Below are 288,358 nucleotides of genomic sequence, written 5' to 3'. Positions count from 1 at the left end.
GGACGACCCTGCAGCACAGGCAGCTGCTGCTGCTTCACAGGTGCAGGTGCAGCTCAGAGGGGTTCTGCTAGAGGAGCAGAGGACTGAGGAAACCCCGACGAGAACAGAAGAAGCCGGTCAGGTGGAGGACATGCTGTACGTCCTAACAGGAGACGAGCACTCCGTCATACTGCAGCTCCAGGATGCTGCCCAGCAGCAAGGCATGCAGGTGGATTGATTTGATGTAGATTATCAGCAGCGCTGTTGCTCAGTCACTTTGGAGCCATGTGAACAGGCCACTGAAGTCTTAGTGACATCGAATGTTAAGAACTAATACTGGTTCTAAAACGGGATAACTGAACACCTATGTGAGGCAACTCAAACCGTATTATGTGACGCATATCATTGAAGATCATTTTTACCGGTATTTAAAGCAATTTTTATTTATTCAGTAATATATCAAGAGTTTGCTCTGACATATAAACCACAGCCTTTAAAGGTAAATCACAGAAGTAAAGGGTGGGGAACAAACTTGGTTTTGACTCAAATACTTTGAGTCATGAGAAAATACTTGATGTTTGGCTTATTCATCAGTTTGAATAAAGACTTTTTTTTTATTGTGTTTCTATTTGTTCTCAAAAACATGCACTTGCTTACATGAATGTAGTTTCTTTCTATTGTTTTCGGCTGAGTTGATGTGTAATTCTGGTAAATCCTCTGGAACTGTGACACACAATCAGAAAACAGCTTTTTCCTAATCAGCATTGGAGGTTTACTGAATCTCTCTCTACTTTATAATATTTTTATTTACCTGAGCTGGATGTAATTGGAGTTTATATTGAATCATGCAGCAGAGCTTACACCTGTCATGTAGGATTTAATTGGTGCAAATATAAATTCTTCAAGGCAATGATACCCCTGGTCCTTTATTGCACTGCCCCCTTCTGACTGTTAATAAACACTGCAACTTTAGAGGTTTAGAAGTATAACAAAATCAGTTTTGTTGTACTTTTTATCACTCAAGTTGTTTATACAAACTCATTTTACCAATAGGACAAGTCTTTGAAAAATACTTCAAATATATTTAAGTGAATTGATGGGTTATTAGTGGTACTTAAATTGTGCTGCAAGATTTTGTTAACAATAGTTACATTTGATTTTCCCCCTCCCCCAAATGTAATTCCTTTAATTTCATTTCTATTCTGTGCTTTAATTCCTGGTTAGATTTTTCAAAATTAATCAATAACCTTTTACTGCTGCCATAGAAGGTTAATGTTGCATGCAACATAATAAATTTTTACAAATATGTCTTCATTGTGATGATATTACATCTTAATTTTCATAACTAAATAAGTTTTACTAGTTTTAATAAAAAATACTCTGTGCATGTGATTTATGAAATGAAGACAAATCTGATTGGTTAGTCATTTAGAAGAGGGCAATTAGACAAAACAAATTAAATTTTCTCACTAAACAAAAACAGAAATTACTGCAATAACCAGCTGAGGTTGTTGATGTTTATCCGTTCTGACTATTCTGTCGTCTTGCTATTTCCAGACTGAGTAAAGTTCAGTCAGGTGAATCAAAACTTTGCCAACGCTTTAGGTCCAGTCCCAACTCAATAAAGGACACAGCATTAGCCATGTGTAGAAGATTAAGAAGCACACAGAGCCTGGCTTATGACTTAACGTCACTGCTTCCTCGTTCTGTAGTGAACGCTGCTCCGCTATCGTTCTTTTACTCTTACATTGTTTTGTGCTTCTTTTAGGTTGCGGCAAATGAATTTACTGGCCAGTTCTCTCATTTATCTGCAAGTTTTCTACAGTGAGTAATGGAATCAGAAGATGGGCTCCATGCTGTTGAATGTGCTCTCGTTAGTCCTGCTTTGGTTCTTTCATAAAGGGATTTCTCAGACGCCCGAGTGGAATGGAGAGCTGGAAGTTAGCGGTAAGTTGTCTGTTCTCTCTTTTTTTTTTCCCTTCTTCTTTTTCTTCTAACTATAAAAAAAACTATTTGTCACTCATGTAATGTGCAGGAGAAGATCTTAAATTCTCATAAAAAATAACCAGTTTTTAAAACAACATAGTATTTTAGGATTGACTAAAAATACATCGATTTTAATGGTTTGTAGGCCACCTTACTGACGCACTTTCACCGTTCTGTTTTTCTATGAACCTGAGATTAAAGCTTTCTGACGGCCACTCCAAAACATGAACTGCATTGTCATTGGCTACTTTTTAATTATTTTTGCATGATTTTGCATAGTTACAGTAGGGCCACTGTCCTGTCAAGCTTAACTTCTTCATTGCTGTCTTGAAATATTGCATCAATATATCCTCATGAAGTTGTTTCCTCATGATGCCATCTGTTTTATGAAATGCACCACCCAAACCACAGGACGCTTGTCTTTGGTATTCAAGCCTTTTCCTCCAAAAGTAACGATGAACAATCTGGACAAACATTTCAGCTTGCTTACACGTCTCCAAAGGTTAAGGTATTTGTCCCGAATGCATTTACAAACTGTAATCTGGCTTTTTATGTCCCTGAAGAAGTAATGGCTTCTTCCTTCCTGAATGGCCTTTCAGTCCATCCTGATACAGGACTTTATTCACCATAAATAATTACACTCTTTTGCTCTTTGTCTGGGGTTTATGCACACATTTTACATCAAAACGCCTTTATCTCTGGAACACAAAACTCATCTTCTTATGAACTTCTTAACGTTCTAACTTGGTTATGAAATAAGATTTTCCTCAATTTATTTGATCAAAAATAATAGTTATATTTCTTGGTGAATTAACCTCACAGATAACTGTGTGTACATTGTGCTCAGATAAGCAGATGCAGAATGTTTTTACTACAGGTGAGACAGAATGGATTCCTCAGCCGGATCTCATGGCTGACACCTACTGGTCCGGGTCAGCGCCGCTGTGTTTAGGAGGGTGTAAGGCCCGTCACCAGGAGCTCAGAAAAGACCCTTGTGGCGACTCCAGCTGCTGCTGGCTCGGCTACAAATCTCTCTGCAGAGGTCAGTCAGTGTCGACTCTTTCATTCTTCATAAAAAAACCATAGCGTACTGTCCTTATTTTGGTTCTCTTCATGTGTCAGTGAACTGCGGCAGGCCTGATGTGGACTATAACGGAGTGGTTTACGGTAATGACTGGTGGGTGGGCTCTGTGGTGAGGTACGCCTGTCGCTCTGGCTTCATCCTGCTGGGAACCCCAACCAGGTCATGCCAGTCCAATGGCCTCTGGACCCCCAAACCCATCTGCCTCAGTGAGTAAACAGTAAAATACAGTGACGTAAATCAGAAAGGTTTTCATCAAAAAGTCCTGCTGAGATCCTGTCCGCCTGCTAGGGATGTGTCAGCGCGGAAGCATTGAAGTCAGGGAGAGCGAACTGAATGGCACGTGTGACTCCACCTGTGAGAATAAGAGCTACTTCGGCCCACCCAAACTGGGCTGCTCGCTGATGAACAACTGTAGGAAGAAGGAGACGGGCTGGAAGAGGTTCTTCACACAGTGTGCTCCTTGTATTTGTGATTGCTCCTTATCATGTGGTGAGGAACCTTTGATGTAATCAGTCTTTTTTCTCTGCACAATTAGATCTGAATGTGCTGCATTATTTCTTTGATGAACGTTTGTGTCCTTTTTTTTTGTATATGTGTATTTTTAGCAACTGCAGGCTAATCCTGTCAGACAACGAAGTGAAAGTCTTCCTCCAGTTCCACGCACACATCGGTAAAATAAGAAAATATGAAAATATATTATTCTTACTTTACTTTTGCAAGCCAGCATTTTCCCTTTGCTTTCTTAGACAGAATTAGGTTGATACCTGAGGCTTAAAACTATAAGTTGTGTGTTTGCTTGTAAACTCCACTGCTCCACCTCTCAGTCCATCTGTCCTGCAAGGAGCTAAAACACTAATCTTGTTACAAAAGGCAGATCTGCAGTCAGATGTCTGTTGTAGACCTTGTTAAAAATGGTATTCATGGTTACATGGTTACTACAATGTAACCATGCAATGGGTGTACTTTTTAATAATTCATTGTGAAAAACATTTTTGGAATAATATTTGTAAAATACATATTCTCACATCAATAAAATCATTTGTGTGGAAAGTTAATTGCCATTTTCCTTTCGCTGATGACACTTTCATAAATTCATTCTACATAAAGTGCTGCAAATATGTTTTTTTATTTTCTCATTTCTTTATATTTTCCTGCACACACTTTGAATATTTACCTTCGAAGAATGACGTTTCTGCCAGACACCACTAGGTGCTGCTGTTGCTTTTATTATCTCACATTGCATGAGGAGAAATGGTAGCAATATTTCAATCTAAACCAAATCATAAATACTAGTGGATAATTGAAATGAGATGCGGAGCTTGCTTCTTCTCCGCTGCATGTGATCCAGATGAGTTACGGCAGATCACTCCACTGTGGTGGAGTTCCAGGTTCTGAACCTCAGGACGATGTGCTCATCTGCTTTAGGAGTGTAGCAGCCGATTCCTGTGAAAGCAGACACAAGAAGGTGTATGTTATCAATTTGTTTCCAGACACATTTTCTCTTTTTTTTTTCTCTACAGCAGCACAGGAGAAGTTTTTTATTTCAATAACATGTATCATTTCACTGAAACTGCTTAGGAAAACAGTTTTTCCCAACAGTTTTGGATCCTTTCTCTGCACAGCATAATTAACAGTGAGTAAAAGAACAAGTTATCCCCCTGGTTCATTAAAGCTCATTAGATCCCCCTCGGATCTGTTTTTGCTGGATCTCCTTGGAGGAAACTCACCCACATCCAGTCTGGTGTACTCTCCAGAGTTTTCAGTCAGAATCTCCCAGTAGGTCTGCTGGTTTTCATCTCCAGCCACTCCGTTCACGCTCTCTAGAAACAAGCCAAAGTTTGGATCCACCGTCACCGTGAACCTGACGACACAAGAAGGCGAGGGCCAGTTATTACAAGCAGAAATGGGTCACGGCTTTAAATAAATACTGGGTTTCTGAGATGACAAGGTGACTTGGTGGGGGGGATTTCATCTGGGGTCTTACTTGAAGTCCGGCTGAGTCTCCTGCAGTCTCGTCAGAGCTCCGAACAGAACACCCTCTTTCACCACAGTGCTGGAAAACGACTCGGGAGCCATGTTATGGAGGTCATTCTCCACAGTCAGCCTGATCGGAAGAGATTCCAAACCTGCACAGAAATTGACACTGATGCACAGCATAACTCATACCTCCATGGATTAATACATTCTCACCAGCATACCTTGGTTTGTGATCGCTTCATGTGGCAGCAGCAGGAGAAGAAGAAAGCTCACTGAGAGCTGAGCAGCAAGTCTTGGAGCCATCCTGTGTGATGTTTCTCCTCCAGGCTTCACATCAGTATTTATAGAAGACCAAGCCCTCATTTACTGGCAGATAAAATTTCACAACCTTCCTCCCACTGCCACTTTACAAAGCTATCTTTTATTCTAATTTTAAATGCTGACATGAGAGATCATGAAAAGAAAACCAGCACCTGTGCTGTTATCTCACATAGCTGTCAATCACTGATAATGTGAACATTACACATTAACTTTAACCTTCCTCTGGTGTTAGCTTTCTGCTGCCATCTGTAGTGTTAGCGGGTCATTTTGGACCCGTGTATTAAATCAGCCATAAAATACCCTAAAAGCAATCTTTTATCATCCAATGTTTTTCTTAACTCTTGTTTAGCTGGTTGGGCTCCCTCATCCATGAAAAGATTGGTTTTAATATTTTTTTGTGGCCCCCTGGGCCTTTGTTTTAACAGCATACGCCTCGTTTTCAATGTCTAAAAAGTGGTCAAATGAACTTTAAGAGAAGAAGGCAACAAAATAATCAGTTGTTCTGTTACCTGAGTGTAACTGAGAGATATTAAAACACATTTCTTAAATGTTCAACAAAAAAAAGATTTTAATTTGAATATTATCAAATATGCTTGCTGGGCATGTATTGCCGGAACGGGCATTTTCCTCGGAAAGGGAGAAAAAATTCATCCACTGTCACCTCTGGCCCTGGGTTGAACATCAGTGGAAGGAGTTGCACCCATCTCTCCCAAACATCCCTGATGGGAGCAAGCTTGTCAGATTTTGCTCTGGTGTCTCGATTGTCAAATCTGAGGACTCTTGAGATCATCTGAAAGGTCCGAAGAGACATTGTTGCCCGGAAAATATTTCTGCCCGTTGATGCATCCCAGAGACTCTCAGTTGCCTCATTGCTGGATCTGTAAACTCCAGCAAGGAGGAGAACACCAATGTAGGCATCCAGGTACGTCTCATCAATGTCTTTCCACGTGTTGCCATGGACTTTTTTCCCCTCAAGGTTTGTCATAGCAATTATGACTTTTTTTAGTGACAATGGCAAAAAAAAGATCAAAGCACGTCTTGATGTCACTTACTCTTGTCACAGCAAACCTCGTGACCCCAAGGGTCATTTTGATGATGTTTGCAGCAGCTGTCCTTCCATGCACATCAGGAGGAACTGTGCTCCAACGGATGTTGCCACGTTTGGATTGGAATGATTCAGCAGGAGCAACTTCAGTACCAGTGACCTCCTCTTCAGACTGATCAGTTGTGTCTGTTTCTTCCAATTGGTACTCCACATCATCTTCGTTCTCAGAGGCCTGCTCATCTCCATCGCTAAAATCCTGTGTGTCCTCTGCCTCATTTGAAGCAAAGATGTGATCCAAAGCTTCATTTACAGTCAATCTTCTCCTCATTGTTGCATCCTGTGAATTTGAGATGTGTACTCTGCAAGTCACCACCTCTACACTCAAATGGCTTGACAAGCCTGGACATGTCTCCCTTTGTTTGTTCTCGCAAAAAGGCAAAGAGAAAAGCCCCTAAATGAAGCTCAAGTGGTTGGAGGAAGAGGCTGTTGGTTGATTGTGTGTTCATGATTTAATTTTTGGCATTTTTTATTGTTTTATAATCGAAAATTTTAACCGGGTCACAAATGACCCGAACACCACAAAAGTCTTTTTTTTCCACCAGAGCACTTTATAATTTAGTAGAAAAAAAAAATTTGATTTTACTTTGTTTAAATGGAAGTCCCTGACAAAGTCAAAAAGTTTCAACACAAAAAACAAATGTATGAAGTACTTTTATGCATGCTAAAACTCAAAACTGGTCCGTAGGGACCCTAACACCACAGGAAGGATAACAAAAGAATAATTGTTAATGATTAGATTAACAATCTGCCATGAGATTGATTTTTTTGTCATCCAGTTCCAAGAATAACAATAAAGGTTTCAGATAATCTGTGTAAACACTTTACCCCATTCTTTGATGAAGGTAACAAACACTATCTTGTTCTCCTCGAGAGGGGAATAGAGGGAAAATGTTTCTGTGTGCAAGCAAGAATTTAGTTACAAATAAAGTTTGTGTCATATTCACCCTATTTATGGAGCTTTAAAACAAAAATGCCACTTTACTCTTTTCCTTCTACATAAAGGTTGAAGAAAAGAAAACTCACCATTAGTGGGATCTGTTCCAGTGACTTGCACTTTCAATTGTTTCACCTTTTTTTGTGAACAAAGCAGTGCATAAATGTGAAGTGAAGTTAATAATTAGACATAACATTCTTTTTTTTTTTTTGTAAATAAAAATCTAAAAGGTTTGGCTTGTTTTTCGATTGAGTTCCCTTTGCTCTCTTTTACCTCGCAGTAAAAGAGACCAGGTTAAAATTGGCTGACCTGTATGAAAGGTCACCAAACAGACATTGTGCATCAGTCACATGCTATCACCAAAGTGACACATATTGGTGGCAGCGTCATTATTTTTGGTAGTCACGTCAAAACTGGTCAGAGTTGATGCGGGAGTGTTGTGAAAGACTTGAGACTGGGGTGAAGATTTACCTTCCAGCAGGTCAACAATCCTGCATTAACAGCCAAAGGAACGATTTAGATCAGAGCATATCCATTCATTAGACTGAGCCAGTTATTGATAACCCTAAAACCCTCACAGAATCTGCCGTAAGACTTAAAAACTGATGCTCATATACAGTACAGACCAAACGTTTGGACACACCTTTCTAATTCAATGGGTTTTCTTTATTTTCATGACTATTTATAAGGCAAGAAATCCCACTTATTAACCTGACAGGTTGACCTATGAAGTGAAAACCATTTCAGGTGACGACCTCTTGAAGCTCATCAAGAAAATGCAGAGTGTGTGCAAAGCAGTAATCACAGCAAAAGGTTGCTACTTTGAAGAAACTAGAATATAAGGGGTATTTTCAGTTGTTTTACACTTTTTTGTTTAGTACATATTTCCACATGTTATTCATAGTTTTGATGCCTTCAGTGTGAATCTACAATGTCAATAGTCATGAAAATAAAGGAAACTCATTGAATTAAAAGGTGTGTCCAAACTTTTGGTCTGTACTGTATGTTCTTGATCCAATCTTACTGATTTGGGGTTATTTTGAAAATAAGAATATGCAAAACATTCCTGGATGGGTAAAGTTGATAGAGACATGCCCCCAGAAGACCTTGTAAAAACAGTATAAGGTAGGGTTGAAGCCAAATGGATGCCCAAATTTATATAATTTCATTTGTAAAAAGAAAAAAGAAACAAAATAGTCTTCCAGTTTGCTGCAAAGTCAGTAACTCTTTCCATCAAATCTGCTTCCATCCATTAGATGGCTAACTTTTTTATTAATTTGCATGAATGAGAACTGAATTTGCCTGCACTGCTTGATAGAATCAAATACTAATGTATGTAGCTTAATGTTATTTTGTGGAGATGATTGCATTTTTCTTGCAAAGTGACCTGAGGTGACATTCGTTTTGAATTGGTGCTATAAATAATCTGAATTGATTGTTTAAGATCCAAAATGCCAGTAAAGTGACGTTTGTGTAAACGTGTCAAAATGTCAAAAAAAATATGGATACTTTTCCTAGACGCTGTGCAAGAAGAATCCTTGATAATATCAGCAGCTTTACAGAGAAAGAGATGGGTTGGAAGACTGAAAGTGTTCACGAAGCGACCTGGGAGCTCGTTTTTAAATTAGTCTGATTAAGAAGCAGGTGCGATTGGCTAAAAATGGGCTCGTTTTCCTCTCAGGGGTGATGTAAGGCGTGTGGGGCCCGCTTGAACGCGAGTAACCCCGGCTATTTTACCGAAAATAACCCGGGCACTGCAGCATCAGCACCAGGCAGCTGCGCAGGTGCGGCCTTTAAAGAGACAGACCAGAACCTCCCTCCTGTTTACTCCGACTGTCAGCATGTAACGAACCGTAATCCATCAAAACTGACTCATCTGTGTAAATACATTTGAACATCATGTAAAAAAAAACAAAAAAAAACAAATCGACTTTCTTTTAAACGTTCCTTTTAGATCTTAAAACAATCCCAGGAATTATAATCGCTTTTTTTTTTTATCAACAACTTTTATGCAGTAAGATTTCATTGTGATGGAATCTCTATTGACAAATTAGGACTCTTAAAAAGAAGAAGTACAAAACAATGCTATTTTTCCCCCCCTAAATGATCTACTTCAGTCTAGTTAGCATTGCAAATGGGACTCAGTTGAACGAAAACATAATTTCCTCTTTCAGCATCTTCCCCAGCAACGCCCTGTATCCAGCCGGCGTGCGCGCCCCGCAGACGCACCAACCAGTTAAAGCGGAAAGCGGCGGCTGCTCCGTCAGGCTGCAGCTGATGATGATGCTGAGGCATTTGCAGCAGCGGCGTCTGCCTGGTCCGGTGCTTTCGCTTTGATCCCAGATGCCAGCGGGGGGGATGATGGAGACTGGCACGCACGTCGAAGCCGAGGACGCTCGTGGACGCAGTTCGTGAGTGGAGTATTTCCTTTCCGAGGGGGGAAAGATAACGTGCACCCAGCTTCCGTGACGAGTCTCCGGGATGCAGTCGTAGTTTGAGGCCGGGCCGGACATGATTTTAATCTCAGGGGCTGCTGCTGTAGAGGATGCGGGATGGTGAGCGCCGCACCCCGAGAGATGCTGATAAGGATAATACAGCTCGGTCCTTTATTGCCCCAAAGCGAATCCGGATTTTAGCTGGACTGTGGTGCACTCTGTGAACATCCTGCTTGTTGTGGTTGTTTATTTTATTTATTTATTTTCATTATTATTCCTCTCCGGGACTGCGCTGGAGATCTGATGCTGGAGGATTGGGCTGTTTTGTCTGAAGAGATCAACTGAGCGCTGTTGCTCTCACAGAACCAGGACTGAGCTCCTCACCTGGTGCTTTCAACACACAATAATAAGTATGTTGCATGATTGCATGTGAGAGTGTGCGTGAATGGGCACTGCGAAGCCAACTGTTAAAGCTGCTTCAAAGATACATTTACGAATCAGGCAAATATCTCATTAACCCCCCAAAATCTCGTTGTTTAGTCAGTTTCTGTGTCTTGTGCAAGCACCAGGTTAACAGGTGCTTGCCACATCAAAAGTCATAGCAGATAACTGGATCACCTCTCCACTGCAAAGCTGCATAGATTCATGTGATTGCCATATTCCCCCATGTTTTTAGAGGTGACTTTTGCCATGGCCAAGTGCTGTTCACATGTCCTGCCGTTTGGAGCTGAACATGGAGTTCTCTCCCCGACTGAAAGGCCATTAAAGTCTGCCTGTCAGAGTTGGGCATGGATTATAACCGGGCCGTTAATGGGAATTCGCTAATGGCAACATGATCAATAGAAAGCCACAGTCAATATTCATCACCGGTTATTCTCATGTAAGTTATTTCATCATGTTAAAATAGGCTGAAGTGGATCATAGTAGCTGGAGAGTACTACAAGCCTCTGGGACATTATGTGACAGTGCATGTGTGCAATGAAAGTGTGTGCGTTAACTCATCAAAGTACAACAGAATGACCATGTAGGCGATTGGACGTTGTTTCTTTGTATTCACACTGCAGTCATTGCAAAAAGAGAACACACTCTCTGTAGTTCCTTTACTAGTTTCTAAAGTTATTTAAATCGAATCTTAAGTGCCTCAAACCACAATGTCAGTTATTTAAATTAAGACACCCCAAAAATGTAAGGGTGTGCTTTCTTTTTGGCATAATCAGAAGTGTTTACAATTTAAAACATGTTCAACACGTAGTTTTCAGCCCTGTATTCATTGTAGTTAATGCAACACCACCACTAGACAACAGGGAATTTCAACTGCATGATTTCACAAGAGACAAAGCTTTTTTTAAGCACAAGGAAAAAACCCCACTAATTCTGCTTTCTGTGCATTTGACTCGGTGACATCACATGAGACGCAACAACTGAGCTGATCAGCAATAAACAGTTTGGTGCAGACAACGTTTACTAAGATTTGTCATAAATTTGCATCATTCGACTTGTGCTTGAGCAGAAAGGTGAGCCAGAGTTTGATGCCTCCAGATGCCCCCATCCAAGCATTGATGGATGGATGAGAAATCTGAAGCAGACATGATGATAATCATTCTCTTCATACATTTAACCGGATAAAATCAGTTTATTGTTGCTTGAGTTTTTCATCTGAATGGTTCCTGTCCATGGTGCAAAGATGGTTGTTCTGGAGATGCATGTTTTGTGGGACTAACTGGCATTGGGCTCTTTCTAAGTCTCTCTGCCCAGCAATTTTTTCAGTTTTTGTAGATAAAAGGAAGAGAAGCCATTGTTACGGCAATGGCAAGTGAGATTCCAAATAAACAAACAAACAAAAAAAGTGGAAGTAGGACAGGAACTGGTGTTCTTGTCCCACAAATGGGAAATTCAGGTAGCAAGTAATGCAGCATTTCTGCAGGAAACTAATATTGGGACATGGAGATTATCTTAATGGAACATATCGATCAGATATGGTTTTTATAACTTGTGAATGATCCCTGAGGATCTACGGCAATGATTTGTTCCATTACAGTCTGGCCTGGTCACAAAATGCTTCCATGTGTTTATTGTTGCCAATTTTATTTCCCCAAAGCCTCTGCTTAAGAGGATTAATATTTCCTTATTTCTAATGATATGGACTAATTTTGTCTGAAATAAAGGTGAACGTAAATATAATTCAAATGTTTTGCTGCAGTTTTAACAGACAAGTAAAACCTTTGAAGGATTAAAAACAGAAGTAAAGAGGAACAGGAAAACATGAAAAATACACATGCACATACGCCAAAGAACTATGATTATTTACCTTATACCTTATGTGATGTCATCAGTGGAGCTTTTTAAGAGGTTGGTAAGATCTTAATTAAATTAGGATTTACAACAAAATTACCAAAACAAATAGAAAATAATTGTAAAAGCATTTTCTGTCGGTGACAAGCTGTGTCAGAAGTGATTTTACAGAAAAGTCTGGAAAGTCACTTTAAAGTGTATTGGACTATTTCTGTGTGGTATTCGGTCAGAAGCAAGTTGTTCGTTCTGCTGTATAAATTTATTTTGTTTGTTTTTTTAATTAACAATCACTTTCCCCTCTCTTAAACTTATACATCCATTTTTTTTACCTAAATGGATACTAAGCTTAGCTTAGTTAGAGAACATTTCATTTCTTATTTTTGTTAAAATCATCTAATCAAGCTAGGAATTTCAAGCCTGTCTGCAGGAATGCAGGGCTCATTTTGAAAAGTGCATTAGAAGTGTTAGAGTTGAGTTGTAGCCTGTGTTAAATCACAAAATGACAAAATGACAAAAATGTGCCATCTAGACTCATTATGTAGAATTGTAATGTATGTAAATGTGTCCTCAATCTGATCAGATTTTGTGCAGTTTTTACAGCGCAGGCCTCTTTTTTTTTCAGTTTTACAACTATAAATATTTTTCCAACTGCAGCTCAGATTTATTCACTATCATGGAGCAGCTTTCAAAATGCTTCCGGAGGTCTAAACACTGTGTCCTCCCATCAGTGAGACATTTTATTTATTTATTTTTTGTATTTTGTTTTAAAGAGTTGAAAAGCTTATGGATCCTTACGCATTACATGCCTCACATTTCAGACAGGCAGTCTTTGTCTGGGAGGAAATTTACATGAATCAGCAGTACCGGACTGTAAGTGTGCTGCAGGACTGAAACCAGATCCTCACACTCACAATCTCATTGGCTTTACGCAGCTGCTCCACAGACTAAATGCTTGTCAGATCATGCATAGCACCTTGCTTGGGTGCGTCAGACTGAATACACTCACTTACAAATATGTATTCACATTAAAACTATAAACTTCTACAGTATTTTATTAGGATTGTCACTGTCCATCACAAATGAAATTGAAACAAGGTGTTGCATGTATTTATATAAAACCTCTCTCTCTTAATTCATAATATGTAGAACTACTTTTTGTTGCAATTACAGCTTTTTGAGTTATGGCTAAACTCAAACCAGCTGGATTGGGAGTATTGTGAACAGCATTTTTTTTTTTAAGTATTGCTACAGATTCCTAGTTAAAATTTAACTCTATAGGCTTTGACTGAGCCACTCTCCAGCTGCATTGTTAGGGTTGGTGTCCGAGTGTATTGGCTACCACTGCTCCACCCTCTGTTCTTCAGGTTTCCCACCAGGATTGTTTTTCGTTATTCCAGCTGTCTACTGTGTTTCTTGGTCTTCATAATGTTGTTTGTTTATTAATGTTTCTGACAAACCTCTAAGGATTTCAAAGAACAGCTGGAAATTATCACGCAAAGTTGGACTCACTAATTAGTTAGAGAGATTAGTTAATTTGTGGATTTACTAATCAGGGATGAGGATTAGATATGCAGACCACATCTTTAACATTTTTACTTTGAAAATAGTCTGTCATTTATATGCCACTTCACAATTACACCGTTTTGTTGGTCTTCATAAAATCCCAATAAATTGTGTTAAGGTTTGTGACAAAGTGTGATAAATCTCAATTCAATTGCGAGAGATCTAGAAAATACATCACATTATTAAAAGAATATCCATAAAGCTCAATATTTGGACAAAAATCAAGTAGAACTTTATTGCATTTTACTCAATGTACTAACTAAAGTATGAGTCAAGTTCCTCATGCTTTCAACATTTAATGTTATTTATACTTTCAGTGATTAAATGGGTGCCCTTTGTAACGTCACACATTAAAAAATAACAATATTTTGGTTTATTGAGCATGTCATTGAGAAACAGAATATGGATGTTCATTTTTCAAAGTCATATTTTTCTCCATGATATTCATGCATTTATAAATGTCAGAAATATTTATTTCACCATCTAAATATGTAGTTTAAATTATTATTATTATTATTATTATTATTATTATTATTATTATTATTATTATTGCTAAACATTTATTTGCCGACGAGCATTCTACGTTATATATAGCGGAAGTGGGATATCAAAGTAAAAGCTGGGTTTCGCAGACCTCTATGAACTCAGTTGCTGGCGGGTCTGAATGGTCGCTCAGGTTATTTTTTTCTTAACCATCGTTTTTAATTTCCAACGTGTTAGTTGAAAACATAGGACATGCCGTTTCAGCGGCGCTACAGTTTTTTACTCAGGCCTTTACAGAGCTAGTTTCTGTATAAATTTCTCCATTAACATCCGCCATTGCGGCCAAGTCAGAACACTTCCGGTTCATGTTCATTCACTCTTACGTTGCTTTGGAGCGGCTATCGAAGTTTAAGATTTATTGTTTATTCATTCGTAAAACAAAATGATTTATATGAAATTGAATTAATATATTGTTTGTGTTAAAACGTTGATAACCAAAAAGTGTCTCAAACATGAACCGGAAGTGTTCTAGCTTGAATGTCGATGCAGAAACGGTTGCTGTCGACCCGTGAGTAAAGGTCTGTTGATACTTGCGTATGTACGTCCTCTGTTTTCTGTTATCACGGTGGACATGACGAAACCTAGCTTTTACTTTGATATTTCACTTCTGATTGTCAACATGCTAATTTACACATTAGCTTAATATTTACCTTGGACTTAAAAACATTTTAGTCTTTAAATATTTGGCTTGTCAGTGAAATATTTAGTTCGTAGTTATTAATATTTAATTAATATTTAATTAGTAAAATAAATATTTATTTTCAAGCTAAATATTTAGTTTGCAATAGAGTTGCACTGGTTGTAGATGACCGATCTTTAAAAAGTCTGATTTGCCGATTCCGATTTTGGCCTATGCAATTTTATTTTATTTTTTTCGGAAATGTTGCTAAATACAGCAAGAAAGTTGCTGAGTTGGCAACAGTGGGGTGACTACTAACTGCAAACATGCGGACATGACCTGATGGATGGGTCTGTCAGTTAAACCTCTCACATGGCAGAGCAAAAAGAGAACAATGATTGTTTTTTTTTGTTGTTGTTGTTGTTTTTTTTTTGTTGGTTTGTTGTTTTTTTTGCCAAGGTAAATAAGATTGGTGAATAAGATCGGCTTCACAAGTAAGTATCGGCTAAACACCGATCTCACCAAAATTAAGGAAATCAGGGTTAATTTATCGGCTTTCCGATTTATTCATGCACCTCTAGTTTCTAAAGTAAATATTTAGATGGTGAATTCAATATTTAGTATGGAACTCTGATGCTTACAAATGACTTTGAAAAATGAATATGTAAATTTATTTTCTTTATGACAGGCCAAATGAACCAAAATATTGCTGTTGATTTTTTTATTGTATAACTTTACAAACGGTGCCACATACTTCCTTCCCTGCAGCCTATCAGGATGGCTGAGAAAACACTGGAGCCTGGCTCGGTCAGCATTGCTATGGAAGAAACCAAGCTGCCCGGAGGGGCCCCGCAGGAGGCGCCGCTGCTCACCCACCTGAAGAAAGTGGAGAACCACATCACCGAGGCGCAGCGCTTCAGCCACCTCCCTCGGCGCTCCGCTATAGACCTGGAGTTCAACGAGCTGTCCTACATCATCCAGGAGGGCCCCTGGTTTAGGAGAAGAGGTACTGCAGGCACGGCTCACAGAAAACAATGACAGATGAGCAAGCGAACACCACCCATGACGATCAATATCTGCAGTGCAGAAATCTCATTGCATTTCAAAGCTTTTGTAACATTTCAGAAAAAAAAAATCATCTTTGCCAGCGTTTGTTCTTGCCTCGTTTTATTGTTCTGGCGCATACACCATATCCCTGACACATGCTGACTTACAGACTTCCACCATGCAAGAGCAGCCGGTCCTCCTGCCTGCAAGCTTTGCTGCACTCAGCAGAGTTTAGACATAGTAAATAATTTACCCCCAGGTTGGCACACTGCTTGATTCCTTTTGCCTCTGTTGTCTTCCAGGGGGCGGTGGCTGGGATTCCAGCACATAATTGATACACTATGATCATATGAACTGCATGTGAACTCACTATCCTCGGAAATGATTAAGCTTCGGCTTTTTATCTGCAGATCAAACAACCTACCCTCTTCAAACACTTAGACCTGGCTGCCGTGGTTGTGTGGATTTAGCAGGGTGTGCTTACATTCTCCACATGGTGTGAGATGTTTGCATGGCGGTACTGCAGGCTTGGTTATTTTTAGTCTTGTCTAATATGAATGTGCATTATGAAAGTCTGGCAGCGAAGTGTTTGCTGTTCCGTTGTGTAACCTGGACGTATGGAGCATTATAATGAGGGAAAAGATCAGAGAGGAGTTCTGGAGCAGTGATGCTTGTGTTGCTGTCTGTCTTCATTGCATCAAATATTTCTCTCTGATGTTTAAAGATTTTTGGAAACGTCTCTTTGGATTTTTTTTTAATTAAAACTCATCCAGCTATTGATAATTGACCAGGATGTCTTTTCTTTTACTTTTCATCTTTTTTTATTTATCAGTGAAACATTTCATAGAAAGGGTTTTTTTTAAGATAATATCACTAAGCCTCAGTTCTCATCGTAAAGCAAACAAAATCTCTGTGCCTTTCTGGTTTTCTTTTGCAGCTAAATTATTTGACACAAGCTGAAGTCGGCAGATGGTTTATTTTTTAACAGGAATTCTGCCTGATTGAAAGCCCTGCACAAGGAGTAAAATACCATTCGAGCTGATTGTTCTTTTGAATTATGACAGCCACTAAGAGTCAAATCTTTGCCCTCAATTCACTTTTATACTTTCTTTTCAAACGTACTTACTCGTTTCCCTTGACACACACCTGATTTTAATTTGTAAATACTTCCAAAAGTGTACATTGACACACGATTAAAGCAGAATTATAAATCCACCTGAGTTTCTGTTGACTTGGACCTTTCTCGAAAACATTTAAAAAGCCATAAAATAAATTCATTTAAAGAAATTCTGTAGAATACCCTCCTGCTGAAAAATTATTAGAAAAAAAAGCCCTTTTAATTTTAGGACTTTTCTCTATGGGAGAAAAAAACTCTATATGAAACAATAATTGCCTTTCCAAAAAAAAAAAAACTTTTGCGTTGAGTTTATTTATTAGTGACCCTACAAATCTATTTAAAATAAGATACAACTGAAGCAGCTATTAAAATGTATGCGTTACTTTGTTTTTCCCAAGCTGCTTAGGGTTTTTAGAAACTTCTAAGTAGCAATATATGCTTTTCTGTTCTCTTGGGGTGTAAATCTGACAAGACACAGAAGGCCATTTCTTTTAGACACTGAGGTACTGAAATGGTTGATTTCAGTACCATGGACAGCACCAACGTTTTATCTTTACTCTGGACAAATCTACTCTATGTGAAAAAATAATTGTCTTTCCAAAAAAAAAAAAATCTTTATTACAATAAAGAGTCACAGTAAAAGATTGACTGCTTATTTATTGGTCACTTCAGAGCTTATGGTAAAATTCTTTGTTGTGGATTCCCACATGAATTAATACTAATATTATATTCCACCTGCTTACTGGACAGCTATTAGTTTTCCTTTGAGTGAAAAAACACTCTTCCTTTCTAAATGTGTTGAATCAGACAATGGCTACGCATCAGGCAGAAAAGAGAGGAGAGAAATAAGATTTGCATGAATCATGATCCCAGGACTCGTGATGTCATCTATCCTTAGAAGTACCTTAGCTGTTGAGTTAACGTCTCACTGCTCATGAGTCATGTCTCCAAAGGTTTGTGATAAGCAGGAAATTACAAAAACAGGTTTTTGTTCAATTTAGAGCGTTCTCTTTTCCTGGAGGAGGTCTCAGCCGGAGAGAGTCCTGGGTGAGCTGCCCTCCAACTGCCTTTTCTATTGCAGGCTCTTGTTTTGTGATGTTGGCCATCCCTGGCTGTTTTGGATGGAACTGCTGTGACCTATTTTCATGTTCAGTGGTATTCTCATCCCGAGGGAGATGTCTGGAGAAACTCAAGCCGGGCTTTGAATGGGGGAGAAACAGCAGAGGGGGTAGAGAGAGAGAGAGAGAGAGACAGGGAAATGTTTACATTTCTGCTTCAGATTTAGTGAGCTGCTGCTCTGCACCTGCGCTCATCATCTCTGTTTTTCCAGAGGGGATCAAAGCTGGCTGAAATAAAAATACAGCCTCATATAGGTCTGTCACGATAACAAATTTTGCTGAACGATAAATTGTCCTAGAATTTACTGCGATAAATGATAACGTTGTTTTGTGAACATTTTCAAGTAATGCAATAGTAATAATGGCATAAAAATGCAAGATCACATTCTCAAAGTTCAAGAAACTTTAAATGCTAATGAACATTTAAACACTAGAACTGGAAGAAAGAGGTTTGGAAATTCCAAAATAAAGAAAGAAAACAACAAATAAATAAATTATGAAGCCTCTATAAACAAAATTATCATTCAAAAAAGGGATAGTTGAGACCAAAACACCAGACTGAAGACTTTTGTCAAAAGCAATAAATCAAGGAAATGAAAATTATTGAGTTTCTTTTCATTTATCATGCGATTAATTGATTTATTGTTTATTGTGAATTAATATATCTGATTGATTACTGCATAACCAATCAGTCCAGTTTCTTGAGAATAATCATGGAAATTCTGAAGAAATCAACAAATCCCTAAACTGTTTTGTAATTGGGAGTTTATTGCAGATTTTTCTCAAACATTGTCAAAAACTTTCTTGTAATTAACAGCTTCCTCGGCTTTAATTGCTGTCATATATAGTCCATAACAGTGAGTAATAAAAAGTCGTATTTACTGTCATAAATAAGCGCAAATATTGCAAATATTTCCAAATTATTACCACATATACAAAATTCTGGAGGGACTGAAAAGATGTTCAATAATATTATTTAATTTTAAGAATTCATTGATATTTTAACAGTTTGTGAACAGGTTTTGTCAATACATTCTGGCCCTTTAAGAGCATTCATGATCTTGATTTGGCCCAAAACACAAATGGGTTTGACACCCCTGGCCTAACACATAAAGTCCAATTACATACACTGAGATTTATCATTTCGATGGGAAAAGTTTTAAGGGTATGAATACTTTTGTGAAGAGCAACCCATATGGTTTACTTAATATTTACTTAGCTCCACTCTCTATTCAAAACCTGCCCAGCCTGGATTACCTGTATTATTCGGGGCTCTGTTCCTGTTGTGACACAGTGGACGATAAAACCTCTGAATAATTTGTCTAGCAATTACAGCAGGACATGTCAGAAGTTCAGGCTGTAATCTCAGAGTAAACACCGTCAGATGTGGTTAGGACTGAGCTCGGTCGTGATGTCAGGGGACGACGTACGCTCTGGCTCTCTGAGACAAAGGGATGAGCTCTCAGACTCGCGTCATGTTCGCCCAACAGCAGTGGGTTAGATCATCAGTATGCAGCTCATGGCAGGGCATGGTTGCTTCACTGACAGCACACAGCTCCTGCCTGAGAGGAGAGAGCTCTTTGATGTAGTAACTAAGTGACAGAGGAGGGGGCGCCATTTCTTGGCAGCCGGTTTAAGGGACTATGTAGCTTTGCTGAGATCGCCCAATTACCCAGTTGAAGGTACGAAGAAGGGTCTGTGCAGACCCAGGAGAGACGCTCAGGAGACAGGAGACATGGGTGACAGCTCTCAGAATCTGTGTCAGCTCTAAATTGGATTGTGCAGTTGCTCCCACCACACTTCAGGAACCACAATCCTGGTGCAAGCACATCACAGAAACCTGAGGCAACCTTACTTGGAGGTAAAGTCTTTCGGTTGCTGGATTATAAGACAAACTTAGCAAAATATCTGTTGTGCTATTTTAATTTTTATCCCAAAATGCTTTCATTTTACGCAGATAGGTTTTTCATAATGCTGGTAGAATACTTGGCCTAAATTTTCTCCGTACCTCTGTCTCACTGTATAGGTTCTTATCTGTCTAGGACCCGGTGACCTCTCCCAAATTAGAATCTCAGTATCTGCATAATCATCTGTTAAAACACTTTAGAAATCAATGAACCAAGTTCTGCAGCGGAGCGCAGCTCACTGAGCTTTAACTAATGAAACAAGATACACAATTTGAGCAGCTGCTCCAGGAGACACTCCCATGCTCACCCTGATCCGTCTTCCATAAAATTATGTTCTGGCATTGATAACACCTTTTTATAATATGTGTTATCAAGCAAAATCGTTACAGCTCAGGCTGTGAGCAGTCAGGACCCCGTCTCCCCATCTTTTTTTGTTTCTCCATCTTTGTCCTTTTAATAAATTGCGTACTCAAAATCAACCAAACTGGTCCTGACCCGCCTGATTTTGATAGTGGGGTCCAGTGACTAAAGAATCTGAAAAGCTTCTGGTTTTTACTGTTTTTATAGTTTCTAAACTTTATGTAACGTCTCTATGGTATCTGTCTTCTAAGAGCATGCTAAAAATATACTAAATAGACACATTTATTTAATATATTTGTTTAATATGTGACCTAGCTTTCATATTGGCCAGTTTATATTTAGAACAAGAGACATTTGAATGTTAAAGTAGATAGAAATGCAGCGATCAAGCTTTTCCAGGCTGATATCTTTTCCAGTTTTCCTAAAGTCTGATTTTGTAAAGAAAACTGCCTGGACACAAGAACACACACCTTTTTAACAAGAACACACACCTGGACACACCTTTTTAATTTGGGATTCCCAAGACAGAACACCTGAAAAAAAGAAGATTTTTTGAAGAGAATTAATGTGTCACATGTTTTTAATATAAGTTGCAGGTTTGAATGAAACAGAAAATTAATACATCAAAGCATCTGACCATGACCTAAAAGTTGCTTCAAAGTAAATTTTGTTGGCTGATGCGTTTGCAGCCTGGAAGGAGTTAAAGTTTTAGCTTTGATGCATTTAAAGACCATGAAATTCTTTTTTGGATTTTACTGTCTTTGACCTGAAGATCCTCCAATTAAAACTGCTAAAGCAAAACTAAACAAATACATTTTCTTTTGTCAACTGGCTGGTGAATCTCGAGTAGCACAATAAACCAACAACATGAGTACAGTCAGGGTAGGTTTAAGGTTTGAATTTGACAAAATGTGAAAATGTTCAAGGGATTTGAACACATTTGCATGGCTCTGTGTCTTTGTTGTCTAGCATCTTCTACAGATACACCAGGGTTTCCCCCAGAAAACCTTCTAAGCCTGGTGGTTGGATGCTAGGGCAGTCATTCATCCAGCGACCCGCCGAGTTTCTGAGTTAAAAAATGCTTAAAGTTGACAGGAAATTTGAAAATGTCACTTTATATTTATGTGTTATTGAAAGATTGGAAGATTAGCGCCTGAACACCAACTATAAAGTCTTAAAAAAGCAAACATTTTAAAAAGACTTAAACAAATAAGCAATGATTAGCCTGGTGGGGGAACAAGTAAAGCCTGGTGGCCCGCCAGGCTTATCATACTCTGAGGGAAACCCTGCATACACCACATGTTCATGTTTGACGTGGTTCTGCTTTATATGTAAAATAAAATGCCTACTAAAATCCACAATACAGGATTTGTGTTTAATGTTTTACACATTTACTTTAACTTTATTGAAGTTTTTAAGAAACTGTGAGAGTAAGGAATGTAACATTTACATTATTGCAGGATAACTGTTAGAATATCCCAAAGCATTAGCGTCAGTGTCAATGACTGACAGCATGAGGAGACAAATAATCTGTCCAGCAGGCTCCCCTCCTCCCAGCTGACGCCCTCATTAGGACAAAGCTTGTATAGAAAATGAATGAATGATTAACTGACTGATGGTTCATTCTCTCCATTAGGCTACAAAGCTCTCCTCAAGTGTCTGTCGGGAAGATTCTGCAGCAAGGAACTGATTGGTATCATGGGACCCTCTGGGGCTGGGAAATCCACTTTGATGAATATTCTGGCGGGTTATAGGTGAGCCTTTAACCTGCACGAGAATTACACAGATCCATAAAAAGAATAAGTTACTGTAAATGTTTACAGAAGACTGATTTGGGGTGGATTTGGTTACATTTACATGAGCAGACTTAGAAATAGCTTCATGTTTGGAAAACAGGGAAACTGGCATGAAGGGGACCATCCTGGTGAACGGTCGGCCGAGGGATCTGAGGACCTTCAGGAAGATGTCCTGCTACATCATGCAGCACGACATGCTGCTGCCGCATCTCACTGCGAGGGAGGCCATGATGGTGAAGCTGCTGCTGCTGGAAAAATCGTGGCAAAATGTTGACATGTACTTTTGAAAACAGATTTCTGATGAGTTTTCTTTGTTGTTTTTTAGGTTTCTGCCCATCTGAAGCTGAATGAGTCTGTGCAGATCAAAAAAGAACTTGTGAGTCGGTTTATGTTGATTCATGAAAGAATTATATGTTAGACACAAACAATAAAAAATGTTTGGGTTTTTTTTTTTGGCAAATGTTCTTAATTCTATTTTAGATAGTGAGGTTAATATACCATAAGTGTCTGTATTAGCAGAATCCCAATCCTGACACTAAGTAATTTAGTAAATTAGTAATTAGTAATTGTGCTAATATAGTCCAATGATTGATTAGTTAAAGAAACAAACCCATTAAACCAGCAAGGAGCTAATTTCTTAAAGAACTGCAATTGGACATCTGACTGCCTGGTTGAAGATCTAGTTTATTATTTCTATTAAATATTGTTATAAATACACTCAGATAGTGGTGAAGAGGTGGCAGAACTATTAAAAATAGTTGTTTTACACTCTGACAGAATTTACAGGCCTGTAGAGTAAGGCCGCAGATTATTATGGCTATCAAAATCTCTGACCAGGGTGATCGTGGCAATTTGAACGTTAAATATTGTTTTTTTAAGTTACTATTATGCAATAATCAATCAGATATATCAATAAACAATAAATCAATTAATCGCATGATAAATTAAAAGAAACTCAATCATTTTCATTTGCTTTTGATTTATTGCTTTTCTCTTTTTTCTCTCTTTTTACCAAAAACTGGATGATAAAAGTCTTCAGTCTGGTGTTTTGGTCTCAACTAGCCCTTTTTTTTTTTTTTTTTTTGAAAGATAATTTTGTTTACAGAGACTTCATAATTTATTTTATTTGTTGTTTTCTGTATTTATTTAGGATATTTAACATGTCTTCCAGTTCCAGTGTGTAGAATTATTGATCTTTGAGCATGTGTCCTTGCATTTTTACGCCATTATTATTACTATTATATTACTTGAACATGGTCTCAAAGCAACAATGTTACCTTTTATCATTAATAAGTTCTGAGACAATTTATCGTCCAGTAAAATTTGTTATCGTGACAGGCCTAGTTACTCGATTCATGGAGCAACAAGGCCAAAGCAGCACAGTCCACACAGATCGCACATAGCTTTTGAGGTTAATAACACACTCTGGGTGATATCAGATGATTGATTGTTTCACCGTTTCTCTTTACTTGCGTTCAAGGTGGATGAGATCCTGACAGCTCTGGGTCTCCAGGAATGTGCTCAGACACGCACCCACTCTCTCTCTGGGGGTCAGTGTAAACGCCTGGCCATTGCTTTAGAACTGGTCAACAATCCACCAGTCATGTTTTTTGATGAGCCCACCAGGTAAAATCTTACTTACTGACTTTGACTCCTTTGCTATTTAAGTTTAAATTCATCCTAACTAATCCTCTGATCTTTCTGTCTCCATTTTGTTGTTGTTGTTGTTTTTAAATCCGTTGCAGTGGTCTGGACAGTTCGTCGTGCTTCCAGGTTGTTTCACTCATGAAGTCTCTGGCTCAGGGAGGACGGACAATCATGTGCACCATTCATCAGCCCAGTGCCAAGCTCTTTGAGATGTTTGATAAGGTAGGCTGAGTGCTTTTACTGCTGGACACGTCAGAGCCTCCATTACCCGTGGCTTAGACCAGGATACCACAGCATAATTCATTTTATACAGCCGAAGAAGCAGAGCAGTCGATGTCCCGTCCCGTTGTTTCGCTCTCTATTGATCGTTTTTTTCAGAGGGGGCTGCATGGTGGGAAGTTTACTGACAATGTTCCTCTATTGTTCAATCCTCAGCTGTACATCCTTAGTCAGGGTCAGTGCATTTACAAGGGGACAGTCCCTTATCTCATCCCTTACCTGAAGAACCTGGGCCTTCACTGTCCAACATATCACAATCCTGCTGATTTCAGTAAGTCCAGCAAGTCCTCTAAGCCCCGAGTGTGTGTGTGTGTGTGTGTGTGTGTATGGGGATGTTGTCACTGAGTGTTTGGTCTGACCTGAATACGTCCAGTCATTGAGGTAGCATCCGGAGAGTATGGAGACCTGAACCAAGTGCTGTTCGAGGCGGTCCAGGGTGGACTCTGTTCAGAGGAGAGCAAGAAGAACTCCAGAGACAAAAGCGATGCTTCCTGTCCTTCTCAAGTTCTCAGTGTAAGTAAGAGAGCATTCTGGGCATTTCAAATTCTTCACTATTTCATAATATCATGATTTTTCAGTTGTACGGTAATTATGTTGTGGTTGATTATATTGGTACCAAACAAGTTGTAATTTTGTACAAACCATGCCATTTTGAATGTTTTGCATCACTAAAAGTAATTTTCTACATTTCCACTAGAAGAAGACGTGAACATGTGTCAAATGTCGGAGTTTTAGAATCACAACCAAATATTTTTCAAATGGTTGACCAAAAATGTCATGTTTATTTCAATAAAAGCAACTTTATCCAACTTTATGCAGCTGTACAAGTAACGTCTCTTTAAAAGAAATTGCAAATAATTTAAGGTTTTGATATACGTAACAGCAATGCAACTGGAATGCAGTTTTGACCCTTGATTATAAATAAGCAAAAATTATATGAGTTCTGAGCCCGTTTTCATTACATAATACAAGCTTATCCATCCTTGCAAGTTGTTTAAAAGATTTGCTCAGATTTCACTTTTCACATGCAAGAAGAAACCTTTTGCTCAAAGAGAAGAGCTTTTAATCTTTTGGGGCAACATTTTGTTGAAAAAGCTTTGAGTTTGATATTTTTATTTAAAAACAAATTCAACATTTTTGTATATTTCAAATATGGTGCTGAGCCTTAAATTTTAACAAAATTAAGCAATCAATAAAATGAAGTAATATGTTGTTATAAAGTATGCAAATAAAATAAATTTTAACAGTAATTTGAAAAATGCCATGTCATGCTCTGATTTCCTTGTCTTCTCCGCTCCATTGATCATTTTTCTTCTCCTCCGTCATCTCCTTTCCATTCTGTCTGAATAACTTCTGATACAGGAATCAGCTAAAGGTTGAAGCTTAAAATAAGAACTTGGAGCTGTCTGTTTTAGTTTTACTGTTTTAGTTTTCTCTTTTCTTTTGCTTTTTACTTATTTACAGGTTCACTTTGCTGTAAATGTAAGATCACGCAGCTGGTTTAAAGAAAATCTTTTTCTGTACAGTTTCTCGAAGAAGCAAACAAATGTTATCTTTTACATTTACTAAGTTGCTTTCATCAAACCCTTTAAGAGAGATATAGCCAAGTGTTTTAAATGGGTTGCATCATTCTTCCTTTCTGGGTGATAAAACAGGGGCAGAAATATTCATTTTTCATGCGTTGAATACTGCTGTGTATGTAACGTAAACATTTCTCTTGAAGTATAACAGAAACTCTGCTCAGAGGCTAGGATACACTCTTTAAAAACATAAATAACATATCCATTTTGAGATTTTAATTATTTACTTGAACGATTCTTTTTTCATAATGGAACAATCTTACAACACAAAACTTCAATCCTTTTTTTTTTTTCAAATTGAGTGCAGGGGGCAGTGGTGGCGACAGGGTTCAAGCAAACCCTTCTGTTGAGGCCTCAGTCCTCAACGCCGCCATCACGGGGTCGAGTCTTTGCTGCATGTTTTCCCCCTCGCTTTCCTGTCATTTACTGTCCAATAAAGGTGACCAGAGCCAAATAAAATCCTTTAAAAAATTTAATTCAAAGATTTTGTTCCTTATATGCGAATCCAAGCAGCCGTCACTATTATTCGTTCACTGTTTAAAATTCGTAAACTTTGTTTTAAAACAGAGTTTAATGATGGTATTAGAAATTGTGTGGTTTATCTGCAACCTGTCAATTTATTCAACTGTTAGTGGAGGTTTTGTGTATTTACTTGAGTCTTTGCATAATTAAGACTGAGTAGATTAGAAAAGACGCAGAATAAATTCAAATTAAAACATAAGCAATGTTTTTAGTTGTATAATTTAAAAAAAGAATGGTTCAAACAAATGAATTAAAAGCTAAATTTAATACAGCATTGGGACCCATGACAAATGTTAGTATCCTGTCAGTAACTCGTCTTGGTGTCGTACATAACTCCGTTTTTCCACAGGACACAGGAACCCTGGAGAAGTCCAGCTTCCCCACAAGCACATTCACACAGTTCTGCATCCTCTTCAAAAGAACTTTCATCACAATATGCAGGGACACGGTAACATGATCATTTTCACGTTCACTCCTGGACATTTTTAATAAAATTATAAGTTTTCTTTTTTCTTTCTTTTTTTTTTTCAAATATATTTTGCCTAAAAAAAACTTTACATGTAGTCTGCTGTATTATTTTGTTCGGAAGGTGCTGACCCACCTCAGAGTGATGTCCCATCTGTGTATTGGAGTGCTGATTGGCCTGCTTTATCTTAATATTGGAAATGATGCCAGCAAAGTCTTCAACAACACAGGCTTCCTCTTCTTCTCCATGCTGTTCCTCATGTTCGCTGCCCTGATGCCCACAGTGCTAACCTGTAAGACACTGATCCTCGTCGGAGACTGGAAACATTGATCTGGTGTGTGGGGGTTTTTCCCCTGGTTTTGGAAAGTTTTTTTTTTAAAACTGAGCTGTTGTTCCACAGTTCCTCTGGAGATGTCTGTCTTTATGAGGGAACATCTCAACTACTGGTACAGCCTTAAGGCGTACTTCCTGGCCAAAACCATGGCTGACATACCGTTCCAGGTAGTGTTTGATTCATTCTTTAGAAATGAAAGCGTGTATTGTACAATTTTTGCTAACACTGAAAGCATGTCTCCTCCGTAGGTGATTTGTCCCATAATGTACTGTAGTATAGTGTATTGGATGACTGAACAACCTGCGGAGGCGGGTCGCTATCTCCTCTTCATGGCCTTGTCAACATCCACAGCCCTGGTAGCCCAGTCCCTGGGGCTGCTAATTGGTGCTGCATCCACGTCCTTGCAGGTAGACAGTTATACATGAGTACTGGTCATTTTGTCCCTTTATTGTTTCCTTCACCACAGACATAACTGGCCTTGATGTTTTACAAAATTTGCTTCATTTCTTTGAATTTGATATTTTTCAAATACACCAACAAAGCTGACTCTTTACAGCAACTTTGGATTGCAAGACACTTTTTATGTTTTTACATTTTTCATAATATTGCATATTTCTTAATTTTGCTCTCTTTGCTATGATGCTTTTGTAACGTGGAAAAAAAGAGCAATTTTAAATCGGCATTGAAGCGTAGTGAGAAAAGATGGTGTAAGTATAAACAATAAAAATAGTCGTATTAGAGTATAAATCTTTTTTTCTCCTCCAGATGTTTAAATAAAATGTTTTATGATTTCTATGAGTGATAGTTTGTTTTAATTTCATGCTGTTGTTTTTGTTTGACAGGTAGCAACGTTTATTGGTCCAGTTACAGCCATTCCCGTGCTCCTCTTTTCTGGATTTTTTGTCAATTTTGACACAATTCCTAAATACCTTCAGTGGAGTTCTTACGTCTCCTACGTCAGGTATTGTCTCTAGGATTTGCAAATAATTTTCAGATTTAGATTTTCAAATATGGCCCCTTTTTACAGCCATTGACCAAACTGTTTGATTTCAGATATGGCTTTGAAGGGGTGATACTCTCCATCTATGGGATGAATCGGTCAGAGCTTGAGTGTCCGGAAGTGATGTGTAAATTTCAAAAGCCAGAGGAGGTTCTACAGCTGCTGGATGTAGAGGACGCAAAGCTTTATGTTGACTTTATAGTGCTGGGTGTGTTTTTTCTGATTCTCAGACTGGCCACCTACCTGGCTCTCCGCTACCGAGTCAAGTCAGAGCGTTAAGATGTCACAATGTTCTTACATATCCCAGCCGTGTGATGAAACATATTGTCCTCCTTTCTCTTACTTAACTTCACCTTCACATAGACTGAAAGACAAATCCAAGCCTCAGAAAACTGCTGCACCATTATCCAAACACATGGATGGAAGATGTTGTACTGGGAAATGTTTCTCCATGTCCTAAGTCTGTTACAAGATGGTGGTCTTTCTTAGCTCACCTTAACCCTCCCCTAAAACGTTCCGACTGCACAAATGCCCAATAAATTAACCTGAAGCATGTTTCAGTAATGCAAGAAAATTGAATTTTTACATTTTGCCATCAAGAAAATTGTGATATGCCTAAGAAGATAATAAAAAAACATGCTAACCCTACTGGAACAGGAAGGCCCAGTGACTTGTACTAGTTCAGTGCCTAAAAGGTAACTCAGTCCACGTCATAATCATTCTCCAATCAGTCAAGTTGAAGAGTTCAGAATCGGTTCCCTCTCATTCCTGTCAGACGATAGGAAAACTTTCCACAGGAGGAAACATTTGCGTGTCTTGTACTTCTCTTTTGGGACAATCTTTTCAGATCCCTGTACCTGGACACTTAACATGCAGACTTCCGACTGCCATTGGATGACTTACATCTGCTTTCGAGTGTAGATCATTTTCACAGGCCTCCTGCCCCACCACGGGGGGTGGTGGAGCATTAAAGCCTGGATGAACTGTTTGCAAAATGTGTGTCTTATGTAACAAACCGACATTCATCCTGCGACCAGCCCTCAGAGTCCCTACTTGTTCCATAATGCTTGTTTTTGCCATGACAAAGGAAACATTGACCGAGCTGGGAGCCAAATGAGTAAGTGAGTTTCCAACCTGATTCAAGGAGCTGAGTGAATGATGCTGCAGACAAAGTGCAATAGTTTAAACTATGTGTAAAGACATGATGTTTGTCCATCAGATTGCTTAGTTTTGACACTAATCTTCTTTAAAATGCTTGTTTCCACTTGTTGTATGCCTCTCTTCCCCTATCTTTAAAAAGAAAATAACCTCCTGTCTCCTTCCCTCATCTTTCTTTCTGCTTTGCTGATAAATAAAAAAAAAAGTGTGTTCAAAAGCAATGCTAGATACTTGAAATGCTGGCTGGGCATTTTTTTGTGCCTCTGAACTAGAATGATTTGAGTTTACTCTGCTTCTTGTTGGAACATATGTCTTATGTCAATGTACCTACGGTGTGGAGGTCGTTACACACAAATATACATATGCACACACAGAAACACCAACGTACAGACACCTACAAACACACTTACCTTGTTTAAAAGAGCCTCTCCTCGTCACACGGCAATGCAAATATTTTCCAATAAACTTGCTATGAATTATTTCTTACTTAAACTATGCTACTTAGTAATCCTTATAATGATGCATAACATGATGTGAGCATATAATCAGTGATTGTACAGTGAATATATGTCATGCTGTAAACAAATGTAAATTAGCACTTTTAAGTATATGTTTATTCTTTTTTATTAATTTATATTTTATGTTAATGTATCTGAGGAAAGCGCTGCTTGAAAGTATGAGGAATGTCGCACAGTCTAGGAATTAACTTTCTAAAGCAGCTTCTTGGGTTGCTATGGCGATTTCATTTCTTCTCCCAATGCGTTCGGTTGGTGAAGAGATTTAAATCTTCTGCTTGCTGCTGAAAAGATGTAGAATATCTTTAATTATATGTGCACTTGTTCAGAAATCTGAAAATATAAGGTATCAGGAGTGGCAGGGGAAAATATAAATGTTTGAAATATGCCAGGATGAGACATGGGCATTGAGCTGTCAAACAAATGTACTAAGGAGGGATGTCTCGATCCGGTCTTTTGGTCTCCAATACCGATCAGAGTTATTTAAGAGTAGGCAGTTGCAGACACCAAACCCCCGACAGATGCTTCAATAAAATCAACTTTATGAATATTTGTGAAAATCGGTGGCTTTAAAAGACAGAAAAACTTAATTTTCTGGAAACTCCATTATCTGTTTGTTTCTTCACCGCAACAGATTTGCCAAACAAGTTTCTTCATTGCAATTAAATAAACTCCATGCTCCTGCTGATAAAGTTTCCATGTAGAGCACTTAGCTAGATGCTAAGTTGTTGTGGCAGAGACTGAAATATGTTATATTGACTCAACATATTTCAGTGAGGTTTCATTTAATACTGAGCAGACAAAACTTAAAGAGAACATTGTTTTTCTGCTTTGTGAATTTATTAGCTGGAATCTGCAGTTTCCTTGACAGCCGTTTCTGGAGGACAGCCGTTTTATGTGAATATCTGACTTATAGATATATAAAAAGTATTGAATAAACTTAGATCAAATTCCTGCTGACAATGTTTCCACGTGTTGCAATTTGTTGAAATGTTTGGCTAATCCTAGCAGTTTTATTGTTTTGATACTATCAATGTTGATAGATAGATTAATAACATATTTCAGTGTGGTTTTAGTTTGTTTGATCATATAAAAATGGCAGAAAAAATTATGTTTCTGGAGACATATTTGTCTCAAAACAGACTACAGTCTACAACAAATTATGTCTTGCTGCTGCTGGCAATATTTAGTGTAAAAAAAACTTTAAAAATGACTAAGCTAAAGCTAGCATGTTTCCTCATTGTTTTGACGGGACTACTTGATATTTTGGTCCCAGATATTTGCATGCAGGCAAAGCTTACAGAAAAAGTTGTCCCACTGAGTTATAATCTTATTGTTTTACTTTCATAAGATCAGTGTTTAATGACTAATATTTAGCTGCTCATCTGTCTGAAGACAGCATACAGAGTAGGCCACATGACACAGACAGTTAGGAAACTGCAACAACCTTTGACACCAAGTCATTACAAAGGGTGAAAAAAAAGAGATTGGTTAGCCAGGGCCCAAACATAAAAAAAATCCTGGGAAAACCAATATTTGGAACTGGATCGGGACATCCCTTGTATCAATATGTAGCTGAAGAGAAGGTCGTCATTATCAACAGGGAAGCAGCTGAATAAGAAAGAGAGGGAGCAGAGGCTTGTTTCTGACAGCAATAGTTAACATTGTGATGTTTTTAGAGTAATACCTCCCCCTGCTGTTGCTTTAGACACTTTAGAAGTCTTATCTTCCTCTTGGTTTCATTATGTGCAATAATCATCCAAAGGTATTTTGAACTTTATGAAAAGGGAACTGTGACACTTCTGTAAGAAGCATGATGTATTTTCTTGTTTCTTCTGTTTTGTTTTCCTCATTCATTTGTTGTTAAGCCCTTGATGGAAAGTGGTTGACTATAAGCAGATGGTTGCTGCCTGAAAAACCGTGGCATTTTAAACATTTTTTATTACACTTCAAAATCGGTCTGGTTGGTAAGAGATTAGCATGAAAAAGGCGTCAATAATACGTATTTTAAATGGCTTTAGAAAATTTCATTCTGCTATTTCAACAAAGAAAAACTTTTTAATTTGTGTGGACCAAAGTTTGGAAATTGGAGTCTACTCCAAATGGCAAGTTACTTGATGAAAGTCCTCGCTAAATATGGTTTCAAAATAGCAGATGCTAAATAATTTTATTGAACTTATGCTTTGATGATGCAGCAAACTGTGGCTTTTTTTCCTTTTCCTTTCATTTTGAGACTCCTTTAAGCATTTCATACATTTTTATTAAGAAGCCACACAATGCTCTCCTACATGCATGGAAACAATATTCAGGCTATTCTTACAAAGAGCTTTACAAAGCAAGTGATACGACTGAGCTTTATTTCAACACTCGTTTAAATATTTTTTTTCCCTCTAATATAATTTATTATCTGCAGCTTAGTTTATCATTTGTCAACAATCACAAGTCCTGTATACTGAATGCTGTTCCAAGGATTATAATAAAGATAATTTATAACCTTTGCCTGTGCTCTTTTTGGATGATTTGCAAGTAACTGTTCACTTAATGCCATATGTCCCTAACAATAAATCGCTTGGCTTTGTCTTTTGAGATGACTTTGCTCACCATTCATGTAGTCACACTGAAGAGGAAGAATAGACCGGTGTTTGTTCAGCTGCAGAATAGCTTCATTGTGTAGGTTAATATGAAATCATTTAATTGCAGGCTTAAATAATGCAGTGGTATGAGAGAGACTCAAGTGCTTCCACAAATGCATGTAATGGAGTTATTAAGAGGAGGGAAGCAGCTCAGTCATAATTATTGTCTCTGGGAAATTCTGAAAGCGGTGAACTAAAGAAAAGCTTCTTAAAGAAAGTCTGCATTTTCTGCACTCAGAGAAGAGTAACGCAATTACTTTTTAGCTGTTGCTTTCTTTGTGTGTATTATTTGCTAATTTTCTTTTTTTTATGTTTTTCTTTTATATTCAAAGCAAGTTTGCTAGTTCCTCCTTCTGCTCCCTTTTCCCCAACCAAATGCAGGATAAAATACCTTACAGTCTCACACAAAGAATAGAAAATAGTACCCCACCCTTAAGCACCTAGTTGAGGGTCTTAATTCCCCTGTGACTAATATTAAATGAAAAAATCATAATAAAAACACATTTAGACACCATTTTATTTTTCTTCTAATTTATTTTAGCAGTACTACAATGTTAGTACTGCTTCAGGTTTTCCCCATTTTGTGATATTACAACCAGAAATTTAAACATACTTTATTAGAATTTTGCAAAGTAGCTAATAATTAAATGATTATAAAGTCAGACCTAATATGTTGTTACACAATTATTTTTACAAATTAACTTTTGAGAAGTGAGGCATGCATTTTTTCCAACCTCCTTTACTCCCATACCTTTAAAAATAACTGGAAATAGCTGGGTCCAGAAGGGACCTACTCAGTAAATTGAGTCCAACAACATAAACTAGAATTTTAGCACAAATGAAGCGGTTACATGAAGACTTTCGAGGTTTGTTTGAGAACATTAGTGAACACAACCTCATAAAACCAAGGAACACAGCAGTCAGGTATGGAAGAATGTTGTTTAAGGCATTCATTGTGCAAAATGTGTTTTACACAATTTTCAAAGTTTGGACATTGTGCAAAATACAAGCTTTGAACATTGTGCAAAACACATTTTATTGTAGAGTTTTGGTAAGATGAGACTAAAATGTGACTTTATGGATCAGGGCAAAACCTATTTATGGTAGATAACTTACATTAATTTACATGCCACTCTGAGCACCATTTAACCCCATAGTGACATATTGTGGGAGAAATCTGCTGTATGGATGCTTTTTTGTAGCAAGTCAGAGATGGTCAGAGCTGCTGGAAAGATGGGCAGAATATTCAAGAAAATCTTGGAAGAAAATCTGTTGGAGGGCAAAAGACTGGGGCAATGATTTCACCTCCAGCAAAACAAGTGACTTAAAATAATTCGGTTAGAGCTACGGTGAATTTGTATAAATGAATTGAAATTAACTACGTACTGAATCGTACGTAGAATCAAACTGCAAAAATAAAATAAATAAGGTTATTATAATTTAATGTTAATAATTTCTAATTAAATTTGACTAATTTGATCCCAGTATATTTGGATGTACATGTATATCCTTGTCTTGTGAAAGTTTTTTGTCGCTTTTTAAAAATTTTTCGACAACTAACTCTACAAGTTATTTTCTGAGTTGTACTCTTTGGCTCAACAGCTTCTTCCGCTCGCTTCCGCACGAAAACGTTACCATTTCCGCTTTGTGTTCTGAAGAACGATCTTGTTACGTATTTCATCTTTGACGTAGACCGGCATTTTCCCACAACACCCTGCTCCCGACACTCACAGATGACGAAAATGGCGGACAACTCGTCTTCGGTAGGTTCTCCAAATAAACAACGTTATTCAGTGACACTGCCCGTTGTTAGGCTGTTAAACAATGTCCTGTTGTATTCAGGTGGAGATTGTGGAAGGCTGTCGCCTCCCCGTACTTCGTAAAAACCAAGAACATGAAGACGAATGGCGTAAGTGTTGTTAGAAGCTAACGCTAAGTACCGAGCCTCAGCTGGTTGTTGTTAACGGACACAAACACGCGGCCTCGGGTTAAAGAACCGAGCTTCACGTTCAGAATACACATTAAACTTTGATGTAGGGTGGGGTTATCAGGACGCCCCTCTCTAAGTCACTTTTATTGTTTCACACACATGATGTTGTCGACTTAAGTCATTTCATCGGTGAGTTGGTAATAAAAACAATGTTGCTGAAAGCTGAATAGATCAGTTAAGTGGTTAAACGGCAGCGTTAAGATAAAAACAATTGTATATAGTTGGATATATTTGTCATTATTCGACTGGAATTAGTAATTAAAAAGAAATCTTCGTAAAGCTCATGTGGTAAATGTTTGATTTCAAAACATGAACTCATTTGCACTGTAATTTAAAGTCGTCTCCTTCCTTGTCCACACGGACCTACAAAAGTAAAATAATTTATATTTTGTGAAAGATAAATAAATCTCTTTCTCAAAATAAAACTTAAAGGCAATAAGAAAATTGGCTAGATTTATCTGTATAATCTGTGCATATACATAGCTCCCATATTTATATTTATACACAATATCTATATTTCTTTGCTATAACCCCTTATAGTCCATACATACATAGTCTTGTGCATCTGTAAATAAATATTTATATCTCGTAGAGCACTTCTGGATAGATGCAAACTACATCTCGTTGCTTGTACTTGTGACAGTGCGATGACAATAAAGTTGAATTCTATTCTATTCTATATATATTGTTTTTCCTCTATTTTTAACCTTACATCTAACTATAATAAACCTGTCAGTTAGCAGAAATCATATTTTTTTAGTCTTTTTGCTAAATTTGAATATATTTTTTAAAATAGATCAAAAAGAGCTGCTCAGCAGAGCAGCAGAGAACTAATGGTTATTATGGTAGTTGACCAATCTGTACAGCTTTTAAAGTCCTTCTGATGGCCTTTCATATAAATTTGTTTATTTTGACCATGAATTTCTTTGAAAATTTTAATGTGCCTCTTAAAACATATCGACAGTTATTGGACAATGAATAAACACAATTTGTTGATGCAGGCTTAGGTTCAGTTTAATATTTTTCTGCTTTTCTTACAGCATTGGCTGAGATTCTAAGTGTGAAGGAAGCTTCTGGGAGAAAGCTCTACTATGTCCACTACATTGACTGTAAGTAAAGCTCTTTTTTTTAACTACACCTTCAAACAATGTTTTATCTGTCACCCGTAAGTGCTTAAAGTTACTGAAAACTCCTCACCCGAGTTAATTTATCAAGTACATACACTAAAACATGGCATTTTTTAGTGCTAAGATTTTATTTTTGAGGAAAAGGTTTTCATAATTCTTTTGGTAATAGACATTTCCTGCTTATGCTTTAAATATCTGTGAGATTTCTGCATTGCATAGCAGTTGTTTCCCTACCTATGTTAATTTTATTGTGTCACAGTTAATAAGCGCCTCGATGAATGGGTGACAACGGACAGGCTGGACATGAAGAAGCTTCAGTTTCCAAAGAAAGAAGCTAAAACACCCACAAAGAACGGTCTGTCAGGCTCCCGTCCCAGTTCACCAGAGAGAGAGGTGGTAAGTGTGTGCAACAACACAACACATAGTAATCATGGAGTTTATGTGATATCAGGAGTTTAGATTTGTGAAAAGTTGTATGAGATTTTTTTAATCAAATCTTCATTAACTGTTTTTTTTTTTTTTTTTTTAAATCTGGGATATGTGACGTAATGTTTTACCAGTGATCAGCTGCTTGAATTTACTAATCACTAACCCATCATTCAAATACAAACTTTTACCATCCAAAACTAGAACAGGATCTGTTAAATTCAGTTTATGAATAGCATCAATTCACAACAAATGTCAGCAGAGACAGCTGCATACTCAAACCAGGCCAATCGTATTACACAATTTCAACTTTTTAATTAACAAGATGATTTTTAGATCAGCAGATATTTAGTTTAATCTGTAAAGCTTTAAGTAGTTTAATTTGTTATTGCACTCACCATGTAGCTTTGCCCTATTCCAGTCTGTGTTTTACGAGTTTGAAAACTCCTCATTACTGCTAGCTTAACCCTCACATTTTGCTTTTCCTTTTAATCACTTTCTGCTGTCTGATACCAGAAACTGAACAAAGTGTGGATATTGTGGGTTTTATTGGAGGCTTTGTTAAAATGCAGTAAATGAGAGCACAGAGTGTGGCAGTGAAGCAAACAGATGTTAAGTGTGATGGTGGGCAAATACATATACAGTACTTAAAGTTCTACAAAACGCTTCAGTTTCATTCAACATGTTACCCAAAATATAAAATTATATCTAACCACAGACTAACTTTAAAACAGGGACACTCCTAACTAAAACTTGTTGATATTGTAGTTTAAAAAAACTTAAATACTTTCTTCATCTAATTTATTATTCATATAATCAGGTTATGCCCACAAGGTGTCGAAAAGACTACATTTGACTTTTATAAGTGACGCTTTTGAACATTATAAATGTATATAATGAATAAAAGAACCCCTGTTGATTTTAAGGGTGAAGTACAGATGTACTCCTCACGTTTCAGATTACTTTTTTAAGATGTTACAGTCATGTTTTCTTTTCCCTCCCCTTCAGTTATGCTATGCTTTGCATTGGTTATTCAGAAAATTATGATAGTAATGTAAAAAATTAGGAAAAAGTTCCCTGTGTTGTCAATGCTTTTAGATTTGTTGTGTTTGAGGCTGTAAAACAGTTTCTCTACAAATGGTAAGTGGTTCTAGATTCTAACTTTGTTCTTTGATTCTAAAAAAATCACACAATTTTTATGTGTAATGTCCACTGACTCTGATTTAATAACCAATCAAGACGTACACAATGAAAATTATTTTTATATTTATGTCTCTGTCTCCACCATGATTTTCTTGTAAATCTTTGCTTTGGAAAAAATAAAATAAATTCAGTCCGCCCACTTTTTGCCTGTCTAAGCCCTTAACATCTGTTTGCTTTTCTCCTGTGAGGTGAGTGAAAGAAGAGAAACAGATACTGACCCCGCTTTACAGAAGAAACAGGTAATCTTCCGCAGCATTGAGCCAAACAAAGCAGAACTGTTTGAACAGACCTGTGTGTAAAGATCATTTTTACTACCAACGCTGTCAAAGTTATTTTAGGCATTGTTTTACTGTTTACATAAGCTGCGTACTAATATGGGAGTAAATATGGATGTCAGTTTAATCCCTTCCTTCTCTTCCTATGTTTTCAGAGGAAGAGTCTAGATCTCAACATACCATCTGCCACACCCCCATCCAGAGGCAAAACGCTCCCCACACCGGTACTTAACATTAAACCTGATGTTAATGTTTCTCTCTGACTGCACAACCATGTTTTTAAATTTGCAAATGAATCTAGATGTAAAGAAAATATGAGTAATATGTCTCAGTTATTCAAATACCCAGATTTGTAAATCTTATATGAATGTTTCTCATTTATTTGAACAGGACTTCAGGTTTTGCATTCAGGTTTAAAGGGTTGTTTTCTTGCTTGGAAGGTTGTTGAAATAAATCTTTCCTGTTTTAGCTCATTTCCAAAACTTTTTCTGTTTGCTAAATGCCACAGATTATCTTTCATAGAATTTATTTTTTTCACATTTCGAAGTTTATCTTCACTTAGATTGCTATTTGTTTAAATACTTTGGGAAACGACTGAGATGACTGTCTTGGATTTGTAAGGTTCTGTGGAAGTATTTTAAGGCAACACCTTAAACACTGCTTTGTTTTCTAACTACGTGGGAAAGGGTAAAATAAATCAGCCAAGATACCAGGTACAGAATTGTGAACCTCCAAAAAACTGGTTCATCCTTGGGTACAATTTCCAGGTTCATGACGGCGCCACATTCATCCATCAAAACAATTATAAGGAAAAATAACCAACATTATTATCGATCAAACTCTTCAGGAAGGAAACAAGTTCTTTGTGGCAGAGATGAACATGTTTTTGAATGAAATGTGTTTAATCATTTCCAAAACAAAAGACCTTGTCAAGCTGTTGGCTTCACAAGCAGAGTCTCTATCCAGAGTAAAATGACTCCTAAACCGACATGGAAATTAAGACAACTCTCTGAAAAAAAGCCATCACTGACAAAGCAACACAAACAGAGTGTTTGCAGAAACACTCGGGGACAAAAACTTAATTATGTGGATGGCATTGTTTTGTTTTGTGCTGATGGAGAGACTGATGCTTTTCACAAACTAGATGACATTTAGAACATAATGTTGAAGTATTGTCATAAAATGTCAAGAAACCAGGAGGTTAAAACTTAGTGGGCCACATTAGTGGCCATTGCAAAGCTCTAAGCTTGGAACAAAATAATAAACTATTTTGAGGAGTTTAAAAAGCAATTTAAAAAAAATTACTGGTGTTATTTAGAAAATATAACAAAAAGGAAAAAAAAAAGGTTTTTTTTGTCTATGCAAACATTTGGTTTCATCTGTATAATGCCAAATGTATTTTTTGAACAAAGGACGTAATTTGGTCGAGTGTGTAACTTTTCTGTTCCCAATTGACTTAAAACTGAACGTTTGTTTGTTTGCTGCAGAAGAGGAAAGTAGAGAGCGTTCCCCTGGTGACGCAGGTTCCCCCCGTGACCCCTGTGCCCTCTCTACCAAGTTCAGCCGAAGCTTCTCAGGCGGCTGTTTTTCCTGCTGTCAGAGAAGCCACCACCTTCAAGTCCAGAGAGGATCACGAACCGCTCTCCACGCTCACGACGGTAGGAACAACTTCATTTTGTTTTGGTGTTATTTTTTTGTTTTTTCAAGCCTTTTTTGCTTCTCTTTCTTCAGAATGGCACCGCCCGGCGCCTCATACCTGCTCAGCCTGGAAGAAAAAGGAAAGCTAACTGTGGGGTCCCAGATGAGGTATGTGGCTGATACATGTTCACTCTACAGGCAGCTTTTCTCGTTGACTGATGCATTGTAAACCATATCTATATTTTTGATATTCTCCTGCATTTAAGTAAATTCTGTAAAACAAACATGCAGCATGCACATCTGAAATTTTATTAAAACACTGTGTTTATATTTAACTTGAGTTTTACCCAACTCGTATGAAAAATGTTATGAAAAGCTCAAGGAAAAGTAAAAAAATATATATATATTTTAAACGGCTCAATTTCTCTCAAAAGTAGATTTCCAATCAGAGTATGCTATGAAAATGTTAAACATTTTTTTAAAATTATTTTGTTTCTCACACAAATACACTGGGTAATTATTATCATTTGTAGACTACAAATACATCTAAATTTATAATACATTTTCTGATCCTCATATATTGATAAAAATGTTGCTGAACTACAAACAGTAAAAATTCAAACAGTCAAAAACGTAAAGATAGTCCAACTCAGTGTTTTTTAAGTCTTTCATGGTTAAAATTTAAAAAAAAAAAGCAATTTACAAAATGGGCATGCTTTGTTTAAGAGAAATGGCTCAAACTCTGTTATTAAAACCATAACTTGATCAGAAAATGTTTTTAAATTTACAAAAATTAAATTTAAAAACACTGTGCACTGATCAAAACCTGAAGGCTGTGCCCAACCTTGACAGTGAAGGGATCCTGCCTTGCTCAAGAACCCTGCCGTGCTCACAGACTGAAAGGTTGTTAGAGTGAATTTCTGCCCGAAAATTACCTGAGAGTCTTGTTTTAGGCAGTTTTGAACACTTGAAGGACAACCTATTTGAGGTTGAAAGCGGGTTTTAATATTTGGTTTCTCTATTTCTTGATCTTATTCCTTTTCAAGCCTTTTAAAAGTCATAAAGTCAACTCACCACTTTATGATTGTGAGTTATGAAGATTATATCATTTGGTATTTTTGCAATGTTGTAAAAGAAAAAGGAGGTGTGGGATTGCCTGTTTCTTTTTTGTTTGTTTGTATATACAGTATATATATATTATATATACACGTATATACACACTTTATTAGTAGTATTTAAAAAAACAGAAAAATATGGTGTCATATTTGCATGTATAATTTTAAAACAGAATTAATAAAATTTACCTTTTGATGTGAAGATGCAACTGTATGACCTGCTGCCGAGTATCAGAATCCATGTTTGTACTTTAATACGTTTTTATTTCTTAGTGTCAATCCTGTTAACTGTACTCTTCAGATACTTCTGTGTTCATTCTGCTGTTTATTTAAATTTTAGTTAAAGCGACAAGGAAAAACCAGAAGCCATCTTTAAAAAACATTTAACACATCATAAAAGAAATCAATGATTTTGTGTGTTTTCATGAGAAAAACTGGTGTCTTTCACTGATAACATTAACATTTTGTTACTGCTTAACTAAACAGTTGGGGGGGATATCTCAAAAGTCAAACCTTTATTTCATGTATTTTCCCCATGTAAGCCAAGCAACTCATTAGATTTATTCAGAATGATCTTCAATTCCGTTTAATAACAGATCTTTATGCATCTTTTCATGCATTCATTACACAATCTGTGGTTATCCATGATTCACGCTGGATTGTAGAAAAAGTGTTTGTCATTCAAAAGTGATCCTTAACCAAAGCTTTCAGTGTGAAAGGAAACATTTTATTCCCCTCATTAGTTTCCAAAAGTCTGTGTTTTTGTGTCTTTTTCTGCTAGATGATAAAGGTTTTGCAGTATAACAAGCCTCAAAGTGCCACTGTGTTTCTACCGCCACCAGAGGTCTGTTGGATTTCCTACTATTGCCCAATGATTGTGTGTTTGTGTCCAAATTGAGCTGTGCCATAGTGGGTCCAATAAAACAGAGGTGGAGCTTACCTTTGACCCTAGTTTACTGCTTCTGGCTCATATTGATTAAAGGAAACTGAATAAACAATCCAAATCTGAACTTTAATTCAAAAATAATTGCTTATTTGATCTTAATTTGACTTTGGGTTAACGGCATCTACAATCTTTATTTTTCCACGTCAGGATTCTCAGGACAGCTCAGACGGCATCCCGAGCGCCCCGCGGATGACCGGCAGTCTGGTGTCGGACCGGAGCCACGATGACATCGTCACACGGATGAAAAACATCGAGTGCATAGAGCTGGGCCGACACAGACTGAAGCCCTGGTACTTCTCACCGTACCCACAGGAACTCACCACGTTGCCCATCCTCTACCTCTGTGAATTCTGTCTGAAATACCTCAAAAGCCTCAAGTGTCTTCAGAGGCATTTGGTAAGAATCTCTTTGTGACGTTCTCACTGGTAGCACAGTGCATTGCAAAAGTATTGGCAACACCTGAATTTTTCCCAGCAAAGATCTTGAGCATTTAAGCAGTAAGAAACCAAATCATGGATTTATTAGCAACCTTTACTCTTGATACTGCAAAGTAAAATCCAGAGCAGTCAGTTGCCACAGAATGCTGTTTGTACTAAAAATCCAACACTGCACAATACTCTGACCCTGTGTAACACGGTGTTGGCTGCATCAATCTGTAGGGACGTTGGGGAGAGTTTATGGCAAAATAGATGGAGTTAAATTCGGAATAATCCTGAAAAAATGCAAACGGCAGCAAATTAATCTGTTAGAACGAGAAAAGTTCAGATCTAAATCCAAGGGAGAACGTTTGAAAATGTATGCTTCATCCAGTCTGTGTGCAAAGGAGCAAAAGTTTCTAGATGCCACTTTGCTGGCTGTGAACAATTTTGCAAAGCACTGAAACATTTTTCTGTTTTTCTATAAAATTGATGTAAGGTAATGATTTTATTTTCCAACTGAAGCAAGACTGAAAGTTCTGTATATTATTTAACTATCTGAAACGTGTTGTGCTCATTGTTTTTTATTTTTCTTTCCAGACTAAATGTAATTTAAGACATCCTCCTGGCAATGAGATCTACCGCAAGGGCACCATCTCTTTCTTTGAGATTGACGGCAGGAAAAACAAAGTAACAATTGTTATGCCTGTGCTTCACCGATAGGTTTATTTATATTCTCCCCCCCTGTTCACATTTGTCTTTTTCACTTTTTCAGAATTACTCCCAAAACTTGTGTTTACTGGCAAAGTGTTTCCTGGACCACAAAACATTGTATTACGACACAGACCCTTTCCTCTTCTATGTAATGACGGAGTATGACTCCAAGGGCTTCCATATAGTCGGCTACTTCTCTAAGGTACACAAATTATGACATTTAAACCGAGATAACTGGGTGGAAAGTTTATTCATGCTCACCAGGAAACATTTAATCTATAGCTGCCAAAGATGCGCTTCAATTCTGTGTTGATTTTCAGGAAAAAGAGTCAACAGAAGATTATAACGTTGCCTGCATCCTGACGTTGCCGCCCTACCAGCGCAGAGGTTACGGGAAGCTGCTCATCGAGTTCAGTAAGTCTGAAGGGAAAGCGTTTTTATAGTTATAAACTCTTTTTTTTATAATTAACTTTTTGTTCACTAGGTTACGAGTTGTCAAAGGTGGAGGGGAAGACGGGAACTCCGGAGAAGCCGCTGTCTGATCTCGGCCTCTTGTCGTATCGTTCCTATTGGTCCCAAACAATCCTAGAAATTCTCATGGACCTTAAACCTGAAAACGGAGAACGACCCCAGATAACCATAAAGTATGCAGAGGTTGTGAACATTTGGTCATGGAATCTCTTTCAGAACAATAATGCAATAATTTGTCTGTTGTTTTCTACAGTGAGATCAGTGAAATCACTAGTGTAAAGAAGGAAGATGTCATTTCAACGCTCCAGTACCTTAACCTAATCAACTATTACAAGGTGAGAGATCAGAACTGATTGTAAATCTGCCAATGCACAAATAATGATGCTTCTTTACAGTTTGCGGCAGTTTTATTAAACCCAATAGCAAAGAGACTGAATGTGCTTAATGAACATCCCATTTACTTGTAATTAGCTGTAAAACAATTGGAATGTTTTAAGTGTACAGTTCCTGGAAAAACTATTCATAAACAAAAGCTTTTCAACATTTTGTCAAGTTACAAACTTCAATGTATTTTGAGGTTTTATGTGACACAAAGAAGTTCATAATAACTAGTTGAATGGAAAACATAAGAGATGTAACGTTACACTTGAATCATGGTTTTGGTAGGTTTTCAGTTAAGAGAAATAAATAAAAAATATATGGGTTTTATTATTTACATTGGCCAGCAGTAAAAAAATAATGTATTTGAATTTCTAAAATAATTAGAATTTATCATATTCCTAAATTAGTAACAGTAGAAAATATAGAACTGACTGGATAAAAAAAATGAATAAAGTAATATAAGCAGGGACAGCCAAGCCTTTGATAGATTAAACATTATAACCATTTAAAAAAGGTCTGTTAATGTGTAATCATTTTTAAATACGACTGTGCCCAGATTTTAAATCTAAAATAAATTAATGCTTCATTTACTTTTTATATTTTAACAACCTGGTGTCCCAGTTGTGCCTGAATGAAGCAGTTGTAAAAATCTGAACTACATCAATGGAAATTTCTCCAACTTACATTTTACAAAATGCAAGTTTTATTTTGACTGATGCTACTGGTAGCCATTTGGACTTCAGGTATTAATCTTCAAATATCAATGATGATTTTTTTGGTTTTAAGTTGAATTTTATATATACTGCATATATATATATATATATATATATATATATATATATATATATATGTATGTATATATATATATAAAATCCAAATTCAGCAATATTATGAGACTTATTGAGATTCTGGTCACATTTCTGAAAGAAAACTGTTAAAATATTGCAGGGCTGCATTATATAAGCATGGACGCTGTGATGTAAACATGTAAATAACGTCGTTCTCTGCTCCAGGGTCAGTACATTCTGACTCTCTCTGAGGACATTGTGGACGGACATGAGAAAGCCATGCAGAAGAGGCACCTGCGCATCGACCCTAAATGTCTCCACTTCACTCCAAAGGACTGGAGCAAAAGAGGAAAGTGGTAAAACAAACAAACAACAAAAAAAAATCAACTTCCTCTTCACTAAACCCTCAAACCTGGACAGCAGTCATGGAGCAAAGTGTTGGATCAGATCAAGTTTTTTTTTATTATTCTTGGACTTCTCTTCAGATATACAGTGGAACATGGACTTACTTGAGATGCATAAGCTTTGGTTCGCTGCACTCATCGTTTATTGATTAATATGTTTGTACATTCTTGGAAATGAGTAACGACGTAACTTAACTTGGCGCTCTTCACTGTGGAAACATAGCTGGTAATTAACCAAAATGGTGCGTTTAAAGTGACTGAAGTTTGTTTGTTTAATAATGTAAAATTAAAACCTGACATTGGAAACGTTCAAGCTGTCCAATGTGGGCATTTATAGTTTTATCTTAAAAGTTAAATATTTATTCTGTTGGCACAACTCCATGTTTTTTTTTTTTTACTTGAAATTATAATTATTATTTGATCTTTTGGTCAACATCTTTTTCCATATTTCAAGTGTGAATATTATCAACCAAGTTATTTATCCTGGAAAGGCTTCAAAAATGATCCAACAACAGAAACACATCTTTTGGTTTTTCAAATGTAGCATAGTTTAACTATATTCCATTTTGCTCTGATTAAAGAATGTGCTCCACACACAAAAAGAAATATTATTTTGCTATTTCAGTTTAAGTGACGTTTTTTCTTTTTAAAAAGCAGCCAGGCTGCAGGATCTCTAATCTGTCCTGGTGGGTAAAGGAGGGGAAAAAACCCCACAAATTACAATCTGTTGCTAAAATTTAGAGTAATGGATTGAATTTACAGAATAAGATATATGGCCAATATAATTCTCAGTCAAAATAATTCCCGTTTGTGGTTCTCTGAGTGCCTGAAATTTAAAAAAAAGTTCCTTGTGGGCTTTTTGTTTTTCAGTACCAGCCTATAAATATAGTGTTCTTGTAACGATGGCAATTTGAAAAATATCTATTCTTCACATCCTCTGTAAATATTTGTATAAACCAACATGATTATTCAGGTTTATCACAGACCTAGTTCTGTTTTTTATTACCCTATTTTTAAATAGGCAGAAGTACAAATGCTGCTGTGTGCTGATCATTAAGATTTTTTTTATTTTATTTTATTCACATCCTGTGTCACAAAATATTTTCCCTCAGTTAAATCTGTTACTGGAGACTGTAAATACTGAAGACAAAAGCCATGCAGAACTGTTAGAGGAATGTAAAATTATTGTACAGTTCCTTTATTTTTAACTCTTATCTAACAGGCTGCACAACATGAAAGAATTAAGTGATAAACTTGTTTTAATGTTTACATGTGGGGGAAAAAGGTGAATTTGTCCTGTTAAAAAACTTGGTATATCTTTAAGTGTGCAACACTTTAGTGTCATTTGAACATTTGATATAAAAATCTTGTTGAATTCATAAAAAAATGTCCTAAAAATCATACAAGTGTCTTTAATGGTGTATATTCAGCATTTCTTTTTTTTGTGGCGAGAACGTCATGCAATCTCCACATGTCATCCTCATCAGATGTAAGCAGATCTTACTGTGGTTTCTGCAGGGCGGATCTCTTGTGTTGATGGCGTGTTAACAGGAAAAATGATGCGCTACAAATCAGGTTATTGCAGAAAAAGCTCACTTACACCAAAGAAACTTACTTGGCCACTAGAGGGCGTAATTGAGTTAACTATTAACTGCTGCGTTAAAGCGAAGAATGGCGGATGCTTAAGTTCAGTAACGGAACAAACACTGGATAACAGAAGGTAACGCAACCCGATATATAGAGCCTTTGGAAATACATTTAACCTTAACAGAAAGCAATTACTTTTCTTCATGAAGTATGACATTTTGACAAGTTTAGTTTAGCATTTTATTGGTTTATGTGAAGTTTGAATAGCTAACTTGACACGATGTATCTCTGCTTCACCACATATTGGCTCCAGTCGACAGCTGGACTCAATAAAGTATCATTTTTAATTTATTGAGATAGTATTCTCAATAAATTTGGATATTTAAAAAAAAAATGTTTCATTTATTAAATAGAAAAGTAAAACAGAAACAAATTAATTGCGGGTTGTTTTTCGTTAGTTTTGATTACGCTGGTTTACATTGGCCGGAAAACCTAAATTTAATTTCTCAGAAAATTAGAAGACCGACAAAATATATTTTATACAAATATGTCACTAAGACAATATGGAAGGTAAGTGGAAAGCCACTTAAGGTCATTGCTTAAAAAAAAAAAAAAGAAGCTGGAAATGGAGGAAGAAAATTAATGGAAAAGTTGCACAACAGGAATAACCCGCATCCTTGAGAAGATTATTGATGCCAAGCCATATCAAGAGATTTTATTAGATCTGAATTGGTCTGGCTGGAGTCGGACTTAAGGAACCATCATAGATGTAACCAGAACATGAGCAACTACTATTATATTCCTTGTATTAAACCAATTCTGATCCAGAGACGATATCATAACCATCTCACCTAGGCTAAAGAGGAGGGGATGATCTGTTGTTTAGTTTTGCAACCTCCACTTTAAATAGTTAAGTAAGCAATTTTATCTTGAAATCAAGTTTCAAAGGGAACCTCAACCAGATATTCAGTGCATAAACTGTACAGTATAAGATGCTTTTCAATGCATCTCAATGTTTTACTCTGTTAGCTGTAAACCTTAATCTTCAATGTTAGCAGAAATAATTGCTTGAAATATAACACAGTGATGGCTCTTTAACACGAGTTTTGCTTTTTAAATAGAATGACTAAAAGTTACTTTTTATAGAAAAATTGGTTTCTTGAAGTACAGTATACCTTTAAATGTATGAATCCATTTTTATTTTAATAAGTGCATGTCCACATGGTGTCACTGTAACATCGGACAGTGTTGTTGGGAAGTTTACCTTCAAAAACCAAAGATAGTTAATTCATGTTTTTGGTCAAAATGCCACCAGCTTGAAAGTAGATATTGAGATCATGTGTATCTGGAAGTGCTAGGGTTGGTTGTGTCAAAATCTGGAGGATTGGACCAGTGTGAAAATGAGTTATAGTCAATGCTGGTTTTATTTCTTAGTAAGATTCATTTTGGTATGATATAAGTAAATGGAGCTCAGTCAAAATGTAACATGATTTTCTGTTCTTGTAGGCCATGAGGATTTTTTCTTTTAAGGATCACCTCTCTGATTAAAACACATTAAAAATGAATCCTCTAACCATTAATTGGCACACCAAGACATGAGCTTGTTTGTTAGAAAACTGTTTTAACTATCATCTCCTGCCTCTGTAATTTTCTTATCTTCCCAAGACACACTCCACCAACACGGCAGGCCTCTCCTCCTTCCCTGCCCCCAACCTCAGACCGGAGCTGTTGACCTCGTAGCACACACACACCCACACACCCCCGCACACACGCAGCCATATGTTACGGCCAGGACGAACCTCCACGCTGTCATTAGGGGGATGGTGCCGGACACTGTGCTGAGGTTAAGCAGAGTGACTCAAACTCTCCTTGAGCATCACCAAACGATTTGCTCAAATTTGCAGGTATGTTGTTCCTTTCGATGCCGTGCTGGATGATTATGGGGATGGAAAACAACGAGGTTAAACTCCTGTAATCTCATTGCTGCTAAGCAGGTTGAGTGTTGCGATGATCTCAAACCGCACTGGCCTCACACTTAGGACGTACACAGATGTCTTTATAAATAAACACACCGTCACACAGATGCACACACTCCCACTTTCACCTTTGCCCCTACAGCTTTTGTGTCTTTATCTCTTGTGTGCAGAAACATCAGTTTTGGTGCATGTAGGTGGTCTTAACATTACAAGCCAGACCTTTCTGCAAAATTAATCAAACTCGGTTTAGAAAATTTATTTACACCCTTATAGATATATTCATTTTTTTTCACTTAAAATTTTTTTCAGATTATTACATACATTTTAATGATACATACATATTTGACTGCTGTTTTGATGGTCTTCTTCTTGAAAGCTGTTTCACACCAGATTTTTTCCCACAAATCGAGATGGCTTTTGACTACCATGAGTGAGGGATTTTTTTAGTTGTTTTTGCTTTGTTAAGATCCCAAAACTTTCCCATGGATGCCAGTCATTTTCTGATGGTTGCATCATGAACCTTATGAGTGAAGAGAGGTCTGCTTGCCTTTGGATGTTTTGGTCTGCAGTGGATAATTGTTCTCACTGCGGTTTGTTGAAGCCTGACGCCTTAGAAACGTCTTTTTAACCACTTTCAGACTAACTGACTTCAAAAGACTTTATCTGTTCTTGAATGTCTTTAGATCAGGACATGATGTGACAGATTTTTTAACCTATTTCATCTTGTTAGGTCCCATTTAGGAGATTCCTTAATTTTACAGTTCATGTCTAATGGCCTTAAGTAAATTTTAACTAATCTCTCCAAAAAATGTTAGCAAATGTTACAAGATGCAATTCCTTCTTAAAAAAAGGGTTTGATTTGGATATGCATAACTTAGCAAATTTTTATTCCAGAAAATTTGCTAAGCCCTGTGGTTGGGTGCCAGGGCAATCATTCATCCAGCAGCCCGTTGTGTTTTTGAGTTAAAAAATGTTTAAAGTTGACAAGAAATTTTAAATATCACTTGATAATTATGTGTTGTTGAAAGACTGGAAGATTAATACCTGAACACCAACTATAAAGTCTTAAAAATGCAAACATGAAAAAAAAAATTAAAGAAATAAGCAATTCTTGGCCTGGTGGCCCGCCAGGCTTATAGTACACTTGGGAAAAACCCTGTATAACATTTTCCCCTTAAGAAGATCACCTTTGGCTCTAAGGTATTACCCTTTCTCAGAAATTGAGATACACTTAAACTTTCTTTGGCAACTCAGGAAGTGCAACCTGCCACATTAGAGGTTATCAACTTTATCTTTTACACGTCTGTCATTGTGTGATGCTAAGCAACAAAGCATAACAGGCAAAAACAGCAAAAAATAATCTGCGGAGAAGATCATCAGGTCAGGGGAAAGGCAGCTAACCTCTCTGCAGACCCCGCACATCCTGGACACAAACTGTTTATATTTTGTTGTTCAGATCCAGAAACCACAGACAGGGCTTCTTCTCGCCATGCAGGTTTCTTGGTTGTTCAGGTTGCATAAATATGACCTTCTTTGGTAAAACACTGTATATACACATACTTACATAAAAATCTATTATTTCATATCATATTTTTGATATTTAGATTCAAAATGTGGATCAATTTCCTTGTTTGTTTTGCACAAACGCAGCCAATATTGTTGATTCTGAAATGAAATTTTCATTTGAAAACTACATTTTTCTGTTCACTCTGGTTTTCTTTGTCTTGTATGAAAATTTGTTTTACAATCTGAAACATTTTGGTGCAACAAAAGTGGAGAAAAAAATAAATCTGAAATACTTTTTCATAGCTCTGCATGTCATTGATACAAGCCTGGATATTCAGCTCTGCCTCCAAAACGCTGGCTAAGCAAGTCCTGTCAGAGTCAAACCGTGTTAGGATGAACTCAGAATCTAGTCACTCTAACTCTGTAATGTTCAGTAGTTCAGGCTAGTAAAAAAAAGCAAACATTGGTTCTCTACTTTTGATTCTTGTTTCCTGAACAGAAATTAAAGACGGAGAACCAACCAACATTTAGCTTTTAGTTTAAAACTTTGATAAATTGTGTAGTACTTATTACTTAGACCAACATTTAGCTTTATGGTTTTAATATCGGAGCAAGACCTAGAGAAACTTCTGTTAGTTTATTACTTAGCAACCCAGAACAAGAATCAAACATGGAGAACCAACATTTAGCTTTATTCAAATCTAGAAGTCAACCTAGAACAATTGGAACCAACATCTAGCTTTTTAACTCTTTACTCCAAAACAAACTTTAGATCCAGAGAAACTTCTACTAGTTTATAAATTATGGACTCCTTATTCTTATTAAACATGGGGAACCAAGATATAGTTTTATAATTTAACTGATTTGTCTTTTTTTTTTGGTTTTGTTTGTATTTCCTTCTGGTTCATGTAAGGCACTTTGAACTGCTTGTTGCTGAAAATGTGCTACATAAATAAAATTATCTTACTATGAGCAGCTATTCTCTTCCAGTGTGCTTTTATGTTTATGTTTTGTGGAGTCCTTTAGAAATACATTCCTCATCACCCAACTTGGTTTTTATTCCCAAATTGTCTTAGGGGACCGCATAGCATTTTTTAAAAAGTTCTCCACAAATGGGAGTAAATGAGCAGAAGTAGTTATTTCAACATATTGCGTCAGCATCCAACATCCCACCACGTTGCTTTTTGTCATCTTGTGTTGTTGTTTAAGCCTATTGAGCATGTGCTTCTGCAAATGTTTAAAGTGACCCTCTTTGCACGTCGGTGTCGGTCCTCCTCTCTGCCGCTGCGGTCTGTTCGTCTCTCCGACAAGGAGGAGGGTAGGAGGGAGAGAAAAAGGAAGGGAGTCGGAGAAAGAGGGGGACGGCTTTTCTGTGATGTGAATGGAGCAAAGCGAGAAGGGAGAGAAAGAGGGAGGGAGGGAGAGAGGGCAGCACAAATCAACCTGCCTCTTCTTGACTTCAGCAAACAGCACAGAGGAGCTCGCCTGTAGGCGCGGGGATCGGGAAGTGTGTGTGTGTGCTGCGAGCTATTTCGCGATTCTTCTTTCTTTTTTTTTTCCTTTTTGGTTTAGAGGAAGGGAGGACAGCCCTGGGGAGGAACCGCGGCGGCAGGAGAAACGAGCTGCCTCACCGTGGAGATAGATAGCAGAAAAATGCTGTCATGGGGAGAGAAGGAGAGCGAGTCGGCAGAGAGGAACAGGATGGAACAAGGCAGGGTCGAGCAGGACTGAAATGTGGAGGTAAGCCTCGTCTTTCTGCACTCCCGGCCCGCCTGCGTCTTCTTTGTGCTGATAATGAATCTGGACGGATGGGACCGTGTTTCCTCTGTATCGGCACGCGTGTGCTCTTTCAGGCTCCCCATCCATTCAGAGACAATGTAGGGGATACGAAATAACGAGCAGGCATCCTCCCCCCTCTGCCTCATGCCCTTTGTGTTTCTGTCACCTCCCTGGAAATCACGTTCTCCTCAGTTAGAAATGCATCAAACCTTAAAAATTCACTCACGACATTGGACATTTGAAAGCACCTCACAACCTTTGTCGCATTTCATCCCAGGCCTGCCCTCCTCTCCTCCTATTCCGACACTAATACACCCCCCCTCTACCTCCTCCTTTATCATCTACCCCTTCACACTCACAAACACACACATTCTATCCTGTCTCCCTCCATTGTGTGCCCTCCAACGAGGCAATTGTCTTAAAAACCAGTGTTATGACATTGTCAAGAAGGCGCTGCGAAACCTTGAGCGCTTCTGGCTGCAGGACTCAGAGATGAGGGGCAAGGTGGAGGGAGCAGGGGGAGGATGGATGGATGGATTGGGGGTGGGGGGACACTTAGAAAATGAAAGATGCAGGGATAACAAAGAGAGCATCCATGTGTTTCATGTTTTCAAATCCTACTCCGTCAGTCTGGAATGATTTGCAGAGACGATGATGGAAGGGAGACGCGCAACCTGGACCAGGGTGTTGTTTTCAAGGTGGCAGAGAAAATGAGGGATGCAGGAGTCAGGCTCTTCATCCTTGACTGGTTTAAACATGGGACTGTGCGTCAGGGATACGTGGTCCTTACAGAGGCTGCAAAAAGAAAAGCTGAGCGGCAGGAAGGCAGGCAGCGGCGGCTTATGTAAGCCAGTGCACTCAAAGGATGGGCCATTTCATTTACATTGAGCATCATGACTCCTTGTCCAGGCTGGTGTTCGCTGTGGTTGGTGTCAACATGTTGAGGGATGAAATGCAGCTTGAGCTGACAGGATGGGAAGGGTTTGTTCTTTCTTTTCACCAGGGTCGACTTTAACTTGAAAAATCCACCTTGTTGTTCTCCTCCTGCAGATGCTCACCGTAACAAATATTTCAGCATCAAGTGCATGATGGTGCTCGAACAACACAGACTGACCTTTAAATTTTGCTGCTGATGACATTTTTATTTCTGCCCTCCTCTTTACATCAAACCTAAAAACAGTGAAATTACCCGGCCTTGTAAATATATTCATACTTCTGAATTTGTTTCACGATTTGCTGCATTACAGCTACAGATTTTGATGTGTTTTACTGGGATTGTATGACAAACAGCACTGTACAGTCCATCATTCAGAAATAAATCAGCTTCGTCAAGTGTTAGTTCATTAGAGAATCAGCCAACAAACCCAGAAGGACCAGAGATTTAAGGTCTTCTGTATCTCTGGAGAAATTGTTGACAGGATAATGATTGCTTGTGTTCCTCACAAATCTGCCCCCCTCTATAAAAGTGGGGCAAGTAGGAAACCTTTTTAAGTCAAATTTGCAATTTCCCACTGCACATATTTCTAAAAACCATGTATCTTTTTTTTCTTCCGGTTTTGTTGCTCTATAAAATAAAATATGTCAAATTTTCTGGTGACAAATTCAAAAGTTCACAGGGCTGAATACTTTTGTAAGGCTGTGTTTCACTCACCAAACAGATTTAAGTTATAAAACCATTTTAATTGTTTTAGATCTACATAGCATAGAACCAAATGTAATCTAAATGAGTAAATTACCAAAAATAACTGAAGCCTTTTGTTTGATTTCTAAGTTACAATTTATTTTTGGTTCCTACCATTTTACATCTAAACGACTAAATTTTGCTTGCAGTTCTCCCCGGGAAAGAGGTTTTAAAAGTCACACTAATGGAAATGTACTCCACTTATTATAGTGTGGCAATTAGATTAAATTGGTTTTCATTATTTTTTGTAATCTAATCACCTCAACCAATTATTTTAACCTGTGCTTTGAGAGTGAAAGCACTTTGTGTTGGTGGGAAGGGCAGGTGAGAGTTTTCGAGAATAAAAATGCAAATAACCGTTTGATTTGAAATGATAAAACAATTAATTATTTGTAGATTTTTTTTCTGTTCCTTTTTTGTCTCTTGAATGGAGTGAAAAGTAGTTCTGCTCTTACATATCGCCTTTTGTCTATTCTCTTTCTATGATCTCAATTCTGATAGACATTTAATGATTCAAACATTGCATTATTATTATGTTAAATTCTTAATAATTCGACAGTGCAGCCTGAACACTTAGTTTAGTTTGTCAGAGTATAAAATAACTGATTCTGTCTCTTCCAGATTCAGTAATTATTTTTCATCTAACTACTAAGCCAAAGAAGAAAAAGCTACATCTGAAAATCATTGTGCATTTCTACTGCTATCCTTGCATTTAAAGGATAAATTAGCAGCCAGGAGCTTTTTGTTCAATGCAGTTAATTAATTATTTGTGAGCAAGTGAGAAAATCTCCATAAATACTGCAGTTTTTTTGCTGTAGAGTCTGTGGGTGTGTGTTGGCTTTTACAAAGTAAGGAAAGAGAACGGTGGATGTAGGTAAATAACTATTGCTGCTCATCAATCTGGGAAAAACCACGGAAGGTCATTTTAAGATTTTCATTCAGCTGCAAAGAAAATATGAAACATAAGTGTGAAATTTTAAGCTTTTTGCGTGGATAGGAGTGGATGTCCCTCCAAATTCTCAGAGAAATTACAATCCCATATTCACACAGACCTAAATCAACACGTTACGTAGTAATATTCACGCCCCAGAGGAATTTCCACAGAACAGGCATGAAAACACGACATTATCTTGAGTCTTGAATGCTTGAGTAGAAGTTGGTTGAACTTTCAGACTTTAAGCTTCTTTTTCCTGGGATAAATTTGGCTGAAAAAATGGAACTAAATCACGACAATAACTGGCCAGTATAAGGAGGGACGATTGGACAAGAACATCTAACAAATATGATTTGTTTGAAAGGATTTCCAAGAGAAAGTTACTTCTTTCTGAGAAGAATATGACAGTATAAAACCAAACTACCAATCAGCAGAAAAATCAGGCAGCTCTTAAAAATGATGGTGGAGAGTTGATGATTTGGTCTCTTCGATTGACCTTTCAACTCCTGAATCAAGCGTGAATTCCCCTGAATCCATTTAGATGTGTTGAGTTTTTTCCTCACAAATGTCAGTGGTGTGTGGGGATGTACTTCTTTTTTCACGTACTTTTCCATTTGTGTTTCATCTTCCAGATATACCGTACATGTTGCATCTGTTGGCCGAGATTTTATACAGTCAATATGAGATTTAAATGAAAGTAAATACTATTTTTACCAGAGCAAAATTACAATTTTTTTGCTAGTCAGTCTTTATTTCTGAAGCACTTTTCCCCAGAGAGATTTCAGAGTAAAACATAAAGTGTTGAAATGGCAATAGCAAACAAAGAAATACCTCTATCTGTGATGGGGGAAGCCTGACAATTTGATAAAAGTGGAGAATAAAAGGCAAACAAAACATGCAAAACTAAAAAAAGAAGAAATTTAAATAAATGTATGATATCTAAAGCTTGGTAAAAAGAAGTAAACCCATTAAAAGGGGGAAAATGAGATTACATTAACACATAAATATCAAGTAACATAAATAACTGGAGTTAAAAAAGGATAATATATCAGACTTAAATCAATAAAAAGAACCATAATGAGTGGGTGTTTGCTGGTATCTGGGATATTTTGCTGTGGGTCAAAAACAAAATCTACCAGCCAAATTTCTGCTTTTTTTTTTTTTGCTTTCCAGGCTTCTACAACCTACACAGTTGTCTGCTTTCAGTTTGTGCTGCACAAGATTATCATGTAGGATTTAAATATCTGGACGTTACTAGGCAGATTTTGCTCTGGGCTGAGTCAGCATTATATCATCCGTGTTTTTTTAGGAGTTTTTTTTGTGTGACTACGCCCTGCCAGGCTCCCTGCAGGGGCTCACAGTGAGGAAGGCAGCTTGACAAGCTGAGCCTCCCCCTCATCGGATGGCAGGATGCCTCCGATACGAGCTGCTGGGTGAATCCTCTCAGCCTGTTCTCTACGCTCTTACCTGGCCTCAATGCGCCACTGGTCCTTTGGAAATCGTTTTTTTCCTCCTAAATAACATGTAGCGGAAAGAAACATTAAGTGTAGGTGAAGGCGCCGTGATGTTCAGGGTCACCTGGAGATTAAGAGATTAAGAAGTATGATAAATATCTTCTCAGCTGCAGCCATTTTATTATTTGTGGAGTCCTGTGCTTTTCAAAATAACCATCTTGATGCTTTTTCTATTAAAATGTCCCTTATGGATTTTACAAGCCTCATTGTATGCGCAAGACAAAATGTTTAGACTTTTCTAACTTACACATTGGAGGAACAGCCACTGACTTAACACTGGAAAAATAATCTGTCAACCATTTTAGTCTGGCTCAGGAATGAGAAGACAAACTGGTCAATTGTGTTTGATTTGCATAATTATTGTTGTTAAAACTGCAATAGGTAAGTTTTATCAAAAAAATCTACAGTATATTTTGCATATTTGTTAAAGGTGTCACTATGTTGCAATAGCTCCTCTGCCTCTTCCCTGGGGTTCTGCTGCCATCTGCAGAAATACACCGCTTGGTCAGAAACAACCAATCACAGCCAGGAGGAGTGTCTTAGCGCTGTCAATCATGCTCGTGTAATGTTGTGCTAATCGTGTAAAAACAACTTAACATTACAGAAAAACAGTTTATAGATGTCCATGCTAACTAGCTTGAGCATTCAGGCTCCATTGTGTGAAAGGAGCTGTACCAGCACAGAGCAAGCACATACACAATCTTAATGGACAGCGCTGAGACCCTCCTCCTGGTTCTGATTGGTTGTTTCTGACTGAGCGATGGCAGTAGAGCCACAGGGAAATGGGAGAGAAACAATTTTATTTTTATTTCACAAATTATTTGCCTCATACTTTTGCAACATGTTGACAGTTTTAACAAAAAATGTAAAATCATATATTCTTTTAAATAATAATAATACTGCACCTTTAAATGGCCCTTTATAACTATTTCAGTTATTAAGATACAGACTCTTGCAAAAGTCTTTATAGCCCTTATACCTTTTGACATTTTGTCACATCACAACCACAAGCTTCAATATATTTGTTTGTAATCTAAAGCAGAAAAAAAAACAATACATGGTTTTCACCAAATCAGCAAATACATATCTGGAATCTTTCATCTTCTGTTAGTAATTTATGTCACTGCCCTTCTACTGTTAAATATTTTAAACATAATCAAGGAATGTAAAACCTTTTTAAGTCACTTTAGTTGCTGTTTACATAGTTCAGTTTTTAGAGACAAACCCTGACGTAATAAAATATTGGTTTTTTTAAATTTTTATGTAAGAATCTGATGCAAACCAAATATATTCACGCTGTCCCTACATCCCGCTCAGCAGTGTCATACACACGTTAAGCCATTTCGTGGTGCAGTGGCTCTTTGTCATTGTTCTCGCCGTTATTACTGAAGAAGTGCACTCAGGGGCATTGAGAGCTACTGAAAGCAAACCGGGACCAGCCATTCATCCAGGCGCCACGTCACTCTATCATAATATGTGGTCGATGATGATTGAAAAAAGGCAGAAGGCATGCCATTCCGATCGCAGTTTAAAAATACTCTCACAGAGCTTGCTATTCTGGGAGCAATGTGCGAAATATGAACGATCGTCACTGCGTTTGTTTCACGTCGAACGGCCCCTTCTCACGAGCGTGGAGGAGGAAGTTGCTCTCTCAGACTGTTTCATTTGCACGTAAAAAGGCGTTTCTAATAAAGAAGTGAGAGCGGTTTCAGACTGTACGTGTTCTGTCCTCTGTCCTATTACGAAGGCCAAGCGGTGACCACACTCAGCACACTGACAGAGATGTAAGCTTGGTGACATACAGGGGGAAGAGGGACTGTTTTGGTTTCTTGTTTTTGCTTCTGAATTTCAGCTCTGTTTCACTTCCCCTTTTTTTCAGTCATTTTCATTAACACAGAACTAATAAGTGAACTAAACATACAGACAGGTTTGAGCCATGCATACAGGTACTATTGCTTCCTTCTTTTTCTATTCGTGTGCAGATACCTCAGACTGACACAGATGTGAAAACCACAGATGTGCAGAACATGTTCCTTGTATGCACATGTTCCATCACAGCAAAGCTGCAAAAAGTCAGCCGCCATTTGCGTCACCAGTTAACAGATCGGTGCTTTTTTTTTTGTCTAGGTCAAAAGGTGCAGTAATGCTGATACAATTGACACAAGGCTAGGAGAAGTGAGCTGCTGCAGCATGTGTTTGTCACATTAACTCATATAAACAGTTTAGATTTGGGATTTTTCCTCAGATGCAGGTGAGTAATTTTTTATTTGTTTTGCTAGTTCTGCAAATTTTTTCCAAGCTTGCTTGATTTCTGATGGCTTCTCTAAGGTTTTTTTTAAAAAAAACCTCCATAGCTCAAACGCCCAATCATAATTCCTCTTGTAAAACATTTAAAGTTGTATAGTTAGAAGAAAAGCTGTTATTTCCTCTCCTCGCTGTAAAAGCAGAAGGAATAACCTAGAGTGATGCCAGTGCCACCAAATCCAGCAGGACACATCAATCTGTTTCTCCAAATAATGAGAGCCATTATTTGGAGAAGCAAATAAACACTGAGCTTATAATGGACATGGATGGAACCAATGTAGCTTGTAAGTTAAATGGCAGCCATTACGGAGCGACCCCTCTTAGCTGATACCTTTACTCATAATCAACACTCATTTAAAGGAAGCAACGACGGTTTTTAGTTCGGCTTGCTGGTAAACAAAGAACATAAGCGACAAATGGAGATGTGTTGGCCGTGCAGCTGTCCCGCGTACGCTCGGCTGCATTTCAGTGCTCGACAGAGACTTTGAGGAAGCGGAGGAGGTCAGCCTCTCTTCCTCTGAAAGCAGACAAGGTGGATTCAAAACGCTTCAGTGTGCTGTTTAGGCAATATTGAGCAATCTCTTTTGGGTTCGCACAGATGATGTTGGAGCAACAGTGAGGCGTTGAGCACAACATAATAGCTACAGTCATGAAGCTCGAGGGTCACAAACGCCCGCCAACACACACATGCATGCAGAGAGTGGCCGCAGCAGGACAGCTGCTCTTCCTGCCTCTGTGGGGACAGTGAGCCACAGATACGAGGCTCGGACGAGTCACCAAACGCACACAGAAACACTTTTCAGCTACGCTCCAGCCCTCAATCTCTCCGCCTGCTCAGCCGCGCTCATGATCTACCCACAAGGTGTATTTTCAGATGCACAGGAAGTAGCAGCAAGTAACATGTCAGACAATAGTTCGAGTTTGGTGCCTTCTGAACGGCACGCATGGTAGGTCAGGACTAGCTCAGAAATAACCACTAATGGCTTGAAGAGGAAGTTGCATTTTAATAAATACAATGCTATTCCCTAAAGGCTTTCTAAACTTTCCACTCAGACTGAACTATTTGCTCGTTCTTTGATGCAAAACAGTTTAATGTAGGACAGATTAGGTGCAGCATGAACAGATTTTCAATTGAATTTAGGTCTAGACTTTGACTAGGCCAGTCTAGCACGTTGATGTCCAGTTTTTTTGCAGCTTCTAACAAGATTGACATCCCCAAAACACAATGCTGCATCTACCAAGGCTTCACTGTCAGTCAGGATGGTATGTTCAGGGTTATGAACAGTGTTTGTTTTCTGTTTTGCATAGAGGTCGAAAGGTTGCGTTTTGGTCTAAATTGCCTATTATTCAGATGTTATCTTTCCTCGTATTTCTCAATTTTGCTCTGTTCTGTGTATGTAAAATCCCGATAAAACTAATTGGGGATTGTTGCTGTTATTTCGTATGGTTTACAAGGTACGAATGCTTCAATAAGGGACAGTATAAGTTGCTCTGACTATTCTGTAGCGTAACTGTTTCTTTCCAAAAAGGCAGACAAAAGAAGAAGTGAAACTGCACCAGACACAGACCAACGTCACACGGAAAGTGACCTTTACAGAGACAGGTTTTACTGTAACACACGAGATCCTCTGAGACGTCCACTGCAGACTTAGATATAAATCATAACAAATCAGCTCCATCCAGCTCATGAATTATTAATCTGACAGTAACCCTCGCCCTCTTTCGTCCAGCCGTATGAATAATGTATTAGTCAGAAGTCTTAATGTCAAGTTATACTTAGGAGCCAAACAGAAGTCGGGACCTCAACATATAACAATCACAGCAGACTGCTTTTTTAGGACATTAACACCCTTCTCTGAAACGACACCAGCGATAACATGCTTAAAAAGAAACAAAATCCTTTGGAAATTGTTTTATTTGAGAGGAATAATAAACTGCTGCATTTTTAATTAGGGGAATAGAATAGTCTCAATGTTTTAGATGTTCCCCACTTTAACGTGCCTGTTTCAAATTAATGCGTCATTATCAAGCTTCTGTAAATCTTTCTGTGGAAGTAATTCAATCAGTTTTGATTCATCTATCCAAACATGGCTAACAGGTGAAGATAACAGATTCAGCGTGGGAAACCCAGGCATCCCTAACAACAGCCTCATATTCAGTCTGGAGGAAATCTTAAGGAAGATCCAAAGGCCTGAAGGGTTATATAGTCCCTCCTGAAAGTCCAGGGACAATCCTGCAAAACCTTCAAATACCCCAAAGTGGAAGATCAGGTACCTAAACTACCTTAGGTAGTTATATTTGGTGTGGAGAAGTAGCAGAATCTGGATGCTCCTATAGGCAATTGCACCATTGTGTATCTGCCTTGGTTTGAATGACATATTAAAGGCAGCTTTAATTAAATCATGTTCCAGGGTGACCTTTCTATACTTCTGATACTGAAATATTCTCTGGTATTAGCAACACAACTGCTTTGTGTCCCAAATGTAATGATAATTCTTCTCAGGTTTTGCAGTATTTGAGTAGTAGTAGTGGTGTATTGGCTTAATGATTTTACCTAAATTCATGATTAGCTGGGCAGACATTTTAGCTGGATTATTCAAGATTTCCTCACCTCCACATACAAATTGCTTGAAGTGACTCCAACAGGAGTGCAGCCTGACCTATTTTCTGAATAATTCACCAAATACTTGACCACCTGAACTAGTTTGTGTATAGAGCATTGAGCTTTCATTGTAATCCATCAAGCGTTCAGTTGTTATGGAAGGAAAAACTGAGACAAAAACAACCTGATTATTATTTATCATTTATTATAGTTAGTTTTGAGTGTTGTAACAATTCCTGTCCTTTTTGAATCATCCTCTATGTCCCTACCGTTCCTCCTACGCCTCAGCATCTCAGATGCTAATCTCTATATCAGGTGTGGCCAATGCAGAGCTGGCTAGTCCATCCGGAAAGAGTTTGAATGCATGGCACCTGAAATGTTATAACCTGTCATGTTGTTTCTTATTGAAAACAATGACAATTAAGAATCATCGTTATGTACTTCTCTAATTTAGACCAAACTAAAACGTGTTGTTAGTTCAGCGGTGAGATCAGAAGGCTATGTTTTCTGTGAAGGAAGCGAATTTCGGCAGCGTGTCCAATGGATTTTGTTTTTTAAATTATAATCCACATCTCATAAACGGGTTAGGATTGGAAGTAAATCAAGGCTCTTCTTTCTTCGGTTGCAGCAACAGACAAAGCCTGATCTATCTGTCCATCGTCCTCTCTAACATACTGTTACTTATGAAGTTCAAGTCACCAAGATACTTGAACTTCTCCACTTGAAGCAGGAACCGACCCCCTGACCTGGAGGGAGCAGTCCATCTTTTTCCTGTTTAAGAACAGATTTAAAAGAGCTGACTTTTATCTCAGCCTCTTTACACTCACACTTTCAGTCATTGCCTGGAGTTTCCAACAGAACCCCACCGTCTCCTAAAAGCTGAGACCCTGAGGTTACTGACCCTTCTGCCTGTGACTGAGATCTTATCCATGAACACCACAAACAAGATTAATGACATAGGAGCAGCCCTGATGGAGTCCAACATGCACAGGGAAGAAGCTTGACTTTGTTCCAAGAATGTGGACTCTGCTTTTATTTGGACATACAAGGACCGGATAGCCTTACAAGCTATTCAGGTACAACGTTCTCCTGCACCAGCCACCACAAACCAGCCCACATGTTCTACCAGCAGCAACACATATTGCAGGCCCTTCTTTGACAAATATTTGTCGCGTGAAGGATTATTGCTAACAAGAGCAAACACACCACAGATTTCTCTGAGATTCTCCAAAGTCTGCTGTGGTGTTCATCACTTCGACAGTTATCTCCTTGTCAGGCAGTTGAGCATTATTTGCCAGAGATTACGTGTCTGCAGGGATCGATAGCTCAAACTGACATTTTCCAAAACAGCTTGAATTAAAAAGAGAGAGATAAATCACTTGACAAAAAAGGAGAGAGCGCAGCACTTAGGAGCCTCTGGATTTGGCCCAGTTAGCTGTCCGCAGTGTGGTGGTGCTGGGAGGGGAGGGGAGGGAAGAGGAGTGTTTCAGCAGAGAAGATGGAAGATGCCGTGAGAAAATGTTGGGCATTAGAGTGAACTCATTTTCTGAATCACATCCAGCCACATTAATACACATTTACTCCCCTAAAAGCATTTCATCTGCTGCAGTTTAATGTCACACACTCAGAGGCAGAGCAGGAACGCAACCTGATCCCAGATGTTGCAGGGTTGTGTGCGATCAATAACTGAGCCCGGCATTAAATTTCCCAAAAATCAATCATTGTTAGGAATTGATTCAGACCTTGTGGTCAAGGCAGCTTTTAACTATGATAGACAGTGACACAAGATGCCACTGTCCTCTTCAGGTTACTTTTTTGTTTGTTTTAAGTTAGAATTAAAGCAGAAGTTATGGCGGCGTTACCACATGTTGATGTCACACTTAATGTTGTATGCGCAGGAAAGCGATGTTTCCCAACTCAGGATGAGGTCAGAACAACCGCTCCAACCTGGTGTGACATAACTAAACTGTTATTAGTTGGAAAAAGCAAAACTTTTACCAAACTTTTAGTTGGTAAAAGTTTTGCAAAGAGATGCAACTCTTTGCATCTATTGGCTGCAAAGAGGTGACGCAAATCAGTAAAGCTTTACCGTTTTCTCCATAAGCCATCGATTTTTTTTTGTTTTGTTTTTTTTTGTTTTGTTTTTACCTTTCAACAAACCAAATGTTTCCATGAGGATTAAATTTTATTATACAACATGGTAGAGAGAATGAATGTAAGACAATCTGCTCATTTACACTCCAGCGTTGGACTCCTGAAGTTGTGGAAGTGTTGTGCAGGGAGGATGACGACATCCATCCTTTGAGGGTTCAAAAGTCACTCATCTCTTCCTGTTTCACAGGACACAGACTTGCATGAGCAGGCACAGACGAAGTCAGGCGGCCATGACTTCCCCAAAACGGTGCATGTTTGACTCTGTTCTCCTGTGACATCCGCCTGTGTCCGTTTCACTCCAGAGCCTCGTTAACCTTGTCCGAGGCTTAGTGTGGAAGCGGTACTTGCTGTCATCAGTTAGCAGTGGTCAGCAGTGGCCTTCAAAATGAATCAGGAGCAAGAAGAACAAAGGCAGGGTGGTAGAAGGGAAAGAGGCACAATCTAATAATTAAGATCCAGATGTGTGTAAAAATAGATTTCATTTTCGGAAATGGCACCCCATTTCACCAAGAAGAAGAATACAGTACCTTGCAGAAGTATTTATATCCTTTGAACTTTTCCACATTTTGTCTTGTGAAAAGCAGAAACATCAAATTGTTGAATGTGATAGCCTAATGAAGTATTCACCTGTATTAAACCCCCCTCAGGCTTTACTTTGTAGAGTCGCATTTTGCTGCATTCAGTCTCCAGACTCTGAGTAATATTGGATCTAAATCTAAACAGAAATTCAGGTTTTTGTTGTTTGTTCCCTGATTCTCTCCAACAAACCCCTGAAGCCGCCACAGATCAGATGGATTTATCCTGAGATTAAAGTACACAGGTGAACTGTGTCTACTAATTGGATGATTAATTGGTTGCGCTGAATCAGACTAAAAGGCAGCCACACTTTTCAGATTTATTACGTTGTCAAAAAAACAGGCTTGACCAATTTGTGTGACTTTCTGTTGGTTTCACACACAAAATATCAATTTAATCCACAGAATCTTTGGTGGTAATCTTACAAAATGAGAAAGAAGTTCAGTTTTTGTGAATCAGTTTCTAAGGTTCAACAAATGTGTTTCACTTTAAATATTTCACAATCGTCTTATAAAGAAACATCCACTGACGGCTGGAGACAGGCTGCTATCATTATATCATGCGTTGCATAATTTATATTCTCTTCAAAATCATTCAAAATTATCCAACTCAAACTAATATGTAATCATTTGCATGTCTGATCCAACAAGTAAGGAATAACTCCAGTTTAGTTACAGTTTAATTTAATACAAACATATTTCTGTCAAAGAAAACAAGAGTTTTTTTTAAACTCTAATCAAAATCTTAGTTTCTCTGAGAGAAAACAGATTATTTTAATACACCTTTTGACTTTTGGGCCTTATACTATTCAGATACTCAGTGCCAATACTTTTATGCTTTATTTATATACTTTTTAATTATTTTACACTCAAAAATAAAGAATAATCTCATCTCATTTTGATACCAAGTTGCCCTGAGTGGAATGAATGGATGGGTCTCTCTATTATAATGCTCAGATCTGAGAAGAAATCATTCTTCCTTATGGGCCTCAAACATTGGAAAACAACATTTAGATCCTATCTGTCTTCTGGGTTTTCCATTCTGAGTTGCAGGATTTAAAGCTGCTGCCTTCATTCATTCATTATTAAGTTTCCCAGGGACAGAGCCCAGCCCTGTTAGCATGATCTGAGCTACACAGGACAGCTAGCAGCAGCCTCTCTCTATATATTCCAGCTGTCAATGTCTTTAAGAAAAATCCTGGACAGCGTGAAGGGCATGGCAAAAAGAAACCAGCGAAGGACTAACTGCGTTTGTTGCTTTTAATTCATCATAATTAGCAGCCTTCACAAACAGATGCTTCTATTGCAGACAGTCAAACACTTCCTCTAAATACAGTGACTGTATTCGGTTATGTTATCAGAAGGTGTGTATAAGTCACTGAAAAGGCACTGAATAATAATGAATGTCCAAGTTTCTAAAAAAGATTACAAATCGTAACATTTTCAGCAAAACATTTCCAACCTGTGGACGAATGCAGTCATGCAATTTAGTCAAATTTATTATCTTCCTGGGTAAATTAGTCGCCTCAGTAGCTGGCTTTGTCAAAGATCCTTGGACAGACAAAGTAAACTTAAAGATTCAAAATATTGTCCACCAGAATTATATGTGGCACATATTTGAGTGTCATGGCAGGGCAAGGCTTTGTGCTGCTGCTGCTGCACAAGAAGAAAGTTGTGGGTTCAAATCCCAGGTTTTTTTTCTCTGCATGTTCCCTTTCGGGTTTCCTCCCACAAGTTAATCGGAGACTCATCGATTCTCTTGATGCGTGCAGAGAGTTGGTGTTCGTGTTTCAGATCGCTCTGTGATGATCTGCGACCCGTCCAGGGTGGGCTCAGATTTTCGCCCATCGATTAACCCCGCCAACCCTAAAACGAATTCAGCAGGTGAAGATGATGAACAGATTGAATTAATGTGGTTCTGTCGGAGGAGGAAACTTGCATATTTTGTCTCAATGGATTGACCATATCTTCATGAGAGAAAATCATGTGTGCGCGCTAATCGCAGCAAGGAAGAATTTGCGTCTTTGTAGAAAGGGAAAGAGGGATCGATTGTGTTTCTCACTGGCATCGCTCTGCGTGGACAGTGGGTCACAGTTTCAGCAGCGTGTACTTTTATTAGAAACTGACTCAACTCTGCCACAATGATGATGTCAGCCATGTGTACTTGTAGCCTGCAGCTGTATTCAGAGGAAGTAGATATCTGCAGATCGTGCACAGGCTTCTTTTTTAGTTCAGCGCACAAGCATCAGGAGTGACTGATGAGATCTGTACGCAAGAGTGAAGAATTTCATATGATATTACGTCGTGTTTTTGAGAAGCCAGTTTGTTTTTTTTTAAACCCAGAGTGTTGTGAAGAGACTGGTTTCGTCTTTTTTGTGCACTGGTTGATGAATTTTAAAGAATGCAGTGGCCAAGATTCAGATCAGGTCTAGTAGGTGCACAAACACAAAATAAATGCATTTAAAGATGTGATCAGAACAGGTCGCATTCAAATGCGTTATTTAATCATTGCACTAAAGCTTTACGTGTTTATCTGATCTCATTATCAGAAAGGAACATCTACACTTAAAAATATCATATGTCTGGTTATATTTGTACTTTTATCTTAAAAGACAAAACACAAAAACAACCTTTAGTAGCACGATTTGGGTTAGTAGCAAATTTGTTTCTCTGTTTTTTTTCGGGGGTGTAGCTGAAAGACAAAACCAAGCTAAAAACATTTTATCAGAGGAAGCAATTCAGGACATTTCTGTGTCATTTCAGAAGATACTCTGGTACATGCAGCTGGGAAATTCAGCTGAATTACCCAGTCTAGGCTGCCATTAAAGATGAGCAGAAACCTAAGGGGGCAGTGACAAAACCTTTCACTTCCTCTTTGTACTTCTGGGTCAGGTATATCTCAAACGTCTCTACAGCTGGCACACTACTTGTTCAGTGACAAGTTCTGGTTAGTTAAAGAGTTATTTTTGTGTTAAATGCTGCTCGAGATCAATGAAGATCTAATCGAAGGCCTCGCATCTTACTGAAGGTGAGCAGATGAATGATTTGCTTGTTAAATATATAGAAAGTAATTTATCATTATTTCTTTCCAAAGTAACACAGAACACAGCAGCCAGGATTCTCTCTTATGTCGCTTTTTAGATTAGTTTCAGGAACTAAAACACGTTTTTCAAGCAAATCTATCTGATGATTTATAAAACAATTTGACTTCTTAATTCTAAGTCTACAAGCAACGGTGAGACGTGTTTATAAAATCAAACGTTTTACCAAATTTTTCATATTTATTTCATGTACTTAAGGAGTTTATTTTTCCAAAGATTTGTTGTTTGTTGATTAACGATGCACTTTCTCTACAGCTGTTTCTTTTTCAGCTTTGATTCTTGATGTTTTGCCTCTTCAACACAAAATTTTATATTAATGATTGAACTGAGGAAGTAGTCCAGTGGTTTAATTCTGGCGTTTTGGAGCAGAGACGCATCTAAACCGTCCAGGAGAATCATTACTCTACACCACACAGTTCAGTTTCGTTTGGGTTTCTGAGAAACACTTGCATGGTAAAAACAAAGTGAAGATTGTCTGTAAGTGACATGGTCTTCACCAGGTTCTACAGTTATTTAAATCTAACGCCTACACATGCTAAATTGAACACTACAGATTCAAATATGTGAGTATTAACTAGAAAAATCTGAAACCAAAAAATTTTAAAACTGGGATATAAAAGTAGACCATACGGAATCTGGATATATCCAAAAAACAAATATCTTTTCTTTCATTGTTCACACTTTTATCTGTGTAGGTGATAGTCACCTAAAGTCCTGTGTCTGTCGATTTAATGTTGGTTTAAAAGCTTAAGCTTGGAAGATACAACTTAATTATTCTTGACATAGACATTACTATGTCAAAAGATCTGTTTCACTCTCTGGCTTTAACGCTCGCACAGATATTTTGTTTTAACCTTGCCCAGTTTTTATTTGGTAAAAAGAGGACTTAAATATATATTTTTTTGTTGAAACCTAAGAGAAATTTGGCAAAAACGACGTTGAAAGGAATTTGTACCCCATACTTTTATTTTTGTCTGGCAAACATCCATGAGGCAAATTGAAGAGAGGCTTTAAGGCCAATCTGTCAACACAAGCAAATTAAAAAAGGTTTGAATCAGCGACTTACTGAAGCCATAAACTTATTCAACAACATTACAAAATTATAACCTGCTGCTTCAGACTTGTTACGGGTGGAACCAAAGATTTCTCTGTCACTAAAATACAAGATTATAATATCTCTTTGACCATCATTTTCTTTTCTTATTGTTCGTGTCATTCGTAATGACTCCAGCTAAATCAGGCTGAGGTCACCGACTCTGATGTCATCAGCTATGAACCTGATTGGTCATTATGAATCCGTGGTGCAGCAGAAACCACAAAGAAGCGTCGCTTCAGACAAACCCCGGTTCACGAGTGTTGGAGGCTGATGGTGTCCCAGTTTAGTGAAGGCACTGTTGTTGGTTGTTTCTGGCCAATACTGGACTTTCTGTTTTTGTTTTGGAATAACATGAAGGCAAACTGGGATTTCTGAGCAACAAAGAAAAAACCTGCTGCAAACCCAGGTGATTTTAACAACACAGTGAAAACACACACAATCCTGCAGCATATCATTACAATCTGGTAGAAACTGCATGAGTCTGCACTGGTAGTGCTGTTTAGAAACGTCTGAAAGCTCCTTGTGAGAAACATGAGCGGGTTTTCAATGTAAGAAGCGTTGGCATCATATAGCTGGAGCACAGAGCTTTCACTGTGAACGAATGCTGGCCTGTCAGAAGGCTAACCACACAATACAGGAAATCCCTTTGTGAGAGAAACCTGGATGAGCTAAAAGGTCCCAAATAAAATGTTATTCCGTGTAATTCATTGGTTTTTGTAAAAAAAAAAAAAGTATTATTATTTCTCTGATGTAATGAGTAGAAACACTGAAGCTTAAAGTTTATTTTTACAGCTCTATGTTGCATTGAGGAAAATTACAGAGCGGATGATGCGAGTAAATTCACATTTTCATTTTACCTGTCATGCTTCTTCATGGTTAAAGCTTTGTTTTAAAAGTTTAAAATGTACATCCTGGGCATTTGTAGGGTGTTAAATATCTGTTTATGTCCAAAACCAGCTCAAAAGGAAATGGCTGATTAATAGGTTCGGCTCAACCCATGCAATTCATTGCACCGAATATTATTTTTGGGTACCAAAGTGAAAGGGGATGAACAGAAATGCGTGTTACACTTTTCAATTTGAAAAATCCTAAATTATTTTACTCTCATTTGACAATTGTGCTTCATTTTGTGTTGGTGACGTCATTAAATCCTTTTAAAGTAGACTAAAGTCTGTGGCTGTAACATGACAAAATGAAGAAAAAGCTCAAGGGGGGTGAATAATTTTGCGAGGCAGTGCAGTCACTAGTTTTAAGAGCTCAGTTCAAAGAGAGCCGTCCCCATGGTGCCGCAGTAGTGGCATCATCATGCTGGGATGATGCTTTTCTTCAGCAGAGACAGGGAAGCTGGTCAGAGCTGGAAGTGGAGTGTATTGAGTTTAATGTGCAACGCCATAAGTGATTCCCGTGGAGGCAGAGTGCAGATAAATCCAGACAGTCGGCTACACCAGGTGTTGGTGTGTCAGGGGAGAAGGGAATGAGAAGAAATGCACACCAAATACTCAAGATTTTTATTTGTGTAACATTTTCCTTTCCTCCCAAAGTTGTGCATTAGTCTGTGTTGAAGTTGGTGCCTTGTCTCTGTGTCGTAACTGCTAGTCATTCATTTCTTGCGAAGAGATCAAGCAAAGCGTTTACAAGTGCATTTCCGCTGATATCGGCCCCCTCTTTGCACTCGGCATTTCTCGATTTGGTTTTGAAACCAATCTGCCCTCCAGATACTGGGATCCATCCAGCTACCATCTTTCTTTAATGGCTTTTCACTGAAAAATTAGCAAATACCAATGCGTTCTCACTGTGCGGAAATGAATAGAGTGTTTAAGTAGTCATGGAGGGAAGCAAAGATTTCTTGCGACTTCCTCTCTTGACTGGTTGAATTTTTTTGTGTGTGTGAGTTTATTTGTACATTTTGTCAGGACTTATGTTTACTTAATCACCCTAAAGGGACTTTCCTTCTTTCTTGAAACAAATAAAAGTTCTCAAATAGAAGCTGTAAAGTGATTTAAAAAGATTTCTCCCTGACATGCCGTTCTGTCAGACTATAGAGACGCAGCAGGTTACGCGTGTGCGTCAGGCTTTTGCTGGTCGCTTCGCTGCACCTCTGCACCTGCTCTGTACGGCTGCAAGCGAGAGGAAGATGCATGTGAAAAAGTCAGACAGGAAGAAGCCCTGTACCTTACTGACAGCGACAAAAGGCTTCAGCTCGAGCTGCTTGACGTAAGTCTGGTTAAAGACGGCGCTCGAGTGACAAATAATGACAGAAGCAGGCTCATCTTTACCGAACTCACAATCCATTTTTAGGGTAAGTTGCTATTAAAACCTCTACGGAGTTTAGTTCCACTTATAAAAAAGGGAAGCTCACGGTTTTATGACTTGTAGCACAATTTTGTGGGTTTTTAAACGACTCTATTAAAAGCACCAAAAACTACGTGGACCTTGAATGAGTGTGTGAGCTGTTTTAGAATTTGGTGGGTGAGTTAGACGCCAGCCGTGTTTGTTTGTGTGTGAGCGAGGCGGCTTGCACTTATTTTTCTCGTGTGCTGGCAGACAGTCAGTGAGCCAGGAAGGGCCCCCTCCCCTGTTTTAATAAGGTCTATTGTGAGCATGTGCTCAGCTTTAAGTTTGAACTATTTAGGGAAACTTTGGAGCGGAAAGTGACTAAAGGAAAGAATAATAATGAGAAAACAGAGGAGCGGAGTATTACGCCACAATAAAACCCATGTCAGGGCTGCCTGCTGGTGTATTGTTAGGATCTGGTGCTTGTTTATTTTTTTATAAAGCCTTCCTGGAATCTCTTCGTGCCGCGTTATTTCCTATAGTCAATGCCTTGCAAAAGTACTCACAACCCGAGAACCTTTTCCACATTTTGTGACATCACTGACATACATTTCAGTGTATTTTCCTGGGATATGATAGGCCAAAAAAAGTGTATATTTTTTGAATAATATGTAGACAGATCCAGGAAAACTGTAGGGAGATCATTAATTGGAGAAGCAGGACTGGTAACTCTGCAGCTCCCCCAGAGTTGACATCAGTTGAGGTGGAAAAACTTTCCTTTATGGAGGTGATTTGTTAAATAAAGCTATAAGAAGTCCAGTTTGTAGTTTACCAAAAGCTAAAAATGAAGATTAAACCCATTGCCCACATGCAAAACAAGAGGTCTGGTGAATAACTAACTATGCCTATAGTTGTAAAAACATCATCCTCATAGTTGAACTTGGTGGTGGCAGCATCATGAGTGGGATAGCAAGGTGGATGGAGCTAAACAGAAGGAAGACCAGGAAGAAATGTCTCAGACTTGCAAACCCCATATCAGACATTTACATTAAAGCAGAAAAACGACTCCAAACATGCAGCTAGAGGGGCTTAGATTATGTGCAAGAATGACCAAGTCAAAGTTTAGGTCTAAATCAAATTGAAAATCTGTGATAAGACTTGAGAATTTATGTTTACAGACAGTCTCCATAAGTTATTTTGTAAAGAATAGGAGGGATAAAATCAGTCTCTATCTCTAGGAAAGCCAGGAAAGATACCCCCCAAAGATTGAAGAGGAAAGATGAAATAAGGGACACACACAACTTTTCAGACTGTTTTCATTTATCAGAAAATGTTTTGTTTTCCACTTAATTATGTGCTGCTTTGTGTTGGTCGATCAAATAATTCCCAATAAGATACGTTGAAGTTTGTGGTTGCAACATAAGGTGAAAAAGTTTGAGAGGTGAAAACACTTTTGCAAATCCAGTGGTAAACGTTTCGCTCTAGCATCTTAATAATAAAGAGTCTGAAGCTAAAACAGTATTCTTTTTTTCTATATTTTTCCACACAGGTGGTCTGTGGATGACGGCTGCAGGCGCTGGGCAGTGCACACCAGGGGATGCCATGTTTGACCACTTGACAAAGGCAGCACCTCTCCGATACAGAGGGCATAGAGACAGGCTCCAGTGATGATCCTCGCATGTTTAACTCAAACTAAATGCACATCTGCACACGTGGATGGACCCGTCCAGCGACCAACAGTGCGGTTTCCCTTCCGACTTCATCATTCCCACTCAAGAACTCATTGACAAAGTGCGGTGTCCCACAGAGGCCCCTATGAGAGCCCAGAGGTCGAGAGAGTTCATCCATCTTAAGTGGTGTGAATGAGAAAATAATAGTTGCTTTCACTTAGCTGGATTTTCCATTTTCATACTCAGCATCCCAGTTTCACACCAGCACCTCAGACACCTGGATGAACAGTTAGGCAGGAAGCTCCAGGGAGAAGATTGTCAGATTAGATTTGATTCCTCAGGCACCATGCAGTCAGATGACCTCTTCATTCGCAAGTTCCGCCGTCAGAACATGCGCCCGCCCCTCGCCACCGTCAATTTTGACCCCAAACGGGAAGCGGGAGTGGTGGAGTGGCCTCCCAGGAGGCCCGGCGATGGCGCCGATGCAGACTGCAGCCTCACTCCGAGCCGCGTGGGGTTGACTCTGCGGTCGGTGGGGCGGGGCCACATCATGCAAAGAAGTAACAGCGATGTAACCCTGGGAGACTTGGACTCCTCCGGGAAAACGTCAGGGAAAGTAATCCGAGCAGCAGGTGAGAAAGCGGGCACGGGGCCTCAGGGAGACTCAGGTGTGCATCTGCACAGGGAGTACGGCAGCCTGTCGTCGCTGGAGAGACAAACTCAAGGCCAGGACCCGAGCAGGGAGAACCACGGACCCCTGAGTCCAAACGCTCTCCGCTTTAAAGACCCTTTCCTGCTTTTAGGCCTGGAGGGCAACCTTCCAGAGCCGGATGGATTCTTCCGAGATCTGTCCAGGTCTGGTGGAGACTCCCCGAAACCCGCTAAACCGCCCAAACCTGAAGGTCTTAGTAAAAAGTCCAAACTTATGCCCCCTCAGATCCCTCAGCCCAGCACATACGACCACCTGGGAGGCGGCACGTGGGTGAGGAACTTTGCCCACTACGATGTTCAGAGCATCCTGTTCGACCTCACAGAGGTCGCCACAAACAGGGACAGCATCGGTCGCAAGAAGAACATCACCTCAGGGGCGTCGGCTGCCTCCCAGCTCCGCCCCCTCGCCCAGTCCACACCTGCCTCACCAGCACAGGGGGGCGGTGGCAGCGGAGGGAATGCAGACGACCAGGAGCAGTCACTTCTGCTGGACGAAGGCGACGGCAACGATAACGAGCTGCTGCTCAGCTGTCCGCACTTCCGTAACGAGACGGGAGGCGAGGAGCAGGTGGGTCTGGGGCGGTCGGCTGGCAGAAGGGAGCTCTGGTCGACCCTGCGGACCCCCAACGACGCCGTGTCTGTGCTGGAGGAGCCCAGGGAGAGCAACATCCAGCTGCAGGGGAAAAGCAACTACTTCATAGAGCACGCAGACCTGGGAGCGCATTACTACCGCAAATATTTCAACCTGAAAGGTAAGTGAGACGCTGCACTGTGGTGGGAGGGAGCTTTACGTTTGTCTGGTTTCATTCAGGATTCAAAATCAGTAAAAGCAGAACAACATGCAGAAGTCTGCAACAATGAGAGGCAGATATATTTATTATCCCTAGAAAAGATCTGGAAAATATCGTGAAAAAAATCTTCTGTTGTTGAAGTAGCATGACCAAAAAAATCAACTTTTAATGTCATTAATTATTCTGCCATCAAAAAATCTGTCCTAAAAAACACATTTCATGCCCTATTCAGAGTTGGATAGTTACATTTACTCAATTATATAAATTTTTTGGAAAAAAAATTACTCTTAAAAATATTTTTACTGCATAGTACTTTTTACTTTTACTAATTTTATTATGAAGTATCTCTACTCTTACTTGTGTAAATCTTCTGGCTTCTCTACCCACTGAATGAAAAACAAACATGTTTTAATCAAAAAATTCACCAGACACAGACACACACCTGCAGCTTTTGTTTAAGTTTCATCAGTTTTTTATTGAAAAAAACTGATTTTGAAAAATTTAATTTTGCCTGATTTTGTAATTCGGCCCGAGCAGCGAAAGCGCTGCGAAGGCCCGTTGTTTTTGTAATTTCCTTTGTCGCTTTTATGAATTATTGTCATTTTCGTCTGTAAAATAGCAACATTTCCATATAACTCTATACTTTGATCTGTCGGATAATGTAATTTTTAAATATTAAATGATTAATAATTTGATCAGTCACTCAGTACTTGAGTCGACTTTTTACCAAATACTTTTTTATTCTTGAGTCATTTCTTGGACAACTATTTTTTAAATTACTTAATCACATAATCACTTGTGGTCTAGTTAATGATTATGTCTTAACATGGGATTTTTCCTATTTTTGGTAGGAGATTAAGTTACTCCAATATTTATACAAAACATATCAGCAATACTGTATACAGTATCATTGTATTAGTTGTACTAATAATGGCTTTTCTGCACAATTATTAGTATCACTAGTCAAAATGATGAACAGATGAAAGAGGTGGAGTTTGCACCAAATTATTAACTTGATGTCAAATTATTTTTCATTCGACCAAGAAGTTTATTTCTGAATGAAAATGAAGTATCCATGTCTCAAAAGATTAAAAATTGGTGCTTACAGAGTATCAGGAGTAAAGAAAACATTTTTTAAATCTTTTTTCATTTACATACAGCAGGTTTGCTCAACTCTCTGAGATTGGAAGGCCTATTAGCCATCACCCTAATCTTTGGCTCCCTCCGCTGCTACTCTGTCAGTCGGGACTGCAGCCGGGTCACTCCAAGTTAATATTACTTCCAGTCATATTGGAAGTAATATTCCAATATGATAGTGGAATATTACTTATTAAGAATAAACTATTAGATATTTAAGGTGATTAAGTTTAGTTTCAGGTTTAGCCATTCAGCTAGCATTAGTTCTTTGAATGCTGATTGGTCAGCCTGTTTATGAGTGATTGTGGGATTTATTCATTTGACATTTTTCTGTAGGATATTTTTTTTATTTAACCACAAACCTTTTGGTGTTTCATAATAATCCTGATTAAGGCCACAAGCCCAACCGTATTAGTCTGTCGATAAAGTTTGTTCCTCTATTCTTCACCACAACTTTAAACCTAAATCTGGTAGGGATATGAATAATTTTGCACCTAGCAGCACCAGGATATTTCTGAGAAAAACGCAACAACAGTACACTCATCTTAATGAATAACGGTTGTTTCTTTCTTAGAGAGCCTTATAAATAAAGTACTTTGATATCATCCATGTTCATTCATGATGCACATACTCTCCCTCGGGTCTTGCTAAAATTAGCCTGTGTGTTTAAATATTTAGCTTTTATTCAAGACAATATGAGCAGAAGTGTCTTCTGATGATACAAGTACTGAATGAGAATGAGTGCAAAATAAAAAGTTTGACCCCTTTTTCCATTTAATAAAGTTTTGTGTCTTTCGTGCATTTTTACTGCCTGCAGTTTTCAATGTATGTTGTTTAATTGAGTCCTAAGTTTAAAATTTGGCTGTGTTGTCGCCGTCACGTTCGAACTGGAAGAGTTAAACTACAACATTCTTACCGTCTGGTTTCATATTTGACATATTTTTTTGATAATTTATGCTTATAGGAGCTTAATTTTCAGTTATTAATATTGTCCTCAGTCATCATTGCAACTCGTATTTTTTGTCCTTAATAAAAGTGATATTTCAATTTCTCTTGATTTTCTTCCAGAACACCAGAACTTCTTTGGGATTGATGACCGCCTCGGCCCTGTGGCCATCAGCTTCCGCCGGGATGAGAAAGAGGGGTCCAGCGGAGCTCAGTACAATTACAGAATCATCTTCCGCACCACAGAGGTAAAAAGCTTTCCCTTTCTTCCACCCCTCTCTTCTGGTTATGAGCTTGTGAAAGTGACTTGCTGGATCCGCTGCTCAGATGAAGACGCTTCGAGGCTCCATCCTGGAGGAGTCCGTGCCGTCGGCCGCCCGTCACACAACCCCGAGGGGCCTGTCCCCCAAGAGGCTGCTGGAGTTTATCATGCCTGAGCTCAACCTGCACTGCCTCCGCCTGGCTTCCAACTCCCCAAAGGTCCGGGACACGCTGCTCAAGCTGGACGAACAGGGGGTGAGTGACGTCACATCCGGGATACCAGACCCTGCTGCGGAGCTTTGAAAGTTAGCATCGAATATCAAAACCAGGGCCGTTTGTGGAGCTGGACTGATTTTGTGCTGCAAAATTATAAAAATTTGTGGTTGATGCAGATGGAGACCTTTTTTCCTCCCAATTACAACAAAAATATGATCCACAAATTAAAATCTTCCCATAAAAATGTTAGCTACAACACAATAAGTATTCATATTATAAGACATTTACGGTATGCGGTGTCATTCTAAGTTATCAGAACCATTTGTTGTGAATATTTGTGGGTTTCACAGTGAAAAAAGTAACATTTTGTGACTCGGGTTTTATGTTTTATGTGACACAAGGTCTAATATGCAATCACAGTATATCCAAAAGAAAAAAAATAAGTGTAAATTAACAAAGTTCAGATTGGGCTGGAAAAATCCAGCAATATTCATGCTTTCTATTAAGAAATATGAAGATAAAATCTAGATTTGTCAAAAACAACCATATATACCCCAGACCATAAAGGGTTTTAATAACCAAGCTTTCAGATTTCACTTTAATTTCATGGTAAATAGGACCATTAAATATTAAAGCAGACTTTGTAGCATCCAAATCTGCTTTTAACAATTAAAACTTTACTGTATTTATATTTACTGTATTTACTGAATACAGTCATTTTTTTCAAAAACGAGTAAGCTAAATTATTTTTTTTTATCGTTGAGAATAGATTAAATCTTGTTCAGTTTTCTTCAATCAAACCCAAAATAAATTTGTAATGTAGCTGCCTTATTTTTTTTTAATAAGGCAAAAGTTTAGGTTTTACAAAGATTTACACAAAAATATCTATTTTATTTGCTTAATTAAAAATATTTCATGCTTGGTTTACTGTTGAGCGGGTAAAAAGTTAAATGAAATTTTAGTTTTATGCTTGAATTATTTATTTATTTATTTTTTGGGCCCTCAAGTACACTCTTGTTGAGGATTTTTGCCCATTAAATGTTTGGACACCCCTGGACTAAACTCTGTCATGTCTTAGTCTACATACAAGGTCAGAAGTTTACATACACCTCTGTTGTGAATTTCGTTTATTTATTTATTTATTTATTTATTAAGCTATTCATTGTTAAATTATGAAATACAAAACAATTTTCATGCAGAAATTTGGTGCCAAATGCTATATGGATTTTATTTTGATTAACACAGGGTTAAAACTTAAATTTTAAAGCTCTGATATATACATTTAATCAATGAGCTTCTAGCATTATTTCGCCTGGATATAAAAGTTCCAAACCGAGGTTTAAAATATGACAGAAGTAAATATGAATCAGTGTTGAAATGTTTGCACCGCTCTCTTTTTGTGCAGCTGAACTTTCAGAGGAAGGTCGGCGTGATGTACTGCCGCGCCGGTCAGAGCTCCGAGGAGGACATGTACAACAACGAGAGCTCTGGGCCGGCGTTTGAGGAGTTCCTTGATCTGCTTGGAGAGCGGGTGCGGCTGAAGGGCTGGGAGAAATACCGAGCTCAGCTGGATAACAAGAGTGAGCTGCATTCGCCCCCCTCCACTCCATCTATTAGCTGCATCTCACTTTGTCGCAGTGCCGGTATCCGAAGGGCATCAGTGTCCCACTGAAAGCCTGAGATAACTCCTATCTCACCACATGTAATCTGAGTAATGACTGAGAAACGGCGCAGTCGCTGCTGATTATCTCCAAGCTTTATTCCCTTCAGATTTCAGCCGGGCCGCGACAGTTTGTGCTTTCAACTTGGAGATGGTGACTGATTCCTCTCCGTGTCTGTTTCTCTGTTTTTGTGCAAACGCAGCCGACTCCACTGGAACGCATTCCCTCTACACGCGTTACCAGGACTACGAGATCATGTTTCATGTCTCGACCATGCTGCCCTACACGGCCAACAACACGCAGCAGGTGAGATGAGAATATCATCCGAGGGTTAATGTGCTTCAATAATTCATGACATGTGTATGATTTAATTTAGATGGGTTTAATTTATGTGTGTGTTTCTGATCATGTTGAGGATTTTGTCTCACTGTGAATGAAAAACTGAAATTCAGTTGTTGAAAAAATTAGGATACTAATAGACGAAGGGATTATATCACAGAAATGCCATATTATGGCCGACATAATCATGAAGCAGCAGGTAGTCAACAACATCCTTCACAGCGAGTGAAAACCACAGAAGTGGAAAGTTAAGTGGAAGGGAAGAAAAGTACGGTTGGAAAACATGTAGACATACTTTCAGTCGTCCGACATCTCTATTAAAAAGCTTTCTTAAAATTGATCTTGGGTTAAATTCAAATATCATGTAGAAACTAAATTTTGGATTCTTGTAAGCCAAAGTAATCAAAGTTTGCAGAAATAAATGTTTGAATCTATTCAACTGTGTGTAATAAACTTTACAATCATATTGTAATTTATGGAGATGCACGCGTACATTTTTCTTCCTCCTTTCCATGTTGCAGCATAATTTTTCCTGCCAGTCTTTTAGGTTTCACAGAACTACTCTCACATACTTCTCCTTTTTGTGTTTGCAGCATTGCATTAGTATCTGTGCAGCCTTCATTACACTTCTCTGTTCAGACTGTCTTGCTTTCAGAAAAATCCTCTGTTCACTGAAACAAACATGACAAACCCCCCCACTCTTCACTCCCACCTTCATCGTTTTCAGCGGTCCTTCCTTCCTGTTCAGGCTGTGGTTTAAACTTGTCATTTACAAAGGAACTGGAAATGTCATCCTCATACAGATTGAAGGCTTGTATTCAAAAGTTAAAAAACCATATTGTTCAGATCCCCCGTTTTTAGCAAGTAACCCTTATCTAGAAATAAACTGAAGTTTTCTTTTAAGATTCTTAGTGTTCAAAGTATAAAATCTTATTTTATTTTTTTGATAAAATACCTTTTATTTTATAAATCATTAAAACAGACGTACAGAAGTATTAACGTCTCGTGTGACGTGTGTGAATTATGAGGTCAAAGTACAAAATTAGTACAAATTTACTTCCTCAGCTGAAAGAATAACCCGTAAACCGGATCAAGGCTGTCTGAATATATTATAAATAGGGAAGCAAAAAGAGAGAGAGAGAGAAAAAAAAATAAAAATATATATATAGAGAGAGAGTGAGAGAGACTTTATAAATGTGAAATAATTTTTTTTAGGTCAGAAAAAGGAAGACGTTGTTCTGCACTGTTTAAAAATGTTGAAACAGTTGCTAATTTTTTAAGGCATTCATGATTTAAATAAGTAAATCATGTTTATATTATTTATATCATTCATTCATGATTTAAACATTCATGATTTAAACAAGTAAATCATGAATGATTTACTCATTAATTGAATAATATAAGCTTTTAGTTTATTAACAAAATAATAATTGGATACAAAATATTGTCATTTGTTGAAAGTTGGTGCAGGTTTTGGTCCCAAATCATGCAATAACAAGGAAGTGGTTGTTTTATTTTCATTAACATTACATTGACATCTAACAGGAACATAGAAAAGAAACATGTAATCTAAATTGAGTTTGATTGAGGATGAGTATGTTTTTTTAAAGTGACATTATTTTTTTGTATTGTAGCACAATGTCAAAAACCCTCAGGCTTTACATGTATGAGCTGTGATATTGAAGGGCGTGTTTTTGTGCTAGCACATATTTTAAGGCTTAAATCTATAAAAATGGAAGTAAAACACAATTAAAACTTCTACAGTCTTTCACTTGTAAAACAAAAATCTGCTGAAATCAGTCTCAGTGTGGACTTAAAGTCAAAATCTGTGAAGACTGTGAAAACTGCATCCCAGCCAAAGTTGCATAAGTCAGCGAAAGAGACTCTGTGCCGCAGTAACAAGCTAAAAGGAGAAATCCCCTTAAAGATGTGTTGTTCTGACTGAGAAAGGAACCCAGCAGGTTGTTGCACCAAACAAACATCATGTCAACATGTTTGATTAGGAAAATAAAGTAGGATTGTCCAGTGATGTGTGGTGACCTTGTTTAACTCTTTGTGTCCTGGTTTTTGTCTCATCATCAGCTGCTAAGGAAGCGACACATCGGAAATGACATCGTGACGATCGTGTTCCAGGAGCCAGGCGCTCTGCCCTTCACTCCGAAGTCCATCCGCTCACATTTCCAGCATGTCTTCATCATCGTTCAGGTTCACGAGCCCGGCACCGACCACGCCTACTACAGGTGATTCTTTCTGCTGTTCTGCTCCTGTCATCAGTCTCTGATATCTAACAAAAGAGGTTTTCTATTATCCAACCCTATGGAACAAGCAATATTACATGTAAACAACCAGTTTATTGCAGAGCAATGGCAGAATACGCTTTTTTAATACTTTTAACGAAGGATTCACCGATATAGAAATGTTAGGCTGATGATATACGATGTCCGATATTATCGCCGTTTTGACTGATAACCAATATTTACCAATTTTATATTTATCTTATACATTTACTTACCCTTTTAAGGACTTAAAAAAAACAGACTACATTGCTGCCATTCTGTACCTCAGATTAACGCCCCATAATCCTTCGATGCATCACTATCACATGACCAAAACTCTTGAAACATAAAGAGCAGCAATTACTGGCTGTAAATACTGGTCCATTTTTACTTATCATTTTACTGATACAATTTATTAAAAAATGACTAACATGGGCCATTAGCGATGTTAACGCTGACATATGGTGCATCCTTACGTTTTACACTTCAATTGAGTTAAGATATTTACAGAAACACTTTCTCCTTTTAAAGAATTTGAGAATGAACCAGTTCAGATTAAGCATGTTTTGTTTCAGTTTCAATAGATAATCCAAAATAAGCTCTATTTCTCCAATGACAGAAGAATGAAAGACATTTTTAGCATTTTCTTCAAAAATACACATTTACACTCATTAAGATTACCATTACACATTTATGAAAAGGCCAGACGATGATGCAAAGACTTGATTTGCTCGCACGATTTGAGTTAATTGAATTCACACCTGTGAATGGATTCTACAGCAACACCTCAAATGTACCATTTCTGTGTGACATTATGGAAAACAGACATCAGCTAATATAGGCTGGCTGTGTCTTTATCAACAGTGAAACAAGTCTTGTGCCCAAGTGGACAGGATGGACACTCAGCTGGAAGCCATTACTTAAGTTTATAAATGCACTCAGGAACCAAATCTCTGTATGAAAAAAATGTGGGTATAAAAACTAAACAAGACAAAAATCTCTCACAGTATTTTGACATCTTACAAGTGGAAGTAACATCCTAACCAGCTTAAAACTGGAATAGTTTAGTCAATTTAATGCCAGACAGAGAAAAAATTGTTGTGTCTTTTTAGGCTCTTTATATAACAGCTGGTTTAAGTGTCAATAATACACAAAAAACAGTGAATTTTGAGCAAAAGAGAAAATTTATACTCTTTGTCACCGTGCCGGGAGTTACTGTTTAGTTGGCTGTTACTATTGGTGTGATAGTCACATCACTGAAGGTGTGAGGCGCCTCAGGAAAAAACACTCCTCCTCCGCCGCTGCAGCATGCATTACACAGCTACACTGCAAACAGGACATAGATTGAGTGTTTCTGCTGAACATTTCACACACTTTCATTTCTTTCTCCCTCTCTCTCTCTCTTTTCAGAGTGGCTGTGACACGCTCCAAAGACATCCCGTTATTTGGGCCCCTGTTCCCCAGGGGCGCCCGGTTCCCTCGCTCGCCTGCCTTCAGAGACTTCCTCCTGGCGAAGGTGGTAAACGCCGAGAACGCTGCAGAGAAATCGGAGAAGTTTCGCTCCATGGCCACACGCACTCGGCAGGAATACCTGAAGGATCTGGCGGAGAACTACGTGACCACAACTCCCATCGACTCCTCCACCAAGTTCCCCCTCCTCTCTTTGGGGAGCAAGCGGAAAGACAAGATGAAGGGCGCGAAAGGCGCTGAGCTGCACAGCGCCGGAGCGCTGGTGTGGGCGGTGATGGTCAGCTGCAGAGATGACTCGGAGGCCGGTGAGCAGCAGAAGTTCCCCTGTCTGCTTGGGGTGTCGGCGGAGTCGGTGGTGCTCATCGAGAGGGGCAGTCGCAGGGTGGTGTTCAACTGCTCCTGTCGAGACGTCATCGGATGGAAGGCGGTGACAGAAACGAAGGACGGGGGGCCGTGTTTGGACATCTTCTACGAGCGCGGGGAGTCCGTGTTAATCAGCATGTTGGAGAGTCAGACAGAGGACATAAAAGAAGTGGTGCAAAGACTTGAGGTATGTGGTGCTATGATGAAGTTTTCATAGCAATTTAAAGAAGAATTTATTATGCAAATTTTCCATTTTAGAGTTTTCCTACTTTCATTTGGATCTCAACTGTTTATAAGAATAGCCCAAGCTCTTAAAAAAAAATCCACATATTTTTTGGCAAGGCGTTAATGTTTTTTGGTGTCTGAAAAACGAGCCGTTTCAAAAACCTTTCAATCATTGAGTCATACTGCGCTGTTACCTACAACCCCTATGTAGCTCCAGCATGTTTGATCAGTTGGTTTTACCATTGTGCAATGGCTGCTGGAAAAGATAAGTGTTTTGTTGTTGACTTGCTATGCAGAAACCACTTACTACGTTCTTATTGGTTGTGCAGTAGGCTCCACTTTTGTTTTTCAAAGATGTACAGTTGTATAATTGCGCATCCGTTTCCAGCCATTATGATGTCTGAGTGTAAACATGAAACTGGGTGGCGTGGCCATCAGCAGCTTAATTGGATTTAAAGCGACAAGAGACCCGGCTCATCCTGAAAGGAGCTAAAAACTAAAATCTAATTATATGAGAATGATTTTGTTCAAAAGGTTTAAATTAACATGATTCGTATAGACCTAACCCAACCTGTTCCAGGAAGCATGACTGATGTTGTTTTGTTGGGAGACTCTTATACATGAGCTGTAGCTTTCTGCAGTTCCCCCAGTGTTAATTGGTGGCTACAATATGACAAAATGGGAACATTAAACATTATACTGTATTTCTTACATTATGATAGTGCAAAAACTCTGTTTTTCATTCACGTGTCCTGTTGTTCTTCAGCTGGTGACGCGGGGCTGCGAGGCGCTGGAGGTCACCCCGCTGCGGGACGGAGTGGGGCAGCCTGGCTTCCTCATGAACGAGGAGGGCTTCGTGACAGAACTGCAGAGGTTCTGCTACGCCGAGAGCGGAGGCCTGCAGCTGTGGGCTCGCGTGGTGAGGCTGTGCGGACATTCCCTGGTCCACTTGAGCCCCGAGGAGAGAAGCAGGCTTCTCCGCATGGCACACAAGATCCACATCACCGTCATCCCACCGGATGAGAACGGCAAACCTCGCAGGTTGGACAGAAGTCTTTCTACCCATCAGAGACAGACTGTGAATCTGGGAGGCGGCCACACTGCAGGGGTCAAGGCAGCAAATGAGTTGGAGGGAGTTAGTGGGACAAGGTGGTCCAGAAAAAGACAAGAGTCAGAGATAGGTCACAGCTCTCTGTGCTGCTAATGACAGTCTCTAGTCAGCTGGCCAGCAACCAGTAAATCCTTTTTAATGATGTTTAATCACACTGACACGGCCTGGCCGACTGTAACCAGGACGTTTCTGCTTAACTGACAGCGGAGCGACGGCAGAAACAGCTGTGAACAGAGTTGTTGGGATAAAGTAAGACATTATCAAGCCAGACATCTCTGCTGCTTACAGCTCCAAATAACGTCACAAAGCTGGCAAGAGAGATTTAATGTACTCAACCCTGGATTGCTCCTTCTGAGACACAAAACATAAATTATCACAATTATGTGGCAGAAAGAGGCGGCTCACAGGAAACGCTCTGCTTTTGCCTTCGTTTTGTTCAATTTGTAAGTCATAATGCAATAAAGCTCGGGAGCTTTGTTCTCACGCAGTCTGTTATTGCTTTGCAGAAGTTTCTCTGAGCTCTATCAGAAAGCCATCAAGGATGCGGAGTGCAAGTCCGGCGAGGACCAGTCGGGAGTGGCCTGGGTGGTGGATGAGAGGGAAGATGAGAGGGAGGAGCAGGAGCAGAAGGTGGAGGAGGAGCAGCTGAAAGCGGACAGGGTCGACGAGGAGGACGAGGAGTTCACTGAGGAGGAGCTGAAGATGGACGGCGGCGGGGAGCAAAACGAGGAGAGTCCCGGCCCGCTCCTCGCACCTCCCACCTTACCTTTGTTGAGGGCTACGTCTCTGCAGGACCAGCCAGCCAATCAGAGCGAAGAGATCAGCATCTCTCAGCTCACCCGCAGCGTTTCTCTGGAGAAGCAGCTGTCCTACACAGACACCTGTGATGGGTAAGCTTCACTAAAACTATGAAAACGATATCTGATACTTTCATTTGTGTAATTTAGCTGCTTTAAAATCAACCACAGATTGTGATCAAACTTCGTTTAAAGTAGTTTTTCAATTAAGATTTAATTGAACTTGGGTCTATATTCATGTTTGTTTTGTAAAACAGGAAATATTTTTTTACTGTTCTGAAATACAAAAAATTCAAACTACATTACAGACAATCATCTGGTGAATCATTACTTAGCTTAAAACGTAATCAAGTCATTTTTTTTTGCTGTATAAGAGCCAAAATTGAACGACTTTAATTCTTCAACTTGAACCAAAAGATGGATAATTGAAACTTGGACACATGAGGACCATGGTCCAGGGTTTCCCGCAGTGGATTATAAGCCTGGTGGGCCACCAGGCTTTACTTGTGCCCCCACCAGGCTAAGCATTTCTTATTTATTTTTTTAAGTTTTTTTTTTAAACTTTAAGACTTTATAGTTGGTGTTCAGGTATTAATCTTCCAATCTTTTAATAACACATGATTATCAAGTGACATATTCCAATTTCCTGTCAACTTTAAAACAATTTTAACTCGACAACATGACGGGGTGCTGGATTAATGACTGCCCTGGCACCCAACCACCGGGCTTAACAAGTTTTCTGGGGGAAACCTTGATGATCCCAAATAGAAAACTGTTTTTTTCACGAATAAAGCAGATCAACTTTAAGCCTCTAAGGACCTGCAGTTTGCTTAGAGGAGCTGCAGATATTTTAAAATACTGAGTCGTATTGTGAAATGTGATAATAGCGCACCAGCACCTTTGTTTTCATTGAAGTACTTATCTACGTCGCCTGCACTCTGGTCTAATTCCCATCCTCTTCAGTATCAAAGAATCTGTGTCAGCCTGTTTAACTACTTTAATCAAACTTGTCAGCTGCTGGAGAAGAAGCTCAGCAAAAAGGAAACACGCAGATAATTTTAGATTCTCTTCATATTGAGTTAGATTTTTATCACCCTTTTAAAGCACAACCAAAATGATTTGACTGGACTTATCGCATGCTATTTTTGATCCTTGAAAACCTAAGCTCTCCTGGAGATTAGGTTTGGTTTTAACCAGTGGATTGGATCAAAAGATTTGCTTTTGTGTATTCTCCTGCTACATTTCTGCCTGATGGACAGACACGTGTACGACAACGTGATGATGAAGGAGAAACGCCACATCTACGAGAACATCGGGGAGCTGAGGGACGCCACGCCTGACCTGATCCTGGCCGTCAAGCCCAAAGTTCCCCCAGAAGACGAGCAGGTCGACCACAACACCTGAGCTACGTTTTCCCCTGACGCTTGTTCAACACGTTTGATGTAAACTTTGACCTCTGTCTGCTTCTTGATTTAGTTCATGGCCATTGACTTTGGCGAGGACAAAGCTTCAGCGAGTGACTCGTCCGTGTTATCTTCCCGGCTATCGAGCGTAGACCGAGCAGAAAGAAACTCACGAGCCCTCAGTCTGCATAACTCCATCACCAAGAGTAAGAGCTTTCTCATTTCTGAGAAATAATCTGAAAACTTGATGAAGGTTGTTCAATACAATGCAGTGTTTGTTTTTTTTAGTCAAGTGTAAATGTTTCAAATCAACAAACCTGCAGGATTGTTTTAGTGCGGCCATATTAAAGTTTAAGAATCTCAGTCAGACTCAAGTCCAGACTTTGACTAGGCCACTCCAACACCTTCATTGACTTTTTTTGAGCAATTCAGAGAAGGATTTGATTGTATTGCTTCTGGTCAGCATAACGCAAATTGTTTTAAGGTCAAAATATGTCAGTGAAGCTTGAGGGCAGAGTTCATGTTTCTATTAATTATGGCATGTTGCCGTGAAAGAAACAAAACCAGCCTGGTACCTTCCTACCACCACCACGATGTTTCACTGCCTCTCTGTTATCTTTCTGAAATGCTGCGTTAGATGTAAAGGGACAAACACGTTCCAAAAAGGTTTATCAGTTTTAACCTCGTTCATCCACAGAACATCTTCCCAAACTTTTTGGGGATCATCAAGATGTTTTTCTTTTTTTTATTTTGCAAATGTGAGGCGAGCCGAGCAGCAGCAGTTTTCATCTTGGAACTGTAACATGTGCGGCATTTATCGCCAGTCTCCTTCTTATTGTTGAATCATGAACTGTGACCTCCCAAGTGAGAACTGCAGTACTTTAGACGCTGTTTTGGGTTATTGTTTTACCTCCTGGATGAGGTGTTGACCCAAGTGGCCGGTGATCCACTTTTCTGAAGGTCCACAGCTGTTTCAGTGTTTCTCCTTTTTAGCTCTCATTGGGGTTTGCTGGAGTTCCAAAGTGTTAGAAATGGTGCTGTAACCTTTTTTTTATCATCTGTTCTTGAGACTATTTGGATTGTGTTGCTATTAATCTACTTCATGTGGTCAGATAATTTCTATTAAATGCTTTTTAGGTCTGGTTGTAATTGGGCTGCTGGTCAAATTTAACAAAGCTTTCAGGTGAATTGATGATTTGAAAACGAGGAAGCTTTATTGTTTCAATTTGGACCAGGTTAGTTTGGTTAGCCATTTTCTCTTAATGAATAAAATAATTTCCTGCTCTTTACTCACATTATTTACGTTTGATAAAATCTATTTAATGGTCTGAAGCATTCAAGTGTGAATGAAAGAAAAACAAAACAAATCTATAAGGACACAGTTTTCATTATTCTGTATATTTTTGGGGGTTTCCAGCAAAATGGATGATCAGTTTGAGTGAATTTAGAAAGTAATATGTGCTGAGAAAGACTATGAACTCGATTATAAGTTCAAAACAAAGCTTTATCACAAGACAGCAGCTGGCACAGCAGCTCAAATGATGCCAAAATGGAACGATTACACATGTTTGCAAATCATCTCTGCCTGGTTTGACCCTTAAATTCCTTTTTTTAGTCCCATCCTGCCTTAAATCCCTCTCTTCATTATCCCCCCTGCAGTGCTTGCTGCGTCCTTTGTTCCTCCTCTTTCACGCATGCTGCTGGCTATGCCACTAATCTAATATCACCCCTGCTCTGCTGCCCTGCTCCGCCACAGGCAGGAATAAAAGGGGGGACATATGGGTGGTGGGAGGGGTGGAGTTTCAGGTGGGCCCACTCCCCACCCAAATCAAGGAACCCCTCTTCCTGAACCATCTGCTCTGCCTCTGCTGAGATCTTCATTCTGCAGCCATGAGAGCATGATTGCTCATCTTCTCCTCGGATTCCTCTCATTGTTTCGCAGAACGCTCGTTAACAGGAAGTCTGGAGGACTTTCAGATACGCCAACACCACTTTAAGCTCAATTATAAAATTCGAGACGTGCTTGAGAGGTGAAATGTAACAACTGTAGCCTTTTAAGGCAAAAAACCCCAAACAGTTTTAATGTTTACTCACATAATTGAAAGAAATTTGAATTAAGTTGAGCTTACTTCCGCCTTCTTGGTTTTGGTTTCCAGTAATCATTTACATCAAAACTTTTATATGTATGCCCTCAAAAGCACCCTGCTCCTAATTTGAGATATCTGGCCTCAAGCTGCGGTCCAGCATCAAAGCAACACAGCCTCCTAGCGGCCGATTTTTGCCAGTGCAAGACCAGAGGCAACAGATGCATGCGACATCTGCAGTCCCATTTCTGTCCTATATACCCCCCACCTAAACACAGTCACACAGAATGCTGCATATAGTGTGATGATAGATCTTCACCTCTTATTTTATTTTATTTTTTCTTGTAGTTCTATCTGAGACGACAGATTCCACAGATGAGGAGTGGCAGTCCATTGCTGACCTGGCGACAGCCTGCCGCAGCATCCTGGAGGCTTTGTCCAAAGAAGGTGAGGTCATGCGCTGTTCATAATTTATATTTTATGTTTTTTGACAGAGCATTCCTGAAGTTACATGCACCATAAACCCGGAGAGCATCCTTCCTGTGCTTTTTAATTATTATTGCTGCCCTCTTGTGGTCAGTCAGCATACAGTACACACCAAGATGATGAAAAAAATACACTTTGGTGCTTCTTTTTAATCATAAGAAATCAGATTTTTAATAACTAGGAAAATATGTGAACCAAAAAAAATGTAGTAGTTTCCAAAGTGAGAACCTTACGAGAGAACATTTCAGATTATCCTGCTTCAGTTATCCAGGAACTCTGAGAAACAGAATATTATTACAGAACTAAACTGGGAATGCAACATGCTTTCACATGAATAAGAGCAACTATATGCAAGAAGTATTCAAACCCTGAAAGGTTTTTCATATTTCTTCATATTTAAACATTTTATGATGTGAACATGTATGAGGCTATCATAAAGTATCACTTAAGTGGAAGGTGAAAGGAAAATTATTTTCAAATTTCTGCTAAGCACATTCAAGGTTTCCCCCAGAAACTTGCTAAGCCCGGTGGTTGGTCATCCTACACACTGTCATCTTTTTGAGTTAAAAAAATGTTTAAAGTTGACATGAAATTTGAAAATATCACTTAATAATTATGTGTTATTAGAAAATAAATATCTGAACACCAACTAGAAAGTCTTAAAAATGCAAACATTAAAAAAAAAAACCTTAAATAAATAAGCAATGCTAAGCCTGGTGGGGGCACAATTAAAGCCTGGTGGCCCGCCAGACTTATAATACTCTGGGGGAACCCTGCATATTAGTGTAAGGTTTAAAAATGTGGTGCTCATGTGTATTCAGCCCCTTTGAGTAAAATCAATAAAAGTTTTCTTTTGTTTGTTTTTTTTTTTCTCGTTGCTCTTTGTCAAAAATCTCCAGCTCAGTCAGATTGGATGAAAAACATCCAAAAACCCGATAACGTGTTCAGGGTGACGTTTAGTTTTCTGTCACACATACCGCTCTGCAGGTTGTCCAGAAACTTCAGACTTGGTCTCATCTAATCAAACATAATTCTTCCATATGTTTGCTGCGTCCGCTGCATTAATATTAGCAAAGTGCAGCTTATGCAGCAGTGCAGTTTCAGCAATGGCATTTTTACTGCTACTCTTCAATATAGGCCAAATTTATAAAGTGCTTGCCTATTAGTTGTTGATCGATCTTTTCCGATCTCCGCTGTGAGTTTTTCAGCTCCTTCCGAGTTCCTTTGCTTCTTTTCTGGTTAATCCCGTCTATGTCCAGCCTGTCACTTTAGGTAGACACATACATCTTCGTAGATTTTCATACTTGTCCCATTTTCAGATAAAGGATTTATCAGAGCTCTGTGAGATGTTAAAAGCTTGGAATATTTTTTCATAACCTAATCCTGCATTAATCTTCTCCATGTTTTCCTCCCTGACCTGTCTGCTGCGTTTCTTCTTGACGCAGTTTGTTCAGCAGTGTTCTCCAGCGCAGTCCTTCACAGTACATCTCCATTTATTCAAAGATTAAATTACACACAGATTGGATTTTATTTAGTAGTAAGGTCACTTATGATGAAAGTAGGTTGTACAAGATTTTATTTAGGGGTTTTGGAACAAGGGGCTGAATACAAATCCACATCACATTTTCAGATATTTTGTTCTTTAAAAATGTTTAAAAGCATGCACCACGTTCCTTTCAACTAACAGTGAATTTTTTATCTTTCACATAAAATCCTGTGTGATTATAAATTAACGTGTAACCATTAGAACAAACTTGGATATCTAGAGAAACTACTCATTACCTCAAATCAACAAATTGTGGAGTACTTTTTAATCTTATTTTGCTTTTCTTTCTTTTTTTGCAGCTCCTTCCAAGTTTCTTTGCTTCTTTTCTGGTTAATCCTGTATATGTCCAGCCAGTCTACCAGCCTTAGGCAGACAGGCTGGAAATATTTTATTTGTATTTCCTCTAACTTATGTCAAAGCACTTTGAATTGCCTTGTTGCTGAAAATGTGCTATATAAATAAAATTACCCTACCTTACCTTTTCCACGTTGTCCATGTGATAATAATTTCCTTAATGTTGCTTTTCTCAGACCGCAAAGCCGGGGATTCCTCTCAAGGTGGTGCTGATCAGACAGACGGCAAACTCAAAGACTCAAAGGACAGGTGGGTCACGACAAAACACACACAGAGTGAAGGACTTTGGCATGTCTGTATTTTCTCAATTAGATAAATTTCTACTCTCTTCAGCTTTTGACTCATGTATCTACATCTACAGGACAGTTTGGTCATAATTGTGCTGCAGAGGACAGCAAATTTAATCAGAATTTAACCATCAGAATTTTCCAACAAAATTCTCCTCTTAAAGAAGAACAGGCATCGCATCTGCATGATTACGAACTTTATGTAAAAGTTACATACTTCAGCTTCAAACGTGGTGAACCTGAATCCCCCAACAACGCAACCGTGCTATTATTCTACTCCTCCACAGGGCGCAGTCATTATTTATGACTGCAGTCTTGCAGAAATGCAGCTCAGGATGAGAGCAATCACTCACACTGGCTTTCCTTGTCAGACGTCGGTGATTAATGAAAATTGACCTCCGAGGTGTTCCTGTTTTCATTAGAGGTAAAAGGAGCTAACTCCTCAGCTTAGCACTGACCACAGAACCAATCAAACAAATTAAGAAGTTTCCTTGCCTTCGTTTCTTGTAGCAGCTGACAGGAACTTTCTCTTCCTTCATTAATGGGTTTCATGGGCTAAATCCCTTCAGCTGTTTGCTCTTCCCCTGTTTCTGCTGCAGCGACTCTCCGGGCCACCTGGAGGAGAAGGTGTCGCAGCTGGAGGCCATGCTGAAGAAGCTGCAAGACGACCTGCAAAAGGTGCTTTGACTTCTATGAATGTTATTCTCTGTGACAGTATTTTGTAGCTCCACTAAAAGAGTCAGCAGGCAGGAGAAAAGTATTTCCTTTGCTCAGCTTCTGTCGCTTGAGCGAGAAGATTTCTGTTTGCTGATGCAGCCGTTAGAAATCCTGCCGTCGACGAGCCACTTCAGGTCCCCTGCTGACTCGCTGTAGAGATGTATTAAATTATAAAAAGAACCAAAAACACTTTAAAAGACGTTTATTTATTTATTATTTTGTGTACAGAAACGTTCCTGATTTTTGTAATTTTCCCCGTATTCTGCTATTTTACATGTATTTATGAGAAGTCCTGCTGTTTTTTTTTCAGTACTTTCTTTCCTGCACATTTCCACCAAACATGAGTCTGTGCTGCTCTGTTGATCTTTCTTGTTTAAGCCTCAGAAAACTGTATGAGTTGAACTCAAAGGCTTCTTTTGGACATAAGATCCAGCTGCCTTAAAAAACACCTCAATTTCAACACAAAGTCCACTTTTCAAACTAAAAGGAAATAATTAAAAAACAACAAACAAAAAACAACATGGCCTTACTCTGCAGATGGAGCTGCTTGGTCATCCAAACATAAGTGGCCCTTGTGTTGAAAATGTATTTTTGCCAATACTGTCTCTGTGTATGTCTTTGTCTGTATGATGCATGGTATTTCTCCCAATTCAATTCTATTTTGAAGTCTTTGATGAGGACTGCAACTATGACTATTTTCACTATTTACTGAAACAATGGCTATTTTTCTGAACAATCGACCGACTCTTTACCTCTCAATGCTAATTACAGAAAAGCTCCTCAAACACGTACATCATTAAAAGAAGTTTAATGTATAATTTTGACTATCATTGATTCATTTCCAACCTTGTTTCCGAAAGAGAGGAAGAGCACGCTGTGTAAAACGTAATTTTAGAAACTGGATATAAAGATTTAAACAGCTAACCATTTTTTTTACATTTTAAAATGGAGAAAAAGCTTTCATTCTTGGAAAAAATACATGACCAAAGTGCTGAGCCATCTGTTATTTCATTATATTTTCATGGACCATTATTCCTTTTTCTTTATGCTTGAGCATTCTTTTTTTTGGACTTTGTTTTTTTTCACATTTTTCTCCAGCAATCACCAGTAAAATGTTAGTTCAGGTAGAAAACTCCAATATCACCTCCCAAAGCATTTTGAAACATCATAGCGTAAATAATCTCATGGCCAGGCTACCTTGATTTTGGGTTTTATTGTACATGATGACAAATTTGACTCTCAGATTTCATCTGATTTCATCAGAACAATCACAGTTATAGCATTTGCACAACTGCTACTCAAACAAAGCAGCAATAACCCAACAATACCATTATTTAACCTCCTACAAAACTATGCAAACACTCTGTTCCTGCTGATGAAGATTTACTCACCACAGGATGCTGGATGCTTGAAAGAGAAAGTAAACCTGACAGCATGACCTACTTTCTGTTTTATTTTTCACCTAACACTTATCTCACCACTAGGCACACTCATAGAGCATTCAATTTTTATTCCATCATTGACAGTAGATCCAGCAAAAGTAACATACCATGTCCTGACCCAGCAGAACTTTGTGACTTTTACACCCATTAGTCCAATTATGCACTATTGGAAATTATGCAATTATTTCAAATACATATCAGGACGTGATGTTCTAAAAAATCCCCTTCATTTCCTCTTACCTAAATCTTGGTGAAACACATTCTTCAACACAACACGACAAGAGATGAGACGGTGTCACAGCCCCTGAAAATATTTTCGGTTTAACCTCTACTCTTTTGAGTTTATTTTACAGTAGATTTTAATTTAGGTATTGACTATTTAAATCCCCAAAGTTAGGTGTAATTAGGCATAATTTAGACACATAAGTCTGACCTCATTAAGACAGAAACATTACCTAAACTTTGCTACAAAGGTAAGAACCAATTCTGCACAATTTGTTAAGCTAAATCTTTGGAAACTAACAAAGCTGGCATAATCTGACTAATACTAAAACCAAAGTAAGGGCTATCAGCTGAAGTCTTCAGTAAATGTTAAACTTGTCGGGTCTTTGCTGCATTTTCTTCCTGCTGTAAATTGTTTTTATGTCTGACTCTTCCTTTCTTGTCCTCTGTCTATTTGCCTCATTTTTAGGGACACAGTATGTTGTTTTGGGCAGGTGATAGGACTGATTTTAAAAAAATGTGTGAAAAAGCAGCAAAAGCCTAAAGAATAATTATAATGAAATTCAGAAAACCTGGAGAACTGCTGATTTAGTTCACTTAAAACAAAAATTACAGTGATATTTAGCTTCCTGCAAATGAAATGTGAACAATTACATGTGGTTTTTTACTTCGATATATTGTTATGCGGTTCATTTTAGACCTGATGCCAACTGCATATTTTTGTGACACTGATAAAAAATTTGGCTAATTTGGCAATAGCTTGTAAGAGTAATTAGCAGCGGTTTGACAAGATATTTTTAAAGAATGGATTCTCAACTACATTGGCAAAAGTATCACCAGTTTAAGATGGACTTTTCTCATTGGATATGTCCTGCACAAAGTTTTATTTTAAGACCAATTTGCTAAGTGAATTAGCATCAGGACTCTTATTTTGAACTAACACAGGTAGAGATAAGGAACGAATTAAAAATCATGTGATTCTATTGATGAAAGAAACATAGTCAGCACAGTTTTTCCATTGCATTTCACACAAACAAATCATCTTTACTGAAATACCTTTAACATAAAATAGTGTGAAATCTCAGTAGTTAGGTGACTCTGTTGAGTTGATAGCTATCTCTTGTGCACCCCATGATTATGGCCTTTTTGGAAGAAACCAGTCTGAGGTCTGGTTTTCCATCTCCCTTTTAGGGAAAACCAGAAGAGTGCACTGCACTGTAAAACATTTGAATTTGGTTTAACTTGAAAATGAACGTCCATCTGCTGCCTTGCAAATGCAATTTAAGTCAACAAATAAACTTCATTGGTTTTAACTTAGAAATGAAAGTTTGTGAAGTCAATTTAACAACAAGAGATGAGTTGTCTAAGCATTGTTTTTTTTAAGTTCATCTTGAATTGTGACTTTTATCGTAACGCTGCAATTTAAATCAAATAATTATTTCATAATATGCAAGAAAAAACTGCCCTCACCTAGTTAAACACCGCACATTTGTCTATAATTTTCACTCACAGTATAAAGTTAAAAAACTACTTTTTTTTTTTTTTTACTTTAGAGTAATTTAAATTCTTGTTTCAAATTGCATCAACAAAATTTATGATCCGGTCATGAATTTTATTAAACATCAGAATTCAGTTCAAAATCATTTAGTGTGAACAGGACATTAAAATAAACAATTGTCTTAGTAAGACAAGAGTCCGATCAAAGTAACGCACCTCCATCTCAGGATACAAAAGCATGCCGCTAAGCATTCTGGGAAATAGTTCCCACTCTTTTTCTTCTTTCAGTTTTTTTTAAGTGCTAACCTAAAAACTCTAGTTTATTCAACTCTTAAAATTGTAGTTAACACAACTTACTACCGTAAGTTTCTCTTTCACAAACTCACACATCAAAATCTAAAACTTGCTAAATTTATTTAGGGAATAATAAATTTATGTGGGAAAAGACCTTAAAGAGTAGAAGATAGTAGACACAACTAAATGCAGCTCAATCTTTTACAGTCGGAATAGCAGCATCATGATGTGGGACTTTCTTTCTTCCTCTTCACAAATGCATACCATACTTTTCTGATTTTTTTTATTTATAAACATTTGAAGTCCTGTTCTCTTTATGCACTGCGCAAAATCCACAAGAACATAAACTGTTATTTATTTTTGTAAAATGTGAAGAAGTTCAATGGATGTGATTTTTTTCCTGTAATTTCAAAGGTTTGGCATCAAGTAAAAAATTAATTGAAATGATCTTGCGTCTCAATGTTCACATTTTAGAGCATTACATATTTATATAACATATTAAACTGATTTCTGTTTCTATTTACCTTTTACACAGTGGGCACACAAGGTTTGTATCATTAACTTAATGTGATTATTTGCTGCTTTCCCCTGTTTTGCAACAACAGAATCAATCCAAACATCACCTGGGACTCCGGAAATGTTTGATTTTGCTCATCCGCTACTAATCAGTCTTGGCATTTGGTGAATGCAAAATAACAATGAAAATGTTCGATCATGAAAATAATCATTAGTTGCAGCCCTGTGCACATTGTGACTGATAAGGTGCTTGCTCATCTGACCGTCAGCCCACAAAGAACTGATTTAATAAACAATATGCAACAGTAAAAGTCAGCAAACGCTTGGTTGTTTTCGTCTGGTATCTCGAATCGAAACAAAATCTCTCCTGTCAGAGAACTGATCGGATCAGCTGATTGGCGCTTTGGGATTGCGAGTTTATTCCTCCTCGCTGCTGCTGTGCGTCTCTGCTCTGACTGTCGCGTCTCTCGTTTGCACACGCCCGCGAGCTTCCTTCGAGCCATCACTGTACCTGTCGCCACCCACCTCTCGTTCCTGCCACAGCAATCTGAGCGACAGCTTCTGTTCTTTGTTGTGTGCCGATGTTTTTCAGGAGAAAGAGGACAAGGCGGTGCTGCAGGCCGAGGTGCAGAGCCTCAGGCAGAACAACCAGCGGCTGCAGGAGGAGTCGCAGAGCACAGTGGCCCGCCTCATCAAAGTCACTGAGCTCCTGTGCAACGTCAACAAGCCCTGTTAGGTCCCCATGATGCAAATCCCGCTGAGCGCCTCCATGCCCAACAACGTTCTTTGATCATGTATAGATAGCTGCAAAAGTAAACACACAGGCAAGTGTGGTCCTGCCTGGTGGGGAGGAAGTATGCAAAAGAGACAAAAAAAAACCTTCACAGGCTGCTGTAGTGTGTGTGTGTGTGTGTAGGGGTGCGTGTGTGTGCCTGTTTTTCTTGCTTCAAATACTTGACAAGCTCTGCTAAGTAGCACTTATAGAAGAGGTTTCAATTAAGACAGACAGACACTGTACAGCATGTTTTGTGGTGTTTAATGGAAAAATGACCAAAAGTGTATAAAACATAGTAAGCAGTATCAGCGGTAATATATGTGAACGGTAGTAAAGCTACATGTAGTTGTAGGGTCTGAGTGTGTTTTCTGCCTGGCACTGACAGGAAGGTTAGCCTGAAATTAAAACACACACACCCACACACACAAATGAATATTTGAATTACTGCAGGCGGCCTTCTACTTAGAAACATGTAACGATGCTCACTGAGGGAGGTCTGCTATGTAAGGACATTATCCTCTATCTTCACTTCTTAGTCGTACTGTATTTAGGTAATTCTGCTTTTAGGAAACGAAAATGGAAAATAAGGGGACTGAAAACAGAGATTCAAACTGCTTGTTTCTTCTGTTTTCTTTGGATTTCAAAAGAAAAGCAGCATAAAGAGGAAATTGAAAGGATAACATTCAGACTCTGGCAGGAACGAACTGCTTCAGCTTCCTTCCATGACTGCCTGTACCATGAGATGTAGCTGTTCATCTCCTAACCTCACTATTGTAGCAGCCATAACTGTAGAAGATCGCCTCCTGCTGGCCTGAACTGCAGCTCTTTTCTTTCAGCCTGCAAAATAGCTTTAGGTGTGAGAATGGGCAACCTGGACTGGTGGTGAAATAATGCAGAAAACTGTATTTAAATACATTTTGTTTGTGTTGTATTGTTTTTGTTTTGTTTTCTGATGTAACTATTTGGGTAATTGTTTTCTTTAGCTGGAGAGTGGCAGCAGTGCATTGAAATTTCCTTAATTAGAGATGCGCCAAAAAAGACTCACCAAACGGTGATCACAATCAAATAAGTTTGATATTTACCAAACTTGACTGGTGACCAGCCTGTTAAAACCTCAGAAATGCAACGTTTTTCCAATCAACGAATGCAGCTAAGGGCTAACAGATCTCACTAACATCACTCTTCAGTGTGGAAGTTGTCACTGACCGAATGATGATCAAAGTTAGCTATTTTTAGTATCAACGAGGCAATTTAAAGTAAGTGGAGGAATCACAGAGGTGTAGGAAGCTGTTTAAAATAGAAACATGACACCTGGTGCTTGCATTTCACTCTATTTGGTTGTTTCAAACTCGACTATTTTATGTACAAAAATGAGCCATTTGCTATAAAAGGTCAACTCATAAGAGGAATGTTGTTTCAATTTGATAAAATATTAAATTGACTAAAGCTCAACGTCACACGGAAGTTTAATTGTTTATTTTATTAGTTTGAGCTTTCAGTCTGTCTGTCAGGGAACATACTGGATTTGGAAATGTTGCCAGCAGAAATTTCTGATTTCAAATTAGTGTCTACACTCCCCAGCGCTGTGGTTCTCAAACTAAAACCTGCTGATCCTGTGTTTATTTCACCTCTGAAGTCAGAACTTGGAGCTGGGAATGTAATCAAAGATAACCACAAGCTTCAAGTTTAAAAAGCAGCTTGATTTGCTTACTGGGTCCAGGGCTACTACTTGTTGCAACGCAATAAAAACAACAACATATTCGTATATAATTTGCAGTTAGGTGTTCACTTGAGGAGATTGTGTTGCAGTTTTAACAAAATCCAGGTCATCAGAGGTGCAAAGAAAGTCATTTTTATTGCAGCTGTTGGTGAATTTTAAATGCAATTAAGGCGACCATTTTGTCTTCAGAGACCGGAGCTGTTGAGACGCCTCAGAGTTTCTGACTTGTAATTCTAATTTAAGGGCCTGTTTGTTAATCTGTCCAGCTTGAAACTGATTTTTCAACGTCTGTGCTTTGTTCCTCTTTTTGCTTTTTTTTTTTATGACAACACATCAAACTGAAAAAGTACAATTGCTGCTGCAACTTAGTGATATCTGTTTTCATTCTGAAACGTTTGAGAATCACTGCTGAAGGGAATGCATAGAGGCTACTGTTCACATTTATGTTCAATACCATAAAATTAAAAGACATTTTTAAACATCAACACAAATTTTTGGCCGTTTCAAAGTGGCAGACAGGTGGACAGCTCCCAGAAGAGACTAATTTCAGTAATGCTAACCAAGCTAATCAACTAATCAATCAAGTTTATTTGTATATTTCAGCAAGAATTCAGTACAAAGTGCTTTGCACCATAAAAACACAATTAAAATTCGACAGTTGAGAAACCAGTGACAGACATTACATTTTAAAATGATCAAAACCATCAATATGCATTGAATATGTTGGTCAATGTTATGTTATTTATTATTAAGCAACATGTGGGGTTTAGCCTTGATTTAAAGGAGCTCGGGGTTCCAGTTGTTTTGCAGTTTTCTAGACGTTTGTTAAAGATTTTTGGTGCATCGAGGCTGAACGCTGCTTCTGAATGCTAATTGTTAATTTATGATTGTTAATGTTAAATGGCTTCTCGCTCACACACGCACACGCTGGGATGTTTCTTCTACTGTTGGTTATTAATGGTGACTCAAAGCAGAAAGGTTAGAAGAATGGTAATTTTCTCAACGTTTGCCACGTTAACGTTTCTAAATTTGACTCCCACTACGTACCTTCGCTCATACATTTCCTCCATTTTGGTTGTTGGGACCACTATTCTACACTATTCTATTGTAGAATAGTGAGAATGCTAGTGAGCATTAATGAAGATATAGTGTGGTTTAATTCTGTTTCCTAATTCTTTCTGATAACGTTTTGCCCTCATTTTCTTCAAAAATAACTGATTGATCGATCAGAGTGACCTTTTTCTGGTTGATATAGTTTGATTTAAAAATGTGACTTTAAATCATTGGTAGTCAAAGCGGTGCTAAACACCCTTCTGTTGTTCAGAAACTATTTTGTTCACAAAAAATCGACTTCAAAGCAACCAATATGCTAAAGGTACGAAATGCCTAACTGACTGGCATTCCCCTTTCACAGCAGGAAATATAAAGGTAGCTATTTTGAGTCATTTTTCATATATATTCTCATATGATAGTTTTTAAAGAGAAACTGGAAGTTGACCATAGTTGTCCAGTCGGTGCATCTCTAACCTAAATGTACGCTTGTGTGCTTACGTGTCATTCCTGCACCTTTGCTTTTGTCACTGTAACACTGGACATGTCACATACTGAACTCCATCCAGCCTGCCTAAAATTATAAGATTATATCTTGCTCAACATAAGAAGGTGCATAAGATCTCAACTCCGCCCCTGATACTCACCTTCCCTCCTTAAAGTATCTCCACTGCTGATGGAGTCGGTGTGTTCAGAGTTGGACTGCCAACAAACAACCGATCCACAAACTGATAAACTGAACTCTCTCACACACACACACACACACACACACACACGAGAAAACCGATGCCAAACATCACTCAAGACTGCTGTTTCTTTTCTTTTTCTTGTACAAACTTCCTGCAATTTTCTTTTAGAGTCACTGTGAATAACTGGTACCAGCATATGAGGGGTGAGTTAGGAATCTACACCTTTGTTCCACGTTGGTGCACTGAGCATGCTCTCCTTTTTGCAGGACGATTAGCGCTAATCGGAGGCTCCATTATTTAAAAGGAGAGGCGTACGTGGGAACAGACCTGTTTTACTGTGTCTTGTATATTTATTTAGATTGTAGGAGACTGGTCGAGCATGACAACGTGCCAAGCGACTTCCAAGCCTCCCCTGCTGTATGTGTGTATGTATTAAAAAATGTAATGTATTAATAATGTAAATGTGGACTTTCTTGTAGCTGTTCAAACTGCATTGAAGGTGTAAAAAAAAAAAAACAGAAAAAAGAAATGTGAACTATGGTGGAGAAAACGTGAGTTATAAATTTTGCTTTGCTCTTCTAGAAAACGAATTGCTATGATGTAAAATGAAGTAATAATTGCTTAAACATAATGTAATTACAAGTGATAATATTATTCTGGAATTGAATTATTTAACAACTCGAATATGGTCATCAGGTATGCCTTAATGAATGGATTCCCTCTATCTTAATGGAACTGGTCTGACTGGTCTTACTGGCATAATGTGAAAGCTTACTCTTGACTTTGTGCCTACCGTTCTTTTGTTGTTGTTGCTTTATCCTTTTACATTTGGTTGCATTTACTAAGTTTGTGTTATTATTATATTTTTTTATATAATTTAAATCAGATTTTTATTTCTTATTTTTTTGGCAAAATGAACATTTCCAGGACCACCACAGTCATCGGGTGCCACGTTTGCAGTTCAGATTGTTAAAAAAAAGAAAATAGATTTTTTTTGAAAAGTACATTTAAAAGGAGATAGTGCTGAAAATGATGGTTGAGTGGAAATGAATGGGTTGTGCTTCCTTAAACGGTATTTAAATGTTCCTGTATGAGTTGTCTATGGAAATAAAACAATAAAAATAAATAAAACTAGGAGGAAAAAAGTGAAAGATTTGGGCCTCACATGCACTTTCTTGACGTAAGTTGGAAGTGCAGCGGGTTAAACCTAGTTACATGTAAAGTCTATACAGATGTTTGACAAATACCCCTAAAGCAGATTATACTAAGACATTTGTTTAGCTGACTTTGAGATATGATGGAGTGATTGTGGAGGATGTTTGTCATTCTTAGATTAGTTGGGGGGAAAAAAAATCTAGCAGGTTTGGAGTAAAAAATAAAAAAAAGCATCTAATTACAGGTGACTAGATCTCCAGACCCTAAGATGTACTGTATATGTAATTTAAATGAATCTTTAGTTTTCATCTGTTCACCCTGTGGCTCTGTTTACTTTTCATGAAGCAGAGAATAATTAAAACACAAGTTTAAACAGCTTCTCACTGATTTCATATCGTTTCTGAGATTGGAGTTTGTTTTTTGGGGTTTTTTACGAGTTTTGAGAGGAGTTGAGTGAATTTATCCGGACGTTACGTCTGCAGTCGGTGAAGGTAAAACAGAAACGAAAGCAGCAACAGAGAGAGAGAGAGAGAGAGGGAGGCCGGACTTAGCATCTGAAAGCAACAAGATGATTGGTGTCAAAGGTCACAGCTAAATCCGATTTGCTGAAAAGAATAGAACATAAAAGTAAGTTGACGCACTGGAAGAAACAGGAGATGTATATATAATCACACACCAAATGGGGTAACGCTGCATTTTACTCGCATTGTTAGATAAATTTAGAAAACACTAAAGGCATGGCTAATATGATAATTTTGAGTAAAAGTAACACAGTATGAGGATGTTTAAAATTTTAAGCAAAAATGTGTTTAATGAGCTGAAGAAATTTCCTTTGTAATGGTTAAATATCATTGATCTTTATAGTCATAAAAATATTTTTTTTAGTTTTTGGATTTGGAGAAAATATATGTCAGCACATAAATTAGAAGTAACTTGCAAATAAACTTGCTTATTTGTTGATTCACAATTATAACAAGCTGATGGTTGCTTTCCAGAGATGTTTCTTGTCATGTAGCGTTTTCTGTTTTTCTTGGGGGTTTTTTGCATGGGAAAAATGTAGCAGGCTTTCTTTCTGCAGGCTGGACAGCTGTGTGCAGCAACATGGGGGGAGGGGCAGCACCGCGTCACTTTAATTCATGGAGATTGTAAGATCTATTCTTAAACTTATCCCTAACCCCTCATAAATAAGATTGCATACTGTGAATTTACCTCACTTGGACAAACGGTACAAGTCATGCAATGAGTTAAAATAAATTATTTGATCAGATTTAATCCACTTTATTTTCTGTTGAAGCTTGAAAAGTCCTGGCCAGAATAAATCTTGATCTTGTTACAACACAGAGTAAAGGTTAATACACAGTGAGTGAGAACAGAGAAAGAATGAGAACAACACTTCAAACTTCACATTAAAGTCCTCATCAGTCCCTCAGAGGCTAGCTCCGAGCTTTTCTCAGAGGAATAATGTATTCATATTAATGTTGTTATTTGTCAGACACCACAAAAGAAAAACATAATTTGCCCAGATGATGTGTCAAAAACAAGCTGCAAAAGACAAGAACATATTTTGCATAAGATCATAAGGAGATGAATGTGAAGGAGTCCTCAGCTGTACTTTAAAACAAATAAATTGATTTAAAAACACAATATTTGCCCTTTGTTACACATGTGGCTTCCAGCAGCTTCGTCTTTCAGCGTCTTTCTTCAACTGGGATCTTACAGCGGTCACAAGAGGAGCGTTGGCTACGTGTGTTTGGGACAAAACGTTTTGTTTACATTTTTAAGAGAGACAGAAATCCACAACAAAGTTTATGTTATTTCTGTGGTTGGATATCTGCTCAAAGAAGAGATACATGTGCATCCAGCAGCTCAAAACCAGCTTAAAAAACGGCGCACTGCTTTAAAGATCACAATTTGACATGTATTGGCATGAAGCTAAATAAGAGCTTCATAGTCTTGATCACTGCATTTGGATTATTTTATTTTATTTTTTTAAAATCAACCTGCTGTAATGTGAACTTAGTCAGCAAGCAGTGGTGATTCTTTACAGTTTAGCAGATATTTAACTTTCTGTGAAACTAGTTGTAAATCTGAGGTTTGAATTTGTCCCACAGCTGAAGTGAAACCAGGTGCCAGGATTTAAACACACTTATCTCTGCACCATCAAGCTGTATTTTATTCCAAATCTAATTTCTCACTTCTCTGCATAACACATTACAATTTTTCAATCAGTTTTTTGTGTGTGTGTGTGTGGGTGGGGGGGTTATTTTAGATATTTTGATAATATCCAGTTGAATTTTCTTTGGTTTCTAAAGCCATTGGACAGAAAAATCTTTTTACTTCTGCTATTATTAAGAAACAGAAGCTATTGTGTAATCCAGCCCAATATTTTACTGTCAGCGAGGAAAAATTAGGTTTAAAAGATGAAGAGAAATGTCAGGATTTTTAGTTTGAGACTTTAAATGTTCCAAAAGGGAACTTTCACACAGAGACTGGGTTGTTTTGAGCAAACTTTAGACATCTAAATACTAACTACTGACACAGGAACCTGCTTCTTCCACTCAGGTTAATTTTGTTTCTTTTTTTTATGCATTTATTTGGATCTATTGCTCTCTTATCACTTTTAGTATTTCCCTCTATAGTAATTATTCAGCAGCTGTTCCTAATCACCTGATTTACTCACCTGCATTCAATATCATTCCATATAAATTCACTGGTTCCTATAAATCCACCCTCCCACCCTCCATTATCCACCTGCTGTCATTTGATTCCACCTTGACAAACACCGAAACATAACAGTACCTGCATTTTCAGCAATATCTTTATAGTTTTCTCATGTACCTGTTCAGAGCTCACTAACATTTGAAGTATCACCAAAAAGTGTAAAATTTCTGTATTCCTGCTGTTGCACAAAAGCACGGTGCGATTTTCAGTGCGATAACGGCGTCTTTACATTTTTTTTTTTCAAGCCCTGACTAAACACAGTGTCATCTCACTGAAACTGATGAAGCGCGAGATAAGACGCGTTCATTTTCCAAAGCTTGTTCCGTGATCATAATACAGCACGAAACCATCACACAAACATTTCCCAGGACTTTGTCCACTGGAAAGCTTTTCTAAACACCCGCCGGAGAAAAACACTCATCTTCCAGCGCCTGACACCAGGAGGACAGCTGATGACAACAATGCACCAGTTCATGTCTTTATTTGGGGTGGAAGCGCTGGAGTCCTCTCTCCGAGCTGCTTAAGTGCTTAGAGCCAGCTCGACTCATCCCTGTTCTGTAAATACAGAGGTAATGTGTTGGTTTGTGAGTGTGTGTTTACACTCCCGGGTCACAGGGTTGTGTTTTACGTTTTAAATGGCCAGACCACTGTTGCCCCATTTACAAGAAATAGATGAGGATTGATGAAAGTCCGCCTGCAACATCTCTTCCCTTCACAATTCCTGCCATAAATAAGACGGGAGATATTTGCGCCAGATTTCAAAGCTCACAAAGAACACCTCCGCTGTTTACCCAAAGGATCCTCTGGTGTTCAGAAATGTCTATAGAAGTTTATTTAGCCAGACTAACAAAAGCTAAGTTGGCATGAAAACCAGGATCACCCTTTGGGGAAACAGCAGAAACATTCAGAGTAGATTCAAGCAGACACTAAATGATGGGTTTATGGTGGGAGGGTTTAGTTAAATTGTGAAAAATACAAAACAAATTTGTAAAAATTGTGCGTTTATATGGAATTCAAATTAAATTTGCTTCACATCATAAAAACACAAAAATAACACTGACATTTAAACATGACGTTTTTTCAAGTGAAGTTGCTACACATCAGATTGTTAATTAATATTTCGTTGATTATGTTTCAAAAGCAACTCTACATTTAAAGGCGCTCAGTGTTTCAGCTGTTTTGCAGTTTTCTGTACCAATATGAACTAAACAATACATTGATCAAACTATATCAGATGTTTTCCAAGGGATGAAATAAGAAATTGTACTGAAAAACTTGATGGCTTTAGTTCAGACTAAACAACTTTAAATAACAGCTTGTAATCACTAGTAATTATACACAACATTCACGCCACAATGTAAATAAAGGTACACTGCTATATATTTAGTATAAATTTTGTTATCTAAATTCATTTGTGTCTAGAAAAAAAATATATTTTTAGATGTTGCACTCTAAAATCTGCTGAGTCATTTCTTTAACACAGATGCTGAGTTTATGCTGAACGGATGAGTTAGGTAGTTTTGACCTATTAAACATTTTGAGTACTAAATCTTTGGGGTAAAAAAACAAAGCAGAACCTGTAGGATCAAAGTGTGTTTTGAAACATCCTCACAGCGTTCGGGATCATTCCTGCAATCAATTTACCCTCTGCTATCAATGCAGAGAAATTAAAACAAATGTGGAATCTAAGTTTGCAAGCTGAAAACCTGCCTGGTTCTTGTTAACAACAACCTAATGGAGGAAAATTCATACCTCATGTTGTGTTTTGGCTGCGTTCCTCCAGCAGAAATGACAGATACATCTCTGAAACAAACGGCACTGCTGACCGCAAATCAGGCTTGATTTTAGGTTTAAGACGTAATTGGATAGGCGCGCTTTCTCATTTCATCGCTTATGTGCTCTTGTTTATATCCACTTTGTTTATGTGTAAGACTGCTGGTCCAGAAGTAGTTCACACAGTTTCTGCAAAGTGTCGCTGACTTTTCCAGAATTATGTAAATAAAAATAAGAAATATAAAGAAACTTAAAGTGTTGAATTTGAAGTGTTGTATAATCTTTTTCGTCTTTTTTCTTTTGCTTACATACTTAAATTTAAAACAAAAAGTCTGTAATGTTGAGAAAATCTGGGGACTAAAATGCATAAAATGGAGAAACAATGTGAGATGAAACATGAAATTTTTTTTACGGTGACTGATGGATAAGAATGTATTGAATTAGCAGTCATGGCGATTTTGCTCTGTTACTGTTTCTTACATTTGCAGTTTGAACACATTTTGTGGTTAATTACATGCTTATAACTGCTTTACTGACACATATAAAATGGCAGAACGCAGGAACAACATGGTAATGTGCAAAATGTAGATCAGAGAGGATTATATTAGAACAGCTGAATTGTTGGTCTCCCTTTCTCGTTACTGTTTATAAGTATTGGAGGATGGAGTGACTAAATGCAAATTATTATTTAAAAGGCCGTCCCTAAATAAAAAAAAATGGCATCTTCACCTATGTTTTGGAGGATTGAGAGTTGTATAACAAGTGGGAGTTGGTAAATGTTTTAATGGGAAGACATGCAGGCAGGTATTACTAAGTTTTGCCTTAGTAATATCAGCCTGCAGGCATTAGTAATAAGTGATGAAGGTTCAGCATCTTCTATTGAAAGTGAGTAATCAAGATGTTATTGGTGAAATTCAGGAAATATCCACACTGCTGGATGGAATGAGAGCAACTCAAGAAGACACAAGAGACAGTGTTTTCTAAGCAGAGTTAAGTTTGACATATTTATTTTTGTTTTAGTTATATTCTTTGATAAAAATGTTTAGTTTTATCATTTTGTCATTTAGGTTTCAGTCCAGTTTTAGTTGACTAAATTTACTCCAAATTAACTTTGGTTTTTAGTTTTTATATGATTATAATTAGATAGTTTTCAGGCGACCTTGTTTCCAGATGTCTCTTCAAATTTGTAGAGCTTTTCATTTGTTTCTGCATACAAAAGATATTTGTTGATGTCTTTATGTTCTGATTTGTTCATTCTTTTTTTTCTTTTCTATTTTTGCATTTGTAAACATGTGATCTCCACCTTGTTCAGTTCTGCCACTAAGGAAATTTAAGTCTCCTATTGGCAATTTTTCCAAGTCATCCTTCCAAAATTAGATCTGGTTGGATATCATCTCGCTCCAGCGTTCTTCCTTCATTTTTACACAAAGTTTTCATCATTATAAATGAGTTCATACCAAGTTTTCATCTAGATAACTGGAAAAATGTTGCAGGAATATTTCAACATCTCATTGCTTAATGATTGAGCTTTGATTGATTCCAACCAGAAATCATGTTTAGCAAATTTCAATGAACAAAAGCAGCCGTTTGTTAAAGCATGCACTCTGTTAATAAGTGATGCAGTTCATAACTACGTAGCTTTCCCCGTTTGGTGATAACAAATCCACCAGTCCTGTCATAAACTGTGCAGTTAAACAGTAAGAATGACGAACACCAGGACTCTTTGTGAGGACTGAAGACACATGAGGCTACTTCTACTTATTGTTTCCTTTCACTGCTATGAAATGGAGTCAATTCAAGTTTTTCATTTAAAACATTATCCAGACTATTCCTGTTGTAAGGTTATCGCAAAAGGTTTTGTGTACATTTTTGTACAGATATACGCAGGCAGAGCTGCAGCTGTGTTTTTTAATCTTCTCTCTGATTCTGGAAGGTCTCTTCATGACAAGATGCTAAAACAGCAAGAGGCCCGTTATTTCTTGTGGTTTTTATTTTGCATTACTGGAAAAACTCAAGATGAAAGAAAAATACCAAATATATTTGGGCCTTTCAAGAGCTTTATATTTTTCTCAATGCTATAAATGATCACTTTAATGTAATATTCAATAACTCAACTCCCAATTGTTGATGTTTTCAAGCCTTTATTTTTGGTTAATCTTGATGGTTTTACACTTACAGTTAATAAAAACATCACATTTAGGATGAGAATATTATGCCAGACCAGTAAAAACAACAACAAAAAAAACATTTCAGAAATTTTAAAATTAATTTGATAAACATCCTCATTGCAGCACAGGTTCTAATTTATTGAATATAACAATTCACCTCCAACAATATAATGGGCCCTAGAAAGTTTGCCCTGATCACAGACTGTGTAAATCACCAAACTTCAGTCATAACTCTGGATTGAAATGTCTTATCAGTGACGGTAAAAGTCTCACAAACTGAATGCTTTCTTGGAAAAGACCTGGCTTTTAGAGAGCGGCCATTAATCTTTAACACAGTTGAAGAGTCAGGGCCATTCTACAAGCTTTATTTTATCATGCTTTGTCTATCCTAAATCAAGCTTCGATGTTTTGTCTTTCCATTGACAAGCTGTTAATCTTATGGAGGTAGACCTTCTTGATTATTCCACACTTTTCTGTTGCACCTGTACCTGTGGCAGCAAACGTGGCCTTTGGCCTTTTGTTACCACCACCAAGCTTAATATGTATTTGGCTTATCCAGTGGTGTCAGGTGAAAGGTGTCCATTTATACGCAAAAGTTTTCACACAATCACTCTAGAGCAGGGGTCTCAAACTCCAGTCCTCGAGGGTCGCAGTCCTGCAGTTTTTAGATGTGCCACAGGTACAAAACACTGGAATGAAATGACTTAATGACCTCCTCCTTGTGTAGATCAGTTCTCCACAGCCTTGCTAATGACCTAATTATTCTGTTCAGGTGTGGTGCAGCAGAGGCACATCTAAAAGTTGCAGGACTGCGGCCCTCGAGGACTGGAGTTTGAGACCCCTGCTCTAGAGAGACAGATAAAGAACCCATCTTTAAAAGTGTGGTATGAACCCAAAGTACCCAGTGAGAACGTTCACATGCAAAATATTGTAATTCCATGCAGAAAAAAGTCCCATCCACCCCTTGAATCTTTCAGTATTGTTAATTATTATGTATCAGTATTATGTAAAATTGACTCTTTTTTTTTTTTTTTTTTAGCTTTTTTTAGTGTCAGGAAGAGCAGACAAAGGTTTTAAATTGCGGAGTTAAATTTCTTTTAAGTTTAATTTGATATACCGTATTTGGTGACACTTTATTTGAAGGGGTGTGTATAATACGGACATGAGACTGTCATAAACATGACGTAACACATGTCATGAACATGAATGACTCTTCAATCATAAATGTTTACAACTGTTGTCATAAGGAGTAATTTGGCAAATAATGACACTTTTAATGTAAAGGTGCACTAAAAGTTGCATTAAAAGTTAATTAAAAGTGTAAACTTTTCATTATTTAGAGTAATTAATGACAGTTTTGATGCAAAGTTCCATTAAAACTTGCTTTAAAAGTCAATTAAAAGTTTCATCTTGCATTAAAAGTGTCATTATCAGTGACACTTTATGACAACAGCCATAAACATTCATGAAGACTCCTTCATGTTCATGACAGTGTAATGTCATGTTTATGACAGTCTCATGTCAGTCTTATGCACACCCCTTCAAATAAAGTATAATACTCCCACTTTAAAATTTATATTAAATATCCATATAAGGTTGGGGAAAAAAAGAAGGGCGTTATAGGGTCTATGATTTTTATTCATAGCTGTGTAGTAAAATGTATTTCTTGGTTGCTACGTCATCACTTAATATATGTATTTTGGACGCATTTACGTCCAAAATGTGGGTAAGGCCGAACAGTTTCCTGTGCCAATGTAGATTTGATTTGATTTGAATTGCGCAACCTGCGTTTTGTCGCTCCCTGGTGGCCACTGATGAGCACTACACCCCGAGCAGGAACACAGTGCTCGGAACATACCGCCTCCTGTTGCTGCACCTCACTGTGGGATCTGCAGTCGACCTTTCAGGCTACACACATGAACGCAGAAAGCTCGTTGGCGCGTCTCCCCGCTATGTGCGACCCGGAGGACGGTCGGTGGAGTTCACCAGCACGGCGCCTCCTGCTCTGAGCCCGGAGCTGCTGGAGTAAACTGGGCTCTCGGTCTTTGCGGGGGGAATTTTCTTCTTCTTCTTTTCTGTCTTTTGGACCCAACTTGTCAGAGAAGCAGCAGAAGGAAGGAGGGAGGGAGGAGGCGGTTTGTTTCGTCGCTGTCTTCCAAGAAAGTGTGAAACAAGTGTAAAGACAGAGAGCAACAGATGTTTTTGGTGAACATGCAGCTGGCGGAGGAATGAAAGCGGCAGCGAGGCACCGGCGGCCCTTCCAGCGGTTCTGCTGCTGCGGAGTCGGGCTGGTCGCCGTCATTTGGCTCACGCAGGTCCTCCAGGCTCCAGGTGAGACCTTAATTAGGACGCACGGCTGCGTCGCTGCGTCTGAAGTTCACTCTAACTCTAGCATTATAAGTTAGTGCTTAAAAATATACTCCAATCTGAATACTGTGTAAAATTATTTGCAGTGAAAATGACAAAAGACGAGCAAAAGTACATGTTGTGCTATGTTAGTAGTATTAATAGTAATATTAGTCTAATGTCTATTAATTTTTTATTGTTATATATGCATTTGTTTTTATTAAACGTACAATTTTGTATACTTTAAACGACATGCACATCTTAGAAGTAAATCAATATCTTCCTTTTAAAATCCCAGATTTTATCAGATGGTTTGTAACAGGCTATACATTCTCTTTATTCTCTCTCTGGTTGAATGTTTGACCTTTAAAACAAGCTGAACTTGGAGAGTTTAGATTGAATTTCCAGCAGCACGCCCTGCTGCTGCGTTTTTCCTGACATGACTGCAGCCCATCCCTCAGCCTCTCTGTCTGTCTGGGCTTCTTGGGATGATTGACTCTGTTCACCCTGCAGGGAGGTGACAGATTGTAGATCATACAAAGCGGGCACAAACTGTGGCATGTGTAAATCCAATCATTGGGGGTGTAGGCTGGGCATTATCTTTAGCTCAGAGGACAAACTGACTATGACTAGACATGCTAAAGACACATTATTTTATGAACAAACTGCTTTTATATATGAAAAACAAGGTGGATATTAATAATAAAATATTACAAATTTAAAAACTATGATTTATTTCTAAACAAACTGATTTGGTAAACAGAATCCTGGTTTCCACCTGATTTTAATTTATAAAAATCTAATTAATGAAGAGAAACAAATTGATTTCCATGATTCGTGTGGCATGACTAACCTGTGTAAATATACATCTGTATGGCTATATATATAGATAAATAGCTATTTATTTTTTAAACAATAAAAGTAAAATGACTACCTTGACTGCTGAAATATTATGACAGTGTTTCGTGTTAACCCAAGCCTCGACTGTTGTTGGTTCACAGTTGAAAATATGTCTAAAACAGGGAAGTTTGTGTTTCTCGTAGTCGCATCCTCTCATTTGGCAGTGGGCAGAAAATACTCTTATGTCTCTGCTTCTTCTTTTTGCTTCTTATTGAAAGGAGTTTAAAATGTTGGAAAAGTACGACAGAACTAGGGAGGAACAATATGAAGAAAATATGAAATGGAAATATGATTACCTCCCATTTTCCTCGCTCTTCTCTTTCTTCCCTATCAGTTTTAGCCTCTAGGTCACTACGATCTGCAGTTGCACATAAATCAGATACTTAGAGAGCAACACAACTTATGTTACAAGCAAGTTCTCCAAATTTAACACAAAATGCCATTTTTGATAACTAGAGTGGCTTCAGAGTTAATCAACCCCTTCTAGAGGAGCATCTTAATGCAGCACCATTAGCTGTTATGACCTGCTGCATGATTCGCAGTGAGACACCAGAGACGTCTTCACTTCGTTGATGTTGTTTGACTTTGAGAAATGTTTTGGATCGTTGTCCAAACCCAAACGTAATCTTCCTCACAGACTGCTGACTGATTCATTGTACGTTGTAACTTTCTCACCCTGCAGATTTTCAGTGCAGCAAAAAATAAAAGCCCCAGAACATCACCGAGCCACCGCCATGCTTTACATTAGGCAGTGTGATTCATTCTTTCTCCTCCAGATGTACTGCTGGCTCTGAAAGTTAATGTTTTGAGTTATTGCTTCACAGAATCCTAAAACTCCTTGGCTTCCTTACTCAGTTGGGAGGCGGCTTTATGTTTTATGCTTTTGGTTCATAAGTGTTCAACTCTGTGCAGGTTTTTCTGCTGTCAGTGAAGAGTTTTTGACCATCAGCCTCCTCAGGATTCTGGTGTAACCGCTGGTGGTTCCACTTCCTGCCACATCCAGCCAAGATTCCTTTAACTGTAAAGCTGAAAACTATCCAGCTGTGTCAGTTTCCTTCATCTCTTCTTTGAGACAAGTCCTTTGACCCTATTTCCATCCATCCATCCATTTTCTGTTCACCCATGTCCCTAATGGGGTCGGGGAGGGTTGCTGGTGCCTATCTCCAGCTACGTTCCGGGCGAGAGGCGGGGTACACCCTGGACAGGTCGCCAGTCTGTCGCAGGGCTGACCCTATTTCTAACACGCAGTAAAACTTTGTGTTATCTCAACTAACGAAGCATCTGATTGGTTGCATCGAGTGTGTCTGATTGCCACATATCGTTTGCAAAGATTATGAAGAATTATCCTCGGAGGCATTGAAGGATTTAGATCGGGGGTGTCGCACGCATTTTTGTTTTGGGACTAATCACGATCATGAATGCTCTTAAATGGCAGGTTGTGCCTGAATGTATTGATAAAACCAGTTCACAAACTGTTAAAAATACCAATGAATCCTTAAAATTAAATATTATTGAACATCTTTTCAGTCCCTCCAGGATTTTGTGATAATTTTTGTGATATTTTGCAATAAAAATTAAAGTGTTTGTGGAACTAATTTAGAAATATTTGCGATATTTATGACGGCAAACGCGACTTTTTATTACCCACTTTATAGATTATGGATTATAATCTGACATCAGTGATGGCTGAGCCAGCTGTTTAGTACAGGTAAGAAAGTTTTTGACAATTTTTGAGAAAAATCTGCAGTAAACTACCAATTATGTACAAGTGCAAAAAAGTTGCTGGTTTTATGTAAATTTCCACGATAATTTTCAAGAAACTGGAGAGACTGATTGATGTAATTTGGCAGTAAACGGATAAAAACTACATTGATTTGATTGATAACATAATATTTAAGCACAATTAGTGTTTAGTTTAGAATCTATAGGACCACATAAAAAGCTATGGCGGGCCAGATTTGGCCCACAGGCCTTGAGTTTGATTTAGATTGTGCAGTAGTCAATGGAACTGGATTTATTGTTGATTTTGGAGGAAATCTTTATAATATTATTTTTATTTATATCAAAGAATAAGTGTTGAATGTTGGCAATAAACCTATTTTGCAGCAGGGTTGGAATAATTTTAGGAGGCTCTGAATGAATTATAGACACAAGTCCATCCAGCTTGTACAAATAGCTACACTGAAAGCAGAACCATCATACTTTCTGCCTGTAAGCTGTTAAAATGATCAACTGCTGTTAAGATATTGCAGATATTTGTATCTATTTTTGTTCTATATTATCTATTTGTTTATGATTTTTCACAGAAAACAATGGCTATTTTTAGTAGAAGCCGTTCCAATAGATAAACAATAAAATGACAGATATTTGATTATATTTAGTTTCTGCATAGAAACCCAGAGAAATGTGTTGGTTCAGTGAAATGTGGCAGCGATGCCCCTAAAGGCGTCGCCTCACCCCCTCACTCTCCTCCAGCTCGTCATCCGCTCATCGCCTTTGCTGATGTGGTCACACACTGTCACCCACGCCCTCAGCAGATGCTTCAGCACCATTTTCCCCCTCGCCTCCCGCGCGCATCCAGCGGATTTGAGTAGCTGAACTTTTTCATTTCTGCGAGGAGTGTTTTAATTCCCATTTGGGCTTCATCCTGCTTCTGCTGCGCGCCATCCCTTTGTGGCAGAGTGTCCCGTTGTATGAGCCGTGTCATTAATATTTATGCTTCACCTTTAAATTATGAGTGTGCCATCAACCTGAAGAGGTTCTCTCAACACAGACCAAGGCTGCTCGCTCGAACCTTTTTGGCAAAGCTTGTGGTCTGCTGATTGTAATGGTGACAGGCAGAACAATACTGGAAAATATTAGACATGCTGCTGCGTCCACAATAACACAGCTTTTGTAGCCATTTATGGCTATCTGTGTCTAAGCCGCTTTTTTTTTATCAGGAGCTGCAGTAGTCATAGTTAACAGTAAATAAATGCCACAGTAAATTTGGGTAGTTAACCCATGCACACCTTTACGCTGCTGCAGAGTAGAAATGTTTGGTGTTAACTGAAGTTGTCATAAAAGTGTCAGCCTCTTGACAAATCCTACAGAAGATGCTACTAAGCTCAATAAAAAAAAAACCTTTATGGAAATGTGCTTGAAGGAATAAGAGTTATCTAAGTTTTTCTTAAACCACCTGGACTTCAACTAGACCAAAGATTAGACATCAGAGATTAGAAAGCTTGCTCTTTATCTAAAGATTCAGTATGGTATGCCCCAGATGAAGATTACTGGTTATGTAATGTAATTGTAGCCAGAAATTTAATCAACCTGTTTATTTACAGTGCTCTGAGAGAGACTTCATTCCCCTTAAACTTTTTCATATTTTGTTGCATCACAATCACAGACCTCAGTCTGTTGGGTTTTAATTTGTAACACAAAGTATCATCCTTGTGAAGTGGATGGACAATGATAGATAATTTTATTTAGTCAGACCCCTTTAATCTGACACCTTTAAATGAAATGCATCACAAATAACTGCTTTGTGAAGTCGTCTAGTTAGTAGAATCCAAAAGATTGCAGAAGACTTGAGACATGGGCTATGGTTCACCCTCAAGTCAAACATAAATATTCAAGCAGAGCTGCAATGAAATGATTTAAATCAAGCAGTACTCATGTGTCAAAATGGCCCAGTCAAAGTTCAGATCTAAATGTGACACGACTTGAGAACAGAGGCTCCTGGAAGTGCTCCATCCTGTCAGACTGAGCTTGGGTAACTTTGTAAAGAACATTTTAGATGTGTAAAACCAGTGCAGTCAAAGGTCAACGTATTAACTCAGGATGGTTGATACATATCACCTTTTTCAGAGTTTTATGAATAAGAAAATTATCTATATCTAGGCCCATCACAATAAACAATAAATCAATTAATCACGATAAATTAAAAGAAACTCAATAATTTTTATTTGCTTGATTTTTTTGTTTTTCTCTCTTTTTAACAAAAACTGGATGATAAAAGTCTTCAGTCTGGTGTTTCAGTCCCAACTAGCCCTTTTTTTGAAAGATAATTTTGTTTACAGACTTCATAATTTACTTCATTTGTTGTTTTCTTTCTTTATTTTAGATTTTCCAAACCTCTTCCAGTTACAGTGTTTAAATGTTCATTAGAATTTAAAGTTTATTGATCTTTAAGAATATGTTCTTGCATTTTTACGCCATTATTAATATTATATTACTTGAACATGTTCTTAAAACAGCAATGTTACCATTTATCGCAATAAGTTCTGGGACAATTTATTGTTCAGCAAAGTTTGTTATTGTGACAGGCCTACATATACATCTTTGTTTCCTTCTCCTTCACAATCCTGCATCACTTTAAGTTGATTTATTAAATAAAATCCCAATAAAATTCACTGACAAACTTCAAGCAATATCGACTCCTTTTAGAGACGCTGTGAAATAGTTGATTAGTTACATTTCAATGGGTTTACTGTAGTTTCTTCTTGATTAAGCAACCTTTACAGAGCTTATTCCTTCAGTGTTTTATTTGTAAATATTGGTCATAGAGGTTGTCACATCCTTTTCCTGGCAGTCACTGGGGAAAGTATTATCAAGTCTATCATTCTTGGTGTTTAAACTCAAGAACATAAAACCCAACGACCAGAAAAATGGTTTAAAGGTTGCTGAACACACCAATTAGGAGCTTTTGAGATCAAAAATGTTCTCATAAAGATTTATGTGTTTTATTTCTTGCTGTGCATAAAGAAAGCAGATCAGATTCATTAATGAGATTTAAGGACTCGTTTCTGCTGCATTATGTGTGCACGGAAAGCTGTATAGCATCGACAAAAAGCCTTTTGCATTATTTATTACTTTGTTAGCTACCTGTGAGGCCATAAATGTCCACAAACTGTTTAATGGCGTTGAATAACAGCTTTGTCTGAAATATCCCAGTTCCTTTGTGTTCAGTCCTGCTCTTTTGTTGAAAACTTAGTGTCTCAGTTGGTCTGTAAAGTATCCAGTAGGTTAAACAGGTAGTAAATTTTTTTTAACACACTTCTGGATCACAGGCGAAATGACTAAATATGGTCTGTTACCGTACAGATAGTAAAACTCAATCATACTGAATCTGAATTCGTCAATACGCTTTAAATTACCTAAATCAGACTTTACATTTATGCCACTTTCACTCAAATAAAGCAGAAAAAAGAATTTGAATTATATATTTTCCTACCTAATATATAATCACAACAAATTATTTATTAAAAAGATTATGAGAACAAGAAATGCTCATTGGGTTAAACTGTAAACATTTATTTCTTCAATATTTAACTTTTTCCTAAAAATATGTCAACTAAACTAATACATCAACCATTTTTGATTCAAAAACAAAGCAGGAAGAGCTCATTTTGATCCATTACTGTAACAATGGGAATTAGGGGCATGCTTCAAATTTATGGTGCAGTACTTCAACTGAGTGACTTTACTGTAAAAAGCAAAAAATTAAAAGTCACCTCCTTTTCAGCGCTGCTGCTGGGAAGAGGCAGGATGTTAGCATGACATGAAGCTTTTTGACAATTTGTGATGAAAATATGGCTTATTCATATAAAACAGACAATTTTAGTGATACTACATTTGATGTGATTAGTGTAACGATTGCATTTCAATATATTATGCAGTTTATGGCGCTGACAACACTGCAGAATGTTGTCAGTGCTTTGATGTGGCGCATTCATGTTAGAAAAAAGGAAAATTTGAGTTTCTTATCAGGTGATCAGAGCAGAACGACCTGAAAATCAATCAGTTCTGGTTAAAAACACATTTTATGATGCATCTTTGTTTATTAGTTGTTAGTAAGTTATTGAACATTTAAGCAGTTTCTGTTAAAAAGCTGATAAACTACTGTTGCCTCCATATTTGCCATGAATAGATAAATAGGATCATTTTTATAAATATAGATATTCAGAAGAAATGCTCCTTCTGGAACAATCTACTAATATTTCATTGTTCAGAATAAAACAGTCATTTAATTTTTTTTTACCTGTTCCAGCTTATTGTTTTTTTATTATAGTTATGAAGTATAAAGTCTAATTATATGAAGTGATTTAGGTTCAGAATTAGGCCTGAATCAGTAAATCAGTTAATTGCATGATGAATTAAAACAAAGTCAATAATTTTCATTGGCATAATTAATCATTTATCTCTTTTTTCTCTCTTTCTACCAAAAACTGGATGATAAATCTTCAGTTTGGTGCTTTGGTCCCATCCAGTCCTTTTTTTGAGGACCTTTTTGTTTCCAAAGACTTAAAAATGTACTTTATTTGTTGTTCTGTTTATTTATTTTGGATATTTAACATGTCTTCCAGTTCCAGTGTTAAATGTTCATTAGAGTTTAAAGTTTACTGATCTTTTAGAATGTCCTCTTGCATTATTATGTTGCCATTACCGTTATATTACTTAGAAATGATCTCAAAACAAAAATATTATCATTTATCGCAATAACTTCTGGAATAATTAATTTGTCTAACAAAGAAAATTCTTAAAGATTTCTGACTTATTTTATCGCCTCATACAAAAATGATTTATTCCACAGCACTTTTTTGGTCTAGCAAATTACAACTAGATGGTTCTAGTTGTAATTTCTCCACCTGCAGTCTTTATTCAGCTTTTAAAAACAGGATTAGGTTATTTCCATACAAACTCTACAAATCAGATTTTATCTCTGGCTTTTGTGGGACCTCTCTCCTATATTTACATTTCATGTACTAGGTTTTGTCGTGTACACCAACAATCACTATAACAGTTACGTCAAACTTACAGGTCAGAGGTCAATGTCAAAAGGAAGACTGTAATTTTAAGCACCTTATATTTATAACTCTTGAAATTTTTCACATATTGTCATGTTACTAACGTACATCTAAAAAAATATCACTGATAAATGTAGTGATTCTGTTGTGGAAATTCAATGCAATATATACAGTATATATATACATATATATATATGTATATATAAAAATAACAGAAAATCTGCTAAAACCTGCATTTGTTGTTTAATCTACATTTAAAAACATGACATGGTTCTTTATCATTTTTAGCCCAAGTTATTTAGAGGAATGTCCAAAGAGCCACTTGCAGCTCCTGAGCCGCATATGAATTTTCTGTCATATGACCGCAGCACTTACTCCACATGACCTGTGGCAAATATTAAACAGGGCCTCTTAGGACTTTCTTTCAAACATGAAAGCCCTGCCACTCTTCAGTAATGTCCACAACTGTGGAGCTCATGAAATATAGCTGATTTTTCTACATTTCTCCCTCTCTGCAGGTCCAAATTACCATTAACCTTGACTGCTCTCCTCATTAATATCCTCCTGCTGCACAGTATGTTAAACGCTTGAGATGTGGCATAGTCTAACTTTTCTTTAAACTTCACATCTTTCTGACCTGTCTGCTGTGTTCCTTGGTTTTCATCAAATCCTTATCCGTCTTTCAGACCGAACGTGTCGCAGATGATCCAGCCAAATCTGTTGTACCGTATTTCCGCCACACGTTGCGCTTTTTGAAAAATTCCAACGGTTTCTGAAAGGGGAGGCGTTGCGCTTTCCAGCCAATATTGGGTTATTACGGTAATTCACCCCCCGCCGTAGCTGGCAGTGAAATTAATCTGAGGGTCACTGGGAAAATTGCGAAAATAACTAGCTAGATATTGAGAGTCCCAGTTGTTATGGATAAATGGGCAATATATATATTTACTCACAGGACATTTAATAAACTGTGTACAATTAAAATAAGCAAAAATATCCAGGCGGAGATTTGAAACTTAGGTCTTATAGGGTTAAGCTTTTAAACCCTATTAATAGCTACTTAGCAAATAGCTAAGTATCTAGTGAGTACATTACCTCTGAAACCTTCACAGAACAACTGGACACAGTTTAAATCACACACAGGTGAACTGCGTTGATTATGTGGAGAGTTGGCTGCATTAGAGTTTGTTTATTTAAGGGTATCAGATCAAAGGGGGACAGTAAAGGTGGTTAGCAAAAATTGATGCAACACTTTTTACAATTTCATTTGTCAAAATCTTTAAAAAACATGATTAATTTGACTCTTTTGTGTTGATTTATGATGTAAAATCCCAAAACCATAAATTCAAGTTTGTGGTTAAAATACTTTTTCGAGGCTTGAGTTTAGCACTGCTGTTAAGCTAACCCCTGTTTAACTTCACCGCCACAATCAAACTCACAGCTGTAGTTATGAGGGCCTTTTAAAGGAGTATAATAAAAAATATTCTCCATGATATTTCACTGAAAGCCTTTGTTTTCTTATGATGATTGCTGCATCTAATAATCATTTAGCATAAAGGAAAATCTGGCTTTATGTTCCCAGTGGGATATCTTTAAATAGCTTTCTCTCTAAGCCAGCCGTTTACTGTATTTGGAGCCAGAACGTTTGTTTTTCGCAAACATATGAAGCAACTCATCCTCTTCCCATCCCAAAGAGTCTGTTACTCACCTCAGCGAGTTCAGAAAAATTTGAATCTAAAAAAAAGAAACCGAGCAAACATGACGTTTTCTGCTCACCTTTTTATTATTAGATAAGATGTTTTTCTAGGTGACTTGTCCCAGTTAGGAGTGTGAAAATGCCGCAGAGCCATCTGTGGCAGAAACCTATTTGAATTTCATACAAGTCGAGCTCCTCTTGATGCCTCAACATGAAAGCCCTCAGGTCTCCTCTCGGCCACGACCGCTGGCCTCGTGAAATGGGCTCATTGAGCTGTGAGGTACAAAGAGACGCTGCAGCGCCTGGCAATCACCAAGTGCATCAGACACACAGACAGGCTGCTTCATATTAATACTGCGGTGTGATGGAGAGCATAATAAATATCACTTTATCCCTGTGGCCTTGGTGGAAAGCATCTCTGTGGGTGGTGAAGAAGGATATCTGTGTTTTTTATACCATAATTGGGATGGTGAGGCAGATCTATCTGAGGGGAGTTTCTTGGCTGTTGCCTCCCAAAAGCCTGTAGTGACTGAAATCCACATGAAGCTAAACTACTGAAGAATGAAGCACAGAGATTGTAGTGCATTACTGAATATACCGCTATCTCTCTCAGCCAGGAATATAAACTATAAGATAGAGAATAAATCTGTTCAATTTTACTCTAAATCTTTTGGCTATTTCTGGGAATGTGTACGAGAAAGTCAGACAAAGTGGCTTTATAAACGTGTATAAAGCAGTGGACACGTAGCTTGGAGATAGAATAAAGATGATTCTGTTCATTCATTGTCTAAATAGGAAGACCGGTGGAAATGATTGTGACAAGTTAGAACTATTTTTCCACTGTTTGTTCCAATAAATACATTGATTGAAACCACAGTCCCTCCACACTGAATGTAATCATGTGCTTGGCTTCGCCCTACACTGACCGCTGCTGTTCTCTTACAGAGACGAAGTTCTTCGGGCCTCAGCCAGGCGTGAACGGTGAGCTGCTGCGATGGACACGCAGGTTGATGCAGGAGAAGTCAGACAACCAGAGCCTGGATGAGCCCCGAGCAGGTGAGTCACCCGGCCTCACCTGGATGGATGTCAAAACACCTCCAGACCGAACGCTGCAAACGGAAACATGGGAATTTGAGACGTGGGTTTTTAATCGGACTCTGACTTCATATTATGAAGCGTTAACTAATGTCAGCTTAGTTATAAAGCCAAGAGCTTCTTCTTGGAACAAATGAGTAATTCATTATCACTAATTTGACTCAGAATGACTTGATTATTGAAAGGGTTTTGCATAAACTGGAACATTTTTTAAGTGAAGATCTGCTCCTCACACTATCTCAGTGAAATTTTAAAAAAGAAAATAGCATTATAATGATCTTTAATGGTTTTTCTATTCGCTTAATTTATCTTTCTGCCCATCTGTTTTTTTCTGTTTCACCTTTTTAACAGTTATTTTATGAAATAGGAAGATGTAACTATATTTGAGATGTTCGTGAGATTAGAACAGCTCAAATGGAGAGTCACTTGATTATGCAAAGAATCATAATCACATTTATTTTTGTTCAGTATTGAAATCATCATGGTTTGTTGATTATTCTGAAAGTCTGAGGAAAGTTTGGCTCTTTAAATTCACCCCACAGCATCTCAAAGAGATCAAGATCTGGGTTTTGTCTGGGCTCAAGGCTTTTCATTTCAGCCAGTCCTTGGTGGATTTACTGGTATGTCCTGAGTCATTGTCATGGTGCAGACTCCAGTTTTTCTTTAGCTTTATTTTTTTTCAACAAATGTTTTGACATTTTCATTAAATGTCTTTTTGATTTGACCTGGTAGAGTCCGGCAAACTATCTCCAAATCATAACTCTTCATTTTGGCTTTTCGTAAAGTACAAAGTTTTCCTTCTGTTCCCCTCCGATGAAAAAACTAGCTTTAGGTCCCATAACAATGTTTTAGAGCTTTCAGTCAGCGCTAATGCTAACTGCTAACCGAGACATGCTAGCAGTTTTTTTTAAGTCATCCACTTTAATATTTTCATCACAGTGGATGATTTAAAATTTATTTGATCTATTTAAATTCCCTACCAGACTCATAAGCTGCTCCGATCTTTTTCCTGAGGGTCTCAAAATGGCTTTTGCTCTAGTTTACAGTCAGGAATTAAATGAACTGTCTTAGGTTTAAACACAGGAATCCTGTTGTGACCTACCAGTAAATAGATTTTTTTTTTTGTGAAAGAAAGAAGCCAAAGTTTGCATTTCACAGTCCTTTTTGTAAGGACCGCAGTCTGAGAATGATAAAAGGCCCATCCATTACAGGTGACTAACTTTTCAGGTTAAATTATTACCTACGTAATTTTCTCATTGTAGAAAAAGTTAGATATAAGCAAGCTATTAAAATAAGTAGAGCCATGTATATATTATAGATTTTTATTGACTTTGCTGCACCCAAATCAGCTTTTATTTAGTTTGCTAAATTTGGCTAAATTTAGCAAACATTTTAAATTCTGTTCTTATAACTTTATAAACTTCTTATAAATTTGTTATATTGAGCACAAAAGAATTTGAAAACAACATTATTTTCTTTGAATACAGAAGACATACAAAAATCCTTTGTACAATGAATAACCTCGCTTTCCTACAAAAAAACAAAACAAAAAAAATTGACTGTTTTATTTGCTTGATTTTAGTTTTCTTTCTTTTTTTGGCCTGCAAATAATTTTAAATCGATTATTTTGGCCTACAAACCAAAACGTTTGGACACCTGTTGTAAAACATGGAGGATGTTTGGTGTACTACAGTAATTCTAGTAATTTTCATATTTTGTGCTTTTATTGGTTATTTCAGGCAGAAATCATAATTGAAGCGCCAATTTAATTAATTGAAAGTCAGATACAGTGCAGATGGACATTTTTCATCCCTCCATCAATTATTTGCTTTTTGTTTATTTTATTTTGTAAATCATAAAATGTATTTGTTCAAATAATATTCATTTAATTATTTTTCCTTATTATATTCCTAATTTAATCAGACATTAATGTTTTGGCACTTCTATTTATGATGTTGAGAGAAGTAGGACTGTCTAAAGGCGTACATCTGGTGAAGGATACCAGAACATTTCCACTTTATTTAAATTGTTCAGACACTTTATGAAAAGCAGCCTCCCTTAGTGTAGCGTTAGCAGCTACAAAGATACTGTGTAAATCTGCCTGGCCTGTCAAACCGAGGACAAAAAGTCTCTAACGTACCAGTAAGCAGAAAATAGTTTGATGTTATTGAAATCCAACTTTTGAGGGCTGAGAGACTAACAGTGTTCATACCCCTTCAACTTTTCCCACATTACAACCACTTAAATATATTTTATTAATCAATGTATTTTATTGGGATTTTATGAGATGAACCAGCAAAGTAGTGTATTTTTGTGAAGTGGAAGGAAAAAAAGAGAATAACAACTAAACTATTTGGTGTACGTTTCTACCAGGTTTGTAAATCTACATACTGAAATTTCAGTCTATTCTTTGCAAAAACAGGAAAAATAGTAAAACCTCAGTGATATCTGAAAAGGAGCTCTGCTGCATGATGCAGATGCAGACAGACTCTCAGGTTTTGACTTGAGTCCATTTAAGTTGCAAAAACAATGAAAGAAAAATCAGAGATTACATTTTTATCTCGTGTAATGATGAATGAAAACAAGGTGGTATTTAAGGTGGTATTCTCTGACGGGAGATGTCATTTCAAAATCAAAACAAAAGGATTTTGAATGTGTAATTAAGAAAAACCATTTAAGCAAACAAAGTAATTAATTATTTTAAATTAATCAGCTGCATGCTGAATCATTGACATTAGGCCCTAGACAGCAATATTATAAGCAAACAGAAAGATGTTCATTGGCTGAGAAAATGTTTTATTATTTTATATATTGAAGTTTATGATTGTACTGTGATAAAGTGTAGGAAATGGGTATGAATGGTTATACACGGTTTCCCCCAGAAAACTTGCTAAGCCCGCTGGTTGGAGCGCTCAGCAGTCATTCATCCAGCGGCCCGTCATGTTTTTGAGTTAAAAAATGTTTAAAGTTGACAGGAAATTTGAAAATATCACTTGATAATTATGTGTTATTGAAAGACTGGCAGATTAATACCTGAACACCAACTATAAAATCTCAAAAAATGCAAAACAAAATAAAGAAAACCCTTAAATAAATAAGCAGTGCTTAGCCTGGTGGGGGCACAAGTAAAGCCTGGTGGCCCGCCAGGCTTATAGTACACTGAGGGAACCCCTGATTATGCAAGGCACTGTAATCAGGATCCAAAAGTCCTACAAAAAAGCATTTTCTTTCTAGTGGTTCCAGGGTTCACTGCTTTCGAAAAAATGTATTTATTTTTAAAAAGACAAGAACCTGATCAATACATTTTCGCTGAAACAGCTTTAAGGCTGGTTCTCAGACTTTCTTGCATTTGTTCTGTATTTACAGGCCTTATAGTTTATACACCTGGTCTTTTACTTTAGCAGGATGTGCATCACTCAATACATTTGAACACAACAAATTTTGAAAATGACACTGAAGTCAGAAATTGAGTGTCTAGATTTTCCTGAGGTACTTTTGCAGAGTGAAATGCGATGTATATGTAGGTTTAATAGAAAATTGTGCTTCTTCCCCGTATGTCAGCAGAAAGGTCAGGCAGGCCACATGTTATATCTGTTTACTATAGTATCAAGGTTGTGCACTAAAATACTCTGGGGTTATGGGCGGCTCACAAAAAAGAAGAGTGAAAGTAAGAATAATTTCCCAGATGATCTGATTCTATCAGATGCACAGTTACTTTGTTTTTCCTCCTGAGCCCTGCAGCTGTCGGTATAGTTAGGATGGATTCAAATTGCTCCTAATAAAGTCATTACCGAACCAAAACTGACCTTTATTCCTCTGCTTACGGGCTGATTATGTTGCTTGACATTATCCGCATTCATCACAGCCAACAGTTTTATTGAAAATTCACATAGAAAATTAGTGTTGTGTGATCTAAACAGCCGATATAATATTAATACTGCAACACTTTCAGAGTCAAGTTTTGTTTTAATAATATTTGGAGTTGCTCTGTGCTAATGTTAGTCTGTCAGTCACAACAATGCATTGTGTGCAGTACTACTCCAGTATTGTTGACGCCTGACTCCACATTGTGAGCCAGGCATATTCTTCTAGAGACTTATGCAAATCAAGTTGGGCTAAAAATAAACGGTGCAAATGGTTTGCCCGGATCGCGCTTCATCTGATTCCCACTGCCAGGTGGGGGTGTGAAACCTGAGAGAATATGTGCACAGTAAATAAAAGTCAAGCTGCGTCATGGCAGATTTCAGTGAAACATTTTTCTTTCATGACTTCATGAGCATGCAAAGCGTGTTCACGAAATACATAAAAACGTGACAAGGACTGCATAGCGCTGTTCATGGAGCCCCTATTGGACTCATTTACGTGTTCATAACTTTGTTTAGAGTTACATTATCTTTTCATCTTTTTCTGATTTTGTTACATTATCTGCATTCGTCACAGCTGACAGTTTTATTATTGAAAATTCACATAGAAAATTCAATTTTCTATGTGTTATACTGCAGCACAACAATACAATAATTCACTGGTTTACCTTCACATTTCTTCGTGCCTCACATTGCTACAATCAAATGAATAAAAAACACTTTGCTGCAATGGGGTCAAGTACTAACACTGATAAGTTGCTTGTTTATTTTAGACGCATGTTGGGCATTAAAAAAGGGTTGCCAGTTTGAATCCTGTTCTTCCTGGAAAAATCGACGGAGTTGCATCACGAACCTGCCAAGTCTGTGTGCACAAAGCTGTGGAGTGGCTGAGGTCACGGTACCGTGGCAACCATGTGTCGGGATTGACAAAAGGACAACATTTTTTTTATTATCAACCGCTATGATGCTTATATTTTAAGCTACTGTTTAAAATAAATTAAAGTTAGTTAAGTGCAAAAGCCAAGCAAATGCCAAAACCAAACAACACATACATAAGTTAAAAGTTTTATTAAAGCTGCAGTATGTAACTTTTATAAAAATATGTTTTTTAAATATTTGTTGAAACTGTTGCCATGTCGTGACGGTATAATATGAGACGGATAATCTGTGAAAAGCTCGATCTCCTCTCTGAGCTCCTATTACCATCTGAAGAAATACATCACTCCCATTAAAAAACAGCCAATCAGAGCCAGGAGAAGTGTCTTAGCGCTGTCAATCAAGCTCATGTACTGCTAAATGTTCTAATGACAGAGAAACAATTTACCGCTATAGGGAAACTGTTTAGTGACCATTCTGGCAACCCTTAGTGTTCATGACAGGCTTTGCTGATGGGGAGAAGTTGTATTGTAGCAAAGATCAATGGGGCAAAGAGAGCAACGCGTATACAGATATGATGGACAGCGCTAAGACCCTTCTCTGGACTCTGATAGGTTGATTTTAGATAGCACTGGGAGAAAACAGAGGAGCTCCATTGTTTTTTTCCCCAGAGATTATCTGACTCGTGACATAATGACAGTTTCATTAAATATATAAAAAAATATGTTTTATAAAAGTTACATATTGAAGCTTTATGGAAGGAAGTGGTTTACAGCAGAACCTCTAAATACCAATTTAATTTATTCAAACAGGCAGATTTTATCTTGAACATTTGTACTTGAAAACACATTTCCAAACTAAAAGATATCCAGGAATCAAAACTAGTCATGTTCAGTCAAAATGATTTACTAAAAGCATTTTATGGTGAAATAATTATGAATTTATAAATACTGTCAATGAGCTGTTTCTGTGGAAAATAATGGGGCGAATAGAGAACAGTTTTACATTTTTAATTTTATATTGGTCGTACCAAGGTGTGTCTTTCTAGAGATTCTGCTTTTGGCCCAAAACCCAAAACAACAACAACAAATTTAAGCATCTGTGATATTTCATAGCGACTGCCGTAGAGTGCTGGTAAAAATGGCATCACCACCCCACAGTCTGCAGCGCATCCACCTCTGAGATTACATAAGAGGCGTTTCCCCTCCGATTCCTGACAAAACATTGAGACCCACTTCATTTCTCCAGTTTTGCTCAGTGCGTCCGTTTACATTCTGCTTCCTTATAACAAACTTAACCTTTATTGAGTTGCTGGTTGCCAGCAGATCTGCCTCATTATATCCTACAAAGACACAGGCGTAGATTCTTCATCGTGGTAATACACTGGAGAGGAGGAAGCGAACAAAAGGCTGGACAGGTACTATTAGCCCGAGCGGCGAGTGCGGCTCCAGCTTCAGGTTTCTGCCCTCTTCCTCAGCGGGCCGCCTGACAGCGATTGTATAATCTGTGGTGTGATTAAAAAGCCCACCCCGGACCTCTGGGGATATTATCCGGGGGATTGCTCTGCAACGTCCAGCCACAGACTCTCTTTCTCTCTATTTATCTCGCCGCTGCTTAACAGGATGGAGACGGCTCGATCCGGCTCCGGCTGACCAGCCTCCGAGACCGTTGTTACTAGGCAACTGAATGCTAAATTTTGAAACCCAGACAATTCTGTCTTTCAAGCATTAAAAGTGCAGAGAGAGGAGACCCAAAAATAGACCAGTGGTTTTGGGGCAGCAGGGGAGGCTGGGGTCAAAGAATCTAAACGATGTAAATGAACTAAATAGCTTGCAGTGTGTGTTGTTGATGAGGTTTGTTATGTTGTTTGTTTTGGCAAGGGACAGTCAGCTGAGAATAGTATTTTTCCACTGCCATGTTTTAGGGGAATTTTGGGAGAAAGTGTTGAGAAACTGGCAGACAACACTCTGCCGCCAAGAAAGTTGCCTCCGTCAGGACAGTTTATATTAGGATTTATGGAAATGATATTTGAAAACTGGTGTGGTGATTAGATTCTAATTTTGAATACGTTTTATTTTCCGAGTCTGTTGCTACCTCTGATCATGTTTTATTCTCTTCTGTCACAGCAGTGTACACAATGTTCTGTGTTTCCATTGAAGCCCTGCTGTCGGCTCATCAGCCTTGTTTCCCATTCACCTCAAAGAAGAGGAATCAAAGAACAAATGCATAATTGAATTTGCAATACACACCTGGATGAAATATAGTTTTTTGATTCCTCATGAAAAATGCAGCTGAGTGTGTGTTTGTGGAGACACCAGCCACCTCTGGGTGTGACAGTCAGTAGCTCAGCTTGACTCCATCACATCCTGCTGACTTTCAGACTGATAGCTGTATCTCGTACTACCCGCTGCTCGTCATTCAGCTCTCCTACTTACATCATCAGCAGCATTTTTTACTTAATAAGGACTGCACTACATGCAAATTACATGATCAGACTGTATCTCAAAGTCATAATATCTTGGCGGTTTTTCATGGTGTCGGGGAGTGAGGATGACTTTTAAAGAAATGAGACGAGTCCCCTATAAAATGACTATTAGTATTCAGTGTGGCAGTTCTTAACATGCACAGCATGTGGACTTTATGTTTAGAAATTCAACCACAGTTCCTATAATTACAGTAGTAAAAGCATATTGGACCTTTTTCTGTAGAGTCATACAGCTTTTGAAACTCTAAAATATATTTTTCATCTGGACTGAGGGGGAAAATTATTCCTTAAAGTTATCGATCAATTGTTAAATGATACTGGATTTCCTTTAGTAACAACCAGAATATCAGGATGTTGAGAAAGTTAGCATAGTTGTCACAAGTTAGCATAGTTGTATAATAAGCCTGGTGGGCCACCAGGCTTAGCATTGCTTTCTTTTTTTTTTTTTTACATTTGCATTTTTTAAGACTTCATAGTTGGTGTTCAGATATTGTTCTTCCAATCTTCCATTAACACATAATTATCAGGTGATATTTTCAGGTCTCTTGTCAACTTTAAACATTTTTTAACTCAAAAACACGACTGGCCGCTGGATAAATGACTGGCCTGGCATCCAACCACCGGGCTTAGTAAGTTTTCTGGGGAAACCTTGGATAAGGAATATTGTCCCAGAAATTATTTCAATAAATGATCATATTGCTCTTTTGAGACAATTTTCAAGTAATATATTGATTATGGCATAATAACGCAAATTCAGCCTCTCAGAGACTAAGAAACTTTGATTTTCTTAGCAGTAGAGATGCACTGATCCAATATCAGTAATATCTATCGGTCCTAATATTAAAGCAAATTCTATATTGGGTATTGATGACAATGTGTCTAATCCATAAGGGCAGATATATTCAGTCTGATTCTATGTGTTGTGCTCTAAGCAACATCCACCTTTATTATTTATTATTTTTACATTATATTTATAATTCCTAACCACATTTTCTCAACTATTTGGAAGAAAGTTTGTTTATTTTTTACATGTTTGACCAGGATAGTCAACCTTTTGTTTTTGTCAGTTTCATTTTCTTTATTATTCATTTTACATAGCTTATATTTCTCCTAATTGCACTCACTGAACAAATTACAGTTCTGTTGTTTTTACATGTTTGACCATACTTGTGAAGATATTGGTGTATTTAAGTGTGCTGGATTGGTGCAGTTATCAAATAAATTTGTAATTTGTTTTTCTGTATGGGATCGCTTCTGGCCAAAACCAAACCTTCAATACCAATACCAAACAAAGACATCTATATCATATCGGATGTGAAAAAAGTTGATCATGCATTCCTATTTAATGCTGGAACTGGAAGATATTTTAAATATCCAAAATAAAGCATAACAACCTAAAACAATAAAGTAAAGCTCTATGTTTATGAAGCAAGAGAACTGTAAGCTTTGAATCATGTCATGAGCAGAACTATCAACAAGTCAAATTAAAACTTATAGGCAGGAAGTGATTGAGAACTGGTTGTTCCCAAGTTGGTGAAAAACATTGCTAAAAAGAAAATCTGTTTTGTATCTTTAAAAAAATGTCACAAAAAATTGTCATATATTTTGGAGAAAACATGTTAGCATCAAACTAATTTCTTTTCAATGGTTTTGTAGATGCTAATATTCAACATCAAAATTTTTTGTTTCTATTCCTTCCCTGATAAAAATCAGTGTTTTTAGTTGTAAATAAGACCAGAAAAGCCTCCAATAATTTTACCTATTTTACCTTTTACCTCAGGAACAAATATTTGTAAAAGTCAGCCAGACTCTCCCAACCTCCAGCAAATATAGGGACAGTTCACACTCACAAACAGGGTGAGAGTCGTTCTCACATTTAAATTGAAGTGTGTTTATTTTGCCCTTTACATGATTGGTTCAAAGTGTCAGTATGAAAACAAGCTCTTTCCAATGCTGAAGAAAAAAATAAACAAGCCATTGTAACATGTCCATCTGAGAGAAGCCAGCACTGATAAGATCAATGATTTATCATGTTTATCTTTTGTGTAAGACCTAATCTTAGCTGCTAGTTAGAATTTTTCAATATTTTTCTTAAAAAAAAAATAAGTACAGTGTTCTGACTGGGAAAAGGAAGTGGAGCTATTTTCCACAAGTCGTGCCAGTAATAAACAAAAAAAAACTCAATTGCCAAGTTGCCACTTCAGACACACAGACATGGTTCACTTTAATGTCGTCTGATTTCCTTTGAGATGGTTTGCTGTGAAGAATAATTCTTTAAACAGCAGATTAATTATGCAATGCCAACACAGTAGTAGTAATCGCACATATCAGAACAGAACATCCTTCATAGTTTTCACTTGGTTTGGGTCCATTAATGCAACAGTGAACGCACTGTTGCATTAATGAAACATTAATACAAGGTTCCTTAATACAACGAAAGATACTTTACATCTTTAAGCTGTTCTTTTTTCTTTATCCGCTTAATATTTCACAGCAAGTGTGGTATTTGATAGTTTGATAGTAGGTTTGAAATGCACCTTAAGCCTTTAGTTTTGAGCTGATTTCTGTTTGATCTGCACTTTTTGTAAAGCTTTTCCATCAGGTTCTTAATGTAGGAAGATAGAAGAAATTAATTTAAAATATGTTTTTCCATACATCCCACTATGAGCCCTCCTTAGTTTAGCAGCAGAGGTGATGTGAGGGTTAATTGATTTTAAACCCCTCAGTGAAATACTGAAAATTGCTAGCTTTGAGTCATCTTCACTCAGCTTCTACACTGAAGAGTGTTGTTGATCCTATGCAGCGTGGAAAAGTATGGAATTAGCTTTTATCATTTTGCCACTAGAAAATGCCACTAGAAACTTGTTTCTAGAAACTAGAAACAATTTAAATTGATATATTTAAATTTCCTTATTAATGATATTAATGAATTCCACAATAAAAGGCAAACATGAAATATAGACGGTATCCAAAATGAAAGGGAGGCGGAAACCTACCCTGCTTTCCTGTATGATAAGTCATTAAAAAAAAGAAAATTAAATATGGTTAATGTTTGATTTCCAGACATTTTTCCAGCTTTCACTCTAAAGGGCAAAAGTCTAAACTGATTAATAAATGCAGGGATTTTACACTTATTTATAATTTATTCACAAGCTTTATTTTTGTTCTGATAGATCAAAAAAATAATAATAGGCTCATTTTACAACCTCCAGGCAACTTTAGGTCCACGTTAAACTGGACCTTTGGCACTTTAACTGGGTCTTAAAGACCAAACAAAGATTCAAAACTTATAATTATTCAAATTTTAATAAGCACAGGAAAGCACACAAACTGTCCTCTAAGGAATCTGCATTTGATCTAGGTTACTTAATTCATTATTTGATTCTTGCTATTCAACAGCTACACATTTTGATATGATGTGTTCACTTGCCAGACAAGGATGGGGTTTTTAAGCTGCCAACCAGCCGTTGAGGACCATCTGGTTCTGGCCACCAGCCAATCCTCCTTGTGCCACTAGAAACAATTTAAAATGATCATTATTTGTCTACACATTACATTTTATTCCTCTATTTGCATTTTAGTTACTTTGATTTGAACTTTTTCCCTTGAAACACATTGAAATAATTTGCAGGACCTAATCTAACTCTTAGTGTGCTGCTTCAGAGCTCGTTTTGAAGCTGTGCATTGTTCTGCCTTCAGGCGAGTCCAGTCACAAGAAGACAAACTACGACATATTACAGATTGCTTCGAACAAGTCTGGTCTAGTACAAGTTGTCCCACAGCCTTTTCTGCTTCAGCGTTTGTGGGAACGGATAGGTGACACGTGAGTCTCTGTAGAAACTGTGACAAACAAAACAAGATCAGAGCTGACAAGTTGTTGAAGCCTGCAGTAAAAGTTTGGACGCAGAGAAAAATATGATAGTGCAAATGTTGCCTTGTTTGGAGTAAATATGTGACTCTGTGGAGCTGATCTAGTTTGATTTGAAGAGATGCAGATGTGCTGTCAGCTTCAACCCTGATGTCTCCTCTACTTTAGAGGAGTTTTAGCGGAGCTCACTTTTTGCTCCACAGTCTTCTGTCTTTGTGCTCCTTCTGCCTCACTCGCTCCCTCTCAGATGTCTCCTGAGGGTTTGTGAGGAAAAATAAATATTTTTAGACATTTCAGTCCAGAGCTGCTGTCACTTCATCTAGTTTTTAAATGTTTCATGAATCCTTACCATGGGAAAAATATATTCACCTCCCCCTTTCTCATTATTGATGCTGTGGCCTAGCCTTTGGCTTTGTACCGACACCCATCACAAAAAAAAGCTTCCCCCTGGGAGAGGGCCACCATAGCAACTACCTTCACCACAGCAACCCCTCAAAGCGTCCATCCAAAGCTAGCTGTGGCAGTCCTGTGATTTTGCCCACAGCAGAACCTGAGTGTCGGGGCAGAGAGGGGACGAGATGAGGAAGGTGACAGAAACAAAACTACAGTGGGAGCGCAGATGTTTAACAGCTGATCAGCTCAACAGAAGACCCTCAGAGTGCGTCTTGTCATTGAGGCGGTGTTGTTTGTGGAATAAGATGCCCAGAAATGTTCAATACTGATCACTGGACAAACCCTATCGTGCAACAACAGATGGCTCAAAGTAAAAATAGTTTTTCTCTCGATCTTAAAAGAGCAGAAAGCAGGAAGGAGAGACACAGCTATCTTTCAGGAACTTATTTCAACTCTTGCAGGATGTCCACAGATCCTTAAAATATCTTAAATTAATTTTAAAAAGTAAATATGTTAATCACAGGTCTTAAATTTTGTCTTGGCAGGACTAATTAATTGTATATTTTATGTATTTTCTTTCTCTCCTGAGAAAAGTCTCAACCTTTTGCTTAATATCTCAAGCAACATCTTCACTGCATTCTGTGACGCTGCTAACAGCTAGCTAACTAGCTTATTTTGCATCTATCTTGGTGCAAGTTTATCGCCGGTTGGCTGGACGAAATTCCTACATTTCTGTTGAGACATACAGTAGCTCTTAAGTTTCACTCATAACGGTTTTAAGAAATCTTAAATTTGAGTTTGTGGAACCTGCAGAAAAACCCTGCCTTAAGTCTTAGAAAGAATCCACAAGAAGCATGTATGTTTTCCCTCTGAACATGTCCAAATTAAAGTCCTCTCCTACGGACCATATGGCCTCCCTGCTCTCATTCTGCCTTGCTGCAGTGTCAAAGAGCAGATCTAATGTCCCGGATCACAAGGGACCCGGTCCTAATCCATGTAGCCTTCGTGCATCTCCACAGCTACAGTGCGCTTATTGTGAGCATGTCGGCTCATTGTTGTCTCACACAGCAAAGGAGCTATTAATAGCCTCACGCTGCGCTGTAGTTTAAATTCATCCAGCGCCGCTCGGAGATGTGAACTGGAGCTGCACCACACTCTCGAGGCCGTCAAGGGAACAGCCAAGCCTTCATTTAGTTTTATGTTTTAGTTTTTTACAGGAAGCACCTGCCAGTTTCACTCTCACATCATTTCCTGTATCATTCTGGTAAATGTAGATGCTGTGGGTTGCACCACAACTGCTGTTGGACACAATAGAAACATGATTCATTAGTTTTTGTTCGTAATTTTCATCAGACTACAAAATGTTCTTAGTGTTTTGCTGTTTGTTTTTAAATGTCAGGTGTTTATAATGTTAATCCTCCCACAGCCATCCATGAGTTTCCAGAGGACATATTTACCAAGGAGCAGAGGAAGAATGGGGCTGTGCTCCTGCATGCACTCTGCGTGAGTTTCTCATGAAAAAAACAACAACTCCCTTCTGATTTTCATGCATACAGTGTCTCATAAGTATTCAAACCCTTGAACATTTTAGGTTTTGTCTAATTTCAACTATAAATACTAATTTATATAACTGTGGTTTTTTGAAACTATGAGGAAAAAATTTCACAAAACTGGCATAAAATGATATAGTGAAAGATAAAGTTAAATTTTTGGGCCTTTTAGCCTCTTTTCTGAGTAGTGCTAGTTTTGTTTGGCTTCTTAGTTTACTTTGTCTGGCTTGCATTGGAAACTAAACATTGTTGAATAGTAAACTCAATCATATTTTGTGAAATGTTCAAGGTTTGGGATTTTGTTGTATAACCTAACGCTCCTTTTAATCACGTCTACGACTTTTTTCTTGGTCTTTATGATGCAGGTTGTTCACTAATGTCCTCTAACAAACCCCTGAGGCCTTCGCAAGACAGCGAGATTTAGATTGAGACACAATTATATAAAATAGAAGACTCGATGTAATCATTTGAAAGTTTGGACTTTTTGAGTTTTAGAGAAAATTTTGCTTCAAATTAATCTAAGCTACTTTGTGTTGGTCTGTCTTTCACATAAAAGGCCTATAAAATACACCAAAGTTTGTGATTGCAACATGACAAAATGTCTTAAATGCTCAAGGGGCATGAACACTTTTTCTAATTTTCTTAACAACAAAACAAGCTGCTGCACTTAAAGGAGAATCTGTGTGTGCATTTAGTGATGCTCAAATCTATTTTTCAGGCCATCTACATGTTCTACGCTCTGGCTATCGTCTGTGACGACTACTTCGTCCCTTCTCTGGAGAAAATATCCGAGGTGAAGAAAACCAGCTGCTGCCTGCTTCAGATGTTATTTCCTCAGTTGGAGAGGGCATTTAGATGACTGCTATTTTATTCTTGGCTCCGATTTTTAATCTTCCAGAACCTGCAGCTCAGCGAGGATGTGGCGGGGGCGACGTTTATGGCTGCTGGAAGCTCCGCCCCTGAGCTGTTCACCTCTCTCATTGGTTTGTAGCCTTGTGAATCCAGACCAAGTAACAACTTTGACATTAGCGTTTCTTCACGAGTCTTGACTTTTCAACAGAATGTTTGAGTCAGGAGGAGCCAGAACTGTCCAGGAGATGTCAGCAGAGTAAAGTTTAAAACTGATTAAGACAGAATAACACTTGCTATAAAACATTTAAGTTGCAGGAGAGTCAAAATGCCCTTTTTAAATTTACTCTTTGAGCGCGATTTTCAGTATTTGTTATTTTTTTATGACTCGACAGTGAAACTACTCCTTCCCATCTTTAGGAGTTTTCATCACTAAAGGAGACGTCGGAGTCGGCACAATTGTGGGTTCAGCTGTCTTCAACATCCTGGTCATTATTGGGTTGAGTGGGATCTTTGCAGGCCAGGTAGTAAAGCTTTTTCCCTACCTGCTATTTTATTTGTTTGTTCCAATCCTATGTTTCACTAAAAATGTTACTCTAAGACTAGATTGATTTGTTTTTAAAACTCTTGCTTATTATAAACTTTCTCACATAATGGCAGCACAGTTGTCAAAAAGTTCAGTATTATTTTTCACTATTCAGAAAGTGAATCTCATTGTTTTGTTACATCTACAAATATTTCAAGCTTTTATTTCCTGTAATTTTACGGCTTATAGGTAATGAAAACCAAAATCTAAGGTAATTAGAATATTGTAAAAATGTTACTGGTGTCACACCCTAATCAGCTAATTATCTCCAAACACCAGCAAAGTTTTCCTGTGCCTCTAGAACACAGGTGTCAAACCCAAGGCCCGGGGGCCAAATCCGGCCCGTTATAGCTTTTTATGTGGCCCAACACCAAGTTATGTCAGCATTTCATGATTCTGCGATTGTGATTTTTTTCCATGCTAATGCATAATTTTCCACAAATGTGGTCCAAATATTTAAGCATCGGGTTTAAGTGAGTGCTTCCTTCCACCTGCAGGTGGCAGTATTTTTTTTCTTATACTAGATTGTAGTAAAAGTAAAAAAAAACTTGATGTCAAGTTAATATCATACATTGCAAATATTACAAGTATTTCTTAATTAGCACTGTAAAAGCTGTGATTTTGATAACAAAAAATAAAAACAATCACAACATGTGGAAGGGACTGGTCAATGTGAAAAGATATTCAATATTTTTTTATTTTATTGAATGCAGACAGCCATGTATTTATTTTAACTGTTTGCTGATGGTTTTTATCAATACATTCGGGCGCATTCATGATCTTGATATGGCCAAAAATGAAAAAGAGTTCGACATCCCTGCTCTAAATTGTCTCTCAGTCTGGGTCAGTAGGACACAATCATGATGAAGATATGCTGACTTGACAGATGGTCTGAAGACAGACGTATGTTTTTATGCTGATGAAGCGCTCCTCTTTCACACTGACTGGTTCTGAATCTTGCATCCACAGACGGTGGTTCTGACATGGTGGTCTCTTTTTAGAGATTCCTCTTACTACATCTTGTCTGTCCTGGCTCTCATAATGGTGAGCCCTGCATTCAAGCTGCATATACTCTCTTTTTCTGCTTTACATAGGCTACGTTCACACTGCAGCCTGAAGTGATCCAATTCCAATTTTTTTTTGTCAAATCGGATGTTGTTGTTTTTTTTGCCGTGGTCGTTCACACTTACAAATATAGGCGACCTTTATGTGATCTCCAATTTGAACGGCAAACGACCTGAAAGTCTCCCGCATTCGCAGTAGAGGGCGCGATAGCGTCAGCGTGCTCAGTGTTTTGCTAACAGCCATACAGAAGAGGAAGTGCTCAGTTGTTTGCAGATGTAAACATGAATGTTAACGGTGGAGCATAGCTTCCGATTTTGAATTTGTTGTCCTACCGGAACCAGCACTTTAACAACTTAATCCCCATTATCGTCCGCCGTGGTTGCTGTTTTTCTTCCCGTTGTGCGTATCAGGACGCAGAATAGTGATATTTGTTCAGTATCAGTGACGTCGAGGTCGGAAGAATGCGACCTGGCCGTTAGGTCACATTTGAATCGGTTATATATCGGATATCCAAGTGGCCTGGGTTGCATTACAACGAAGAAAAAAAATCGGAATTGGGTCACTTCAGGCTGCAGCGTGAACGCAGCCGTACGTCTCACCTACAGCTTCCTGCTTTGTTTTCTCTTCAGGTTATCTATGATGACAGAGTTTACTGGTGAGTCAGACATTTTATACTCATGAATCCATTCAGGATTGTTTTTCATGTTTCCATCTGTGTGAAACGTGTCAACATCTTTATCGGGGTCGCTGCTGGTTACATTTCAAATAACAAGAAGTGGAGTTCAGTGTTGCTGTAAGGCTGATGTTTTTTCAGTCAGATTTGAGAGAAAGGCTAATCTAGTTGTAAAATCTGGTGGTTTTATTTAGGGCCTGAGTTAGCAGTGGATGCTTGTGAGATTTATGTCTTATTTATTGAGTTCAAGGCTCGGATTGTGCTGCTGTGCTTGACTTCACCTCCGTCGTTCCCAACACAGGCTGCCAGATTTGTACTCGGCTGACTTTGCCAGCATCAGTGTTATTGTATTGGAGAGATAAATCTTCCTGTGTGCAAGGGTAATGCAGTTTATAGCTTTCTGGTTCACAACTAAAGGAGTAGTCAATAGTTGTTTTGAAGTATTGGACAAAATGTTCTGTGGTAGAGGACAGAAACATGAATGTTTATTATTTAAACCAGCGATATAAGACTTTTGTGAAATTAGATATGCTGGAAAATAACACACAATTCATAATAATGCACTGCTTCTTTTGGGTATAATATTATTGTTATCTAGCTTCCCTAGATTACCATTATTTAGTACCTCTTATTAATGTTTTTATTTTACTGTTATTATTGTCTTTGTTTCATCTGTTCCTACTGTACAGCACTTTGGATCAACATTGTTTTTTAATGTGCTCTATAAATAAAATGGACTGTTTTACTTTACAGTATTTTATAATTCAGTTTGTTAAATGAGTCTCATATTGCACTATTGATTAAACCATCCAATTATTTATCTGATATGAGTTGTTTTCCTTTCCTATGGATCAATTATGAGACATAAAACAAGTGTATATATTTTTCTTAGCACTGTATTTTGTTTTTATGCCACCAAAGGCCCAAATAACAACCCAGAGCTACAGCTTTAATAAGCTAGCAAGTACAAAATGTAAATGTAAAGCACATAATATAACCAACTGATTATAGTTTGAAGGACTACAAAAATAAATGAACATTTAGCAGCATATCAGTCAACCAATTAAGACCTTTTCAGATTTTTCCCCAACTCTGTGTGGAAGCGTCTTCTCATGTTATCTCATTATCCATCTGGCCAGCTCCCATACGATGGGAACTAGAGGGAAAGACGGGGGCAGTCCTTCCCAGTGACAGTTACTTGACCTTGAATCTCACTGTGGTCAGTAATGTAAACAATCCCATCTGTGTGGCAGAAAACGTCTTGATTCTCTCCTTTCCCCTGGGTCTGCACTCTGGTAACGAGCCTCAGTGTCTCATTACTGTTTCTTGAGGCTGGGAAATTTTGGCACGACGTCTTTAGGATCAGGATTGGAGGTCAGGAATCGTTTGTCTCAGGTGTTTGAGTCGGTTTGCCTCACTTTGTCTAATGTGGCTACTGGAACAAAGTGAGAATGTTTTGCTAAGATCTCACAAACACAAAACCTCTGTGTTCAGGATTAAAAAGGCAGGACTGAAGAACACAAGCAGATTTTCTACAAACAATCAGGAAGTCACACATTAATGTTACATTCTTGGTGAAATACCAAGAACTTATGATACTCCAATAATTGATTATTTTGATGATTAATTGAGTAACTACATAAAAAAATTGCACATTTTGCAGATTCCTATTTAACCACTTAAGTTTATTTTATACAACATTAAAATATGTAAACAATTCAAATAATTAAATTCTTTTTTGGAAAATTTTCGGTACGTTATTACCTAAAATGCAATACCATATCATCCCTTTAGTGTACATTTGCAGCAAAAGATGCATCTACTAGTCTCTAGTACAGGGCTGATCCGTTGACTATATTTTTTTCATTAACCAGTTAATAATTGGATAACAAAAGGTGCTTTAATAGGAGATTTTTACAGAAGCTGAACAGGTTAAACTAAAACTATGACACTTGAGGTCTAGCTAGAATATATTTACATACAAAGAAGGTTTTTAATCCAAATTTTAAAATGTTATGGCTGAATTACTGATGTGATAGTGTTGTTTTTTTTTAGTTTTTTTTAGTAAATGTCAATTTTAGTAGCTAGTGTAAATAAGGTTACCTTGTACAAACAGATTTATTGTAGATGAGAATCTCTATCTTTGCAATGAAACTGTACTTGATGCACTGTGAAGCTGACTGAAGTGTGGAGCTTATTAGTAATAATAATAATAATAACGTTGGTCTCGGTGCAGGTGGGAGTCCCTGCTCCTCATGACCATGTACGGGATCTACATCGTCATCATGAAGTGAGTTCACAACGAGCGACGTCCGTCCCTGTCGTCACATATGAAGTGTCAGTCCTGAACCTCGCCTGTCACCCGTTTGGCTGCAGGTTCAACTCCCAGATCTCCGTGTTTGTGATGCGGCGGATACGGAGCAGCAGACCGTGCTGCCGAGCGTCAGAGGGCGGCCCCGAGAGCAAGATGGGAGAAGAGGCCTCGGCTTGCAACACCTCCATGGTTCTCCTCAATAAAGGTCAGACAGTCTCTCCGCTCGTTGGATTCGTCTGTCTGTGTGTGTCTGCCTGTATGATCGGTAAAAACTGTCGCAGGCCAAAGTCACGGCGAAGAGTCTCAACCCGTCATCATGGTGGACGAGCTGCTCATCCTCAACCCCCACAAACTGTCCTTCTCCGAGGCTGGTCTGCGCATCATGATCACCCCGCACTTCTCCCCCCGCACCAGGCTGTCCATGGCCGGGCGCATGCTCATCAGCGAGGTAATCATTTCATTTGTCAGATTCAGGTGTGTTGTGAATGTCAGACACAACGAGACACAGCCTCTGCCTCTTCACCCCAGAGGCAGAGGCTGAGCCGGAGCTCCAAACACCAGCGAGACGGCGAGGCCGCCACAGGGTCCAGGAAGGGGTCGCCCAGCAACGACCTGAAGAGGTCGGGCTCCTGCAGTCTGGAGAACGGAGGAGGGAGACCCGGGATAAGAGACGCAGAGTCGGGAGACAAGCCAGGGGCCGAGGGGTGCCGGCCAGAGGAGGAAGACGATGATGAGGATGGCATTTTTAATCCTGTTCGCATGCCAGGTATCGAACGCAGGCCTTTGAGTTTTTGGAAAGCTTCTAATTGAATAATGGTTTGCAGAGTCTTGCAAAGAGATTCATGCTACCTAGGCCTGTCATAATCAATCAATCAATCAATCAAATGATAAATTAAAACCAGCTTGTATGATTTAATGTTTTTCCTCTTTTCTATTTTTTTCTACCAAAAAGCTGGATGACAAAAGTTTTCAGTCTGGTGCTTTGGCCTCAACTGGCCCTTTTTCTGAAGGACAATTTTGTTTACAGAGACTTCATATTTTATTTTTGTTTAGTTATTTTATTTATTTAAAATATTTTCCAGTTCTGGTATTAAAAGTTCATTATAATTTAATGTCTTTTTGCATTTTTATCCCATGATATTACTTAAAAATGGTCTCAAAACAACATTATAGTTTATCACAATAACTTCAGGGATAATTTATCGTCCAGTAAAATTTATTATGTGACAGGCTTAAAACTAACTATATATTTTTGATCACTTTTTGTCTCCTTACAACCACAAACTACCCATTTTTATTTGGACTTTGTCTGATAGAAGCACAGACTTTGTGAAGTGGAAGGATAAAGATATAAATTTTACAGTTAGAAAAAAATAAATCTGAAAAGTGTATCTACAATTACAGCTGCTCATTTTTTTTAGGTGCGTCTTCAGGTGTTTTGCATTGAAGATGTTTTTTTTTTTGTTAACTTATTTTTTGTCTTATACTAGTGGCCTTTTTTGAGAGCAAATAGATAATAAATTAATAGAGTATATGATCTACTGTAGTTCTGGACTTTGACTGGGACATTCTAAAAAGCTGAATATGCTTGGAGTAGACCAATTTATTGCAGCTCTGGCTGCCTCTGTAGGGCCAGCCTTTTTCTCGGCGGGGAACACAGTGTCACTGCAGTAACTAGATAAGAAATGTAACATTAAACGTTCAGCCAGTAACAACTGGAGGCTTTTAATAGACGATATCTGTGTTTTCCGTGTGGCAGGAAGCTGCTGTGCGCGGGTGAAGTGGGTGATCACCTGGCCTCTGGGCCTCCTCCTCTACTGTACTGTGCCTAACTGCATTCTGCCACGCTGGCACCGCTGGTTCATGGTCACGTTCGTGGCCTCCACCCTGTGGATTGCTGTCTTCTCCTACCTCATGGTGTGGATGGTAAGAAGACAGAACCTCGTGAACTGTAGAGTAAATAAAGCAACAGTTTCCAAATGATTGTTTGATCCTGCTCTATTTACTTTAATCAGGTCACCATTATCAGCTTTACACTAGACATCCCTGACTACATCATGGGTATAACCTTCCTGGCAGCAGGAACCAGTGTACCCGACTGCATGGCAAGCCTGATTGTAGCTCGACAAGGTAGATGGCAGAAAGGTCACTTGAATCTTTACAAGTTTTTCTTCCTATCTCATTGTATTTTCTTCCTCTTTCTTCCCAGGCATGGGGGACATGGCGGTGTCCAACTCGATAGGCAGCAATATCTTTGACATCCTGCTGGGGTTAGGCTTCCCCTGGGCTTTGCGTACCCTTTTGGTGGACCATGGATCTATAGTATGAACACGTTTATCTTGTCTTTTTTTCTGTATTCAAAATGTTCCTGTTCTGACTTAATGGCATGTTTTTAATCTTTCCCTCAGGTGTCCATAAATAATAAAGGTCTTGTATATTCTGTCATCCTGCTGCTGGCATCAGTGTTTCTGACTGTAAGTAAATACAAACCATGAGCGGTTTTAGGTCTCTGTGTTGTTTCCAGCAACACAAGAGACTTAAGAAATGGAAAACCGTTTATTATTTTCCTTTTGCTACACAAAAACACACCAGTTGTGTTGGTCAATCCCAGTAAAATGGTGACGTTTGTGGCCTGTTGTTTATCTTTTTGGTTGCCATAGCGCATGAACCCCACAGCTGGCAGGTGGTTGGAATATGACAAAATGAGAAAACGTCAAGGAGTGTGAATACTTGTGCAGGACACAGTAAATTAATAAATATGCTGACTGGAGTATTATTTAATGTTGTAGTTTTGTCCTTACTACACAGTATATTATTCTTAATTTTGGTTTTTATATATTTTTATAATTTTATCTTATTTGTATGCCTGAATGTCCTGTCACTTTACTGCTGTTCCACTTAAACTTCCCATGTGTGGCGATATTTCTATTTTATTCCAAGATTTGGTCCCTTAAGAACCCTAGAAAGTAAAATGTTTAGTCAAAAATGATCTAGTTTCAAATAGGGAGTCTGAGAAGTGAAAACCATTAACTCTTTGATAAGTTTGGATCTTGAACCTCTTCGTTATTTTAAAAAAAAAACTGAGAAAACGTCATCTTACTTAAAGACCCAACTACAAATGCTTTACCCACAATTGTTTTGACTGAACAAAATGGATGCAGGCCGCCTAAAGAGCTCTGTGTCGAGTTTTAGTGTGTTAGTACGTTTAAAAATTTAGATTCATGAAAGGTATTTTCTGACACTGGTTTCTGTTTGTTTCCTCCTCAAAGTGTTATACAAGTGTCTGCCATTAAGTCATATTTGAATATAATGCAGCAGAGTTTGCAGTAAACATAAAAAAGGAAGAAGTAACTGTTTTCCTGTTTCCCCTCAGGTGATGAGTGTACATCTAAACCACTGGAGGCTGGACCGCCGGCTGGGTCTGGGTCTGATGTTTCTCTATGCGATCTTCCTTCTCTGCTCCATCCTTTTTGGACAGATGTAAGACCTGACGGTTGCGTTTCCCCTTTCTTTAGACTCGTCTAATAGATTCCCTGTTTCCCCACACATACAGTTTATCTGATGCCAAAAAAAAAAAAAAAAAACGCAAGAGTGAAAGTGGCGTGGTTTTCCTTGTGACAATTTCTGTGCACCTATGTAGGAATCACTATGGTAATGTTGTACAAATACACAGGTTTGTTTTGACTTCTTTTGGTCGTTTTGTACAGTGCAGTGTTTGATTACCGTCTTTAGACATTCAAATTTTGTCTTTAGGTTTTTTTTTTGCGAAAGCAATTACAGAAAAGGCAGATGAAGCAGCAATATTGTTAGATATTTATCGATTTTAATAAGAAAGTGACACTGAAAGTTGTGATTTTAAAACCTTTTTTTTGCAAAGAGAAACATTTTGAATCTATTTATTAGCAATAATTAATCTGAATTGTCATGGTTTTAGTTTTTTTGGGTGGGGCATTTATGTAGTGAAATCCTTTTTTCAGATTATTTTTAAGTGGAGGTCTTATCAGAATCCCACTTCGGTAAAGTATTTAATATTTCCGTTAAAACGTCATGTTAGCTTGCTGACTGTCTTGCTAATAGTAAGCTAATCTAAACAGCTTTCTGCTTGACATATATACACATTGTGTGTGTGTGTGTATATATGACAACAACACTGTCACAATCTTCTTAAAGCTTTCAGTTCACAGCAAGTTTTCATAACTATTTATTTATATTCTTGTTTTTGTACCAACTGCAGCTAAACTAATTAATTTAAGCTCAAATTTAAGCTAGGTCACCAACGTTACCACAGGCTAGGGTAGTCTAATGCTAACTGGTGCTAATCTCACTGTTTCCGCTGCAGCTTCTGCCTAAATGTATCTAGCACTTAATACACTACTGCACCTGACAGAAGGGGGAAATGAGACCCGAGACAAAAAGAAATGATCACTGCTGTGTCGTGTTTGGGACAACTTTTTAACACGTTCTGAATGTACGCCCTCTGATTTTAGCAATAGTTATCTGATGATATCAGATTAGTTGATGTTAAAATGCACAATGTTGTGATAATAATGTTTTGATGATTTTGCCTCACTACTTAAAGCCAGTCGGTACTGGTACTTCTTAAGGTAGGTGAAGAGAATAACCTAGTACGAGAGTATTTTTTAGAAGTCTTATTACTATGAAACCTAATATATATATTGTAACAATGAGTATTGCAAACTTTGGATTTTAGTGCAGAAAAGTAGCATACTTCCTGTTTAGGTACGACAATCGATGTAATGTTTCTTAAATGTGTTTTTGTAAAAAAATATTTGAATTTAATGAAATTGTTTATTAAAGACAATCCAGATAAACTAGTGTATAGACCCATGTACATTTACAAGATGAGTCTGTGTTTTCTGATAGATTTGTCATAGTAAACCAATTCTACTGTTATACAGAAAAAAAACTAACAATATAGATTTTTATTTTACAGTGGAACTTGAAGTATTTTTGATTGTTAGATCTGTAAATTCTCAAAGTTTCTTTAAAGGGAAACATTTTATTTTTTTCCCAGGTGGTTGTAAAATGATCATTGTCTACTTTGTAATGTTTATAAATGTTAAATAACTTGCATAGTTTTACAATAATGAATGTCCTACAAAGACTTGTTCTGTGGTATTTTGATATTTTTTAAAATGAGAGCTGTAATCCTGTTGGTGTATTTTATTTAAACTGCTTATTTGTGGGGGTTCTGAAAGCTTTAGGTCAACACATTATGACCTAAAGTCATTTCGTTCTTAATTTCTATTTAAAATCCACAGATTTTTTCCCCATTTCACTCTTGGGTTTAACTTCCTAATCCAGCATTTGATAGCTGATTTTTTTTTACATCTTACCTGAGGCAGAAGTCGCCCCGTCCTCATGACCTCCAGCCTCGTTTTGCCAGCAGATGACTCTGCCTCGGACGCTGACGTCCATTTTCACTCAGCTGTCAGGAGTCTCTGCCATCCGCCTCTGAGCCACATTTGGTAATAATTACAAAGCAAGCAGCTGAGCTCCGGTCTCCAAAGAATGTTTCTGTTCATTCTGCTGTGATGTCTGAGGTAGAACGTATCTTAAGAATCAAATTAACAGCTTTAGATATTTTTATGGATCATAGAAAGACTGTTGTTTCTTGAGTGCAATAAAAAAAGTGCAATAACTGATTTTCTGTCAGAAATTATTCTGAATGATAAATTAAATCATGTCTCTAGATTGTTTTGTTGCTCAGAGGGATAATATATTTTAATAGTAGCTGGATTTTTTTTAAAAATTTGAAATATTGCTTATCGCTTTTAATGCCAATAGTGCTGCTAACTTATTAGTGACCCTATATAGGTGTCATGTCTAGACAGACAAATGTAAAAAAAATTAAAAGTTTTATATTTGTAGAGAAAAATTCAAACTTACCAAATTATTTTAAATTGTATTAGCAGGTCTAAGTTGTCCAAACGCTGGAAATCAGCCACAAATATCTGATTGGTGCATCTCTAGTAATATTTGTTTTGTAAAGCCACTAAAACAACAGTTTCCATTTTTAAATAATTTAACTACTACAGGAAAATAAAAGACACCAGATTATAGAACTCAGTATTTATTTATTTTTTTTTACAATAAAACATTCCATCACAATTCAAATAAAAGTCCACCCAAAGAAAATTCCCCTAATCTGTAAACCTATGATTTTGATTTAAATATTATGTAACAAACAATTCTCTCCCAATGCAAAAACAGAAGCATAATCTAATAATAACAATAATTACATAGCGGTTGTAATGTGAAATACAATAAGGTGAGAAATGTCCCCATTAATGCGAATTTCCTCGTCTCTTCATTGTAATCACAAGAAGTTTTGCTTTGAGCTTTGGAAGAAAGAGGCTTCAGCTGAGATCTGGATCACAGGATTAACAAAAAAAAAACAAACTGAATCCTAAACATCACTGATGATGGACACAAAAAGAGCAGATAAACAGTTTACTAACCACTCTATAGATAAAGCAGTAAGTTATAGGAAAGTAAACCAAATCATACTGGTGTAATGCTTTAGTTATTGTTAGTTGGCTATTGAAAAGACATGATAACATGGTTACATTATTTTACACCGCTTCCCCAGACACGTGTACCGACTTAGCTCTGAGACGACTATATGAAGTGAACATGCAGCTGAATAATGACGCAGAACCTGCAGCTGTAATCACCGTTACTTTGACTCTTCTGACTTATCTACATCATGGTTCGATTCTTTAAATACTGATTCTGTTTGAGGTAAAGGAACTGCTTCTGCTTTTCAGCCACATTTAGAAAAACTAAGACAAGAACAGCAGCCTCTCCGGGACTAAACATACACATAACTCCTCTATAATATAGAACCACTTACATATCTGGGGCCAAACAGTTTGTGTGATAACATCTTCTGCTAGGAAAAAGTTACAGTATCGCACATTATCCGTCAAGCTGGCTGCTACAAGTCCCAGTCCTCCCAGCGTCCAAACAACCTCAACATTCGGCACCAGATGTGGCAAATGATGAGCAAACTGCTAGAACACAGCGATATTCCCTTTATTAGGCAGCTGACAACAACAGGATTTAGATTTTGTCATGATTATAACCGGAGCATGGCATTCTGGGTATGTTTGGTGCAGTCCTTAGGTGCAGTCCCGTAGTTAAGGACAGACAAGACAGTGGCTCCCGAAAATTTACACAACCTAGGCTGCGTTCACACTGCAGCCTGAAGTGACCCAATTCCGATTTTTTTGTCTATTCAGGATTTTTTTTTTTTGCCATGGCCGTTCACACTTCCAAATATGTGTGACCTGTATGTGATCTCCAATGTGAACGGCAAACGATCTACAAGTGCCCCGCATGAGCAGTAGAGGGCGCAATAGCGTCAGCGTTCTCAGTGTTTGCGGTAGTAAACATGGATGCTAACGGTGGAGCATAGCTTACACATTTGAAGTTGTCCGACCAGAGCAGCATATTAACGTGGTTGCTGTTTGTCTTCCCACTTGGGCGTATCAGGACGCAGAATAGTGACGTTTGTCGAGTATCAGTGACATAAGTCAGATGAATGCTACCTGGAGGTTAGGTCACATTTGAATCGGATACGTATCGGCCTGGGTGGCACTCTAAAAACATCAGACTTGTATTGTTCAGACTGTCATGAAAAGATCAGATACAGGTCGCATTACGGCAAAAAAAAAAAAAAAAAAGAAAATCGGAATTGGGTCACTTCAGGCTGCAGTGTTAACACAGCCTAGTCACAATGACAGGTTTTTGTGACATTAAAATATGAGACCATGAACATTTTCCCCTCTAAATGTGACGGGAATCCTGCAGAGTTCAACTGAATTTAGAAAACCTGGTTACAACAGTTTGCACACTCTGCAACTAAATACCATTTGATCTAAAACCTTCAGACTTCTTCAGTAGGAGTAAAGACATCTTGACTTGCCAAACATTCTCCAAATATATGAGATTGAGAGGAAGCCATTAATCAGACATCAGAAGGTCTGTGGTCAAAATGGAACTGGTGTTTATGAGATTGTAATTTTCTAAGAATCTCAGTGTTTGGTCCAAACCTTCCGTTTAGAAACGTGACTCATCAGACCAAAACATTCTCCCACATGGAGGTAGGTCATTTTCTTTGAAAGAAAAATCTTAGTGGTCGTTTAGACCAAATTCAGACTTAACTGATGTTCGATGTACACACAAAATTTGATATTAAAACTGGAGCAAAAGGTCAAAGGGTGTGCATTCATGCAGACAAGTTATTGCTACTATTTTTACTCTTTAACCTTTCGAAACAGATTTGTTTTTTAAATAGTACAAAATATGTCACAAAAGGTGGAAAAAGTTTTGAAACAAGTCACCAAATCACAAAATTATGACAATGTGAAGCATGCACATCAGTGCGTCACCATGACGACGAGTGCAGCTCGATAAGCCAACACCATGCCAAGATTGACCCGAGAGATAAAGGTCCAAACTGCCATCTTCGAAGCGGTGCAGCTTGTGGAGCCACGCTGATAAGCATCAGAGGGATTCTATTTATACTTCCTGTTTGTTTTTATTGTGAAGACGTTGAACCGTTTACTGTCGAAGTAAATCCCTTTGACCGCATCAGGTGGATCAAAACGTTTAGCAGTGCCTCAAAAATCATGTGGTTGTGGCCTTTCTCCTAATATGACAGCTAATATTAAACACAATCATTCCTTTTTCCCCAAAGCTTTACATACATAATAATCTTTACCATAGAAATATATAAATATTATAAAATGTACTTGTTTTTCACTATGATCAAGCTTTTTAAACTCCATAAAATCAGTACATTACAGGACAGAGACGAAGCTTTAGCAACTTTAGGTATAAAAGTTGAACGCAAAGTGGAAGTTTGGCCGTTTATGACGCGTCTCTGAAACAAACGATGCCAAACTGGCTAAATGTGGCGAGTGGATGAAAATAAAAACCCACTAGACTGGATCTAAGGCCGGAACTGTGTAACAGTCATAATCTGGTGCTAATTGAGGCCAGTCTGATCAGGCGTTTCCAGAGCACACTCCACCCCCCACGCCGACACCCGGTGAAGGGGAGGGAGGAGGTCATTGTGTACCTTGAGGGGTTCACCGTAATGCTGCAGGACGGTTGGGTGACGGCGCGGCCATCACGACGTAGGTGCGTTCTGATTCTGGTATATGGACGCCTTGTCTTTCAGAAGGTCCAGACATAAATGGCAGCTCCAGCTCCCTGAATGACGACAGAGAAAGACGTGTTGGGAAATGTTTAAAAGTTGATGCTCCGACGAGTCTGGTGGCGTTTTATCAGCTTTACCAAGGAGAGTCAACGACTTGTTTATCAAAATGATGTTCAAGAAAGTGTTGGACTTTATTTTGCTGCCCCAGTCCTAGTGCATAGCTTTAATGTTTGTCTTTTTCTGATGATGCAACAAGATTTGGGCCAAAGGTTTAAATTTAACATCTGTAGTTCTCTGGCTAAAACCACATTGAGGTCCAGCTCTCATTTGCAAGACAGATCTGGACAGAAATCTGTGCTACCAAATCCCATTTATAATCTATATTTTTAAATATATTGCCCATTGCAGTATAAATCAATGTTTTCTCAATATTTTCAAGGATTACTGACTGTAAGAGACCAGCAGGTGGCGCTAATTTGTTCATATATGTTGTGAAAAACAAAGGTGTGGCATCCTAAAATCAATACCACAGATATAAAGTAAAATACATTGCAATTTCTTTTTCAAATTATTATGGTGTTGTTATTCGACAAACAAAACAATATGAATCGTTTTCAGGCATTTTGAAGTCAAGATTTAAACAAAAAGTGACATTTAAGGAGTTAATTTCAGAAAGACATTGAATATTTGCTTTGCATGATGAGGATGAAAGCTAATAATAGTATCCATTTTGAAATATGTAATCAGGGAATAAATATGTCTATTTCTTTATTTATTGGAACGTTATTTTGTGTTCTAGGACAAAAAGTGGGACATTTACAATAAAATCTGCTGCCACATAAAAAAATAATAACGGTTTACAGTCTCTAGAGAAGGTTTACGAGGATATTTATGGGAATTTTTGACCATACTAAAATGTTTTTGTATGCTGGAGCATTAAGAGTTCCTTATACTGGCCGAGGCCGACTTCTGGGCTCGACCAAAACCAGACAGTGTACACAGAGCAGCAGGATTTGTTTCTACAGAAAACCTGCTTTAATAACTCATTTCTTCCCATACATTACAGAACATGTGGTGATGTCAGGGTTTAATGCGGCGGCTCAGCTATAAAAACCCATTCCAGGCACCATTTCTGAACAAATCTGAAGGTCACATAAAGTCACCACTTCAAGGAGATTCTGATCATCCCAATTTATTTATAACTTTGTTACAAAAATCCTCTACCTTACTGTGGAATAGTGAAAAAATTTCACAGTTGGATTTATTGAACCAGGATGAAGTTCACTGATATGCAGATATGCTTTGTTTCACGAAGCAGCAGGCGTGGCTAGGGGCTGATGCTGAAACACCCACAGTCAAGTATTTGATGGGGGAGTGAAAACTTTTAGCAACAAAACGCATTTTGTAAAAATGTTTAACTGTTTATAAATCACATTTTGTAGAAAACGATTTTTAAAAAAGGTCTATAAGGTATCAAAATTACTTAGCAGTGTGCATATATACGTATATATATATATATATATATACGTATATATGTATGTGTATATATATATATATATATACACTTGCAATAAGCAATAAATCATTTAACCTCGTGGTAAATTAAAACAAAGTCCATAAATTTCCATTTGTATAATTTATCTTATTTCCCTTTTCTCTCTTTTTCTACCAAAAACTTCAAGGTTTCCCCCAGAAAACCTGCTAAGCCCGGTGGTTCTGGCACTCAGCAGTCATTCATCCAACGACCCGCCAAGTTTCTGAGTTAAAAAATGTTTAAAGTTGACAGGAAATTTGAAAATATCACTTCATAATTATGTGTTATTGGAAAATTGGAGGATTAATATCTGAACACCAACTATAAAGTCTTAAAACATGCAAACATAAAAAAAAAAAAAGAAAAAAAAAAAACTTAAATAAGCAATAAACAGGATTACCCTAGCAATGCTTAGCCTGGTGGAGGCACAAGTAAAGCCTGGTGGCCCACCAGGCTTATAATATACTAATCCTTACTGAAGCATTTTTAATGCGCCAGAGAGAAAACCGCGACAAATCCAAGAGTTAGTTTGACGTCTCATGACTAGTCAATGTCAATATTCAGGGGCAGCATAGCTCTGACAAATGGAGACAGAACCTTATCCAGTACTTTGAAAAAGTTAAATAGTTAAGATTCCTTATGTGCTCTTCAAACTGTCTTCCTCCATGAGAAATGTGTTTTTTCCCCTTTTTTTCCCATTTACAAATTCTAAGAAGAGTGGGGAAAAACAACAAAATAAAAGGGCGTTGTAGGTAAATGCTTTCTGTTTTTATCAATATATCAACATTTATCAAAGGCCAACTGCGATAAAGCTGTCCTGATACAGACTCTCCCATCCATTCTGAATTAAACTTGATTTGTGAAGATTTGGGCACACAGTTTTTGATAAAAGATGCTCATTGTCCAAAACAGCGTGTCATTAATGAAGTTACCTTCTGGAGGTTCAGACATCGGCGGGTTGAGACAGTACATGTGATAGCCTCTATCGCAGTCATCACAGAAGAGAAGCTGATCCTTGAAGAAACACAATCAGAACTCATGAACTTTCTTAGAGAACTTCTTTGGCCCTTACATTAAAGTCTGTAAAGGACAAATCCAGCTTAAATACCAAACATTATGATTAATATTTCTCTGAAAACTTAATCAGACTGCTAAATCCCATTAATTCACACCAATTACTGCACATAAACCTGAATGTGTGCATGTAAACAATTCTAAATGATGCAAACATCAGCAGAAAATATGTTGCATGATTCTTTAAAAAAAAAAAATACTGATAATTAGTTTGGCTGCAAGTATAGCCAAGTACAGAGCCTGATACAGGAGGAAGGTGCCCCACCTGTAGAAGTTTCCTTTACAACAAACTAGTAAAAACTTTTAGGCTTTGTCCACAAAAAATGTTTGTTTATTATATCCTTTTCTAAAAGGTTCCTAATCAAAGCTGCTTAATAAAAACAGGAGATGTAGGCTAAAAAGAATTAATAATTGCCAAAATAATAAACTAAACAGTTCTGGGGCCTCCACAGCCTGGGCTGCTACCCTGTTAAAGTAATTGGTGGATCACTTAAAACTGGGCAGTTCTGCAGAGCAATTCCTGCATTTCAGAGCCCAACTCCATACTAATATTAGAGACTCACATCATTTTCAGAGGTACCGCACATGTTGCAGCATTTGCACTCTATGCACTGCCAGCGATACGTCTTCACAGCAGCCATCATTACAGGAGTAAACTGCAGGCAGGAGGGGTGGCCTGTGTTCACCACACACAGTAAGAGAAACATTCTCACAGATTAGTGAACAGGTCTACTGTATGTGTACAGTATGCATGCCTCTTTCAAAAATCTCAAGGACGTACCAGAGCGTCCACAGTCCGAGCAGGACACCAGCTCTTCTGATTGGCCCGTCTTGTGATTGGTTTTGGAGTCTCCCAAGCAGAAATCGCAGTAATTATTAGGTAATGCAAGACCATCTGGGCCTTTTTTGGGAGCTGCTTAAGGGAATAAAAAAATAGTTATTAGTTACCAGAGATGCCTGCATAGTTACACAGAAAGTCTCTGGTGCTCGTTTCTTACTTTTTGGCTCCTCGGGCAGCGGGAGGGTCGGCTCGTTCATCTCCAGGTCGTCCTTCTCCTCGCCCTCCTCCTCCGCCAGGTGGGAGTGGGCGTAGTGGTAGCTCAGGCCTGGGCGGTTCTTGTAGCGCTTCCCACAGACTGACACCAAAATAGGAAAACATATTTTCAAAAAGAAGAAAAAAAAGCACAAATATGTGCAGTAAAAAAACGCAGTGAAAGGTGAGGGTCTAACCAAAGCGATTTATTTTATTACTCTCTCACTGAAATAAAAGTCCTGCTGTGTTTCTGAAGAATAAAGAGCTTTCCACATATTAAGGCTGCGGTGGTCTGAGAGAAGTCTCTGTTAGACGGTTCATGTGGGGAGAAGTGATGATGTGTGAGACAAACAGGAAATCACTTTTAACCCACAAAGTTTCAATGTTTTTTATAATGAATATTAAAATAGGAACAGCATTACAAGCTGAAGTCACAGAAGTAGAAATGGGAAAATACAGATGACACGTTCTGCTAATTTTATTTTTTTTTAAATGTTGCTTTGTAAAGTATTCATACTATCTAGTTTCTAATAAAAAAAAAATCTGACAAGTGCGTCATGCATTTGTATTCTGAGCCAGAACTTGGTTGAACCATTTTTCACTGAAATTACAGCCGTAAATCTGTCAGGGTATATTTCTAACAGCATTGCATGTCCAGGGACTGAAATTTATGCCTTTCATTCTTTGTAATAAAAGGCTCCAGCCTGGTTAGATTTCATGGAGAGAGTTTGTGAACACCAGTTTTCAAGAATTGCTATAAATTACAACATTTTAAACGTGAATGCGCTCTAATCTGACTCAATTCTCTGGAGCTCTGCCTGTTTTTATGATTGTTATCCAACTGGATGTTTTTTCCTGAATGTATTTCGTCAATCCTGGCAGACTATCTGGTCTCTGCTAATAAAATGCAACCACCCAGCATGATGCTGCCACCTACATATTTCTACTACAGTGCGGTTGTGCTCAGGGTGATGTAGGCTCGCTTACCACCACATACAATTTTCATTTTGATCTCAGCTGACTGAGTGCTTTGTTTCACTTGTAAGGGGCAAAAACGTAACAGATGGGAACTTTTAATAGCGTTCTTTCTATTCTTCCACAAAACATACGCATGTCCAATGTATGACTGAAGGCAGATGTGTTGACAGATTCTCCTTCTTGAACTGGGAATCTCTGCAGCTCCTCCAGAGCTACCACAAGCCTTTTGGCTGCATTATGGCAAGTGTTGATTAATACACAGATGGACTATTTATTAATTGGGTGACTTCTGTGAGTATCAACGTACAAAGGAGGAGGGGGCAAGGACAAAATGCATGCCACACTTTTTAGATTTTTACTAAAAAAATAAATAAATAAAATTACACATTTTCCTTCCACTCCAGAGTTGTGCTCCACTTTTTGTGGTGCTTATTATGTGAAATCCCAGGTAGATACACTAAAGTTTGTAGTTATAGTGAGACAAATAGTGAAAACGTTCAGGTGTCATGATTATGTTTGCAGGGTACGGTCACTATTTAGGTTTAGTAAACAACTAAAAGATGCAGTTAAAACTATGAAATTATTCAGCTCTTCAGCTTCACAGTAAGCATCAATCTTAATCATAAATGATTGGTTGGCATAATTCCAAGTAAGACCTTTACAACTGAGACGAAACCCCCGTCCCCTCCAACAATAATCCCTTGGTTTTCATGTGCTCTGTAAACCACTGAGATTAAAGGAGATTATGTGATACCAGGCATCCCCATCTTGAAAACAGTACAAAGATAAATCCGTGTGAAGCTGCCACTCTGGGAGGGTGGGGTTGTTATGTGATGTGTGTAACAAGTCAAAGGCTACACTTCTCCTTTCACCGCTGCACCAAGCTCTGCTTTTTTATTTCCTCAAAATGCTAACCACCACATTTCATCATCTGTCAGCTAAAATAAACATCTTGGGTGAGAGTCTGAAGATCTAAATAAGCACATCAAACCATGTGACTGTAGACGGTGGCTGAACAGACTGAAAAGGTCATGCAAACATCAAACTGACTCGATATCAAAGCAAAGGCCTTTAGAAAAAATAGAATGTGAAATGAGTGAATGTTCAGAAGGGTGCAAACAAAAACACGGACAAAAACCAAACTTCATGCATTAACTAAGAAGTTTAGCTGGAAAATTTACCGACACTCATCTTCAAGAACTAAACTTAAGCTGAGAGTTACTGAAACCTTCAAAATCTGGTTCATTACATTTGGATATGAGAGTCTATGTTTTTGGCCAAGAGAAACTGCAAGCAAAAGAAAAATTCCTCCTTCCAGAAAAAAAGAACAGTGACAGTACATAGAACTACATACATCTACTCAGTAACAGACAATGAGAGAAAGAAGTGATGAAGAGAAATCTACCTCTTTCAGAAGGTTTTGAAATGTGCTTTTGTTTGATAGTGTCTGGAAGAGAGAAGAGAATCAGAGGAGAGCACAGACAGAAGATCAGAGAAACAGAAACAGCAAGGAAAGCAAAACCGTTTCAATAGAGGCAAGAAAAACAGTTCAAGAGGTACAGATTCTCAATTTGAAGATAGGAAAGAGGTGGAGGAAACCAACAGAACAGCAACAAGAAGCAGCAGAACTTTAGCTTTGTTAAGAGATTACTGTCGCATGAGGACTCACTGTCACAGGCGTAGGGTTTGTCCCTGTCCTCCAACGCTGCTGTGTCCAGCTTCTTCCTGCCGCTACCCACTCCTCGACCCTGTGGACGAGGCTGGAGTCAACCCAAAGTCCGGATAAATGAAGAAAAAACACACAGTCAATTTTTACCTTCCCTTTCCCTTTGCCTCTTCTTTTAGGCGTGTCTTCCTCGTAGTCTTCGTCGTCCAGGTCATCCAGGAAGTCGTCTGGCTCGAGGATTCTCTATGTTGAAGAGAGGAGGAGGGTGGAAGATAAATACAGCGGATAACAAGTCCAGGTTGAACATCTCATTTAATGTCGGCAGTAAATGAGATGTTGGCTGTGAGAGCAGGAACCTTTCTAATCCGGGTGGAGGAGTTCAGACTGCCGGTGTAGTCGCTCTGATTGGAGTCTTCTTCTGACCCCCGGATGTCCGCCGGGGTCCGTTTGTCCAGAGGTTCCCCCTTCAGCAAGGCCTCCAAGCTGCTGCCATCCGACGACAGCAGGACGTCCTTCTTCAACCCCAAATCTAATTCTAAGAGTAAAAAACAGATCGAAACTTAATACTTTGCTTTGATGCTTCAACATGAAAGTCATTTTTTTCCATCATAAATGAAGTGAGGTATCCTGCAGTTTTACCAGACATGTTTTACCAGCAATGGAAATTTCGTTGAATTCTGTTCAATGACAATAAATGCTATCTATCTATCTATCTATCTTGCTGAAAACCTAATTAAATTGAGAGCAAGTCGAGCTCGTTGCCGTGGTACCTGACTTGACAGGAGGGAAGATGAGGCGCGGGTCTTCTGGAGGATGAGATCTCCGTTTCTTCCTCCACCTCCTGGCTGGGTACGTGTAGAGCTGACCCGGAGCCATGCCTGAGGAGAGGAGAGCACGTCACTGACCCGTCCAGATTGATGGACGCTCGGCAGGCTGATGGAAGCACTCAGACTAAATGACTCAGCAGCGGCTTCCTTCCTAATGGAAGATGCCATATCTGATCTTGGTGTGTTGAAGTTGTCTCTTTGTAGCATTCAGAAGAAAATTAAAGCTGGCAACACCAGATGCTAACCCAGCTATAGCGCCTGGCAAAAGTATTTACACCCCTTAAGCTTCTTATTTTCTTACTTTATAGCCACAAAATGATATAACTGCAGCTCAAAAGGGTTACAAGTTTTTTGAGTGTACATCTCTCTGATCAGCTTTCTTGTCCTTGCTGAACAAAAGTATTTCTACAGAATAATGCTGCCGAGAGAACCTCTTAGCATGTTTACATCTTTCTTCCATGAAAGCCACAACTGTAGCAACAACTAGTAGTTACGACGTCAACTGATTCTCGACCCTGAGCTGTTGACCTCTGCACATAATGAAATCCATACAAAATGCTCAAATACAAATTTGTGGTTGTTAGGAGATTAAATGTGTAAATGAACAGGTAGGAATGCTTCTGCAAAGTGTTTACATCTCCTTAGATTTCTGCTTCTTACAAAGGGTTTAAGGGCTCAGAATGGACTTTTGAAATTGGTTCTCATTGTTGCATCTGTGTGACGATAATCGAACATTTCACCCCCTCTCCATTGGAAGCCATTGTGTGTTTGATCTGAATTTTGTGGGTGTGTTTGTTTAAGCGGAAAACACCAGGATGGTGCTGCAGAGGGAGATCGGTTCGGTGTGTCTGTGTGAAAATGAACATCCAAAAACCACCTGACTGCGTGTCGACAGTTCGACTTCAGTCTGGTTGTGCTAAGCTCTGTAAAATCTCTAAGAGAGCAAATCTGGATTATTACCAGGGCCCCGGTGTCTCTTCTCCATCCAGATGTAGCAGTTGCTCTGAGCCACGCCGGTCTGAGAGTCCAGGAACGGCATCCGAACGCTCCTCTCAGCGCACAGCCTGGCGTTGTAGTTGTGACACTGCTCCAAGGCATCTCTGTAGTACTGCTCTCCCAATCTGAGCAAAACAAGAAGTTGCAAGAAGTTGAAATATTAAATTCATAAGAAAAAGTCCAACAGCGGTTTGGTACCATTAGTCATTTCTAATAAAAAAAATAAATGTGTGTGTGTGTGTAAGGGTTCAGCCTCATCAGTATTTCCTGAGGCTCGTCTCACTGCTGCACAAGCATGTTTTTACAGTGGCAGTGAGAAACAGTTGGTGACATTATTTAAAGTGATCACAGTGACAGGCCGGCCGCAGCAGCTGGGCCTCAATCAAGACTCCAAGGTCGACAAAGTCAGACCAGGTTATTTACGAACACACTTAAAGGGGAACTCACTGACTGACTCCTAACAAAATATGGATAAAAGGGAAAATCAAGGAAAAAACATTAGAAATATACAGCTATAGTTATGACTTAGACTGGATTTATTACTTAAATTAACTTAAACAAGCTCTGACAATGTCAAGTATTAGTGAAGTCTAAATAACAGAGAGCTGGATTTTTATCCACACTTCCTACTTTGTAGAAGAATTACAAGCAGAGTAAAAAGTTGGATCTGCAACACAAACTAGCCAAAAAGTTTTCTTCCACTGCAGGAACTGAGCTGCAGTTGGGCAAGAGACTGGCCAACTACCCAGCTACCGGTATTTCAGCGGTCGAGTCTACTTCCTTAAAGTTACTCCAGTTAAACACAGACCTTAACCGTACCCAGCAGCTCTCGAGTGGAAAACGCTGACAGTAGTATTTATTTGAATATCAATCATACAAAAAAAAAAGTTTCCAGTAAGAGAATGTCACTGCTCAGTTCAGAAAACTGAGTCATGAGCTCAACATTTAAACTGCACATCAGTATTTACTTCCTAATAAATCTGGTGCTGAAGAATGCGACTTGTGAAATGAGTCAAATGTAACCATTTACTATGTGTTTCAGTCATAGATTTACATACGACGTATCGTTTCTATTAATATAATAAAGTTCTATTGTGGATAAAAGTCTCTTAGTTTTTGATAAAGCTTCTAGCATTATCCTTTGACCATTTGACCATTATTCTTATCAGACTTGGTAGAGCTCATTTTAATTGGTTGGTTTTCCTGTAAAGACTTTGCTTTGAGGATGTTGTCATGGTCAGACCAGAAACAGTTTAATCTAAGCTAACTTTACCCATTTCTGAAGATTTTTGATCAATGTACAATTGGTACACCCAACTTTGTTTCAGCCATGGAATCCAAACTGTCACTCTCAATGACAGATTTGCTAGGATGACAAAGAACAGCCACAAAATGACAAAGGCTTAAGTATAACGTGAACAGGAAGTGACAACAGCACCATAATCTACAGAAAGGACAATTTAACATCAACATGAACTGGGAGTATAGTTCCCAGACAGAAATGCTTGATATATTCAAGCTTGAATTAAATGTTGTGCTTTCTTCTGGAGAAAAATGTTTGCGTTATTATGCTAAAATGTTACTAATCGGGACTCAGGGTTTCTCCCAGTGTATTGTAAGCCTGGTGGGCCACCAGGCTTTACGTGCACCCCCACCAGGCTAAGCATTGCTTATTTATTTAAGTCTTTTTAAAATGTTTGCATTTTTTAAGACTTTATAGTTGGTGTTCAGGTATTAATCTTCAATGTTTCAATGACACATAATCATCAAGTGATATTTTCAAATTTCCTGCCAACTCTAAACATTTATTAACTCAAAAACATGACAGGCTGCTGGATGAATGACTGCCCTGGCACCCAACCAGCAGGCTTATTAAGTTTTCTGGGAAAAACCTTGGGAGTGATTAATAAATTATAACTTGCATGTATAGGTTAATCCACTAATTTATTAAAATTCATGCACCTAATTCTTGCTTTTAAAGTTTATTCAAGCTTTAAGTTGTAAACGTATTCCATCTTTCAAAAACAACTGTTTAAATTACTGCTTAAAAGCTTAAAATCGATCGCTTATAAGTGTATGGAAAGTTTGACAGGAACTGGTGAATACAAACATACATTAAAAAAGTTACCAAAGCACGTTTTACATATTTTCAAAGCATTGCCGAGGTTATTTGAGGACATGTGTCGGTATGTTGTGTGTGTAATCTCAGTTTAAGGCTTGTAATTAGAGTCTAACATTAACCAGGGTTCAGGCAGCACCGCTGCATCATGAGGGAGACAGAGGAAATGGAGGAACGTTTGAGCTCACGCACACGCCTCATCAAAGCAATAAACTTTGCACCTCAAAAAGAGTTGCAGTGATCTGATCTAAAGCGTGACAGCCACAGAAACGTCTAAGCTTTCAAAATTAAAGAAAAAAACTTCACCGCCAGCGTTTCATTCATCAAAAAACTAGTCGGCCAGTTGTCATAAACAGCGTTGGGCTCTTTAGCTTGTTAGCGTGCGAGCCACCTAGCTGCGTCGACCGTTTGACCACAAGGACGTAACAATTAACAACACCGACACCACAAGGAAACTTCACACACGTTTCTCAACACATAATAGTGACTCGTGTGCGTAGAAAAGTACAAGTTGCGTGTCTGCTAACTTCCACTTCCATTCCAGGATGTAAAAAGACAGACACGACGCTTCGACAGCGTTGGCTAACCAAACTAAAACAGAATGCTCCCAAGCTAGCTGGCTAAATAGTCGGTGAATGAGTAACTATACAGACGGAATAACGTGACTGAGGTGAGCGTCACCTTTATAGGTATAAAATCTGCAAGGAAGTCCAGTACTTACAGTTTGACAACATTCTCAACAACAGCTGCCATCTTGCTTTAAAACACGGGTAAAGTGCCTGCCGGGTAATGAGTGCCCCCTGTCTGGACTTGTAGGCAGATGGAGCAGAAGCTTGAATTCGTGCGGCTCCTAGTGGCGAATAGGTGTCACTGCAATTATTTGGATGACATTTTAAAGAACGTTTAGGTTTGTTTTGGTTTGTTTTGCCCCAATGGAGTTTTGTCAATGACGGCAGGCTAAAGTATTAACAATTAAACGGTTTTGTATTTTATCACATTACAGCAAAAAAAAAAAAAAAGTTTATTGGGGCAACATAGGTGAAGGAGGTGCCCAGTTTTACTTTTACCTGTATTTGTCTCCCTCCGAAGGTTTCCATGGGGATTTGGGCTGCTTGTCTGTATGATGTCCTTTTTGCATTGCACTGTGTATATGTAGTTTTGACTGCTGAAATTTATGTATTTTTTTCTTTTGCTTGATATTTATAAACTATTTTTTTTTGTTGAATCCTAATAATATAGACATCCTTGGTTGTTAAAAATTAAACACTAGTCTGAAGAATCTCAGTTTGGACATCCATTTAATCTCTCTTTTTAATCTGGAACATAAGAAACCATGTGACCCAACATTAAAAAAACCCTCTTCACAAATTAAAATAAAAGAAACCCAACCACATGTGTTGATTAAACTGTTTTATTATTCCTAATATTAGATGTAGATACACAAGTCAACAAACAGTATTTTTGATTTGTAATGAAAATGCTCCACAGCACACTGACATCGTGTGGAAGAGTCTGGCATTACAGACACGTACCTGAAAAAAAATGGGACACCAGTTGTAATTTTTTGCAATACGTTGCATTAGTAACAGTAGTAGTAATAGTAACAACAGTAGCAATAATGGTCATAAGAGCAATTAATACAAGTAGTGGTATTAACAACTCTGAATTACAGAGGAAGGAACAGACATTTGTCAAAGGTACTGAGAAATGAGAGAAGAAAAGGTTTATCAAGTGCTGCAAGACAGACCACTGGATGAAAAAATACAAGCTCCCAATGGACAGCAAATATTCAGCATTCTTCTGAAAGAGGAATATAAACTGTCCGCAGTCTATATTCAACCACATCTAATACTCAACATGTAAAAGCTGTTTTTCTTCATCGATACCAGTACTCTTCAATCCAAAAACCTGCTTGACATCAATATTGCATACTTTTTATGTTCTGGTCAAAGCTCACCAGTAGCACAAAGTTATATATTTTTTTAGAAAGGATGCAATATGCAACATCAAATCATATCCAGTTGAGGACATTCCCACAAGACTGGAGTACCAAAGTCTTATTAATGCGAGTATGCGTGATACAGAGCCTGTGTACAGTATGTCAAGTATGAGTTAAGCTTCACTTGACCAAATTCAATTGAGTTCATTCACATTCAAACGAGCCAGTATGAAAATACACTGTGTGACCTCTGAGCTGGAGCGCAGCATCAATCGGATGTGGTAGTAAATGTTGGGAGAACGGGCATCACTGGGAGTCACACCACCTTGTCCAAGAAGGAACGGCGCCTCTCTTCCAATTTGTGCCAATTGCGTTGGCTCACATAATGCATGTTATGTGGTTCTTTGATTGTGGCTTAATTTCAGGCAACCTAAACTGAAACTGGAAGCTCTGCGTCATGCCTGGAATATTCAGTCCTACAGATAGAAACAGGTGTGCTTTATAAAGTTGGGGCTGCCTGCTCTTAACCAATCTGTGTTCAAAAGGAGTTCAGGGATTTCCTTTATCTAAATAGTCCTTGTTTGGACAAGGAAAAGAAAACCAGTTGGTTTAAAAGGTGAAAGTTGCCTCTTTGCCATTTTGTACCCCCACTTTGTACCTACATGTTGCCATTTCATGTCATACCAATTATCTTTATTAATGATTGGGACAAATCACTATGAAGTCTACTCTTGGAAAATGACCAACGCCCCTTTCGAGCTGATTTGTGCGACCATCCTGCAGTTCAGATCGACTAGGCATGGGGCGACTAGCAGTCTCAAGATGCATCAAAGTGAAGAGAAAACAAAATAAATCTCCAACACCTTCCTCTTGTTTACAAAAAAAACAAAACAGGATTTTTGAAAATATCCCTACTTGCGAAACAGTCATGGCATGAAAATGGACCTTTTTAAATCTACAGCTGAGCAGCATGTCTGTTAAGCAGCCTACTGCAGGCTAGCTACCAGAGCAGGTAACCAGACTAATTAACTAGCTAATAGCTCGTATTGCTCTATAAAAACCAAGAACAGTAAAAAAACTATAGTATTCTGCATGGTAAGCACTTGAAAACTAACAATAAGACCATATTACATATGCTTGTTTTAAATGTTGGTTGAAATTATGTGATACCTTGGTATTTTTAACTCTGATTAAAAATACCAGCCCATGCCTAGGTGTGACATCCATATAGGTAAATACTTTTACAAGTCATGCCACTCAAATACCAGATTTGTAGGGGTACATATACTGTTAAAAAAAAACACACACACACACAAATTGCAGCCACCGTTTTATACCGTTTACTTGGTTTTGTGTAAGATCAGGTGCAGCTATGAACAATTGTGTAAATTTGTACTAATGTCTACATCCTGTAAAGGTCCTTTTCATAAACAATATCTGAGGAAACCATCACCTAGTATTTGCTTACATTTGCTATGCTAGAGTGAGTTTCTCCCTTTTGTCTGCCAAATTACGTCTAATTGTTACGTCTAGACGTGATTAAAAGCTGATGTTTCCAGAATAAGTTAACATAAAAAGTAGATGGTATTGCTCAGACACGTACAATAATCAGCCCACATTGTCATGCCATATATTCAAATAATAATAAAAAACAAAATTAGCAAAACAGCTCATTAAACTACCTGCAGGACCGTTTTCCTCAGTAACTTGTCTGCTTGTAAGCAGAGCTTCTCATGGTCGCCATCATTGCATCTAGACTAATAATTCACTGACATACATTAGGTCATTGCCACAGGGCACATGGTTAACATTCACTTCTTTGTACTAAGAAAACTTTAAGACTGTTTTGAATGAAGGGTGTGTTTGTAAAAAGGGATCAGAATAAATGTAGTGTGTTCAAGTAAAGGTCAGGCTCATGTCTGGTTGTAGGAGAGCACCTAAAGCGTCTTCATCAATGCCCTTCCTGTCTTACTTCCACTCCCCTCGCTTGGAATGAAATCTGTCCTTCAGTCATGCTCTCATCACCGCAGTCTGCCGTTCATCTGCCAACTGTCCTCAAAGCTTTCATTTCGACCAAAACAATGGAAAATAGTTTAGGAGACTAAAACAAAGAGGAGAAAAATAATGTCTAGAGGAATGTTACTGGTTGCAGCTACTATAACGCAAAAGGAAAAGTAACATTTTCAGAAAATTACTCCAGTGATATTTTGCTTGTGTCTGGTTTTCGAAAAGCAACATCCATCCAACCGTATTTAATCAGGAACAAATAAACATGCAAAATCCACAGCACCACAACTCACACACGCTCACATTGTGTGAAAACTAATCTCTGCTTTATGAAGGAAAAAAAAAAAACAAAGTTAAAAATCAAGCAGAAAAGATCACTCAAAAGAAATAATCAAATGCAGGCAAAATCGGAGATAAACAAGAAAAAAAGAATTATAAGACCACTAATTAAATATATGTATATATGATTTTCCCAGTGGTACCTGTGATCATTTAACACACACGGCTAAAACTCAAGCTTTATTTTTGTTGCAAAACACCTCATAAATGTTCTTTCCTAAAGAGAAAAAAAATACAAGGGCAAGACCAACATTCTCCACTAGTTGAACCAAATTTGTTTCTCTCCACAACATAGATCAAGGTCATTAGCTAATTAGTTTTCTTCTCAAACCATACATTGCAAAAGATAAATATTAATAATAATATTAATCAAGTTACTAACATCAACATAAAAACAAACGGATGTTATCGCCCCCCAAAAGAGGACGCTTGTGAGGAATGGAAAAAAAACACGATTAGTAGTTTTCCTGGAGACTCCGTCCGCTAGGAGTCACTGTGAGACGATTCCTGCAGAGGACGAGCCGCTTCAGTCGTCTGACCTGTCCCATCCAGCTGATGTTACAGACTTATACTAACAAGCTTGTCTGACGCTAGTTTGGGTGATAAATGTGAATAGTAAGTATAGATTTGGAGAAAATAAAGTAAACAAGAGATTAAAACGCTGAGGGAAACAAACAGAAAAGGAAGTCAAAAAGGATTGAAGAGTCCCAAGTGACAGATCTGTTGGCAATTCCTCGGGTCCTGCATGGAGAGCAGTGCGTCTGTCTGACCTGTGTGTACCTTTCCGTCCGCCTGCCTCAGTCTGTGGAATTTTTTAGATTTTGGATGTTTCCATTTACAAATGTCCTATTTCTTCTTGCCAAAGAAGCTGAATCTCTTCTCACGATCCTTCTCTTTTCCCTCTTTGTTGCGCATGGTTACGCCTTCTCCTGAGCTTGGCGAGATGGGGGGCATCGTCATGGCGCGGCTGAGTCGGGGCGCTCCCGGCGAGTCCCCTGATGCCGATGGGATGGAGCCAGCAATGGACTGAATCCAGGAACTCATTTCCACCTTAAAAAAAAAAGAAAAGAAAAAAAACAATAAAGGTTTTATTATACCTCATCATTCATATAAAGCTACAGCTTTAAAACGACAAGTCTGTATATCTTACCTCATCCTTGGCTTGGAACAGAAACTCTTTCCCATCTGCTAGCCTGCAGACGCATGAAACAGGAAAAATGACTGTTGCACTCATTTATTGATACCAACAGGTGGAGTAAAGTTAAATATTTGCTTTAAATTATTTTATCCTCACCTGAGCTTGAATACATGTTTCCTCTTTTTATAGTCGTGGGCTACTTCACATACAGAGCCATCCAGAACAATGGGAACCTCTCCATGGTATGGAATGCCATTACTGGCACTCTTGCTATCTTTATAGAAACCCAGACTTCCTTTTCTAAGAACGCAGTACATGCTCTGCCATGATCTGTTGGAGCAAATTAGTCAGAGTAGTATGAACCAGTTGTTGACATAACAAAATAACTTAAAATAAAGTTATACATATATTTTACAGCCTTATTTGAGGAATTTATAATGAAGTGAAAGATACTGCAATTGCCACGGCAACAGGAGTGAAAACCAGCTTTTGACAACAAAGTTCACAAAATCTTAGAAATAAAAACTAAAGAGATTTTAAGAGTAGCGCACATCTGGTTCAGAAACTATCTTAAAAGGTTTACAAGTGTGGCGTCCCAAAAAGCTCTTTGTTCCGTTTTGATACAAATAAATTTAGTTCTGGAATAAATTAAGATCTGCTTATGTACTCGGTAATGAAGTGACTGAAAAAACTTGGATGTTTTGATTCAAACAGCTGATCAATCATTTATATAAAACTACAGATAAAATATTAGATTCCTGTATGCACAAAAATATAGAAAATGAAGGAGCAAATTAACACTATTTTTAAAGCTGTGCTTAAAGTTATATGTAACTTTAAGCACAGCTTTAAAAATAGTGTTAATTTGCTCCTACATGTTATACATGTTATACATGTTGACATGTTATAAGTTAACATGTCAACACCTAAATTTTACATGTTCATAGATAATGCTAAAGTGGTCTGTTCCTCCTTTTACAGCTCTCTTGTGTAATCGTAGTAAATCCACAATGAAAAAAAATGGAGATCTATTTTTAGGGTGTGTTTAGAATCTGAATTAGATTTCCAAGATGGACTGCTGCAAGCCAATGTTTGTCCCGACCCGAGTAATGTTCCAACTTTTTATGCTTTACCGAGAAGCTGCATGAATAAACTAATGTGCCGTTTTACCGGGTCAAGTAATTAAGAGCTTTGACTGTTGAGCTGTATTGTAAAACTAAGTATGCATCAAGCTCCTATAGACATGGGCACATGTGTCTGTATTTTGTGATAGTTTAGTCTGCCTGAAGTGAATATTAGTGTTTAAATGTTATGTTTTTTTTATATGGATAAATTCTGTCAAAAAAAAAAAAAAAACAGTAAATGATTTTGCACTATTTTTACAATATTCCTCCAACTCTAAAAGTTAGTCAAAAGCTGATGAACTGATAAACCTTTTTAATATTTATTAGTAAAAACTAGAACTAATTTTACACAGATTATAGAAACATTTTTCATTACACAGATTAATTTCACAATAATTTTACCAATATTTTAATACTTTATGTGATTCAGTACTTTTTGATATTGATAATAACCAGATGGCTTCCCAAACTCTGAAAATAATTATATTTAAAATGAGGAAAAAAAAAGTTAATTTATATTAGAGTAATTATTACATTGTAAGTGTTGATATTATGCTTTATATCATTATATGGTTTACTTTGTTAAATAGAGAGTTTGCAGAAGTAGTTAATTTGTTCTCTGTTCTGTCATTTTGTAAAAAATAATAATAAGAGTACACCTTTCATTACTTAGCATTTACTTTATTATTTGTAATAGCATATCACAAAAATTGTCTTTAAAAAAAGTGTTTAAAAAAGTGCAAGAACTTTAAAAAAGATCCACAACCATTAGAATGTGTGTGGTCCAAGTCCCATCAAATGAAATAATAAGTGCCCTTCAGCTAATTAATTTTTTCCCCAGTATGTAAACAAGTCACCACTCTCTTATCACCAAATTCCTACCTGGTAGCTGCCTTTTTGTTGTGGGACTCCATTTCCTGTTTTCGGCAGAGGATGCCCTCCATGGCTTCTGGCTCGGAGTCGGCACCGCCTCTGCTCGGTAACGTGGCAGACGGCTCGAGGCGAGAGGACGCCAGGCCGCTGTCTCTACCGGGTCCATTAACCGAATCGGACTCTGAGCCCTGTGGTTAAAACCAGACCAAAGTGGTAATGCTGGAAATATCAGAAAAAGACCAAGGGAGCAGCAAAGCAGCCGTTCACAGCCAAACACAAAAAGCCATAATGATGCTTGCTTTAACACACTGCATGATAAACTGAGGTACTGAACACGGGGTCCACTGGATTCATAGAATCACACATTACACAAGAGGTTACACTACATTATAACTGTGAGACAAACTGCACAACTTAGCTACTCACAAAGGATACATACAAGAAGCACTGACCAGCATAAGCTAAACATCCTCAATACGTTTTTGGGAAAAAAACATGATAATTCAAATTATAACCTACTTAGTAAAACCTCAGTAAGTTTAATTCCACTTTTCCTTACAATCTTTAAAAAACAAAGAAAAAAAATTTAGAGCTGCACTGAAAAATCTGCCAATTTCAGATTCATCAGACCTGCTGGTTTAAAATAAAAAATAAAAATTTTTTAAAAATGCACCATATTTATTAATTTCCTGGAAGACCTCGCAACACTGTGTGTTACTGCATAAAGACGACTCAAAGGCAACAGAGAGATCTAGGAAGCTACTTAGAAGGAAACACGTTTTTAAAGAGACGGTATGTCGTGTCTGCAGCCCATTCAGGCTGTGAGAAAGTGTAAGAAATCATAAAGGCTGAATGGAGATGCTTTGTTTTATCCTTTCGAGTATCTATATCCTATCTACACAGAGACTGCCGTTTTAGTAATAACAGCCACTGAAGCCAAAATAAAACTTCAGCAATTTAATTAACTTCCATTTGTCTTAAAATTATGTTGAAAACTTGTTTTCCAATGACTGCTCTCTTATCAGTGCCTCTCGTTTGATATATCGATAGTTAACAGCAGAATATTTAAAAATTTTGTTATAACTTGTTTTATTAGAGTTCTGAAAATAAGTAGGAAAATACTTATGTTTTCAACGAAACGTAAATAAATCTCTGCTAAGCAAACTAATCTTTGAAGTTTGCTACTTTTTTACCAAACGAAACACAAAAAAACAGAAAATATGACTTAATTTAAAATTATGCAACTTCAACAGTATTGAAACTAAGAAGGCTCTTATTCATCTCTTTTCCATCATTAAAACTATTCACTATTCAAAGCTTTAACTCCTTTAAGCAAGATACACACTCAGAAGTAAACATACAGACACTACCACAAGCCACATAGAAAAATACCACTGAACAGCTGTAATAACCACCACATTTACTCTGCCCCACATTTAGAGACTCCCGTCCTGGTCAATGCAAGCACATACACAGCAGCTGCAAACCGCAACATCAGATCCATGAAAACACCCTGTCCATGAATGTGCATCATGCCTTTTTTTTTGCAGCAATGGGACTCATTAATGAAGCTGTGTGGTTCATTAATAAATAAAGCAGGATGCAAAGAAGCAATGGCTTCTTAAAAGAAGTACTGCCGCTGACCAGGAGCTGAGTGGAGGCTGTCAAGAAGGTAAGGGGGCGTTTGGGAGGGGGAGCAACAACAAAGCTGACCATGGCTCATTACTCACACGCTCCTGCTGTTTGGGCTTACACACACGTTTAGGCTCTGATTTCTTTCCCACTGACAACGGCAGCGATAAAGACTGCTGGTAAGAATGCAATGAGAAATTGTTAAGGAGTCCATCGCTGGCAGACACTTGAATGTTAGTTCGGGGCTTGAACTTTTTAGTTTAACAAAAATGCCAACACACCAGAGTCAACAGCCATGATCAAAATTAAAACATATCCAGGTCACTTTGTGATGCTTTTGATCAGACAATGAGAAAAGATTGAACTACATGTATATAAAACTGCACGGTTTTCTTCCCAGGCCCCTCTCCTTCTCCGTAAAAGATAAAATTGTAATTGTTTTTTTTTTTTCATTTTTTCTGGCCATGTTGCTCCAGTAAATACAATATATTAATTCTAGCTATTTTCTTTAGATAACTGCATTATTCAAAATGCAGTGAATAAAAGCTTTTTCACATTTTGGAGCATTACAACCATATAGTGCAATGTAATTTCCTGGGATCTTTAGTAATAGACTGAGCGAGTGGTGCATAATTGTAAAGTGGAAGGAAAATACAACACGGATTTTAGGTAAAAATCTGAAAGGTGTGGCAAGCAATTGTCCTCAGCCTTCTCCAAACTTTGCAGAATCACATTTTCCTGCAATTACAGTTGCAAACCATTTAGGTTACTCCTCTAGCTTCCCATATCTATACTTGAATTTTGCTGCATTCTTTGAAAAACAGCTTAGTCTCAGTTTGGATGGAGAGATTCTGAACACTGATTTCAGGCTTGCCACATATTCTCAAATGGGTCAGGATTTGTAATAGGTTTGATATAAACCAGTCTATTATAGCTCTGGTGTGTTTATGTTTTTAAGGTTGGAAAAGATTTCTGACAGCATGTTCCCGCTGCCACCATGTTTCATTGTGGGTCTAAAATCCCAGTACAATACATTGAAACATAAGATTCTAATCTAACTTTTGCCAATTTTTCTATGTTAAATTAAGATTCAACACTTTGTTAAATGCCATATAAAGATGAGACACCGTTCACAGCGGTATGACAACCAAAGACAAACAATGAGAGTTACGTTTCATATGAAATGATTTTGAATCAATGGAGTTGGAATAAAATTGGATTATTTTGACTCTGCTTGGTCGAATTTTGCATATTAATAGTAATTTTAAATGACTTATTAAAAATTGAAAACACATTTCAATAACCCACTCGAATCATAAATAAATACAACATGAAATGAGGCCAACAGCATGGGAAAAAAACACGACAACGTTGGACAAGGCAAACTTGTCTCACCTGAGACGTGTCATTATCGCTGTGCATTCCATTTACTGACACCGATTGATTAAGTGTCGTCTGGTCCAGACTTGTTCTGTGTTTAAAAGACAGATGAATGTCGTGTGAACGGAAAAACAGGTTTGATTTTGCTGTCTGCTCTTTCAAACATCTCCTACCTTGCTGCTGAATCATGTGGCTGACTATGTGGCTCAGACGGCACCACCTCTTCTACAGGCGGAGGAGTAGGAGGTCGCCGTGCTCTCTCTTCTTCTTCTCGCCTCCTCTGCATTTCATGCTCCTCCAGCTGGAGAAAAAGACGACTCAAACTTTAATTGGCTGTCTTAAAGGAGGTTAGTAACGTCCTGAATCTGTCAGACCACTTCCCAGAATTGCTAAACATTTTAATAAGAAAATCTTTCAGAAAGACCAGACTGAGTTGGCACCCTGACTTCAGAGGGAAAGCGATCATTGTACTTACTGTGGTAAGTTTTTCGAGCTGCACAAAGCGTTCTTCCCAAGCTGCAGCGAGTTTCTCGAAGGCTTCGTGGCGCTTAATGAGGCTCTCAACCTCATCAACGTTAGCACCAAGCTCCGCCGCTCGGACAAGAGGTTCTTGCCCTGCCAGCCATGACTCTGCCACGTTGGCGTCTCGTCCAAACTGCAGCACCTCCAGCACTAAAGCAAATGCAAACACCAAGTTAAGTGCAAGAATAACAAATACAAATAAATCATGAAATGTCCTAAGAGTCATAATATAAGTTATTAGAGCTTGCTTCACAATCTTGGTAAGAAGACATTCAAAATAGTAGAAGGACTGTGGTAACTCATTTAAGTAAGATGGAAATAGTGGTGTTGGAAAGAAACAAAAATGAAGTAAATTAAAAATGGACTGATCTCTTAGCGGTGTTAGTCGAATGCATGCAAGTAGGCCTACTTTTCCAAAAGGTATCTTAATAAAATAGCTACCATTGCAGCATTATGTCATTTAATAATAAATTATATGACTTCCTTATAAATCTATGACTACACCATACAACCATTTTTCCCCAATGAATATGAAATGATGCTCTGTGTTCTTTCTTTCTAATAGCCCTCCAGCCTAAACCTTCCCATTTGCATATCTTCCTTTTTAAACCTGTACCTACATGCTTTTCTGTTGCCACATCACAGTTACAGTAGATGATGTAATTAATATACCAATATAATAACCTTTTGTTTCGGGACAAGATACTCTTTGAATTTTAATTTATATCTAGATTATTTAATAACGTAGTATTTAAAATTTCCATTGAAATGAAATGAAATTCTTATGCCTACCAATTTGTAAATGGTCCATCTTCTCCTGCCACTTGCTGTTGATCTTATCTCTTTTTTCCTGGAGCTGAGCCATTTTCTCTCGGATCTGTAGACAAAAGGAGCATTCAGTAAACAGGGTACTGAGCTGTATGGTATGAAGACACTAAAATCTGGTTATTGTGTTCCCTCTGAAATAGTTTTTCTTGAATCGTAGCCAAATACCTCGTCAGATGCATAATGGTTCTTGTTGATGAGGTCATTTCCCATCTTGGTGCAGGCAGTGAAACTGTCTGCTCTGGTCTCAATCTCCGATTTGATGCCCTTATGATTGACAATGACTAACTCAGCAGATGATACATCCCTTAAATGAAGCAAACAAGAGAGTTGGTGTTATTATCAGAGTTGGGTAGCGCCGACTTACATTTATTGATGTAATAAAAATACTTTTAGGAGTATTTTTTACAATGCTGAACTTTTTACTTTTACTTGAGTAATTTTATTATGATATATCGCTACTCTTTAGTTGAGTAAAATGTCTGGATACTTTATACACTATTAGTAATTTCCTAAAATAAAGAACAAGCTTGTTTTAACCAAAAATTCACCAGACACAGACTCAGTTTTTCAAAAGTTTTATACTGAAAGAAATTGTTCTGGAATTTTTTTTTCCTTTCGCCTAATTTTGTTATTTTGCAACCATGTTATGAATTATTTTCCTTTCGGTCTTTAAAATGACAAAATTTCCACATAAGTTGCGGCTGAAATATGACTGACCTCTGACCTGGGTCTTTTGAAGTGAAGACTCAAGACATACATCTTCAACATGACTTACTACTCAATAGTGTGATATTTATTTTAATTGTCTGTTTACTTTATTCTATCATCTCTTGTGTTTTATCTCGATCACTCCTCGTGTTTTATACGTTTTATCTTATTTTGCCCAATGTAAAGCACTTTGGATAACTTGGTGGTTATTGTAAATAGCTTTAAAAATAAATGTATTCATTTATTACTTTGTATTTTGGTCTTTTTGATTATATAATTTGTAAGTATTAAACGACTGTTTCGATCAGTAACTCAGTACCTGAGTAGGCTTTTTACCAAATACTTGTTTACCCTTACTTGAGAAATTTCTTAGAAGCTACTTTTTACTTTTACTAGAGTAAAAATATGTTAAAGTGGTGCTACTCTTACTTGAGAATAATTTTTGGCTACTCTACCCACTTCTGGTTTTTATATAAGCCATTCCAGTTAGTGGTAAATACTCCGTTTACCTCGGACTTTCATGCGCGTCGATCTGCACGTTGATGCCGTCCATCCAGAGCATGAGGTCTCGCACCATGTTCAAGAAGCGGAACTTCTCCACTGTGTCCAGCAGGAGGAGCCTGCGGGCTTTGCCGGCCTCCAGCAGCCCTTGCCAGGCAGTCGTCACGGCCGTTTCACTCTTTTGAATGTCATCTGCTTTTTCACCAGCATAGGCCTTCTGCAGACGTGCTGCATCATCCTGCACCTGGTTCACCTTGGAGTTAAAAGAGGAAGAGAAGGCCTTCTGTGTTCTGATCTGAAGCCGCTTTCGAAATCTAACAAGAAATCTTTTCACTCACTTGTCCGCTGAGGGCCTGGATGTCATTTTCAAAAGTGTTGTGCTGTCTGTGGAGATGCTGGACCGTGTTTAGATCCCGGCCAAGGTCTGAAGGCACCGCCTCCATCTTCTCCTTGATACGTCCAAGCACCTCCATAGCATCTTGATGGAACCTGTGCAGCTCATAGGAGGCGGCTAACATTTGCGTGCGTGTGTCAATAAGCTCTAGCAGGTCAGCCCAGGCCTCATTTAGACCGTCCTTCCATTCTGCCACGCTGGCGTTCTCAGGGTGACCGGACTCGATGAGGTCATCTGCTAACACGTTCACGCCGTCTACACGCTCCTGGCCAATGGTGCTGGTGTCACGAGCAAACTCACGAAACTTGTCCCTCAGCATCTGTGGAAAAAAAAAGAAAAAACAGAAATCGGGGCAACATAATTAATTCCGCTGAATTTCCCAGAGCTTTCACATCTTCAATTGGAGAAAAAAGACCCACCGTGACATGTTCATAGTCTTGTCCCAGTTCATGGGAGCCGGCGACCACCTCCCTCTCAGCGATCCATTGCTCCAAGTCATCTACCTCTCGCTTCAGCTGGGTCAGCCGCAGCCGTTCCTGAAGACGCACACGGCGCTCCTCTGCCAGGTCTTTGAGGCCGGCGTACAGCTTGTCTACCTGGGCTTGTCGCAAGGTGATTCTTTCACTATTCAATTGAGATTAGGAATCAAATATGTTAGTTATTAAATGACAACTACTTCTTCAGGTTGAAGACTAAGATGTGCTTCCGGACCTCTCTGGGTGCTCGCTGGTGACCATGAGACGACTGCTGTTGGCCAGCTGGTGGATGGTCTGGGCGTAGTCCTCCAGGGCCTGTTCTAGGATCTGGTGTTTCTTGACCATTGCCAGAGCACTTTGCTCATCCTGGGTAGCAAACATGAATGATTATATTTCCTAAATACACAGGATTAACAACGATCTGTTCATCTTTGTCTCAAGTTTACCTTTGCTTTTTCCTCCGACATCATGTGCAGCTCCTGCTCCCCCATCCAGGCTTCTGCTTCAGCCGCATCAGCATAGAACTGCTGTGCGCGATTGGCCTCTATCAGACGGTCGTGACGCTTGTCCGTCTCTGCGATCAGCTGGTCCCAGAGATCCCTGAGCTCAACGAGGCGTTCCTTCAGCAGTGACTGCCTGTCGCCGTCCACCTGGCTCTGAGCCTCACCTCGACGGTGGATGTCATCGATGCGAGGTTGGTGGCCCTGGATCTCTTTCTGCAACGTCTGTTTCACAACCAGTTCTGACATTATTTCTACTGGAAGGATGGTTCTTGCATAGTTTCTATTTCCATTCTTTTCCAGAGTGACATTTCTAGATATTTCCAGAAGTTAACATCATTCTGGACTTTTGAGTATTGTGGTAAAAGGTTGGCCGTTTATGGTATCTGGACCCATTTAGATGATGTCTGCTTTAAAATCATTTAGATCTGTCAAATCTAAGAATCTGTCAAAATATCAGGAATGCCTTTTGATTTTATATCATATATTTTTAAGCCAAGGGTGTCACAACATAATTATTAAATTTCTTGCTGAAAACTAAAGCATAAAAAAACTGTACCTGGTTCTTTTTGATTAACAGCTGCACAGTTGGCAAGTCTTTTCCATGATCTGTGGAAGATGCCAGAGGCATCCGTTCTTTTACCCAAAGCTGCAAATTAAATAGAAATAAAACCTCAGCAGGACAAAAATAAAACTCAAAACTCATCTATTAACTCCACTGAGTTGCTAGTGCTCACAATTTCATCTTCCAAGTCTCTGTTGAACTGATGTGCTTCTTTAGAGGCCAGCAGCTGCTGTCTCCTCAGGTTAAGAGGGTCTTGGAGCCCAGAAAAACTGTCAATGACTCGCTTCTGCTGCCCGTCTACCTCAGCCAACCCTGCATCCTCCTGGGACAGAGCAACAGCCTGACTTTGTAGGGACTGCACCTCTTTCTCTCTGACCTCCATCTGATGCTCCAACATCTACACAGGGGAAAGATTTTAAAAAATGAAAAAAAAAAGGTAAAACATCTTCATTTGCATCAGATAAAATATTTTTGGCCCAACTTATTTCTGCTATTTTTTTTAATGGAAAAATAAAAACATTCAGAGCTTTGCAGCTTATTTTGATTTCTACCTGGTGCTTTTTAAGGAGGATGTTGACGCTGGTCAAATCTTTTCCGTAGTCGTCACTGTGCAGCTGGGTCTCGATGTTTTTCAGCCAGTCATCCAGAGCGGAGCAGCTCTGTGTAAATATCTCTGCTCTGTGGGCTTCAAACAAGCACTGGTCCTTGGTCCGGGTGGTGCTCTCCAGCTCCTCCCACTGACGCTGCAGGTCCTCCAACGTCTGCTGGACCACCGGCTTCAGCTCAGGCTTCTCCGCCACCAGTGCTTGACCCTCCTTTTAGAAAAACAATTTACTTACAAATAAGAGCTGGTAAACTGTTACCAAGTTCAAAGAAGGGGGAATAAAACTTAAGGTTAATTTAAGAGGGTGTGTTTTCTGTGTTTACACACCTTATCAATCTTATCCAGCCAGTCTTTGTTGGAGGCCAGCTCTGCCATGAAGGCCTGGTGTTTCTGCCATTTGCTGTGAAGATTTCGAGCTTCATCATAAGTCATGTCCTGTGCTGTTAGCATCTTCTCGTTGATCCACAAAGTCAGCTATAGAGGAGTAGCAATATGGAAAAACATTACAAAGAGACACTATATATCACAACACAAGGCCACTTATTCAAATTCCTTCTTTAAATGACTTTACACATTAATTTGTTTAAGTGCTTAACTTTATTACCTCTTGCCCATCTTGCAGGAAGCGCTGAAGTTCACAGTTATCTTTAAGCTTTGAAAGCAGTTCATTTGCAGCCTCCTTATTTTTACAATGTCTGAAAAAAAAAAAAACAAGCATAAGACAGAATTTTCAACTCTAAACACATCAGAAAAAAAATCTGAATTTTTCCCTTATCTTTTGCTCCAGCTCTGACCTTTCCTGGATTGAATCAACTTTTTCTTGAATTTTATCTGCGTTTGCATTGGAGTCATTAATAAGGCGCCGTCCAGCCTCCACCACACCCGTTATCTTCTCCTCGCTGGCCTCTGTGGTGGTGAGAAAATCCTCGTGCTTCTTAATGGCCTCCTCTGCAGCCTGAAGATTGGTGGGCATCTCTGTGTGGGACAACACGTACTCCTACAGAGACACAAAAGCAGCACTCGCATTTCAGTTTCCCAAAAAGGCTGCATTTTTCTAAAAGCTATGAAGGAACATAACCCTATAAACTGACCGTCTCTAGTAGCGACCTTTAAGCTGTGCACTTTTCGATTTAACCTTCATTTGATGCTTGTAATATTAATAGGAATGATAGTAAATCCCCCCTGACCTTATGTTGGGATCCATTTTGATTGGCTGAAATCTTAACAAAAACATAACTTGCCAAAATATGAAAGCCAACAAAAAGTCAGTTACCGGTAACATATAGCTAAAAATATAGTTCTTTGCAAAGGTATTCATAGCTCTTAACTTTTCACATTAAATGTATTTTAATGGAATTTTATGTGATATCAACCCAAAGTAGCACATGGCTATGTAATAAAACAAAAAGGGTAAGTTATTTTTATTGTTTTTAACAAATACCTGGAAAACGTCCATTTGTATTTGCCCTCCTTTACTCTGAGATCCTAAATCAAACTCATTCCAATCAACTGCAAAAGCTTTTTGTCAAAGGAAAGCAAAAAGAGTTCCGTTTACAGTTTGTGCTACATTTCTTTTGCAGCCAAAGAAGCAGCAAGACTAAATATTCTAGTTCTGTTATGCTAGTCATTTGTAACAGGAGTACTGAAACTGATTAAGGAACAGCAGATTGTTGCAAAGAAAGCTAATGTGGTTAATTCAATAAAGTTTTATCCATATTTTGTGTTGTTCTAACCTGGCTGTTGAGAAAAGCTTCAGCTTGCTTGGCATCTCTAAGGAAAGTCTGGAAATCGAAGGCCTGGGCCAGAAGACTGTGGCGGTTCTCCCACATGCGTCGCAGCTCATGCCACCCAGTGTCCAGCGCCTGAAGCCTCTGGGCCAAAAACATGTGCTGGGCGTCCGTCTGACCTTGGGTCACTTCCTCGCCAACCGCTCGCATCTTCTCATAATCCTCCTTGTAGTTGTCAACTTCGTTCTTGATGCTCTCATGCTGGGCGAGCAAACTCTCGGCCTCAGGCAGGGAAGTGGGGCTGTCTTCTGAGGCCACTGCGGTCTGAGTGCGGGACAGCCAGGACTGGAAGTCATCCAGGTCCCTGAGGAAACCCTGAAGTTTGCTGGCTTCTCCCAGTGACTCCTCCCGTCGCTTCATGGTGGCATTCAACTCCTCCCACACCTCCTGAATCTCAGCCAGGCGACCCTGGATTTCTCCAGCTTGATCTGGATGTTCACTGGCGAGTTTTTCTGCCTCCTTTGTCAAATCATCCAACTTACCCTAAAAAAATATGAAAGCTAATTTAGATTAAGAAATAACAGGAGAACAAAAAACAATTATTTTGTCCAGGTGTTTTTATATTTCTATTTCTGCCCAGCATGCATCACTTCCATACCTGAATAGCCTCGAGGTCCCTCTCCATGCCAGTTAGCTTGCGTTGAAGTGCCATCACTCCAGCCAGGTCGTTGCCCAAGCTCTGCGTGGATTCAATCACTTTGGTTTTTTCCTTCATCCACGTCTGGCTCTCGTTACACTCCAGGTGGTAGTTCTGGATGTTAAGAGCAGATTCCAAGGCTTGCTTCTTTTGGCCAGCCAGCTTCTCAAACTCTTTCCATCTAGAGTCAAAATCCATCACATGGAACATTAAGTACAAACAGAATGGTGCTTATGGCGGTGAGAATAAAGGCATGTTCAATATTAGGTCTTACCTGTTGTTTAGCTGGTCTCTTGTCTGGTGGATTTGGTCTTTGCTGCAGTTGTCTGAGCTCAGCAGCTGCTCAGCCACTTGATTCACATCAGTGACCCGAGTACCCAAGTTGTTCATCTCAGGCTCTAGGGTGTCAAACCTGCAGCAGAGTATAATTGTTTCATTTCACTCGCTATGAAAGATTTGCATCATTATAGTACATACTCATTGCAGGTTTATGTTTACTCTGAATATTAATTTGTGCAAACTGTACTGGTTGGTAAAAACCTGGAGAGAGATATGATATCAATGCTAAAAAGAAACTTAATGTAGACAGCATTGATTTTTGAAATTAAGATCATTTAACTTTTCCATGTTGAATACTTCATTTTTTCATATTTTTCTTTAGATATATATAAAAATAAATGCTCAATATTATTATTATTTTATTTAAATTTATTTTGAGATTCAAGATACAAACAAGAAGCAAACTGGGATCAAGTTTTGCTAAAATGGCTCTTTAGCAATGTGAAGAAAGTACTGAATTTGAAGAAAGTAAGCGGAAGCATCACAATAGAAACAATTAGATGATGCACTTAGGATGGATAATGATTATACCAATTTTAGCTAATCCTAAATCACTTATGTTGTATAATGTGTATAACTAAAAAGTAAATAAAATTAAGTTTTCAAGATATTTTACAACTTTATCGTCAGGAAAAATTTAAATTGTATCTATTTTTAAAGAGAAAAAAAAAGCACTGGATTCAGCAACAATCTTGTTACATAATCATCTCTGCTTCCAACGCTCCCAAACTGACCTCTGCTGCACAACCTCCAGGTCTTCCAGCTTGGTAGGGATCTCCATGCCATCCAGCCACTGCTCCTTCTCTTCCACCCACAGCTGGCAGGCGTCGGCTTCGCTGAACATGCGATAAAGCGCCAGGGCGCCTTCCAGAGCCTGTCGCCGAGCTGCTGATAGAGACTCTAGCTCTTCATAGCGCTGCTCAATAGCAGGAAGACGTCCCTCCACCTAGAGACCGCAATTAGCCGTCATTCACCACACAGAGCATGTGATCTGAAAAGGATAATGAAAACTAAAGCAAACGTACTTCAGGGAAATGAATGTATGCCTCTGGCAGTGCTTGGGCCTGCTCATGGAGCGAGTCAATAAGGGGGCGGTGGCTTTGGATCTCCTCTTCAATTTCTCTCTGCTTGCGAGCTAACGTTTGGGTGGAGAACTCATCGTGGCCAACCTCTTGACTGGACACTTGTCTAAGCGTCTCCATAATCCAGGCCTCCATGTCGTTGGCATCAGTTTGAAACTGGTGCAAAGCCACAGATTCCTTCAGACTCTGCTCTCTGAGCTTTGTTGTCTAATAAAATTAGAGTACAAAAAACATAAATGTATACAGAATAGAAGACTGTTTAGATGTGACAAATAAAGCTGCAAACCACAACCGACCTCCTCCAGATGAGCCCACTGTCCACGGATGTCTTGGATTCTTTCCGTGATTTCCGGGGCTCCAAAGTGTCCCTCTTCAACCAAAGCTTCTCCGGCAGCGATGCTGTTGCTAAGGGGGCCGTAGCGAGCGGCCATCTCGTCCCTGAAGGCCTCATGCTTACTCAGTAGGTGAAGGGCAGACGAGAGGTCACGGCCATTGTCCCCACTGGCCAGAATCTGCTCCTGCTCCCTGATCCAGGCCGCCTCCTCACCAAGATCCCACATGAACTGCCACAGTCGACGTGAATCCTCCAAACGCTCTCGACGCGTCGCCGCAAGCTGGCCAAGCTCCTCATAAGCTTGACCCAGCAGATCGACCTTCTCACCAACAAGACCAGGTTCACAAGGTTTGTAAGCTTTCAAGAAGGAAAGAAATGAGAAAAATGTGTTTAGATATTGATGAAAAGAGAAGCATCCGTACAGAAAATGATGAAGACCGCATTAGAAGGCCTACCCTGGTCGTAGGAGGTGAAACGTTTGGCGGCTCCTTGCACTGCCTTTATCCTCTCTGCCTGAGCTGAAATGTCAGCCTCTACCAAATTGTGTTTTTGCAGAAGATCTAACACATCATGCAAATGTTTACCACTATCCTGGGACTGCAGGCGACCCTGAAAAAAAAAGACAAAAAACAAACAGCAAAGAGAAACATTTAGAGATGTTTTTTAATTTTTTTCAGTCAAAATCTGGTAAACATAATGAAGAAATGTTTTCTCAAAAAAGTTTAACATATAGAACAATGAATAGAAAAGCCATTTTAAAAAGGATTACCTTTCATTATTAGTTATTTTATTTGGTGATTATTAGATTTAACATTTTCAGAAAGCTTACCATAACCTAGCTGTCTAAGCTTAAACCTCCTAAGTAAAATAAAAAATGTTTACAACTAGAAATCAATGAGTACAAACTAATAATAAAGATGAAAAAAGTTCCTAACTGCAGACAATTGAAAATGTACTTCATTTGAAAAATCAAAGGATCAAGCAAAATACAGATTATGAATAAAGTTAATTGGTAGATAATTGGCTAACCAATACACTATAAACATATTTAAAAATGTAATCAAAACAAAAGAAATACCAAGTTCTCATTCTGCAAAGATAAAAAGAAAAGCAGTAAAACTCATTTAACCCTTTCATGCACAATATGGGTCAGAAGCGACATGCCTGAGTTTTTAAGTTTTATACTTTTCCCAATAAGTATTCATGGTATTCCAAGAATATCCAATTGTTTGATAATCATACATCTTTTATATATATTTTTTATTATAGGTGGGTGATGCTAAATACATGCAAGTGAAGTAATATGGAGACACTGATGCTTATCTCTTGTCCATCAACTAATCAGTGGAATCAGACGGCACAGAAATTAAATCTATTGTGGTTTTGAACAATGATTTTCTAATGTTTACTTGTGTGGATTTAATTATTTTTCACTTTAACAGAAAAAACAGTAGAACATAAAATTCAATTCAACACGATAAAATGCCGCAGATTGTGATAGAATTTAGAGTCAATCTTTGATACAAATAGCTGTTATATTTTTAAGTTACTTGGGTGGGTGAAATTATATAAGCTCAAAAATAAGATAATTTCATACTTGTAATGTTATCTTGCCAAGTAACTGTATTTTCAAAGGTAGTATAAGACAACACTCAGCCAGCAGGAAATAACACAGGAAGTTAGTGTTTGAGTCATGTTATGCATTAAAATGGGCGTGCATGTGTTGTTGATCAAAAGCTGACACTGATGAAAAAGAGGAAAGAAGAGTTAACTGTGCTATTAATATAATACAATTTTTAAAAGTGTGCCGGTGATTTATTTTTCTTTCACCTTGCCATACTTTTGGTCTTTTAATTTAAATCTGAATCATCAGGTGGATGAGTTGACTGCAGTAATTAGTGTCTATCAGCAAGAGCTTGCTGAAGGTTTTATTAAGCCTAATTTATATTAGACTGAATAGAACTGACATAGTATTGTCAGAGTCCACTGGGAACAACAACCAAATTATGCAGTTTCAGGTTTTTTAGTAAAATAATATACAAATAAATGAAAGCAGAAAATTGAGCATTTTTATTTTTAAAAAATCTCAAAATCTTTGATTACTACAAAACATAAAACATCACTGGTACAAAATACAGGTATGAAAATTAACACCTGTGTGTGAAATGGGGGATATGGATTTGTGAAGGCATGAATTAGCAAAGATACGGATTGACTAAGAGAGATTTAAATGTCAAAATCAAACAATTGTAATACTGGTGAACATGGAGAGGAGGCAAATGTGGTGCTTTGCAAAAAAAAAAAAAATCCCCCATATATAATATCTATAATGAAACAGAGCTCTAATTAAATGAAACTAATGAAGTCAAGCTAATGAAAGACTGGCTGTTTTATAAAGAACAGTTTTAACTTGGACTACATGAACACTAAAAATGAACAAACATGAGGAAATACCAGCATTTCAAGACTGGCAGAACACAAATGAATTAAGTTCACAGCTTGCTAAGACGGCTTGTCAAAATTTAATTCCTTTAGTGCTCCGCATGATTGTAGTCTGCCTCAGTTAACCTCAGTTAAGCCAACAATGACAGGCAACACCAGTCAGCCGTTAGCAGGAATGGTAACAGCTAATTACTGCAATTAGGAGCAACACTAAAGCTGCTGGGAAAAACTATGAACAACATCTATCTTACTTCAGAGGATTAGCTGAGCCCTTTTAGTTAATTGGACACCAAATCAACAATAGGAATAAGCACAGACATTCAGCACTTATTTAAACAAAGCCATTAAAAATGTCCATTTTACCTTTTCGTCGGCCATCCAGTCCATAATGTAACGCATCTCCTGAAACAATCTTTGTAGGTCTCGATGGGAGTTCAGACGCTCCCTGCGGGCAGCCAGAAGTTCCTTGAGGTATTCCCAAAGTCGAAGGACGTTATCCCGTCGTGCCAGTATGCGACGCACATCATGATATTTCTCTGCTTCCAGTTCTTTGGCAACAGCCTCCACAGCAGCAACCCGCTCCCAGTATGCACCGATGTCTGTCTCAATTGCTTCGTGTTTACGGGTGGCAGCTTCTACTGCTCCCAAATCAGTCCCAAAATTATCCTTGCAACAAAAAAAGAAGACTGTATGAGAATCCAGCTAATCTTATAACAAGTTTTTAAACAAATACAAGTTTTTCATCAGGTTTAAGAGGAAAAAGTACGTTTTCTACCTGAGACACTAATCTCTGGTTCTCACTCAGCCACGTCTCCCTCATTGCTGCTTTTCTGTCAAAGCGAGCCGCCAGCATCTCCAGTTTTTCTTGGCGAATCAACTCATTTCTTAGTGCAAGCTCACGCTCATGTTCAGCCTTTTCCAGTCGTTCCCAAGCCTGCCAAACAGATGGATGCACAAGATGCCCGAATCATGCAGCAGACATGACACAAAAGTTTTACAAAGAATAAAAATTTTTAAGAATTAGAGGAAAATATTTCCATTTTATTATTTGCTACATTTTTATATCCTTTTCAGGTACTGAAATGTGTACAGTGCCAGCCACATTTATTAGCTCTGGTAAAGATGTTAAAAACCTAGAATAAATGCATGTTTATTCCAGCATGGGTACAGTATCTCTAGTATCTCTAGCAATTCATTTAAAATAAAACATCACTGATTGCTGCACCTTGCAGCATTGGCTGGTGACGCCGGTGTGGGCTGTTTGATAGAAAACAATAGGGGTGTTTGCTCATCACCCACATCTGAGGTTGTCAATGTGCGTTGCTTTCACATTCTGTCCTTTTTTAGTCAGAGATTACACAATTAATTTCAGGCGTTTTACACATTCTTTTACAGGGTTGCTGTTGAATATATCTGGTCTTGTATTTAAAACAAGCCCTACCTTATTTATATCAGAGATGAGTTTGCCTTCTTTTGGCATGTAAACTTTCTGATTATTTGCTCTCATTTTGCTTTGGATGGTAAAGAGAAGGACCTCCAGGTTCCCCTTTTCTGTAAATCTGTGGAGACAAAACATATTTTGGATTTTATAAAAATATATTTATATATATTTTACCCTTTACGAGCTTCCATCAGGCAAACTAATACTCACTTAGGGGGTTTCTCCACAGTCCGGTAGGAGTTGAAGGCCTGAAGCTGGTTCTGAACAGCACTCAGAGAGTTAGCCAGCTGCCGATCATTAAGTGTCAGTATGGTCTGCTCAATCCATTGCAGCAGCTCTGATGCCAGGGTCTCGTACTTCTCTATCAGTTGGTCAGCTTCAATGGCGTAATCGAGTACCTGCAGCCAAAACAATTAGTGATTCCACATAAATGGGACGGAAATATTTATACATCCGTCATGCTCTGCCTAATATATCCAAGCATATTTTCAAGTGGAAAGCTGTCTAACATCTATGTGCTGTCATCTCATCTTGAGTAGATAATTATCTGTACACTCCTTCAGTTCTTGGTAATCAAGAACCACAAGGGAGCTAATAGGTCAGAGACGAGCAAAAACAAAGAGGATTTCTTCTATCCAAAAATAACTCAAACCCCAAAACCTTCTATAGCTATTTAACCAAACTATTGACACTTAAAAAGTTCTTGCTTTTAAATTATAAAGTCACTTAGCCAAAAGTCTCAACTCAGACACACACACACACACACACACACACACACACAGAGCTAACCTTTCCAATTCGTTTTCCCTCCACTGCCAGAGCTTTCATCTTAGAGAAGTAATGATAATAGGTGGCCACATACGTGATGATTGACTTCTCATCTGGCTGATCAACATTGACATCTGGAAGAGAGGAATAAAACAAAGTTAAAGTGCTGTGCTCCAAATATCACTTGATCAAAAAACAAGAACAAGAAGTGTTCAGCTCTATCCACCTTTTAATTCTTTAAACAGCCTTTTGTGATGGTATTAAAGTTGACAATAATTAGTGCTGTCCAAGACTAATTGACTTTATTAAACTTAATAAAACTTGCAACTTAAATGCAGTTATTTTAGAGAAAAGCTGAATGCCTCAATGAAGCCAACAGCCACCTACCCTCTGGGTCCAATAGTTTAGTGAGGCCCATTTCCTTCTCAGCCACATTAAAAGCATTCTGGAGATTGTAGTGAGCATTGGACCTTTTCAGGTTGTCGAACTCAATCAAGTCAGGCCTGCAGACAATGAGAAACAGACGTTTTAATAGGAGCAGGATACAGATAAGAAGAAATGTCAAAACATTCAAGCCATCAGCTATTAAAAAAAATCTGTTTTGCGAAAGACATATGTAAAAATGCTTTTCATGCATTGACTAAAAACATCTGATATTCTTTTCTTTAATGAACACTTTCTTATTTTAGAAGTATTTGGATTTTAGAGCAGCATAAATATGTCAGATGTAAGTTTATTACAAATGAACCTCCACTAAATGCAGTTATAAAATGATGTAATAAAAATATTTTTATACTAAAATTAACATGAATTACACAGAGGACATTGTGAAAGCTAAAAACTGCACATTGATAGCTGTGTCATAAATTAGTCAAACAGTAAATACAGTGAAATAATTGAACACCTAAGTAAATGAGAAACGCCTTCATTGTATGCATTGATTAATTCATCAATAATCTCTGTTCCATCTGAGTCACAAGTTAAGGATTAATCTTTGGTCTTTTATCTTTAAACTGTAGAAATCCTTTAACCAGCAGGGTGCACAACTGAGTTACCAACGATGGTTCTATATATATAAAAAAAAAAGTTGGGTTATGACTGTGATCTAGGTCATCTTACTCCCCATTTTATTCTATTTTTCAAGTCCTACTGAACAATGGAAAAATACTGAAATAGAAAATGTGGTAAGAAACTCCTTTGACTGCTTTAATTCCCTGAACACCAAAGTACAAGAATATTGGATGTCTTTTGTGTTTGTAGGAGGATAATCTGAAATAACACCCAGCAAAAAAAAGAATAGACGGATCAGATTCTTCAGCAAAACAAGCCAAACAGGGACCACAGGTCAGTGACTCACTGACCTGTGTTTGTGCACGATGGCATTGAACGCCAGGCCATCTCTCCAGCTGGTGGTGAAGTTGTGGATGTTGACATTAGGATATCTGTAGGGGTCAGATTAAAAAGCATTAATCATTAGCTCAGCACGACAGAATGCCATACTGATTTTCATGTAAAAAGAAAAAGAATATGCTAACAGTAAAAATATTCAGCACACAAGACAATTTTAATTACTTGGAATAGCAACAAAAAGTAAATTTATTCCAGTAATTAAATTCAAAGAGTGAAACTTATGTAAATTCATTACAAACAATAGAATAGAAAAATCTTTTTTTAATTCCTTACTGGGGAAAATTCACCAGAAAAGTGAAAAAAATTTTTTTTAAAAGACTGTAAAACAGTATAATGTGAGAACATTAAGCATACTCAGGCTCTAAGAAATGTGTAACTTAGTAAGATCATTTAAAATATACAAACTGTGCTCTATAGTAGGCCAAGGATAAGAAAATAAACTAATAGTAGGGTTGGAAACAACATATTGGTATTGCTGGGAACAGTGATGGTTACAGTTGCTGGGAGGAAGGAGCTATGATGATGCTTTTTGTGCAGCTAGGACGCAGCTGCATATTGCCAAAGGAGCTCGCCAGTTGTGCAACGGCTCAATGGATGAGGTGAGAGACATTATCCAAAGGTGATGAGTTTTTGCCAGATTTTTTCTGTCTACATCACCTTGGACAGAACTGGCCTTCCTGATGATTCACAATTTTATTGACGACTTATTTCAAGTTCTCTTAATTTTTACTATTATAGTCTACTTTCAATGAAAACCCTTAAAAATTAATCACACATGGCAACATGGCAATACGGTAATCAATCTACGGCTCTGCCAAGGTGCTAAGGAAGGGGGGAAAAAACCCCAGCAGACCACACCAGATCACATGACCTTCCAAATCATCATCAACTGTACAGACTTCACAGTGGACCTGTGTAGGACACTGAGTAGGACCACTGAACAAAAGTCCAGTCCTTTACCTCAGGTAAGACACTTCTAATGTCTTTTCTCTGGAGTAGTTCAACACAAAGCACGTGGCGGTCATAACCAAGTATAAATCAGTGTGTGGTGGCTCTAGGCTCTGGTTTCAGCCACAGTTCAAGCATCGTCAATCTTCCCCAAACTGCAGAATGGGTTTTGTTTCACAATCCTCTCAAAGCTGCAGTTATTCCTGCTCCAACTTTTACTCCTACCCTTTTTCCCTCCACTTTACTTTCCAATTGGATCATTGGATACGGCACTCTGAACTGCTAACTTCCATAGGCTATGACCTTTTTGCAGCTTCCCTGTTTGAGGAAGATGTCAGTGACTGCTGGATAACTGTCGAGTCAGCAGACTTGCACATGATTGTGTAGGTCATGACACGATCATTACATAAAATTTTTGTTTTCATAATCTCATTGTTAGTCTTGCATAACACTCAATGTGAGAGAAATTAATAGATAAGCCAAAAGCCATAATCAGCTTTATCTATACAGAAATTATTTAACTGTCTATACAAAAATTATAACAGTGTTTTACTTTATTAGATAAATTACTGAAATAATTTAGTCTTTAAATTATAATCAAATTTACTGAGGTGTGTGTGTGTGTGTATATATATATATAAAACACTTCCAGACAAATGCTGTCAGCTTCTTACCCTGCTGTTTTCATTTGGCACCAAAGCAGAAGGGCATCTTTGGCTGACTTTTTCTCTTTGTTGTCTTCTGTTTCCACACTGATGTCTTGGATCTGTCATTTAATCAAGATAGCAAGATGTTTATAAATTACAATTTCTAGATTTAGCAGCATAATTTATAATAATTACATTGGTATGCAATGACACCCTTTGGAGAGTGAGAAAACAAAAAGTCATAACGGGGAGCTCACAACTAAAACAATTATTAGAAAACCGCAGTGAAGCGCCATCTAATAATCAAGTTTTACGAGCTTCAAAGAGGAAGTGCAAGTTTGCATAAGGACAACATTACGATATAAACAATCACTTCATATTACCTGAAAGCGGAGGATTATAGTCCATATGAGGCCTAAGGTGAGACGGTGATTTCCATCCACTATGTCATGGGATCCCATGTTTTCTAGATGGACCTTTTGCTCCTTGAGAAACTGCAGAGCTTTGTCAACATTCTCGAGGCAGTGGATACGCATGCGGCCCTTAGTGGGTTTTGGCTATGAGGGTGGGGGAAAAAAAACAAAAGCAAAAACAAACAAACAAAAAAAAAACAAGATGCACCCATTTGAATGATGTTGAATAAAAAAATTTAAGAACAAATGAAATAGAAAGGAGCAGCTGACAGGAATTTAATGGGGAAAACAAATAGAAACTGGAGCACAAGCAAGTCCATGTAATAAAACAAACATGTCTAAAGAAAAGTGGTTACTTTCATGTACTGACCAGCTGTTCTCCTGAGAGGACTTCCAGAAGGCGGATTAACATGCGGCCATCCCGCAGATCTGTGTACAAGTCACCAATGCGACAAGTCACTCGACCCAAGTGAGAGTTTACCCATTTGGTGAATGTTTTCTTCTGCACGGCTTCACGCTCATCTGTAAAAAATAACAGATAAACAAGAGTGAGCTCGCATTGCCTTAGCTTTGACGTGTACTCAGCCTAAAATCCTCAAAGATGTCCCAGTGTGGAGTGTTTCACTAGTCTATATGCTCCAAATGCACTCCTCTGAACAGTCGTATTTACATGAGGCTTTAGTAAATAAATATTCACAATTTTTTTTTTTTCTGTAGCCGACAGAGTAGAGTGAACACCAGCAGTTTAAGCCATAAGAATTGAAGTCCTTGACTTGTGTACTCCCATTTTACAGACACTATTAATCCAGGGAGGGTTTTCTAATCTTAAAGGACTAATTCAGGCTTTTCGAAGTTCTGCTAAAAGATTACAGGCAGTCAACATTTTACCTGTAGTAGATAACTTTCTTAGTGTTTTTATTTAGTATAAATCCAGATTAGTTAGTCATTGAAACCAACTTTGCCTCAGTCTCAAAAATCTCATGTTAGTCATAGCCAGGGAAGTCATGGCACAGTTTATAAAAATTGATACTTTCCAAAACTTAAAACTGCCTTAACATTGGGGTTTACATTGGGAAATGATTTCCAGAGATGGTAAATCAAAATTATTATAGTGTTCTAAGAAAATGTTGTTACACTATTTTTCACACAGCTTTAATTTCATATCATGGAGCTACATGGCCACAATGCAGTGTTCTTTTGTACATGTTTCACAAAGGATCGTCACTGGTGGCCCAGAGCCTCCCACCTCCATTTCCTGTGTAATTAATCATCGGCCTCTGTGTAAATAACCACCCAATGCAAACGTGACAGTGGTTTAAAGGTTCATAAAATAGTGTCAGCATAAACCACAGTGGCCTTTTTGAGATTAGGAGGTTTTTAAGGCAGTAAGAGTCTGCTTTGGTCTTGGCTCCAACTGGACTAGCTGTTAGCTTCCCTCTGGGACCAACAAATCTGTAATTTATGCTGAATGATGACGCTAAGCGTTTTCTACTGCAGGAAAGATATTACCGGTAGCTGCTTCTAATCTTAACAGAATCATACTACAAAGATCCTGAACAATCCCTTAAAGACCAATCAAGCAAATTTGATCTATATAGCACTTAACAACAAAGAGTACTCCTGTACCAAAGTGCTTTCCTTATAGATCAAAATATCTAGAACGACTAAGCTTCAGAAGAGTAGACACAGCACAAACACTTAGCTACATGCATTTTTTTCTGTTATTGCAGGTAGTGCATAAAGAGAAACATTATACAGGTCTAACCCAGACGTGGACTATAGACGTATGGACTACAGAAGTAAGAGGCTAATCCTGCTCCACCAACCACACAGGTGTCCCAATTTCTAAAACGTAAGGTCTCCCTCGCTTTGGAAAGCTATTTCCGGAATATAATCAGATATAAAACCAATCGGAACCAAAAAAAAAAAAAAAAAGACATGTAGCACAACATTAAATAAATCTTAAGATTCCCATAACACAAATAAAAAGCCATGATGACATTTATTTATTAGCAGCAGTTTGTGTGAATTTACATGACCAAGATGTCCTCTGAATTATTTGTTCGCACAAAAACTTACTGAACTCACTATAAAAATGGAAAATAAAAATCATTTTACAAAACACCGCAGTTCATTAGAGGTCTGAGTTAGTTACATTGGATAACTAAATGGACAATTAATTTGAGAGCACTTTGAAGAGAATGCACTCAAGTACCTAAAGAAAGTTTATTGAAGTAATGCACATCAATTACTATCTGGTAGGGGGAAAAAAGGAAGAAGAAGAAGAAGAAGAAAAAAAACTGATTGTGAAATATAAGCCCTTTAGGGTGGAGTAACCCCATGGTTCATAGTATTTGTTCTGGTGCAACCTAAAGACATTTGTTGTTTTCTTCTGAAGCTATTCTCTGCTAAAATTAGCTGCTCTTTCTGACAGGAGACAGACACACTGGTGTCTGTCCCAAGACAGTGATAAAGTGCAGCTCATTTAAAGCCTCAACTTAAACTCCATACAACAAAGGCTTCTTGTTCATTCTGAAAAAGCTTGACAAATTCTGACAGAACAAATGAGAAACTCCCCAAACTCAGGTTCATAAAACCTTTACAGACAGACTAAAGAGTAGAAACTGATATTACAATCAAGGGGATTCCCTTCCAAAATTCCAAGAAAATTGTATAAATATATTTATAAAAATTCTGAAACATTGGACTAAAAACAACATAAACAAAACAAACAATCAGATTGTTTTTAAAAATAAACAAAAGCAATGACTTAATTTGTTATAATCATGTCCTACAGTTCTTCCAACTTATTGCCTTCTTGCCTGGCTGCCATTTTCTTGGTTAATTTGGATTTATCTACCTTCCAGATAAATCTAGAGCTCATCTACAAGTTTACAGAGTATAGAAATAACAAATTTTCAAAAACACGACAGGCTGCTGGATGAATGACTGCTCTAGCACCCAACCACCAGACTTGGCAAGTTTTCTGGGGGAAATCCAGAAATGTGTGTGAGCTCGAGTATGTCAGCTTTCAGTCACTAAAAAAATAACATGCTGCTGACTAGATTGAGCTTAATGTAAATAATAATTTAAAAAAATAAATCAGGTGATGAGCTATGACTAAGACGAAGTCAGTGTAAGAAACACCCTGATAACCTGAAGAATTTATTTTAAGGATAATACTTTTTTCACAAAATCTTATGCAAAAGGTGTGGCATTTCTATAATCTAATGTAAAAGCATGTTGTAGCAAAATACAGAAGACTACTGCTGTACTTCCATGCTGTTCATGGCAGCAGAAACTTTTAGGAGAAATGCTTTAATTTTGTGCAATGTTGACTCTTTGCATACTGTAATTTTGTGTGTTGGTGTTTCGAGGCTGTCTTCTATTTAAGGTTTTAGGCGTCAGTATAGTTCTACAGAACAGCCTCAAACCTTTTTTTTCTTATTCTAGTGACACATAAATACCACAAAAACCTATTACTCCATTACTGGGGGCTTATTAATGAGTTTGGACCTGTTTAATGAACCTGCAGATTTATGTGGATTTGACAGGTGGACTAAAGCAGAGAAGTCAACATTCCTTCTGTGGCTTAGTCATGTTATGACAGCACCCAGGAGCGAGAATGATGCAGTCAGGAAGTGGAGGGGTCTCCTCAGAATAACTGCTACCAAAAATTTGGCACTGTACTTTCCACTCTGAACAAAAGCACAAGCAAAAATAATCACATAAAAATAAACAGTTTCTTTTTTTTTTACATTCATGGACTGATGGTTTTTACATGCACAAGAGGATTATGCTGAATATTAATCATTTGCAGATCAATGCCTAAATTGTGCATTACGTTCTGCTAGAAAACACAAACGCTCAGGTTCAGCAACAGGAAGTTTGGTGGTAAACTGTCATTTTTAGTCATTGAAGAATAGCAGATGATAGCGGGGGGGGAAAAACATGCAAGCAGGTTTCTGCTATGATGTCAACTGTTTCCAACGTCATGTAAAATACTTGTGGAGCCTGCCAACATAACTGCAAATTACAGTTGCAAAACTACAACAGATGACAAGACGGCTGATGGGTAAAATATAGTCTTTCAAACAGACTCCCACTAAATGCAGGATAGCATTGCTTGCACTTTGACAAAACAGAAATTCCTATTAAAAACAAACACAGTTTGAAGCATTCTCAGGTTTCTAATCTGAAGCTAAACCAGCATGATTTACCCCGGATAAAAACACAATACATTTGAATCCCTAACAATAAAACAGTTTCTCAAAGCCTTAGTAATTTTTTACATTTTCCTACAGAAATGAGCACTGTCAGAATGGTTTTTTTTTTAAAACTCCCGATCTTTTGTGTGTGCAAGCTAAAAAGAAAAGAAAAAAAACACCAAGTGACTTGAATTTGCAGCACCATGTTTTTTCCTATTGTTTACTAATGACAGATGAGAAACCAGTAGTTAAAGGCATCATTAAAAGTTTCAAGCACATTTGGGCTTGTCCAGCCACTTTGAAACCGTTTGTAGATGGTGGTAAGCGCTAAGTATATGTCAGAGCAAGACTAAAATGAGGGCCTGTCCCAGCCAGTGCACTCTTTAACAATTCAAGTTACTGGAATTGAGCTCTTGTTTTCCTTTTTTTTTTAACACTGAAACAAACCTGAGCGCTGATGATAATGATTATCTGCAAGCGATCTTAGCATATATAATGCAGGACCTAATTCTGTTTGTGTGGCTCATACTTTACTGAGATCATGTTTAGCGATAACAATGCAGATGAATACAACACTAACACAGACATAGTGAGGCAGGGCTTACAAATGTTTATAAGAAAAAAAATCACATGATACAGTTGCTTCATTTTCAAGTCCCAGGAGCATGCTTTTCTTATAACCTCTTCACTATTTAACCTTGACCTATGAATCTTACAAGTATTAGCATGGTACTTAACTGAAAAAATAAACTACTGTTTTGGTACATACTGAAAATATTTTTTCCTTCAACAACAAACAAAAAAAAACCCAGATATATAATTTATTCATGTTTTTTAAGTTGATCGGTAAACTACCATGTCTAGCAAGTAACAAAAGCCAAAAACACAATTTAAACCTTATTCTTAGCCCAAAAAAGTTTTAAATTAATAAAACAACCAATCAGGGCCAGGAGGAATGTCTTCATTGTTTAACACAACAATAAATAAGAAGTAGTGACCTTCCCAAGTAGTACCATGACTGGCAATGAATGACTGCTGGAAAAGACTCCAGCCGCTTCGCAGCCCCAACCAGGATTAATAAGGTGGAAAAAATGAGTGACTGATTCCAAGATCTGCATTTAGTGGCTGAACCACAAACCAAAAGTTTTAAACATTTGTTTTTTCTAATACTGTGCAGGATTTCTGGTGATGTGACACTTGTCATAGATCAACTTTGCTCAAGAAAGCACACTAAATCACAATGTTGATGAGTCTGGCACAGACCAGAGACTAAAACAACATATTTGGAAAAATGAGACTAGTGATAACGTCATCGGTGGATATGCTAACTAGTCTGAGCATTCATGGCAAACTATGCTATAGGGAAGAAGTTGTAAACAAGTGTGAGAGAGGTTGTGAGAAGTGCGTATATAAGCATATTGACAGCGCCAAGACCCGCCTCCTGGTTGTGATCGGTTGTTTCTAGTTCGCACTGGGAGAGAGCTGAGAGGCTCTATTTTTTTTTCACATTGTATTAAGACATAGTTTTAATATGTAAAAAAATATATATTTAATACAAGTTACATACTGCAGTTTTAGCAATGAAACAAATTAGTTTTTAAATAAAAAAAGTAGTCAAAATAACAGGAAACATGCAAAAAGCTGGTCAATAAGTATAAGAAGCGTTTGTTTGCTGTAAAGCCTCTAAAAGTTTATTCCACTGGTTACAAGTATTACTTAAACAAATACGTACATAATTTTATGATCTGTTGAACGATGCCAGTCTCATTTCTTGTTAAACATTTTGGTTGAAGAGATTTTAAAATCAAATTCTTTCAGGAGTATTAATACTTTTGTGCTTATCAATAGGAAACCAGATGATGAGTGCTTGAATCAGAAGAAACTCAGGCAGACTTTGATATGAATGTTAGATATTTAAAACTTGACTACCTCTAAAAGGCACATGTCACCAGCAGAAATGTTTTATCTGTCCTGCTGTACACATAACAGGCAGTGATCCAAAACAAGATTCCAGTCCTGGTACAAGACAGAGAGTCTGGTCACTGATTAAATCCTGTTTGCCACATCACAGAGATGGTGTCCTAACACACAGAGGTCACAATTCAACACTAGAAAAGAAAAGAAGATGTCCTTGTTTATTAACAGTAGCTCATTTATAACTATGAAATAGATGCAGCTAAGCATCATAAAACAGTTGGACTTAAGTCCTAATTTTACCTTTTTTTTTTTCCTATAAATAAAAAACAAACACTAACTTGTTTGAAATGGCAAAAGTTCGAGTTAAACAGATTTTTTTTTGTTTGTTTTTAATTAAAAAGCCTGTTTGACTTGTAGATCACCAATTTCTTCAGTGAACTTTGAATGCCTCCATTGTTGAATCTCCTCTTGCACAACATAAAATAAGTGGCATCACAACTAGAGGGGATTGCACACAAGTTTTGCCATTCCAGATATTTCAATAACCGTTCCCTTTATTGCCAGATACGCTTTGTAATCGTCTCCCTCCGTGCAAAAATATGCAAAACTGCAAGAGAATTCGCAGAAGCTTAAAACGGGTCTACCTTCAGCACACAGGCTGGTAGTCATTAGGAGCTGACAAAAATTTCACCTTGCTTCATGTGCGGCCTTGGCCATGCGCAGTAATTCCTGGTTTTCTTTGTAGTGCCGCTAAAATGACCTTGATTTTGTAAACTTCTAACATCCTGCCAGTTACTTAACCCGACCTTTCATTATACGTGCCTTTGCTCGCAACCTCTACAAAAGAAGGTGCAAACTGCTTCCATCAATTTGTCTGACTTTATGACCTTCTTTATGACATTCTCCACACAGAAAAAATTACTGAGCCAATCAGTTAAGTGCTCATCAGTGGGCGTCTGACTTTACTCTTGTTTTTATCTTGTTAAAATAGATTTCCTAGATAACAAAAACGGCAATAAGTTTTACATCAGGTGTGCAAAGACTACCCAATATGTACTGGAATCAGATATTGAAAACATGCAAACACCTTTGTAAGCAGCAGACTTTATTTAATCTGCTAAAAACTAGTGAGTGACAGGGTGCTGTGGTGGCGCAGGGGCAAAGCATGACCCACGTTGAGGCCTTAGTCCTTGTAGCGGTGGTCGTAGGTTCGACTCCCGGCCTGGCGACGTTTGCCGCATGTCTTCCCCCTCTCTGATTACCCTGTTTCCTGTCAAACTACTTTCAAATAAAGGCCACTAGAGCCAACAAAACCTTTAAAAAAAAAAAAAAACTAGTGAGTGACATGTTGGATTCATTAAGGCTTAGCTATAGAATATCAATACATTTGTTGGTCTGTATCGAGACAGGGTTTGGATCATTACCACATCGGTGACCCATATAAAAAGTCTAGTCTGTCTCATTTCAACAGCTGTATCAGAATGCTCTACTTATATTTGACAACAATATGTGCCTACCATCATGGTTGACACAGAGCTTTGGCCAGTTATGGGTATGAAATGTGTACAGAGGTTTTAAAAAGCCAGGATTAAAATCTGCAAAAATATTTTCAGCATGAATTTCCAATAACTTAAAGTCCTTTCAATAAGACTCGACTTGTGCACCGTACTTTGTGTCCATGTGCAGAGCATGTCCATATGCAGAGCATATGGACACAAGTTAATGCAACACCAGCCTTCTTCACATGTTGCTGCACACTGTAGGCAAGCTGGGTGGAAGAGAGTCCATGCACCCTACCCTTACTAACAAGACAGACAACGTATGGTATTTTTAAATATTTTCAGTCAAAAATGGTGGGAAAACTAAAGAAGTGTAACCCACTATGGTTAGTTTTATAGAATTGTAACATTAAAGTTTGCAAAAATTTGAGCAGCATCACCTTCCATGCAATAAGCACTTGAAAACTCATACAAGATAAAGCAGATGACTGTTCTGCATTTTTACTGAAGTCCATGTAGCAAAAACCGATATCTGTTAATTTAGGAGTAGTAGGGATACTGTTTTTTCTTTTTTGAAATAAAAGCAAGTAGATCATCATGTGTTTTGATTAAAATTTGTGTAAACTCCGAGGCAATGATTCTACAAAATCTCTTTATACATCTATGAAAGGAAAACTGGACAAAAGATTTTCAGCAGGGTACTCATAAATTCCCCCAACCAACAGTGATCAACATATTAGACATATTTTAACATAAAGGCAAGCATGACTGAGACTCAGAGAAGACTTTTTCATACCTTAATCACAACTTGGTAACTCAAAATAAATACTACAGACTGACCGCTTGATAGCCTATTGGTTTATCCTGTAATATTTCAGAAACTTGGATGAGAGTGAACTAAAATTATTCTTTGTCTGAACAGACTTCAGGAGCACAAAGTTTGAAATAAAAAGCCATGCTTTTTACCCCTATAGCTCTGTTGGTGACTGCTCAGTCACCAACATTGATCTATGCCTGCAAATTTAAATCTCCCCAAGTCATCATTTAACTCCTACATCCCTCCATAAACCAAAGCATAATGCTAAACATTCTATCTAAAATGTTAAACAATTCTGTGGTTTAAATGTACTAATCAGTGTAAATTTTACATTGAATACTTAAGGCTCTTTTAAATGGCAGAAAAACATTTCCTGAGGTCAAATTGAAAATCTGGTTGCTGTATTTGGTCTCTAATTAGCTAGTGAATGTTTAAAGTGTTAAATCAATCTAAAAGCTCTCCTTCTAGAAAAAAATGCATGGTTTGCCCAACAACTGTGGTCTGTTTGCTGAGCTCAAGGAGGTTTTGTTCGCTCAGGTGTGATTAAAACTTATGTGCGGCTGTTCAAGCTGCAATTGGTCTGGACATGGTAAGGGAAAAAAAAAAAAAAAAAGTTACCCTAATAAATACTAGATGGGTTCCAGAACAAATGAGAAAATCAAACTGAGACCCACTGCAGTATCACCATAACAGAGCAGAGACATAGAAGGGAAGAACGACGCTGATGGGGAGCAGAGACAACTAAGCCAGAGTCCCAGCTTTCACCTGGGCTTTCACCTTCTCTCCAAGAAGGTCGGTGGAGAGAATTATTAAATTTTCCAGAGGTATGAATATTTTTGAGCCTAATTGTATGTATGCAAAATTATTTATCTATCTTATCTTGGTAGATATATTCCCATAAAAAGATCTAAATATCTATAAATGCAAAGATACATTTCCAAAATTCTCTTAGCACTGCAATTAGCATTCCTGGTCTGTGAGAGTGTCGTTTTCCATTCCAATATCTGCTCTTATTCGATGTTTTTAGCTGCACAGTCCGGAACGTTCTCCTCCATCTATATCAGCTAGGGGCGCAATTTTTAGGCAGAGCAGTAAGCAGGAGGTACCAATACCTTTTATTTTGAAAAAATACATTTCAGAACTGTTATGGTAAAGAGCTTCAACGTGTGTTTAAAGTGAACTTTAAGATTCAGCAATATTTGCCTTACAAAATAGTTGCTGACAATAGTTGACCAAAAAGCATGCATCCAGAAGCACAGAATACATAAACAGTAATTCATCTTAAAACCTCTTTATCTTCGGAAAATAAACTGATCATCTATTTTCTTGTATGCTGTGTGATGGTGTGGAGTAAACAAAGAACAATAAAACAAGTGGGTGGTTTGAGTAAAAGCAATACAGACAGACCTTCATGGAGAAAGCATGACAAGGCTGAAGCAGAGGATAAATGATGTTAACAGTGCTGTACTTATGACTTTCAAAATGTTTACATATTTACAAGTTCCCTTCAGCTGAAGTACCTTCATTAGAAAAATAAACCAACTGTAAATAGTCAAAAGCTGTTTGTATGCATCCATTTATTTTGAACAAGACAATTGTTTTTACTTCTAAATTCCTGGAGTTCTGTGATGACACTAAATTGTTAGAAAATATGAGCAGAACTAAGTGAACAAAATGGCAGACACAGCTGTACATGTTTTGGCTTTTTTCCCCCCACCTCACTCTATAAAGATAACTTTGATTTGACTTGTATGTCAGTGAGGGAAGGGCGGAAGTGCCCTTCCCTCACTCTAATGATGTGGCCGTAAAAACGTGTTTAACCTTTACAAGTTTGATATAACGATGACAAGAGCTGTCAGAGAGAGTAAAATACATTCCTGTTTCAGTACAGTGTATTTTTCTCTTCACTGTCGCAGTCAACATGCCCTTCAATTACGTACTTTTCCTCTGCCATCTGCAGCTGCAGGTGATAACAGGGAAAATGTGGGAGGAGGGGCCCTCACCAAGGCCAATCCCATGAGAAATGAGACCGAAACAATCAGCACTCAACAACATCTGCAACACAAGAGTGTAAAATGTCAGTAGAAAAACATGCCCCCCAATGGCTCCAAATATGTGCCTTTTTGTTACCCTCCAAAGTGCAGGGCTGTCAATAATAGAAAAACTGCACAAACAAAAAGCCATTGTGTGTGTGTGTGTGTGTGTATCCTAAACTCTCACCAGGGTAATGTGACTCAAGAGCAACAGCTCGAAGCCCTTGGAGTCATAGTGTCAGTGTTATTATACATTACATCTTTCATGAGGAACTGCAAAATGTGAAATTCACTACAGCTCCACATATAGGAGGATACTGCCTCTTGATGCTCCAGTCATTTCTTTGTCCTTTTGTATTATTTAACTTAAAGCAAAGTTGTGTGACTGAGTAATAATTGAAAATGATAAACACCCTGAAGCGGGGGAAAAAAAATACCTTTTCTGTCAAGTAGTATGGTCTATTTCACTAACACCATGCTGCTAGTGCCTGCTGTGTAACTATTCAGCTAAAGTCCACATCAACTGATTTGTAGAAAGAGCAGTGACCCTTTGGACTAGAACCCTGTTCTCTAACAAAACTCCCAATGTGTATTTATGTATGAAGCAACACAAAAAAATAATTTCACAGAACTTTAGTTTGGCACCAACATCTAAGACTGACATTTACTGAGGTAAACTGAACTTCTAAACATTGTTTGTTGTACATTACAGAGAAAACGAAGAAAAAAGAAGGATAGTGTAAATAAATAAAAGGAAATTTAAATTGTTCTCATTCATTTGTGAAATAGGAGTACTGACAGAAGGATATGACGTGACCGTTGATCCGGTATCTTAATTCAAACGAGGAATGTAAGTAATCATTTGAAAAATGTGTGTTGTATACCATATGATAACCACAAGTCATCACGGTTATTAAGATTGTATCCGGTTATTAAGATTTATATAATGCGTCAAAAATTTGCAAAGCGCACCATTACTACATCTTATATACTATTGTGATTTCACTTGCTGAAATCACTGTAGTAAGAGTGAAGCTGACTCAAACTCAGAGCTGGTGGCCAAAGACATCTGAGAAGCTCCCAACATGTTTGACAAATGAGACCATTTAGCAGCTCTTTTTTTATTGGTCAATTTCACTTAGACTCTGCCAAGACAGATCTTTAAGGTTATAGTTTTATTGGTAAAATCAATTTGAAAATGGCAACATCAGCCTTCAAAAACTGTGTTATGGCAATCATCAAAACTTATCACTAATTCAACCCATCTGTCTTTGACATTATCATGTACCAACTCAGTTTAATCTTTACTTGTTGCTTCTAAGCTGGATTCTTTTTTATGTGTTTATAAAAGTGCTACTATCCTGCAGCCCTACCATCCTAGGGCTGCAGGATAGTAGGACAATGTGACATTGGGATATTATTTTAGAAAAGTGCAGTAATGCATATAGCGACTATCCCAACATCCCCACCACTATATATAAGCTTTCCAAACCTGGGCACTAAGAGTTACAAACTAAGTCCACCAAAGCAGCCATTTATTAAAACACAGAGCTTTAACACATGGTATATGAAATATAATAGCCTGCCCATTATTCCTTTGTGGTTGCAATATTGCGGCCAGTGATACTGCAATAAGGATTGCATATCCTACATATTGTGCAGCTCTAGTTAGGAAACATAATACAAGTCAAATCAAAGTTATCTTAAAAGTGAAAGAGCTAAGGATATCCAACTGGATGTGAGATCAAATTTCTCTCGCATGAAAATTGATTTTATATATTTAATTAAGCAAAACCTTTGGTGTTTCAACCATTTGAAATTATGGTGCAGTAGCAAACTCCGTGAGTTTGGATCTTCTTTATAACTCCCACAGACATCATGTTTTAACGCAAGAAGGGTGTGACCCAAAGAATGAGGCGCGAGGGTAGTCAAACTGGAAAGACAAGTGGGTGTTACAAAAATGTGTTTATACGTCTGGATATGTATTTGTATTTTACAGGACGGTAACTTAATCCAGACCACACTGCACAAATATGACCTACAAACTACAAAAAGCAAATAATTTAATTTTCCCCTCCTGATTCAAATGAGTCATCATAATACAACATGCTTTGTCTGCTCAACAACAAAGAAAACACACAAAAAGAAAGCCCATCCCGTTAGCCTTAACTTGGTGACTGATCTCTAACCCCAAAAGGTAGGCAGGAAGTTTCAGGTTATTGCCAGTCAAGCTGAAAATGAGATTAAGGCATGTGTCCCTTTTTGAATGAAATGTTGCAAAACTGGTATGAATCTCATATTTACTGAGTTTGTGTGAAAGTGTTTTAATGGTGCAAAAATTCACACATCTCACCCTACATACAACATACATCCTTTCACCAAACCGACATATTTATAAAGATAAGGATTTGATATACCGTGTTCACTACAAAAATTTAAAAAATGCAGAACAAGCAGTACTGCTCCTCAAGCAAACCTCTCAGATTCAGATCGCATCTGGGGAGCGACCAGAGTCAAGATAAAATTTTTTAAATGAAGAAAATGATCGTTAGTCACACTCAGGTCTTACATGAGAGTTTCATATACCATAATCTCCAGAAGCTAAATCACAAAAAAAACTCTATTCTATGTTTTAGTCTAAAGTTTTTTGTTTGTTTTTATCTTTTCTAGTGAACACATTTCCTGCCTCACAACCAATGTCCTTGATGATTTTTGTGTGTGGAAGCTCACAGCTTTCTCAGGCTTTGGCTAAAGACAGAGCGGTGTATTGTAATGAGATAAGAGAGGACAGGTGGCCAAGTGATCAGGTGCCAGACTGCCTGCCTGCTTTAGATCTGAGCTGAAGCCTACTCTTTATGTACTGCGAATATCTTCATTTCTCCTAATGCAGAATACTTCTAATTCCCACAGGATGCCATTTACTCTAGAAAAATTCAGAACTATCTTGGAACTCATACCTCATAACAAGGCCCAGCTAAAGTAGCAGGCCATAAAAAAAACCCAAAATACAAACCAAATAATTCCCACCCTAAACATAAGGGGTACGTCTAACACCATGCTTCTGACTCTGAAATATCATACAAGTGGACACAATTTGGTGAGGCAGTCTAAACTGTGTCTAAACTGTGACGTCAATAGAACTGTTTGCTCAAGCTCACCAGTTTTGTTTACTAATCCAGTGGATCTATAAAAAGGTCATCAGTTACAATGAAACCATTACTTTCAACCAAAAAAAAGTGTTGTGATTCTTACCTTGCAATTGTTTAAATCTTCCCTCCAAGATGTTGGAGTATTGTACTTGGTTAACAAATGCTGCTGGGGACAAACAGGGCTCTCTGTCCCTGTGGTCCCACTCCATTGTAGTTTCCTAAGATGCTTATGCTAAATATTCCTGATAGAGATGAAATGAATCAGTTTTCCAACATAGCACGGCAGAGCTAAATTTAAAAAAAAAAAAAAAACTGTGCGTCCTTTTTACAGATTTCCAAAAGTGTTCTCTTCCCCCCTGAAAGTTTTTAGTTTATCCTCCTTTTGTAAAGATTTCTTGGTGTTTTTCAGCAAGGCACAACAAATGTTTTAAATATTGTTCTTCTCTTCATATGCTGTACGATCCAATTTGCCCATGAAAAACTCAGCGGTGAGTGGCATGGGCAAAAAAAACAAAAAAAAAAAACTTTTTCAAGTCAGAGAATAATTTGAAACAAAACACAGAAAGGAAAGTGTTCTCTCTTCTTGTTCACTTAACCACATTTGTGGTCCATGAATAAAGTAAAAGCCTGAAGTTGCACTCCGCTGTGGTTCTAGCAAAGAAACCGTAGGTATTCCTTCCCTCCAAATTCAGAGTGTGCATTTGCTGAAGAACAGCAGAGCACAGCACAGCACTCAGCCGCGGTTGGATGGCTGTGTAAACAAAGCCTTCTGTGCAGTCTGAAAATTGTGCGATTTGCATAAGGTGTGTTTGAGGGAGGAGCATGAAAGAACATGGTGGATGGGGAAAGGGGAGGGAGGAAGTGTAGAGGTGGACTAAACCATTAGAGTCTTTTGAACAGTCTGCCTTGAGGTGGATTATTTAACTCCATCTTAGCTCCTACCACCATCAGGGTGTGGCTTACCAAAAGGGTGATTCACAGAAATCCTACTTGGATTACACAATGTTATCTTTGTGTGGTCATCTTCCATTTCAGTCACTTTCTAGATTGCATTCAACCTCCCCTTTTTTGTTTTTTAAACATGAGCACTACTTTACGAGGAGGCGTTAAAACAGGAAGGAAGTTATTGAGAAAGTCTCAGAACTACGAGTACTTTCCTGCCTGATGAGGTTTGAAACTGTCAACAATCTGTTTGCAATGTAGAGGATTGGAGGGGGTGGAAGTGACAGTGTGCAACCAGAACGCATTTTTAGTTTCAAAACAGATCCATTCTTTTTAGCAAAAACAAGAAAAAATATTTTTAAAATGCTAAGAGTTATTTAAAAGTGTAATGTAATAAAGTTTATATCAATTTTAAGCACCATAGGATAAAGTAAGTGGTTTAATGTGTGATAGGACAGTAAATATAAAGAACTGTAATCAGGCCAAAAAGTCAAGTTTTCAGATCTCTGTTAAGATGAGCTGGTAGCAGCTGGATGGGTCTCATTAAAGGACAAAATGCTTCAGGGACTTTTTTGTGACTGGCTGTTTAAGGAGGGGGACTATAGTAATAAGAAATGAGGAGCGCAGCCTCCCTTCTGAGGAACAGAGGCTATGCAATGGACACATGCAGAGAGGAAAGTAGTAAGTCTTACTAATGCCTGTTTTTTGTATCCTAAAGGGCACAATCCTATTTAACATAAAATGTAGATGAGTCAGCATGTCTGTCTGTGCTTGTGAATCAGTAGAGGTTTGCAACACATTCATAAATAAAATAGAGAACAATATGTTAAATAAGATTAACAATAACTAACTAAATCTGGAGTAACAAAAAAAAAAGAAAAAAGAAAACTGTCCAAAAGTGAAACATTTGACAGTAAGTTAAAGTTAATGAGGTTTCATTTATGTCCAGTGCAGTGAATGAACTCCAGGGAGGAAGACAAACAGATAAAGACAAATGGGGGAGTAAGCACCATCAGAGGGGAAAATGCTAAGATTTATTACTCTGTGTCTTCATGTTATCAATACTTTAGTAGAAGCCTAACAAGAGTTCATTATTATTGGGCAAATGAGAGGCTGATTAAATGCACTAAAATTTATTTACCCACAAAACGCTTTTTGATGCAGGTTGAGGAAAGTATAAGCTATGTGTAAAAAGAGTGGTGTGAGTATGTATTCACACCGCTTTCATTTACGATAAGACCATGCTTCCAAGAATGAGCTTTAACCAAAAGAAACTGAAATTCTTTAGAAATCGAAGCTCTTTGAAAGCCTTACTGTTCCCAGGTGTGGGAGCTTCAGCATGTAAACACTGTATGGGTAACTGTTCAAGTGTGAAGGAGGGTGTTGCTTAAACTTAGGCAAAGTTTCTAGAGCTAGCGGTGCTACACACACTGGAGAGCAGATAAGCTGGTATCGATGCAAATTAGGGAAAAGGAAGCTCTTAACTGTGAACCAAAGAGCACAGGTGATCGCTTCACCACATGTACATTGATTCCCACCCTGCAGATGTAAAAGACAGGTTAGCTCAGAAATATGGCAAATATTTTTATCGTAAAATCTGGTTAGAAAAAGAAACAATGTAGAAAGATCCAGCACTTCTAAGAATGCAGAAGGCAGAGTAGTTGATGTTTGGAAAAAAAACAAAACAAGCTGCTAAAAGTGGGCTGGAGTTGAGCCTTCAGGGAATAGCTGCAAGAGCATGTGAAAGAATGTGCACATCAAGCCCACACTTGTTAAACTGAGAGAGCATCAGAGGTGTTCAGACTGGTGTATTCACACACACATACACACACAATGGTTTTCTGGAAAGACCAATGCAACCAGTATTGCAGAGAGTGTTGCTGCAAAATGCAAAGAATGGGCATTTAAGATACTTAAATGCGTGAAGAACATGAGACTAAAAACAAACTACAATGTACGAGCAAGTAACTGAACAAGTTAGTTAGATTTCATTTCTAAATGAAATTAGACTTAATAGAAATTGCTGAACTGAAGGGTTGTTTGAAGATTATTAGTAACTGTGGTAACATAAGGTTTTCCATCCTTGTGTAGGAGTTACTGGACACATCAGCCGCAGTGGCTATCTGTTACCCCCCTCTGCTGGGCTCTTCAGAAAACTGCAACTTGTTTTGACTTTTTAAAATACAGTTTTTGAGAGCAACATATAAATACAAATCTTTTATGTTCTTCTGCTCAAACACATAAAATCAATGAATGAAAACTTAAAAGTGGTTCTTAATATCTCACTAAAAATTATTTCATAGGACACAGAGACCCGTTAGCCTACCAAAGGATGACGAGATTATCAAAGGCAAAAAATATAAAGCTGTCACCAAAATTTTCTGCTATGCATCCACTACAACAGCAGTGTTTTATTAGAACTAGTGATCAATTGTAGCACTGATGCAAAAGTTGGTCTGTTCTGACCAACTACTCAGCTCTTCAGCTTTGTCCTCCTTTTGGATGTATTTTGGTCTTGGCCTATAAAGAAAGACTCGTGCCTTTTGGGATACAAAAGAATCACATCTGCTCCCTCGTCTACAAAGCCTAATTAGATTTGTGAACATTACTATTAGGTTATGATTTTGTCTCAGCTGAAACTCACTACAAAATCCCCTTTTATCAGAAATGCTATTTAAAAAATTACCAACTTGCCTGAACATAAAAAAACCAAAACAAGTATATTTTTGTAGATGTGAATCTGTAAGTGTAAGGACTAAAAAGGAAATTTACACTGTACAATATCTCTAGCCCTGAATATTACTGATGACATATGTTATTTTGGACAACCTTGTTACAAAAATGGAGAATGAACACTGAAAGATATAAAAGGATTCACTCAGTGCTAAGTGTGTCGTCATATGATAATGATATGTAGTGTATTCTGTCTCTTCTGAGTATTCTGTAAATTTTAATTAGTTACTTCAAAGCTTCCAAACTGAGCCACAAATAATCTTGACTTGCTAGCATATGAATGTATAAATTCAAAGTTTACAAAAAAATTCATAACCAATTCAGTTCAATACATTAACTACAAACTTGAAAAGAATATAAGGGGTGGGTCAGCATACCTTTATTATTCATAGCTATGGTTATTCAGAGATTGTTTAATAAATATTTCTATGTAAAAATAAAAATGTGTGTTCTTCATGAACTATGCTATGCAAAATACACAAATACTTGATCATTTATAACCTGGAAAACCTTTTTTAAATTTCAAAATCATGACGTTTAGAAGCTACTGTCACTCTTGCCCTGTATTAGAACATTTCATAACATTGCTTAAACCAAAAGCAATTAGATCAACAAATTAACCAGCGAGAGACTGAAATAATCCAACATTCCCATAATCAGCATTGACCAATGTTTGGCTGGTCAAATACTGAAAACACTGGACATTTTTCACTCCAATTCATTAATTGCATTAAACCAAGAACTCCCACCACTTCTGGTCTGTAACCTCAGCCAACTGCACAAACCTTGACATGAATAAAAACGATATAACAGGCAAGAACACAATATTCTATGCATAAACAGGGATAATCTTGTAATTCCTGCATTTTCTATTGTATTCACAACATCTACCTTAATAAAACATTTCTCCCCTCCTATGTGTTAGAATGTTAGGAAGAAATACAAATACAAATCTGAATCTGCTGAAAATAGGAACCACCAGATAAGAAATAAGAAAAAAATAAAAGAGTGTCAGCCAAGAGAAGCCAGATCAGTGAAGGTTGACTCCATTTACAGAATAATGAAGACCAAATGAAGCTCCAAATAGAAAAAAAAAAAACAAACAAACTCCCAATTCATTAACCAGCAATGAGTCCCAAACGCATTCAGGAAAAGCTAAAAAAAAAAAAAAAGGAGCAAAACAGAGTCTAAGGCGTTTGCCTCACTCTACCCAATCCCACTTACAGGATCTGATTAAATCACAGGTTAGAGCTGCTATAATAACCATGGGGAACTACCTGAACGCAACATACCTGCGAGCGCTTTAATGCGAGAGCGTTCAAAGAGACGTGCCGAACTGTTCTCATTGTCCCAGTCGGTCTCTGCCGCCAGGTCCCAGCGATTATTGATGTCGTTGTATTGCTGCTGGATCTCCAAGCTGTCAAAATCTGTTGGTGAGATTGTGCTCATGGTGTCGAGGCTTGGGGAAAACGCATTCAATCTAGAAAGAGAAAACAGAAAACAAAAAGCGTCCAAAGTGAGTGATGGCACAAAAAGAGGACAATACAACACTGTACTGTCCTCTTTTTGTGCTAGATGATTTGCAAGAATAAACCTAAACAGATTTTTTCTAAACTAATCCACAAAAAACATAATTCTAGGCTCTTTAGCTATCGAAAATATAATCCTAGGCACTTTGCATTTAAGTGAACAGAGGTAAGAGAGGGTACCTCTTGCTTTCCGCACAACTTTCAACTGAACTTTACTTAATGCAGTTTTATGGCACTCATATGCAAATAATAGACTGGACGGTGCAACTGCCAGTGAGGGTAACAGATAAAAACCTTAAGATAAGTTAAGTCACTAAGTCAGTCAGGCAGTCACCCAGTTCCTCTCTGTGCACCTGGACGACAGCAGATGATGCTGCTGTGGTCCAGGACAGCAGCATCCTGGACATCTATCAAGTCTCTGATAGATGGGCCTGTAACAACAAACAATAAATCAATTGATTTAATGATAGATTAAAAGAAATTTGCTTGATTTATCGTTTTTCTCTTTTCTTTTTTGTTGTTTGTTTATTTGGATATGTGAAATGTCTCCCAATTCTAGTGTTAAATGTTCATTAGAATTGAACATTTATTGATCTTTGACAATGTGTTCTTGCATCATTTTTACTTCATTACCATTATATTTCTTGAAAATGGTCTCAAAACAACAATATTATCATTTATTGCAATAACTTCTGGGACAATTTATCATCCAGTAAAATTTGTTATAGTGACAGGCCTAGTAATTCCTAGTCTATTCCTTTTTAAAAGCCAAAACTGAATGTGCTGGTAGAGCGCATAAAACTGCAACTGTGCAACTATTAATGCTAGTTTCAACATAGCTAATATGTAGGTTGGCTTAAGAAAACAATGAGGTTAATTATGGATGATAAAAAGGAAGGACAGAATGTCCACTGCCTGCAGCCAGTAAACAGCACCAATGTCATAACTTAGGTATTGTGATGTGTCATTGCTAAATATATCCAACCTTATTCTATTGTGGAAGAGACAGAATGTCTTATAAAAATACTGTAGCTGCTAACATTTCAGCAACTTGAAGGGAGAACACAAGCAACCGACAAAAGTTGTCTCCACACAGCTTATTCAGCTCAGACCCGTCTTTGTATGCTAAACATTCACAAAAGACAAAACCATTTTCTTGTCAAGAGAACTTGACAGTAAATAATTATTTATATTCTTAGTAAGAATAAATTGACTATTGTCAATCAAATGAAAAGCATTTAAATGAGGAGCATTTTAAAAACAACAATTTCTCAACATTTGCTGCACAAAAAATAGCAACCAGCTCTCTACCAAATCAAAAATTCTGACATTTGAATAAAACTGATGTACACGGAATGGGCTCTACTAAAACTTTCTGCTTACTAGCCCTAACCTGGTCGATGATCATAGAGTTTGTTGTAATCTGCCATTTTATATCTTAATTTTACTGATATCATTGTGAAAACAAGGTGACAGAAAGAAATCATTGAGGAAACAGAAAAATGGATAAGATAGGTTTCAACCAACAGAACCTAGAACTTGGTATAAGTGAGGATTTCTGAAAGAGGAAAAGTATCATTTTAGCTCTCAATTTAATGAATTTTTGGAGAGAGAAAAAAGAGCCACCTTAGCAGAACTTTTTCTTTACTCTTAATTTCACACATTTCTGTTTAGATCCTGATCCCGGTGAACCAAGAGAAGGACTCTTCTGGACAAACCAGATTACATTTTATGTCAATTTCTGCTCAAATTAAAACAATATTCTTCCAAAAAAAACAGTACATAAGATGAAACTTTTACTTTGAAAAACAGATGTCAAGATGTATGATTTACATTTGAACCATCATTCTGCCACAGCATGTTCGAGCAGATTCAGCTGAGCCACTAAAAACATTAACTGAACATGTGCTTTATTTCCTGTGCCTTCAGTGTGAAAGTAAAGCTTAGAAATAAATGTGTTAAATCCTTTTTCAAACTATTTTGAACAAACTGTGTAGGGTAGTCTAAAAATAAACATAAAACACTATGAAATATTCACTTACAATAAAAGAGAAAACAATACATTAAAAGAAAAAAGGTAGCCACAAATAAATTTGCTATTTGCACTATATATTAGTTTATCCATCATTCTAAATGTAAAGTACAACTAATTAAATAAATGAAAAAGTCTTTAAGAATTTCAACAGAAGTTTGAAAAAACACAGCTTGGTAAATCCCATTAGTGGTAGATTACAAAGTGTCTCGGAATAGAAACTAAATGCAGGGATTAGCGAAGAAGGCAAGACGCCTCCTCCGCACACCCCATCCTTCCCTGACCTGTCACCTCTCAACTAAACCGCACCCCAGGCATTGGCCTAGACCATACAGCCCTCTGTGCAAACTGACTATGAATATCGACTACTTTTCAGATTCGAGACGACACGACTGCTGTTGCAGTCAATCTTCAATCGCTACCCGTGCTTTGTTGTGCATGTCCTAAGAATTACCAAGGTAAATAGAGATGTGGGACAGATGATAAAAAGTAAATGAACACTGGAATGCTCACACATTATGTGACCAATTGTATTTACTATGCAGAACATTATACAAATAAAATAAAAAGGAAAAGCCACATAGCCAATCTGTCCTCTTTGTAGTCTGGTTTTGGGAGCTGTTCAGTGTGGGGGTTGGTGGGGAGTCGGACCAGTGAGTCTGGCAGTGACCATCCTCCCCCTCTATGAGTGGGAAGAACCCCGGCTCAGTGTGTCTCCACTAATCACTCCTCAATGGATCAGACAAACAATCCCCTGACCTACTATGATACTGTACTCATCCTCACACAGAGAAACACAACACAGTGTGGCAAAAAAGCCACACATGGTTGGCCTTTTACCTAAATTGTGTTTCTGAAAAGTCAAATCTGAATCCACCTCGTCAACATTCTGCATACAAAATGGGTCAACACATCTGTCACGCTGGCCTGTGCAATATGTGAAAGTATTTTAAAATGCTGCTCTTTCATCTTTAAATAGTGTAATCTACATGGTTCTTACTGTTCACAGTAAGAGCCATGTAGATCTGTCTTCTATTAACTTCCAAAAACTAATTTTAATGTAGCAAGCACTCATTTTTTATTAAACATCATTCATAATTGGCGCAAGTTGGCAAAATTGTACACAACTAACCATTATTCTGAAATATGCTCCAGAGGCTTCATAAAGCTAACCCTTTCCAAGTCAGATCAGAACTGCAGCAAATGTTTTGCAAAAATCAGGTCTCTGAAAACAAAAGGAATCAAAGTGGGGCACGGCCTGATGCCTGAGGGTTGAACCCTAACCTCAACTGTAGCATGCAGACACACATTCAGCAATCAGAATGGCATAAGTCAAAAAAAAAAAACAGGACAGAGCCAGCGGCATGATTGGTAGCACCGCCGCATTTCTCTTTTTCACTCTCCGACAACTCTCCTCCCCTCCCAGAGCCGCTTCCCTTCGCCCAGCTGGTCCGTTTGTCACCGCACCCGTTAATCAGGGAGAGAGGAAAAGAGAAATAGAGCCCATAATCAGATGTCCACAGGGAATAAAGCCTATCCACATTAGCCAGCCACAATGCCAATGTGCCCCAAGGGAATAAGGAAGACATAGGCGCTTACATAAACATACATGCAAAGACAGAACCACTCCCTGCAACACAAGGAGCAAAAAGAAGAAAAAGTCACCTAGAAATGAGAATGCAGCCCAAATAAACGAGTCTGTGACACTCATGAGCCTGGAGTGTGGGGAGATGGACTCCAAAGAGACGGACACAAAGCTCGCCACACTTAACTGGCCCCACACAATGAAGGAGTCAGCAGAGAATTGAGGCCAGTTGTTCAAGCCCTTCCTGTTTGCAGAGATGAGGCAGCCACAGGCACAGATGCATCAGAGGCCTCATCCATAGGCTGCTGATCCCAGTCTGAATGCCCCGCTGAATAGGACAGCAGTCGTCCTTTGTTGACCTGTAGCATCACATTCATCTAACACACTACTGACCATCACACATGACCGCCACACTTTGAGATGGACATGCTTTAAAGTGCTAGCAATAACACAAATATCAGAAAAATAATAAATTAGAATATTATCAAAAAGTTTACTTTAGTAAGTGAAGCCCAGATTACTAAACTACAACATACAAGGTTTCCTCCAGAAAACTTGCTAAGCCCGGTGGTTGGGTGCTAGGGCAGTCATTCATCCAGTGGCTCGTCGTGTTTTTGAGTTAAAAATGTTTCAAGTTAACAGGAAACTTTAAAATACCACTTGATAATTATGTGTTATTGACAGACTGGGAGATTAATATCTGAACACTAACTATAAAGCCTTGCTTAGCCTGGTGGGGGCAGAAGTAAAACCTGGTGGCCTGCCAGGCTTATAATACACTGAGGGAAATCATGACATTCAGATATTTTAAAATTTTGATGTTCTTGGCCCAAAGCTAATAAAAAAAAAAACACACACACATTCAGCTTCTCAGAATATTATATATGACCATTAGAAGGGATTTTTTTTTTTTTTTTTTACATAAATATTATGTTATGGTACTACACAATCACTGGAACAACTGCTGACTTGACAGTTCTCCAGTAAACACCCTCCACACGGAGAGGGAGCCACAGAAACCATAGCTAACGAAGATGGCTGCTAAAAGAATTGCACCTAAGCACATTAAAGGAAACCTTAGGGAGAGGAAAAAAGTCTGGGAAAAGCGACACATATCCAGTATTTGCCAGACTGCATAGATAGTCTGGCAAATACTAAGTCAAGTTGCTGATTTCATCTTCCAGTAAGACTTTGCACCAGCTCACACTGTCAAAAGTATCAACGCATGGTTCAATGACTTTGACCATGACTTTGCATGACAGGCACCCTGTTTTGACCTAAACTCCATAGATAATTAAGGGTAAATATTGGGACTCGCAAGACACCAGAGCCAACAATGCAGATGCGACTTGGGCTTCAATAAAGTCTCAGAGCCACAGGCTGATATACCTTCACCTCAGACTGTAATCATGCAATAATTCATGTAAATCAAAACCTGACTAAATATAAACAAGTATTCTGGACATAAATTTCAATAGGTTGGCTTTCTGTATTAAAAATCATTTTCGCAAATTGATGTTAGGAAATATTTGACATTTTCTGGTGACTTTTGGATTTTTACTAGAGTTAATTATAATTATGAACAGAAATAAGTACCTGAAATATTTGTAATATATATCCACAAATACTTGTTGAAGAGCAAGTTTGTTTTTATTCCTAATTGTAAATATCCTAAATGATTCACAGTAATAATTTAAAATTTAATATTTTCTGGTAAGCTAATCTGAGAGTAATCATACTGACAAGAAACACAAATTTAATGTGATCAACAAAAAAGGGCTTTATGCCACGCATTATTCATCCAAACAGATTAGGATCTTGCTAATTGAGTTGCCCCACATGGTGATCAACAAGTTACCGGATGGTTCAATGGACGGCCACAGTGAAAGTTATTAATAGAACTAATAGCCTGAGAGAAATGATGGTGCTTGTCCTGAATGAGTCCTGGGCTGGAACCCCACATTAGCAGCATCCATTACCAGCAATGACAGAAATCCAAATGGAAAAACATCAGAGAATGAAATATTATTTCAGATGATGCTCATTCAGAGAATGCTTTTTCCGTTTTACAAAACACATTGAAGTGTCTCCATCCTCAGGATGCCTGTGAGTAAATGTATGGTTACTACATTTAGTCTTTTGGAACCAATTAACATGAATTAATTTGTCTCGCTATTCAGTGAATGCAAGATCTTCTGAAATCCACATAAACTGTTTGGCATTATTGAACCATCTTGAACTGGTGAGAGCATACTGCAGTAGTTCCTGTAGGACTCCATCTTTTATTATGTTTGCCCTCATTATTTATGTGCAGCCCAGACATTTCAGTGAAGCCCCGCCAGCCTGGACTCTGCACTTCTATTTGAAGATAAGTGGGACCGCACAATATGTCACAGCAATATCAGTGTGTGCAATATTTAAAACTGAATTTTTGCAATGCAATGTAATTGTTGGCTAGTAAATTCCAAGCGTCATGATCTCACACTTTGCATGCCAGTGAAACACTCAGCCTGCTGGATGGGAGTCTCACCGCCGTAAACGTCCACACCTGATACAGATTACGATAAAAAGCTGCTACAGATCAAAGAGTATTGGAAACGTATAACAAAAAAAAATGATACGGGTGGAAATTGCGTGGCTTTCTAATATCATGCAGCTGTAGAGATGACATCAAGCAAATGGCATAGTGTGGGACAGACTTTTTGTAGTTTTAGGAGAAATGTACAACCCACATCAGGACAGCGCTGTGAATTTCCCTTTAGAAACCCAGGAAAATACGTTCACCTCCAAGGCGGTTGAAGGCAACGTATTTTACTCAACAGGGTTTTCAACACTTGCTTCCAGTCTCACAGACCTCATAGTTTGCCTGGCCTTAACCCAGATCCTGTTCATTTCTACACAGACACTTCTGCCTCCTGTCTCTATAGTCTAGCTGAATGCCAGGAGCAAGTTTGCCTAGAGAATCATAAGCAAATAGAAAACAGGCCCAGATGGTATAAGCCTCAGCCACTACAAAGCAAGTGTTGATTCGTTTAGAAAAAAATAATAATAATCACAGTACTATGGAAAACTTCCTTTGTGGCCAAGAATCTCAGAACATCTGATCAATCTGCCTTTAACAGCTGCCGACCAATTACTGAAACATGCCACATCATGAAAATCCTTGAGAGACTGCTGGGGGTGTGTGTCGAGTCACCTTTCAGCCACTATACAAGTTTGCTTATTTTTCATTTAGACAAACTACGTATAATGAGGATTATCCCATTTGCTTTTTCTTATACATTTTCTTTTTCAGCTTCTGTTTTTTTTTTTTTTAAAAAAGAACCTTCCATACACTTTATGTGTTAAAAAAATATTATTAAAGTACTGATTAATTTTCTGTTCTCCCCCCACAGCTCAGACCTTTCACAAAATCAAGTCGTTGTATATTAGTAAACTAACCAAACATTGATAATGCTGCTGATGTCCAACTAAAGCATCCAACTAAAGCTCAAATATAAACCAATGTGGTGCCAAGAAGCATCGACTTTTCAGCATATGTGGCAACTTCACAAGCATGTTTGACCGTTTTACCTCAGTTACTTACAGGAACGACCCGGTCTCGGTTCTGAAGACGCCTCTTGACCTGAAAGAGCTAGCTGTAGATGCTAGGGGTGTAACCAGACATATTCGGACTGAAAACATCCGGTACGCTCCTGTAAAATACAGCGTTGATTTATACCTCAACACATGCAGAATGTTTGTTTGGAACCAAGTATGAATGATAAAATGAGTGGAACTGAACCAAAACTTTAGGTCAGCGTACAATTTTAAAAAAAACAAGATTTGAAACGCTCTCTTCACTTAACTCAATTTACTCATCTGAAACAACTTCAGGAGCAAAGTAATCATACATAAAAAAAACTCAGCATCACAATAAAATCAAATTATTTCAAAATTGAAATACATTATTTAGCTGTTGACTGATTTTGAAGTGTAACGTAAATATAACAACTTATTACTTTCAAAATCTGAATGCATACCAAACCGTGATTTGTGTTCTACTATGCCTGTAGTGTAGTAATGAATGGAGATTTTTTTGTTCTGTTCCAGTAAGGAGGGTTAAAAGTTAATATGGGCTACACTAACATATTTTCCAAGACCCTTCAGGATCAAAGTATAAAACCTTTGCAAATCAGCAATATAATCAAATACTCTCAAAGGTTTAGCCAACAAGTTAGTGTTTTCTGACTGTAATACATGTAGTTCATGTTGGAATTTATGAAAGCTGTAACAAAAAAGTTTTAGGTCAACTTTTAGCGATTACCTCGACTAATACTGTCCTTGAGCTGCATGCACAGTGACGAAACAAGCCACAACCAACTCTTGATCTCTGATCAGCATTTTCTTCCCAATCAGTAATTTTTCTGCATAAAACTTATTCCTGGCTTTATCAAGCCAGAAATAAGTTTCTAAATATAAGTCTTGCCTACATGCCTTCAAGTTTAAGGCAACAAGTTTCATCCAATTTGTACTCAGTACAACATTTTTCTTAAAGAAAATAATCAAAAACAGACAAAAGTCAGTAAGCAAGCTTTAAAATGCAGTCCCTTCCACAGGTCAAAACCACAAAGTGCTTTCCAAAAAAACCAAACATACATATATAATCAAATACTCTCAAAGGTTTAGCCAACGAGTTAGTGTTTTCTGACTGTAATACATGTCACATGCGATTAAAAAAATATATATTTTTAAATATATATTTTTATATTTATATTTATTTATTTATATATAAAAATATATTTTTTAAAAAATATATATATTTTTTAATCGCATCTGGTAACAGTAAATTGCAAGAGCTATGAAGACTCAATATTTGCCATGTCAACACTTTCATATTGACTTTATATACAGCTGGAGTATTTGCTAATAAAGCTTATAAAACTTATGAAACCCATAAATAAATAATTAACGACCATAATGTTTGTAAGATTTGAGGAATGAATTAGCAACATGAACTATATGTATTGAAAATAAATTTAATTTGAATCTCATGAACATGTTCATTTTAAAAACATTTTAACTCTACATGCATACGTAGCTATTAAATTTAAAAGACGGTTGAAATAAGAATAAATGAAGTAATGTGAATTTTACAACCTTTAAGTTGCTCAAACAGATCCTGCAATGTGCTGCTAATGTTCTACCTCTAAATGAAATTCTACAAATGTACAATACTAATCACAAGTATAGTCAGACTTCTCCACAAAAGTCTGCTAAAAAGGTGATGTTTGCACAGAAAAGTTGGATAAGCCATAAGAAGAACCAAAGTTATTCACAAGGGCCAATAAATTATTCTAAGAGCACTTACTGTTCGGAAAGACAATTACTCAGGAAGATTAATATTTTTCCTTTATGCTTTGTCATATGAGAACAGGCTGTTCAGGCAAGATTTCAACTATACATTCCAAGATCTCTCCTTAAGCTCACTACGGAAAAGTATCAAAGCAGGTGAGCTGCAGCAAAAAAAAACAAAACAACGTATCATGCTGCCCTCTAGTGGTGTTATTTAAGCTTACATGTACAAAAAACGTACATTCAGAATAGCTTATTGAACTGAAAATTACTTAACTGATCCTTCTTGATTATTCCACCATCAGGTTCTTCAGCTCTTTTGAGCATAACAATGCTTTGCTCAGCTATCTGAAAAGGATTTATAACACAAACAAGTTTCACTGCTTCATATCCTCTGAACAGGTTGGCATTTTGCAAGTGACTGTAAAATGTTCCTACAAATCAAACTGGACAATTTTCCCTTGATAAAGTCTGACTAAATACTGGTCAAACACGGAAAGATTATATAGTTTTATTTTTCAATAAATGCATAAAAATTGAGAATTATACATGCATCCACTGAGAGCCTAAACTTGGATGCATTTTTTAAGTTGAATTTTTTTAAAAAGATCAGGTAGATCTTGTAAATAATTAATTTTCAGCTGGACTGAAAAAAAATTCAAGGAACCTACTTTTTATTTTATACATTACATTTCTTAGAAAGAAAAAAGGTCTGAATTTTCAATTTAGAGCTCAATAAAAACGCAACATTTGCTTAGATCGGGAAAAGCCTGATCGATGCATCTTTAGTAAAACATGTAGAAGTATTATCTGGAGGTCATAAACAAAGGTATTTCTGTAGTTTAAGAGTTGCAGTAAACATAGAGAAACAATAGAGCATTTGGAAACAAACCAACCAATCAATTTCCAGGGTTCAATGGGTGAACGAGATGGGGAAGGAGGATTAAAATACTGTATCATGAAATAAATATCCCAAGCTCTAGCTGGCTTATAAGTCATTGAACATGAAAAGGAAAAATAGATAGCAGTAACACTGCAACTAGCTAACAAGTTTTATTTTTGCACTCATCATCAAGCCCTGTCCAAAGTCTGGTTTTTGAAATAACTTTCAAGTCTTATTCAATGCTTTCCTTTGACCAGATCAATCCAAACTGTTAAAAGCTATCCAAATTAACTACAATATAGAGTAAATACCACCACTTCATCAATCCAACCCACTCTTGCAGCTTTTATTTGGGTTTATGTCCCCTGTTCTACACGTGGTACATGTCAGCTCTGCGCTATCAGTGACACTGTCCTAAATGGTTAAAAGGAATGAGGTAAACTTGAATATTTCAAAAACAACGTGTTCACTCACTAGAATTTGCTTGCAGTAGTTTTACCACAATGCCTCCTTTTATAAAATAGTTTAACCTGATACATCCCTCCTATATGAGTCACACAGTCTAGGCCAAGCTCGCAACATAAATCTCAGCCCTACACATAACATAACCAGTGTTAAAAAAAAAAAAAAGAAGAAAAGGCAGCTCTGCAAGATGCCATCATTTCTGAGGCAAAAATAGCCGGACAAAAGCAACAAGGCTTGGCTGGTTCAGCAGCAGATGCCTGAATCAAATATCCACAGGCTGGCTTGAACACAACACGCAGAGAAAAAAAAAATGTGGCTGCGTTTGACATCGATTCAAACAAAGGCGAGAAGAGACACATGATTACAGGGAGATGGCTCCCAATAAACTATCGTAAAGCGGTGCTGTCACACGTTTCCCAACAAGACAGCTACCGTACGAGAAATGTGTGCAGACTTGTATCTTCTGTAGCTACAGCAAAAGCGAGACAGAAGCGTTACCTATTGAGTTAGAAAGCTAACGGTAGAGCCAAGCTAGCAGCAGTCACCTGAATTTCCAATCTTTTTCCTCATTAGCTTTGTTATTGTGGCCAGGCTGCTGATTATAGTGAGGAGGACATACACACCAAAAAAATCCCACTTACCTCTTTATTTCTCCGTGTTCTTGTAAAAAAAAAAAAAAAAAGAAGAAGAAGAAGAAGGCAGTCTGGTATTTTTCTGTAACGTCACTGTACCGGAGAGTTCAACGGGAATGAAAGAAACAAAAAACAACAAATACAAATAAATACGTCGTCGTCGTCGTCTCCTGGCACGCGCGCGGCTACGCTAATTTCAAAAAATGACGGTTACAAATTTCCCAGGTGACGCTGATAACGTCTCTCCTTTAAATCCGCATCTCTGGGGAGAAAATAAAAAATAAAAAGATATTTTTCCCCCCCCCCGTCTTTCTCCTCCGCGCTGCACTGGTAGCAGCAGCACGTTACGAAACCAGACTCTCTTTTCAGCGAGAGAAAGAAAAAAAAAACGTAAGCAGGGAAGGGACAGGAAAAAAAAAAGAAACCAGGCGAACACAAAGACCCCCCTTTTTTTTTAGGTTTGTTTGTGGCAGGTATTTAAAGACGGATATCCGCCGCAGCTTTCTTCCAGCCCCCTCCCCGGTTCGGCGTCCAAAGGGCCGTCCAAACCTCACAGACTGCCCGTGTTTCCCGTTCAACAGGGGGAGAAGAAAGGAAAAAGTGTGGTAGTTTAGTGGGGTGTAGGTGGCTGGCAGGGTGGGTGGGTGGATGTGTGGGTGGGTTTCTGACCGCTCATGGTCACATGGGAAGCACGTTTCTAGCTTTGAGAGGAAAAGATGTTGTTGCTGTGGTGCTGTCCCTGGTGCTAAAACTGAAACCATTCACATTTACATATCAATGGAAAGCATGCAAATACACTCTGAGTGATGTACTAATATAAATATCCTTAAACTACAGCGGGTTTATGAAAATGTAGTTTAACTGTGATTTCATGTGACATACCAAGATAAAGGATGACACACCAAGATAAAATCAGTGCAAACAATGGCTTTCAGATGACACCTATTTACATGAAATTTAATCTTTGTTTAAAATCTGTTTATAACCCAAACTCCAGCTTTTAGAATGGCATCTGCTTAAACAAACCTAAATTAAAGAAGTAGGTCATTAGCAGGATTCAGTTGAACAAGGAGGCTGTTTAGCCACTGACTTTGTAGGAGTACACACCAAAATACACAGAAGTCTGGAGTGATGTCACGACAAAATATAAAAACAAAAATGAATAGGAGCTTATATTTTTGCTCCTGCAATGACTCTTTAGAAATCAAAATCCAAAGACTATTCTCTTGAGATTCTTCTTCAGCATTTTTTCACTTCATCTTGTTAGAGGCTGCAGTTGCTCTAAATTATTCCTGAGATACTATGCAGCACCTGGCAAGCTGGTGTGTCACGGGGTAAGTCATCAAGATCTGGGTTATTCATAAAGCCTCAGAGGAACCTCTTGCAAAAGACCCCTCAAGACTGGAGAAAGTGTTTTCCCTCTGTGCTGCTCTCAATAGCACCATAATAAAAGCAATTTCAAGGGTTGTAGTAGCTCAGTTTGAAAAGGTCTTAACTGACTCAAAGTAGCCTGTTGACAGGGGCTCAGAGACACCCAAACTTTGAGATCTAAATTACTTTTAGTTAGAATTTATGCTCTCTTCTGCTGCCTGTGTTCGGTTAGGGTGTTTACTATATCTGTGAGTATGGGTGTAGCTTAACCAACAAAGTGGTAGTGGTGAAATTTTTATGACATGAAGGGTCTTTTATTGAGGGCTGAGCTTTTCAGAAAATAGCATGCCTTTCATTATAAGCAGCTAAAGGGGTCATTAAATAGTTTTGGTGTGTTCTACCAGAGCAGTTCAAACATTTTTGTTTTTTTGTGCAATAACTTTATTATTGTTGAAGAAAATGAGATAAGCCAAGATGCTGCTTATTTAAACAAAATATACTTGTTTACGTCAAAAATGAGGCGTCTTTCAAAAGTATTCATGCCCCTTCAATTCTTTCTCATTATGTGACGTCACAACAACAAACTTCAAAGTATTTTCTTGGCATTTATATTATAGACCAACTGATGAATATGAACATATTCAACATATTCAAACCTTGAAAGTATATGTTGTTGATTACAAGCACCAATTGTCTGGACCACTGTTGGATTAGGTCGGTAACTTTAAAGGGGGTGAATATTTATGCAATCACCTCTTTTTGTTTTTTCAGTGTCATTACTTTGTTGAGCTAGTTTTTACTTTGACATTAATGTTGTTTTGTAATTGTCTGTTGTCAAGCAAACCAAACTTTGTTGATCATAACTCATTTGTAAAGGCATTAAAGGGTAAAACATCCATGATGCTTTTTATAGGCACTTTTTAAGTAATTTGTTAAAACAATGCAAGTTGGTCTGTCACATAATCCTAATAAAATACATTAATGTTTGTAGTTTATTTTTCAATTTTGTCATATGACGCAAAATTTTACCCAGTTCAGTTTTTTTGTGTGTTTTTTTTTACAAAATATAAAGAGATCCCATATGAAAGTACCAATGAATAGATTGGTATGTATTGGTATGTATATATATGAATGTATTTTCATCTATTTTTCCAGCAGCAGATTTAGCAGACATGAGTTGTGGTGAGATGCTACACTTCACTACCCATTTCCCGGAGAAGGCATTTTTAGAGAGAGAAAAACACAAAACAGATCTAAATTCAGAATAAGTAAGGTCACTAACTCTGAAGTTGCATTTTCATTGGAGCTTTTCAATAGACTTTGCTACATCAGCTGTAAATTTCACTGCCAGTCCATTTTCATGGTGGTTTCTTTTGTGTTTTAGTAGATAATATCAAAAACCGTTGCCTATATTGGCTTATTGGACGTCTGCAGACCTGGATCCAATCTGCCTGCAGCCACCCTAAATATGAATGATGATCTGGTGAACATGAGAGGTTACTCATTTTCACGAAGTTGGCTTTGTCCAGTGCCTTCAGTGGCAGTGGTTTAACCAAGAAGTACTTAAGGGTGGAAGCAAGTCATTGTTCCTGTTGCATCTGTGTCTGCATTAACAGCATGGATAAACACAGAAACCATGTTTACAGCCCTGGTCCTTCTCCCAGCCTTCGCTCAAACACCCGTGAACCACCATAGGGCTCATCCACAATCCACCATGACAAAGGGAAAGAGCTGAGTGCAGGATATAAGGCTGTCACTGGCTGCCAGAGTGCGTCCAGCACTGTGTTTTTTGCAGATTGCAGCAGTTTGAGCTAAACCCCCCTCTGTCTGCTCACTATAGATGGGACGTAGGCGGGTAGGGGTCATCATTGGTGCATGCAATGACCAGGGTGGGGAAGGGAGCAAGGGTGGTTGGTGAAGCTGCTTTGGCTCTACACCTACACAGCCTGAAAGCTGAATCATATGGCTCCAGTCCTAACTAATTGGGAGGAGCCTCTGAGCTTCCCTTGAGTTAATTGTCTGGGGCAAGGTCACACAAGGTGAAGGGTTTTGAATGAGACATGCATGTATTCTGCTTTTACAACCTACCACTGAATGCAAACCCTATCTTCTAAACAGAAATTAAAGTTTTAATATTGTTTCTTCTGTATTAAGGTGTAAAAATAAAAATACTGACGCACTGAAGAAACTGGAGTTTTTCTCTGGGAAGCCAGAGTGCATGTACTTTGGGTGCTTTTCTTACTGAAAGACCCAAAGACTAGCAAAAGCATAAGTCGTGTTTTTATGTAAACCTTCCAAGATTAAGAGATTTCATAATGGCCCCAGGATCCTTCGGAAAAGAAACAGCTCACAGCATCATGGATCCCTTATGTATGTAAGAGTTTACATGATAATGTTTTTCACATTTGTCTATTGTTTTATAAGTAGTACGTAAAATGTATTTACACAGTGCTTTTCACAAGTTGAAGAATAAATAAAAGGGTTTTTAGAAGTTGAAAAGAAATATAAACAATATAATTAGTGTGAAATAAAAACATACTGTAAGAAGAATTTATAAAATAAAACTACATGTATCTCGATATAGAAGACAGCTTATGGTGTTCAGTGAACCTGAATTAGCAATAGAGCAGAATATCATTGGCATCATCAGAAACATAGGAATCTGGGGTAATAAAGTATAATATAAGTGGAATAGTTCCTCATTTCTTGTGCAGTTAAGTATGTCTTGTTATTTGTCTCATGACAATTCTGACATTGTTCCTCATGATAAGAAATTCTAAAAAATTTTGATCTTGCATTACTTTGTGTAAAAATACAATTAACAAAAGAACAAAACCAAAAACATTGTAAACCCAGATTTTGATTAGTGGTTATGAAACAGGTTTTCTTCTTGCATCGCCAGTCAATTCTGGTGACTGAAGTGGTGAAACTCTTCTCTAAGAGAGTGTGTAAGACGGAACAGCTCTGTAAATGTCTTTTCTGCTCTGTTTTTGGCGTAGAAACAGATGTAACAGATGCTGGATACTTAGATGCAGCATCTTTTTTTTTTGCGTGCCACATTTGTCCCACAAAACCAACACAAGTTGCAGACGACTACAAAAAGTTTAGTAGCCATCACCCAGTGGGTTATACTCCGGTCACTGTGACCCATTTCAAGATATTTATATCCTCAACATCAAGTTTTTGAGTCGTCTCCCAAGGACAAGTATGCTATTTCTGTTTTGGTTCTTTTTCTCATCCCCTGACTCTCCTGTCCTGTTTTTTTTCTCTCTCTCTCTCCCTAAACTAGTTGCTGTAGGTCACCCTGCAGTTCCAGTTTTAAACAGATATAATTATTAGACAGAATGAAACCAGGACAGCAAGAAGCTGAGGCACCACTCTCATGTGGTGTGACTCGCTTAATCTAACAGATTGAGGACCATCCATAGGTTAGGGGTTGGTATTCATGACACCTCTTTTTTTAATTCAGCAAAACAAAAGTCAAGTCTGTCCTTCAGTTTCTATTTCGCAGAAATCAAAACCATTATGGTACCCAGTAAACCAAAATTATGTGACATGGGGTTATAAGATATATTTGGCTCCTCTTTTTAATTATCTTATCTGGCTGTCGGGAGGAATGTTGGTTATGAAAACGTTAGGGATCACAGGAAATCTCTGTCCTGCACAAACTAACCAGCAGCTCCCTCTAGTGGGTAATGCTTGCTACTCTGTTTTTGGTCCATTTAAAAAAATGGTGGAATCTATTTTTTAATTGGGGGTTTATCTTGAGATAAATTGCTTTAATATTTTTTTTAACATTTTTATGAACCCAAAGAATTAAATTTGTGTCATCTGACCAGAGAAATTCTGTCTTATGCATAAAATTTATTCCTTACTCTAAGCATTAAGCTTCCTAGTAACTAAATATTCTCTAGCAGGCTTATAAATCTTTGTCACATCTCTCTTTATACTCAGGTGGATTCGATTTCCTGATTGGGTGACTTTCAAAAGACAACCGGCTGCACTGGACTTCATTTAGGGAGTGATTTAATACAAATGCACATTTTTACTTGTTAGAACAATGTATGAATATTGTACACTGTGAATGTAAGCACTACTTCGCTTGAATAATTTCTTTTTTTGTGTAAAGATATGTTCAGGTCTCAATGTAATGTCTAGAAGTGGTGAACTATTTGTAAATCAATCTGAGTTCTTGCAAAAATTTTAAGGTTTTGAGGGACGTTTTAACACAGACTGAGATTGTTATGTGAAAGACTCGATTATATCAAAGTAAATAAGTGGATATAAACTAAGGAGCTGATTGTGAAAATGACTTATTGTGTTTGCTCTCACTGGTCCTGTTTAATACAGGGAAAATCTGTCTCTCTGTCAGAGTAAGACACTACTTCAGACAGTCGGATCCTGTGTCAGCTGTTTACTGTCAGCCTCCTCATCTTGGGACCGCTCCAATGTTTGTTTTCACATTCTGTCGGCATTCTCATGGTTCTCCTTTATATTGGAGACCCTTCAATCAAATAGAGACAATAATGCAAAATGGAAAAAGTCAAAGAGAAAACAAACCAGAAAAAAATTACCAGGGAAATGTCAAATAAATAGTTCTTCTTTGTGTTGGGTAATTTGATATCCCAATGCTTCAACAAGTTCCTGTATTTGAACACAAGGTTTCCTCCAGAAAACCTGCTAAGCCTGGTGGTTGTGTTTTTGAGTTAAAAAATAAGTTTAAAGTCGACAGAAAATTTTAAAATATCACTTGCTAATTATGTGTTATTGGAAGATTAATATCTGAACACAAACTATAAAGTCTTAAAAAATGCAAACATTTAAAAAAAATAAATACACATTGCTTAACCTGGTGACCCACCAGGCTTATAATACACTGAGGGAATCCTTGCAACAGGAGCTATTTTTTCCTTTTAGTGTCTTCGATTTGATATATTGTTTTGAATTCTGAGTGCTTATGCATAAATGTGGCCATATGCACTTCTTAGGTGTTACAAATTATGTTTTCATCTCACTTCTTCTGTTTGGGGGCCATTTTGATAGTATAATATTGTTGTAAATTCATAGATCCATCTAAACAAGGACTACTCAATTGTCAAATTTATACAGGACCTGACTATTTTGGAAATGTGCCTAAAACTAATAAATTTTGTATCTATTTTTAACAATGGTTCCTGAAAGGGCTCAAGGACTCCAGAAAGTTTAGAGAAGAAAAGTGCTGACCTGTAAAATTGTCAGAACCTTGTTCTCATGCTGCTTGACTCAAATGTTTGATTAATTCAGGCTTGTGTCCAATAACACAAGATTCAGAAACAAAGGTTCTGATTACCATAATCCGATGTACGTCTGCTGTTGACCTTTCCTGTAAAGACCGAAACATTCGGTTTACTAGATTAGATTTAGGAATTGTAGTAACGCAAACAATTCACAAGATGGCATCATTATGAAACTGATCAGCACATCATAGTCTCCCTCCTCATCAATCTATCGGCCCCCATTTTGTTCCTATCCAATCATTTATTAGCTATTTTCAGTTTCTGCTCTGAATGTTCTGTTTGATTTTAATTTATTGGCTTGAATAATTCTCAACTGGAAATCTTGGAAAATGAAATTATTGAGCTGTTATCTTTATTCGGCACCTTGAAAAAATGTCTAGAATTAATGACATCTTGTATTGCAACGGCAAAATCTCATACTGAACATTTTTGAAAAAGCACTTTAAATCAAACATGACTTTCATAAATCAAAATAAAGTTTCAATTCCTACCATTTGCTATGTGTTTTTTTACTCTTAATTTATAATAATAGTTCCATATTTATAGATTATTTTCTTTACTGCCTGTAATGTTCACTTGTGTAAAACTATCCAGAGTGGATAATAAACGTTTGAAAGCTCTTGTTTTTAGAGTGTCTAATCCTAAAAACAACAAAAATCATACACACATGTATTAAAAGTGATTTTTTAATTACATTTCTCTCTTCCCAACAACTTCTTTGGCTAATAATTTGATTCAGCAATTATAATGGCTTTTCCCAGAAGAAGGTACATTTAGCAAATATTTTCCACTATACTCCCACTGCGTCTCAATCTCTCCTTTTCTGCAAAGTCCACTTTGGTGCGCTTGTCAAATTGATAACAAAACCCTAATTTTCTTTCATACTTTACATCAACAAATAAACAAAATAGCAATGGGGTCATTCCACAGAACAAACTGTACAAAAACACAATTTAAACAATGTGTAATAATTAATGTAGAAAATACACTTCAGGTAATGTGTCATTATTAAACATGTCAGGATGTGGGTTTTACAGGGGAATGTAAAAAAATTCTTTGAGATCTTTGAGATGAATTTCCTTTTTTAAAACTAGCTCGTCTTCACGCTCCAACTGTGATTAAACCAATGTGGCAAAGTGGGGGGTGTCGGCAAAACAAAAAATCACAAAAATATACACTTTAATATTAATCTAAAAAACAAGTTAGAAAAGAATAATTACAAAAAAACAAAAATTAACCAATAAACAAATATCCTAATGTGAGCTGATAATTTATTTTTTTTTAAAGTGAATTGGTGGGAATGAGAACGTTTTGTACATTTCAGATAGGCCTTCGCGAAGACGTGTCTCCGACGTTTTCAGGTCTGCAGTGGCTCACGCAGCCACACAAGAACAGAGAGGTGTGCGACAGCATGTCTGCTGGGTTGGTGTTAAACTGCATGTACATACGCCATCCAGGTGGCACCAGGATCTTTACTGAGTTCTGCGGCGCACGCATACGTTTTGCCGGCGCGAGGCCATGAAGCCGTGTTTGCAGAAGCACTTGTACGAGCCGAAAGTGTTCACACAGCGAGCATTCTTGCAGGGGCTGGTGCGTGGACCCGGCTCTGCACACTCGTCAATGTCTGGAAAACACAAACGAGTGTCAGTGAGGATAAGCCGACAAACAGAACCAGAAACCGTAGGTCAAAGTGTACAGAGATGTACAGTGTCTTGCAAAGGTATTTTCCATGTTAAGAATATAAAATCCCAGTACAACCAGCAGTCAGTAAACAGAGTCCATGTAAAGGTAATTTAATTTAAGTATGAATACAGACATCCTGTGTAAGCCTCAGAGTTAAATAAAGAACAAACAGCATCATAAAGACAAACCTGTAAGTATATGGCAAAAGGAAAATTTATACTTTTGTATGCCACTGTACACACATTATTGTATTTTTGTTTGAATTTTGTATGCACACAAAAACACACAAACCTATACAGCGGGCACGGGAGTGGTCTAGCCTAAAGCCTGTGTTACATTCACACATGGTACCCAGGTAGGAGCGGACACAGCGGCCATTTGCACAGCTACATTCGTCCGAATCCTCCTCTGAACTGTCACCTTTTAGCAAAAAAATAACATTAGACACCGAGGGGTAAATATCACATATTATATGGCAAAATAGTAAAGAGACAACAAATACAGAGTATGATTTCACCTGGGTTGTAGTTTGCGAAAGCTGCCAGAAAATCCTGATCCCCATCCGACTCAGTCTCATGTTGCATCTTACATAGAATACTGAACATTTCTGAACAGAAAACAAGAAGCGTGTTGGTGGAAAGCAGGGGGAAAAATAAAACCAAAGATCAAGCTGATCCTGTAGGAAACTCACCCAAATTTCTGGGAGGGCAGGTGTTGCACTCTGGCCCCCAGCCGTGGCCGTAGTGACAACAACACTCAGAGTAAGTCACCACTTTGTCGATGGGCTGACTGCAGATGAGACCCTCGTCAACACGCTCGAAACACACATCTTTGTGGGCTGCAGTACGATCTAAAATAAAAATAAGGAAGAGATATACATGTTTTTTTAATGTTTGTTACTTTCACTTCAGTAGTAAAATGGGTTATAGTCCAGCAAATCATTTTATTTTTAGCGCTTTTTTTTGTAAAAGTGCCATTGGGTGTATAATGTATTATTGTCAACAAAATCTAGAAAATAATCTGTATGAATTTGCAGAGAGAAGCAGATTATGCAGAACTGCCATAATGAAGTGAAGTAGTTCTGCCCAACATAATAATGAAAGTCTGATTTAAGTAAAAGTTAATCTAATACGAGTAGAAATGATGTTAGGGAAGCCAAAATTAAGAGCTTGTCAGAAAACCAATCAATATGAAAACATCTGTTGAATTTTAGTACTTATTTGGAAACATATTTTCTGTTAATAAATTTTCCTAATGTAACTTGGGAGACTTATGGTGTATTTTTATTTTACTTTTATGCATTCCCATAAGTAGGTTTCAGGTTTTAAACATAGAATAACAACAACAAAAAAAATCAAAGGTTTGGAAGAGTAGCTGTTTCTGACTGATGTATTTGTGATACTTCTGTGGCATGTTCTCCTGGATTTCCCATTTTAAAGAGGAATGGGCCACACAGAAAAAAATAACAGCGATTACTGATAAAATGCTGTGATCAACTAAAAATGTCAATTGCAGTATGAAGTTAACAAAAACACTTTAGTTAAAAACTGGAAATACTGGAGGTTTTTTGTAAGAGCAAATAATTTTATTTTTTTCCTACCACTAAATAAATTTACTCAAATTAAAGGCTGGAATTTCCCAAATGTTATATGAGAGATAAGATGAATACATGTCAAGGCTTTTTACAAAGTGTAGAGGGCAATGTGTGCTAAAACCAATACAATAAAAATCAGTGGAATAATGAAAGTAAAAGCCTTTTTTATTCTCTATAAATGCTTTTTATGGTTGGGTGTATCAGGGTCATATAGGCACATGCAACGAGCAAAACCAATAAATTGTTCTGAAATCATTATACAGATGTCAATGCTTTAAAAAAAGAAAAAAAAAAGGTTTATGGCTTTCAGCCAACTCATAAAAAAGCTAGATAATAAAAATACATTACCTGTTTTTAAAAAGATAAATAGATATTGTTTCTTTATTCCCTAAAATATTTAGTCATTATGAGTAAAAACATAATTTCAGATTCCTAAAATCACACATTTCACACTAATTTATAAAGCAAAAGCAGCCACAATGATTTGTTTTTTGCATCGTAAACGAACAAAAGGTAATAAAGTAAGACTCACTTATATATAAAGACAGAAGCTGTTTTTTAAAAGTTTAATATTTAATAATAAATAAGTGAAGCTGATTACAGTATGAAGTGGTTCACTAAATATTTGCTACTGCTCAACAGCCTGCAGGTTTTACTGTATTGCGCCACATCATTAAACACATTTTGTGTCATTAGAAAATCCTGTAGCAGCTGTTACAAATATTAACCGTGAAATAATAGTTATAGTTTTAGTAATATTTCATTCAATTGTGTGAAATCCTGGGCAGCTCTCTCTTGGAAAAAAGAAATTCAATATATTTACTTGTTAGAGAAATACTAAATAAATCATATGTGGTTACATTGATTATTCCGCATGGATAAATATTAAGGTTTTGTTGACTTTGTAGTGAAGTTACCAATAAACGTCTTGTATAATTCTGACTCAGCAAGTCGATTGCATTAAGCTATTTGGCTGCAGGAGTCAAAGTAAAGCTTTTAAATAAACAAACAAAAAACAACTAAGCTGTTAAGCATGGTGGTAGCAGCATCATGCTGTGGGGTGCATTAACATTACAAACACACATTGAAACTGGTTTTGGACTAGCCGGAACCAGTATAAAGCTTTTGGAAAACCCTGACCTCAGCTAAGATCAAATGCTAATAAATTATTACAGATGTGTGTTGTGTCATCAGGACAGTTTAAATGCATAATTAGAAGCTCATAATACGACATGAGTGCATGTAGCGTCTGTTTGGCAGTGTATTAATCACTTTCTAAGACCAAACATGCTTATAATACAAAAGTAATATTGGTTTAAAGCTAGAAACATCTTCCTAAAAACAGCCTGGACAAGGCAAGGCTTGGGAGGAACTGCAATGGAAAACAAGAGTGTCAGACTGAGCGGTAAGGCAAGCTAGTTCTACCCACCGTCATAGACGCACTGCTTCAGCGCCGCGCTGAAGGTGAGGGGAGGGTCGCAAAAACAGTGAAAGGAGCCGGGCGTGTTCTCACACCTCCCATTCTTACAGTACGAGGGGTCCTGGCACTCATTCACATCTGCAAAGGGCACCACAGACACTGGTTACAGTATGAACATCTGCTTCTGGGCCAGAGCTTAGTCTGCAGGTGGTCGACTCAGGCTTTCGTCTCACCACAAAATGCAGAACAAATTCTTCCCTGCGGTAAATGCTCCATTTGGGAATCTTTTTAGACATTAACTGTGTGTCGAAGGTGATTATTTATCCCTAAGCTAACTGTTAAGGCCGGTGTGTGAGGTGAGTCTCTCAGTCTAGAGGTTGGACAACTATAAAACTAAAACAGGTTGAAATAAAACTGATTAGTTGATCGCTGATTAGATTCATAAACAATTTTTACAGCTGTGATAATCGACTGGTTTAGATAAAACTGTGGTGTAAATAATGTCTTTGAACCACATGTGGTTTCTGTTAGTTTTTTTACTACTTGAACCATTCTGCTTATGGGAGATTGCACAACCTTGCAGCTGGCCTGTGGTTAAAATAAAAGAAGAAAAAAAAGGGGAACTGATATCTATGAAGTTAAAAATGAGAGTTTGGTTCCAGAAGAAGCTGCTGAAATATTGCTAAGAAAATAAAAAATCTCTAGCGGGCAAAACGTTCTGTTTATGAGCAAGACATATTGCTTATGATCAAGTTTATGAGGTTGAAGTCTCCTTATTATCATCATTACAAAATTTTCTAGTTTGAAGAAACAAAGTGTGATGTGAACAAAAAAGAATTTAGAGAAAGAGAGTCTACATCATATTTACAAAGCATATTTTCTCACCTCCACCCACATTATTGCATCGCTACGGTTTTTGTCCCAAACTGGAGGTCAACGTTATATTTCAGAAAAGAAACCATGTTACTTGGAGGCCTTCAATTTTTTCTGACTGTCATAACTAAGCCATATTTATCTCTTGTGTGTGCGTCACAGTATTGGGTTTCAGGTAATTATACACGACCCGACTGCGCCACATTCATCTGCAGACTAGGCCTGTAAACATTCAAAAGCTTCACTTAGGTTTTCTACATACTACGGCTGCAATAGCTGCAAAGTTAGCTCAAGCAAAACGAACATATCCAGGTAGAAACCAGTTATCGTTCCCAGCCAGATCTGCTAGATGGAACCGCTTCACATTGACCTACCTGTCTACAGACTACCTACTGTCAGCCTCAGAGGATTAGATTTCATGACTTCGCAAACATTTGTGGAACCTAACCAAAGTTTCTAACAGATGATGAAACATGGAGAACTTTTTATCTATGCAGGAACAAAGTTTTTCCCTGACAGTACGTTCATTTTTTCACTGATGAATGGCTTAAGGATATGTACTATTTATTAGTAATTGGCACACTGATTATCATCAATCTGCTGGAGATGACTTGTAGAAACAAAAGATCCCTCACTGTTTAACATTATCTAGTACTTTTGAACCACAGAAGCTCACTTGAGGAAGGTGGTAGTTTTCATAATGATAGAAGAGTAAATTCATATTGATGCAAGGCTGTGAATACTTTTACACTTAATTTATTGGACTAAGAAAAAGAAAAACAAAGCCGGATTTGCATTGTTTATATTTTTACATTTTGCGCTGAAGAATTTAAAAAGACGTCTCTCCTGTTTTGCGTCTCTAAGTTCAAGTTATTGTTTGGTTTGTGGATTCCTCTTTGACACCATTTGGATTTTATCATTAGGAGCTAAAACATGAACACAAGAGGTTTTTCACGTGTAATTTTGAAATTATTTAGCTATTGTTTTGTATATTATGCAAAAAATCTTCACTTGCACAAATCCGTCAACATATTTCCATTTGACAAAAAAATTTGCTGAAGAGGGTATGGATACTTTTGATACAAATTTACTCTCATACATTTAGCACTTCTAGACTGCTGTGATCAGCAGACCATAGTTGAGAGGACCTTTGCTTTTAAGTTCAAAACATTCAAATTTGGGCAAATGTTTCTATTTTATTAACCTATTTTTGCACCTGATAGCATCTATGCATCTTCCAAGACATATTTACAGGAACATAGCTGCGTATTGTGGGGATGGAGTTAGTTTTTGGCCTGATCGTTGACTACATTTCAACAATATACATCAAGTAATTGGTAGGCTTTACCTGTCACAACTGACTTAATTATCAGTTTCAGTTCCAGAAATTATATATCATCTTTATTTGTACATTTAGAGAAGAGCTGGACAGATTTTTAAATTGCCATTGCATTGTCCTATGCCAATGTAATGGCATAGGACAGTTTGGACGCAATATTTGGAAGGGCATTGTATTTGTCATATGTGATACATTATGTCATGCATTTGCTTTCCATGTAGCAATAATATGTTTGAGCCATTGGATGGACTTTAATTGCCCTTAATTCCCATATCTCAGGATTTCCCACAGTGTATTATAAGCCTGGCGGACCACCAGACTTTACTTCTTTATTTATTTTACTTTTTTTTAAATTATTGCCTATTTTTAAAACTTTATAGTTGGTTTTCAGATATTAATCATTCAATCTTCCAATAATACATAACTATCAAGTGATATTTTCAAATCTCTTGTCAACTTTAAGTATTTTTTTAACTCAAAAACATGGCGGCCAGCTGGATGACTGGCCAGCGCCACAAGCACCGGGCTTAGCAAGTTTTCAAGGGGAAACCATGTATCTGATGTATATTTAAAGTGCCTGTGATGCTAGAAATCACTGAGAGTGGTTGGGACTTTGTATAATAGCATGTAACATGTTCTTCTTTATCTGCTTAATTATGTTTTACTGAAAACTGATTTAGCTTCCCTTATTAATTTCATTCGGAAACCTGTCCAATTTTAAAATTCTGGTTGCCAATTTTAATTTGCAGATAAAAAAAACAAGGAAAACCACATAGTTACGGCTATCCAAATCTGCAAGATGAGTAAAAATAATGTACTTCTTGTTAGTAGATTTATTGGGGTCACATGCCTACATTTTCTTTGCAATAGACAATAAATAGATTACAAAAGATTTCTTTATATCTTCTGAGGTCACGGTGGGTACGAATTGAAACAAAGTATGTAATGCAATGAAAGATGGAATAAAAAATCTAAGTAACAAGTGCAAAATGTCATATTTTTGCATTTTGCAAGGGATACTCAACAAACTTTTCAATATTAAAATAGAAATAATCTTTCTTGGCGACCAAAGTGGAAAAGTTTGAGTGGAAAAGTTTGAGAGTTAACTTTTCAATTGGTCAAACACACAGAATGATGCAGGCTAAGATACTGAGCCAGACATTGACAGTAAGTTCTCTAAATATGACCACTTTGACAGGAAACCCATTGTTTCCACATAAAGCAAAAAACCGCTGAGAAAAACAAACATTTTTGTGCTGCAAGTTCAACTTTGAGACACAACGAGAAACTGGCCAAAGATTGGGATAATCTTGCCAAAAACACAAATGTCTCACATTTTTTTCGGCACAGTTCTGAGTCAGGAAGACTCAATTAACTTTAGGCAGATATGCAAAAGATTTTATCCAAGATAAATCTGTGGTTTATTTGCACTGCGCAAAAGAGAGAGAGAGCAAGGCTTCCATATGTACGTCTGAACAAAGTACCGTGAGGTTGCTCACCTTTATTCCTCCCCAGCTCTTAACCTCTATCTGTCATGAAACATGCTGCATTTAAACATATTTTGGTCCTTTTGAAACTATCTACATCCTGTTAACTATAAACATGGAGACTGCTCGTATGCTAAGGCTTACAATTCTATTCACCCACTGCAGGGTGGACAGAAAATTATTCTTCAAAGAACGCTAAAGACAACAGAAATATTCTAAAAAATAGAATATTCTAAAATTTGGGTGTTTTAGATGGAAATATCAGGGATTTCAAAGACAGACTGATACTCAGGACAAATGAGAACTCACCAGCCTGCTCCTCGAGAGTCACGCAGCTGTTTCGGTCCACAGCCAGCGTCCAGGGCAGAGAACAAATGCAGTAGTATGAACCCACTGTGTTCACACATAAGCCATTCTTACAGTTTCCTGGGTTGTCACACTCATTGACATCTGGACAACAAAGTTAGGAGTTCAAAGTTGTCCCAGCTAGATAAAAGCCGGTTTCAGCCATGGAAAGGGAAATACTACTCACCAGCAACTGTTGGCATCACACACTTCTTCCTGCTGGAGTCGGGGATCCAGGGCCGGTCACAGATGCAATAAAAGCCCCCGTCAGTATTGACACACCGACCATTGGTGCAAAGAGACTCATCGTGGCATTCATTGACATCTGAGAGCAAATATGAAGACATGAAACAAGCACCAATCTGCTGTAGAGAGTGTAGAAAGTCCTACATGCAGAAATTATTCACAATTTCATGATCCTACATACCAATGCACTCAAGAAGGTTGCTGTCATAGTAAAAGCCTTGTTGACAGTAGCACTCATAACCTCGCAGCGTGTTTTCACAACGGCCCCTTTTGCAGATTTCCTCAGCAAACAGAGTACACTCATCAATATCTGCAGACAACAAACAAAAGATTGTTAATCTGCAGAAAATTTGATCTCTTTGCAGTTAAAAGAAACCCCTTCAGATGCAGAATTAGCTTAAATTAGCTAGAATGGCCTGGCTGTAAACTCAGTAAATGAATCTTTTTTTCTTTTGTTGACCACTACATACTGAATAAAGTTTTTTGAACAATTTAAGTTTTAAAAAATATCAATCGGGGAGTGCCGTGGTGGCGTAGGGGATAGCTTGACCCATGTTTAGAGGCCTCGAGTCCTCGACGCAGCCTTCACGGGTTCGACTCCCGGACCCGACAATATTTGCTGCATGTCTTCCCCCTTTTCCTTCCTCCTTTCTGTCAGCCTACCTTCATATAAGGGACACTAGAGCCCACAAAAGACCCCCTGGAGGGGTAAAAAAATATATATATATATATATCAATCAAAAGGTAAAACAACTACAGAGATGTAAGAATCTATAAAAAAAAAATCTATTTTCTACATGTTGAGTCCTGCATGTAGCCTTCTGTGAAAGAGAGAGAAAGAGCAATACTTTCAGCTGACAAAACGGAAGGATAGACAGAGTTCTACAAAGTGTCTGCTTTATCCTTGTAAAGACTCAACATCTGCCATGGAACATGCTGTATTCAGAAATGGTGACAGCCTTTTAGAAAGCCTAAAGTCTAAGTTTGTTTCAGTAATGCTAGTCTTGCTAACTGTTCTTGTAGCCATAGCTACAAGAACAGTTTGCAGCTAAGGCTACAAGTGCTAAAAATATATTTTCAGCGATGTTCTTAGATCATTTTTTAGTCTTTATATTAAATACAAACTGAATTGTTGCCTTAAATTTGTACAGTTAGTGAAGTTTACATATTATATTAAATTATAACTTAAACGAACACACCGTGGTAGGCGGGCAGGCTGTACTGGAGTCTTTGTTCACTGTAGAAACCTTGTCCGTGTGGACAGAGGAAGTGGAACTCTGCTACATCGAAGGGAAAAAAAAAGGTTTGAAAGAAAAACTTTTAACAGAATTATGAAAGTAAATAGTCGTTCTTCAATTTGCTTCCTCTGTAGTGTTCAATGGCACCTGAGTGGGAGACTGGGCAGGGATGGATCTCGCAGTGATCTCCCCATCCCACACCGATGGAGCAGCAGCACTCCTGCTTGGTGACGTTGATGGCCAGGACGCTGTCGCAGAACACCGTGTCATCGAGGTTCAGGTAACACTCCTTCTTCTCATCCGTCAGGATTCGAACCGCTACAAGTAGAAATGTGAAGTTTGAAGCAGATAATTATTAGATATCTGTAAAAATAATGCCAAAAAGTCTTTTGGGATTTAGAAGGTTTCAATGTTTTTGTTCACTAGATGAATGTGGTTCATCTAGAATGAGAGAGGATGTACCTTCGCAGTTGTGTCTGTCCTCTGAGAGGGCATAGCCGTGATTGCAGACACACACATATGAGCCCAGTCTGTTCTCACATGAGCCGTAGGGTTGGCAGAGGTTCCTGTCTGCAGCACATTCGTCTATGTCTGAAAGGGAAATCACAAAGCTTGTACTGAGCATTTGAATTTCAGTCCTAACCATCGCAAAATTGGCTAAAAGAATTCCAGAAATGAAGCACAAAAATAAAAATCTCTAAAATTCAAAACTCAACATTGACTAGCTCATTCAATTTGTCATAAATAAAGGAAAATGGATACAAAAAAAATCCAAATGTTGACATCCATTCAGAAGGAGAAACAGACCTTGGCATTCCCTGCCTCCGATCAGTTTGTAACCCTTCTGGCACTCGCAGTGGTACGAGCCCATGTTGTTGAAGCACTGGCCCCTCAGGCAGCTCGATGGCCTCTCACACTCATTAATGTCTGAAAAGACAGCAGAGGAAGATTTTTACTTAAATTTCCACACCAGTTCATGTCTGAATCCTTTTCAGCAACTGGATCTCAACTCCTTTTTTTATTTCAGAGAGAAAACACTGAAGTACGTGAAATTGTACACTTAGAAATATCTTTTTCCTAGTATGCGAAGGCCCAATTTCAAGCCTAATTTTGTTTAGCTGTAAAACATAGTAATTTGCATATAAAAAAATGACTTGTTTCATCTAGTGAGTACACAAGAAGTGAAGTTTAATCAAAGAGAAACTAATAGTGGAGGTAGAGAAATAAAGAAAAGTTATAAACTTGTTTGGTTTTCTTTCATTTTGATGTATTCTTTTATTTTCATTTTGATTTCAGGAAAAAGTTGCTTGCAGCATTGTTTGAGCAAATAAATAGTAAAGCATGATATTGATGGGTACAAATATTTGCTGCTTTAGATTTTTAGGTTTCTGGGTAATTTCACATTAATTTTTAAGAATTCAGATTTTCTTATGCTTTCCATTGGTTTTCAGTTGGGATCATTCATGGATCTTAATGGGTATCAATCTATAATAACCTCTTAAGAACTTATTGTTCTGAAAGTTTATCATCATGCTATCCTAACAGTTTAAAGTCCTTCTAAAGAAATGCCAGAGTAACGACGAGCGGAGTTTCCTCTGGCTGCAGAGAGTAATGCAGTGTTGCCCCACCTCCACCTGTTGCTGTGTACAGCTGGTCAGCTGGCTGAAGGAAAGCTGCTTTACTTATCCCTCATTAATTAAAGACAAAAAATGAGAAAATATTTCCATGAGAGCCAAGAAACCAAGATCTTTCTGTTTTTGGAAGCGATCCTGGAAGTCATTTATGCTACAGCAGTATATTGTGCAACATTACTAATTTTATATTAGGCTTGATAAATTGTTTACTTCTTGCTATAAACAAAAACAATTAATTATGGTATATATTTTATCAAAAAACTTTGTGCAGACACCACAATAACCTGATTTGTGCTTGAGAATGTCATTTTACCCATGCCTAGTTGATGCAAATAAAACAAAACCAAAGTTATTTTGGTGTAATTTGCACCTTCACAGTGGCTGCCCTCCTGTGTGCGCTGGTATCCTGGGTAGCAGTGGCACTTGAAGGAGCCTTCTGTGTTGATGCAGCGGCCATAAGCACACAGTCGAACGTCCGCACACTCGTCAATGTCTACAGGGAAGAATTTTTTTCTTTGTAAATGAAATGGTTTAAACCAGAAGAATGTAATTAAAAAATACCTCACTGTTTGCAAAAGTCAGGTTTTCTACTTACCATTGCAGCTTTTGCTGTCTGCAGAGTGGAACCCCTCATTGCAGAGGCATCGGTAAGTACCAGGGAGGTTATCACAGCGCCCGTCGCGACAGATACCAGGCTTCTGACACTCATTAATGTCTGAAGAAAAGGTCACACATGGAATTTTAATGTATTCCTTTTTATCACTGCAGCAGCAATATGCCTTAATCTTTATCATTTCCACTGCAAAAACACAAAATCTTACCATTTATTTCTGGTATCTAGTGCAAAAATCTTAGTGTACTTGAAATAAGACAAAACTAACGTAGTAGTAACTTTTCAACAAAATATAGGAGCTTGTTTTTAAGTCAGAAATTCCTTTTTATTGAAGAAAATGTAACAGTAACTAGCACTTTTTAACAATATTAAGACATTATTGACTAAAAATAAGCTCCTATATATCTTGCTAAAAAATTGTTATGTCTCCTATCAAGTGCTCTGAGATATTTGTGCTAGAAACTAGCACAAATAGTTAGAAGTGCCATTTCTTAATGGCACTGCTCATTAAGAAATACTTGGTAAGATTTTGAGTTTTTGCATTGTTTATCCACATTTTCTCTATCTCCTTACCCTGACAGCTGCATCCATTTTACCTCTCAGACAGTTTTTACACAAGCATCATGTGATATTTCAAATAAAAATAAACAGACACTCACCATAGCATATGCCAGCATGGGCCTCATAGCCGGGTAAACATGGCATGCACTCATACGAGCCCGGTGTGTTTTCACACTGCTCGTTAAGACAAGCATCCGGACTCAAACACTCATTAATGTCTGGAAAAAGACCAGATTTATGCTACTTATTTCAGGATGAACAGAGGGATTATTACCCAGATTATTAGATGATTTGCATCGCCACCCATAATGTCAAAGTGAAACTGTGTTTGTACCTTCACAGGCTGGATAACGGTGGGACTTGCTCCTAAAGCCGTTTTGACATTCGCATTTATAAGAGCCAGGCAGGTTGACACAGTGGCCCCCGACACCGCAGATATCTGGTTTATGGCATTCATTTATATCTGTTGCACAACACAAATGTTACAGTAAGATCTGACAGCATACAGAGGAGAAAAATAAAACAAAACACAGAACCGCTTTGGATTTTTTACCTATGCACTTCAGTCGCCCGTGCTGCACCATGTGTTTATAACCTGGCCGACACTGGCACTTGTAGGCTCCCTCTGTGTTGACGCAGCGGCCTCTGCCATGGCCGCACGGCTCCGCGTCACATTCATTATCATCTGAGAAAGGAAAGAACGCGAAGTCAGTGTGGAATGTGATCAAGAAGTTAATAAAACTAGTGCTGAATATTCAAAACAATTAGTGGAAAAACTGCAATCTCAGAGCACATTTTGTCTGAATGGTGAGTTTGATAAAGACACCTTTTTTTTCCCCAAAGATTGTGTTCACAGCTCAGCAGAAGAATTAGGGCACCAATAATGAAAATGCAAAGGTTATATGAGTTCTGCACTGACTTGCAGGTACCTGCCTGGCCCCCCACAAAGATTTGTCTTTCATTCACAATCTAATTCCTAAAAGATTTAAATAAAACCACCAATAAAAAATAATAAGCAAGTCTCCACAGGAAAACTCATTAACCTGGAAAAACGTTAAAGTAGTGAAAGTCATGTCTGCATGTCTCTGCTTGTGCTTAGGTATTAAGTAAGTTTAATGACATTTACTAACAGGCGGTTAAGTTAAATATATTTCTTGCTCTAAATTCCTTGATTCTCCAATAAATAAACACATAATTATAGGTGATTTTAAGCAATATAATGTGCTAAATTGCTACCAGCAAACCACTTACTTAAAATCTTTATTGTATAAGGTGTGGTGAGTGTTTGTATATTCTTTACTTTGATAAAACCTGGTCTAAAATCATGATCCTAGAACCAGTTTAATGTCAAAATATGCACTGGTGTTGTTAGTAAGAAGATTTGAGAGAAGATTCACTTTTTGTCCAAAATGTAATTTTTCTGCAGCTCAACATTTTCCCTTTTTTGTCAGGAACAGCAAGAAAAAATAAATTAAAGTTTGCTTGGTTTTCTCTCCCAGCGTCTCTTACCCTCACAGATGTTCCTCTGCAGGTTAAGACGGTAGCCGGGGAAACAGTGACAGATGTGGCCGTTCGGGCTGTTCTCACAATTCCCATGACCACAAATGCTTCTGCTTAGCCCGCACTTATCTGTCTCCGCTTCAAGGGCAAAGAAAAGAGACCACTGGTGTTAATTCAATGCAACTATGTGTGTATGTACAGTGCAATGCAAAAACACTGAAACAAGAATTATACTTTGCTTACATTCTTATGCCCTGATCAACAGTTCTCTTTCAGTTTTTTTTCAGGAGTTGTACATATTTTTACTCCTCTCATTGTGTCTGTCTATGACAATATGATGCAGTGACATTAGGAGCAGAAACACGGAAAGGCAAAAAGAAGTCTGATGTCTAACTATGAACACCACCAGAAAGTCCTGCCTCTTAGAAATAGTACAATAATCCAACACAGATTGTTAGCGAGTGAAAAGCTTACATTCAAAAAAAGAACAACTTTTACACTACTTCACAATCATGCACTATTTTGTATTGCTCTGCCACAATAAATTCCCAATAATTACATGGATGTTTGTGGTTGTAAGAGGACAAAAAGTGGAAAAGCTCAAGAGGCATAATTATATCTTATTGATATTTGCACGTTTACATTTTTGAAATTAAGAGACGCCACTGAAAATGTAAGTAGAGAGGTAATCACACAAATTATATCAGATTAGATAGATCAGATTTGGCATTGGTTTATCTTTTGGGGATGTTTTCTTCTTATGGGACAAAAGCAGTGTTAATACATTTATTTTAAATGTTTAGCAAAAAAAAAAAACTGTAGTTGTGGCAGCTTTCATTACACACAATGTGTGTGAATGAAGCCCTTAGGCTGGTTCATGCTTCGTGTTTGATGTCACGTAACATGCACAGTGACCAAAAGCATCAGCTAACCACAAAAGACATGCAAAGAAATCAGCTTCGTGTTAAACGTCGGGTTTTGGAAATGTGAGGTTAAAAAAAACAACAACAAAAAAAACACAAGAGTTATCATTAACGGTATTTACTGCAAGAAGGAAGTCAACATGTCATCTGTGAGAGACGGCGGCGAAGCTCGCCATGGTTACCGCCTCTCACTCTGGGTGGGTTTGCGGAGTGCTGGGTTTCCCAGTTTTCAGGCGCATGAAACATGAACCAGCTTGTATTGAGAAGAGAGTAAATAAATAAGAAGTGACTCTTATGCTGGATTGGTGTTAAACTCACGTTTACCTTTAGGGTCTATTTCGAAGGGGTCATTGCCTGGGGGGATTCGGACGATTGGCGGAGGAGTGGGTTTAACAACTGTGGATCCAACAGAGGAGAAATGAACCAGCAACCATGACATGTTGATCTTTGGTCTTTGTACTCCACAGAGGCAACATTTATTTGCAATCTTCTGTCAGTTAGCAGCAAGAAAGAAACATTCCCCTCATTGTGGCAGCTAATGGTACATTTAGTAACTCAAGACATTCAAATGTTACTTGCAGCACGTCTAATTTTCTTTGTGAAAGGGGGAGCGTTTACCAAGCACTCGCGGTCGGGTGGTGCTGACAGAAGTCTGCTGCACCGTGGTCGGCTCCGGGGGCTTCTCCTAATCACAGGAGGGGGAAAATATTTCATGCCAGCGAAAGAAAAAGCTACATCTGCAAATAGAAATGAAATCTTACCGTCACAAGTGGTGCTGAAAGGAAAAGTGGTAGAGTGAGGTTAAAACGATGAACCTCTAATAACAGGATTAAAAGCTTACAAAGCAGAGATGTTGGACATATAAACAGTGCTGGTCAGAACTTTAAATGCATCCATTATGGGTAGGAACATAATATTGACACTGGCCTTTTAATTACACTTTTGTTCTTCTTTTAGGGTGGGATGATAATGCAACACACACCTTAAATGTCTGTAATGTTCCTGGCAAAAGTTTAGCTGGATATTTAACCACACTTCTTTCTAGAAGGTGTAGAGCTTATTTTAGTTTTTTAAGTTTTAAATTTTTAGAAGACTCCACTTATTTCCGGTACGGTAAGGCCACAACTACTTGTACCCATTCTGAGAGCACTTTTCATGTCCATTTAGGATCACCGTCCTGTTTAAAGATTCTAAAACGAAAACTTTCTTCCATATTGGCAGAATCTCATTGGATGGATATTTGAAGTTTGCTTTCCTGTGAACAGCGTCACTGGAGTTCGAGCAGTTTCCAGTTCAAGGCAGGAATGGGCCTTGATGGTTTCGACATCATTCTTAATTTTTCCTTTTCTCTCCTTTGTCTGACAGTTTGAGTCAAACACGAAAACTTTGATACAGATACATGTTAAAACTGGTCAATGATTCCAAGAACACATCAGAACAACTTTTTTTATTGATAAACCAAACTAAAATGAACCTTTTGGAAAGTTTTTATCTTCATCTCACTGAATGTTTGTGTCTTAAAATTAGAAATTTTCTTTCATGTCAGAAAAGGAACCGATTTAAAAAAGCTCTGACACTTCTACTTAGAAAAGTGGTTGAATGTCCAGCCAGAAGTAAAGCAGAAGGCAGCTGATGGCTTCAAAAACAAAGTACGTACATATTTGAACCTACGTGTGTAATTATGACCGTCATACATTTAAAGTTGCACATGCAATTTGTGTTTGACATTAAATTATTCCACCCAAGAAACAGAACAGTACAAATAAATCACAAAGGGCAACATCAACATAAAACTCCTTCCTGTGACTGTATGAAAGCTTCTGACGAGCAGAATGAGAATTTATGCAAGTTCAAACACTCACGATGGAAGATGTTGGGGGGCAAGGCCACAGTCTCTGTTATACTTTGGAGATAGTATCCTTTCCCAGCAGGGCAAATCTTATTGAAGGCCACTAAATACAGCATGAGGAAAGACACAAAGTTTAATTGTTATTTGATTGTATACAATTACACTGATTTGACAATTATCTCTAGAAAGAGTCTACTATTTGGGATTTACACAAAAATAAACGTTGTGAAACCACATCTGGATGTACAGCAGTGAGGCAAGATTTAATCCACATGAACATATCTCCAAATATTAGAGAATTTAAAGACAGAATGTTGAATTTTAATTGAACCCAAGCCAAGAAAGCCTTTATTTATCTGACAATATCCAAAATAGCAAAATATACTCAGATGGAAACTGATGGCACTGGAAGCTTTGACTCTTCTTGTTTAAATAAATGAAACATTCATTTTTGAAAGCAAAAAACAAAACATACTGTATTTAGTAAAAAAAAAAAAAAAAAATCGGCATGCATGCAATAGATACAACTTTTGTTTTTCCAACAGAGAAATGCAATATTTCTTTCAATGAGCTGTAAAACAACGAGTAATAACATTTGGAGCTAAAGTAAAAATGCAATCGATTATTTAAAACTCAGGGAAAAAAAAAATCTAACTTCTTCAACAATTTACCAAGCAACAGGAGTCATGAATTGTGGAGGGAATTAAGTTTCATCTCTGGATGAGCTGAAACTTTTCAGTGAACATTATTGCTATGGCGACTGACTCACCTGTGCCCACCTGAGGACATCTCTCACATTTGTGGCCCCAGGCTTTGCCCACCGTGCAGCAGCACATCTCCTGGGTGATCTGGTTCGCCAGCGGGTGCTCGCAGCCTCTGGCGTCAGACGCCAACAGGAAGCACTGCGCCTGCTCCGGCGGAGACTCTAACACACGATGCGCTTCGGTTAAAACAGTAATAAGGGAGCAATATTGTTTACTTTACTCTCTTCTCACAAAACTCTGCTCTCACATCTTCATTGCTTTCATATATGCTCAGCTCATTCCTTGAAAATAGTTTCTTGCAGTCAGATTTAATGTCTCTTGCACAAATATTTGTTGTTCGTGTTCGAACTCCCACCTCTGCTCTCTTTGATAATCTGGTATGAACTGTATTAGCACAAAGAGGGCAGTGACACTGAAGTCACATTGTGTTGAAATCTTTTCAAGAGAAAGCAAAGATGAATGCTCCAAAAAAAAAACCATGATCTCCACAGAAGATGTTAAAGCACAAATGTAAGATTTAAACAGGAGCAGAAGATATTTGCAGACAAAGTCTCACTTTGCTCAGCAAAATGCCTTAATGTGCAGAGCATATTTGTCAGCAAGCTACTCTTTGAGCATCAGAGAGGAGTTTTGAGCAAGAGCAACTCAAAATATTTGAGTAAAAATAAGGAATTTGCATTAATACGGAAGATTTATGATTATATATTTTTTTATTTGAAAGAAAAAAACTAATAGAGAAATTCAGCCTCAGTAGTTTGAAGAGATATCATGTTATTTCTTACCAACGCATCGATTTCGCTCCAAAACAAAGCCAGATTTGCAGGAACACTTGAAGCTGCCCAACGTATTTAGACAATCTCCGTTCTGACAGACTCCCTGCAGGGTGCACTCGTTGATGTCTTCACAGTCAGGAGGAGAGAAGCGAGAATAAGAAGGTTACGCCGATTTCTGCAAGAGATCTGGAAAATGACACGGCTAGTGTTTCGAGTTGTTACCTTGACAGTGAGTGCTGTTAAATCGCTTGTAGCCTTGTGGACATGTAGAGCCGTATTCTTCCACAATGGTGTGTTTGACCGATGCATCTGAGGGAGGAGGAGACAGGAGATCCAAAAAATTAGTTTCTACATCTTACAAAACTCCTGGGTGTGAAAAAAAAGCTTTTAAGATTTCACACATGAGCAAAACATTTAAATTAAAATCTTTAAAGATAAACAACAGCATCGATTCAGGCTCGCACAAAATCTATGTTCTTTGCCACACATAGAGATACTTGTATAACATTTCACTGGTGCAAACAAATCCAAAACCAATGTCTATGTTTAAATTAGTAACAGAACTCCTTTGCTTTTGATTCTTTCAGAGGCTTGTGGAGGCCTGCTGGCTTACTGAGGGCTGAAATGACAACATTAATACACTTAATACTTATTCAACTCTGTCCCTGAGTTTAGGAAGCCACATGATACCTTTCATTTGTTCTCCAGTTTTTTCTGCACAGTTAATAAGCATACTGCAAAGAAAATGTTTCTGTGCGTAGTCAGGATTGCCTTTTAACAACAAGATTTTTAGTGCAATTTCATCTTATATTTCAATTTTATGTAATAGCCAACTTTTGATTATTTTGACATGCCTTATAAGAAGATTTTCTTTAAAAAAGCAACTTCCATGAAACCCAGAGAAGACTGAGCTTCCAGGAGAATAAAAAAGCTGCAGCAGCTTTTTTAGACATTAGTGCCAAAAATAGCTGCATGCCAACAGCAGCTTTTTCAAACCTAGAAGGCAGCATAATGTAGAGTCTGAAAAAGAAACTGGAAAATTAGTTTTTGTCTTTTCAGTTCCTGTAGTAAATGTTGTAGCTGAAATCGATACTTCACTCCAGCCAAACGCCAATTTTCCAGACTTTAACTGTCCAGTTTTGGCAGACTTCTATGAACTGTAGCTCATTTAATGTTCTTAGTTGAGACAGATTACTGTGACTACTAAAGACTGATGAAGTACAACAAAGGTAAGAGTGAGCCAGGTGCAAAAGTCAGAGCATGCCAACATCCCCATAATGCAGGAATGGGCACTAAACTCCAGTGAGAAGCAAAGATGCTGAGATCATGACTTGGTTGGAAACCCTGGAGACTTTTGAAAACATGCAGGACGCCGGCCCTCGAGGACCGACTTTGGATGCCACAGCTTTAGTTGAAGCAGTTTCAAAAGTACATCCCCTACAGGTATGATGACAGCAGAGACAACCTGTAGAAAAACACTCAACTGTATTCATACATAATATAACTTTAAAAATGAGCAGGACTCATTTGTTTTAATCCCTCTTTACTCTGAAAGTAGTAATGAAAATCTAGCTTTTAGATCTATGTGCAAAGAACGATATGTGGTGGAAAAAAAATAGTGATGTCAGCATCATGGTGAGGGGATGCTTGTCTCAATCAGGAAGAGAGAAGTTGATCCGGGTCGATAAAAGGAAAGAAATTAAGACTTGGGGAGAAATTCACCTTCCGACAGCCAGAACTCCAAAAGAATGGTTCAAATCAGACAATCTTCATGTTAGAAGGGCCCAGTCAAAGTCCAGACATAAAATCAAATTAGCAAAGCTTTAAAATGTACATGAAAAAATTTTTAAAACAAGAATGTTTTCGAGAGGCTCTGTGAAAAAACAGCAGCAACTTTGCAAACAAAAAAGTCTTGCGTCTCTCTGAAAAAGGAAATACACTTTGTGACTTCTAGAACGCATCTTCTTGGTTTATTTTAGAAAGAAAATGAGTGTGGTTGAGCGGTTTCTATACTGGGTGCTTGTTCTGTTACCACATTCATCCTCTGACATCATGTTACTTATTTTCCAAAACTACGTCTTTATGTGGTAAGCTATCTTTTCCCTTTGTTTTGTTTTTTATTTTGTTCCTTTCAAATACAAGTTTTATTCAAGCCTTTGACTAAAAAAAAGTGTTTATTAAGGTCTCAACTCATATAGTTGCTTTTTCTTCTTACTGGTATTGCTAAACGAGAATCTTTTTTTCTATAAGTGAGTAAAATATTTGAGGCAGTTTTATTACTGAGCTGTGGGAACACTGCACATCGTGGAAAAAGAGAAGAAAAAAAAAACTTTGGAAATGACGGCAAGGTCATGGCTATTTTTACAGAAGAAAAAAAAAGGAGGAGGGGTTCAACAACGTGCACATGAGTCACAAAAGTGACAGCAGTGTGTGCAGGAGTCGAGTCATCTGCAGCGCCAACCAGACTCACGGTGTCAGGTTTTCGTCAAAGCTCGTATTGTCTGAGCCAGCACCGAGAGACGGAATAATGGCGGAGTGGAAAACGTGAGCGGCCAAGATTTTCCTGAAATCTAATCCTCAGCAGGATGATGACAGTGAGCAGGCGCAGAGGAATGAGCTGAAGTAGAGGCATTTCCCCCCCAAAATTTATTTGTTTCTGTCTCACTGTCTGTGTGCGATTCCCATAACTTCCTCTGTTTTCTCATCCCTTTTGTTTTCAACACCATATGCTATGTTTACAGCGGGAACCACATATTTACATACAGTCTAAGAAAATACACACTTTTCTTTCACTGTTTTTGGCCAGTTAGGATAATAAAAAAATATTTCTACTGCTAAATCACTGAACTATAAGAGAGGCATTGTTTTAGTTACTTTTACTTCCTTTTACACTTTTAATATCAGAGAAAGACTTAGAGAAACTCCTGTTAGTTTATAAATTGTGGAGTACAAGAATCAAACATGGAGAACTAAGATTTCGCTTTTCAGTTTCTACTTATCAACCCAGATCGACTGGAGAATTTTGAAGTGTAGTTTTTCGTTTGCTGTGCTTGTTTTTCTTTCTTTTAGCTTTATTGTTTTGTTTGCATTCCCTTCTAATTCATGTAAAGCACTTTGAACTGCCTTGTTGCTGAAAATGTGCTATATAAATAAAATTTCTGTACTTCACCTTAAAGAGCATTTTCATCACTTTATTCAAATTCGGAATGTTAAACACACAGAAACGACAAAATTCTTTAAACAGATGGCTTTGAAAGATGCTGATACGTTACTTCACAACATGTGAGTTAAATTAGAGTAAACCTGTGGCTGTTTTTTAAGGCAACACCTCAAGCAACGGAGCATCATGTCTCATAAACAAAGAAGGTTTTGGTGTGAAATGTGTGAATCAAAACCTAAAAAAACAAAAAAGATCTTGTGTAGATGTTGGCTGGAGCTAGTAAGCGGCGGTCATTGTCCTGAGTGGAACTGTACTAACATGGTCTGAAGGACCGCTCAGTGGCGAAGAAGCCATTACTCAAAAAGCCAGAAAATCCTTTGAAAAATCACAAATGGATAAGATCTGTTATTGAAGCAAAAATTCAACTGTTGGGCCAGAATAACTTTTGTTACATCTGGAGGAAACGGAAGGAAGCCTGAAGCCTGCGAACACAATCGCAACTATGAAATAAATAGAGAGATTGAAGGAACAATTCAAGACCAGAAGTCAACCAGAAAGCTGTAGGAATGGGGGGAAAAAATCAATCTTAAAAATGAACAATTGTCAATTCTGGAGGCAGAGCTGCAAAGGTGAGCTAGCAAGTTAGCAAATCTAATTCTGTTGCACCACGTCTGTCAGGAGTCATTCTGTTATGAAAAGCTTAAAACATTTGACTCATGTGTCTGTTTTTTTCCAAATTGAAGCTCTAGCAATACCTAAATAAATTCATTTTCTTTTATAAAATAAAAAAAATGTCCTGAACACCATTTTGGTCTTAATGTCAACTACATAGTCACTTTACTGTTTGCTTAGCAGCATGTGAAGCATGTGGATTTTTTTCATGAAAAGCAGTGTGACTCAATGAATCATTATTTTATATCTGAAGAACATTTTCCACAGTTTTTGATTTTGCTGGAATATCTTATTAAAAATGTCCACTGTTAGAGCTGAACTTAAGTACAGTATTAAAATTAAAAATAGGAGTTTATGACATCTGAAAAGATGGAATGGGAACAATAAAATGCATTTTATAGCCAGCATTACTCACTTGGTAATTTGGGGCACTGGTAGCACTTGTTCTGTCCCCAGGAGTTTCCCACACTGCCACAGCAATCCTCCTGATTGGTCAGGACGGGAAGCGGCGTGCTGTTGCACTGAAACGATTAAGAAGCCTCATCAGCGGGTGTGAAGTGTAATATTTTACAGTGGTGAGCAAGGCATGAGTTTTTATACACACGGCTTGTTTGGGTGTTGTCTCCTGAAAGCAGCGGCCCTTCGGTTTGTGTCTCGGTGGGAAGGGCCGCATTGCTATTTTGTGAGGAGGTTTGGAGTCCGATTGGTCGTGAGGCTGAATGATGACCGAGGTGTCTGGTGTGTGGTGAACACGAACGTTAATCTGCACTGAAAACAGAGAAAAGGAACAGACCGGGTAAAAATGAGACAAACAGCAAAAGCATTTCTTACAATTCTTCACCTTTTGTTAAGTCGCAACTACAAATGTATTTCAAATACAGCTCTGTAAAAAATGAAGAGTCCACTTAACTGAACCCCATTGAGAACCTCCTGGTTATTCCACCAAATACTGATTTCTGGCGGGACACCAGGCTTTACTTGGGCCCCCACCAGGCAAAACATTGCTTATTTATTTTAGTTTTTTTTAAATGTTTGAATTTTTTTAAGACCTTATAGTCGGTATTCAAGCATTAATCTTAAAATAATACATAATTATAAAGTGATATTTTCAAATTTCCTGTCAACTTTAAACATTTTGTAACTCAAAAACACGGCGGGCCGCTGAATGAATGACTGCTCTGGCACACAATCACCAGGCTTAGCACGTTTTCTGGGGGAAATCCTGCACTCTGTTAGAAAACAATTTGTTTTTACTCCTAAAACCTAATTTTGGATGAAAAATATTAACAGAAATGAACTGATAATGTCACAAAATGTAATCAATTTAGTCAGAAGATTGGATATCTCTAAATCAAATTTGAATAAAAACCTGACCTGATTGAGAAAAATAGATGTCATTTTTGGATTCAGCGGTGCAAAAATAGTCCTAATTCAGTTGAAAAAACATAAACTTCCAAAAAATATCTTTTGAAATCCCGTGCTATTTATCATGACAAATTAAACCCAAATAGGTTGCAGTGAGCAATAGTTACCTTCTGATGAATGGTGCCCCACTTGTGACAGGGGCAAGGTGAAAATGGAGTGTGTTTGTGTCATCTGGGTGCGCCCCATGGCCGTGTGCTCCACCAGCTTTTGGCCATCTGGCTTCAGGGAAGCAGGGTACACAGGCTGCCTGTTGCCGTGTGCCGCCTGCGCTTGCTGTGGTGGAAATTGGCAGAGTCGGCCCGTGAAGCCAGGCGGGCAGAGGCAGTGGTTCCTGGAACTGCACACCCCTCCATTCATGCATGTCAGAGGACACACAACTGCAGGGAGAAAGAGAAGAAGACACTCAGAGGTGGAGAAACTCCCACAAGCCACATATAAAATCATCGCAGGCATTACTTAGGATGTGATTTACACACTAACCATTTAGCTTAACAAATGGATGCCTTGTATATTGTAGAGTATGTACATATATCAAACAGGCAGATAAAGAAAAAAACTGGCATAAGTAGGACCATATTCTCTTTGAACTGTAACGCCATAAAAACCAAATCAGCTCGATGAACTGAAAGGTCCCTGAAAACCAGCCAGGCAAGTGAGAGAGCAGGTAAAGTCATCGATCTGTGTAATGGCTTTATTCTGACATATGGGAAAGATCTGGAGTTCTGTGGGAAACCTGCTGGCTCCAGAGCGCTTCAAAGCGTATATACTACGTATGTACTGCTGTTTTACTGGGTTTTCTCCGTTGTGTTTATTCAAGAGCAGGGCGTTTGAAACTTCAACTACAGAATAGTGAAAGTTAAAGAGCTAAAGAAGGGACGTAAAGAAAAAAGGTAGATTTCACATGCAGATTGAGCTACGTGATACAACAAGTAATGATTTTGTGAATTGGACAAATAAAACTGCGGCAGTGGATTTACTTCCACTCTAATTTAACCAGCTTATATAGCAAATCATCAAGCAACTTTAAATGCAAAAAAATATATCCACCCACCACCAGAGTTCACATTTAAGAAATCAACCAATTATGTCAAAAGAAACTTGTCACACCACATGAAGTAGGTTAAAAGATCTCAAAAAGCAACATATCATGGTCCGATTGGAAGAAATTCATTTTGGAGATCCAGCAGAAATGGAGAAAACTGAACAGGGGTAATCCTTCCCTGGAGTGGCAAGCGTAATAAAATTACTTCAAGAGCAAATCAATGACTCATTTAGGTCACAAAAGAACCCACAACAACACTGCAGACCTCAGCTGTTTTAGAAAAGGTCCAACAATGAGAACGATACTGGGTAAAAATAAAAACAACAACACCGCTCTCTAAAAAGAAAGGAGGCTTTTATTACATTTACCAAGTAACATGTTGAGGCTCTTTCGAAGATTTTAAACAGGAAAATTATGCTTGACGGCTCTCCAATGTAGCTGAATTAAAACAGTTCTGCAAAGATGAATCTAGTACCACCTATTGGACGGAGAACTAAACAACAACCATTGACGATCCACCTACTATTTATTATTATTTAAACCAAACCAAATTTGTAGTCAGTTCTCACGTGGATACGTTTTTCTTATCTTGCAAACCATGATTATTTTTTGCACTTTTACACTCCTACTGCAAACATGATTAAAAAGACAAACACAAATATTTTCTCAGAGTCATGGCAAGAACAAGGTTCTCCTTAAAACTTCAACAAATTCATATCTAACCTTCTGAGGGATGCATCATATTTTAAATAATGTTTTTTTTATCTATATATGTTGTAGAGTCCATTTTAACTGCTTCAAGATAAAAATCAAGATATAAGTATTAAAAAAGACCTCAGATTGTAAAAGTAAGACATTCAGTTTCTGAAAATCTGTAGTGTCTTAATTTCAGCTCTATGTTTTTCATTTCTTTATTTTCATTCAGATAAGAAAACCCAAAAAAACAAATTTTCTTTCTTTATGCTGCAGTGTGCCAAAGCAAAAACTAAATATTACCACCAACAAGTCCATTTACAAAATCTGCTCTACCTTCTGTGCAGCACAGCAGGTCATTTTGACCTTTTCCTTTTCCTGGACCAAAAGTACAGGACTGTATTTACTTTATGTAATCTGAGTGTTTCAAACAGTGTGGATTTAGCTAGTGGTAAATTACAGAATTATACATAAAATTGAGTTAATTTCCCCCTAAATGCATGCATTACAACTCATTTAGATGTGAATAAAGTCCCTCACCCAGACTAAGAAAAGTCTTTCTTTGCATTTGGTTTAATAATCAGATGAATGCACATATTTAGAGCGAGCAAGTAGCTTGGTGAATTTCCCCACTTCTTTCTTCTCTAGTCCATTTAATTTTGCTTCATGTATCACAAAATAAATTAAAATCAACATGCAGATTTAACTTTACTATTTTGCCAGTTTTTCTGACGCCATCTAAAACAATAAAAAGATCTTTTTAATAAATACCGCCAAACTCAACAGGTTTATTAATCAAACAATCAAACATAGAAGAGCAAAAGAAGCGAGGATACAAAAGGAGAGGAGGAGAGCTCTTTCTGCTTGTGAGCCAAGTGTGCACACATGTAAGCAATTAGGCGAGTACTGCCGAGGAGTCTGGGCTGCGGCATAATTAGGGGACTGGATCACTTTAAACACGGCAGGGACATCCTCACATGGTCAAATTCAGGCAGAAAAAAGAAAAGAATAACTGAAAACAACCAGCTGCCAAAGTGGAATAGCTTAAATCTGAACACAAGATGGATCATTCAGAAGCAGCCTCTCTTTGCCTGGATGTAGTTCAGTGTCACAGGGCCCTTTAACCACAGACACTGAGCGCAGGCAACAACACGCAGAGTCAAGAGAGGTAGAGAGAGAGAGAGAAAAAAAAGACAGAGCACCGCAGACTGAAACCTGCCAGCTCAACCCTGTCAGACTTCCTCCGGTTTCCATGGATCGGACTCCGTCTCGGCCCTGGATTCAGAGCAGGAGGAAATTGGGAGAGATGCGGGGGCCGAAAGTGAGATCGCAGACACACACGGAGAGAAGCAGCAAAAAAGAAGCAGCACCTCTTTTCCAACTGTCATTATTACACAATCTAACCCAACTGAGACGGAGGAGATGACAAACTGCAGGCAGGGTCTGGTCTGAGGCTCCGTCTGGCTGGGAAAGTGTCTGTGTAAGACCGGGAGCTCTCATCTACGCTGATGAACACAAGGAAGAGCAGAGGCATCATGTTTCATACTGAGGCTTACAATCTGCTGTGCGAACGGGAATGGGGGTCCCATGAATGAGCGCTTTGATGCACGACCAGTGGAAAAGAAACCACACCACTGATAACAGAAATAATAGACTTCAGGTAACGCTATGCTGCAATAATAAGTGTAATAACTGCGCTGCAAGCTATCAGTCAGCTGTGTACGAGGGCTTGAAGATGGATTTGGTTTCTTTGAGGTCTTTCCAGTACAAGCAGCCATGGCATGGCTTCAAGACGATCACACTCCATTACTCTTTACTCTTGTTAAATCTATTCTGAGTCAAACATTTTCAACCAGCTACAAGAGTAAGAATGTCTTATTTTTGTAAAAAGTTATTACTCAATCAGATTCTCATACAGTTATCGATATATACATATATATATATATATATATATATATATGTTATCTAGATATGTCTTCTTTTTTTTTTTAAAGATTTTATTGGCTCTAGTGACCTTTATTTGACAGTGAATTGATAGGAAAGAGGGTAATGAGAGAAGGGGGAAGACATGCGGCAAAGGTCGCCAGGCCGGGAATCGAACCGGCGACAGCCGCGTCGAGGACTAAGGCCTCTATATGTGGGTTGTGCTTAACCCCTGCGCCACCACAGAACGCCCTAGATATATCTTCTATAACAACCAGGGATATTCATTTACTGTAATTTGAAAAAAAATTACAAATGTTTAAAGCAGCAATATAGAGTTACAATTTAACGAGCAGAAATCTTCTCGTCACTTGTTGCTTTGTTTTTCTTATTTATATGAACAAAGTACATACCGACTAAGAACAGCATGGGAGAAAAAGAAGAAAAACAACAAAAAAGTAATAATAACAAAATAAGCATCCATACGAGTATAAACGTGTATTATTAAGAACATGGGAGAGAGAAAAACAAAACAGGATATACAAATAAGCGCAAAAAAGCACCAGTAGATCTTCCCGTATAAACTTTTATATCTAAATCTTTTTTCCCATAAGCTAATAAAAATATATTTCTTAAAACAAATGGGAAATTTTATTTATTAATTTCATTGCTTCCAGTGTTTTGTAAGTGCTTTCTACAGACAAAGACATATTTATTTTAAAGGATAAAAGAGCTGGAACTCCTAAAAGCTCAAAGAATTCTTAAAATCAAGTACATAGATTAAAAAATTCATATCAAATTGTTTCATTGTGCCATTTTTTATTATATCATTTCCATTTACATATAGATTATTAAAAAAAGTAAAGCTAAAGCTATCCATGCTTATTATCTTCTGTTTATGTGAAATCAGGTTGTCGGGGTAACCAGTTTCCCGCAGGCACTTCCTGGTCAGAAATGACTTGGAATCTCACCGCAGCTAATTCCCAGGAGCAGCATCGTAACTCTTCAGAACTGCCTTAATTATCCATGTCTTATATTCAACAAGATGTTGCAAACATTCCTCTGAATTGTTGATTCAAAACGTGATAGCATTCAGCAGATGCTGCAGATTCTCTGCAAATTTGCCATTTCACCAGATCACAAACGTTCTCCACTGGACTGAGATCTGGGGACGACACAGGTCGTTGGGTTATAGTTTCACCAAAGACTGTTATTTCAGAAAGATGCCATTTTGTTTTCATCTCCAATTTAAGCTTAAATAACAGGTGACCCTACCGCTGCACCTGATGCCTCTCACATTCTTTGCTTTGTATAAAGTGTTTTTTATTATGTCTGCTTGTATCCAGAGCTACACAAGGATGCAGTAACTTGCACACATACAGTAAATTCTCACTTCACTTCTGCCCTTGTTCACTTCACCCCGACTGCGCACAGGCTAATGTTTTTGGCAGATCGTGCATGTTAGTGGCCGTGCTTGTCTGCGTGTGCTATTAAGTGGAGGGTGTTTCGTCTCCTGAAGAGCCGCTGCGGTTAGCTGACTGCAACCACACTGTACAGTGAGAAAGAGCAGAAAGCCTTAAAGCTGAGATCTGAAGGTTTTCACTGTGAAAATAAAATCATCACCCTGGAGTTCATTAGTAAAATTTACAATCCCTGAGTCACTTGTGGACTTTCCTCCCTTATATTTTCTGGGATTTCTGTTTTTGTGCCACACTTTTTATTTGAAGATCTAACACATTCCTGAGTCTAGAGGTGGTATGTTATTAAAGAAAAAAAACAAAAATCAAACATGCTTAAGAGTTATGAAGTGGTCTACATGAATGTGAGGTATGAACATGGCCGCCTGGCTGGCTGACGGGAGCAGGAGGGGGGACTTGTGGTTGTAAAGCCATTGAATTATAATGAGCAATATTTTCCACGTGTATTAGTCGTAGATAAAGGGAGTGTTTTGGTAACAGTTCCATCTTTAGTTATGTTCTGTCTGCTCCAAAGAGACGTGCAAACAATCCTAAATAATTTACTTCTTACGCTTCAATGTGCCTAAAAGCTCCAGTGTTTAACATTTTTTGTCCCCCAACACATTTGTTTTTCATGTCAATAGTGCAGAACATATTGTATTTTATATTTAGAAAAGGTACAATGCTGAGAGCTATTACACTGTATATAAATTGCTCTTTTACAGAATATGACTTCAATTAAACTTAAAAGGAGCCAAAGTTGACCATATCCTTGGCTGTAAGGTCTGATTTAATGTATAGTTCCAGCTCGTAGGTATGCTCCAAGACTCAGGAAGTGTGTAACTTTCCCAGAGAGGAGTTATTCAGAAAGTAGAGTGAAGCAAACTGGATAAAAAAAAGACAGAAAGAAAGGGAGTCTGTTTGTCTTCAAGCTTTATCAGCACCACTTCTCCTGACGTAATCAGAGCTGTTCCTTAAAATGCCAGATTTGCCCACAAGCGATGAAGGATGGAGAGAATGTCTATTTAGGGGTAAAAATGATGGCGTAAAGAAAGATTAAGCATTTAGGAGGAATGCAAAACGAAAAGTGAAATGTTGTTTCAAGTGGGATAATTGTGATTTTCCTGTGAGAAAAAATGTACTTGGCATTCCTTAGCTGTTAAGTAAGAAAAACTGATGTATGTGGCAGGACACACATACACCAACACAAAGTCTTACCAAAGCATTGTGTGCAGAAAGAAAAAAAATTATAAATAAAAACCTGCTTTTGTATTTAGCTCCCTTTATTTTGATGTTCCTTAAATAAAATCCATTCAGAGGTCATCTGTTTTGTAAACAGAGTCCACATGTGTGCAGTTTAATCTCAGTATAAATCCAGATGTTCTGGGAAGGTTTGTTAGAGAACATTGGTGAATAAACAACAACATAAAAACTAAGGAACACAGCAGGCAGGTCAGAGAGAAGACTCCTGAGATGTTTAAAGTAGAATTAGGTTATTAAAAAAAACAACTCTGAAAATGTCACTGATTGGCCAAGGAGAAGGACTCATTTCACAAGTATAGTATAAGATAAACTTACAATAAAATATATTTAAGTATTTGACTGTAACAAGAAGGCCTATGAAAGCACGATAGAGTGAAATCGAGAAGTAAAGTGCAGAAACTGCTGCTAAAAATGAAACAGAATGATGTGCGTGCGTTTGATGGCAAAAAAATAAACGACTGGGCCCAAAACCCTGAGGTTGCCCTTTGATTCCCCTGTGAAAACACCTACCCACGCTCCAGTCTGTCTGGAGATGATGCATCGCAGCCCCCACTCCACTCCCTCGTCATATTGTCCTCTTTACCCACAGCCGCACCCTCACAGCACAAAAACAACAAATTATAGCTCTACAAACCGCAGCTTGCTGAGTCTGAAATGGCTTCACACAATCTCCAACCGGACCAATGATACAGCCCCTGATCTGGCTCCCGCTTTAGCACAGTCTTCTGGCAGGACTACAAATAGCAAGTCTTTAAGATTCAGACACCAAGATGTGATGTCTTCAACCAGCTTACTTCCACTGTGACTAAATCCGTCCATTCAGAACGGACTGCTTCTTCGTCTGTGTTTCGTCATTTCCAAGATTTATCCAGGAGCTGCTTTTCCACTGCCGCAATATTCCAGTTCTAATATGGCAACTGTGAGGCTTGTTATGACCCGGTTTCTTCAGCTTCAAGCAGACGAAAGGATACAAGTGGTAAAAGTTTTCCTTGCATTAAGTTTTCCGACTACTGTGACATTCCACAAAACATCTACTTCTAATTAAATTCCTCATTAATCCGTCAAGCTGGTTTCAGTACTGTAGGAAACCTGAGAAGTTTATTTTGAAACAAACTAAAAAAGATATTTTGAACCAATTTTTAAAAGTTAAAATCAAAGCTGGATACATTTATCAAAAGCAGACATTAAAATTAGTTGCTTAAATTAAAGTGTATCGTCTTATTTTTTCGTCATGATGCACTAGCTTTCTAGCTTGGAGCTAGAAAGAAACACAATGAGACACTTTTTGGTTAAGTCTGTGGAAAGAATAACAGAAAATGTGAGTTGGAGTGAATGCAGCCAGCATCATAAGAAGCACAGATAACCAGTAAGGAAAATATGGGAGAAGATGAAGGAGAAAGATCAGAAGAAAGTTGAAGACCGGGCCAAGAACAATGTTTTCAGGAACATTTTTAGCTGAAGCCACAATCACTTTGACATCATGTTGAGGGGAGGGAAAAAATAAAGACAAGTTCTTTGTTTCAAGGCTATGAATAAAACATAGCATTTGTAGCAACAAAATGAAACCCCATACACACTCATTGCCATTTTTGATAAAGCTGTTACCTAAACATTATTTTAAAATAATAAAAAAAAAATATTTGAGTAGCATCACTTTAAACATAAACTTACACAAGTCCTACCATTAATTTAAGTACATTTACTTTGTATGGGGTAGGATGCCGGTCAAACGTATTGTGAGCATCTGCTGGGAACGTCTGGCGGAATCCCTTGTGAGACGGAGCTTTAACTCCCATCTCCGGCAAAACTTCGACACGGAGGTGGGGGACATTGAGTCTGAGTGGACCGTGTTCCGTGCCTCCATTGTTGAGGCGGTTTATCGGAGCTGTGGCAGCAAGGTTGTCGGTGCCTGTTGCAGTGGCAACCCTTGAACCCGTTGGTGGACACCTTCGCGAGGGATGCTGTCAGGCTGAGGAAGGAGTCCTATCTAGCCTTTTAGGCCTGTGGGACTCCGGAAGCAGCTGATGGGTACCAGCGGGCGAAGCGGCATGCAGCTCAGGTGGTTACTGAGGCAAAAGCTCGGACGTGGGAGGAGTTCGGAGAGGCCATGGAGAAAGACTTCCGCACGGCTTTGAGGCGATTCTGGTCCACCATCCGGCGTCTCAGGAGGGGGAAGCAGTACAGCGCCAACACTGTCTATAGTGGGGATGGTGTGCTGCTGACCTCAACTTGGGACGTTGTGGGCCGGTGGGCAGAATACTTCGAAGACCTACTCAATCCCACCAACATGCCTTCCATCAAGGAAGCTGAGCCTGGGGACTGTGGGTTGGGCTCTCTAATCTCTGGGGACGAGGTCGCCGAGGTGGTTAAAAAGCTCCTCGGAGGCAGGGCCCTGGTTGCAATTCGCCCGGTGTTCCTTAAGGCTCTGGATGTTGTAGGGTTGTGTTGGCTGACACGACTCTGCAATATTGCATGGACATTGGGGGCAGTTCCCCTGGATTGGCAGACTGGGGTGGTGGTCCCCCTGTTCAAAAAGGGGAACCAAAGGGTGTGCTCCAATTATAGAGGGGTCACACTTTTAAACCTAGCTGGCAAGGTCTATTCAGGGGTCCTGGAGAGGAGGGTCCGCCAGATAGTCAAACCTCGGATTCAGGAAGAGCAGTGTGGTTTTCGTCCTGGTCGTGGAACACTGGATCAGCTCTACACCCTCAGCTGGTTCCTGGAAGGTGCATGGGAGTTTGGCCAACCAGTCTACATGTTGGGTGGACTTGTGTCCGGTGTTTTGTATTTTGTGGACTTTGAGAAGGCGTTCAACTTTATCCCTCGGGGAGCCCTGTGGGGGGTTCTCCGGGAGTACGGGGTACCAGGCCCTTTGATACGGGCTGTCAGGTCCCTGTTTGACCGGTGTCAGAGTCTGGTCCTGGGGGGGGGTGTCCTGCCCCAAGTGGAGGAGTTCAAGTATCTCGGAATCTTGATCATGAATGAGGGAAGAAGGGAGATCGAAAGGCGGATTGGTGCAGCGTCTGCTGTGAAGCGGGCGCTCTACCAATCCGTCGTGGTGAAGAGAGAGCTGAGCCAAAAAGCGAAGCTCTTGATTTAGCGGTCAATCTACGTTCCCACTGTCATCTATGGTCATGAGCTTTGGGTCATGACCAAATGAACGAGATCGTGGACACAAGCGACCAAAATGGGTTTTCTCCGTAGGGTGTCTGGGCTCTCCCTTAGCGATAGGGTGAGAAGCTCAGTCATCCAGGAGGGAATCAGAGTAGAGCCGTTTCTCCTTCACGTCGAGAGGAGCCAGTTGAGGTGGCTCGGGCATCTGGTCAGGATGCCTCCTGGACACCTCCCTGGTGAGGTTTTCCGGGCATGTCCCACCGGGAGGAGGCCCCAAGGAAGACCTAGGACACGCTGGAGGGACTATGACTCTCGGCTGGCCTGGGAACGCCTTGGGATTCCCCTGGAGGAGCTGGAAGAAGTGGCCGGGGAGAGGGACCTCTGAGCCTCCCTTTTTAAGCTGCTACCCCCACAACCCGACCTCGGATAAAGCGGAAGAGAATGGATGGATGAATGGATACTTTGTATGGAAGCTTTTTTCCCCTCTATAATCACCAGTGCCACTCATATTGACACGTGTAACACATTTTTACCAAAACTGAAGTGGAAAATAAACCATGACTGGCCAAGGGTATAATTATGATGCAGCACTTTTTTTTCTAAACCACTGGCTACTAAGATAGATCCAGACCCATGTTTATGTTGCCCCAGAGAGCAAAGAAGAGCAGCAAGGAATAACATCTTGGGTCACCATTAGTTTTTCATCTTTAAGGTCTTTACTGGCTAGACTTGGATATATGTGCCCTTACAAAAAAATTCCATGAAATTCACATGTGATCACATGTGGTTCCCATGTTCCACATGTGATAAAGTATTTTGTTCATGTGATCCATGGTTTATTCAACATGGGATCACATGTGATCACATATTTCTCACATGTGCCTTAGCCTATGTGCCTCTGGCACAACTTAAATAAATGTAAAGTCATGCCGGAGGAATAAACTTCAACTTGAAGACAAAGCGACACTTGTATTTCTATGTTAATAGAAATATTTGATAATAATGTCAAGTATATAGTTAAAAAAAATAACCAACTGATGTGAAATAAAAGCTTAAAATGCTTTATAAAATAAAATAATACAAAATAAAGGGTTTAAGTCTAAACTAAAGTGTTTAAGTCCACTAAAGTGGACTTGAAGAGTTTGATTTTTTTTCCCCGAACAAAAGGTAAGAAATGTTTTAGTTGATTTGAATCTCGAGGTGTATCGAAAATATTTACACAGAAATATAAATCTGGAAAGTAATGCGTACTGATAGTGATGTACCGGTGAACTTTTTCTTAGTACTAAAGTCATGCTAAGCTAACTAAACGTTAACTGAATGCTGGCCGATTTTACAGTTTGAAGGCTTTATCTTGAGTCCTACAGCTCCCAAAACAAATTAGTGTGGATTTGATGGTTCAATGCTTCACTACTTAAACTTTACCTCAGCTATTTTTTTAATGGAGGGCACAACAGACGGCAGCTGGTTTTTCAGTCAAAATTAAAGTTGAGGACCTAATAAAATGGCCATTTCTCCACCCTCCCTCCAAGTCTGGAGTGCGTACAGATGTGTGAGCTCACTACTGTATTATGATGACATTCCTCCAGTTGAAAAATATAAATTGACCTGTTACTGGTTTTAACACTGCGTGATTTTTCTTTTAATTGCCAAGAGAATCATAGTTGTATCAACTGAAGTGTTTTTTTAGCCTGACAAGATAGTCACCAAACAACGTCACGTTATGCTGCTTTATTTAGCAGATCAGAGCACCCCATGTCATTCTGGTCAATTACATGCTAATGTAAAAGTAGGACTCTGCTGTGCATGGGCGTGCGGGTGTGTGTGTGTGTGTGTGTGTACATAAAATGTAGTCAAGATCATAGGAGCTTTTTTTTATTAATTTTTACATTTTTTTTCGAGGCTAGTGGTCCAGCGAAGCTCCGATGAGGAATGAATGTAGCAACCAGATCAGAACAGCCAGAGACCTCACCACCTTCAGCACTGGAGAAGGAAATCTCCCCACCTGAGCATCAGCACCCACAGCACCTTCACCTGTGGTTACTGGCACATATAAGAAGACCCCTATACAAGCCACCAATACCAACGTGTGTGTGTGTGTGTGTGTTCTAACCATCCTTGAAGACATTAAGGAGACTCAGTGGGTTCACAGTCGAATGCTACAGTCTCTCCTGAAACAACATGAAGGACCAGTCGCTGAGGTTTTACCTGAGGTTTTGTTTTCCCTCTCTGGACTGGCACTGATGGTATTAAACCCGTTTCTACACATCTGGTTTCGACACGTTCATTGTCGGGTCCTAATTTGGGGCAAATCTGTATGGTGTCATGCTCAGATGCTAAAAGTTGTTTCTGATTCTCAACAGTTTCAAACAGAAGTAAATAAATTGTTGTTTTGTGTACATATATACTTGTCTTAATAGTCTTGAGTCATAGCTACAAGTTTACTTTAGTATGCAGTTATGTCTTAGAAAATTATATGAAATTGACATGTGACCTCATATTCATCGAGAAAAGTGAATAATATGAAGAAATTGGACATTTTCATGGTAAAACAAAGGTGGTCCCATTATTTTATAATTGTATATATGTATATCACATATTTCCACATGTGGAAATGTGTGCATCACATGTGATCACATGGAAATCACATATAATTTTACCACAAAATATTCCAAAATCACACATACACATGTGCTTTCACATGTGATTCACATCTTTCACATGTAAAAAGTTGTGTGAACCACATGTGACCACATTTTCACATGGGATTTTCTTCTAAGAGGGAGCATCAAACATCTTCCTGTACCACTGCTTGAAGAAAGTGTTTTCTACAAACAGGCAGCAGGTTTGAGAGTTGATTCCAACCAGCTCATCGTTAATATCAGCCCAGGCCAGAACCACCTTGTTGGTGTCTGACTCCAAGTGGAGCTCTGAGCCCATTACTGACCCAGCCACAGGTCCATCCGTCTGGCCAAGTCAAGAGTCACTCTCACTTCATCCAGAAAACCTTTAACAAATCTGTCTTCAGATATTTTTTGGTCCAATCTTACCTTACATTGGCCATGTCTCTGAGCTCTGAGCATCTTCTAGCTACTCCAAGTAGGCTTCAACTAAATGACAGAACTGGAAGGTAATGGATTCCTGATTGCTTCAAGCTTCATTTAAATAGTTTTTCTAAGCATGTTAAGAAAACGTTTGATGGTTCTGTGATCACGCCACAATATCTTATCAATTTCAAAAGGGCTGCATCCCTCTGAGAGACTTTTGGTAATTTGTTTGATATTTCAGAGTCAGTTAAAGCTTTTTTTAATGCTTTTGATACGCAGATCAGAGGTAACTAAGGGTTAAGTACATTACCCCTGGGAAAAATAAGTTGTGGATATAATAAGTAAGATACATACAACAGTTTGACCCCTGGCCCTTATAGGACCTCCGTGTTTTATTGTTTGTAGATGTTTGTTATAGGTTTGAATTCTGTAACTCTAAACAATCTGAGAAGAGTGAAATAAGGAGATTACCAACTTCCTTTAGCGTAAATGCTGTTACCCAACCAGGACTTTTTTCCCATTAGCACATATCCCACAGCATAGAGGAATGGATTTTTAAAAAAAGGGAAAAGACGGAAGCGTTTTAAGCAGGCGAGCATTGAGGCTTGACCTTAATCCCTCTAAAATGACCTTTGGACAGAGCTCAATTCTTTGTTCACATCAAGAAATTCTGCAGTCTTAAGACTATTCAAACTGAAGGACAGAAACCACAACGAGTTAAGGGCAAAAAAAGCTGTGGTTGTTGTCAAAAACTTTGTGACCAGCTATAAACAAAGGGTGGAAAGAAACATCCATTAAAGCCCTGTTTATGTAAGAATTTAGGCTCACATGCCGATGTATTTTAAGGCAACACCGCAACCAGACTGCTTTCTGGACTGACATCATGAAAAAAACCAAGAATTCAGCTAAGACATTAGGAAGAAAACTGCGTACATCCATAAGTCTTGCTCAACCTGTAGCTATAATTTCCAGGTGCCTAAAGGTGCAACATAATTCTGTTCTAACAATTATAACAAGTAGCCCTGACAAGTAGGGCTGTTATTAACAATTATTTCAGTAATGGAGTATTCTATCAATTATTCTAACAATTAATTGACTAATCAAATAAAAACTTTATGAAATAAAATATTGGTAAATTCTACTATACCCACAATATTGATATTGGCCCAAATTTTCATATTTGCGCATCCCTAACAATTACTTTTCTGTAGTTTAGAAAATTAACCTGTAACAATATAGCTCACTTTCTAAGTTAACCTGAAGAATAGTTATACAAAAATCTGAAATTATATTTTATTTAAGAACAGTAAAGACACTTTTTAAGATGGAAGTGAGAGCGTTGAGCAACATAAATAATCACCTGGCCACAACACAGTGTGCTAAATAATAAAACATAATTTAATGAAGCTTCGAGGCAGGTAATTTACCTTGAGAAGTTTTAATAATCATCTGAGGAATCGTTACAATCCTATGTGCAAGTAAAGTCATCAACGCAATCTGCAGCCATCGTACTGTTCAGGAACGATGAAAATGTTTTTTGGTGTCAAGCATGCAAAAGACCTTGTGAACATACTCACTGGAGTTGGTAATAATGTTATTATTCACGATGAAATTAATTTAATACCAACTTGGGCTAAAATGCCACTCAGCCAGGAAGAAGCCATTATGCTGAAAGCAGCCCCCCACCCCTCCAAAAGCATTCAGGAACAAATATACTTATTTTTGGAGTCTTATCATGTGGTCTGATGAAACTAAAACAGAACTGTTTGCTATAATGTTCATCAGAACTTCTGGAGGGAAACATGGAAGCTTGCAAGTTAAGAACACAACCAAAGAGGTTCCAAAGTGGCTTAGAGACAACAAAATCAAGGTTTTAGTGGCCCTCAGAAAGCCCTAATCCCAACCAGATCTTCCAGCAAATCTTGCGAGCAGAGCTGAAAATGCCTGTGTGAACACAGTGGCTTACAATTCTGACCAACACCAGTTCTGACAGGAGGAATGGGAGACAGTCCCAGAAAACTCTCGTGAGAACTTTGTTGGAGAAAACCAAACCTGGTTGACCCACGCTATATAGCGTAAAAAAGATTTCTACCAACTTCACGGGAAATCTTTGTAAAATGTTGAATTTAAGAAAACTAAAAACTAAATCTAAGAATGCAAACAGCAATAATTGTGCTAACCCAAAAACAGGAAACATTCAAACTGATTTAAAGTCCGAGAGGGAGGAAAAAAATATGCAGAGCACAAAAACATCTGGTCTCCATTGTATTTCTCAAGAAAATACAAAAAAAAAAAAAATCCTGATAAAACTCCAAGAACTGTGAGAGGCACTGTGTTTGAAAGTGGTGAGGTTCAACTATCGGTCAGTGAGAAACCGTAATAATAACCTACGTCAGCTAAAAGCTGCTCTAAGCTTGTATAACAGATGTTAGCTCTCAGTGGGTCCAACACTGTGAGGTTTCTAGTCTTCATAAAAATGTACCTAAATAAATAAATACCCCAGTAGTTGCCCTACTTCCATGACCTGGTGTGGCTAAAAATGACTGGCTCCCACAGAGGGGAACACGTTCCTGCTGCAGAAGGAGAACAGGAGAAAGGTTCACTCTCTCATGATGTGCTTCCCTCAACCATCAGCTGCAAGGCAGGAAACCGCCATCCTAAATACGCCTACCATCAATGGGCACAGTGAGACCACATCCCACACCGACTGAGGAGCAACATGTGAAGTGTGTCCGACTCCTAAGACCGAGCCAGCCGTCACAGTAAATGACATAATCACTCCCTTTAGCAAACACAAACCAGCGTACACCTTCTCCCCCCGCCAGAAACTCTGAGAGGTCGCTGCTTTCCAAACATCAGAGATGAAGCTCTGCTATTAGGGTTGAATTGATCAGTTGTGATTATTCACAATTAATCCCTATTATTTAATTATTGAAATAATCATAAACTAATTTAGTAATTGGTTAATCGTTTACTGGATTATGAAGACAATAAAAAAAAAAACATATTCAGAGAAGTCATTAAATTCAAACTCTACATAGCGCTGTCTTCTTTGCTACATATTAGGGTTGAAACAATTAATCTGATTAATCGTCATTAACTGATTATTGAAATAATCGTCAACTCATTCAGTTTGATTCAGTAATCAATTAATCATTAATTGGAGCATTAAAAAAAAAAAAATATATATATATATATATATCAGAGAAGTAATTAAGCCCAGACTGTGCATAGCACTGCCATCTTCGGTAGATATTAGGGCAGACTCGATGATTGTGAGTAATCACAATTAAATCACTATTAATTGAAATAACGTCAACTATTTTAGTAATCGATTAATTATTAACTGAAGTATAAAGAAAAAAAAAAGTATATTCAGAGAAGTGATTAAGCCCAAACTGACATCTTCGCTGAAACAATTAATCTGATTAATTGTCATTAACTGATTATTGAAATGATCGTCTACTAATTCAGTAATCGATTAATCATTAACTGGAGTATAAAGACTAAAAATAACATATTCAGAGCAGTAATTAAGCCCAAATTGTGCAAAAATAAATATACATTTAGCATTTAAGACTAAAACTTCTTTGTCTGTACTGTAGAAATGTTTTAGCCAAAACTCAAGTGGCATAGTTTTAGCTTCACCCAGGTCAGATTTACTGAAGGAATGTTATGTTATTACATTTCAGGCAATGAAATGTCTATTTTCTTATTTTCAAAAAGGAACTGAATTTTATCTTTTATAAAAATCTGTAGAATGTGACATTTTTAATCCAATTAATGAAGTGTCAGAATAATTGCTAGATTAATCAATTACTAAAATAATAGTTAGTAATCCCTGCTATGCATCGGTCCTCACATTCAGCTATTATTGAAACAGCAGCAGACAGAAAACCCTGCTAGACCCCTGGAGTTGGAAGAGTTGCATTTATCCACATCTACACCTAAATATGCTCTGCATGATGTGTTTTATATGTCATGGAAAAATGCTACATCTCCTTAAACAGCTCCCAAATGGGCACAAATCCAATATTGCCTGCTTTTTTCCGCTCTTTCCTGGCAGAGCGGTAAGAGGGGGGAGAAGCAGACAGAAACTTGGAACATGTGCACATGATGTCATATAATGACTATCTAACAGCCCTGGCTATAGGGAGTGGAGAGGAGGCAGGTGGAGGAGTGCTGACAGAGCTCTGCCGAGATTAGGTCAGGTACCTGCCCCTGGAGGAGCCTGCGGGAGGTAACTTCAGGAGGCCGATCCGTCTCTACTGCCCAGGTCGACTCCATGTTCTTCTGTTTACTCTGGCTAATCGCTACAGCTACAGGGCTCTGCATTCCTCTCAGTGGCTTTAAATAAATGCTGCGTGGCCCCCCCACTCGCCCCACATCCCTGCTACGCAAATGGGAGGAGAGTGTTAAAGATGGCAAAGAAGGTTGTTTGTTTGAGTAGGGCTCAGCGTGCTGCTCTTAACACTGTTCTGTGACGATGGAGAAAAAAAAGCCTCTAATTGCTGCTTTGTTTTCCAGATGTAATTTACGGTGATGGGTGTTTTTTTTTTTTTTTTAAAGGTCACGCTGCAAAACTGTTGACTTGCAGAAGTTTGATTTTATGGAAAATTCTGACAGAGATTCCACTGATTTGAAAAGTACTCAAACTCTTGAACAGTTTCACATTTTGTCTGATTGCAGCAAAAAATGTTAATACACTTCACTGGGATTTAGTAGATAATTGTGAGGTGGAAGGAAGGTGATACAAATGAAAATCTGAAAAGTGTGGCATGCTTTTATATCAGCGTTTTCCCTACCAGTTGCCAACGAGACCACCTACCTCCACCCCCCAAGAAGACCACATGTAATCATTATAGGGGCTCACAGCTGGGCATTAATTTTATTAGCCTAAATAACACCAGATCACGTCGTGAGCTATTTCTGTTTCAACGTGGGTGCTCCTCTACTTTCAGCTCTCTCTCAAGATAGGCTTAGTGGTGCATTGAGTTCGCTCAGCTCAACGTTAACTTTTAAAAGTGAGACTATAACTCAGATTTTGCTCTCCTGCGAGTAGCAGCAGGAGGCACGCTCCTACTCGACCATATGGCTATGGTACCAGAATACAAAGTAGCCTGTGCTTCACTGACATGCCCCTAAAATCCAGTGATCACTAAATACAGGTTTTGAACTGAATTGGGGAAATACTCCTCCTGGCTTTATAAGACTGAGCTTGGTGAGGGAATATATATATATATGATAGTTAGAAAGAGAGAGAGAAAGACACAGCAGATGAAACAGATGAAAATAAATATAGAAAGGAAGAGAAATATATGAATACAGTACAAAGAAGATCTCGTTTTCTCCCTTTGGGGTGTTATGTTGAATATGTTATGGGATGATGTGATGTGCAGAGTTAAGTTTTCCACCACACAAACATTTTGGAATTTGTTAAAAATATGCCAAATAACCCAAAGGATTCAGCTTTGGCCAGGTCAAATTATTCATCTTTATCGGGTTTCCAGCATGGCTAAGCCACAAAATTAATGTCCTATGGCTTTCTTTCTAGTAAGGGTGGGCATTTATTCTATCGTTTATCATTTATTGTGATAAATTTCCTATTATAAGAATTTTGACAAAAAAATTCCAATTAATGTCATTTAAACGCCCCAAAACTGTCCATATTGTTGTTAGTTTTACTGTTTTCTCCACTGTTTGTTCAGTGAGAGCAGGGGTTTCCAAACTCGGTCCTCGAGGGCCGGCATCCTGCACGTTTTAGTTCTCTCCCTGGTAGTACCAACAACCTTTTCAGCATGTTAATGTTCTTCTTAGGCCTTCTAATGAGCCATCATTGGATCCAGGTGCGTTAAACCAGGGAGAGAACTAAAACATGCATGATGCCGGACCTCGAGGACCGAGTTTGGGTGCCCGAGTGAGAGTATCCATAAATATCTATTAAAATATCATTAAAAATATGATTAAATGTGGTTACTCTGTGCAGTTTAGTTATACAAATCACACTTCTTTATGTGACTGGTGTCCTGAAGGAGTGTGCTATGTTACAAATGGCTGTTTTTCAAGAGCAGTATTTGTGTTTGTGGTGATATGATTCAGTTAACTAAAAAACAAGTAACAATAAATAGTTCCCAACGTCACTTTTACTGTTATCACAATAGTACCATAAAATATTGTGATAAAACTTTTTCTATTTCACCCATCACTACTTTCTAATATGGCTGTCTTCTTCCCGCTCCGCTATTGACCCTTACTACGTAGCGGCATGATGGACGTCAGAAATTAGGATTGGGAGTTTTGAAATGAGCGACTGAAGTTGTTTTCTAAGTTGTTTTTGTCAGTTTATTCATGGCTTTTTCTTGTTTTGAGTCGAGCTAATTTGTCTTTGTATGCAACACACCCGGTTGAGGCACATAGGCGGCGGTGTTTACAGAAGCTTGAAATAACTAGCTTAGAAACCAGCTGACGTGTTGATCAAATTACCAACTTTGCCTGAATTCACCACATGATTTATGTCACTATGTCATAAACGGCGTTTCCCCTTAAACCGGAGCAGCATTAAAAACGTACAAAAGACGAGATGCTAACCAGTTTTATTCGTACGTGCTAGGCTACATGATGGCGGGACATTGTTTCCATGGTTACTGGTGGTTAGACGTGTACATAATGCAATATTTGATAACTTTCTAATCATACGTACTTATAAAGTATATGAACGTTAATCTTCTTATCTTGTAAAAAGGGTTAACTACAAATCCGCGGTTACACCGAGGGCTGACAGTGATTGTGATTGACAGCTGCTATCCATCACTGCCGCATCTTTCCTTAAAAGTTATAAAATAATATGACAAGTTTGGTTTTCACCCTTGTCTGTTTGTGCAGCTGACCGCGCAGCACCTTGTGGCCATTCTGTACTGCTAAATCAACTAGATAAAAGCGATATTAGGCTACGGCATGTGGGTTTTTTGACAGACTTTACAGGCGCTGTCAAAATAGCATACCTGCAGTGAGTATGCTTGCGTGCGCATTAAGAAGTCCGCGACATTTAGAGGAGCTGTCAGTTCAGCATACGCCACAAGATACGATAAGAATAAGTCAATAAATTGTTTCCAATGATAACTAGATAGATATACATGCATTGTCGTGGTTTCAAAGTGTATCTAAAGCGGGGTCTAGTTGTAGCTACAGTCAACTACAAAACACGCCCCATATAAAACTCGCCTCTCTGTCCCTTGATGATGGTCTGACTAGCTTACCGCTAAGTCGGGATGTCATACAGCTGTTAATAACAAAGTGTATGACGATTTAACTTCTACGTAATGATGTTATGTTGCTCATTAAATAAAAACATGTGGTAAAGACAGTGTGTACTTGTCTGACAGATGTCGCCGTCACCCGGCAGTGCTTCTCAATTCCAGTCCTCAGGCTCCCCCTGCTCTGCATGTTTTAGATGTGCCTCTATACCAGAACAGCTGATTCAAATGGTTGCATGAATTCTTCTGCAGCCACCAAGTACTGCAGAAGCCTGTTAATCACCCAAAGATTCAATCCAGGTATGTGGCAGAAGGGAAACACCTAAAACATGCAGGGCAGGGGGGCCTGAGGACCGGAATTGAGAAACACTATGCTAATCTGACAACACGGGCCGAGTTTGGAAGAGAGTGACGTCACGTGCAAAGGGTCGTGGAGCGCATGACTAATCGATGTCATGGCAACGAATTCTCCCACCTGAGCTGTGGATTTTGGCAGCTCCTCTCTGATTGAAACCCTCCTTGCCTGAGCTGTCAGTTCTAGGAAATGATTTACTGTAATTTTTTAAATAAAATGTAATTTTCAGTTGTAGCTGAAAGAAAAAAAAATGTAATGGCCATGATCCATTGTGACTTTACATGTGTGTGTGTGTGTGTGTGTGTGTGTGTGTGTGTGTGGTTCTGTTTTAATCCAGCTTGTAGAGTGGTGAAAGATTTATTGGAGCAGAAGACCTTAAATAACCCCATGTGTTACTTTCTCTACAAGCATAAATAGACAGGGAGAGGTGACAGAATGTGGCTCCATGAATATTAAAACTCAGCCTTGATGAGAGCTTCACGGTTTAGGCAAAGCACCCCACAAACACATACACACACACGCACACACACACACACACACACACACACACCACCAGCTAAGTTAAGACGCTTTCTTGATCTTTAAGCTACAAATGAATGCGTGCGTGTGCGTTTGAGACGTTGAGAGCATGGGAGACGTATCCAGCTTCGACTCAGAGTTCATTCCAACCTGTGGCAAAAATATGGACTGCTGTAGGTTTACGGTTGCCAGCTTCAGGCCACCTTCTCAACAGTTTGGCATGAGAGAAAGAGGAGTATGTGGAGGAAGAGCAGAGGGCTCTGAAAGGTAAAATAAACTCGCCTCCCTGCACTGAGAGGAAGCAGACCATGCCCTATTTACTGTATTTAACTGACTGCTCTTCATTCTCCAGCTCCCACAGACCTCTGACCCAAGCCGAGGAGAAACCAAAACAAACCACAAGGCTACTACTGTCACTTCGCTCTAAATACAAAACCACATGGGAAAGCCCAGAAATAGCTGCCTGCCATGATGCCCGACCTAAAGGGACGACAAGCCCAGACCGGGGCACGATGAGAGCACGTCCTGTTGTAACGCAGGGCCTCTGAGCCCGGAATAAGACGGGAATCCAGAGCAGCTCAGACATCCAGAACCCAGGGAAAAGGGGGGATGCTGCTGAGACGAACAGGAGGGGCGAGGGGCTTACAGGGTGGTTTGTTTGAGCCGACAGCTGCTGTCGGTGAAGCTGATGTACGAGATGCCTCTGTAAGATTGATGGCACGAAAAACAAATAACCAAGAGAAAAAAATATCTTGGATTTGTTGAGGGAAAGCACTTTTTTTTTTTTATTATGTGCACCGGTTTTATGTCTGTACATAAATCATTTCAGAAAGATAGCTTTGAAACAATCCAAAATTAGACATGCACACGTAAAAACTTGGAACTAAAATATACTTTCTGTGCAGGGGAGGGTTCTAGTTTGCAGGGAATGATACTTGATCCTGCACATATTAATGATAAAAAATACAAAAAAATGACCTGCTGGTTCAATTCACAGCTCTACAAAAGAAACTATAATGTGAATGATGTCAAACAAACTGATATAAAACACTTATATTAATATTCTTTAAGTTTACATGCGGTTTAGTATATTTTTAATATTACCGGCTTGACTTTTAACGACTTTTAGCTTTTAACACGCTCCTGTTTTATGGACATTAATTGTCAAAATATGTAGCGAAAGGTAATATTTTTGTCACATTATTTAAAAGAGTATGTTTGGTGTCCAAGTTGCCATGGTGATAAAAAACCAAAAAGACAGATTGCCAAAACCCAGAAAAGAAAGATAATATTTCTTCAAATTGTCTCATTGAACGAAGGTAAAAGTAGGAGTTCCCCTTCTCAAAACGCAGGGCATCGCCTGCCCAGGCATAAAGTAGGTAGGTAAGTAAAACTGTTTTTAAATGGCACCTTTCAAAACATAAAAATCCCTAAATGCTTCACAATAAAATAATACAATGCATAAAGATGAGAAATAAATGAAAGGCTCATATCAAAAGCCACAACTGCTAATAATACTGTAAAAATAAGAGTAAGTTATTGATTAGACTGTTTGTTGATTGTTTGGCTTTAAAATTGAAACTTGAAGTGAATTTTTTATTAACTGCACAGCTTATAACAGTACTAATGTAAATGTCACTGGAATTCAACCAGATGCCGCCTCTCTTTTTTCCCAGATGTTTTTGTATCCATGTGACTGATTTGCTTCACATGTTACTTATTTGGTGAAGGCGTGCACTCTTCATCAGCTGATCCCACTATTCCCCTCTACTTTGTGGAATACCTAAGCTTTTTTTCCTTGCATTTTATTTATTTTTTCATTTATTTGTTTGCTTTCTGCTCAATAAAGTCTTGGAATCAAATCGTGTTTAGTTTAGGAATAAATCCTAATTTGTCAGAAAAATTGCACATTTTATTACCTTGTGTGATCCTGTCAAAGTTTGTTGAGTTACAGCGCCTCATGATTTTTTTTACAGACGAACACAGAGTGTTTTATGCAACATCTCACTCTAGAGACGATGTTTTTTTGTTTTTTTTTTAAATTGTCCAGAGAAAACCATGGACTTTGGACGATAACTCAGATCAGTCACTAAGTCACATGCGGTATTTAGCCTAAAAAAAAAAATCTCTAACATTCACAGGTTGAAGCTGTAAATCAGATCTTTTTCAAGCCTCACTCAGTTTTTTTTTTAAAAATTCAGTGCATTCCTGATAGGAAGCTGTAACCTCTGCCAACACCGATATGTCCTGCAGCTGTTCAAACCACAACCTGAGTTTGCTGTCCTGTTGTTTTCAACCACATTCTTATGCTGGCATCTTCTACATTTTATACAAAGTGAAACTCCTGGTGCATAAAGGAGCACAGACAGGAAAACATGCATCTCAGACCGAATGCAGAAAACGCAGATCTGAACTGCACGAATATGGGAAAGTCTGCATTGCTGTAGCAATGGCCGTTTTGACACAGGAGGGAGAAATTTCCACCACATTCCAGCACCAAAGTCAAACCCTCCATCCATCCCTTCACCAAACCCAGCAGGGAACTTTTCAGATACTTTGACTGGGAAAATGTAGGGGACTGTATGATGGGACCGTGATCCAGAGGCGCTGTGAGGTATTCCAGGAATCCGATATGCCTCTTTTTGTGTATTGGACACAGCAGCTCCAGAACGTGATGCATCACATGGAAACTGGGCAGAAGAGGGAAAACCGTATCCTGAGCCAACTTTCTGACTCTGAACGGCATCAGAGAGGAAGAACGGCGTCATGGCGCTCCGAGCAGGAGTCAGCGGACTTCAATAGCACCGCAGTCATAAAGTATATCATATTTATGCTGCTGTTGCCAGCACCCGTTTCTCTTCTCCCTAAAAATTCCAACACAAACCTGCATGGATTGAAAAAGCACAGGCGGAGTTAACACGAGCAGCTATTAAATCATGCTGCTGAAAGAGAAGCACACTTTTATCTGTTGAACTAGAGCTAGCAATGCAGCTTATTTGAGAAAATATCTTATTTTATTTTATTTTCTGGCTGACTGCAGGGATTCTCTTCTTGATTGAAGATTCACGTTGAACGAGAGTTTGGGACGTTGAATGAAGTTCTTTGGGTGTGAGATCGATGTAGACTCGTAGGCACCACCAACTCTGATCTGATACACAAAATAAAATAAATAAAATAAATAAAATAAAATAAAATAAAGGGCTCCACCTATGCCAACCAGAGATTGGAGTCAGGGGGAAGGAGAAAATATAGATCTGTAGAGAACATTATGTTCCATGTAATGAGCCTCACTAATTAAAGTGCAACGTGGGAATATTTTACAGCGTTTAAGTACAAGGTAAAGCCCACCACACCTCATCTTAGTCTCTTGCTAAGTAAAAGAGATTGAGTCAAGTAACTTGAGTTGATTGGAGGAATTAGTTTAATCACATTAATGCATGTTTGTTTTTCAGGAGGATCGGCGCCCTTTGAAAAACCCAGTACTTATTTCCGTTAATGCTTTTTTTGTTGTTGTCATGTTTAAATGTTTTAGATCATCAAACAAATTTTCATAGGAGACAAACATGACCTGAGCAAACACAGTAATCCATTAGCTACAAATGCATGCGAGACACTGTTGGCCAGCCTTGTTCTAATTTTACTCTCATGACTCGTGCAATAAAGTTGAGCTATTTGCAATTTTTTACACAGTCTGACTTTGAAATGAAATTTGCTGGGACATTAATTTCTATGAAGACTGGCAACTCTTCTAAATGTTAAAAAATGTTTTTTCTCTGGAGAATTTAAATAGCTTGACAAAGACCTCATAACCCGTCCCATGTTGACAGACAGCAACAATTAAATTCAATGTCATTGCTGTTGTCTTTCCCTCTTGGTATTGTGCTAACAAAGCCCTGCAGCAGTCACACTTGCTGACAATCATTTAATCAAGCACTTTTCTCTTTTTATTTTATTTAATTTAACCTGTATTTGGGTAAAAACCCACTGAGATTAAAAACCTATTTTTCAAGGGAGTCGTATTGAAACATTTTTGCGTCACTTAATTTGATCAACAACATTATAAAACTTGTTTTGCATTTTTGTACACTCCTCAAAAGTATAGTTTCACTTAATATTGAAATGGTAAAGACATATCAGTTTTATTGTGCTCTAATTAATAAAATATCACAATTTAAAAAGGGAGTATTGTATTTTCCCTTTGATGGTATTTGGTACCTTTGCTTACTTCCAATTAGTTCATTTGCTTATTTTAGCATTTTCTGTTACAATTGTTAATTGTTTCCTGCATTTAAACCTCCCTGTGTTACATCTTAGTGCATAAAAGGTCATCTATAAATAAAACTGACTGATTTGTTGTGAGGACACGTTCAGGAAAATTTGGTATGGATATCTGAAGTCATGTAATTTAGTATATTGAATGCTCCCCTATGATTCTGCCTTTCTATTACAGGTCTAATAAATGACCATATTAATTTTTTGTTTATCAAGACCTTTTTGTCATAAACAATTATATAATTAAGAGATGGAAGGAAAATTGTAGAAGGCCTGAAATGAGAAAATAGCTGCCAAGATTTAAAAAAAAAAAAAGAAAGTATATTCTAATATATATGCTAAATAATTTTATTGTTTTTGTTGTGACACCAATTGATTATGTTCTGTGTTTTGTTTTGAATGTATCCATTTGGATGTATACCTTCTTGTTTGGTTATTTTATTTTCATTGCTGTTATTTGTTCTATTAAGCGGTTAATTATTTTGTAGAGCTAAACCCCCTTTTTGCTTCTTGTCAGTCTGTAATGTTCGCTGTATAGACACTAATTGGTGAATAAAAAATAAAAATAAATTAAAGTCTGAAAAATGTGTGGTAAATTTGCATTCAGCACACCTGAGTCTATACATTTTAGAACCATCTACTATCAAACATGTAGCGTTTGATAGGAGAGACTGAAGTTTTCATCAAAGCAAAATATCTCAACTCCAGTCACAATGGATGGAGAACATCTCAACATGTTAGTTTATGTCTTGGGACAATTTTTTTATTTGAATGTTGGTTTGAGTGTTGGATTGACTGGACCAATCCAACACATAAATATTTTTTTTTGTTTTTCGCTCTGGCTGTATGTTTTAGTTTGTTGTCAACCTGGAAGGTTTTCCGTGTTTCTTGACGGTTTTCTTTCAGGGCAGTCCTGTATTTAGCTTCATGGATGTTTCTCGTCAACATTAACAAGCTCCCCTGATCCAGCAGAAGAAAAGTCTCCCATGTCTCATAGCGGTCAAGCAGTGTTCAGAGTGAAGTTTGATTTTGGTTTCGTCTGTACGCAGAAAACGTCAAACTGAATTTTTTAATGTTTTTTTCCAACAATGGTTTTCTTCTTGCCACTTCTCCAGAAAGACCAGATTTGTGGATCAGCTAATAGTTCTTCAGCTAACAGACTTTCCCACCTGAGATGCAGAACTCCGGTTTATTTCTGTGATTATTGCTCTTCTCACTCAGCCAGTCAGTTTACGTGAGTGAAGCCACACTCAAGCCACACTCTCAGTTTTTAATATAATGAATTGAACAGCACCCTGTGAGATCTCCAAAGCTTTGATATGACCCAGCTTAAAGCATCTCCACAATTTCATCTCTGATCTGTCTGGGGTGTTCCCCATTTTCCTCTGATTCCTTCACAGTTTACTGGATTTAGACACAGGTAGGCTTTAGTTATTTATTCGATTACCTCTAAAGGGAATTGGTTAAACTGAATATTGTTTAAATTGATCTGAATACAAGATAATAAAAAAACCACCTCTTAAAAACGCAGATTTTTCCTTCTACTTTGCAATTCTGGACTACGTTCTGGTGGTCTGTCCTGTAAAATCCTAATAAAAGGCCGTGTGGTTTGTGGCTGTCAACTGACAAGACCTAAAAAAATAAAAAACCGTACATATACAATTTTGAAAACACTCCACTTTTCCCACTCACTGCTACAGAAATAAAAATGCATACAGCTTACCCAAGAGTATCTAACTGATTACCTGGTTTAAAAGTTATAGGTCTGTATAAAATACATCTATGTTTTGTTAGGTTACAGTTCTGGGTGCAGCCTTGCCATAATCCCATTAAACTCGGATTGCCAGGGTAAATCATTCTGCCCAATTAGGCTATTTTATGGAGTTCCATGGCTGTAATTAGCATTTTCACTGTCCATGGTATTTTTATAAGGTCTGCCTGGAAGCCACCGCAGCCTTTAAAACTCGGAGGTCAGCCCAGAGGCCTATTCACGTCTCCCCTCCCTCCGGAGGAAATAATACGGCATTGTTCCACTCACTCACCAACCCTGAAGCCCTGTCCGATGAGCGTGTCGGCGCCCTGGCCGTTCTCTGCGATCAGCGTGGTGTTGTTGCCCTGCTCGCACCTATCCTGGCACTGGCCCTTCAGGCAGATCCGCTTGCAGATGAGTGGCGCGATGACCACCTTGAAGCGCTCCCGTGCCGAGGCGCGCTCCGAGCACCACACCAGCCTGTGGACGCTCAGCCAGATGACGAGCAGACGGGAGATCATCAGGCAGGGCATCCTGGCATCCTTCACTGCCCCGCGCAGAGACCCGAGGGCATGAAATCTGCTGGCTTCGGCTTCGGCTCCAGCTCAGAGGAATCCCGCTTTGTTATCCAGGGGGGGAACTTGGACGTCTCATGCGGTGGACTCAAAAAAAAAAAAAAAAAAAAAAACAGAAGAAGGAGAACAAGAAGAAGAAGAAGAAGAAGAAGCGCGTCCTGGTTTCTGTTTTCTTCTTTAGGAAAGAGAAAAAAGTTACTCCCTTCGCGTATCCAGGTGGTCCGCCTGCAAAACTGCCACGTTTGCCATCCTCGGAAGTTTCCCGTTGGTCCAAAAAAAGTTTGCTGCGGCGTCTCCTCGGTCTTCCCTTCCGTCTTTTCGCCGTGCTGCGTTGGAGAGTTGGCGAGGACTGGTGCGTATGAGGGTTTGGGAGAGAAAGAAGGGAGGAGACGGAGGAGAGGTGAAAGCGAGGGAGCCAATCCTATCTGGAGAAAGCTCGCTGCAGGCAGGCCAGGCGCTTTCCTTGTTGGCTCTTCCTCCCAGGACCTCCTCCTCCTCCCTCGCAGACCCCCGCTCCGCAGATCACAGCTGCACATTTGTCTGTGTCACTCTGACTCACAAAAACTGTCGTCAGCCCCAGATTTATGACTTGATGCACCTTTCTGTCGAGGTTCATACATGTCTGGAAATCTAGGAGCGCGACAGCAGATCCCCAGCTGGGATCCAAGAAACACTGGAGGCTTTGCCCTACACATAAACACAGGACATGTTGTACCAGCTCTCTACCGGATTTTAAATACATTAAAATGAATCTGAAGTTGTGAACTGTCATTTAGTTGCTGGGCTAAATGATCAGAGCCTCATATGCTCTGGGATGACTGGACTTCAGATTTCCTGATCAACCAAGATGCTGTGAATTTAAAAGATGTCCAGAAAGTCTGAGTGTTTGAAAGAGAAATATAAAAAGAAAGGACAAATAAAGTTACATCCATGACATTTAAGAATATGGCATATGGCATATCCAAACCTAGAAGCTGTAGACTACCTAAATATGTGCTTAAATTCAAAATGAGAATCCGACTTCACAAAATGAATCATGCTGTACTGAAGAAGAATGGAAACTCGAGATTTACATCATACATTGCGCTCATTTCAGGATTTTTCTTGCCTATTCGTCACTGGAACTTCTCCATTTCCTCCTCAAGTCTATTGAAGACATGCGGCCGCTCATATTTGCAGCTTTATATGCTGACAGGAGCTTCAGTGTAGTACAGAGACAGATTATTGATGAGTAGTTGGATGGGATCGCCCTTTTTTATTGAACAGTCATGATCAGGATTGTTCGACTTGTGCTGCCTAGAGTTCATTGGGAGCTGAGAGTTTTTTAAAGCCAGATAAGTGCGTTAGATCAGATCGTGGTGCGGCACCAACTCATGCTTGACAATCCAGTAGCTCTGGGAGATTGAGCTTTCAGTTTCTCCAGTTGGTGTCGGGTGATTTCTATTTCTCTCATTTGCTTTTCCTGTGCTGTTCAGTCTTAACTCTGCGTAGATCTCATGTTGTTTCACTGCCACTGAGAAATCATCCTTGATGTTGGAGGGGAGAACATTGTGTTTATTGTCCTGGCTGTGATTCTCCTGTGCATCTCTTGAGGCAGCAGGCCAGAGCTCTGAGGAGTCTCTTGGCAGCCTGTAGAGCCTCTGGTTTGGACAGGTTGGAGTATTTCTTCACTGGTGTTTGACTCTCCATGTTGCCTTGATTTTAGCTTCCAGCATTCACTGTAATAGGAGACACTGATACTTGTAGCTGTTGTTGTACTTTGTCTTGCAATCAGTTATCACAAGAATCACAGTAGCTGGTGTGTATTCCAGCTACTCACAAGTAGATCTTCAAAAGTCTCCAGGGTTTCCAACTAAGTCATGATCTCAGCATCTTTGTTTCTCACTGGAGTTTAGTGCCCATTCTCGCATTATGGGGATATTGGTATGCTCTGACTTTTGCACCTGGCTTGCTCTTACCTTTGTTGTACTTCATCAGTCTTTTCATTTAGTAGTCACAGTAATCTGTCTCAACTAAGAACATTAAATGAGCTACGGTTCATAGAAGTTTGCCAAAACTGGACAGTTAAAGTCTGGAAAATTGTCGTTTGGCTGGAGTGGAGTATCGATTTCAGTAACAACATTAGATGGTAGGGCCAGATTTTCTCCTGAAGAACTACCAATCCATCCCGACTTGCTTTAAAAGTCCAAACTAGAGATGGCTGCGTAATAGTGAAAGGAATATTTCAATAAATTAAATCATTATGATCTGAACCAGTCCTTGACCAGTGTTAAGTCTCTAACAGGTTTTCCTCTAGGAATTGAGCTCCGTCTATCCTCCACAACTCATTCTGGTCTCCTCTGGTCAGAGTGTTTTCTTCCACACATTTGCTGTCTTCACTGTATGACTTTTAGAAAACAGTAAATCAGATTTCTGATGACTTTCTTGCAGTATCGTCTTTTTTTTATCGACACTCTTCCAAAATGAGCAGATCGGTGGAGAGCACTATTAACAGCTGTTCTGTCCACAGAGCTTATAAATCCTTACAGCTCCTCCAGAGTCACTATGAGCCTCGAAGGCTACAATGTGGGTGGATGTCCATGTCTAGAGAGTTTGCATTTGTGCCATCCTCTTTCCAGTTTCCACACTCCGTGACTGTTTTGTCGTAAAATTAATGAGAGGATCAACGAATAGCATAGAGATTATGAAACCTACTCATTGCTACAAGTACAAGCATCTGCAGTTCTACCAGAGCTGCCAGCTGAGATATTTCCAAAGCTGCTGCAAATTACAGTGTAACATCATGAGTCCACACAACTAAATAACAGCCAAGCCTACAGGGATGCACTCTCACTGAAGCAGACTGTAATTGTGACACCGTACTGTCATCAGAGCCAAACTCATCTGAGAGACACACTCAGCTGTGTTTCTCAGCTGGAAAAAGGCTGGCAAATAAAAAATAAAAAAGCTAAGAACACACCAATCTCAGGACTGCAGGCGCCTCGGGCAAACAAAGGGACACAAAAGAAAAACAAGTGAGTCACTTCCGCTTTTAAAAAGTGAGAGTGTTGACTTTCAGTCGCCGAGGAAATGACTGCATGGGTCTGCAGAGAGTTCACAGGCTGCGCTCACATTTCTCTGCAGAGTTGCTCGCCGTAGCAGCGTCATTGGCTGCCAAGATACACACACACCCACACACCCCAACACGCAGAGTGTAAACACATTGTGGGTCAGTCAGGAGCCAATCCTGAATATTTGTTGGTACAATTTAATGATTTCCATCCCTGAAAACAAAGACTTAAAGGGTACTGAATGCACCACAAGATGAGAGAAAAAAAAAAAAGGCAAACAGTCGTTCTGCAAAGCCAGATGGTAAAGCAGCTTGAGGTAACTGAAGATGATGCACCAGCTGAACCTTTTGGACATATTAAAGGTTTTACATGGCAACCTGAAACACAGAATATGAGCAAACACGTATCCTGCTGCTAAAAGTAGTGCATTTATGCATTGAAATAAAAAAAAATAGCCAACTTGTGAAAGTCAATGTCTAGTTTAGGTGAAAAAACAGGATTTTTTTTCTACATCCTCTGAGATTTACCAGATAGCTTCCAAAACAGAAAGGACGAAATGATAGGATGGCTCTGGATTTATTTTTTCCTTGAATAAAAATATTTTAAATTCAAAAGGAGGTGAAAGTATTATATAAAATTAACTTTTTTTGAGCTTTATATTATGTTATAATGTCAAAGTCTCATTAAAAACATAACCAGAGTGTTGCTTTTACTTTTTGATGCACATCTGAGGAATCCTTGAATCTCCGGAGGTAATCAGATCACTCCTCCTATGTGGCTTTCCCAACTCAGCTCCTTCAGACTAGCAGCAGAAATTAGCAAACACAGGGGGGAACTGCGCATCTGCTGTACTCATGATACAAAGTACTTCTCAATCAAACGCTACTAATAACTGTAGCTCGTAGCATAATTAGAAGCATTATTGTAATGATGAGCTGAAAGCAAAATGTAGGTAATTTTATTTATGCTGCACGTTATTGCAAAAATGGCACTGTGTGTCTGGAAAATACATAGATTTAAAATGCATTTTATGGACCGGTTCTAATTTTTGTAATAAAGATTATTTATTTCTTGCACTTTTAAATAACTGCATTTACAATACTTTATTTGTGTTTCATTGTCGTGATTAATGACAATGGCAGTTGTTCAAATGTTAATTTACTGTGTATAAAATGTGTACTATTAAGACTGATAATTAATAAAGAATGTTCTATACTTAAATCTAATGTTATTTTCTTGTACTTAATGGCCCATCAGTTTGCCTTTGTGCCACACATTAGGCTGCATTCTAGTTTCATGTTAATGTGGAGAGTTCACCGTCTTCCAAATCGTAAACTTGCAGGAATCTAATGGTCCTTTGGCTCCACCACAAGGAGAAACTTGTTCTTTCAAGAAAATCAACTTCAATTTAACAGGTCATGAATTGAATCAGATTTACTTACTTACACTCCTACTGGTTAGAGGCTAATAAATGTAGGTTAGGTTGATTGCACGATCTAAAACAAGAAATTTTAAAAGCACGATCATACATATGTAGTTTTTTTTGTTAAATTTCTTAAGATGGCCATGACACTCGGGATCATATTCTTGCAAGAATATCCAGTTGGTTCCAACTTCCAACCTTCTGATTCAAATTTTCTAAGAAAGGAAACTGGCTAGGATGTTCAAGAAAAACCCAGGAGCCATCTAGAGCGAAGTCTGGACCTGAAACACCACTCGCAGTTCGCAGTGGAGTTTTAGATTTTAAAAGAGAAAAGGATACATTTGTAAACTTTCAAAGAGAAGACTAATTAATAAAAGAAAAATATATGATTGAATGACTATTGTTCAATTTGTGTCCTTTAGAAAACTGAAGATGTTGGGGGGAAAAAAACATAAGTATATGTAGGCATCTTGTCAGAATTGAGAAAAGAGACGTATTATTAGGCCTCCAGGTTTGGATGCACTCTTTTTGTCTAAATTGATCGATACTTAAACATTTTTGAAAAACAAACAAAAAAAACACAGCAAGACAATAAGTACAAACACAGTCCTTTAACATAATCATATTTACAGAACCTAAAAAAGCTGATAGTGATTTTATTTATTTTTGTAGTCCACAAAAGCATATAAAACTTCACTCATTTCATTGACTTTTTAAGAGCAATGGCAATCTTTAACCTACATGCGGAGGTCCTTCTGGAAAGTCAAATAAAATTGATTATCTGGGGCATAAACCACTTTAGCATGTGAAGTCTTGGATATACATCATCTAATATGTTTCAATGGCTTTGAGAGTAACCATACCGTTATATATAGTTGGAGATTATATTGGTATATATGTCAAATAACACCAACGTGTAGCTCAAAGCTTAGTGCCCCAACAGCCTTTTATGAAAACGCTCAAAGGTCAAGTATTTACATCACATTTTGACGTCCTAAAATCATAAATCACGTTACAGCTGTACGTCATTGTTGCACGAGAACGTTTATCTACAAAGAGAGACCCAGTTAAAACCAAACAAAGCTCATTTCATCTATATACAGAAACATTTAGAAGAGGTGTGAGGAGGTGAAGAACCAGCTGATAACAGTGAAACTAATCCTAGAACAGAAAGGCTTTGTTGAAATATTGGCAAGAAGCTGAAAAAATGCATGGAGTGAGTTATAAAGATGATTAAAACAATGGGTTCGAACTGGGTATGGGCGTGTGCTGATGTTTGTTTTTCTGTATTGTTTTAATTAATTAGGTGACAAAAATCTATTTTACAGATGGATTTTTGTCTAAATCCTTACTTTTTCATATTGTCTCAGTTTATATTCCTTAAATACTAAGATATGTTCAATAACCCCAAACAGTGATTCAAAAGCAAAAAGTGGATAAATCTCTCAGGTGGATGCCTACAGCCTGGAGAAAGATTTGTTTCACAGAGACACACACACAGAAGAATCCAATCTAAAACCAGACTGGATGTGTTTAGAGTCCTTGTCCTGCTGAAACGCCAAATTATGTCCAGGTTTTAACCATCACTGATTGGTTGGGATCTTCCAGAAGTTCAAGACTGCCATGACCTGGAAACTCCTGGAACAGTTCCTAGAGAAAGGTTTTAATGGTAAAATGAGACAAATATCTGTACACAGTTACACAAATGGTGTGGAGGAGTCAAAGAGGTGATTGTTTCAAACATAGAAACACTCGAACAAATCCTTTCCTGTTTTATCCATAACTTTCTTTCAAGCTGTTGTACTCATGTTTTCCCTTCACTCTGTCGTTGTTTTGGGTATTTTTAAGCAGTTCTGAGGCACCAAACTTGAAACTGCTGCTGTTTGTTGCAAGGTAACCAAAGAGTGAGTGAGTTGCTAGGTAACCAAAGAATGAGTGAGTTGCTAGGTATCCCACAAATATCCGTGAGAGGTTGAGAAGTTAAATCCTTTCCTTTGCCTACATCCCCCAGAATGCAGTGCAGTGAAATTACTTAACATCTAGCAGACGTATTTATTGATTTTGATCACATGCCCATTGTAATATATTTTATTGATTTATTATCCAGTACTAATAATGAGTTCTACCTCCTGATTATAATTAAATCAAAAATGGTGGGATGTTTCAGCAGGAAAAAGATTCCTTTTAAAATTTTGAGAATAGATAAAAAGGCAAAAAATAATTATTGTTATGCTCATAAGTGTTGGCAAACATCTGACCTATAAGCATATTTGAAACTTCCTAATTTTCTTCAAACCAATATAAATATGTGGGTGAAATATGACACAGTCGACCTCCAGTTCTCTTTTGACCTTAAATTGAATCTTGAAGTGAATTCATGTCAGTTCCAACATTTCTAAATTTGATTTTGTTGAAGACATGCAGTTTTGTAAAAGCTGATTACTTTTAAAGGTGACATCTAAAGTTGATTTATAATGTTGTGTCTCCTCCATGAACCTATCTGGTGGTTCCATTTCTGCCAACAGGAACATTTTTTAGAGTATTTGTGTGTAGAAACAACAACTTTGTTTCAACTACTCAAACAGAAGGCTTTGGAAAAATTGACATTTTAAAGTAAAATACATAAAAATTAAATTTTAGGGTGCTAAAGTGGTAGTGTGGAACAGAAATGCGTTAGTGTTATCTGTCATGCTTTGTTTGTACTTCAAAGACAAACAAACAAAAACAAAAGTCACCACTTCTCCGCTCATCCCTAACAGTCTGCAACCGAGCCGTCCTCCTCCTCCTCCGCCCCCCATTCCCCGAACCGCATCTGAGGAGAGGGAGCTGCGGGATGGAGGTTATTGATGTCGTCCATGGCGTCTGGGTCCGTCTCCTCGCTGGGGCCGATGCCCATGTGGCCGCCCTCGTCGCGGTGCGTCCGGACGTGCTTGCGCAGCGCCGCGGGCTCCTTGAAGGTGCGGTTGCAGAAGGGGCAGCAGCAGGGCCTCTCCCCGGTGTGGATGAGCTGGTGGTGTTTGAGGTGCTGCAGGCGACTCAGGCGCTTCCCGCAGATGGCGCACACGTAGGGCTTCTCGCCCGTGTGCGTGCGCCGGTGCTTGCGCAGACCGTCCAGGTGGCGGAAGCAGTTGCCGCATTCGGAGCACGAGTAGGGCTTCTCGCCGGTGTGAATGCGCAGGTGCGTTTTGAGCGCCCCGGACTCACGGAAGCGGCGGCCACACACCGTGCACGGGTACGGCTTCTCGCCCGTGTGGATGCGGATGTGCTTCTTCAGGCTGGAGATCAGACGGAAGGTCTTGCCGCACTCCAAGCAGTGGTGAGGCCGGTCCGCCGAGGGCTCCCCGGAGGTGTCGGGGGCCGACGGCCCCGCAGGCTCCTCGGCTCTGCCTGGTGAAATAGTGGCACCTCTGCTTGCTCCAAAAGTCCTTGACAAAGGTTTCTGTCCATCAAGACTTCCCTGCTGCTGCTGCAAGGCACCGCCACACTCCCGCATGAGTCTTTGGTGACGTAGCGGGTTGGAGAAAGAACGCAGAGTTCCTCCTTCACCTCCAACCTGACCATAAGCAATGTCCCCCACATTAAGGGACGAGCCGTCTTCGTCCCCAACCTGGCTGTCCTTCCTATTGGGCTGACCAGAACCTGACGGTGGCCCCTGCTCCTCTTTTATCTCAAATCTGGATCCTCCACTGGGACCCTGAGGCTGCCGGTCATCTTCAGGTCAAAGAAGAAAGAAAAGGTATGAACAGAGGCTTTGTAATAAATCCTCACATCTAATCTAATTTCACCAGAGCCTGAACTTGTCTTGTTAGGTTAACAGCCTAATTGTGTAAATACATTGAAATAACTTAGACCTGTTTTGCTTTAAAGGCAGCTTATATATAAAAACTCAAGCTTGTTGTGTTACTGTAACAGCTTCAATCTGTAATTTTCTTTAAATAATGAGATTGTGATCATGTTTTTATCACAATCAGGTTTTGTTGCCATAATACTTATGACTACAAGGCGTGAAATTCATTTTAGTGTGATGATGGTTTTATTGTATCATCTTGTTTGGTTAAAATAAGAATTGTATTGCAGTTGCATTAGGAACTCTGTTTGCAGAAATGGTCTAATTATTTCTTTAAATAAAGGTAACAGGGCAATAAGCTTGCCACATTATGTCCAGACATTATAGTTAAATCCAGATTATTCATACCCTTGGGAAATCTAGGTTTAAAGTAATCTCCTAATTTAACCCTGATGTTTCTTCTGACTGAACGTAATAATACTGGTTTAGGTGACCAAACCAGAGTCCAGATTTAAATTAGAGATAATCTGTGGAGGGAACTAATGGTTAGGGAAATGATCCAGAGGCCCTCCAACCTCAAATACTTGGTTCTTTTAATCAAAAATAAAGTAAAAATAACAGTGAAAACATCCAAAAAGCTGGCTGTAACATAAGGGTGTAACTGCTCTAATACTAAGGGGTTTTCTATTGAAATACATAAAGATATAAATAATTTGACATGACATTTGGAAAAAGAAATGTAAACAGATTATTTGTTCCTAGTCAATAATCTCAAAATGGTTTCTCTCATTCCCTATCAGACCTAAACTTCTTGGTTGTATCAAAATAATTTGAAATATAATTCAGGTAAGGATACAATAACTGCAGTTTAACTGTATCTCAAAACCTTGCGCTTGTATTACCTGTCACAATAAGCAATTAATCGAGTTATAAATTAAAACAAACTTAAAAATTTCCATCTGTATAATTTATTGTTTTTCTCTTTTCAACCAAAAACTGGATGACAAAAGTCTTCAGTTTGGTGTTTTGGTCCCAACTAGCCCTTTCTTGAAGGACAATTTTGTTTACAAAGACTGTATTTGTTGTTTCTGCTGTTTAATTTGTTTGTTTTGGATGATATTTAAAGTTCCAGTTCCAGTGTTAAAAGTTAATCAGAATGTAAAGTTTATTGATCTTTGAGCTATTATTATTATTCTGTCATTACCATTATATTGCTTGAATATAGTCTCAAAACAACATTATCGTTTATCGCAAAAAAAAACTTCTGGGGCAATTTATCGTTTAGCAAAATCTGTTATCGTGACAGGCCTAGCAAAGTTAATATTTTAGATGATGCACTTTTATACCCTCCATATTTGTTTTGTTTTTAAAGCATGAAATATGAATGAATGCGGCAGAGATTGTGGACTTACCCGCTCCTCTGGTGTCTGAGCACATGTGAGAGGAGCTGGAGGAAAACGAGTCCAGAGTGTGGTTCGTCACGGATCCGTCTGGCTGGATCGAAAGATGGCACATTTTGTATTCATCTCTCGGCTCGAAGCCATGCAGGGATTCATCCACGGAGCCGCCCAGACCCAAATCCACGCCTGCTCCGTTCACGTTCCTGGGGTTCTGGTGGTCTCGGTCCAAGCCTGGGGTCAGAGAAGCCAGGGAAGAGAGTGAGGGGCCAAACACCGACTGGCCGATCTGCTGGGGGCCCGTGTAGGAGACCTGCAGCTGGTCTATGAGCTTCTGGGCGCTGCACAGACACTCCTGCAGGGTCTTCAGCTCCCTCTCGGAGACCTCCAGCCGCACCTTGAGCCTCTGGTTCTCCTGCTCCTTGTGCAGCAGCTCCTGCTGGGTCTCGTTCAGCACGACCACCACCTCTCCCAGCAGCGTGTCCACGGCGGCGGACATGGCGGTCTGGATCGTCGGGGCCAGGCGGGATTTCAGCGAGGTTACCGTCACGCCGCCGCCCTGAGAGGCTCCGTACCCGCCCTTGGTGTCCGCTTTGCGGTCGTAGCAGGGCTCCATCCTGTCGGGGATGTTGATGATGCTCTGCTTGCGGCTCCCCGCGCTGGATGCAGAGGTGTCCAGGCTAGCTGCGTACTCTGTCCTCCGGGACGTCATTGGCTGCGATTTATCCGCTGTTCTGATGTTCTGAAGGCTTTAAACTGCACAGGATCTTGTAGCTGAAAGGTGTGAGGGCATGAATTGATCCGGTTACATCTGTTTACCGAGCTGTGAGCCAGACGCGGCAGAGAAAAAAAAACAGAAGATGCGACACTCCGCTCCTCAACATCCGCCTGCAGACAAACAAGGACGCGATGAGGCGGTGGGAGCTGCGAGGCGACAGAAACCCGGGAATCAGGCCCTCCAGGCGGCAATGAAACCCATCTTTTATTCTTCGGATACTTTAAATACTGCGGCCCTCCACGACGACTCGCCCATTTCCAGATTTGCACTCAGAGGCCTGTCGCGTCTTTATGACGAAACAAAAGGTTGAGCTTGTGAGTTTGGTCCCTGAGTGAAGACTTAAAGGCGCAGCTACCGCTTCAAGTCAGGAGGAAACATTAGTGGTGACATTATGGTGCGAACCTATTTTTTCTACTCACACAAACACTCACCTGTTTAGGAATAACCTCCTAATTTAGGAATAAACTCCCCAAACAGCTATTCAGCAAAAACAACCTTTTAATTATTTATATGAGACATTAGGAACTAAAAAATGCTCTCTGGAAATGTTCGTAGCATTTTTAGCTCATGAGTATGGTTTACAGCAATATTTTCCTACACACCATAGGACATGTATATAAAATAATGAAAAAGAGGAACCAAAATGAGATGTTATGTCTACACTGTCCTGTAGGTGGCGTCCTAGGCCTCCACTCAAATACAGTCTTTATAATAAAAGCCTCCGCTGCAATTAAACTCACAGCAACGTCCTTGTTTCGTCTAAAAAAACTACATTACGAATGTTTTCCCCTCCAAGAATAAAGTTTCTTACATAAATGACAAGACAACATAAAAACATTAAAAACTCTGATGTGTTTTTATCATTTTAACCCAGAATAAACACAGAAACCCCAATAAAAACCATGTCGCAACATCAAGTGGAATCTTAATTTTTTATCTATCTATTTATTCAGTTTTAAAAATTGTGTTCTCAAAAATGATTTTTGTTGTTTTTATTTGTTGTACATGTGTACACTAATTCTCTATGTGGTTTAAAGTGTCTGAATGCATGGTTACTGATGCCAGATGGGCTGCTGCCAGTATTCCAGAAACTGTAGATGTTCTGCCATCTTAGGAAAAATGTTCCAAAGAAGAGAAAACAATCAGAGCGCAGCAGCTGTGTGAACAAAATAACTTTCAGAAGTAAAAGGAGAACTGATAACTCGGCTCAAATGGTGACTTGTAATAAAAAGGTATGCAGACTACCATCTCTGGGAACAAAACGGACAGCAGAAGATCGCCCTAAGCGTCAGTCCTGTCAGCTGACAGCAGGAAACTGAGGCTGTCAGTCACACAGAAAACAGACTGGACAACATCGCCTGGTCTGATGTGTCAGTTTCAGCTGCAACATTCAGATGGTAGAATCTGAATTTGGCATAAAAACAGGAATGCTTGGATTCATCCAGCTTGAATCAATGGTGGCGTAATGGTGTGGGTGACCAATTGAGCATGAAACTCTGCCGCCTGCCTCAACATTTCTGCTGACCTTGTCTATTCCTTTCAGAAGGACAATACACCACAAAGCTCAAGCTGGTTTCTTGAACAGGACGATGAGTTCACTGCACTTCGATGGCCTCCACAGATGCCAGATGTCAATCTAAGTAGAACATCTTTGGCATGTGGTAAAATTGGAGATTTGCATCACGGATTTACAACCAATAAATCTGCAACGACAGCAGGGCACTAGAACTGCTTTCAACATGTTGTCGTGTCTTTGCAATGACAGGTTACAGCAGTTCAGAAGGCAAAATCAGACACTTTACAAAATACTTTTCCGTGGCACTGTTGTATATCTAGAGATGATGCAACGTTTTTGCAAAGCCTTTTGTGGAGGCTCTTTTGAGGATTTCATAATCAGTGTTAGGAAATCTTGCTGTTGTTTTCATATTACTAATGACTCCGTGGAAGCAAAAAAATACTGACCCTCTCTTGTATTTTAATCTTATGCCTTCGGTTATTGTTTTACTTCAAACAAAATCTTGTTATGAAGCAAAGCAGTAGAACATAATGTCCATTAGCTGGAGTGCGTTAGTGAGCTTATTACATCATTATCAAGAATCAGGGCCTTGATTCTTTGTATTTAGCTGGAAGAAGGCTGTATGTCATAAAAACATTATTTATTTGTAGCTTTTGCCGAGGGGGACGATTCATAACAATTGCCTTTTCCCATTTGGCCCATAAATAAAAGCACCAAAAGGATTTTATTAGACCATGTGAGGCAAATGCTGATCACAGATTTAAAGGCATAAATTGGCAGGGTTTACGTCAAACGTGTAATTTCTCCTGAATTCCCTTTGGTTTTTCCATGATTGGGCCTTGTAGTTCCTATTTTGGACTGCATCCATTTCAGAACTCAAAATAAAGTATTCCTGACGGAGTCATTCCTGATGGAGTAAGCAATCTCCCGATCCCAGACGGCCAGATGTTCAGCGGGGAAAAACTGATGTCGCTGGTTTGCGGTGAACAGAAGCAACACGTTGCGCAACAACACGTCCCTCATATATACAGTAATTTGTGTCATTTCCGTAGAAATACCCTCCACCACTCTGATCCTATTTCCATTTTCTTTAAACTGCCAGTACTCCCATTTGCGCTATATTTTTTTCCTCAAGGTTATAAACATTTGTTCCTGGTGGATTTTATAGGCGTATTATGGAAGGAATGGTTTTCACAAATCCACATCTGACTCACTCCATTAAAAGCTGTGGCAAACGTAAGCTGAGTGATTTCAGGACAACATATGCAGCCAATGTTTAAAGGTATTAAACTCAGGTACAATCACTGGATAAACACAATCCATATTGCACAATAAACACATACCCACACATATCCTGGATGAAAATGTATGCCTCCTGTCCACACTTAAACACTCTCCTTTCTCTTTCTGCTCACCTATAGAGACATACAGGAGGAAAAGCTAATAAACATGACCATAATGTAAATAAGGGAAAACATATTCAAGTAAGTTGGTTTTAGAAGAGTGACAAGATAAACAGTGACACTTTAAGTTGATTTGTATATTCATTTTTCAAATAATAATTATAATAAATAATAATAATAAAACATCCCAGTAGCTGTTTCTTTCCCTTAACCTTTAATCTATATCATGAGCACATCTTGTTCTGCTTTGTCTTCTCAGGAAGAGTTAAAGATATCCGTGATTACTCTCTTAGGAATTATGCTTCAGTTCGCCTGGTTTTGATATTTTCCACAACCCTGAAGCATTCGTTCATCTTAAACTGATCAGAGTGTCTAATAATTTTAATTTGTAATCCAGGACTTCCTGCCTTCCTGGAATATTCAGTGTCTTGCGAAATTATGCACAGTCCTCAAACTTCTTACAACTACAAACAGCAAAATAACTTTTCCGGAATTTTACGTATTACACCAAATAAAAACTGGTGCATAATTCTGAAATAAAAATAAAATAAAGTTTTGATTATTTTTTTTTAAAATAATATAACGGGGCAAAAAAGTATTTAGTCAGACACAGATTGTGCAAGTTCAAGTTCTCCTACTTAGAAAGATGAAAGGGGTATGTCATTTTCATGGTACACTTCAGCTTTAAGAGACAATATTAATTTATTTCTAACAGGTTTTCAAAATAAGAAAAATGAGAAAACAAAATACAGGGACTCACGTAGGATTTTTAGAGAATTTACTTGTAAATTAGGGTGGAAAATAAGTATTTGGTCAATAACAAAACTCAATATTTTGTGTCTAAGTAATAGAGAAACTCCATTTGTTTGTAATTTACTCTAAGTATAACAATAGCTGCGAAGACCTCTGAGGTTTATCAGTGGAAATCAGACCGGAGATAAAGAAGAGTTTGAACAGTTTTTATAAGAGAGGCAGTTTAAAGGACATGACAACTCGGGTGGGAGAATCTGTCACCAGAACAACTATTAAACATTAGACACTATTCTGGCCTTTATAAAAGAACTCCACAAGAGGTTTTGTTTGTAGTTTCCCATAGTCATGTGGGAAACTCTGCAAACCTGGAAAACAAGGTGCTTGAATCAGATGTAACTCAAAGTTGGATGCAAAACTGAGTTTGAGTACGCCATCACAATGATGGAGCATGGTGGTGGCAGTATCATGGAGTGTGACTGCTTTTTGTGTACAGGGACACAAGCAGACCAGAGTTGGTAAATATAGGAGGATATACAGGAGCTAAAACAAAATGAAGCTATGGATCATCATGTTGGTATAAACCCAAAAACACACAGGTTTGTGATTGTAACATGAAATTTAACAGGAATAAAGAGCTTTTTAAAACACTTTTTACTTTTTCAAGTTGATTCTTGAGTGTTAAGGAAATTGAATTTATCTATCTATGACTTCCTGTTTGCTTGTGAAATTTCTATGATGTGTCACGAATTACATCTCTGGGTTAAAAAATAGGAAATACAAAAGAAGAAGCCATTCATGTAAATCAGATTCATGCTCATTATGAGTCAGAGCAAAGAAACAGCTGAAATGGGGATAAATGAGGCTTTCAAAGAACCGTCATTTATCTCATATTTGTCAAACTCAAGGCCCGTGGGCCAAATCCGGCCCGCCATAGCTTTTTATGTGGCCCTATAGATTCTAGACTAAAGACGATGTGTGTTTAAATATTATGTTATCCATAAAATCAATGCAGTTTTTATCTGTTTAGTTCCAAATTATATCAGTCAGTCCTTCTTGAGAATTATCGTGGAAATTCACACAAAATCAACAAATCTTTGCACTTTTTGTTGGGAGTTTATTGCATATTTTTCTCAAAAATTGTCAAAAACCTTTGTGCTTGTAATTAACAGCTGCCTCAGCCTTAACTGATGACAGATTACACTTCACAATCTATACAGCGAGTAATAAAATTTGCATTTACCGTCATAAATAAGCTCAAATATCGCAAATATTTCCAAATTAGTACCACAAACACTTTGATTTTTATTGCAAAAAATCGCAAAACGAATCACAAAATCCTGGAGGGATCAATGCTGTACTTTCTGTAACCTTAGCTCTTCTTTATCTTGAATGAAAGAGCCTGACAGAGAACAAGCTGTTCTCTTACCGTTCACTGATTCATCATATTTTCTAAATATAAAAGATGTTCAGTAATATAATTTAATTTGAATAATTCATTGATATTTTAACAGTTCGTGAACAGATTTTATCAATACGTTCTGGCACAACCGGCCCTTTAAGAGCATTCATGATCGTGATTTGGCCCAAAATGAAAATGAGCTTGACACCCCTTATTTATCTGAACATAGCACACTGTAAGAAGGTTACAGATTATCCACCTGTAGGAACAGATTTTTTTTTTAAATAAATGAATTATGAGTCTATAAAGGCTTATTTCTAGTCATTTAATAAAATACTGTTAAATAGACTTTTTTTTCAACTTTGCAGGTCATTCTTTTC

The 288,358-nt window shown here is 38.2% G+C and overlaps 9 protein-coding genes and 1 long non-coding RNA gene across 30 annotated transcripts in view; 5 read left to right on the top strand and 5 right to left on the bottom strand.

Annotated features, from left to right (window-relative positions):
- hinfp (histone H4 transcription factor) overlaps window positions 1–4,155 on the top strand; it is a 7,569-nt gene extending 3,414 nt beyond the window's left edge. The window contains exons 9-13 of the mRNA XM_028031528.1: window positions 1–1,926; window positions 2,843–3,007; window positions 3,088–3,255; window positions 3,338–3,538; window positions 3,655–4,155. The exon at window positions 1–1,926 is cut by the window's left edge and continues 150 nt beyond it. Of these exons, the coding sequence (XP_027887329.1) occupies window positions 1–217 (217 nt within the window). The 3' untranslated portion in view covers window positions 218–1,926; window positions 2,843–3,007; window positions 3,088–3,255; window positions 3,338–3,538; window positions 3,655–4,155. The remainder of the gene's footprint in view (window positions 1,927–2,842; window positions 3,008–3,087; window positions 3,256–3,337; window positions 3,539–3,654) is intronic.
- Window positions 4,156–9,531: 5,376 nt separating this feature from the next.
- abcg4a (ATP-binding cassette, sub-family G (WHITE), member 4a) lies at window positions 9,532–32,182 on the top strand. Of its 2 annotated transcripts, none has more exons than XM_028031844.1 (15): window positions 9,532–10,231; window positions 15,607–15,844; window positions 22,024–22,141; window positions 22,284–22,416; window positions 22,509–22,559; window positions 23,664–23,809; window positions 23,929–24,052; window positions 24,266–24,380; window positions 24,483–24,622; window positions 26,561–26,659; window positions 26,801–26,969; window positions 27,078–27,178; window positions 27,260–27,418; window positions 27,854–27,972; window positions 28,065–32,182. In XM_028031844.1, the coding sequence occupies exons 2-15, from the start codon at window positions 15,616–15,618 to the stop codon at window positions 28,288–28,290; spliced, it is 1,929 nt and encodes a 642-aa protein (XP_027887645.1). In that variant the 5' UTR covers window positions 9,532–10,231; window positions 15,607–15,615; the 3' UTR covers window positions 28,291–32,182. The 2 variants fall into 2 exon arrangements, with proteins under 2 accessions (XP_027887645.1, XP_027887646.1); XM_028031845.1 differs by having other exon boundaries at window positions 9,717–9,797.
- Window positions 32,183–33,819: 1,637 nt separating this feature from the next.
- LOC114153463 (histone acetyltransferase KAT5) lies at window positions 33,820–45,612 on the top strand. Of its 2 annotated transcripts, XM_028032021.1 has the most exons (16): window positions 33,821–34,080; window positions 34,160–34,226; window positions 35,348–35,416; window positions 35,694–35,830; window positions 37,252–37,302; window positions 37,494–37,562; window positions 38,826–38,996; window positions 39,070–39,144; window positions 40,873–40,935; window positions 41,185–41,433; window positions 42,054–42,143; window positions 42,229–42,369; window positions 42,488–42,581; window positions 42,652–42,811; window positions 42,892–42,973; window positions 44,033–45,612. In XM_028032021.1, the coding sequence occupies exons 1-16, from the start codon at window positions 34,051–34,053 to the stop codon at window positions 44,165–44,167; spliced, it is 1,683 nt and encodes a 560-aa protein (XP_027887822.1). In that variant the 5' UTR covers window positions 33,821–34,050; the 3' UTR covers window positions 44,168–45,612. The 2 variants fall into 2 exon arrangements, with proteins under 2 accessions (XP_027887823.1, XP_027887822.1); XM_028032022.1 differs by lacking the exon at window positions 37,252–37,302 and having other exon boundaries at window positions 33,820–34,080.
- A 1,942-nt stretch (window positions 45,613–47,554) lies between these two features.
- Window positions 47,555–99,883, top strand: sipa1 (signal-induced proliferation-associated 1). 6 transcript variants are annotated; one of them, XM_028030842.1, is made up of 18 exons: window positions 47,555–47,702; window positions 50,853–51,020; window positions 70,844–72,427; window positions 74,672–74,796; window positions 74,876–75,064; window positions 76,431–76,605; window positions 76,889–76,992; window positions 79,108–79,265; window positions 80,712–81,321; window positions 82,126–82,400; window positions 82,977–83,360; window positions 84,527–84,653; window positions 84,744–84,876; window positions 87,103–87,201; window positions 89,317–89,389; window positions 90,027–90,105; window positions 94,135–94,146; window positions 94,708–99,883. In XM_028030842.1, the coding sequence occupies exons 3-18, from the start codon at window positions 71,311–71,313 to the stop codon at window positions 94,849–94,851; spliced, it is 3,804 nt and encodes a 1,267-aa protein (XP_027886643.1). In that variant the 5' UTR covers window positions 47,555–47,702; window positions 50,853–51,020; window positions 70,844–71,310; the 3' UTR covers window positions 94,852–99,883. The 6 variants fall into 6 exon arrangements, with proteins under 6 accessions (XP_027886643.1, XP_027886642.1, XP_027886647.1 ...); XM_028030841.1 differs by lacking the exon at window positions 47,555–47,702 and having other exon boundaries at window positions 50,703–51,020; XM_028030843.1 differs by lacking the exons at window positions 47,555–47,702; window positions 50,853–51,020 and adding an exon at window positions 57,318–57,439.
- An 8,110-nt stretch (window positions 99,884–107,993) lies between these two features.
- Window positions 107,994–143,176, top strand: LOC114153451 (sodium/potassium/calcium exchanger 3-like). The gene is made up of 17 exons (XM_028032004.1): window positions 107,994–108,497; window positions 118,839–118,949; window positions 131,900–131,976; window positions 132,742–132,816; window positions 132,922–133,006; window positions 133,293–133,396; window positions 134,428–134,502; window positions 135,153–135,178; window positions 137,433–137,486; window positions 137,573–137,715; window positions 137,792–137,958; window positions 138,039–138,276; window positions 139,270–139,436; window positions 139,526–139,640; window positions 139,720–139,832; window positions 139,919–139,984; window positions 140,884–143,176. The coding sequence occupies exons 1-17, from the start codon at window positions 108,395–108,397 to the stop codon at window positions 140,992–140,994; spliced, it is 1,830 nt and encodes a 609-aa protein (XP_027887805.1). The 5' UTR covers window positions 107,994–108,394; the 3' UTR covers window positions 140,995–143,176.
- Window positions 128,088–131,888, bottom strand: LOC114153452 (uncharacterized). Its single transcript, XR_003597329.1, has 2 exons — window positions 130,270–131,888; window positions 128,088–129,725 (listed from the first exon to the last, which is right to left on the bottom strand). It is a non-coding gene; the product is annotated as an uncharacterized LOC114153452 (long non-coding RNA).
- Window positions 143,177–143,588: 412 nt separating the features above from the next.
- dpf2 (double PHD fingers 2) lies at window positions 143,589–157,795 on the bottom strand. 5 transcript variants are annotated; one of them, XM_028031661.1, is made up of 12 exons: window positions 157,649–157,795; window positions 154,773–154,933; window positions 153,756–153,863; window positions 153,342–153,520; window positions 153,136–153,228; window positions 152,989–153,067; window positions 152,725–152,766; window positions 150,307–150,444; window positions 150,090–150,224; window positions 149,872–149,984; window positions 149,167–149,248; window positions 143,589–146,753 (listed from the first exon to the last, which is right to left on the bottom strand). In XM_028031661.1, the coding sequence occupies exons 1-12, from the start codon at window positions 157,678–157,680 to the stop codon at window positions 146,671–146,673; spliced, it is 1,245 nt and encodes a 414-aa protein (XP_027887462.1). In that variant the 5' UTR covers window positions 157,681–157,795; the 3' UTR covers window positions 143,589–146,670. The 5 variants fall into 5 exon arrangements, with proteins under 5 accessions (XP_027887462.1, XP_027887464.1, XP_027887463.1 ...); XM_028031663.1 differs by having other exon boundaries at window positions 149,167–149,242; XM_028031662.1 differs by having other exon boundaries at window positions 150,090–150,221.
- Window positions 157,796–158,322: 527 nt separating this feature from the next.
- On the bottom strand, window positions 158,323–215,045 carry sptbn2 (spectrin, beta, non-erythrocytic 2). 5 transcript variants are annotated; one of them, XM_028032421.1, is made up of 40 exons: window positions 214,473–215,045; window positions 203,296–203,483; window positions 185,076–185,227; window positions 184,676–184,849; window positions 184,320–184,411; window positions 182,649–182,729; window positions 181,675–181,790; window positions 181,309–181,421; window positions 180,730–180,917; window positions 180,520–180,637; window positions 179,854–180,012; window positions 179,442–179,744; window positions 177,092–177,245; window positions 176,599–176,993; window positions 176,246–176,509; window positions 175,955–176,166; window positions 175,156–175,293; window positions 174,843–175,062; window positions 174,191–174,727; window positions 173,252–173,454; window positions 173,062–173,152; window positions 172,785–172,931; window positions 172,405–172,668; window positions 172,026–172,250; window positions 171,848–171,937; window positions 171,235–171,513; window positions 171,024–171,154; window positions 170,732–170,936; window positions 170,257–170,631; window positions 169,927–170,171; window positions 168,875–169,013; window positions 168,674–168,758; window positions 167,835–168,031; window positions 167,533–167,660; window positions 167,375–167,450; window positions 166,078–166,155; window positions 164,357–164,535; window positions 162,507–162,680; window positions 162,363–162,405; window positions 158,323–162,262 (listed from the first exon to the last, which is right to left on the bottom strand). In XM_028032421.1, the coding sequence occupies exons 2-40, from the start codon at window positions 203,450–203,452 to the stop codon at window positions 162,059–162,061; spliced, it is 7,131 nt and encodes a 2,376-aa protein (XP_027888222.1). In that variant the 5' UTR covers window positions 203,453–203,483; window positions 214,473–215,045; the 3' UTR covers window positions 158,323–162,058. The 5 variants fall into 5 exon arrangements, with proteins under 5 accessions (XP_027888222.1, XP_027888223.1, XP_027888225.1 ...); XM_028032422.1 differs by having other exon boundaries at window positions 166,078–166,152; XM_028032424.1 differs by lacking the exon at window positions 166,078–166,155.
- A 6,735-nt stretch (window positions 215,046–221,780) lies between these two features.
- ltbp3 (latent transforming growth factor beta binding protein 3) lies at window positions 221,781–272,890 on the bottom strand. Of its 5 annotated transcripts, none has more exons than XM_028030890.1 (29): window positions 272,190–272,889; window positions 245,317–245,586; window positions 244,389–244,552; window positions 244,200–244,305; window positions 240,175–240,261; window positions 239,962–240,078; window positions 239,185–239,340; window positions 238,429–238,518; window positions 237,328–237,341; window positions 237,185–237,251; window positions 236,891–236,962; window positions 235,653–235,781; window positions 234,697–234,828; window positions 234,478–234,606; window positions 234,242–234,361; window positions 233,565–233,684; window positions 233,340–233,462; window positions 232,143–232,262; window positions 231,798–231,926; window positions 231,483–231,653; window positions 231,297–231,374; window positions 230,279–230,407; window positions 230,039–230,176; window positions 229,816–229,956; window positions 225,817–225,945; window positions 223,485–223,643; window positions 223,311–223,400; window positions 223,085–223,213; window positions 221,781–222,734 (listed from the first exon to the last, which is right to left on the bottom strand). In XM_028030890.1, the coding sequence occupies exons 1-29, from the start codon at window positions 272,428–272,430 to the stop codon at window positions 222,583–222,585; spliced, it is 3,702 nt and encodes a 1,233-aa protein (XP_027886691.1). In that variant the 5' UTR covers window positions 272,431–272,889; the 3' UTR covers window positions 221,781–222,582. The 5 variants fall into 5 exon arrangements, with proteins under 5 accessions (XP_027886691.1, XP_027886690.1, XP_027886692.1 ...); XM_028030889.1 differs by having other exon boundaries at window positions 231,297–231,377; window positions 272,190–272,888; XM_028030891.1 differs by lacking the exon at window positions 225,817–225,945 and having other exon boundaries at window positions 231,297–231,377; window positions 272,190–272,890.
- A 4,654-nt stretch (window positions 272,891–277,544) lies between these two features.
- Window positions 277,545–283,260, bottom strand: LOC114152825 (zinc finger protein 345). 2 transcript variants are annotated; one of them, XM_028030895.1, is made up of 3 exons: window positions 282,145–283,260; window positions 279,681–280,656; window positions 277,545–278,604 (listed from the first exon to the last, which is right to left on the bottom strand). In XM_028030895.1, exons 1-2 carry the CDS (start codon window positions 282,839–282,841, stop codon window positions 279,698–279,700), a joined length of 1,656 nt encoding a protein of 551 aa, XP_027886696.1. In that variant the 5' UTR covers window positions 282,842–283,260; the 3' UTR covers window positions 277,545–278,604; window positions 279,681–279,697. The 2 variants fall into 2 exon arrangements, with proteins under 2 accessions (XP_027886696.1, XP_027886695.1); XM_028030894.1 differs by having other exon boundaries at window positions 277,545–280,656; window positions 282,145–283,258.
- Between the last annotated feature and the right edge of the window lie 5,098 nt (window positions 283,261–288,358).

The sequence above is a fragment of the Xiphophorus couchianus genome, chromosome 11 (assembly GCF_001444195.1).
Source record: "Xiphophorus couchianus chromosome 11, X_couchianus-1.0, whole genome shotgun sequence".
NCBI classification, from domain to species: domain Eukaryota; kingdom Metazoa; phylum Chordata; class Actinopteri; order Cyprinodontiformes; family Poeciliidae; genus Xiphophorus; species Xiphophorus couchianus.
This window is presented reverse-complemented; position numbering and strand designations above follow the sequence as displayed.

Coding starts and splice junctions, on each gene's coding strand:
- abcg4a (XM_028031844.1), top strand. CDS start 15,616: ATGGCTGAGAAAACACTGGAGCCTGGCTCGGTCAGCATTGCTATGGAA. Junction 24,053..24,265: donor TCTTTGAGATGTTTGATAAG/GTAGGCTGAGTG, acceptor TTCAATCCTCAG/CTGTACATCCTTAGTCAGGG. Junction 27,973..28,064: donor TCTTACGTCTCCTACGTCAG/GTATTGTCTCTA, acceptor GTTTGATTTCAG/ATATGGCTTTGAAGGGGTGA.
- ltbp3 (XM_028030889.1), bottom strand. CDS start 272,430: ATGCCCTGCCTGATGATCTCCCGTCTGCTCGTCATCTGGCTGAGCGTC. Junction 234,829..235,652: donor GCAGAGGAACATCTGTGAGG/GTAAGAGACGCT, acceptor TTCCTTTCTCAG/ATGATAATGAATGTGACGCG. Junction 233,463..233,564: donor AGACAGCAAAAGCTGCAATG/GTAAGTAGAAAA, acceptor TCTTCCCTGTAG/ACATTGACGAGTGTGCGGAC.
- sipa1 (XM_028030842.1), top strand. CDS start 71,311: ATGCAGTCAGATGACCTCTTCATTCGCAAGTTCCGCCGTCAGAACATG. Junction 81,322..82,125: donor AAGTGGTGCAAAGACTTGAG/GTATGTGGTGCT, acceptor GTTGTTCTTCAG/CTGGTGACGCGGGGCTGCGA. Junction 84,654..84,743: donor TTCCCCCAGAAGACGAGCAG/GTCGACCACAAC, acceptor TTCTTGATTTAG/TTCATGGCCATTGACTTTGG.
- dpf2 (XM_028031661.1), bottom strand. CDS start 157,680: ATGGCAGCTGTTGTTGAGAATGTTGTCAAACT. Junction 153,229..153,341: donor CCTCCACCCGGATTAGAAAG/GTTCCTGCTCTC, acceptor TCTTCAACATAG/AGAATCCTCGAGCCAGACGA. Junction 150,445..152,724: donor TTCAAAACCTTCTGAAAGAG/GTAGATTTCTCT, acceptor TTTTGGTGTCAG/TCTGTGGGAAGCGCTACAAG.
- sptbn2 (XM_028032421.1), bottom strand. CDS start 203,452: ATGAGCACAATCTCACCAACAGATTTTGACAGCTTGGAGATCCAGCAG. Junction 173,455..174,190: donor AAGCTTTTCTCAACAGCCAG/GTTAGAACAACA, acceptor GTGTCTCTGTAG/GAGTACGTGTTGTCCCACAC. Junction 167,451..167,532: donor CCACATGATTCAGCAGCAAG/GTAGGAGATGTT, acceptor TTTTAAACACAG/AACAAGTCTGGACCAGACGA.
- LOC114153451 (XM_028032004.1), top strand. CDS start 108,395: ATGAAAGCGGCAGCGAGGCACCGGCGGCCCTTCCAGCGGTTCTGCTGC. Junction 132,817..132,921: donor CTCTGGAGAAAATATCCGAG/GTGAAGAAAACC, acceptor TTAATCTTCCAG/AACCTGCAGCTCAGCGAGGA. Junction 139,437..139,525: donor CCTACCTCATGGTGTGGATG/GTAAGAAGACAG, acceptor TACTTTAATCAG/GTCACCATTATCAGCTTTAC.
- LOC114152825 (XM_028030895.1), bottom strand. CDS start 282,841: ATGACGTCCCGGAGGACAGAGTACGCAGCTAGCCTGGACACCTCTGCA. Junction 280,657..282,144: donor CTCAGACACCAGAGGAGCGG/GTAAGTCCACAA, acceptor TTTGACCTGAAG/ATGACCGGCAGCCTCAGGGT.
- LOC114153463 (XM_028032021.1), top strand. CDS start 34,051: ATGACGAAAATGGCGGACAACTCGTCTTCG. Junction 37,303..37,493: donor CCGCTTTACAGAAGAAACAG/GTAATCTTCCGC, acceptor CTATGTTTTCAG/AGGAAGAGTCTAGATCTCAA. Junction 42,812..42,891: donor CGACCCCAGATAACCATAAA/GTATGCAGAGGT, acceptor TGTTTTCTACAG/TGAGATCAGTGAAATCACTA.